Source organism: Equus caballus, chromosome 16 (genome assembly GCF_041296265.1).
Source record: "Equus caballus isolate H_3958 breed thoroughbred chromosome 16, TB-T2T, whole genome shotgun sequence".
Taxonomy (NCBI): Eukaryota; Metazoa; Chordata; class Mammalia; order Perissodactyla; family Equidae; genus Equus; species Equus caballus.
In genome coordinates, this window is record NC_091699.1 from 14,102,889 (window position 1) to 14,368,048 (window position 265,160).

General features: G+C 43.2%; 5 protein-coding genes, 1 long non-coding RNA gene and 2 pseudogenes across 9 annotated transcripts; 4 read left to right on the forward strand and 4 right to left on the reverse strand.

Moving 5' to 3' along the window:
• Window positions 1–6,595: 6,595 nt before the first annotated feature.
• LOC111768288 (uncharacterized) lies at window positions 6,596–161,572 on the forward strand. The gene is made up of 6 exons (XR_011426783.1): window positions 6,596–6,756; window positions 110,098–110,224; window positions 125,556–125,728; window positions 155,082–155,256; window positions 159,295–159,385; window positions 160,699–161,572. It is a non-coding gene; the product is annotated as an uncharacterized lncRNA (long non-coding RNA).
• On the reverse strand, window positions 33,866–34,776 carry EQUCABV1R-PS926 (vomeronasal 1 receptor equCabV1R-ps926 pseudogene; annotated as a pseudogene).
• On the reverse strand, window positions 103,441–104,379 carry EQUCABV1R908 (vomeronasal 1 receptor equCabV1R908). The gene is given in 1 exon segment (NM_001166855.1): window positions 103,441–104,379. A coding segment is annotated over 1 exon segment (939 nt).
• Window positions 154,448–155,394, forward strand: EQUCABV1R-PS927 (vomeronasal 1 receptor equCabV1R-ps927 pseudogene; annotated as a pseudogene).
• A 10,636-nt stretch (window positions 161,573–172,208) lies between the features above and the next one.
• CHCHD4 (coiled-coil-helix-coiled-coil-helix domain containing 4) lies at window positions 172,209–187,269 on the reverse strand. Of its 2 annotated transcripts, none has more exons than XM_023619903.2 (3): window positions 187,018–187,269; window positions 176,868–176,966; window positions 172,209–173,395 (listed from the first exon to the last, which is right to left on the reverse strand). In XM_023619903.2, exons 1-3 carry the CDS (start codon window positions 187,037–187,039, stop codon window positions 173,094–173,096), a joined length of 423 nt encoding a protein of 140 aa, XP_023475671.1. In that variant the 5' UTR covers window positions 187,040–187,269; the 3' UTR covers window positions 172,209–173,093. The 2 variants fall into 2 exon arrangements, with proteins under 2 accessions (XP_023475671.1, XP_001489817.2); XM_001489767.5 differs by lacking the exon at window positions 187,018–187,269 and adding an exon at window positions 178,308–178,570.
• Window positions 187,270–187,364: 95 nt separating this feature from the next.
• TMEM43 (transmembrane protein 43) lies at window positions 187,365–204,785 on the forward strand. The gene is made up of 12 exons (XM_001489793.7): window positions 187,365–187,580; window positions 191,427–191,576; window positions 192,493–192,627; window positions 193,239–193,333; window positions 194,140–194,189; window positions 194,486–194,555; window positions 195,366–195,436; window positions 196,366–196,487; window positions 196,779–196,853; window positions 197,435–197,536; window positions 200,518–200,635; window positions 202,953–204,785. The coding sequence occupies exons 1-12, from the start codon at window positions 187,569–187,571 to the stop codon at window positions 203,153–203,155; spliced, it is 1,203 nt and encodes a 400-aa protein (XP_001489843.2). The 5' UTR covers window positions 187,365–187,568; the 3' UTR covers window positions 203,156–204,785.
• A 1,340-nt stretch (window positions 204,786–206,125) lies between these two features.
• On the reverse strand, window positions 206,126–239,993 carry XPC (XPC complex subunit, DNA damage recognition and repair factor). 3 transcript variants are annotated; one of them, XM_023619901.2, is made up of 16 exons: window positions 239,684–239,993; window positions 234,569–234,761; window positions 232,410–232,528; window positions 229,926–230,049; window positions 228,594–228,678; window positions 226,821–226,978; window positions 226,218–226,338; window positions 219,570–219,659; window positions 217,230–218,123; window positions 215,641–215,801; window positions 212,889–212,970; window positions 209,794–209,928; window positions 209,545–209,714; window positions 208,919–209,012; window positions 208,280–208,369; window positions 206,126–207,132 (listed from the first exon to the last, which is right to left on the reverse strand). In XM_023619901.2, the coding sequence occupies exons 1-16, from the start codon at window positions 239,784–239,786 to the stop codon at window positions 206,920–206,922; spliced, it is 2,832 nt and encodes a 943-aa protein (XP_023475669.2). In that variant the 5' UTR covers window positions 239,787–239,993; the 3' UTR covers window positions 206,126–206,919. The 3 variants fall into 3 exon arrangements, 2 of the variants coding, with proteins under 2 accessions (XP_023475669.2, XP_023475670.2); XM_023619902.2 differs by lacking the exon at window positions 219,570–219,659 and having other exon boundaries at window positions 239,684–239,973; XR_011426779.1 differs by lacking the exons at window positions 206,126–207,132; window positions 208,280–208,369 and having other exon boundaries at window positions 209,302–209,714; window positions 239,684–239,966.
• On the forward strand, window positions 239,945–257,468 carry LSM3 (LSM3 homolog, U6 small nuclear RNA and mRNA degradation associated). The gene is made up of 4 exons (XM_003363065.4): window positions 239,945–240,090; window positions 242,233–242,343; window positions 244,563–244,658; window positions 257,059–257,468. The coding sequence occupies exons 1-4, from the start codon at window positions 240,070–240,072 to the stop codon at window positions 257,137–257,139; spliced, it is 309 nt and encodes a 102-aa protein (XP_003363113.1). The 5' UTR covers window positions 239,945–240,069; the 3' UTR covers window positions 257,140–257,468.
• The last annotated feature ends 7,692 nt before the right edge of the window (window positions 257,469–265,160 follow it).

The window sequence follows — 265,160 nt, forward strand, 5'->3', positions numbered from 1 at the left end:
AAGGTGCAAAGAGACTGTCCATCCATGGATGAGGAGACTGCATCCAGGAGCAGGTACCAGAGGCTACCAAGACCCGTGGCCAGCTAGGGGCAGAGTCAGATACGAAGTGCTGCTGAGGGCAGGGGGCAGCAGACCCAGCCTTGAGTTCCAGCTCAGCCATTTGCTGTGTGATCTTAGGAAAATGATTAACCTCCCTCAGCCTCGGGTTCCTCATCTGTAAAATGGGGGTGAAATAATAGTGCTACCTCATGGGTTATATGCAATCATATATGAAAAGCCCTCACAGAGTGCCTGGCATTATATCACGCACTCAACATGATAACCATTTGATGATGACTACAATGACCATGATGTATATTGGAATCCAGCCCTTCAGGACCAGAAGGAATCTTCAAGGTCATCGGGGCCTGTGTTTCTCCAACTTCCGTGTGCATCACAATGACTTGGTTACAAATACAGATGCCCAGGTCACCCTCCAGAGCCCCCAAGCTGGACTTCCTGGCAGAGGTGGGCGTCACTTCTCTACTTAAGAGCAGTTCCCCGGGTGCCAACCAAGGCTGGCTTCATTGGAGCAGATGCCTTTGGGGTCCCTCCTGTGGCCCAGCCCCCCCACCCCGTGCCCATACCCCCTTGGTGCCATCCCCACTGAGTGGTGCCAAGGTGCACAAACCTCTCTCAGGGAGGGCAGCTCTCTTGATTTCAGGGGCGTCCCTTGCATTTGGGGGACAACTGTGGCTGGGACACAGCGCGTCTTCACACCCATGGGAAATCAGCTGACGTCTGTTAGCGGGACCAGAGGAGGGAAGAGCAGGTCCTCACTTTTCTCTGAGCCTGCATGTTTCCGGCTCAGAAGTGGGGCTAGCCAAAGCCCCTCTAAGGTCGTGCCTCTCCACAGGGGACTTCTGCAGCCCTTAGTTTTCCAGAGACAGGCTGCGGGCTCCAACAGTGAGAATTTTAACATGACCTTGTTTCATTCAGCATGAATCTACCATTTCGGCCCATGGGGATGACACCTTTCTGGCGGGAGAGCTCCTTTCTGGTTGACCTCCCTGCCCGGGTTCGCCTTTGTGTTTACCATCGTGAGGATGCCACCTGAAAGCCTTTTCACCACTTGGGGCTCCACAGAGGGAAGCAGAGGTTGAGGGCCTGGAGACCACGCACTGAAACCACCCGCTGTGTGGAGGAAGGGTCCGAGGCACTGGGACGAGGAAAGGCAGGGAGAGGTGATTCCTGTCCCAACACAGGTCATACCCGGGCCGGATCCCGGGTGGAAGCGGCGGGCAGTGCCTCGGCTAGGCTGCCAGCTGCCATTCGGCTTCAGCAAACCAGTATTCTCTGCCTCACTGTCAATATCATTAATTTAAAAGTTAGGTTTTGTAGTGCTGATTGTCGTTGTCTATATTTAATCTGGAACTTGCTGATTCTACAACGGCATGAGGACCTCTACTTAGTATTATGATAGTCCATATTAAAGCAACGGTACGATAAAAATCAGTGAAACCACCATTTGTGCCTGGGGAGCAGCACACACACCGCCTTCCCCCTTGAAGGGGCTGCATGTTCCTCAAATCTGAGAAGCGCTACCCTGGTGATTTCCCTGGCCCCGTGCACTCTCACGGTTCGTGAGCCCGTGCAAGGGCCATCAGGGGGATGGGATTTTCTACTGAACTTGGGCTAAGATAGGGCCATTTTACACTAAATAACCGTGTGTGTGTGTGTGTGTACTTGGGGTTTGGTGGGATCAGAATCTCGCAGGGGGCTTGTTAACACACACAGGGCTGCCCGCCCCCCAGGTTCTGATACAGTCCATCTGGGATGGGGCCCCAGCATGTGCATTTCAAACAAGTCCCCAGGTGATGCTGATGGCCCAGGACCACACTCAGAGATCCAGAAACTGTTCCACAGTAATACTTTTAACCCCAAGTAATAGTAAGACGCATAGACCTGTGGGCTGGGAGGTGGGAGTCAGACCAAGTCGGCCTCTTCCAGACTTACTCTGGAACTCGGGCTAAGCCCTCGGCCTCTCTGGACTCTGTCCTTCCTGTTCATACAACAAGAGTTTGGACAAGTCCAGTGCCTCACCCAGAAGCAAGCATGAGACCTGGAGCCTGGTTTGCCATGGAGTCTACAGCCCGGGTGTTTGATCTGGGAGACATCATGTCCACGCAGGGTGCACGGGACCGGAGGGCAGTGGCATCTGAGCTCCCGCTTTGGGCAGGCAAGCTGGCAGCAACAGGAGGGCACACTCCCGCTTCAACTCCCAGCTCCCAAGCAAGAGACTCGTCTCCAGGCTCGGGTTCCTCACCTTCGAAGCGGACGTGCTCGTCCTCGGGCAGCAAGGCCCCGAGAGGCTGCTCCTGGAAAGCACCTGGAGCGCATGGGCGTCCTCAGACACATCTGAGCACGGCACCCACACCAGGCCAGCTGACCGTGGCTCCCAGCCACCTTGGGAGGGGGTGCTTATCACAGTTCCACCCCCAAGGTCTTCCTCAGGATAATCTGTCCAGGCCGATTCACCTCGTGGGCGGGGCCCTTCCTCTCAGGCCTGAAATATCTCCCTCCCTTCACTGTGCCTGGGTCAGGCCTGTGACCCTCGCCACGTGACTTCCTCTGGGGACTGGCCCTGGGCCCCTGCCCGCCTGCCAGCCCTCCAGTCCCTGGCTAGTGACCCATTCTGGGCCTGACATATCAGGCAGGGCTCAGCCGGGGAGGAGGAAGCCCACAGCTTGTTGTGCTGGGGAAAAAGTGCATCCCCACGTCCGGCCCCCACCCCAGCGCAGCCACACCTCTGCCTTCAGCGGGCTGGGCTTCCGCCCCACATCCTGGCAGGGCCTGGCGGGTTATCACCCAGCTGCCACGTGGTGCCCTGTCCCTCAGGTCCACACATGCTCAGAGAAGCTTCTGGGCTGGGGCAGAGGGGTTGCCCGGGGTACCCCTCAACTTTATGGAAGCCGCCTTTCTCTGGAGCCAAGGACAGCTCTTTGGAGAAAGTGAAGAGATATGGATACACATCCCAGCTCCACTGTGGACTTGCTGTGTGACTTTGCGCAAATGAATCTACCTCTCTGGATCTTCATTTCCTTGATTTTAAATAGAAAAATACCTCCATCTCCAGTTGTGAGGATTAAATAAGATTATGCAAGTATATTGATGCCCGGGCTTTACTTCCAACCGACTAAATCAGAATCTCTGAGGGGTAGGTCCCAGGCATTGGGGGCAGCCAGGAACAGAAACCACTGGTGTGGAAGCGTTCAGAGAAGCTAAAGCTTTGGTGTAGACCAACATGGGTTTGACTCCTGGCTCTGCTATACAATTACGGGACCTGAATAGGCTATTAGCCCCTCAGAACCTCCACTTACTCGTCCCTATGATGGGGATACTACTACTCACTTCTCAGTGCCATTATGGACACTGGAGTGACAGATATCAGGTGCTTTGCATGTACGAGACCCAAGCGAGCCGTGTGAGGACAGACCCTTGTCTATTTATTTCACCACTGTGCACTCAACAGCTAGCTGTGCGCCTGACCCACAGTTTGCACTGCCAACAAATATCTATAAAGCAATAAATGTAGCTGTTATCATTAGTGTAGATTAAAAAGTGATGACGAAATAGCACTTATCATGAAGATGAAGCTCCTGTCTTTTGACAGACTTTAAAAACTACATTTCCCAGCATCATTTGCAGCCAGGAGTGGCCGCAACTCTGTTCTGGCCCACCAGGCGTAGGTGGAAGTCACTGGGCTTTTAGTCCCTTGGGTTTTCCCTTCTTCCCCATCCTCTGGCCGCAATTGTGAGAAAACAAGAATGGAAAATAAGAAGGATCCTGGGTCATGCCATTGCAGCCCAGACTGCCCACCTCTGGGCTTTCTTTTCTTTTCGCCAACGGAAAGGAAAATGAGCTTCTCAGTGTTTAGGCCCCTGCTTGGGAATTTTTGTTTCTGGTAGAAGGAAAGCAGATGCTTTGGGCTTCCTCACTGTCCCACTTGCTGTCCACAGTCCTCAGGCTCCAGATCAATCTGGGACAAGAAGACAAGCAGCCTGTCACTAATGCCCTCCAAGGACCTCTGGGGCTGGGTCAGAGGCACCACAGGAAGCCTGCCCAGCTCTGAATCTGGCCCCTGGAGGAAGAGTTAGCCCTGTGTCCTGTCCAAGCTCCTCTGGCCTCCCCAGAAGGTTCCAGAAGAGAGAGTGACTTGCTCCTTATCCAGACGCCAAGCCCTGAGTCCAAAAGCCCACGATTCCTCGGTACCGTCTCTGAGTCTTCACTCCTGCACTGATCAGTCACGGGCAAAGTGTCTTTGAACGAGCTTCAGTGCTCACATTTGTAAACTGGGGCTACGCCAACCAAGAGCTAAATCTAACCAAGGAACTCAGAGAGGGGAAAGCCAAGATGACAGGACTAGAGGTGAGCAATGCTTCCAAATTAACCCAGAACTCGGACCAAGCATCCAACGGAAGGGAGGTGGCAGTACATGTGCAGATTCTAGACCTTGGCATTACAAAACCAGCCCAACCCAACAGCAGAATGTTGGGCGTGGGCACGGAAGAGAGTGTGAAGGACTTTTGCCCCATCCTTCATGATAGGGAAAAATAGAGCTAAGAGCGAAACATGTAATTTAAGAAAATAAATGACCTTCAACCTCCTAATGTTCTTCACAATCTTGGGGGCGGGGGTCTTGCAGGAAATATCTCTTGTGGTAACAAAACAAAGTTAGCAACGGCTCTTACTCACTTAAATTCTTTTCCTTTTGTTAAATCCAAGCATAAAGAAGCTCCATATATTTTATTTTAAAATTTAGAATGTAGTGTGATCCCACTTTATAAAATTGCATCTTTTCTTTCCTTCCTTCCTTCTCCCCTCCCTTCCTTCCTTCTCTCCTCCCTTCCTTCCTTCTCTCCTGCCTCCTGCCATAGAACTAGAAAGATACTTGGGATGATGTTGCCTAATATTCATCCTGGGTATTTGGGGTACTAGAATTTACAGAGATTTCCCACCACCCTGCCGCCATTTTTGCAGCATTTTGCTGTATAGCTTGAATTCTTTATAAAAGCATTTAGCATTTTTAATGAGGGAAATAAAATCATTTTCCAAAAAATTAATAACACGTATTTTTGTAGGGTTTTTGTGAGCATCAAGTAAGATGACCAGGAAAGCCCCTGGCAGAGTGTGGCAAGCAGAATTCTGAAAGGACCCCAACCTCCCTGCCCTGTGAGGGACATGCCCTGTGCTTGCTGCTCCTACCTGGAAGGAAGGTCGTTTCCTTCCGTTTGGCAAGTTTCTATTCATCCTTCAAAACCTACTGCAATGGGAAGCATTTCCTGACACCTCCCCCATTAATCAGACCCTCTCTCGGGACACACAGAGTCTGAGAGTGACAGCCCAGTCAGACATAGGACAGGGCTGGAGTGCCTTCACACAGCAGCAGTGTCCAGGGGGAGTGTTCAGAGACAGCCCAGCTTCCTCTTTGCTGACTTTTGTCTTCAGGCTTCCCTTCATCCGCTATCTCCCCCGTATCTTTCCAACAATTGTTTTTATTTAAATTGGCAAATTCAGTTTGTGCAGCCCGCAACTCAAGGATCCAGCTACTGCCCTGTGTCGGTTGAGTTCCAGGCTCATAAAGGTGTGGGGAAGAGTCTCAGTTACGCTCAGGGTCATTCGAAGCGGCTCCCCTTCCCCCACTCCAGCCTTCCGAAGCACGGGGGCTGGAGCAGACAGGGTGCAGCCTCGCTCTGAGGTGTCTCGGGCTGGAGGGCAGGGCGAGCACAGCCCGTTCTTGTTTGCCAAGGAGCCCTGCCCGTGTCACGGAGAGGAAACGGCCCGGGGCGTCTAGGCGACCTGCTGGAAGCCGCGCAGCCAGAGAGAAGCAGAGGGCCAGGTCACCTGCAGACACGCCCGCCCCTGCGGTCCTCTGCGATCCCCAGAGGACGCAGCCCGGGGCTCTCCTCTGCGTGCACACTCTGCTGAGCTCCGCACGTGCTCCCCGGCCCCCTCGTGCTCCCAGCAGCCCCGGGAGAGCGGGATCAGCAGCAGCTTCAGTTTGCATATGGAGAGGCTGAGACTCAGAGGGGAGAGGCCCGCCCCAAGGTCATCCAGTCGCGATGTGGGGGCTTGGACGCGACGCCAAGTGCTCCAGATGCTCGAGCCCGGGACCCTCCCTCAGCCTCCGCGATGACGGAAACCCTGAGAGAGGCCCGTGGGGTCGTGTGGGACAGACTCCCCCAGGGCAGGCCGTGGGTGACGGGTTGGCAGGTGCAGGGGCGCTTGGTAGGTGACTGAAGAAGGGAGCGAGGCGGGCCTGGTGGAGCCGAGCTGTGCCGGACACAACCCGAAGCTACAAACGACCAAGCAGCGAGGCCAGGCGACCGGGCGAATCTACCCTAAAAGCCCGCTGAAACAGGCGAAGCAGGTGGGCCAAGCGCCGGGAAGCGGGGCCGAGTGGCGCCGAACGGAACCGGGCGGGGACGAACGGGGCCGAGTGAAGCCGAGTGGAACCGAACACGGCCGAGCGGAAGCGAGCCGGGCCGAGCCGGTGGGCCGAGTGGGGCCGAGTGGAGCCGAGCGGAGCCGAGCGGGCGGGCTCTGCAGAGGCCATAGGAGCGTGTGGCCGTGAGGCTGCCCTGGATGTTCTATGGTGCGTCGCCTCTGGACTCGCCGTTCCGCACCAACTGAAAAGCAGGGCGCTTGGTTTCCCGAGCCTGTGAAGTAGCCTCAACAGTCTTTTCCTGTGGGGGCCTCAGTCTCCCCATTTGTACGGTAGGACAGTGGAGGGAGGCAGGGTACGCCGGCGAGCGCAGTCTTTCTGAAGCCCTCCCCTTGTGGGGGTGGGGGCGACTTCCGTCTCCCAGTGAGACTGGATGTTACTTCTCCCGCGGGAGTCCGCCGAGCTGGTTCCCTTGGGAGGGGTCCGGGGACGTCGCTTGCAGGACTCGGCTTTTCTGGAGCGTAATTGTCCCTCGCGTGATTCAGAGCGTTTTCCTGGCCCCTGCGTGGCGGATGCTGCACCCAGGGGGCCCATAGGGTCAGTGTGCGACCCAGCGGACGGTGGTGGGCCCTGGTCCCGAGTCCGCGTTTCCCAGGAAGCGGCGGCCGGGCAGCGGAGGAGCCGTCCGCGGGGGCGTCGCCGGAGGATGCGGCCGGTGCTGCCGCTCGGCCACGACGCCCGGCCCCTCCCTGTGCGCGGACGGCGCCCGGGACGCACGGGGGCTGCCCCGTCAGACTGTCGTGAAGTCCCTGACACGGGCAAGGGGCGCCTTTCAACTTGTGACAGAAGCGGGCGCGGCTCCGGCGGGGGATGGGGCCGTGCGGCGGCAGCACCGGCCCCGCGTGTTCCAGGAGGGCGGCTCCTCCGCGGCCTCGGGACTCGGGCGGCGAGCGCGGCGTCGGACCCGCCTCCCTGCGGCGGAGCCGCTCTGGACGCGCTGGCAAGCCCCGGGGGCCGTCCGCCCCTCGGAGCCCCCGGCCCCCCACTCTCCAGTTGCACCTCCCCTGCGTCCCGGATTTAAGGAGCGTCTGCCTTCGCCCCCCTCCCCCGCGGCTGTGCGCCCCTGCGCCCCTCTGCTCCGCTGCTGATCTCCATCCTAGACACGAGATGGCGCCCGCGCTGTCCTCTAGGTTTCCTCGTGGCCGCTGGGCGCCGGGGACCTGCAAGCTGGCCCTTGTTGTACCTTTCAGAGAGCAGGCTGTGTGTTTTTAGTACAACGCTCCGTGAGTTCTGTGTGCGTAATTGACTTTCCAGGTCTAAGCAGAAATGAGCTACCATGAAGCTGATGTGCCCAGGGTTTCAGTGCGGTCCTCCATCCTCGGAGAGCGAGCCGCGAAATGGTACTGAAGCCCGTCCAGGGTCTGAATTCGCTCGGCCCCTCCTACAAGCTTTGTTGCTGGATGCTCGGGAGCCTCAGCCGAGTTTGGGGCCGTCCCTTCTGTTCTTCAGGTGTCTACTGTTGTGAGTGGATCGTCTCTCCACGTGTCTTTTATACGCGTCTGTTAGAGCGCACACTAGCTGCAGTGCCAGAACCTTCCAAATCTCAGTCGCTTAACAGAGAAAAGTTTATTTCTTGCTCACTGCGGGGTGTGATGTGTTTGCGAGGCGAGTCTGGGCGGCTGCCCCAGAAGATGACTTGGGCCCTGGGCTAGGCCGACTTCTGACACGGTCAGCTCCTTGCCCCCCCCCCCCCCCCCCACTTCCAGCTGTGAGAGGAAGATTGAGTGGGACATTTGGGGGTAGGGGAGGCAGCATATGCTACTTCCTCCCATATTCCAGTGGCCGGAACCTGGCCACATGGCCTAAAGTGACTGCAAGGGAGCTAGGGAAACGCAGTATGGTGTGAGGAGGACTCGTGAGCAGCCTGCAGCTCCTGCCACGATAGACACCGGGGCCAATAGAGTATATGTTGTATCTTTTTAAATTGAGGTCACATGGTTCATAAGATATAAATTTCCGGCGTACATCGTATTTCAACTTCTGTGTAGACTACATCATGTTCACCGCCAAGTCTAGGTGCCATCCAACTCTGTACACACGCGCCCCTTTCCGCCTTCCCCTCTGGTGACCACCAATCTGTTCTCCAGATCTGTGTGTGTGTGTTTTATTTTTAAAGATTGGACCTGAGCTAACATCTGTTGCCAATCTTTTTCTTCTTCTTCTTCTTCTCCCCAAACTCCCCGGTACATAGTTGTCTTTTCTAGCTGCAGGTCCTTGCAGTTGTGCTATGTGGGACGCCACCTCAGCATGGCTGGATGAGCCGTGCTAGGTCCGCGCCCGGGATCCAAACTGGCGGAGCTCTGGGCCGCTGAAGCAGAGTGTGCGAAGTCAACCACTTGGCCACAGGCCGGCCCCATATGTGTTTGTTTATCTTTCACATATGAGTGGAATCCTACGGTAAATGTCTTTCTCCATCTCACTTATTTCACTTGGCATATTATCCTCGAGGTCTATCCACGTTGTCACAAATGGCAAGATCTCATTTTTTTCTAACTGGGTTTATTGTTTGTTTATCTCACATCTTCTTTATCCATTCATCTGTTGATGGACACAGGTTGCTTCCAAGTCTTGGCTATTGTGAACAATGCTGCAATGAACATAGGGTGCATGTATCTTTTTGAATTAGTGTTTCAGTGTTCTTTGGATAAATCCCCAGCAGTCAAATAGCTAGATCAGGTATTTTTGATCTTTTGAGGACTCTCCATAGTGTTTTCCACAGTGGCAGGAGCAGTGTGCTGGGGACCCCATTTCTCCACATCCTCACCGACACTTACTATTTCTTGTCTTTTTAATAATAACCATTCTGACGGGTGTGTGGTGGCATCTCACTGTGGTGTGATTTGCATTTCCCTATAATTAGTGCTGTTGAACATCTTTTCATGTCATGTTGGCCAGCTGTATGTCTCCTTTGGAAAAATGTGTGTTTATATCCTCTGCGCATTTTTCGCTGAGGTGGTTTTTTTTGTTGTTAAGTTGTATGGGTTTTTTTAATATATTTTGGATATTAACCTCTTATCAGATATATGATTTGCAAATATCAACTCTCAACTGGTGTGTTATGTTTTCATTTTCTCGCTGATTTCTTTTGCCTTGCAGGAGCTTTTTAGTTTGATGTAATTTGTTTATTTTTTCTTTTGTTTCCCATGCCTGCAGAGACATATTAAAAATGATGCTGCTAAGACCAACACCAAAGAGCATGCTGCCTGTGTTTTCTTCTAGGAGTTTTATGGTTTCATGTCTTACGTTCAAGTCTTTAATCCATTTTGAGTTAATTTTTGTGTATGGTATAAGAAAATGGCCTACTTTCAGTCGTTTGCATGTGGCTGTCCAGTTTTCCCAAGACTGTTTATTGAAGAGACTTTCCTTTGTATGTTCCTGGCTCCTTTGTCAAAAATTCGCTGTCCATAGATGTGTGGGTTTAGTTCTGGGCTCTCAGTTCTGTTCCATGGATATGTGTGTATGTTTTTCTGCCAGTACATGCTGTTTTGATTACTATAGCTTTGTGATATATTTTGAAATCAAGGAGTGTGATATTTCCAGCTTTGTTCTTTTTTCTCAGGATTGCTCTATTTGTGGTCTTTTGTTGTTCCATATAAATTTTAGGATCCTTTCTTCTATTTCCATGAAAAATGTCGTTGGAATTCTGACTGGAATTGCATTGATGCTGTCGATTGCTTTAGGTAGTATGGACATTTTAACTATGTGAATTGTTCCAATCCGTGAGCATGGAATATCTTTCCATTTCTTTGTGTCTTCTTCTATTTCTCTCAACCACGTCTTATAGTTTTCAGCATACTTGGTCTTTCACTTCCTTGGTTAAATTTATTCCTAGGTACTTTATTATTTTTGTTGCAATCGTAAGTGGGATTGTATTCTTGAGTTCTCTTTCGGCTAGTTTGTTGTTAGTGTATAGAAACACAACTGATTTTCGTGAATTGATTTTGTACCCTGCAACTTTGCTGTAGTTGTTGATTATTTCTAGTAGTTTTCTGGTGGATTTGTTAGGGTTTTCTATGTATAAAGCTGTGTCATCTGCAAATAGTGACGGTTTTACTTCTTTGGTTCCAATGTGGATCCCTTTGATTTCTTTTTCTTGCCTAATTGCTCTGGCTAGGACTTCCAGTACTGTGTCAAATGGGAGTGACACGAATGAGCACCCGTGTCTTGTTGCTGTTCTTAGGGGATGGCTTTCGGGTTTTCACCATTGAGTATGATGTTGGCTATGGGTTGTCGTATATGACCTTTATTATATTGAGGTATTTTCCTTCTATACTAATTTTATTGAGAGTGTTTATCATAAATCCATGCTGAATCTTGTCAAGTGCTTCTCTGCGTCTATTGAAATGATATGTGATTTGAGGTCTTCATTTGTTAATGTGGTGTATCATGGTGATGGATTTGTGGTTGAAACATCCTTGCATCCCTGGAATAAATCCCAGTTGATCATGGTATATGATCCTTCGTTTTTTTTAATTGAGGTTATGAGAGTTTACAACCTTGTGAAATTTCAGCTGTACATTATTATTTGTCAGTCATGTTATAGGTGCGACACTTCAGCCTTTGGGCCCACACCACCACCCCCCGTCCCCTAGTAACCGCTTATCTGTTCTCTTTGTCCATGTGTTTACCTTCCACATATGAATGGAGTCATACAGAGTTTGTCTTTCTCTATCCTGTGAGGACTTCCCTCTGGGTGGGGAGAGTCAGGGTGGGGTGCTGAGCAGGGGCCGGGCCCTGAAGGCTGAGAGGGGAATGAAGGGGCGATGGCAGGGAGACTGGAGCGGGGAGGCTGTCACTGTGCATGGAGCATGCCAGGAAGGCTCCTCTGAGGAGGGAACATTGGAGCTGAGCCCTTGTCTGGACCATGTTTCTAGCTTCTGTAAACCTGGTGCTTTAACAACCATCCTGCATGCATACACAGGACACGCCTTGTCCTGAATCCCCTTGACTCAGCCTCCTGCCCCCCTTGTTGCCCCTCCCCCACTCCCATGAAGAGCCCTCCCTCTTGGGCCCACTTTTGAAACACAAACCAACCCAGGGGCCATCCACACGCCAACTACCTCCTCTATGGGACACGCATACTCAGGGCCATGGTCCCCCTGCCCTTATCCCCCAGGGCAGGGCCCAGACACTGGGATAGCCTCGTGCCCCTATATGCTAGAGTTCCTTTTCGCCATAAAATTGGAGGCTCCATAAGAGTAGAGGGCAAATCAGAAATTCCACGGACAAGACAGACCCCTGGGAGGTCCTGAACATCTCTCTCCCCAGACGGTGAGCTCAGGCCAAGGCTTGACCGAGTCCAGGCTCTGCCCTCCCGCTGCCACTAGAGTTTGGTTGGTTTTTCAAATCCAGCTTTTCATCTTGTGAGTGTAGCAGAGACTTTGTCAGTTCCAAACTCATCTTTCTAACAATAATCCAGTTACACCACGTGGGAGCTGGCGCGTTCCCTGAGTTATGTAATGAGAATCTGCAGATAGTAGCAGGGAAAGAGTTGGCCCAACCCATTTCAGAACAAGGGGCATCTTTGGGAGAGAGTGGGGGTGCACAGTTTGGGAGGACAGAACAAGAGAACTCCCTGAGAGACACCAGCTCCAGACCTGTTTACTCGGGGGCATCGACCTTCATGCATTAGATTTCCAGGGAAGCACCCCGAGAGGGGAGTGGATTGGAGCTGAGCTTGGCTGTCACCCCATGGAAAGGAGAGCTGGACATTGCAGACAGCTGTGGCCCTGGGAGCAGCCTGACCCAAGGGAGCCCCACAGAAAGTCCCCTCTAACACCGTCAACCTGGTCAGGACAAGGTCCAGCTGCTGTAACAAAGGCACCCACAGCAGAGTGGCGCACAGAGCTGGCCCCTCTCCCGTGCTCAGTCTGGATGCAGATGGTCCGGCACTGGTCTGGCCGGGCTGCTCCAGGAGGCTCCTCTCTCTGTCCTGTCGCCCTGTCATCCCAGAGTAGCTGCCCTTGTCAGTGTCGTCAGGATGGAGTTCCAGCCTCAGGCTCATGCTCCCGGCAGTGGGACAGAGGGAGAAGCAGAAAGAAGGGCCTGCTTCTCTCTTCTGGGAAATATCCAGAAGCCGCACAAGTCGCTTCTCTTCCCATCCTGAGGGAGAGGGGGGTTACATGCCCAGCCCACTGCCGAGGAGGCTGGGAACTCTGTGTCCTGGGTGGCCACGTGCCCAGCTAGGAGTCAGGCGTTTGGTAGCTCTGAGAAGTGGATGATGCCATTGGGAGCCTTCTGGACCTCTCTGCCACACCCCTGTTAATGTTTCCTCTCACCACCCCACTACTCCGTACCCTGAGTTCATGTTTTCTGAAAAATTATCCATCAGACAAGTTGCAAATTGGCTCCTAATTCAGGAACCAGCTGGAAATCCTGGGCCAGTGGGTGCTTTTCATGAGATTTGCTGGCAAATCCCTGGTGGGGCTCCCTACCGACTCAGGACTCTCCTGCCAGAGCCCACTGTGCAAGGGCAGCCAGAAGCGTCTTGTCCAGTGGAAGCCAATCACGTCGCTCCCTGCTCCTGATCCCCTGCTCCTTAGAACCAGACCCAAAGCCCTTGCTGTGGAACTGAGCTTGGACTAGCATGGGAGCTCAGAGGCAGCCACTGGCGAGCCAGCCGAGGCTCAAGCTCACAGAAGAGAAAAAGTCTCGTTTGCAGGGCGTTCTATTATCAGAGCTGACTGCTTCCCAGGCCATGAGCTGGGGGGATGTTTAAGTTTGGAGACACAGAGCAAAATGCACCAGTGGAAGTGGTCCCAGAAACAAGGGGTGCTTGTCTGACCCCCCCACTCCCCAGCCTTACTCCCCACCTCTCTCTTGGATGTGCCTAACACTCCAGCTTCCTTCTGTCTGGAATGCCTCCTCTCCATTCCTTGCGGTCAGAGCCATGTGCACCAGGGCCCTGTTAGACGCTGCCTCCTTCAGGATGCTGTCCTGATAGTGCCAGCAGCAGGTGAGCATGTGCTGTGCTGTGAATGTCCTTTTGTACCTGTGAGCAGGTGACTGTGCTGTAGTTAGGTCCCTATCTTGTCTTCCAAGCTGGACCGTGCTCTTCCAGCAGGATCTGTGTCTGATTCACCTCAGGGAGCCCAATGGAGTTTGGCCAAGTGCCCAGCATATGGGCTTCCCAGAGAGTAAACCTCATGGGCAGAGTATCCATGGGAAACTGAAGAATGCAATGTGAGTAAAGTGCAAGGAGTGGGTGGGAGGGAAAAGGTCTGCAGGGGGACAGGTCACAGAGGGTCCCAAAAGCCCAGTAAGGCGGTGGGACTTGCCCTGAAGGGAATGAGAGCCATGGGCAGATTTCAAGGAGAGCAACACTGGAGGCCCACACACTGGGCTGTTTATCATAAAGAAAACTAAAACGGGGGACCTGAAAGGGGAGTGGCAAGACTCCCAGCCCATCCCCGGCCCTCTTCTTGCTTCCCTGGCCCTGCACTTAGTCAGGGAAGGAAAACCTCTGCCCGCTCAGATGCTGGGACCATCCCGGGGCCGTCTCGGGAGCATGCGGGAAGACTCCGCACAGGGCAGCCACCTCGCGAGCAGCAGCCGGCGGCCTCCTGGACGTCCTCAGGCTCCTGAGGAGCCCATGCGGAAGCTCCCTCACAGAGGAACCCTCCCTCTGGACCCCCAGGATGTCTGGCTCCCTGTGAGCTCCCCTGGAACCTGGAGCTGGCCGAATGGCCCACCCCTCGATCAGGGCTCTTAGAGTGACTGCTCCATGCCACTGTCATAAAAAGGAGCAGTCATCACAGTGGACAGGCCCAACGCCTGCGCTACAGTCAGAAACCTCAGCTGCACGTGGACGTGACTGAGGCCGTTTTGGGGGCCCACACCCTGCCACTCCTCTGACCCCCCAGCAGGCTGGCCCACGGGGCTTGGCTACCCTATCTGGACCTCTTGGTTGTAGTCATAAAGGCCACAGGATCGGAAGTTTCCCTTGGTCCTTCTGAAAACGTTAGGTAGTGTTAGCGCGCGGTGGCTGCCTGTCTGCCCTGCACTGTGGCTCCCAGCCTTTTCCCCGTAGCGTTCGTCACGACAGTAATTCTAAGTCGTTTCCTCATTTAGTTGTTTTGATTACCTCCACGTGCTACATCACTGCACGTTTCTCAAGCTGGAGCACGCACAGCCACAGTTCTCCGTAAGGAGGGCGCAAAACAGTGCATCTCTGACACATCTTTCTGCAGCATCAAGTTTATTACAAGACGTGGAAAACCAAGGACTCATCGAGACCCATCCGTCTTCCCACCAACGTGGAAGAAGAGCCAGAGAGGACGGGGAGGGAAGTTGTGCTCCGGGAAAAGCAGTCCAGGCTCTGAGGTTTCACCCTGGTGGGGCCGAGGGGCAGGCCTGCAGTGAGGGTAGCCTCTCCTCGTGTCCCCCAGGCGCCTCCAGGCCGTCCTCTAGGGTCACCGAGTGTTTGGACGCAATGCTTCAGAAGGCCACGGATGTGCCAGGTCCCCTTCTGAGTTGAATCCCTACAGAGAGCACGGCTGCAGTCGGCACAGCTCCGCCGGCCGCTGGACCAAGGCCTCAGGCCCGCACGTCCGTGCACACACGCGTGTCCTTGCACTGCTCCCACTCACAGCAGAAGGCGTCCACCTCGCACCGAATGCCCACCCCGCGGGGCCGGCTCCGCAGCACAGCATCTCACTCTCTGTGTAGAATGCAGGGGTGCGGCTCGACGTCCCTCCATCAGTGGTTGGAACCTGCAGGGACCTCACCTGGGCCGCACCCTGTTCAGCTTGCCGTGCCAGATCTTGTTCGGCAGGCAACAGCACAGGCCTCGCAGCACCTTGAGGAGCCTCCGAGCGGCGCCCCCCCGGCCCTGGCTGCGGCCAGAGGGAGAGGCTGGGGCCCCCCCACTGGGCTGCCCAGCCTGCTGGGAGTCTCCTCGGCAGCTGCCCTCCCGGGCCCCACCGCTGGTGCTGGCGCTGGGGGTGGAGGGGACGAGGCTGGGGACCTGCAGCGGGGTTGTGCTGGGGGTGGCGGTGCCCGACTGCAGGCGGGGTAGGGCTCCGGCAGGCTCTGCGGCCTTCAGCCCTGGCTCCTGCTTCTCAGGCCGCTGACAGCCTGCCTCGCGGAGCCAGGTGGGCAGAACAGGCTCACTGCCACCGCGTCTTCTGCGGCGCGCCGAGGCCCTCAGCTGCGCCGCCCAGGGTGGCAAAGAGCTGCAGCTGCTGGCCTCGGCGCAGGGGAGGGACCTCCCGGTGCTGGCGTGGCCATCCCCCTGGGGCTTGTGGGCCTTCAGGATCAGGAAGACGGCCATTGCACGGTTATACCTCCTTTTTCTGAGGGACTCCTGGATGTCACTCCACTGAAATCCCATTGTTATCATTGTCTCTGTCACCCAGGAGTCCCTCGTGTCACAAGGCAGCGGCCGATGTGGCCTCAGCTTCGGCAGGCCCCAGTTGACCCACGGGTCCCCCATCACCTCTTGTAAGGTCTTCCTCTTCCCGGGGTCGAGGGTCAGCATGCCTCTCAGCAGCTGCGCGCACTCGGGCGAGAGCAGCAGGGGCGGCGAGTAGGCCCCGCTGAGCACAATCCGCCGGATGGCGCTGAAGTCCTCCCCCTGGAAAGGCAGGGACCCGGTGAGCGTGACGTGCAGCAGCACGCCCAGGCTCCAGACGTCGGCTAGGGGGCCGTCGTAGGGCTCCAGCCGCATGACCTCGGGGGCCGCGTAGTAGATGGTGCCGCAGTACGTGCTCAGCGGCCGGCCGGACTCCAGGCTGCAGAGGCCGAAGTCGGCCAGCTTCGCGCTCCCCGCCGGGTCCAGGAGCACGTTCTCCAGCTTCAGGTCCCGGTGTACGACGCCCCGGCGGTGGCAGTACTGCAGAGCTGAGACGAGCTGCCGGAACCGGTCGCGTGCCTCCTCCTCTGTCAGGGGGCCGTGCTTCATCACGTGCTCGTGCATGTCGCCTCCGCTGACGAATTCCGTCACCAGGAACAGAGTGTCCTCCGTGTTGATGACCTCCAGCAGGCCCACGATGTGGGGGTGACGCAGTGTCTTCAAGCTGTGGACCTCACACAGAAGGTTCTTGGCAGTGGAGGCACTCTGCTCCTTCTTAGGGATGATCTTTATGGCCACCTCCGTCCCGGTGGGGATGTGCAGGGCCAGCTTCACCTTGCCGAAGGAGCCCTCGCCAAGGGTCCTCAGGACCCTGTAATCCTGAAGGCAGGTCTGCCTGCCAGCAGAGGTGTCCGCAAGGCCCGGAATCATGGTGACCTCCTATCTACGCTAACTTATAACTCTAACTAACGAGGCTAACTACGCTTAGTAACTACAGGAACAAACAAAACGATACTATGCTAATACTAACAATACTAACGAGGCCACCTATGCTTCCTAACTATACTAAGTAGTACCACTAACTATCCCAAAGATACTAACTACACCCACAATACTAACTCTACTAACTGTACTAACAATACTAAAAAAATTTAAAGAAAACGCGAAAAAGAACAAAAAAACAAAGGAAAAACAAAAAAATGAGAAAACAACAAAGACAAATTGAGAAAAGGAAAAAATTAAAAAGTGAGAAAAATAAAAGAAAAATGAGACAAAACCAAAAAGAAAAAATGAGAAGGGAGAACAAACAAAAATAAAAAACAAAATACAAATGAAAAAACAAAAAAGCAGTAAATAAAAAAATAAATAAACAAACTCGGGGGCAACAAAAACAGCGAAAACCAACTAACTGCGCACCAACTCCACAGGTCACCAGATAAGCTTCCCGGGCTGCACGTGCCCCAAAGGCCGAGCCTAATATGAGTTTTTGTAAATTCCATCACAGTGGCTCTTTATGAGGTCAGAGCAGGACATGCACCAGGCATGGCTGGGGTAGACTCCAGTGGTTTTCTTACTTTGTGGTCTCAAGACCCCTTTACTCTTAAAAAAAGGGACCCCAAAGAGCTTTTTATTTTTGTGGGATATTAGAGTGATATTTACTTTGTTAGAAATTAAAATCTGTAGGCTGCTTCAGTGGCCTTTTCATTTCTAATTTAAAAATCAAAACTTATTAAAGTTTTGGCTTCTAAAGACCTCAAAATATCTACACTTAAAATATTCAATTCCTTTTCCTTAAACTCTGATTCGTCTCAAAATGATCCTACAACTTAACTGATATTATAACACTATAGGAAAACGTTCTGTCCCGTAAGGCATGAGAAGGGACGTCATTAACGTTCACAAAGCTGAGCGGAAGAGAGCTTTTAGCATATTTGCCCCAGTAAGATCATGAGCTGATTTCTCCCCAGGAACCTTGGAGGCCAGAGGGCGTGGGTTGATGTGCTCCAAGTGCTGAAGGAAAAAATAATCCCACCAAGAATCCTACATCTGGCAACACTGTCCTTCAAACATGAGGGAGGAATTAAGACGCCCCCATAGAATCCACGGCTGGGAGAGTGCGCTACACCAGACCCGCCTCCAATGAAGGGAGCCCTGCAGGCTGAAACGAGAGGACGCTGGACAGCAGCTCAGGGCCTTACGAGGAAATTACATCTCTGGTCAAAGTAAGTAGGTGGACGATTATAAAAGCTGGCACTATCGTAACTTTGGTTCGTAGCTCCACTTTTTGTTTTCTCCATTAAGAGACTAAAGGATTAAAAAAACCAATTATTAATATATGGTTTTGGACATACAATGCCTAGAGATGTAATTTTGAGATGTTAATAACTGAAATGAGGTGGAGTCCGAGCTGTGTAGGAGCTACATTTCTGTGCGTTACTGAAGCGAAGGTGGTATAAATTGACATTAGAGTGTTATAACTTTAGGATGTTAAGTGTGATGCCATGGTAACCAGAGAGAAAAGGTATAGAATAGACACAAAAGAAAATGAAAAGGTAACTAAAATGTTTCCCTACCAAAAATCAACTAAATGTGAAAGGAGACAGTCATGCAGGAATGCCAAAAAAAGCTGTAAGGCATATAGAAAACAAACCACAAAATGACAGAGGTAAGTCCCTCCTTGTCAGGAATTCCTTTAAACGTAAAGGCATTAAACACTCCAGTCAAAGCACAGACTGGCAGAATGGACAGAAAAACATTATCCCACTATTTGCTGTCTACAAGACTCTCTTTAGAGCCTACAGTGGAAAAAGGTGAACATGAGAGACTGGAAAAAGATAGTCCACACTAATAGTAACCAAAAGAGACCTGGGCTTCCTATCCTAACAGGAGAGCAAATGGACTTTAAATCGAAAAAGGTTCTAAGAGACGAAGAAGTTGGAGCCGTCACTGCCCCACTCTCAATAACGGGGACGACACTAGGCAGAACGTCAGTGAGGAAACAGAGGGCTTGAACCATGCAGTAAACCAACTAGATCAACAGACAGACACGGGACACTGCCCAACGAAGAGGACGCATTCCGCTCAAGTGGACGTGGGACACTCTACAGGGTACACCGTATCTTAGGCCCCAGTTTAAATCTCAATAGATTTTAAGAGGTAGAAATCATACAAAGTATCTTTTCCAACCACAATGGGATGGAGTTAGAAAGTAGAGACAGAAGGAAAAGTGGAAAATTCACAAATTTGTGGAAAGTAAACAATCCGCTCTTAAAAAACCAATGTGTCCAAGAAGAAATCACAAGGGAAGTTATAGAATAGTTTAGAGATGAAGGAAAATGAAACACAACTTATCAAAACTTATGGGAAACAACAAAGCAGTGCTAAGGGGGAAATTTACAGCTATAAACACTTACATTAAAAAACAAGAAAGATCTCAAACAAACAACCTAACTTGATGCAACTTAAGGAACTAGAAAAAGAAGAACAAACCAAACCCAAAGCTAGCAGAAGGAAGGAAAGAAGAAAGCTTAGGGCAGAGACAAGTACAACAGAGAACAGAAAAACAACAGAGAAAAGCAACAAAACCAAAAGTCGGTTCTTTGAAAAGATGGACAAAATTGACAAACCATTAGCTAGACTGACTAAGAAAAAAAGAAAATTCAAATTATTAGACCCAGACATGAAAGTGGGGACATTACTACTGACTCTACAGAAATAACAAGAATTATTAGAGAGTGCTATGAACAACAGTACTCTAACATGATGACTTTGTAGATATGCATACATCTGTGAAACCGTCACCACAATCTACGCCATAAATATATCTGTCACCTCCAAAAGTTTCCTCTACCCTTTTTATTTACCATTTTGTGTGTGTGTGTGTGTGATAAGAATACTTAAGATTTACCCTCTGAGTAAAGTTCACAGCCAGGCACTATTGCCAGAGGCTGTACAGCAGGTCTCTGGGACTTACGCACCTTGAGTAACTGAGACTCTGTGCCCTTTGACTAATACCTCTCCATTTCCGCTTTGCTCAGCCCCCGGCAGCCGCCACCTACTCTCTTCTTCCCTGAGCTTGACTATTTTAGATTCCTCGTGTAAGTGGTATTCTCTAGTATTTGTCCTTCTCTGTCTGACTTATTTCCCCTAGCACGATGTCCTCCAGATTAACCCAAGTTATTGCAAATGGCAGGATTTCCTTCTTTCTCAGGATGGGTAATATTCCATTGTGTGTGTAAACCACATTTTCTTTATCCATCCATCAGCTGACACACATTTAGGTTGCTTCCATGCCTTGGTTCTTGTGAATGATGCTGCAGTGAATATGGGAGTGTAGACATCTCTCTGAGATCCTGATTTCATTCCATTGGGTGTATACCCAGAATGGGATTGCTGATCATTTGGTAGCTCTATTTTTAATTTTCTGTCTGGCCTTGTGCCAGGGTGATGCTGGTCTCACAAATGAGTTCAGAGGTGAATATGAGTATTCTTTCATAAGAATACAGCAGTTTTGTCGTTAAATGTGACTTGAAGCTGCTCTCTGAAATGGGAATCGTTACATCAAGGGGTCGAGTCCAGTCTGCCTCCCAGCCCCCCGGCCCGTCCTTCTGGAGGAAAGGAGCCCACTGTGGTGGGACTGACTGCCCTGGGCCCGGCCAGGAGCTTGCAGACATGTAGTCTCACAACTCTGGCCTACGACACTGACCGACAGGGCTGTGAGGAGCTGAGGCTCAGAGAGAGCGTGAATGCTGTCCCCAGGCCCCAGCATGAGGGAGTGACATGGCCCAACTTTGACCCGAGTCTGCGGACACGAAGTGTTCCTGGAAATCAAACTACAGGCGTCGGCCCTGCAGCCCGGCTCTGACACTCTTCTCATTCTCAGACCCGAACACGGCCTGTGGCCCTAGGAGGCGTTCCTAGCAGAGTGTGCATCTGAGAAAGGGGTGGCAGCAGGCAGGAGTGAGCCAAGAGAGGGAGCGAGACACACACACCGGGTGCTGATGAAGCTGTCTGAGATTCGGATCCAGCCTCACCTGCAGCCACTCTGGCCCTGGAATGCTCAGTCCCATGAACCAATATTTTAATTCACTCCCCTCCCCTCCTTTTCTCGCTTAAGTCTGTTTAAATTGGCTTTTCTGTCACTTGCCACAGCATTCATGGAGCCAAACGTGTAGGCTTGTATGTGTGTTCCCTTTTCAGCCTCGGGTTCCAGGTGAGGATGCACAATCCACTTTCCCTTCATCCTCCTCCATCATGTTCCCTCTCCTTGAACCTTCAGTCTTCCCATCCCCAGGGATTCCTGTCCTTGATCCACCCATGTATGCCCTGCACCCTTGAGACCTGCTGTCTAATAGAGGAGCCTGGAGCTCAGGAGCCACTTGAAATGTGGCGAGTCAGAATGGAGACATGCTGTGGGGGTCGAATACATGCCAGATTTCCAAGGGCTAGTATAAAAATAATGTGAAAGGTCTCATAATAACTTTTGTATTGATTACGTGTTGCCATGATAATAGTTTTGGATCTACTGGATTAAATTAAATGTATTATTAATATTTTATCTTTTTCTTTTACTTTTTTCAAAGCAGCCATCCATGTTGTTGCAAATGGGATGATTTTATCCTTTTTTATGGCTGAGTAGTATTCTATTGTGTGTGTCTGTGTGTGTGTGTGTGTGTATACACACACACTATATCTTCTTTCTCCTGTCATCAGTCGATATGCACTTAGGTTGCTTCCACGTCTTGGCTATTGTGAATAATGCTGCAATGAACACAGGGGTGCATGGGAGTTTTGCAATTGCTGATTTCAAGTTTTTTGGATAGATACCCAGTAGTGGGATAGCTGGGTCATATGGTATTACTATTTTTAATTTTTTTTTTACTTATTTTTAATTAATATTATGATAGATTACAACCTTGTGAGACTTCAGTTGTACGTTTTTTTAGTCATGTTGTGGGTACACCACTTCCCCTTTTGTGCCCTCCCCCCACCCCCCCTTTTCCCTGGTAACCACCAATCAGATCTCCTTGTCAATATATTAACTTCCACCTATGAGTGGAGTCATATAGAGTTTGTCTTTCTCTGACTGGCTTATTTCGCTTAACATAATACCCTCGAGGTCCATCCACGTTGCTGCGAATGGGCCAATTTTGTCTTTTTTTATGGCTGAGTAGTATGCCATTGTATATGTACACCATATCTTCTTTATCCAATCATCACTTGATGGGCACTTAGGTTGCTTCCACATCTTGGCTATTGTAAATAATCCTGCAATGAACATAGGGGTGCATGGGACTTTTGGAATTGCTGATTTCAAGTTCTTTGGATAGATACCCGGTAATGGGATGGCTGGGTCATAGGGTATTTCAATTTTTAACTTTTTGAGAAATCTCCATACTGTTTTCCATAGTGGCTGTACCAGTTTGCATTCCCACCAACAGTGTATGAGGGTTCCTTTTTCTCCACAACCTCTCCAACATTTGTCACTCTTGGTTTTGGATGTTTCTGCCAATCTAACGGGTGTAAGGTGATATCTGAGTGTACTTTTGATTTGCATTTCCCTGATGATTAGCGATGGTGAACATCTTTTCATGTGTCTATTGGCCATATTTATATCTTCTTTTGAGAAATGTCTGTTCATGTCCTCTGCCCATTTTTGATCGGGTTGTTTGTTTTTTTGTTGTTAAGCTGTGTGAGTTCTTTGTATATTATGGAGATTAACCCTTTGTCGGATAAGTGGCTTGTAAATATTTTTTCCCAATTAGTGAGCTGTTTTTTTGTTTCAATCCTGTTTTGCCTTGCCTTGAAGAAGCTCTTTAGTCTGATGAAGTCCCATTTGTTTATTCTTTCTATTGTTTCCCTCAACTGAGGAGTTATAGTGTCCGAAAAGATTCTTTTGAAACTGATGTCAAAGAGTGTACTGCCTATATTCTCTTCTAGAAGACTTATTGTTTCAGGCCTAATCTTTAGGTCTCTGATCCATTTTGAGTTTATTTTGGTGTGTGGTGAGAAAGAATGGTCAATTTTCAATGTTTTGCATGTGGCTGTCCAGTTTTCCCAACACCATTTGTTGAAGAGACTTTCTTTTCTCCCTTGTAGGCCCTCAGCTCCTTTGTCGAAGATTAGCTGTCCATAGATGCGTGGTTTTATCTCTGGGCTTTCAATTCTGTTCCATTGATCTGTGGACCTGTTTTTGTACCAGTACCATGCTGTTTTGATCACTGTAGCTTTGTAGTATGTTTTGAAATCGGGGATTGTGATTCTGCCGGCTTTGTTTTTCTTGCTCAGGATTGCTTTAGCAATTCGGGGTCCTTTCTTGCCCCATATGAATTTTAGGATTCTTTGTTCAATTTCTGTGAAGAATGTTCTTGGGATTCTGATTGGGATAGCATTGAATCTGTAGATTGCTTTAGGTAGTATGGACATTTTAACTATGTTTATTGTTCCAATCCAAGTGCATGGAATGTCTTTCCATCTCTTTATGTCGTCGTCAATTTCTTTCAAGAAAGTCTTGTAGTTTTCATTGTATAGATCCTTCACTTCCTTGGTTAAGTTTATCCCAAGGTATTTTATTCTTTTCGTTGTGATTGTGAATGGGATTGAGTTCTTGAGTTCTTTTTCTGTTAGTTCATTGTTAGTGCATAGAAATGCTACTGATTTATGTATGTTGATTTTATACCCTGCTACTTTGCTGTAGTTGTTGATTATTTCTAATAGTTTTTCTATGGATTCTTTGGGGTTTTCTATATATAAGATCATGTCGTCTGCAAACAGCGAGAGTTTTACCTCTTCATTACCTATTTGGATTCCTTTCATTTCTTTTTCCTGCCGAATTGCTCTGGCCAACACCTCCAGTACTATGTTGAATAGGAGTGGTGAAAGTGGGCACCCTTGTCTTGTTCCTGTCCTCAGAGGGATGGCTTTCAGTTTTTGCCCATTGAGTATGATGTTGGCTGTGGGTCTGTCATATATGGCCTTTATTATGTTGAGGTACTTTCCTTCTATACCCATTTTATTGAGGGTTTTTATCATAAATGGGTGTTGGATCTTGTCGAATGCTTTCTCTGCGTCTATTGAGATGATCATGTGGTTTTTGTTTTTCATTTTGTTGATGTAGTGTATCACGTTGATTGACTTGCGGATGTTGGACCATCCCTGTGTCCCTGGTATAAATCCCACTTGATCATGGTGTATAATCTTTTTGATGTATTGCTGTATTCGGTTTGCCAGAATTTTCTTGAGGATTTTTGCATCTATGTTCATCAGTGATATCGGCCTGTAGTTCTCCTTCTTTGTGTTGTCCTTGTCAGGTTTGGGGATCAGAGTGATGTTGGCTTCATAGAATGTGTTAGGGAGTGCTCCATCTTCCTCAATTTTCTGGAATAGTTTGAGAAGAATAGGTATTAAGTCTTCTTTGAATGTTTGGTAGAATTCTCCAGAGGAGCCGTCTGGTCCTGGACTCTTATTTTTGGGGAGGTTTTTGATTACCGTTTTTATTTCCTTACTTGTGATTGGCCTGTTCAGATTCTCCATTTCTTCCTGATTCAGTTTGGGGAGGTTGTAGGAGTCTGGGAAGTTGTCCATTTCTTCCAGGTTGTTCAATTTGTTGGCATATAGTTTTTCATAGTATTCTCTTATGATCCCTTGTATTTCATTGGTATCTGTTGTGATTTCTCCTCTCTCATTCCTAATTTTATTTATTTGAGATTTCTCTCTTCTTTTCTTGGTGAGTCTGGCTAAAGGTTTGTCTATTTTGTTTATTTTTTCGAAGAACCAACTCTTTGTTTCATTGATCCTTTCTACTGTCTTTTTTGTTTCAATATCGTTTATTTCTGCTCTTATTTTTATTATTTCCCTCCTTCTACTGACTCTGGGCTTTGTTTGTTCTTCTTTTTCTAGTTCTGTTAGGTGTCGTTTGAGGTTGCTTATGTGAGCTTTTTCTTGTTTAGTGAGGTGAGCCTGTATTGCGATGAGTTTCCCTCTTAGGACTGCTTTTGCTGCATCCCAAATGATTTGGTATGTCGTGTTCTCATTTTCATTTGTCTCCAGATAATATTTGATTTCTTCAATGATCCATTGTTTGTTCAGAAGCGTGTGTTGTTTAGTCTCCACATTTTTGCACCTTTCTCTGCTTTTTTCTTGTAGTTGATTTCTATTTTCATAGCATTATGATCAGAAAAGATGCTTGATATTATTTCAACTCTCTTGTATTTATTGATGTTTGCTTTGTTTCCCAAAATATGGTCAATCCTTGAGAATGTTCCATGTGCACTTGAGAAGAATGTGTAACCTGCTGTTTTTGGATGAAGTGTTCTATATATATCTATTAAGTCCATCTGGTCTAATTTTTCATTTAATTCTATTATTTGCTTGTTGATTTTCTGTCTGGATGTTCTGTCCATTGGTGTTAATGGTGTGTTGAGGTCCCCTACTATTATTGTATTGTTGTTGATGTCTTCTTTTAGTTCTATTAAGAGTTGCTTTACAAATTTTGGTGCTCCTGTGTTGGGTGCGTATATATTTATAAGTGTTATGTCTTCTTGGTGGAGAGTCCCTTTTATCATTATATACTGTCCCTCTTTGTCTTTCTTTATCTGTTTTGCTTTGAAGTCTACCTTGTCTGATATTAGTATAGCGACACCTGCTTTCTTTTGTTCATTATTAGCTTGGAGTATTGTTCTCCATCCCTTCACTCTGAGTCTGTGTTTGTCTTTGGGGCTGAGGTGTGTTTCCTGGAGGCAGCATATTCTTGGGTCTTGTTCTTTGATCCATCCTGCCACTCTGTGTCTTTTGATTGGGGAGTTCAATCCATTTACTTTCAGAGTGATTATTGAGACGTGGGGGCCTACCACTACCATTTTGTGTCTTGTTTTCCGGTTTTCTTCAGTTTCCTTTGTTTCTCGTCCCATGGTTTAATCTGTTCTGATGTAGAGCTGCTACTCTCTGTTGTTGTCCTTCTACTTATCTCCTCTGCTCTTGGTTTTGTAGCCCCTTTCCTTTTTTGGATTTTTCAGGAATGAGGGTTTTCCTGAGGATTTCCTGAAGAGGAGGTTTTGTGGCAATGAACTCCCTTAATTTTTGTTTATCTGGGAAAGTTTTTATTTCTCCATCGTATTTGAAGGATATTTTCGCTGGGTAGAGAATTCTCGGCTGTAGGTTTTTGTCCTTCAGATTTTTGAATGTATCATTCCACTCTCTTCTAGCCTGTAAAGTTTCTGCTGAGAAATCTGCTGATAGCCTGATGGGGGTTCCTTTGTAGGTTAGTTTCTTTTGCCTGGCTGTCCTTAGCATTTTCTCCTTGTCGTTGACTTTTGCTAGCTTCACTACTATATGCCGTGGGGTTGGTCTTCTTGCACTGATAAAGTTTGGAGATCTATTGGCTTCTGTCACCTGAAGATCCATCTCCCTCACCAGATTTGGGAAGTTCTCAGCCATTATTTCTTTGAATAGGCTTTCTGCCCCTTTCTCCTTCTCTTCTCCCTCTGGTATACCTATAATCCTTACGTTGCATCTCCTAATTGTGTCTGATAATTCTCGGAGAGTTTCTTCATTTCTTTTTAGTCTTACTTCTCTCTCCTCCTCTGCCTGCCGCATTTCTATATTCCCATCTTCCAAATTGCTAATTCTTTCCTCCATATTATCGGCCCTACTGTTCAGTGTGTCTAGATTTTTCTTAATCTCCTCTATTGTGTTCTTCATTTCCAGTATTTCTGCTTGGTTCTTCTTTATCGTATCAAACTCTTTTGTGACATAGCTCCTGAACTCGTTGAGTTGTCTATCTGAAATCTCTCTTGACTCATCGAGTATTTTAATGATGGCTGTTTTGAAGTCATCGTCATTTAGGTTATATATTTCATTTTCTTTGGGATTGTTTTCTGTGTATTTGTTATTTTCCTTCTGTTCTGGAGATCTAATGTATTTTTTCATATTGCTTGATGTTGTAGATTTGTGCCTCTGCATAGAGATAGAGTTTAGTTGCTGCTTCCATTTGTTTCTGCTGGTGTGGTGGGGGAGCAGCTGTTTATACTGCACCAAGCAGGAACCCTATCTGCAGTTGCTAACTGGGCCTGGGCCCCTCCTCGTAGTCACAGTGGTCCTTTGGATTCCCTCTTCTGTCGTGGGGGCCGTCACGGGGGGGCTTCAGGCTGCTGGTGCCTACTGTTGCAGCCCACCTAGACGTGCTCCCTCCTTGGAGTCTGCAATGGTGTTATGGGCTTTTCCAGCGGCCAGGGGTAGGATCACTTATATTTGCCGCTCCGTCACTGTCGGCACCCACAAAATCTCACTTGTCCACTATGGGTCACAGCAGAGCTATTGGCATCTTCTACAGTCTGTGGTTAGCTCACCTAGCTATGCTACTTTTGTCCCGGGGTCTTCCAGCCTTGTGGCTGCCGGATGGGTGCTCTCTACTAGTGCTGTGCAGAGGCTTTCGCTGAGGCTGCTGTGAGCCTGTAGGGTTTCCCCCTAGGGTACGGAGTCAGGTCGCTGGAACTCCACCCAGCCCCAGTCCTGTTCCCCAGGAACTCGGGGAGCCCTTTGCCCTGTCTGGGGGATAGCCGGAGATCCTGATTTCACTGGTAGCTGGTCAGTTGCTGCCCTGCCTGATATTCTCCTCTCCGGGACCCTCCCGGTGTTGTGGATGCTGGGCGTGGCCCCTCCGCTAATGGCAGACAGAGAGTTTTGTCTGCTGCCTGGGCGGAACTCTGGAGCTTCCCCCCCGGGCCCCGGAGCCGGCCTCTGGAGCTCCACCCAGCCCCAGTCCTCTCCAAGATCTCTGGCAATCCCTTGCCCCACGGGGCGGGCAATGACAGCTGGGGGTCGCCGCGCCCTCTGTTTTTAATTTTTTGAGAAATCTCCATACTGTTTTCCATAGTGGCTGCACCAGTTTGCATTCACATGAGCAGTGTATGAGGGTTCCTTTTTCTCCAAGACCTCTCCAACATTTGTTATTTTTTTGTCTTGGTTAATTTAGCCATTACAACGGGTGTAAGGTGATATCTTCGTGTAGTTTTGATTTGCATTTCCCTGATGATCAGTGATGATGGGCATTTTTTCATGTGCCTATTGGCCATCTGTATATCTTCTTTGGAGAAATGTCTGTTCAGGTATATGATCCTTTTAATGCACTGTTGCATGCAATTTGCTAATGTGTTTCTTGAGGATTTTTGCATCTATGTTCATCAGCAATATTGGCCTATAATTTTATTTTTTGGGGTCATCCTTGTCTGGTTTTGGTATCAGGGTAATACTGGCCTCGTAAAATGAGTTAGGAATCCTCTTCAGTTTTTTGAAAGAGTTTGAGAAGGATAAGTATTAAATCTTCTTTGAATGTATGCTAGAATCACCAGAGAAGCTCTCCGGTCTTGGGCATTTGTTTTTGGTAGGTTGCTTATTACTGTTTTAATCTCCTGTGATTGGACTATTCAGATTCTCTATTTCTTCTTGATTCGGTTTTGGGAAGTCATATGATTCTAAGAATTTATCCATTTCTTGCAGGTTATCCAGTTTGTTGGTGTATAGCTTTTCAAAGTATTCTCATATAATCCTGTGTAATTCTGTGGTGTCCATTGTAATTTCTCCTCTTTCATTTCTGATTTATGTATTTGAACCCTCTCATTATTTTTAGTGAGCCTGGCCAAGGGTTTGTCAATTTTGTTTATCTTCTCAAAGAACAATTCTTTATTTCATTGATCCTTTCTTTCTTTCTTTTTAGTTTCTATTTCCTTTATTTCTGCTCTGATTTTTATTATTTCCCTTCTCCTACTGACTTTGGGCTTTGTTCTTCTTTTTCAGTTCTTCTAGGCATAATTTAAGATTACTTATGTGAGATTTTTCTTGTTTGTGGAGGTACGCCTGTATTGCTATAAATTTCCTTCTTAGCACAGCTTTTGCTGCATCCCATGAGAGTTAGTATCTTGTGTTTTCATTTTCATTTGTTTCCAGGTGTTTTTTTCTTTCGCCTTTGATTTCTTCATTGATCCAATGATTGTTCAGTAGCATGTGATTTAGTCTCCACATATGTGTGATTTTCCCAGCTGTTTGCTTGTAGCTGATTTCTAGTTTCATAGCATTGTGGTTGGAAAAGATACTTGATATGATTTCAGTCTTCTTAAATTTGTTGAGGCTTGCCTTATTTCCTAATATATGGTCTATCTTTGAGAAACTTCCTTGTGCACTTGAGGACAATGTGTATTCTGCTGCATTTGGATGGAATGTTCTCTATAGATCTATTAAGGCAATCTGGTCTAGGGTTTCATTTTAGGTCACTGTTTCCTTGTTGACTTTCTGTCTGGATGATCTATCCATTCATGTAAGTGGGGTGTTGATTTCTCCCTTTAGATCTGTTAAGAGTTGCATTTTATACTTTGGTGCTCCTGTGTTAGGTGCATGAATATTAATAGGTGTTGTGCTTTCTTGGTGGAATATCTCTTTATCATTATATACTACCCCTCTTTGTCTCTCCTCACCTTTTTTATCTTGAAGTCTGTTTTGTCTGATATAAGTATGGTTAAATCTGCTTTCTTTTTCTTGCCATTTGCTTGGAGTATCATCTTCCATCCCTTCACTCTGAGCTATGTTCGTCTGTAGAAATGAGATATGTTTCCTGGAGGCAGCATATTGTTGGGTCTTGTTTTTTAATCCACGCAGCCACTCTGTGATTGGTGAGTTCAATCCATTTACATTTAGAGTGATTACTTCTATATGAGGGCTTAATACTGCCATTGTATCTTTTGTTTTCCAGTTGTTCTATATTTCCCTTGTTTCTTTTTCCTTGTATTTTTGTTTGCCATTCCAGTTTGGTTGTTTTTCTGTGATGGTTTCCTCAGTTTTCTCTTTATTTGTGATTTGTGACTCTGCTCTGATTTTTTGTTTAGTGATTACTGTGAGGTTTTTTATCAAAGATCTCATGGATGAGATTGTCTATTTTCTGATAGCCTCCTATCTCCAGCAGCCTTAGCAGGTTCCATCCCCTTCCTCTTCCCCTTCTATGTTTTGTTGTCACAAATTATTCTTATTTGTGTTGTGAGTTTGTGACTAAATTGAAGTGTTTATAGTTATTTTTTGATGCTTTCTTTTCCTTTATCCTTTATGTTATAAACATTTACTTACCTATTCTGGTAGAGAGGTGCAATTGTTTGATTTTGTCTATGTATTTACCTCCTTGCTCAAAGCTTTGTAAACCTTTGCCTTTTTGTTTCAGGTAGGAGGCCTCCCGTCAACATTTCTTTTAGGGTGGGTATAGTGGCAATGGACTCCCTCAGATTTGACTGTCTGAGAAAGCTTTGATTTCTCTGTCGTATCTGAAGGATCATTTTGCTGGATAGAGTATTCTTGGCTGATAGTTTTTGTCTTTCAGTATTTTGAACATATCATTCCACTCTCTCCTAGCCTGTAAGGTTTCTGCTCAGAAATTTGCTGAAAGCCTAATGGGGGTTCCATTGTAGGTTATTTTCTTCTGTCTTGCTGCCTGTAATATTTTTTCTTTGTCATTGACTTTTGACACTTTTAACATTATATGCCTTGGAGAAGGTCTTTTTGCATTGATGTAATTAGGGATTCTATTAGCTTCATCGACTTGCATGTCCAGTTCCTTCCCCAGGTTTGGGAAGTTGTCTGCTATTATTTCTTTGAATAAGTTCTCTGCTCCTTTCCCCCTCCCTTCTCCCTTTGGGAAACTTTTAATCCTTATGTTACTTTTTCCTCATTGAGTAGGCTATTTCTCAAAGAATTTCTTCACTTATTAAAAATCTCAGTTCTCTCTCCTCCTCCACCTGAATGATTTCTATGTTTCTGCCTTCGAGGTCCCTAATCCTCTCCTCCATAAGGTCTGCTCTACTTTTTATACTTTCTGCATTATTTGTTATCTCATTAATTACGTTCTTCATCTCCAGAGTTTCTCTTTGTTTTTGTTTTTTTTAGAGCTTCAGTCTCTTTGGTGAAGTATTCCTTCTGTTCATTCATTTCATTCCTGAGCTCATTGAACTTTGTTTCTGAGTTTTCTTGTCACTCGTTGAGTTTGTTTAATGACTGCTATTTTGAGTTGTGTCAGTGAGATTGTTAATTTCTGATTGTAAATTTCAGATTTGGTTTCTGGAGCGTTCTCATTTACTTTCAGTTCTGCAGTGTTACTGTAGTCCTTCATGGTGTTTGATGAATTGGTCCTCTGCCGGCACATTTGTGGTAGTAATCACCTTTTCTTATTTGGGTATGCCTTTGGTCACTTTGATTCTGGTCACCTGGGTCTTGTGTTCCTGCATTGGCTCTTCACAGGCTCAGATGCTGTTGTCCTGTGCACCACCCGTGTTGCTGTTCCCCAGCTGTCTGGGCATTCTGGTTGCACCACTGCTAGGGGTGCTGGGTTCATGGGTGTCACTGTCACTGGTGGGGGCCCAGGGACCTGGGTATTGTATGTAGCCCTCACTGTGGGTGGAATTGGTGTCAGGGGTGCCACTACTGGGGTGTGGGTGCTCCAGCCTTGTCTGCTTATAGTTGTGTGGGTTCGGCTGCTGCCTCTGCCACTGCTCCACTCACCATCATGGGGCAGTGCTCCCGTCGTGCTGCTCCTACTGCACCGTGGGCATTATGTGCATGCACAGGGCTGCCACCGGCCACTGCTGCCACCCCAGGGGTGTTTTTGCATGCGCATGGCTGCCACTGGCCACGACCACCACTGCCTTGGAGATGTTCTCACACACACGTGTGTGTGCAGGTCTGCCACCTCTCCACTGGCATTCAAGTGTGTGGGGCTGGGCCACCCTTGCCTCCACTCACAGTTGCACAGGCTGCTGCATGAGGATCTGTGTCCTGATTGGCTGTTGCCAGGGTTGGGGGAGGGGGCTGCTCTCCTGCTTTCACTGCTTCCCAGGGGTCCAGTCCATCCACCTTCTGCTATAGAACTGCCTGGATGTCTTAGGCATTCTGTTGTGCTGTGTAGGGAATCCTCTATTGGTCTATTGATGTCTGTTTGGTTGTAATTTAGACTGGAGAGACAAAGGGAACCTCTCACTCCACCATGATGCTGACTTCTAATACTTTTTTTTACTTTTATAGTGCTTTTATCTTTGCTCATGTTTTTAAGTCCTTTTTAAAAAAAAAAAAAAAAAACCCTGTATTTATGAAATTTGATGGCTAAAGAGAAGATAAAATAGGATAGCTGGATGAACCATTGGCTCAAGAGAAGATTTTTTGGATAACAGGAAGACTTTTGTGTAGTTTAAGGCCAACAGGGAAAGGGTCAGACTGAGATGCGGGGGAACTCTCTGGGGTCTGCCCAGATCTGGGAAGCTGGTTAAATCCCTTTGTAAATTTTAAAAATATTTTTCATTTTTGTTTTATCTATATGGTTATCCCAGTATCTTCAGTATTGTAGACCTGGTTCTTCTTTAATTTCTACAGAAATTAGGTTTTGGAATGGTCTGCAGCTTTAGATTTCACATTCATATATAGCTGATTTTAATTCAGGGAATTTTTTGAGAATGAATTTTTGTTTGTTTCTTTCCTGCTCTGGAACACTAACATCAGATATCCTGCATCACACATTTGTGTGCAACCCAAGCAGACCTGAGGGAAAACTTTCATCACCACCAGCTGTAGGGTAAAGAAGGGCTGGCTCATGGTCCCATTACCACTTGTCACATTTTATTGAATCTACACTTCTCTTAAAGGTCCCACTTTATGTGGTTTCTCAATTTCAACTTCCCACCTGTTGTGAACCCAAGCCCTGTGCCCTGCCCTGGCAGAGCATGTAAATATCAATTATCTGGGTTATGACTAAATGTCTCAAAAGCAGCACAGGCTTTGAGTTTGCTTAATCTTCTGGTCTTAGATCATTGTTCGTATTTTGACCCTGGGATTACATTTATTTTGGCAAATACTAGTAGGTATTTAAAGGGATGTTTGCCTTCGTTTATCCTGAATTTAAAGCACTAGGCATTTGTACTGCCCAGCCTGTCTTTTCACGTACAAGAACAATAGCCACATTATATGTGTTAGGAACCCGATTCTAAGACTCATCACACAGACAGCGTGTTAGAGGAAAAAGTGTTTTGTGCATTTTCTGTTGCTCCTAATGTTATGCTATGGGAAGAAGAAGAATAATTTTAATGTTTTAATTACATTTTTAAAAACCAAAATAACACCAGAGTTTGCTATTATAGCCTTTCTGTTACTAAACAGGAGAAAGCAACGGTTAGAATTACTGACTTTCTGGTTTCCAAATCTGACATGTAATATTAAAGATATGAATTCATGTTCTATTCTGCCTCCCTGTATCTAACTTCATTTTAAAATTTATATCTCATCTATAGGTTTTACATAAGGCCTAAAACATTTTACAAGAAGATGAATAATTTCTATATGTAAGCTTTTTGTTGTTATTTGCTGATAGTATAAATTGTGTCTAGATTATTAAGACTGTGAGACTTTTGTTTATGGTATATGTAGAGATTTTCTCTGACCTTGTACATGGTCAGTATTTAAAATTCTCTCATACAAATGTGTTCCGTGTACATATGTAGACACACATACCCACATATTATTTTAATCAGTAATTAAAATTAAATTAGTTAACGAGGTTTTATGTTCTCTCTTTTTCACTTTGGTTTTTAACAGCTTATTTGCATTAACTGATATGTAATAAACTGTACAAATTTGAAGCATACAAATGGATCCTTTTCAACATAGATAACACATGTGAAAATATGACCACAATCACCCCAAATTTTTCTTGTGCCCCTTTGGAAATTTTGCTTCCTGCTTTTCTTGTCCCCCTCCTCTATCCCCAGATAATCATTTATCTCCTTCTTATCACTTTAAAATTTATTACTGGATAAGGGGTCCAATTCTTATGAATGTGATTTGAGTGAGACATCTGAATTCTCTCATATGGGTATATTGTTAAATGATCTGCTAAGTACTTGTGAACTCCATGTATCAAAGTAAGTAGGCTTAACAGAAAAGGCCTAAATCCATATAATTCAGTTAACCCAGAGAGCACACTCTGTACACCATGATTAATCATTTTGAAGTCAATGCTTTGGTTTACCTTTTAAAGGCATTATCCATCACATTTATTGTTGTTCCACCCATGTTTATTTTAAGACCCTGATTATTTGGGTTTTTTCCCTATTGATTAATACCAAGGGACTGATGGTGGCATAGCCATTTCCCAGAAGCATCTGGAGACACAAATGCACAGGATCATTGTTCCACATCATTGTTGAGGAGGAGGAAAAAATGAAGTCCCAAAAGTAAGTGACCACAAAGAAACTCATGAGCAACAGAATGGTGTGGGTGGCCCTTTCTTCTGGGGATGCTTTTGGAGAAAGATTGGTGCTGTGAAGATGCTGGGACTGCCTCTTATGACCGTACAGGGGAACCACCATGTACCCACTGGAGAGGGCCGTGAGCCCCATCAGGAAGACACCCTGGAATGTCGCCAGTGCAGAATATATGTACCCAAGGAAGTAACTCATAGGCGAAAGTGAGCAGGATTCAGTGACAAACAGAAGATGGAGGGCAGTCACATTGGGGGTGGCAATGACAGATATTAAGAAGTAACCACTTATGGTCATATTAAAGACCCATAGAATGGGAATACAATACAGGTTGTGAAGTGATAATTTATGTTTTAACTTTGCCAAACAGGAGCCCTGGAGCTCATGGTGATGGCCTGGGTGACACTCAGTAGGTACACAGTACAAATGGACAGGCCTCTCATCAACTTGTACAAGGAGATAACTGATTTACATTTGATGTCATCCCAAATTTTCTGAGACCCAAAGATGTCTGTAGCCATGAACCCCATGGTTAGCAGCATGACTATGTGGATTAGGGCCAAGTGACCAATGAGTAGGTCAGTGGGCTTGAGTCGGTGCTTGAGAAGGAAGGTGTGGACGTGGAAGAAAAGAAGGGTGGTGTTGGCTGTGATTCCAATTCCAACTTCGAAGAAAGAGATATTCCTTATGTCAATGAAACTGGAAAGCTTGTTATTTTTATCCATCTTTTGGGGGGAAAATAAGCATGTAATAAATGCCCAAGGAAAAACTCAAGAAAAATTCTTGGGCCTGCCCCGTGGCCGAGTGGTTAAGTTCACGCGCTCCGCTGCTGCAGCCCAGAGTTTTGCCGGTTCAAATCCTGGGCGCAGACATGGCACCACTCATCAGGCCATGCTGAGGTGGCATCCCACATGCCACAACTAGAAGGACCCACAACTAGAATTACACAACTATGTACTAGGGGGCTTTGGGAGAAAAAGGAAAAATAAAATCTTTAAAAAAAAATTCTTTATCACAACTATGAGCAATATCAACTCAATCAGCACAATTGCCATCATCAAAATAGCTGGAATAATCCAAATGCATTCTTTCTCCCCTCCATGTGTAAGACTACTTTACCACCCTCCTGAAAGCCATGCCCAATATTTCTCTAGTTTCACCACTTCCCAGTCTTCACTGGACTGTGTATCCCATTGCTGGGCTTACATTACCTGAGTTTTCCTCCGTAGTAAAAATAGCCAATTTGCCTTTGTGTCTACAGAAACCTGATAAAATGCTGAGTATATCATAAAAGCACTATAATCTTTGTCGAATCAGAGTGCAGAGAATTGCATAAAAGTGGAAATGAGAACTTCCCAAGCAAAAGGTGTCAACGAGATAGCCATGCACACAGTTACATTATGTCAGTTCTGTCTTTATTCTGATTTACTTATTGCCAGACTGAATAGTTTCAATATATAAAAACTCAACGTTGATAAGTCTGTACTCTGAAGGTAGGCTGCTTGAATTTACGTGTATAATCTGATATTTATTACTGTGACCCTGAGCGGTCACTTTAACACGTCTGAGCCTCAGTGATGTCATGTGTAAAATCTGATAACCATATTACCTACATTCTCCAGATATTATGAGGATAGACCAATTAAGTAAATGTCCCAAACAGAGAAGAGCGCCTGATGCATGGGGATCTCTATGGAAATGTTAGCTATTGTTTTTATTATTATTTAGTTCCTCATACATGTGACTTGGAGAGTTGATGCAGTTCCCTTAATAATTTCCTATCTCTGCCTCTGCCTAAAAAGAAAGAAGAAATCACTACCAAAATGTAGATCATTTCAACACTCTCTGTTCATAGGACTCTGATGGAAGTTTACTCTTTTCTCAGAATCCCCCAAGATAAGTTCACATCTTACATATTTTTCATTATCACGCCAGAAGAGAACTACCTTTAAGTGGACAGAATCGAGTTATCAATCATTAGCAGGGACACATTTCCAAACTTTTTTTCTTTCCATTCTTGGCATATGGTACTTTGGTGGCAACCATAACCACAAGTAAGTGGATTCTTAATTATTCCTTTCAAAGGTTTTAACTATCAGACTGGTGTCCACCCCCACTGAAAGGACGTCTCTCCGTGGCAGTCGGAGCATGCGCGTCTCCTTCAGGTCAGCACTGACCTCTCCAGTCCTGAGGATCAAGCACGAAATTTACTAGGGACTTTGGTGATATTCATGGATATCATGATATTCACATTCATTATACTAGAGAAACTGGTGATATTTTCCCTGTGCAATGCAGGTATTTACTTTAACTCAAGCCTTATAAATAGGAGGTCCATAACATTGTAAAACAGATCCAGACACATATTTTGACAGATTTGCTATCTCTAAATCAAGAGTGTACGGCTAAAATATTTTCATAGGTCCTTAACAAGTAGTTCTATTATGTGTAGTTGCTGTGAACATGGGCTAGCATTTAGGAATTCAGATCTGAGGTGGGTGCTTGTTCTAAAGCCTTTGGGAATTTTTGATTTTCTAAAACAGAAATTCCATAACAGCATTAGAAAAGTTAAGCTTTTCCCAAAGTATTGAGCAAGTAGAGTGATACAATTTTCTCCATTAACACATTCAGCAGATTAGAGTTTACTCCTGTGGTATGCCCAGGAGAAATAGGAGAAAAATATTAATCTAATTTTCTAGCTGTCTATAAGTTTTACGAGTCACATGCTATCCTTCAAATGGGGCTAAATGGTCTTCTCTGTTTTCTGTGTATTTATGAAATGTATGTATTTCGTGTAAATCTGTGTCATGTAAGTATTGAAATATATACTGACAATATTTTAAAAGAATAACACTATTTAGATATGTAATAACATTAAAAGATAGCTTTTTAAAAGAATAGTATAAGATAAATTACATTGAAAATTGGAAACTTACCTTGTACAATTTCTCTGAAATACAAGCTTTGTTTTAACTTAGTTTGAAAATACAAAGCTTTACAAATACATAACGTTGTAAAGGTGGTCAAGTAGCAGGTTTCAGTGATCTTAGGAGGGTGTCGGGCTCCATTCTTTTCAGCATATTTCGGGGACTGCAGTCCTACAAACAGAGATGAGTCAGGAAAGGCAGGAGTGTGCAGTTGCCTGGGACTTGCAATAAGATGCACGAAATCATGGCTTAAGTGTCACTGCTGTGAAAACGACTGGGTCCTGCAGTTAATGTGTCTCTGAGTCTGCCTTCCAAGGAGCCAACCCGTAATAAGGGGTCAAAAAATAAACCGGCTTTTACTCCTCACAAATCAGTCTGATCCCATATTTGGGCAATTGCACCTATGAGAATTCTCATTCTGAGACACAACCAATGTCCTAGTAGCCTCTGGTCTTCGTGTCTACTCTTTGAAACCAAACAGAGCAAATCTGTTTTCTCTGCCTCATAACATCTCTTAAATTAGCAGAGAACAACTATCACGTGCCTACTAATGCTGGTTTTTTTCCAGGCAAAGGAGTCCAGTTTCTTCCATTGTTCCACACAAGACAGGGTTTCCAGACTTGTCTCCATCCTTGTTGACCTCTCCAGTTTGCCCATCTCTTCCTTTACTACTTGATATATTGAAAGAGACCTTTTTTTCCCAATGAGTAAAGGACATGATTGCTAAGAAAAAAAGAAAGAAAAGAAAAGAAAAAAAAGAAAGAAAACCCACTGGAAACTTGTTTTCCTATAGGAGAAATTCTATAAGAAGCACAAGAAAAGTTAATCTTCTTTTGCCTTAGTATTGCTCAAGCGGAGTGACACAATTTGATGTATTCACAAGCATCCACTGTTATTTCTTCTATGGAGTGCCAGGAGAGACAACAGAGAATAAGACTAATTATCTAGCTGTCTCCAAACATTGTGGACCACACACAACTGTATCAACGAAGTACACACACCACAAAAATACGTTTTGTGTTTGTTTGTAAACATTATAAATAAAAGTAGATAGCTATTTCTGTGCTAATATGTTATTTTTATTAGAAAGCATCCTGGTGATTGTTAACATTTCATGAAAACAAGGTAAAAGAAATTCTATTTTTGGGCCCGTCACAGCTGTGGTTCATCACCTGAGTGCACATCACTGTTTAGGAGATCAGGGGGCCGGAAGATAAACTCGTTCCCATCAGCAGGATGACCTAGGTAGACCTCCTGAAATAAGCCTCTTAGGGGTGGTTGATGCTGAGCTGGTACCTGACTTACCTATGTTCCAAGAAAAAAATCTCATTTTACATAGTGGAGAAAACTAGCCGCTCTCGGAGACACTTGAAATTCTGAATATAATGACATATATCACAGAGTAAATGAAGTGGAAGAAAATTCCGAAGCAGGCCACATTTGGAGAGACCACTTTGTGAAAGAGGAAGGAAAGGCTAGTGGGCAAGTTAAGGGAAAACAAAATAAAACAAACCTAAGAGAGTAAGAAATGTCACTTGGAAATTGAAGCATTCATTTTGAAAAGTTACCTCTAAGAGCTCTTAACGCTGATCGTGAAGACTGGGGTTCCCTCGTGAGAAAGATATAGCAGTTAAGATGCCCTTTTATACCCTGGTCAAAGAACCAATCACTCTAGACATTCTGCAATTACCCAAATCATGGATAATCATGTCACATATAATATTATCATATGGGTCACCAACTAGGGAAGAATGCCAAGGTCATTTCACTCGATCCAGTGGTCACAAGAGAAGAAGTTGGTGTAATGGAAGGACAAACCCTGTTCCCGACTCCAGTGCCAGCTTGTGTGCTCCTGATCCTGTGGGCGGCACAGATTACAGCGGGAAGGGGAGGAAGGGCACATGTCTTTTTCATCTGAAACATGAGCCCAGTAATGCACATCTGTCGGGGTGGACATGGTGTGTAAATAATTTGATTAACATCGGCACTTAGGAATGTGCCTAACATACATGAGAGGTATTGTCGTTATCATACAAGTCATTATCATATAGGTTTGTCATTATCATATAGGTCAACTTCCTCATCATTGTAATTAAAATCGTCATCTATAAATTAAAGTAAAAATGGGCAAAATAAGATGCAACTGATCATACACCATGTAAGTGGATTTGGGGCTGTGAGTATACTGGGTAATACTGTCTACCTTGTGGCACAATTTTAGCTGGAGAACTACGAAGAGAACTACACAGAGAAACACTGGCATAGTCAGGGAAGCCAAGTCATCACCCACTAGAAGTCAGGGCTGTGGACAGAGCATTTGTGACAGGTACAAACTGCAGAAGAATGAGGAAAAAGAACCTGAGGACTGCGTGAGTAGATGGATGACAGCTATTTCTCAAAACCCGTGGGTCAGAATTCCCATTGATCTTGCGGATGGACAGCATCGTAAAGCCGTCTCAGGGTGCTCACTCGAACTTCAGTATTTATAGCATCAATATCTTTCCATCTATTGTGAGAAGAATCAGGAGAAGAGTAATGATCTTTCCAAAAGAAAGAAACGTTAAAGCCCCGAAGGCACTTCATTGCAAATATTGGGTGAAACCTTGGGACCCCAGATTCCTGCATAAGCACTGGTTCCCTGATCAACCCAGTGACACAGTCAGAGCAGGATGGCTTTCTTGCTAATCCGCCTTCGCTTTAATTGATCATCACATTCTTTGTATTTTAGTAACAAGAAAGGAGATCAGCTCATGTTTATCTGTTCATTATAAATGCATGATAACATACAGTTTGGAAAAAATTTTTAACCAAAGCATAGAAATCAAGGTCATAATTTTTCTTCCTAATGAGATGTGTTCTGGCATGTCCATCATCAACAGAAGGGGAAGTATTTTTAAAATTAATAGGAAATAATATGTAGACGAAAGATAAAGGGACACACATAATCTCTCTCCTCATAAATTTCTGGGCGATCCTATCCGTAGACAGGCAGAAGAAATCGCTGTTGTCATCACTTAGTTTTCGTTGTTTTTAACATAATTGCAGCCGTGCTTTCACTGCCCTGTGATGTGAAATTTCCTGACAGCTAGAGCACAGGCTTAAGTACTGACATCATTAATCTGAAATTTGTGAAATTAAAACTTGGACAAGACGAGTTTTCATGAGAAAATACAGGTGGATATTTTATGTTAATGTGAAATTAAACTTCTATATAAAACAGTTTTTTAAACAAATAACCTTATTTCCTAATAAAGAATCTAAGTGTTTTTAATTACATAAACTACAGAAGACACTAATTAAATAATAGTTCTAATTGACTTATGGGGAACAGTTAACTGATTATATTTAATTAAAATCCAGAGCTAAAATTTATCTGTTTCATGATGGATATGAATATGAATCAATAAAGTTTTAGTCTAAAATGAATAGATAGTATAATAGTATGTAACTTCAGAACTGACATAGGAAATAAATGGAAAGTCATTTATTCAGAGAAATGAAGAGGTATCTAAAATTAGTTTACTATTTATATGAAAATCAACTAATTTTTATGTCATCAAAGAGTAAATATATTAAGAAAATCTACCATTGCATTGTCGAGAAAACGATCCTGAGCTGTGGAGGATTGTTAGAGCTGGGTGGCTAATCTGAGGCCAAGCAAAAGCCTCACTATTACACCCAATTTCCCTCCTGCCACACCTGTCTAGGAGCCCTGCCCACACGCTGGGTCTAAGACTGTGCAATAAAGAGGCGCTTACCGGACAGACGTGTGGGGTGATCTGTGCAAGTGAGAAGAAGCCACCCACTTTAAAGGCAGGGATGTCATTAGCTCATCTCTCTGCAGGCCTGTAATTTTAGTGTCTGTAGACAGGTGACAAGACCCGACTGAGGAGGACAGAACCATGGCGTCCCCAATGGAACATTTTACCTGTCTCTTAGCTTTACTTTATTCTCTCCTGGAAAATAACAATCTGAGAAGGACTGAACTCAAAACTTTTCCATCAGTTCCCCTGCCACATGTGTGCAGAGGGATCAGAAGGGTCACCATCATGGTAGACAACACCAAGTTCTATCATCTTGATTCTAAGAGCAAATTAGCAAATCCCATCTGATACTTAGTAATGCCACTACTCTGGGGTGAGAGATTCCTGGCTCCTCGGGTGAGTAACGGTGGCTCTGAGTGTCCTCCGCCCACAGTGTGTGATGGGCACCCTCAGCCCTAGGTCGATTCTCAGATGGAACATCTGGTTTCAGGGTACCATTGTCCATGTATGCCGTGATTTCTATTCTATCAGTTTCAGATTTCAGTCTCTCAGGTTAAATAAGGTATAAAAATATCCCAGTAGCCGTAGGTGAAGGCTGCAAAACCCCTTTGGAGCCCATTTCCTTTTTCTTCCCTAGGAATCCCTGCAGTGGCCCTAAAATGGGTTATAAACTTGCATCCTCTGCATGTTGGCGACCCTAGCCCCTTTCTGACATGGAATACACGTCTCAAAGGGCTGGGAATCTTTTGCATTTTGTGATTGAAGTACTGAGAAATCCAGTTCTGGATCCCTCTGGGGCAAGAAATGAGAAATACATCCTGATGGGCCCTAGGGTGCTGCCCAAAGGGCTTTCTGGCAGTAGGGCTATCCCAGGCTTTACTAAGAACACCATGGCAGAGTGAAATTCTTGCACAATTTGATCTTGAGTGACTCTCAACTTTGCTTTTTCCATTAAATTCATTAAGAAGGGAATCAGAATGAAGACAAAAATTTTTGCCCATTTGAAGAAGTTTAAAGAGGAAAATAAAATACTCTGGAAAGAAATTATTATGTATCTACCTAGATTAAATATAGACCACTGATATTTACTAAATTGAAGTTTCATTAAAAAGTGCCACAAACCATCATGTGTCTTTCACTGTTGTGGGCTAACTCAGGCCATGACATTGTAAGGTCCACTGCCTAGGTCTGCACTTGCTGCCCCCAATGAGAAATATGGACACTGTCTGTGGCTGCTAATCAGGCATACTGAGCAAGGCGTGGAAAGCCGTGTGGGGGCGGTAGCCACACAGGCCAACAGCAAACTTCTGTTCTCCAATCGTTTCAGCCATCCGGCAAACACATCAGCCAGCTCACTTTGGCTTATTCTCATGCACTTATCTGTAAGGAAGTAATTTGAATCATGAGAAGCCTAGTTTTGATTATTTTCCAAGGTTTGGGCAGGAATATTTTTATCACTTTCTGATATTGACCAAGACAATTCCAAAGGTATGACCTGGACATTAAAACATCATTCTTGATTTTTCCTTTATTATTTTTACATTCCAGTGTTGACATTATTTCAACAGTTTATTATAGAAAATTCAAAACATATAATTTCTACAGAATAATTTAATGAACACTTCTATACTCATTACCAAGCCTTGACGATGAAACCCATCCGTCCTTGTCACATGATTTGCATCTTCACCCACTCCACACTACCCCGTCACCACCATCGTGATCGTGATGATCACCATAGCCACTTTACAGTTCACTTATAAGTTTAAATTTACTGTTTAAATATACAAACCTTAACCATACAATTCTGATGAATGGAAGGACTTGTGCAACCCACAAGCCAATCACAACAGACTATTTCCACTTACGCAGAAAATTCACTCATGTCCCTGGGCAGTCAATCCCTTTGTATCCTAGAGGCACCACTATTCTGACTTTTTTTTAATTTACACTTTATGCTGTAAAAACTCTTATCAGTTTTGTCAAATGTAGAGTGGCAGGTATCTAACATTAAAGTATCATATAGAAGTCCTCATTTGTCCAACTATCCCCACCAATGTGAACCCCTGGGACCTCCTGGTCTGATTACCAACTTTGTAGTTTTGCTTTTCCCAGAATGCCGTATGAATGAGCTCATACATTACACACCCTTTCTTACTGGTTCTTTGAATTAGTAATAAGAATTTTAAGATCCATCTATCCTTTCTGTGACTTCTGAGCTCTCTCCTCTTCATCACTGAATAGTGTTCCGTTGCAAGTATATATCAAAATTTGGTTACCCATTCACCTCTGATTTCATTTTCATCTTAGATTGATTTAGACTTTACTAGAACACAGAAATGACATCAGGTAGTATTTACTCTTCTGTGTCTGCCTTCTTTGGCTCAGCCTAACAATGTCTGTGAAAATCATCCACGTGCTATGAAAATTCATGTAGTCTTTTTTGTGGACATGTTTTCATTTTTCTTGGATTAATACACGTGTAGAATTGCTGAGTGAAAGGGTAGGTGTATGTTTGACTCAATAAGAAATTTCCAAAACTTTCCAAAGTCATTGTATCATTTTACATCCCCGCCAGCAATATGTAAGACTTCTAGTTGACTTCTAGTTGTGACATCCTTGCCACATGTTTGTTGTTTGGTTTTTAATTTTAAATATTCCAATGAATGTGTAATGGACTATCACTGGAGTGCTTATTGTATTTCTCTAAAGACTAAACGAGCGATTTTTCATGTGTTTATTGTCTGTTCATATATCTTGCATTGTGAAGTGTCTGTTCAAGTCTTTTGCCAATGTCAATGGTTTGTCTTTTTATTATTGAGTTGCTGTTCTTTATGTAATGTGGATACAAGTCTTTGGCCAAGAAATGCTTCTTGAATATTTTCTCTCAGTATATGGCTTTCCTATTAATATTTAAACTTTTGACTTATGATGAATGTAAGTAGTCTTTATGAGGTCTATCAGGTTTTTTGTTATGGTAATTGCTTTCTTTTCTTTTTTTTTAAAGATTTTATTTTTGCTTTTTTTCCCCAAAGGCACCCCGTACGTAGTTGTATATTTTTAGTTGTGGGTCCTTCTAGTTGTGGCATGTGGGAGGTCACCTCAGCATGGCTTGATGAGTGGTGCCATGTCCTTGCCCAGGATCCAAACCGGTGAAACCCTGGGCCGCTGAAGCAGAGTGCTCAAACTTAACCACTGGGCCACAGCCCGGCCCCTGTAATTGCTTTGTGTGTCCTAAGAAATCTTTGCCTACGCAACATCGCAAATATATTCTCCTATGTTTTCTCCTGAAGTCTTTTTAGTTTAGTTCTAGTATTGAAGACTACAAACTCTCTTGGATTAATTTTTGTTTATAGTATAAGGTACTGGTCAAAGTTCATTTTTTTATATGGATATCCACTTATTCCAAAACTACTTGTTCAAAAACTTCCATTTTCCATAGGATTGGATTTTGTACCTTTGCTAGAAATCAGTTGAGCATATAAATAAGGGTATATCTCTTGGGTTTATATTTGATTCCATTAACATATGTGTATATCCTTAAGATAATTCCACACTGTCCTGATTAGAGTAAATCTAAGGCTGGAAGTAAGGTCTGCCAGCTTTGTTCTTTTTCATGATTGTTTTGGATATATGAAGTCCTTTGCATTTCTGGGTAAATTTTAGACAAAGCTTATTAATTTATGTAGAAAAGATTGCTGCGATTATGATGAATATTGCATTAAATCTATAAAATAATTTGGAAGAGGGGCTGACCCCATGGCCTAGTGGTTAAGTTTCGTGCACTCTGCTTCAGTGGCCCAGGTTCAGTTCCCAGGCTCGGATTTACACCACTCGTTGGTGGCCATGCTGTGGCAGTGACCCACATACAAAAGAGAGGAAGATTGGCACAGATGTTAGCTCAGGGCCAATCTTCCTCAAGCGAAAAAGAGGAAGATTGGAAATGGATTTTGGCTCGGGGTGAATCTTCCTCAGGAAATAACAACAACAACAATAATAATAATAACAACAACAACAATTTGGAAGAAAATGGACATTTAAGCTATTTTATATTTTCCAATACGTGAACATGGTATAGCTCACCATTTATTTCAGTCTTTCAAAATATCTTTTAGCAAGTTTTGTAGTTTTCAGTGTACAGACCTTATGTTTTGTTAAAATTATTCCTAAGTATTTCATGTTTCTATAATGACATTTTGAATGGTTGGGATTTTTTTAATATATATTGTTGGATTCTGTGTACTAAGTCATTTTTACAAATTTCATGCCTGTGTTCATGAGGAATTTTGGTCTTTTTTTTTCTTGTAATGTCCTTGGTTTTGCATCAAGGTAATACTAACCTCATAAGATGAGTTAGGAATGTGCACTCCTCTTATACTTTCTGGGAGATATTTTATTACATTTATATTATTTTTTCTTAAATATTTGGTATGGTTCACCACTAAATGCACCTCAGATAGATTTTCTTTTGTGGGAATTTGTTTTTAAAAATTTTATTCAGGTCATACTAGTTTATAACGTTGTGAAATTTCTGTTGTACATTATTATTTGTCAGTCACCATATAAATGTGCCCCATTACCCGCTATGCCCACCACCCAACCCCCTTCCCCTCTAGTAACCTCTAATCTGTTCCCTTTGTCCATGTGTTAGTTTATCTTCCACATATGAGTGAAATCATATGATGTTTGTGTTTCTCTGTCTGGTTTATTTTGCTTAACATAATACCCTCAAGGTCCATCCATGTTGTTGCAATTGGGGTGAATTTGTCTTTTTTATGGCTGAGTAGTATTCCATTGTGTATATATAAACTATATCTTCTTTATCCAATCATCAGTTGATGGGCACTTGGGTTGCTTCCATGTCTTGGCTATTGTGAATAATGCTGCAGTGAACATAGGGGTGCATAAGTCTCTTTGAATTGTTGATTTCAAGTTCTTTGGATAAATACCCAGTGGTGTGATAGTTGGGTTGTGTGGTATTTCTATTTTCAATTTTTTGAGAAATCTCCATACTATTCTCCATAGTGGCTGCACAGTTTGCATTCCCACCAGCGGTGTATGAAGGTTCCTTTTTCTCCACATCCTCTCCAACATTTGCTATTTTTGGTCATGATGATTATAGCCATTTTCATGGGTATAAGGTGATATCTTAGTGTAGTTTTGATTTGCATTTCCCTGATGATTAGTGACGTTGAACATCTTTTCATATGCCTGTTGGCCATCTATATCTTCTTTGGAAAAATGTCTGTTCATATCCTCTTCCCATTTTTTGAGCAGGTTGTTTGTTTTTTGTTGTTGAGTTGTGTGACTTTATATTTTGTAGATTAACCCCTTGACAGATATATGATTTACAAATATTTTCTCACAGTGTGTGGGCTGTCTTTTTGTTTTTATTCTGGTTTCCTTTGACTTGCAGAAGCTCTTTAGTCTGATGTAGTCCCACTTGTTTATTTTCTCTTTTGTTTCCCTTGCCTGAGTAGACATGGCTGGCTCCTTAATTAATTTTTAAAACAAGTTTATTGATATATAATTCACATACCATATGATTAATCACACAATATAATTCACTGAAATACAATTACTACTTCAATCAACCCATTTGAAGTATACAATTCAATGGATTTTAATATATTCATGGAGTTGTGCAACAATCACCACAAATAATTTGATAAAATTTTCATAACCTAAAAAGAAACCCCATATCCATTAGCAATGAATCCCCATTTTCCTTCAAATTTCCTGTCCCTCAACCACTAATCTTTTTGTCTTTGTAGAGTTTCCTATTTTGGACATTTCACATAAATGAAATCATATAATGTATGATCTTTTGTAACTGGCTTCTTTGACTTAATATAATGATGCAAACAACCACCCATATACCTTATAGCAATATTTCATTCCTTTTTATTTGTGAATAAGATTGCATTGTATGGATGGTGCCACATTTTATTTTTACATTCATCACTTATTGGACAGTTCAATTGTTTCCATTTTTTGGCTGTTTTCTATAACTCTGCTGTAAGCATCCATATAGACATTTTGTTAGACCTGTTTTCAGTTCTTACGATTAAATACCTAGGAGTGGAATTGCTGGGTCATATGGTAAAACCAGGTTTCATATTTTGAGGAACTGTCAAACTGTTTTATAAAGCAGCTACAATTTTTCACATTCACGTTAGCCATGTGTGAGAGTTAAAATTTCCCCTCATCTTTGCCATTTATTTCCCATTTATTCTTATGATAGCAAATCTAGTCGTTGTGAAGAGGTATCTGTTCTGTTTTTGATTTACTGTTCCCTAACTACTGGTGAAATTGACCTTCTTTTCATATGCTTATTGGCCTTTCGTATATCGTCTTTGGAGAAATGTCTATTCCAGTCCTTTTCCCATTTAAAAAGTTGGTTGATTTGTCTTTTTACTGTTGAATTGTAAGAGTTCTTTATATATCCCAGACCCAAGTGCATGATCAGACACATGGTTTGTAAATATTTTCAACTACACCTTGGGTTGTCTTTTCACTTTTTTGACAGTGTTCTTTGAAACATGCATGTCACTAGTCACTCTCACTTCCTCCCACCACTCCCACACCCTGGCAACCGGCAACCGAGAAACTATTATCTGTCTCTATGGGTTTGCCTATTCTGGACATTTCATAGAAATAGGATCATACAATATGTTGCCTTTTGTGTCTTGTTTCTTTCCCTTAGCAGAATGTTTTCAATTTTCATCCATGTTGTAGCATGTGTCAGAACTTCATGGCTTGTCATGGCTACTTCGTCTACTCCAATCTGTGCCAATTCTCAGTCTTTCTTTACCTTTCAGGCTCTTGATGTTTATGAAATCATTGTTTACAAATATTTTGTAGACTCCCCCTCAGTTTGTGTCTGTCTGGTGTTTGTCCATGATTAGATTGAAGTTATGCATTTTTGGCAAAAATCCCACAGAAGAATCCCACACATGTCTTCTTTGAAGCATCATGTCAGCAGGTATGGGATGTACTGGATTCTGTTTTTCTGCATGCTTACATGCATGAATTTTTAGCACTCATCAATGGTTCTTACCTGCAAGAATTATTATTATTGTTTTTGCCTTATGTAAATTTTCCATTTTCTTCATTCCTTATGCATTTATTAATTGGAGTTCTGTTTTAAAGAAGAGCTGTCCTTTCACCTCATTTATTTGTTAAATTATTTATTTAGATACTATTAGCTCATAATATTTGTTTTATTTTATGGATTATAATCCAATACTGTCATGATTATTTGTTTTCTAAAAATTGTCCCAGCTTTGGTAGCTGTGAGTTCCTTCAAGTATTCTTTTAAGTAAAACTTAATTTGGGAATAATCTTAAATTTACAGAAAATATGGTTATGTAGTACAGAGATTTCTTGTTTATGCTTCACTTAGTTTTCCCCATTTTTATCGTTTTGCATTACCATGGTAAAAAACTTACATTGGTAAATTAACTGAACTCCAGACTTTGTTTGGATTTTGCCAGTTTTTTCCTCATTAAAATAAGGTGAACTGTACGTTTTTTTGCAGACATCCTTTATTAAATTGCATAGGTTCCCATCTATTTGAGTTTTCTGAGAGTTGTAACATGATTGGATTCTTAACAACCTCCCCTATCATCTCTCGGCCTCTAACTGGAAGGTTACAGAAACTGCAGTCGGGACACTGAGGAAGGAGCTGAGGGGTTATAGTTCAGTGGTAAAGACCATAGATTTGGGGTATAACAAACCTGACTTCTATTCTGGCTTCCATTTAATTCTCCTAAAAACCAGCAAGAGAATACATTATCATTCTCATTCCTGCAAGGTGGTGGTTAGCTATAGTTTACAGATGAAAAAGCTCAGAAGTTTTCCCAGTATCAATAATTAATGATATAACCTCTCCATTCTTACCTGGAAATCTGCGTGTGTTTGTGGCAGAATACAGAAAATTTTAGATTTTAAGAAGGTAATATGACATGTTGTATATATTATGTAACTCCCCTGGGGCCATTACTGAGCTCATTAAACATCTGCAGCCAGACATAGCAGTGTCTAAATGTGATAAAGAAAGAAAAAAACAGGTTCCTGTTAGATAAGGTCAGGCTTTGCTACCAGGTAACTATGAAAACTTTTGGTGTTTAGTGCTTTTTTATTTCAAAATCTCAATTGAGAGATAGTGAACCTAATGAATGGATGTTTTATTAGAACCAAAAACTGTTCTATTCTTAGCATTGACCTGCATTGTTATCTGTAAAGGGAGTGTAGCAACTTAACCTCTCAGAACTGAGGAGGAATGAGATTCATAAAGAGCTTAGCTTGGGCTTAGTGACCTAAAGATGATGGTGGTGGTGATAGTATTGTCTAGATGAAGGAGGAAGGAAGGATGGCAGAAAATGGGAAGTACTTAGGAGATTGAAAAGACAAGATGTGTTCAAAATAAGAATGGGATATGTCGTTACCATTTGTACGTTCATTATTTTGTCATCTTACAAACAATCTTATAAAGCAAATAAATTTATGATTCTTATTTTACTGCTAAGATAGTTAAGGCGTTCTCAGGAGCTGACGTTGCTTCTTTTTGCTTGCATCGATCTATTTCTCTGATCTCACGCTGAAACTGCTCAAGGTGTCATCTTCGCACTCATAATGTTTCATCTGAATACTAACATTAACACTTAGGAAGTGTCCTAAGTTAATGTCCTCACGAATAGTAACACTGAAGTTCTCTGACTCATGAGAAGTAGACAGTTGCTGCTGCCACAGAAATGCCAGATCAGGTCCTAAAGGTGAGTTTGGAACTGTCTCCACATTCCCAGAGAAGAGGGACATCAAACTTGGGGAGCACCAAGACAGAAATATTCAGGGAAGCCTCTGAGAAAATAAATTTGTTTATTTCAAACGATAAGGATTGTGTTTAGGTCCAGTTGGTGTATAATGTTTTTCAAGTCCTCTATTTCCTTACTGATCTTTTTGTATGGTTGTTCTATCCATTATTGACAGTGGGCTATTGAATTCTCCTACTGTTCTTGCAGAGCTCTCTCTTCAGTTCCGTCAATATGGCTTCATATATTTGTGTTCTGATGTTTGGTTCATATATGTTTATAATTTTTATATATTCTTTGCAGATTGACCTTTTTATCAATATACAATGTTATTTTTGTCTTTTTAAATAGCTTTTGACTTAAAGTCTATTTTGTCTGTTATTAGTACAACCACCCCGATCTGTTTTTTACTATATGCATGGACCGTCTTTTTCTATCCTTTCACTTTCTCCTTACATCTGTGATTAGAGGTGAAGTATCTTGTAAACAAAATAGAGTTAGATCTTTATTTTCTTTCCCCCCATTCTGTCAAGCTATGACTTTTGATTTGGGACTATAACTTTAATTTAAAAGTAATTAGTGATATGGAAGCATTTACATTTCCCAATTTGTTACTTTTCCTATGTTTCTTTTAGCTTTTTTGTTCCTCATATTCTCCATACTGCGTTTCTTTCTGTATTTGTTTTCCTTGTATTGGAACATTTTGATTCCCTTCTCATTTCCTTTGGAGAATATTCTAAAGGTATTCTCTTTGTGATCACCATGTGGATTACCCTAAAGTTATGACAATCTATCTTAAAGCGATACCAACTCAAACTTCAATTGCTAACAAAATCTATTCCTTCACAGCTCTGATCCCCCCAGTTTATGTTATTGATGTCACAAATGCATGTTTATATATTCTGTATTCATTGACATAGATTATAAATTGTTATGTGGTTATCTTTTAAACCCTATAGAAAATAAAAAGTAGAGTTATAAACCAAAATTATTCTAATATTTTTAATGTATTGAAGTGTTTACCTTTATAGAAAATCTTTATATTTTCATATGGCTTTGATTTACTTTCTAGCGTCCTTTCAGTTCAACTTGAAGGACTACCCTTAGCATTTCTTCTAGGGATGTTCAAGTGATAAAGAACTTCATCAACTTTAGCTTATCTGGGAAGGTCTTTTCTCTCCTATTTTGAAGGACAGTTTTGTGATATATAGAATCCTCAGTTGACAGTTTTTTCTTTCATCAATTTAAATATATCATTCTACTATCTTCTGGCCTACAAGGTTTCTGGTGAGAAATCCACTGAGAATGTTATTATAAGTTCCTTATACATGGTGAATTGCTTTTTTCTTGCTGTTTTCAACATTCTCTCTTTATTTTTGGTTTTCCAATTTTATTATGATGTGTCTCAATGTGGTACTAGTTGGATTTATCCTTTGTGGGGACTTTTAGGTGTCTTAAATTTGTAGATCCCTTTTTCCCCTCAAATTTGGGAAGTCTTAGTCATTATTTCTTTAAATAATCTCTCTTGCCCTTTCTTTCTCTCTTTTCATTCTAGCACTCCCATAATGCATATATTAATTATGTCCCATTTGTCTCTTAGGCTCTGTGCATTTTTCTTCATTCTTTTTAACTTTTGCTCCTCAAATATGATCATTTTAAATGACCTGTCTGAATTAGCTGATTCTTTTTATGCCTGTCTGAGTTCACCCTTGAACTTCTGTAGTAAATTTTCAAACTCAATTATTATATTTTTTGGGTCCAGAATCTGTTAGACAATGAATCTCACTGCCTTTCGATAATAAACCTCTTTCCTTGTTTTTTCCATGGTTTCCTTTGCTTTGCAGAAGCTTTTTAGTCTGTTGTAGTCCCATTTGTTAACTTTTTCTTTTGTTTCCCTCCCTGAGTAGATATGGTATTCAACAAGATGTCGCTAAGACAGAAGAAGGAGAAAACTCCTTCTTCTAGGAGTTTTATGGTTTCAGGTCTTACATTCAAATCTTTAATCCATTTTGAGTTAATTTTTGTGTAGGATGCAATACGATGGTCTACTTTCATTCTTTTGCATGTGGCTGTCCAGTTTTCCCAGCACCATTTATTTCAAGAGACTTTCCTTTCTCCATTGTATGTTCTTGGCTTCTTTGTCAAAGATTGACTTTCCCTAGATGTGTGGTTTTATTTCTGGGCTTTCAATTCTGATCCATATATCTGTGTGTCTGTTTTGTGCCAGTACCATGCTGTTTTGATTACTGTAGCTTTGTAGTATATTTTGAAGGCAGGGGTTGTGATGCCTCCAGCTTTGTTCTTTTATCTCAGGATTGCTTTGTCTATTTGGAGTCTTTTGTTGGTCCATATAAATTTTTGGATTCTTTGTCCTATTTTTGTGAAGAATGTCATTGGGATTCTAATTGGGATTGCACTGAATCTGTAGATTGCTTTGGGTAATGTGGACATTTTAGCTATGTTTATTCTTCCAATCCATGAACATGAACTATCTTTCCATTTCTTTCTGTCTTCTTCAATTTCTTTCAATAATGTCTTATAGTTTTCAGTGTATAGGTCTTTCACCTCTTTGGTTAAGTTTATTCCTAGGTATTTTATTCTTTTTGTTGTGATTGTAAATGGGATTGAATTCTTGATTTCTCTTTCTGCTAGTTCATTGTTAGTGTATAGAAATGTAATTGATTTTTTAAAATTGGCTTTGTACTTTGAAACTTTACTGTAGTTGTTGCTTATTTCTCATAGTTTTCTGGTGGATTCTTCAGGATTTTCTATATATAGAATCATGTCATCTGCAAATAGTGGAAGTTTCACTTCTTCTTTTCGAATTTGAATTCCTTTTATTTCTTTTTCTTGCCTAATTGCTCTGGCCAACACCTCCAGTACTATGTTGAATAGGAGTGGTAAGAGTGGTCACCCTTGTCTCATTCCAGTGCTCAGAGGGTTGACTTTCAGTTTTTCACCATTAAGTATGGCGTTGGCTGAGGGTTTGTCGTATATGGGCTTTATTATGTTGAGGTACTTTCCTTCTATACCTATTTTATTGTGAGTTTTTATCATAAATGGATGTTGGATCTTGTCAAATGCTTTCTCTGCGTGTATTGAGATGACCATGTGATTCTTATTCCTCAGTTTGTTAATGTCGTGTATCACATTGATTCATTCGTGGATGTTGAACCATCCCTGTGTCCCTGGAATAAATACCACTTGATCATGGTGTATGATCCTTTTAAAGTATTGCTGTATTCTGATTACCAATATTTTGTTGAGGCTTTTTGCATCTACGTTCATCATTGATATTGGCCTGTAGTTTTCCTTCTTTGTGTTGTCCTTGTCTGGTTTTGGTATCAGGGTAATGTTGGCCTCATAGAATGTGTTAGGAAGAATTCCATCTTCTTCAATTTTTCAGAAGAGTTTGAGAAGGAAAGGTACTAAATCTTCTTTGAATGTTTGTTAGAATTCTCCAGAGACGTCTGGTCCTGGACTTTTGTTTTTTGGGAGGTTTTTGATTACTGCTTCAATCTCTGTACTTGTGATTGGTCTTTTCCAATTCTCTATTTCTTCTTGATTCAGTTTTGGGAGGTTGTCTGAGCCTAGGAATTCATCCCTTTCTTCTACATTATTGAGTTTGTGGGCATATACTTTTTTATAGCATTCTCTTATATTTTTGTATGTAAATATACATAAAAAGGCATATAAATACCTTTGTATTTCTGCAGTATCAGTTGTAATTTCTTCTCTTTCATTTCTAATTTTATTTATTTGAGCCTTTCTCTTTTTTTCTTGGTGAGGCTGGCTAAGGTCTTGTCAATTTTGTTTATCTTCTCAAAGAGCCAGCTCTTAGTTTCACTAATCCTTTTTGCTGCTTTTTTAGGTCTATTTCATTTATTTCTGCTTTGATTTTTATTATTTTCCCCCTTCTGCCGAATTTGGGCTTTGTTTGTTCTTCTTTTTCTAGATCTTTGAGGTGCACTTTAAGATTACTTATTTGAGATTTTTCTTGTTTCTTGAGTTGGGCCTGTATTGCAATGAATTTCCCTCTTATGACCACTTTGCTCCATCCCATAAGAGTTGGTATGTTGTATTTTCATTTTCGTTTGTCTCAAGGTATTTTTTAATATCCTCTGTGATTTCTTCAATGATCCAATGGTTGTTCAATAACATGTTGTTTAGTCTCCACATATTTCTGACTTTCCCAGTTTTTTTCTTGTGGTTTATTTCTTGCTTCCTAGCATTGTGGTCAGAAAAGATGGTTGGGATGATTTCAATCTTCTTGAATTTATTGAGGCTTGCCTTGTTACCCAACATACGGTGTATATTTGAGAATGATCCATATGCACTTGAGAAGAATGTATATTCTTCATCCTAATGCTATAGTCGAATATTTGCTATCCTATTCTGGTTCTATCTATTAGCCTACGTACTCTGAGAGCAATTAGGCAAGAAAAAGGAATAAAAGGAATCCAAATAGGGAGGGAAGAAGTGAAACTCTCGCTGTTTGCAGACGACATGCTCTTATATATAGAAAACCCCCAAAGAATCCATTGGAAAACTGTTAGAAGTAATCAACAACTACAGCAAAGTTGCAGGGTATAAAATCAATTTACATAAATCACTAGCATTTCTATACCTTAATAATGAAGTAACAGAAAAAGAACTCAAGAACACAATACCATTCACAATTGCAACAAAAAAGAATAAAATACCTCGGGGTGAATTTAACTAAGGAAGTGAAAGACCTATACAATGAAAATTACAAGGCTTTTCTGAAAGAAATGGATGACGACATAAAGAGATGGAAAGACATTCCATGTACATGGATTGGAAGAATAAACATAGTTAAAATGTCCATTCTACCTAAAGCAATCTACAGATTCAGCGCTATCCCAATCAGAATCCCAATGACATTCTTTACAGAAATAAAACAAAGAATCCTAAAATTCATATGGGGCAACAAAAGACCCCGAATTGCTAAAGCAATCCTGAGAAAAAAGAGCAAAACTGGAGGTATCACAATCCCTGACTTCAAAACATACTACAAAGCTACAGTAATCAAAACAGCATGGTACTGGAACAAAAACAGGTGCACAGATCAATGGAACAGAATTGAAAGCCCAGAAATAAAACCACAGATCTATGGACAGCTTATCTTTGACAAAGGAGCTGAGGGCATACAATGGAGAAAAGAAAGCCTTTTCAACAAATGGTGCTGGGAAAACTGGAAAGCCACATGTAAAAGAATGAAAATTGACCATTCTTTCTCACCATTCACCAAAATAAACTCACAATGCATGAAAGACCTAAAGGTGAGACCTGAAACCATAAGGCTTCTAGAGGAAAATGTAGGCAGTACACTCTTTGACATCAGTATTAAAAGGATCTTTTCAGACACCATGTCTTCTCAGACAAGGGAAACAATAGAAAGAATAAACAAATGGGACTTCATCAGACTAAAGAGCTTCTTCAAGGCAAGGGAAAACAGGATTGAAACCAAAAAACAACCCACTAACTGGGAAAAAAATATTTGCAAGTCATATATCTGACAAAGGCTTAATATCCATAATATATAAAGAACTCAACAACAAAAAATCAAACAACCCGATCAAAAGATGGGCAGGAGACATGAAGAGACATTTCTCCAATGAAAATGTATGGATGGCCAATAGGCACATAAAAAGATGTTCATCATCGCTGATCATCAGGGAAATGCAAATCAAAACTACACTAAGATATCACCTTACACCCATTAGAATGACAAAAATAACTAAAACTAATAGTAACAAATGTTGGAGAGGTTGTGGAGAAAAAGGAACCCTCATACGCTGCTGGTGGGAATGCAAACTGGTGCAGCCACTATGGAAAACAGTATGGAGATTCCTCAAAAAATTAAAAGTACAGCTACCATACGACCCAGCTATCCCACTACTGGATATCTATCCAAAGAGCTTGAAGTCAGCAATTCCAAAAGTCCCATGCACCCCAATGTCCATTGCAGCATTATTTACAATTGCCAAGAGGTGGAAGCAACCTAAGTGCCCATCAACGGATGATTGGATAAAGAAGATGTGGTATATATATATGATGGAATACTACTCAGCTGTAAAAAAGAACAAAATCATCCCATTTGCAACAACATGGATGGACCTTGAGGGAATTATGTTAAGTGAAATAAGCCAGACAGAGAAGGACGATCTCTGTAGACTCCACTCATATGTGGAATTTAAAAATGTAGACAAAGAGAACAGATTAGTGGCTACCAGGGGAAAGGTGGTGCACCTACAACACGACTGACAGACAATATGTACAACTGAAATTTCACAAGATTGTAACCTATCATTAACTCAATAAAAATAAAAAAATAAAAAATAAAATATACATGTTTTGAAAGTTATCAACATTTGATACAGTTCAAATGTTATCTCTGTAACAAAATTTGTTAGCAAAAATAGTAACTTAAAATAATAGCTGATTTTGTCTGATGTCTCATGAGGGTTTTGTAGGCAATCTAAATATAATTATTTGGAACAAGTAAATGGAATAGATGTGTTATGGCGTATGTACTTAAAATATCTTAAGATAATGGCTAACTGAATTAATGTCACATGAAGTTTTCATGAATAATCTAAACATAATTGTTGAAAACAATTGATTTAGACAGATAAAAATGGGGAAGTGTTTTTGGTTGTGATAATCATATTTTATGGTTGTATGCTTGAAAAACAGCTTCCAAAACCTTTTTGGTAACTTAAAATTTTAGAGTTTTGCTAAATTAAGTTAAATGATAGAAATTTATTGAGTATCTAGGTCATTTCCTCATAACATAAAATGTTAAAATTTTCACTGGGCAGAGTGACATCAGCATCATGGCAGAGTGAGAGCTCCCCTTGAACTCTCCCCTCTAAAATACAACCAGAAGGACATTCCTACACCAACAGAGGACAATCACACAACAGAAAAGATGTCTGAGAGACGCATGCAACCATACGTCTGAAGGTGTGGGGCTGGATCCTCCGGAGGAAGTGGAATTTGGTAAGGGGGACTTTCCTCTTCTCCACAGCAGCCAGAGACCTTGGGGATGGTGTGCAGCTCTGAGAGGAAATGGGAGAGGGGTGGCCTTCTGCAGGGACACCATTGCTCTCCAAGTTCCCTCACAGCCTGAGGGAAAACCCCAAACATAGAGGAGACTAAGCTGTTGTAAGGATGTCTTCATTAAGCTAGCACCCCAGGAGAGCAGTTGGGGAGGGCCCAGGGAGAATACCCCAGGATCACACAGGAGAAAGAGTGTGCCACTCCCCTGCCCAGAAGATCAGCTGGAGCTCTGCAGAGAGAGAGGTGGCAGCTGGGGGAGGCGCATAGGTGAGGGAAAGTGTACTTCCCCTGCCCAGCACTCCAGCCCTGCAGTTGTCTAGAGCACCACATGGGGAGAGAGGCAGTGGCTAGGGGAGGCACACAGATGTAACGAGGCACACAGATGTAACCAAGCACCCCTTCTCCTACCCAGCAATCCAGCCCTGTGATCGTCAAGAGTGCCATGCAGTGAGGAAAGCAGCAGCTGGGGAGGGTGCAGGTGTAAGAAAGTGCCCCTTCCCCTGCCTGGCACTCCAGCCCTGAGATTTCCCAGAGTGCCGTGCAGTGAGAAAAGCAGAAACTGAGGAGGGGTGCAGGTGTAAGAAAGCGCCCCTTCCCCTGCCCGGCACTCCAGCCCTGAGATTTCCCAGAGTGCCATGCAGAGAGAAAAGCAGCGACTGGGGCAAGTGCAGATGAAAGAAGGTGCCCCTTCCCCTGCCCGGCACTCCAGCCCTGTGATCACCCATAGCTCCTCACAGAGAGAAGAGCAGAGGCTGGGGGAAACACATGTGAAAGAAAGCACCTCTCCCCCTCCCAGTGCTCCAGATCTGCCATTGGTCAGAGCATCACACAGAGAGAAAAGGAGTTAGCAGCTGTAGCTGGGGAATCTCAATCGTGCTGGGCCTGGAATACACAGCACCTAGTCCCCACCCCACCCCCAGTGGCAGTGGGTGGAAGATGTGACCAGATAATAACACTATGTGGAGGAAAAAAATCCATGCATCAAGCAGTGTGCAAAAGTATATTAAATCTCCAGCCCAGAAGGAAAGTGGCAGTTACCCAGAAACCAATCCTGAAGGCACAGAAATTCATAACTTAAGTGACAAAGAATTCAAAATAGGTGTCATAAGAAAATTCAATGAGTACAAGAAAACACAGAAAGACAAATCAATGAATTCAGGAGCTTCTTCACAAAAGAGATAGAAACTATAAAGAAAAACCAATCAGAATTGTTGGAGATGAAAAACAATAGATGCGATTAAGAAACATTTGGATTCCCTAAACAGCAGAGCTGACATTAGGGAGGACGAAATGAGCAACATAGAAGACAGTAATATAGAAACGCTTAGATGGAGGAGAAGAGAGAAATAAGACTAAAAAGAAATCATAGATAGATGATTGGATAAAGAAGACGTGGTATATATATATACAATGGAATACTACTCATCCATAAAAAAACACAAAATCATCCCATCCAAAACCACATGGATGGACCTTGAGGGTAATTTGTTAAGCAAAATAGGCCATGCAGACAAACACCGCATGATTCCACTCGTATGTGGAAGACAAAGTATCACATGAACAAAGAGAACATGCTGGTAGTTACCAGAGGGGAAGGGGGCGCAGGAGCAGGCATTTGATAAAAGGGCACATTTATATGGTGACTGACAGATAATAATGTACAACTGAGATTTCACAGTGTTATGAACTATTATGACCTCAATAAAATTTCAAAAATTTCCATATATAATAGAAAATATTTCCATATTATTATCTCATTTTAGTTTTTCCAGGACAAGGGTGATGTCTTATTTGTGTCTCTGTCATGTTGATTGAGTGTTGAGGACTAGTGGGAGCTCTAAAATTTTTTATGAATTTGAGTGAGGAGGATTGTATAAAAGTAGAAATAAGACACTCCCAAGAAAAGGAGGTCAATGAGTTAGCTATGGACATAGTTTTATTATTTTGATGCTATCTTTATTGTGGTTCGTCTATTACCACACCAAATAGTCTTAATGCATTAACAGACCAAATGATGGTAAGGTGGTCTCTGGAGTCAGACTGCTTGAATTTAAATATATGATTTGCTGTATATTTAAAGTGCGACTTTGAGCAGTAAATACCTGGAGCCCTATTTATCTAATCTATAAAATATGGATAATCATGTTACCGACATCATAGAAAAATTGTGTGTAGGGGGCTGGCCCCGAGGCCGAGTGGTTAAGTTCGTAAGCTCCGCTTTGGCAGCCCAGGGTTTGGCTGGTTCGGATCCCGGCCGCGGACATGGCATTGCTCATCAGGCCATGCTGAGGCGGTGTCCCACATGCCACAACTAGAAGGACCCACAACTAAAATATACAACTATGTACTAGGGGGATCTGGGTAGTAAAAAAGCAGAAAAAAAAAGGAAAAAAAAAGAGTGGCAATAGTTGTTATCTCAGGTGCCAATCTTTAAAAAAAAGAGAAATATTATGTGTGTAAAAAGGTTAAGTGTATGCAGAAAACATGGAAGCATTTCTGGCACACGATAATTTCTATAGAAATGTCAGCTATTATTTTATTATCACGTAGTTCCTCATACATGTGACTTGAGAGACTTATTGCAATTCTGTTCATAATTTATCAGCTCTGTCCCTGCCTAGAGGAGAGAGGATAAAATACTACCAAAGTAGTAGAATATTTTAGTTGTCTCTGTTCAGAGAACTCTGATGAAAAATTTTAGGTCTTTCCTACAAGGTAACTATACAGCTTACTTATTTTTGATGGTCAGATAAACTAGTCTAGCTGAGTAGAGTTCCGTTATCAGTTATTAGCAGGAACATATTTCACTAATTATGTTTTTCTATTCAGCATGTGGAATCAGGATGGCAAATAGAACCACAATTTTAATAGATTTAGTGCCATTTTGTCCTATGGTTTTAATTAGAGGACAGATATCCAACCCCCGAAGGATGGGTCTCCGTAAGAGACCAAGCTGTCGTGCTTCCTTCAAGTAGGCAACGATATTGACCTAGAGTCAGGGGCTCAGTGTAAAATTGTACTGGAATTTGGTGGTGACCTACTTGTGGAGTATTTCCCTGTAGAATGCATGTATTTACTGTAATTCAAGCCTTAGAAAGATGAGGTACAATAATGTAAAACGTTCCAGTCACTCATTCTTGAAGAGTTATCACCTGAAAATCAAGGCTGTCAGGCTAAATTGTTTTCAGGGCTTTTTAGACCATGTGCTTCTATGATGGAAGTTACTAAGGGGAAGCAGAAATGTTAAATATCCGTGAGCATGGGATACCATTTAAGAATTCTGAGCCAAGGTGGATATGTGGTCTAAAACCTTTGGAAAATTTGGACTTTTGAAAATTCCAGAGTAATATAGAGAAAGTTAATCTTTTTCCAAAGTATTGATCAGCTAAAGTGACATGACTCTCTCCATTCTCATGTTCAGTATATTTGGGTTTGCTCTCTTGATATGCACAGGAGAAACAAGAGAAAATATTAATCAAAGGTCCAGCTGTCCCTAAGCTTTATGAGTCACACTTGATCATTAACACACAGCCCTACATAACTGTCTTCTCTGTACTTGTAAGTGGCATATAAATATTTTTACATTTATTTTACGTAAGTTGAAGTGTATGCTGTCAATGTTTCAAAAAATAACATTAAATAAATATATAATAACATTTAAAATATAACATTTTAAAATAACAGGATAAATTAAAAGTTATAAAATTACTTTTTCTTATGTTACTTCTGTGAAGTGAGGACTTTGCTTTAATTCAATTTTATAATTCAAGTTTAAAAACTTGAACCTGATGAACCACTGCATTGTAAAACTCATCAATTGGCATGTTTTAATCATCTCTAAATTGAAGGTGTAGGACTATAATACTTTCAGCGTTTTTAGGGGAATATAGTCCTCTAAACACAAATGCTTAAGCAAAGGCAGGAATGTGCAGATACCAGCATTTGGCCCAATATTCAGGAAATCATGGTTTGGATGGATGATTGCTTCAAAATCAATGGAAAAATCTTTTTCTAAATGCGAAATTCCATAGTAGGAGCAGAAAAGTTGACATCCTTTCTCCAGAGTATTGATGAAGAAGAGTGACACCGTATGATGCAATCATGAGCACCCACTTATATTTGTTCACGTGGAGTGTTAGGAGAGACAACAGGAAATATGATTCTAATCATCCAGCTGTCTCCAGACTTTGTCGACCACACACAACTGTGTCAGTGAAGCACAGACACCCCTCCCATACGCATTTTCTATTTATGTGTAAGCATTATAAGAAAAGATATATATCTATTTCTGTGTTAACATATTGTTTATTAGAAAACATATTTTGGAGAATATGAACATTGCATAAACACAAGATAAAAGAAATTGTGTTAGTGTGTCCTCTCACAGCTATGTTTCATCATGCTCACTACCTGAATTGCACACCACTATTTAAAAGATTAGGATAACAAAATGTAAACTCTTTGTCATTAGAAAGATGATCTAGGTAGCCCTTGCTCAAATAAGTCTTTTCAGGGTGGGTGATGTTGAGATGGCACCTGGCTCGCCAAATGTATCAAGAACAAAACCCCATTTTATACACTGGAGAAAATGAGCTGCTCCGAGAGAGAGCTGAGGTTCTGAATATAATGATATAATGTCACAGGGGAAATAACACAGAAGAAAATTCTGAAATAGGTCACATTTGCAGAGGCCTTATTGGGTAAGAAGAAGGAAGGGCTACATATATATTTACATTTAAAAGATAATATTTTTATCTCGTTAAATAATACTATTTTAGATAGATACTTATTATTTATCTCACTAAATAATAACAGATTAGGGAAAAGCAAAACATACATGGAATAAGAAATGTGAAATGGAGCATTCGTTTTTAAATATTAAGCCTCTAGTGAAGGCTGGAGCACCGTAAGGAGAAAATTAATACAGTTAAGACACTTTTCTCGCCTACTAGGTGAGCTAAGAATGCATCCCTGTCAGAGCTGAGATGATGTCAGGATGACACGATCTATGTCTAGGACTTAGCGATGTGCTGGCATGCAGATACATCACAAGCATACCTTGGTTTGTCATGATCATACAGGTCAACTTCACCATTGTTGTGATCACTCTCTTCATCTTCTATAAATTGAAAACAGGTTTAGGAGATGATATTGACCAAGCACCATGTGAATGGGTTAGGAACAGTGGGATTATTGGCAACATGCCCTACCTTGTGGCACAATTCTAACAGGAAAACCACAAAGAGAAGGCAAAACTTCACCAACTACATGTCAGTGCTGTGTACTGAGCATTTGTGAAATGTACGAACTCTAGGGAATGGAAAAGGAAAATTTGAGGAACATTTGGTTAATGAATAGCAGCTATTTCCAAAAAGTATGGGTGAGAATTAGCCACTGATTTTTGCAAATTTAATGGATTGTAAACTATACGTCAGGGTGCACACTTGGAGCTGGGATATTTATGGTAACAACATATATATAATTTTTTGAGGAAGACTGGCCCTGAGCTAACATCCGTGCCCATCTTCCTCTACCTTATATGTGGGACTCCTACCACAGCATGGGTTGCCAAGCAGTGCCATGTCCGCACCCGGGATTCCAACCAGTGAACCCTGGGCCGCCAAAGCGGCACGTATGAACTTAACCACTGCGCCACCAGGCGGGACTCCTTCTTTTTTTTCCTTTGTCTTCTTCTTCTCCCCAAAGCCCCCCAGTGTATAGTTGTATATTCTAGTTGTAGGTCCTTCTGGCTCTGCTATGTGGGACACCACCTCAGCATGGCCTGATGAGCAGTGCCATGTCCACGCCCAGGATCTGAAACAGTGAAACCCTCAGCTGCCAGATCAGAGTGTGCAAACTTAACCACTCGGCCATGGAGCTGGCTCCTCTTGTCTTTTTGAGAATAGCCATTCCAACAGGTGTGAGGTGATATCTAATCGTGGTTTTCATTTGCATTTCCCTGATGATTAGTGATATTGGGCATCTTTTCATGTCTCTGCTGTCCATCTGCATGTCTTTGTGTCTATTCAGATCCTCTGCCCATTTTTAAATCAGATTGTTTTTTTGTTTTTGAGTTGTATGAGCTCTTTATATATTTTGGATATTAACCCCTTTTCAGTTATATGATTTGCAAATATTTTATCTCATTCAGTAGTTTGCCTTTTTTGTTTTGTTGATGGTTTCCTTTGCTGTGTAGAAGTTTTTTAGTTCGATGTAGTCCCACTTGTTTATTTTTTGCTTTCGTAGCCTCTGCTTTGGGAAGCAGATCCAGAACATATTCACCAACACTGATGTCAAGGAGCTTCCCACCAGTTTTCTTCTAGAAGTTTCATGGTTTCAGGTCTTACATGCAAGTCTTTAATCCATTTTGAGTTAATTTTTGTGTATGGTGTAAGGTCATGGTCTACTTTCATTCTTTTGCATGTGACTGTCCAGTTTTCCCAGCACCATTTATTGAAGAGACTCTCCTTTCTCCACTGTATGTTCTTGGCTCCCTTGTCAAAAATTACCTGTCCATAGATGTGTGGGTTTATTTCTTGGCTCTTGAATCCACACCATTGATCTGTGTATCTGTTTCTGTGCCAGTACCGTGCTGCTTTGTTTACTATAGCTTTGTCGTGTATTTTGAAATCAGGGAGTGTGATGCCTTCAGCTTTGTTCTTTTTCCTCAGGATTCCTTTGACCATTCAGGGTCTTTTGTTGTTCCATATAAATTTTAGGAATCTTTGTTCTGTTTCTGTGAGAAATGTTGTTGGAACTTTGATAGGGATTGCATTGAATCTGTAGATTGAGTTAGCTAATTTGGACATTTAAATTATGTTAGTCCTTCCAATCCAAGAGCACGGAACATCTTTCCATTTCTTTGTGTCTTCTTCTATTTCTTTTGACAATATTTTATAGTTTTCAATGTACAGGTCTTTCACCTCTTTGATTAAGTTTATTCCTAAGTAATTTATTATTTTTATTGCAATTGTAAATGGGATTGTATTCTTAATTTCTCTTTCTGCTACTCTGTTGTTAGTGTATAGAAACACAACTGATTTTTGTATGTTGACTTTGTGTCCTGCAACGTTACTGTATTCATTTATTATTTCTAAAAGCTTTTTGGTGGATTCTTTAGGATTTTTTATATATAAAATCATGTCATCTGCAAATAGTGACAATATCACTTCTTCCTTTCCAATTTGGATACTTTTTTCTTTTTCTTGCCTGATTGCTCTGGCTAGGACTTCCAATTCTATGTTAATTAAGAGTGGTGAAAGTGGGCATCCTTGTCTTGTCCCTGTTCTTAGAGGGATAGCTTTAAGTTTTTCTCCATTGAGAATGATATTAGCTGTGGGTTTGTCATATATGGCCTTTATTATGTTGAGATACTGTCCTTCTATACGCATTTTACTCAGGGTTCTTAATCATAAATGGATGCTGTATCTTGTCAAATGCTCTCTCTGTATCTACTGATATGATCATGTGATTTTTATTCTTCATTTATTAATGTGGTGTATCACGCTAATTGATTTGCAGATGTTGAACCATCCCTGCATCCCTGGAATGAATCCCACGTGATCATGGTGTGTGATCTTTTTAATGGATTGTTGTATTCAATTTGCTAATATTTTGTTGAGGATTTTTGCATTGATGCCCATCAGTGATATTGACCTATAATTTTCTTTTTTGTTGTTGTTGTCTTTATCTGATTTTGGTATTAGGGTGATGTTGGCTTTGTAGAAGGAGTTAGAAAGCTTCCCTTCCTCTTCAGTTTTTTGGAAGAGTTTGAGAAGGACAGGTATTAATTCTTCTTGGAATGTTTGGTAGAATTCACCAGGGAAGCCATCTGGTCCTGGACTTTTATTTTGGGGTAGGTTTTTGATTACTGTTTCAATCTCCTTACTGGTGATTGATCTACTCATGTTGTCAATTTCTTATTGACTCAGTTTTGGAAGGTTGTATAATTCTAAGAATTTATCCCTTTCTTCTTAATTATCCAATTTGTCGGCATAGAGTTTTTCATAGGATTATCTTATAATCTTTCATATTTCTGAGGTGTCCATTGTGATTTCTTCTCTTTCATTTCTGATTTTATTTGAGCCTTCTATCTTTTCTGCTTGGTGAGTCTAGCTAAGCCTTGTCAATTTTGTTTATCTTTTCAAACAACCAGCTTTTAGTTTCGTTGATGTTTTCTATTGTTTTTAATCTCTATTTCATTTATTTCCACTTTGATTTTTATTATTTCCTTTATTCTATTGATTTCGGTCTTTGTTTGCTCTTCTTTTTCCAGTTGTTTTAGGTGCATTGTTGGATTGCTTATTTGAGATTTTTCTTGTTTGTTCAAGTAGGCCTGTGTTGCTGTACACCTCCCTCTTAGGACTGTTTTTGCTGTATCCCATAGATTTTGGCATGTCCTGTTTTCATTTTCATTTGTCTCCAGGTATTTTCGCTTTTCTCATTGAACCAATCGTTGTTGAGTAGCATTTTGTTAAATCTCCACATATTTGTGGCTTTTCTGGCTTTCTTCCTATAGTTGATTGCTAGTTTCACACCATTGTGGTCAGAAAAGATGCATGGTATTATTTCAACCTTCCTAAGTTTATTGAGACTTGTTTTGTGGCCTAATATGTGATCTATCCTGGAGAATGTTCCATGTGCATTTGAAAAGAATGTGTATTCTGCCTTTTTAGGATGGAATGTTCTGTATATACCTACGTAAGTCCATTGGTCCAATGTGTCATTTAAAGCCATTTTTTCCTTATTGATCATCTGGATAATCTGTCCATTGGTGTAAGTGGAATTTTAAAGTCCCCTACTATTATTGTGTTGCTTTCTATTTCTCCTTTTATGTTTGTTAATAATTGCTTTATATATTTAGGTGCTCCTATGTTGGCTGCATAGAAATTTACAAATGTTATATCCTCTTGTTGGATTGCTCCCTTTATCATATGTAGTGCCCTTCTTGGACTCTTGTTACAGTTTTTGCTTTAAAGTCTATTTAGTCTGATATAAGTATTGCTACCCCAGCTTTCTTTTCACTACCATTTGCATGGAGTATCTTTTTCCATCCTTTCGCTTTCAGTTTGTTGGTGTCTTTAGGCCTGAAGTATGTCTCTTGTATGCAGCATATATATGGGTCTTGTTTTTTTACCCAATTGGCCACCCTATGCCTTTTGATTGGAGTATTTAGTCCATTGACATTTAAGGTAGCTATTGATAAGAATGTGCTTCTCTTCATTTTGTTACTTTTTTCTAAGTGTTTTGGTGGTTCTTCTCTGTTCTTTTCTTCTTCTCTTGCTCTCTTCCCTTGTGTTTTGATGGCTTTCTTTAGTATTATGTTTGGGTTCCTTTCTCTTAGCTTTTTGTTTATTTATTGTAGGTTTCTGGTTTGTGATTACCATGAAGTTCATATATAACAGCCTACGTATATAGCAATCTGTATTAAATTGATAATCTCTTTAGTTTGACTTCTTGCTAAAAGATTTACTCTTTTTTTATTGTGGTAACATTGGTTTATAACATTATATAAATTTCAGGTGTACATTGTTATAAAAGATCTACTCTTTTACTCCCCTGCTCTCACATTTTATGTTTTTGATATCATATCTAATCTCCTTTTTGGTGCATATGTATCCATTACCCTCTTATCTTGGAAATAGATAATTTTAGTACTTTTCTCTTTTGACCTTCGTATTAGCTTCATATGTGGTTGATCTGCTACCTTTACCATATATTTGCCTTTACCAGTGATTTTATTGCTTTTCTTTTTGATAATTTTCTTATTCCTATTTGTGGTCTTCTCTTTTCCACTTAAGTCCCTTCAGCATTTCTTGTGAAGCTGGTTTCTTGGTGATAAACTCCTTCAGTTTTTGCTTGTCTGGGAAACTCTTTATCTCTCCTTCCATTCTGAATGATAACCTTGCTTGGTAGAGTACTCTTGGCTGTAGGTTTTTTCCTCTCAGCACTTTAAGTATATTGTGACACTCCCTTCTGGCCTATAAGGTTTCTGCTGGGAAGTCAGCTGATAGCCTTATAGGGTTTCCTTTGTATGATACTTGTTGCCTTTCTCTTGTGGCTTTTAAGATTCTCTCTGTATCTTTAATTTTTGACATTTTATTTATAATGCATCTTGATATGGGACTCTTTGGGTTTATCCTGTTTGGTGGTGTCTGTGCTTCCTGTACTTGGAAGTCTGTTTCCTTCCTTAGGGTAGGAAAGTTTTCAGCTATTATTTCTTCAATCAGATTCTCTGCTCCTTTGTCTCTCTCTTCTCCTTCTGGGACACCTAAAATATGGATGTGAGTGCACCTGATGCTGTCCCAGAGGTCCCTTAGACTGTCCTCATTCTTTTTCATTCTTTTTTCTTTTATCTGTTCAGCTTGGGTGATTTCCTCTAATCTTCCATCCACCTCACTGATCCATTCTTCTATATCATCTACTCTGCTATTGAGTTCCTCTAGTGATTTTTTAACTTCCAGTATTGTATTCTTCATTTCTGACTGGTTCTTTTTTATATTTTCCATTTCTTTATTAAAGTTCTCACTGAGTTCATCCACTCTTCTCCAAAGATCAGTGAGTATCCTTATGAGTATTAGTTTGTACTCTTTGTCAGGTAGATTGTTTATCTCAGTTTCGTTAGTTCTTTTTCTAGGGTTTTGTCCTGTTCTCTTACTTGGAACATATTCCTTTGTCTCCTCATTTCCCCCTTTCTCTTTGCTTATGTCTACATGTTAGGTAGATCAGCTACATCTCTTGATTGTGGAGAGATGGCCTCTATAAGAGATGCCCTATGAGGCCCAGCAGTGTGCTTCCTTCTTGTCACTAGTTCAAATGTTGCAGGAGTGTCTCCTGTGTGGGATACATGTGTCCTTCTGTTATGGCAGGGTTGCTCTTGCTGCAGGAGCCTAGGGAGGCTAGGCTGTCCCCCTAGCCAGCTGGTTGTAATGCTCTGATGCATCTGGCCGCTGTGGTCCCTTGGTCACTTTATCGGGCCTGGGGAGCCCCAGCACAGTTGGCTGCAAGGTCTAATAGAACATTCCTGTTTCAGTTTTTCTGTTAAGTAAGTAGGCATCCAATGTGGCTGGTTGCTAGTCTCAGCAACTTTCAATTGGTGTAGGCCTCCAGGCTCCAAGGCTGTTGTCAGCTCTCTCAGGATTGCAGCTGAGTGGGGCCAGCCTCAGGCATAGGAGCACAAAATTGTTTCAGGCTTTGGAAGGTGGGCCCAACCCCCTATGTGGCTGGTTGAGAAGCACAAGTCTGCTGCAACTGACAAGCTCCACTGCCTGCAGGTCCACACTCCCCATCAACACCAGTCCTGCCCGTGCACATGCCCCAATCCACTGAAGTGGATCCAGTGACCCTGCTCCAGAGGCCCTACACACTCCACCAATGCAGCCTGCTCCTTGTGCACACACTGGCCCACAGAGTTGGACCCACTCGCCCAGCTGCAGAGGTTCTAGGCACCCCACCTATGAGGGCCTACAAGTTGCCTGAAGGCTTGCTGTTGGGTGGGGCCAGTTCGTAGGGTGGGCTACCTGCCCTGGCTGAGCTGGATCAAGTTGGTGGTCTAATAGGTGGGACAGACCTCTGTGCTGTTAGGCCAGTGGAAGAACTCCAATAGCACCTGCCAGAATCTATGTCAGATGCCTGTACTAGGTCACAGTAATGGCTGCCTCTAATGTCTCAGTGCCTGGGGAGGTCTCACCTGTCACTGAGATGTGCCCAGAGCCTATCAGGTGAGTCTCTTTTCACCAAAGGACTATGTACCTTTCTTTCTGTTGATTTTAGATTGCTTTCCAAGATGGATGAATTTGTACACGGGCCCTATAAGAGCAGGATTTTCCCCCCTATGTCTAGGCTTTTCTGGGGGTATTCCCCATTGTAATTAATAGCCAGCAAAGCCAGATATTATGACATTCTTACAGTTGTGCCGAGTCCAAAAGTTGCTTATAGTGGTAATGCTCCCTCACTCAGATCCCCCACTCCTCCAGGGAAAGTGTCATACCCTGAGATTGCTCTTGGCTGGCTGTAAAGTACCACAGCTGGAAAGTGGCCTTTTTCTCTCCAGGAAGAAATTTCTGCCTCTTCTACCTCAGTCAGCACTGTCCCCTGATGTGGAGGTTCCTTTTATCCAGTTTTCAGTTTTCTTTCAGGGGTAATTGTTCCAAGAGTAGCTGTAAGTTTGTTGTGTCTGTGGGAGGAGGTGAGTTCAGAGTCCACCCATGTTGCCATCTTGACACCATCCATATCTCTTGATAGTGTCCTTTGATACACAAAAGTTGTGAATTTTAATAGTCTCATTTATTTTATCTTTCTCGGCTTTTTTGTCATATTTAAGAAACCTTTGCCACATTCAATGTCATGAATGTTTGCCCCTATATTTCTTATAGGAATTGTATAGTCTTGGCTCTTAAATGTAAGCCTCTGGTCCATTTTCAGTTAATTTTCATCTTGGTGTAAGGTAAAGGTCCAAGTTCACTTTTTTTACACGTGGATATTTAGTTTTCTCAGCAGCATTTCTTGGAGAGACATAAGGCAATAGTCTTTAATTTTGACGAACTCTAATTTATCACTTTTCCTTTTATTGTTTTTGTTTTTGGTGTAAATTTCCTTAAATCCTACATCCCAAAGATTTTCTCCTATGTGCTCTCATAAAGATTTAATAGTTTTACATTTAACATTTAAAATCGTGATGCATTTTGACCTAATTTCTGTATAAGAACTCAACTTAGGTTGGGAATTTTTTGTCTATGATATCTAATTACTCCAGTACCATTTGTTGAAAAGGTTATCTTTCTTCCATTGAATTGCTTTTGCATCTTTGTCAAAAATAAGTTGGACATATTTATTTGGGTCTATATTAGGTTTGTCTGTCTGTCCCACAGACCAGTGTGTCTATTCCTCCACCAATACCACACAGACTTTATTACTAGTCTTGATTGTACTAGTAATTACTAGACTACAGTCTTGATTGTAGCTGTTTAATGTCTTGAAATTGGTAGATTGATTCTTACACTGTATACTTTTTCAGAATGTCTTAGCTGGTAGTTCCTTTGCTTTTCCATATATATTTAAGAATAATTTTTCTATATCTACAGAAAAATCTTGCTGAAATTTTGACAAGCATTATGTTAAGCCTTCGTGTCAATTTGAAAAGGAATGATGTCTTTATTATGTTGAATTGAGTCTTCCAATTCGTGAACACAATGTCTGTATTTTATTTAGATTTCCTTTCTATGTTTTGCCAGACTTCTGTACTTTTCAGCCTACAAGAGTTGTACATGTTTTGTTGGATTTGCTCCTAAGTATTTCATGTTGTTGTGATCATTTGTAGATGGTATAGTATTTTAAATTTTGTGTCCATGTGTTCATTGCTAATATAAAGAAATATAATTGATTTTTGTATGTGTATCTTGTACCTTGCAAGCTTCTGAACTTATTAGTTCTGGAGTTATTTTCTACTTTCCTGGGTGTTCTACATAGAAAATCGTGTCACCTGCAAATTTGAACAATTTTATTTCCCTCTTTCTGATATATATGACTTTTATTTCCTTTTCTTGCCTTATCTCACTGCCTAGAACTACAAACCCTATGTTGACTGAGAGTGATAAGATTTAACATGTTTGTCTTCCTGTATCTATGTTCTATATAGTATTCAGTCTTTTACCAATGAGTGTGTAGGTTTTTTGTAGATGCTCTTTGTTAAGTTTTAGATGAAGTTCTCCTCTATTGCTAATTTTCTGAGAGATTCTATTTATCGTGAATAGGTGTTGGATTTTTTTTCAAATGCTTCTTCTGCATAGATTGATATGGTTTTCTTATTTAGGCTCTCCATATGGTGGATTACATTGATTTTCAAATATTGAAGTAGTCTTGTATTCCTAAAGTAAACCCCACTTGGTCATGGTGTATAATTCTAATATTTTATTAAGGATTTTTGTCTCCATATTCTTGAGGGATATTGGTCTTCAGTTTCTTTTCTTACTGTCTTTGTCTGGATTGAGTATGAGAGCAATGCCGATTTCATAAAATGAATAGGAAAATATTTCTTCTACTACTTTCTGGAAGCAATTTTGTAGAATTGGTGTTAATTCTTTAAACATTTGATAGAATTCCCCAGAGATATCTGGATATGGATTGTTCTTTTTTGAGAGATTATGAATTACAAGTTAAATTTTGTTTATAATTATGGGACTATTAAAACTTGCTATATGATATCACATGAGTTACATTAGTTTGTGGTTTTTTGAGGAATTGGCCCATTTCATCTAAGTTGTCAAAGTACTGTGTTTGTAGAATGATGTGTAGTTTTCCCTTATTATTCTTTTGATGTCTGCAGGGTCAGTAGTGCTATCCCATTTCATTCCTGATGTTGGTAATTTATATCTCTTTTTTTCTCTTTCAGTCTTGGTAGAGGTTCGGCAGTTTTATTGATCTTTTCAAGAACCAGCTTTTAGTTTCATTGACTTTTCTCCATTGTTTTTCTGTTTCCAGTTTCATTCTTCTTTTCTGATGTATGCATTTAGTGCCATCAATTTCCCTCTAACACTGCTTCAGCTATACCCCATAAGTTCTGATATATTTTACTTCTTTCATTATGTTCAATGAATTTTTTATTTCCCCTGAGACTTCATCTTTGACATATGGATCATCTAGTAGAGTGTTTTTTGATTGCCAAGTATTTGAAGATTTTCTGTTATATTTATTATTAATTTCTCATTTGGTTCCATTGTTGTCAAAGAACACACTCTATATGGTTTCCATTCTTTTAAATTTGTTGAGGTTGTTTTATGGCCCAGGATATGATCTATCCTAGTGAATGTTCTGTGGGCACTTGAAAAGAACGCAAATGCTGCTGTTGGTTGGAACGTTCTAAAAATATTGATTAGATCCTGCTGGGGGGTGATTCGAACTTCTAGCAGATACCTTAGAGTAGGGACATGATTTTTAACTCACTCTACCAATCTCTGTCTATTAATTGGTATATTAGATGATTATATTTAGTGTAAATATTGATGTGGTAGAGCTTAGGTCTGTCACTTTATTTTTTGTTTTCTGCTTATTCTTTCTGGTTTTTTTCATCTCTCTGTGTTTTTTTCCTCTGTCTTATTGTGGGTTTCTTAAATATTATTTTTAGAATGCTAATGATTTATCTATATTGTTTTTGAGCATATTTCTTTCACATCTTCTTTTCGGTGTTAATACATTCTTAACTTATCATAGCCTATTGGTGTCATCATTTAGTTCAAATGAAGTATAGAAATTGTAGCTCCTTACATTTCTTTACTATCCCAATTAGTAATATTAAATATTTCTTCTACATACATTTAGAACCACATTTTTAAAAGTTGTAATTATTGCTTCAGCCATCAAACATAATTTACAAAACTCAGGGGGAAAAAGAAAGTCTATTGTATTTGTCCATATGTTTGCTTACTGCGTTTTTTCTTCTTTCCTGGTGTTCCAAAATTCCTTCCTCATCATTTCCTTTCTGCCTGGAAAAGTTCCTTTAGCTATTCACTTACTGCAGGTCTGCTGGTGGCAGATATTCTTAGTTTCTTTCATCTAAGAATATCTTGATGTCCCCTTCCTTTCTAGATATTTTCTTTTTTTATTATGGTAACAGTGATTTATAATATTATATAAATTTCCAGCGTACATCGTATATATTTCGATTGTTGTGTAGTTTGCAACATGTTCACCACCCAAAGACTAATTACAATCTGTCACCACACACATGTGCCTAATCTCCCTTGTTTTCAATGTATACGATTGTGGGCAGTTTTTTTCTTTCCATTCCTGAAAGAATAGTGTGCCACTTCTTTATGGCTTCCACTGTTTCTAATGATAAATCTTCTGTCGTTTGAGTTCTTTTTTCCTTTTAAGTAAAGTACAAATCTTCCCTGGTTTCTCTGAAGACTTTTTCTTTGTCTTTAGTTTTCAGAAGCTTAACTGTGAGGTGCCTGGTGTGGAATTCCTTAGATGTATCCTATTTAGAATGTGCTCAGTTTCTTGAATCTACAGGTTTATTTCTCTGCCAAAGTTAGGATGCTTTTGGCCACATTACTTTGAGTCTTTTTTCTCCCTTGCCCTCTTTTTTTCTCCTTGAAAGCCTCCAATGACTCAAATGTTAGGTATTTTGCTATAGTCCCACAAGTCTCTGCAGCTGTGTGGGCTTTTTAAGTCTATTTGTTCTGATGTTCAGATTGCACAATTTCTATTCTTTGATCTTCTGGTTCACTGATTTTTTTCTCTGTCCTTTTCTGTTGTTAAGTCCATCAGTTAAGCTTTTTATTTCATTTACTGTATTTTAATTTACAAAATTTTCATTTGGTCTGTACTATGTCTTTCATTTCTTTGCTGGTATTTCTGTTTGTTTTCTGAGGCTTTCTATTTTTTTCATTTCATTTGAAGCACTTTTGTAGTTCCTCTTTGAAACGGTTTGTCTTGGCAGCTTTAAAATCCTAGTCAGATAATTAAACATATTTATAATCTTGGTATTGGCATCTATTGCATGTCATTTTCTTTTCGTTTGGTTTGAGATTTTCCTTGTTCTTGGTAAGGCAAGTGTGTTTGTATTGAAACTAGGACTGTTCGACATTGTTCTGAGTCTCTATCCAAACCTTCTACTTAATCTGGCTTTCTCTGACACCACTCCCATAGGAAGAGGGAGGTGAGCTCCCTCATTCCTTCCAGGGAGCTCCTCATTTCTGCAGGGCGGGGTTGATAAATCTGGCTCTCTGGAGTCCCCATGGTCTTTGCTGACATTTCCGGGGGAGTACTCGTTACCACTTGGCAGGGTTGAAAGCCCCTGACACTCCACCAGCTTCTCTTGACACTACCCCAACGAGGAGAAGGAGAAGGACTTCATTACTGCCAGGAGGGGATGGAAGCAAAGACTGCCTACATGATTTCCAAGGACACCCTTCAGAAGGGGTCCTCATGACTGGCCAGAAAGTCCCCCGTGTGCCTCTCTGACACCGTCACTTGTCTTTTACTAGATGGGTGGGGAGGGGCCACAGTTTTCTTTCTGGTTTTCAACTGGAGCAGATTGGATATTGTCTAAAAGATGTCAGTCTTGCTAGACTGCCACATTCTGATCTTTTATCTAATTAGAGGGAACTTTTGTTTGTGCTTTTTTGGTCTGTACTTACTGGCATTTTACTTCTTCAGCTCCAAGTCTAGGATATACGTGGCAAAAAGAAAACCCAGACAACTTACCACCATGTCATTCCCTTGTTCCAAGGCCCCTCACTGGTCTACTTTCTTCTACTCACCTTTTCAGTCTTCTTATGTTTATTTTATATATAATGTCTACAGTGTTTATTTGTACTTAACGGGAAGAATGGGTGGAAATACAACTTCTCCGTCCCAGAAGTGGAAGTCTGAATTTTTAATTTAAATGTGCTATTGCTGGCATGGTAAGAGTTACGTATTTTCTTTGCCTAATTAGGTACTGGTAGGAAAGAAGGCTGATTTTTTTTTACAATATTGTCAGAAAAATTGAAATTACCTATTAATGTTATTTAATGTCTGTTCAGCGTTTTTGGACAAGGTCAATCATTATCTATCACATTTATGGAACCAGAGAATGATATTTTTTTTAACTATTTAATAATGTCTTTTTTTAAGTAATAAAACTCAAAATTAATTAGACTTCAACCCAATGTCCCAAATGACAGTTAATGCAATTATTTATATGCTTAGTTTTAGGTCTAACATTTTGTGATTTGTTGTTTTGTCTGTTCCCTCTACTATTTGTTCCTCTTGTTTTCTCTGTTCTGTCATCTTTGGAGTAATTTGTACAGTTTTTTAATATTGCATTTTAATTTATCTATTATTGCCTTTCACCACATCTGCATATAATTTTCCCCGTGGTTGTTTGAGGGGCTACAGTACACATCCTTCAGTTCAGAGTCTTCTTAGAGCCAGTATTTTCCCACTTCAAGTGGACTGTATAAAACTCACCTCCACACAGGTCCCTTTACCTTCCCCCTTTATATCATAGGTGTTTTAACATTGTATCCACATAAATGGAAAAACCTCATCAGATAATGCTATAATTTTTGCTTTGCACCATCAAACATATTTTGAAGAACGCAGTGATAAGAATAGTCTATTCAATTTACTAAGGCATTTACCATTTCTATAGCTTTTTCTTCTATTCTCTTGTTCCAAATATCATTTTGATGTTATTTCTCTTCTGCACAAAGGACTTCTTTTAGCATTTGTTTTAAGAGCTGTCTGCTCACGACACAGTCTCTTGGTTTTCCCTCATGAGGATGTCTTTCTTTTATCCTCATTCCTGAATGATATTTTGGCTGGATGTAAAGGTCTAGTTGACCATTTCTTTCTTTCAATACCTTATAAGTATTGTTCCAATTCCTTCTAGTCTCTATGGTTTCTGGTTAGAAATCCACTATCTTTTCCATAGTATTTACCCTACTCAAAATACATCATTTTCCTCTGACTGACTTCAGAATTTTTTCTTTGTCTTTATTTTTCAGTAGTTTGATTATGATGTAAATGGACATAGATATCTTTGAGTTCATACGCTGTGAAGTTCACTGAGCTTCTTGTGTCATAAGCATATGTCTTTCATCATATTTGGGAAACTTCCAGCCATTATATCTTCAATTATTTTTTCTGATCCCCTATATTTCTCCTTTCTTTCTTGGACTCCAATGGCATGAATATTAGGCCTTTCGGTCTTGTCCCACAGGTTCCTGAATTCCTGTTTACTTATTTTTTCAATCTTTCTCTTCTGTTCAAATTAGATATTTTGTATTCCTTTGTCTTAAAGTTTATTGATTTTTTCCCCTGTCATTATCACCATTCTGCTATTGATCCCATTCAGCAAACTTATTTCAGTTATCGTGTTTTTCAGTTCTAAAATTTCCATTTGGTTCTCTTTTATATCTTCTCTCTTTTTTCATGATACTTTTTATCTTTATTAGTTCCAGATGCTTTGCCATTACTGCTTGAAGAATTTTGATAATAGCTGTTTTAAACTCTTTATTTGATATTGCAGACATTGTCTCGCCTTTAGTGCTATATCTCCTTGAGTTGGTGTGTGTTGAACATTTTCTCAGTGATGAGATTTTTGTGCTTCCTTCCTACATCGGGTAATTTTGCATTTGATCCTGGGCATTTTGAGTATTATATTATTTGTCCCTGAATCTTATTCAAATCCAAGGAGAATGTTGGGGAGTTTTAATTTTTTTAACAAGCATTTTACCAGGTTAGGTTCCTGTTACAAGTTCAATTTTGGTGTTGAGGTATAATTGATATGTAACATTGTATCAGTTTCATGTTACAACATACTGATTTGATATTTGTATACATTGTGATATGATCACCACAATAAGTCTAGCTAACATCCATCACCCTACATAGTTACAAAAAATGTTTTTCTTGTAATGAGAACTTTTAAGATTAACTATCTTAGTAACTTTCAAATATACAATACAATAATATTAACTATAGTCACCATGCTTTACATTATATTCCCATGACTTATCCAGTCACAAGTTCTGACCTGTCTTCTGTGGGCTGTAGTTATAGTGTCAGTTCCATTTCAAAGCATATTCAGCGCTACTCAGGTTAATCCTTTGTGTTCACTACTCAGTTGCTATTGTGAAATCTGGATGATCTACTCTGCAGTTCAGTTCTCAAGTTGCTTATGATCATATGTACACGTGCATAAGTTAGAGTTGACACTAGAAGTTTGTACACTTCTTTATGAGATCACATTCTTGATATTCTTTTAGTCTGCAATCTACTCTACACTGTCTTGGTCCATGTAGCCTCCTTTTCTAGTCCTCCACCCAGAAAAACGTGGGTCTTTAGCATCCTCTCTCTGCTGTGCACTTCCTCCAACTATGTCTGTGTCCAGTTCCAAGGAGTGGAAGAACCAAGGATAAAAGCAATAGATATGCTCCACATTCTTGGTACCACAGCTTCTATGGTCAGAGAGAAGAGTTTCTATCTCTTATGGTTCTAGGTTCCTGGCTTGCCACCAATGGTGTCATTGTCAATATCAAAGCAAGTGGTATTGCCTGGAAACTTGCAAGAGAGAGAAAAAAAAAGGAAAGAAAGAACCTGAGGGTTTGAGGGTTTTCCCCACCTTCTCTGACCCTTAGGAGTCTTCTTTCCCACTGCCAGACCAGAAAGATAAGAGAGTATTTTGGACTTATTTCTGTCGGCACTTGGTGTGCACTCTGGTTTGAACTTCCTTTGATTCCAGGCAAGGTGATAATGGAGGGAATAAAGGTAAACCAATGCCAGTTTGGTGGAACTCAAATCCTGGTTTCCTTTTCCAGTCTGCCTCCTACCACTTACTTTTCAAAGTTCTTATATAGTTGATACATGCATTCTGTCCAGGGTTTATAGTTCTAGAGAGACAAGGTGGTGTATGCTTACTCTCACTTCTCTGGGACAAAAAATCTATCTTATTAATCTTACAATTCCTAAGAGACTTATCATTCCTAATAGACTTTCCATTCAGTTTGTCATTTCTGTGAAAATCCTTGAATTATATAATCTACCAGCTGATCCTTCAAATTTTCTCAAAAGAATTATGGGGTTATCTATTAGTTTTTCATTGGTTGATCCACTTTTATGGATCAGTTCCTCTCATAGCTATATGTCAGAAACACATAAAATCCCAATATGCTATAATGGCAAAGAAAAACACCCTGCAAGAAACCTTAAAATACAAAAGTGAGTATATCTTACAATCTAATAAATCTGTGAAGGTAATTAAGGATGATGACCCTACTATATAAAATGCATACAATTTCTTTTTAATATTTAAGTTTATAATAATATAATCAGATAAACTTAGAGAATAATAACTGTCATTTTTAAAGGGACATTAGAATGAGGTCTGATTAACTTTGAATTTTTTTTCCATTTATTTTATTGGGGTCATGTTAGTTTATAACATTGTGCAATTTCATGTGTACATTACTATATATCACTTTCTGTGCAGACTGCATCATGCTCACCACCAATAGTCTACTTTTTCTCTGTCACCATACATATGTGTACTTTTACCCCTTTCACCCACCTCCCCACCTTTCCCCTCAGCTACCCACTAATCTGTTCTCTTTATCCATGTGTTTGTTTATTTTCCACATATGAGTGGAACCATATGGGTTTGTCTTTCTCTGTCTGTTTATTTCGCTTAACATAGGTCCACCCTCAAGATCCATCCATGTTGTTGCAAATGGGATGATTTCGTATTTTTTTTTAGCTACATAGTATTCCATTGTATATATACCACAACTTCTGTATCGAGTCATCAGTTGACAGGCACTTAGGTTACTTCCATGTCTTGGCTACTGTGAATGACGCTGTGATGAACATAGGGGTGCATAAATCTCTTTGAATTGTTGATTTCATGTTCTTTGGATAAATACACAGTAATAGGATAGCTGGATCATATGGTATTTCTATTTTTAATTTTTTGAGAAATATCCATAATGTTTTCCATAGTGGGTGCAGCAGTTTGCATTCCCACCAGCAGTGTGTGAGGGTTCTCTTTTCTCCACGTGCTCTCCAGCATTTGTCATTTTTTCTCTTCTTGATTATAGCCATTCTGAGAATTGGAGAGTGATATCTCATTTGTAGTTTTGATTTGCATTTCCCTGATAATTAATGATGTTGAACATCTTTTCATGTACCTGTTGGCCATCTGTACATCTTCTTTGGGAAAATGTCTGTTCATATCCTCTGCCCATTTTTTGATCAGGTTGTTTGTTTTTTTGTTGTTGAGTTGTAGGAGTTCTCTATATATTTTGGATATTAACCCCTTGTTGGATATATGACTTGCAAATATTTTCTCCCACTTAGTGGGTTGTCTTTTTGTTTTGTTCATGGTTCCTTTGCCTTGCAGAAGGTTTTTAGTCTGACGTAGTCCCGTTTGTTAATTTTTCCTTTTGTTTCCATTGCCCAAGTAGACATGGTATTTGAAAAGATGCCGCTAAGACCAATGTCAAAGAGTGTATTACCTATTTTAGTCTAGGAGTTTTATGGTTTCAGGCCTTACATTCAAACCTTTAATCCATTTGAGTTAATTTTTGTGTATAGTGTAAGATAACAGTGTATTTTCATTCTTTTGCATGTGGCTGTCCAGTTTCTCAGAACCATTTGTTGAAGAGAATTTCCCTCATCCATTGTCTGTTCTTGGCTCCTTTATAAAAAATTAGTTGTCCATAGATGTGGGGTTTTATTTATGGGCTTTTGATTCTGTTCCATTGATTTGTGTGACTGTTTTTCTGCCAGTACCATGCAGTTTTGATTACTGAAGCTTTGTAGTATATTTTGAAGTCAAGGATTGTGATGCCTCCACTTTCACTCTTTTTTCTCAGGATTGTTTTGGCTATTTTGGGTCTTTTGTTGTTCCAAATAAATTTGAGGATCTTTTTCTACTTCTGTGAAGAGTGTCATTACGATTCTTATTGAGATTTCATTGAATCTGTAGATTGCTTATGTAATACGGACATTTTAACTATGTTTATTCTTCCTATTCACATGCATGGAATATCTTTTCATTTTTTTATGTCCTCTTCAATTTCTTTCAATAATGTCTCATAGTTCTCAGTGTATAAGTCTTTCACCTCCTTGGTTCTATTTATTCTTAGATATTATCTTCTTTTTGTTGCAATTGTAAATGGGATTGTATTCTTGACTTCTCTTTTTTTTTTTTTTTTTTTGAGAAGGATTAGCCCTGAGCTAACATCTGCTGCCAATCTTCCTCTTTTTGCTGAGGAAGATTGGCCCTGAGCTAACATACATGCCCATTTTCCTTTATTTTATATGTGGGATGCCAATACAGCATGGCTTGCCGAGTAGTGCATAGGTTCACACCTGGGATCCAAACCAGCGAACCCCGGGCCACCAAAGCAGAACATGTGAACTTAACTGCTGCGCTGCTGGGCCGGCCCTGTGACTTCGCTTTCTGCAAATTCATTATTAGTGTATAGAAATGCAACTGATTTTCATAAATTGATTTTGTACCCTGCAACTTTGCTGTAGTTGTTGATTATTGCTAATACTTTTCTGATGGATTCTTTAGGCTTTTCTCTATATAAAATCATGTCATCTGCAAACAGCGAGAGTTTCATTTCTTCATGCCTATTTGGATTCTTTTATTTCTTTTTCTTGCCTTACTGCTCTGGCCAAAACCTCCAGTACTATGTTTAATAGGAATGGCAAAAATGGGCACTCATGTTTTGTTCCTGTTCTCAGAGGGATGTCTTTTGGTTTTTCACTGTTGAGTATGATGTTGGCTGTGGGTTTGTCATATATGGCTTTTATTATGTTGAGGTACTTTCCTTCTATACCCATTTTATTGAGAGTTTTTATCATAAATGAGTGTTGGATATTGTCAAATGCTTTCTCTGAATCTATTGAGATGATCACGTGATTTTTATTCCTCCTCTTGTTAATGTGGTGTATCACATTGATTGATTTGCAGATGTTGAACCATACCTGTGTCCCTGGTATAAATGTCACTTGATCGTGGTGTATGATCCTCTTAATATATTACTATATTCAATTTGCCAATATTATGTTGAGAATTTTTCCACCTATTTTCGTCAGTAATATTGATGTGTGATTTTCCTTCTTTGTGTTGCCCTTGTCTGGTTTTAGGGTCAGTATGATCTTGGCCTCATAGAACAAGTTAGGAAACATTCCATCTTCCTCAATTTTTTGAATAGTTTGGTAAGGATAGGTACTAAGTATTCTTTCAATGTTTGGTAGAATTTGCCAGAGAAGCCCCATGGTTCTGGACTTTTGTTTTTTGGGAGGTTTCTGATTACTGTTTCAATCTCTTTACTTGTGATTGGTCTACTCAGATTCTCTATGTCTTCTTGATTCAGTTTTGGGAGGTTGTATGATTCTAAGAATTTATTCATTTCTTCTAGGTTGTCCAATTTGTTGGCATATAGTTTTTCATAGTGTTTCTTATAATCCTTTGTATTTCTGTGGTATCCATTGTAATTTCTCCTCTTTCTTTTCTAATTTCATCTATTTTAGCCTTCTCTCTTTTCTTCATAGTGAATCTGGCTAAAGGTTTCTCAATTTTGTTTATCTTCTCAAAGAACCAAATCCTCGTTTCATTGATCCTTTCTACTGGTTATTTTGGTTTCTATTTGATTTATTTCTGTTCTAATTTTTATTATTTCCCTCCTTCTTCTGACTTTGGACTTTGTTAGTTCTTCTTTTTCTAGTTCTATTAGGTGTAGTTTAAGGCTACTTATTTGTGATTTTTCTTGTTTGTTGAGGTGGGCCTGTGTTGTTATCAATTTCCCTCTTAGAAGTGCTTTTGCTGCATCCCATAAGAGTTGGTTTGTTGTGCTTTCACTTTCATTTGTCTCCAGGTATTTATTAATTTCTCTTTTGATTTCTTTATTGAGCTGATGGTTGTTCAGTAGCATGTTTTTTAGTATCCACATATTTGTGACTTTCTCAGCTTTTTCCTCATAGTTGATTTCTAGTTTCATTGCACTGTGGTTAGAAAAGATGCTTGGTATGATTTCAGTCTTCTTAAACTTATTGAGGCTTCCCTTGTTTCCTGACATATGGTCTATCTTTGAGAATGTTCCATGTGCACTTGAGAAGAATGTGTATTCTCCTGCTTTTGGATGGAATATTCTATATGTACCTATTAAGTCCAGCTGAGTTAGTGTTTTATTTAAATACACTATTTCCTTCTTGGCTTCTGTCTGGATGATCTATCCTCGATGTAAGTGGGATGTTGAGGTCTCCTACTGTAATTGTGTTGCTGTTAATTTCTCCCTTTAGGTCCATTAATAGTTACTTTATATACTTTGGTGCTCCTATGTTAGGTGTATATATATTCATAAGTGTTACATCCTCTTGGAAGAATGTCCCTTTTATCATTATATACTGCCTCTCTTTGTCTCTCCTTGTCTTTTTCAACTTGAAGTCTGCTTTGTCTGATGTAAGTATGGCTAAACCCGCTTTCTTTTTCTTGCCGTTTGCTTGGAGTATCATCTTCCATCCCTTCACTCTGCGTTATGTTTGTCTTTAGAGCTGAGATGTGTTTCCTGAAGTCAGTATATTGTTGGAACTTGTTTTTTAATCTATGCAGCCACTCTGTGTCTTATGATTGGAGAGCTCAACCCATTTATATTTAGAGTGATTGTTGATATATTAGGGCTTAATACTGCCATTTTACCTCCTGTTTTCTGGTTTTTCTATATTTGCACTGTTTCTCTACCTGTATATTTTTTTATTGTGGTCATGATAGCTTATAACATAGTGAGATTTCAGTTGTACATTATTATTTGTCATGCACCATGTAAGTATGCCCCTTCACCCCTTATGCCCACCCTCCACCCCCCTTCCCCTGGTAACCACTAATATGTTCTCTTTGTCTATAAGTTTCTTTCTATTCCACATATGAGTGAAATCAATGGTTATGTCTGTCTCAGTCTGGCTTATTTCACTTGAAATGATGCCCTCAAATTTCATCCATGTGGTTGTAAATGGGACGATTTCACCTTTTTATGGCTGAGTAGTATTCCATTGTATATATATACAACATCTTTTTTATCCAATCATCTATCGATGGGCATTTGGGTCACTTCCACATCTTGGCTATTGTAAATAATACTGCAATGAATTAGGGGTGCATAAGTCTCTTTGAATTGTTGATTTCAAGTTCTTTGGGTAAATACCCTGTAGTGAGATAGCTGGGTGATATGGTATTTATATTTTTAATTTTTTGAGACATCTCTGTACTGTTTTCCACAGTGGCTGCACCAGTTTGCATTCCCACCATCAGTGGATGATTGTTCCCTTTTCTCCACAACCTCTCCAATATTTGCTGTTTCTTGTCTTGGTGATTATAGCCATTCTGATGGGTGTAAGATGATATCTAAGTGTAGTTTTGATTTGCATTTCCCTGATGATTAGTGAGGTTGAGCATCTTTTCATGTGCCTATTAGCCATCTGGATATCTTCTTTGGAAAAATGTCTGTTCATATCTTCTGCCCAATTTTTGTTTGAGTTGTTCATTTGTGTGAGTTCTTTATATATTATGGAGATTAACCTCTTATTGGATATATGATTTGAAAATATTTTCTCCCAGTTGCTTTTTCACTTTGATCTTGGTTTCCTTTGCCTTCCAGAAGCTCTTTAGTCTGATGAAGTCCCACTTGTTTATTTTTTCTTTTGTTTCCCTTGTCTGAGTAGACATGGTATTCAAAAAGACCCTTTAAAGTCTGATGTCAAAGAATGTACTGCCTACATTCTCTTCCAGAAGTTTTATGGTTTCAGGTCTTACCTTCAATTCTTTGGTCCATTTCGAGTCTATTTTTGTGCATGGAGAAAGATAATGGTCTACTTTCATTCTTTTGCATGTGACTGTCCACTTTTCCTAGGGCCATTTATTGAAAAGACTTTCCCTTCTCCATTGTATGTTCTTAGCTCCTTTGTCGAAGGCCAGCTGTTCATAGATGTGTAGTTTTATTTCTGGACTTTCTATTCTGTTCCATTGATCTGTATGTCTCTTGTTGTACCAGTACCATGCTGTTTTGATTACTATAGCTTTGTAATGGATTTTGAAATCAGAGATTGCGATGCCACCAGCTTTGTTCTTGCTTTTCAGAATTGCTTTGGCTATTCAGGGTCCTTTCTTGCCCCACATGAATTGTAAGATTCTTTGTTCTATTTCTGTGAAGAATATCATTGGGATTCTGATTGAGATTACATTGAATCTGTAGATTTCTTTAGGTAGTATGGACATTTTAACTGTTTATTCTTCCAAACCATGTGCATGCAATATTTTTCCATTTCTTTATGTCATTATCGATTTCTGTCAGTAATGTCTTATAGTTTTCTTTGTATAGGTCTTTCACCTCCTTGGTTAAATTCATTCCTAGATATTTTATTCTTTTTGTTGCAGTTGTAAATGGGATTGTATTCTTGAGTTCCTGTTCTGTTACTTTGTTATTTGAGAATAGAAATGCTACTGATTTTTGTAAGTTCACTTTTACCCTGCAACGTTGCTGTAGTTGTTGATTATTTCTAATACTTTTCTGATGGATTCTTTAGGGTTTTCTATGTATAAAATCATGCCATCTGCAAACAGCAAACGTTTCACTTCTTCATTGCCTATTTGGATTCCTTTTATTTCTTTTTCTTGCTTAATTGCTGTGGCCAAAACCTCTAGTACTATGTTGAATAAGAGTGGTGAGAATGGGCACCCTTGTCTTGTTCCTGTTTTCAGAGGGATGACTTTCAGTTTTTGCCCATTGAGTATGATATTGGCTGTGGGTTTGTCATATATGGCCTTTATCATGTTGCGGTACTTTCTTTATATATCCATTTTACTGAGGGTTTTTTTTTTTTTTTTTTTTGGGAAGATTAGCCTTGAGCTAACATCTGCCACCAATCCTCCTGTTTTTTCGGAGGAAGGCTGGCCCTGAGCTAACATCTGTGCCCATCTTCTTCCACTTTATATGTGGGATGCCTACCACAGCATGGTTTGACAAGTGGTGCATAGGTCCTGGATCTAAACCAGCAAACCTCAGGCCACTGAAGCAGAACATGTGAGCTTAACCACTGTGCTGCCAGACCAGCCCCTTTCGAGAGTTCTTATCATGAATGGCTGTTGGATCTTGTCAAATGCTTGCTCTGCATCTATGGAGATTATCATGTGATTTTGCTCCTTGTTTTGTTAATGTGGTGTATTGTGTTGATTGATCTGCGGATGTTGAACTATCCTTGAGTCCCTGGTATGAATCACACTTGATCATGGTGTATGATCTTTTTAATGTAGTGCTGTATTCGGTTTGCCAAGATTTTATGGAGGATTTTTGCATCTATGTTCATCAGAAATATTGGCCTGTAATTTTCCTTCTTTGTGTTGTCTTTATCTGGCTTTGGTATCAGGGTGGTGTTGGCCTCATAGAATGTGTTAGAAATATTTTTATCTTCCTTAATTTTTTGGAACAGTTAATAAGGCTTTGGATGTTTGGTAGAATTTTCCTGAGAAGCCATCTGGTCTTGGACTTTTATTTTGGGGGAGGTTTTTGATAACTGTTTCAATCTCTTTACTGGTGATTGGTCTATTCAGATTCTCTATTTCTTCTTGATTCAGTCTTCAGAAGTTTTAAGAGTCTAAGAATTTATCCATTTCTTCTAGGTTGTCCAGTTTGTTCGCATATTGTTTTTCATAATAATCTCTTATAATCTTTGGTATTTCTGTGGTATCCATTGTAATTTCTCCTCTTTCATTTCTAATTTTACTTATTTGAGGCTTCTCTCTTTTTTTCTTAGTGGGTCTAGCTAAGAGTTTGTCAATTTTGTTTATCTTCTCAAAGAACCAGCTCCTTGTTTCACTGATCTTTTTTATAATCTTTTTTGTTTCAATTTCATTTATTTCTGCTCTAATTTTTATTTCCCTCCTTCTGCTGAATTTGGACTTTTTTTGTTCTACATTTTATAATTCTGTTAGATGTAGTCTAAGGTTGTTTATTTGAGCTTTTTCTTGTTTGTTAACGTGGGCCTGTATTGCTACAAATTGCCCTCTTAGGACTGCTTTTGCTGCATCCCATATGAGTTGATAGGGTGTGTTGTTGCTCTCATTTGTCTCGAAATATTTTTTGATTTCTCCTTTGATTTCTTCAACAACCCATTGGTTGTTCAGTAGCATGTTGTTTAGTCTCCACATTTTTGGTCCTTTCCCTGCTTTTTTCCTGTTGTTGATTTCTAGTTTCATAGCATTATTTTCAGAGAAGATAGTATATATGATTTCAATCTTTTTAAATTTTTTGAGGTTTGCCTTGTTTCCCAATATATCGTCCATCCTCTACCTGTGTATTTTTGACTGCCAATTCAGTTTGGTGGTTTTCTGTGATGGTTTTCTCAGTTTTCTCTTTATTTAGGATTCCCAGCTCAGCTCTCATTTTTGTTTGGTGGTTACCATGAGGTTTGCATGAAAAGTTTCATAGATGAAATAATCTGTTTTCTGATAGCCTCTTATCTCCAATAGCCTCACCAGGTTCCATCCCTTTCCCGTTCCCCTTCGAGTTGTTTTTGCCACAAGTTGTTTTTTTCTGCGTTGTGAATTTGTGGCCAAATTGAAGTGTTTATACTTTTGATCCTTTCCTACACTTTGCCTTTTACATTATAATTAAGTGTTTACTGACCTATTCTAATATAGAGCTGCAAGTTTCTAATTGTAGCTATGTGTTTATCTCCTTGCTCAAGGTTTTCTAAACCTTTGCCTTTTTGTTATAGGTTGGAGGGCTGCCTTCATCATTTCTTGTAAGGGAGGTCTACTGGCGATGAAGGCCCTCAGCTTTTGTTAGTTTATTAAAGCTTTTGTTTCTCCATCATATCTGAAGGATATTTTCACTAGACAGAGTATTCTTGGCTGAAAATTTTTGTCTTTCGGTATTTTCATTATATCATTCTATTCTATCCTAGCCTGTAAGCTTTCTGCTGAGAAATTGCTGAAAGATTTACAGGGATTCCTTTATAGGTTATTTTCTTCTGCCTTGCTGCCCTTAATAATTTTGTCATTGACTTTTGCCAGTTTTAATAGTATATGCCTTGGGGAAGATATTTTGGAATTGATTGATTAGGAGTTCTGTTGACTTCATGTACTTGTAATTCTAGTTCTTTACCCAGGTTTGGGAACTTCTTAGTTATTATTTCTTTGAACAAGCTTTCTGCTCCTTTCTCCCTCCCTTCTCCCTTTGGAATATCCATAATTCTTATGTTGCTTTTCGTAATTGAGTTGAATATTTCTTAAATAATTCCTTCATTTTTTAAAATCTTAGTTCTCTCTCCTCCCCCTTCTGAAGTATTTCTATATTTCTGTCCTCTAAATCACTCATTCTGCTCTCTGTAATGTCAGCTTTATTTTTTATGAATTTTAGATTATTTTTTATCTCATTCATTGTGTTTTTCATATCCAGAAATTTGGTTTGGTTTTTTTTTTTTTTTTTTAGAGTTTCAGTCTCTTTGGTGAAGCATTCCTTCTGCTCATTAATTTTATTCCTCAGCTCATTGAACTGTCTTTCTGAGTTTTCTTGTAACTCATTGAATTTCTTTCTGACAACTATTTTGAATTCTCTGTCCTTTAGATGGTAAATTTCTGTGAGTTCAGGTTTGGTTTCTGGAGACTTGTCATTTTCCTTATGCTCTGAAGTGTTAATATAGTTTTTCATGGTGTTTGATGAAGTGATCCCTTGCTAGTTGTTTTGGTAGCATCAAGTCACGGATTCCGCCTGCCACCATGGGGAGGAGCAGAAGCTGTGTTTCTCATCCCACCCCATCTGCTGGATGTTTTGCAGTTAGGGCTACTCTGCATTTGCCTAGGCTGGCTGCAGCCTCTATTCAGGTAGCTCTCAGGTGGGCAGGGCCTCTGCACTGGGCAGGCTGGTCAGGTACCACAGACAGGGCCTCTGGGCTTGGCAGGGGCCCAGCTGAACTACCACATGCGTGGAAGGAGGGGTGCCTACATTGGGGTTGAGCCACCACTCAGTGTAGAGTGTTCCCACCAGCAGAGCCACCACAGCATGGTTGGCACTCCTGTGGGCCGGGCTGCAACTCCAAAAGCATTCATACAGGCCAGGCATCCCTACCTCCTCTTACAGTCACACTGACCACTGTGTGAGGATCTGTGACCTAGCTTGCTGCTGCTAGGGAGGAGGAGGGGTGGCCTCACCTATTTCCACTGCCTCCCAGGGGTCCAGTTTGCCCACCTTCAGAGGTACAGCTGCATGGATCCATCAGACATCCTGTTGTGCTGTGCAGGGAATCATCTGCTGGTTAATGAATGTCCATTTAGTTGTAACTTAATGGGGAGAGAATAAGGGAACAACTCACTCTGCCATGATGCTGACATCATCTTTCTTAACTTTGAAATTTTACTGCTCTTGAAAAAGTCAATTATTAAATGGCTAAAAAATAAGTCTATGGGGGCTGGCCAGGTGGCATAGAAGTTAAGGTCGCATGCTCTGCTTTGGCAGCCAAGGGTTCACTGGCTCAGATCCCAGGTGTGGACCTGCACACCATTTATCATGCGATGTCATGGCAGGCATCCCACAAATGAAGTATAGGAAGATGGGCATGGATGTTAGCTCAGGGACAACCTTCCTCACCAAAAAGAGGAGGATTGGCAGTGGGTGTTAGCTCAGGGCTACTCTACCTCAAAAATAATATGTCTATGATGTCAAAAATATGACAAATAATTATTTGCCTTGTCCAAAAAAGTACTCTGCAAGAATAGATATTAAGTAACTTTAACAGGTAACTTTAATTATCCTGACAATGAAGTAAAAATTGATCTTTCTTCCTACCAGGACATAATTAGGCAAAGCAAATATATAAACCTTGCCATACCAGCAATAGTAAATTTAAATAAAAACTCAACTCAGACCTCCACCTCAGGGAAGATGGAGATGTTTTTTCCCTATTATTTCATTAAATACAAATAAATAACCTCGACATTATATATAAACCAGACTGAAAGATGGAGAGTAGAAATCAGACTGGCTAGGGACCTTGGAACCCTAGGAATGACATGATGGTGTGCTCCTGGATTTTCTTTTGCCTCATATATCTCAGACTCTTAGCTAAAGACACCAGAAATCAGGAAATGCTAAGGATGCAGTAAAACATACCATCAAAAGCCTTCTTTCTGTAGCCAAAGGACCAAGAAGGGGGCAGGCTAGCAAGTCAGACATCTTTCAGACAACTACTCCTTTCCAGCCAAACCCCACAGAGAACACTTTCCACAGCTTCACCACACCAACAATGACTGAATGAGGAGCCTAGACTTATACCATAAGACCGTAATAAGGTACCCCACAACCCCTGCTGGGTGATGTAGAAAAGCCAAGGAGAGAGTTGAGACTTTTCTCTTCTCTGGCCATTAATGAAGACTTCCCTTCCCACAGTGGCAATGGAAACCACGTAGGAAGCTAAGGCCTCCACTATCACCTGGCAGTAATGAGGCACCTCTCTCTCTCCCCACTGGGGTATTGTCAGAAAAGACCTCATGGTGAGTCAGGGCTTTCAAAATTGCCCAGTGGTAATGAAGACACTCCCATTGCAATATCATTGGAAACTATGTGAGGAGCCAGAATTCTCATCCCTGCTCAGGAGTAATGAGAAGCACCTGCACTCTTAAGTGAGACTGAAAGCCAAGTAAGGAACCTAGTCATCTACCTAAACTTGGAATAAAAGAGGTGGTACCCTCAGAGAAAGCCAGCTGAAAGAGCAGATTTAGCATCTCAGAACATAATACTAAAATGTCCAAGTCTCAATCAAAATGTACTTGTCTTACCAAAAACTAGGAAGATCTCAAACTGAATGATAAAAGGCATTCAATAGATGACAATCTGAGATGACATTACTGAGATGACAAAGATGTTAAAATTACTTGTCAAGGATTGTAAAGCATCCATAATAAAGGTGCTTCAATTAGCAATTACAAACATACTTTAAAAAAATGAAAAAAAAAACCAAGAAAGCATCACCAAAGAAATAGAAATCTCAGTAAAGAAATGGAAGACATAGACATGAACCAAATGTAAATTTTTAAATTGAAAAATACAGCAAATAAAATAAAACATTCAGTAGATGGGTTCAACAACAGAAGGAAGAGACAGAAGGAAGAATCCACGAGCTAGAATATAGAACAATAGAAATTGCCCAATCTAAACAACAGAGAATATGGACCAAAAACAACAAAAACAGAGCCTCAGGGAACTCTGCTACTCTAAGAAAAGATCTACCATTCAGTCATTAGAAGCTTAGGAGGAGAGAAGAAAGAGGGCAGGTCTGAAAGAGATTAAGAAAAAAATGGCTGAAGCTTCCTGAAGTTGGCAAAAGACATAAACGTATAAATTCAGGAAACTTAACAAACTCTAAACAATATAATCCCCCCAAAAATCTACACTGAGACACTTCACAATCGGACTGAAAACTAAAGATGAAGAATCCGGAGAGAAGTGACACCTTACTTATAAGGGAAAAAGAACTCAAATGCCAGTAGGGTTCTTGTCAGACACAAGTGAAGCCAGGAGGAAATGGCATAGTATTTTTGATGTGCTGAGAGATGAGAACTGTCCACCTAGAATCCTATTCTCAATGGAAATACTTCCTAGCAATGAAGGGGAAATAAAGATATTCTCAGATGAAAGAAAACTAAAAAAATCTGTCACCAGCAGACCAACACTAAAAGAAAAGCTAAAGAAAATTCCCTAAGCAAAAAACGAACGGAGAGGAGTGATGTCACCAAGACGGCCGAGTAGGAGACCCCAGTCTCCATCCCCCCAACAGTGAACAACACTTAGACAGCCAACCATGAATGAAAACACCTCTGGGACTACTCAGGAATCCACTGAAGAAGCTGGAGAACACAGTGGGGCAAAAAACCTGAGACTAGCCACACAAAAAGGGTGAGATAGCAGTTTCATTTTCCCTGCCTCGTCCCATCTGTGGACACCACGGCTCAGCACCAAGAAGGAACTCCCTGGCCCCAGAGAGATCTCCCCACTGGGAAAAGAAGAGTAGGGTGAGCAATCAGCTTCTCCCGCCTTTCAGGGTGCTGCATGAAGGACCTGCTTTGGTGTACCTCATCCAAGACTCGTAAATATGAGATGTCTATAGACGACTAGGAACAAGGAAGAAGGACAGGGACTACCAGAATCAGCCATGCAGAGTGGTGACACGCTTCCCTTCTCTGCAGAGGATCCCAGCAGCCTTCACCACTGAGGACCTCGATGGCCCTTGCAGACACTGCAGGCCCCCCTGGGGTTCATCACTGAGGACCTCGTTGTGGACCCCAGCAGACTTCTCTGCAGAGGACTCCAGCAGCTTTCACCACCAAGTAAGCCAACAGTCATCACATCTGCCACGGACCTCCTGCGATTTCACGGCTGAGGTTTTTGCCTTACAGATTTTCATGTTCACATAGACCAGCTGCTTTTCCTTCCTGCCCTTGTCCCATGCACAGGAGCTTGGGATCTACACCAGCAGTGAGTTCCAGCCTCTGCAGCTATGCACATGCAAGACACCAGCCTTAGCCCCTACAGCTGACCCCCAGCTCTGTGCACACACCTATGGCTAGCCCCTGCAGACACACTGCAGCCAAGACTCCCTCAGCTGACATTCAAGACCCCACAGCTGCTTCTGTGCCTAGATCTAGCCCTGATCCCTGTCACTGTCCTGCACCACTACACTTGCCTGCAGCTAGCTCTTGCAGCTGTGCACCTGCACACCACAGCTCAACTCCCATCACTGACCTCAATTACCACACATGTGCCCATGGCTCGCTCCTGCAGCTGCATAAATGCATGCCTACAGCCAGGGCCCTACAGCTACTCATTAGCCAACAGTCGGCCTGAGCCTCTGATGTTGGACCCAGCCTCACCACTACACATGTGTCTGTAGCCAGCCCCTGCCACTCCTGAGGCACCTGCAGCCAGCCCTTGCAGCTGAGCATATTCACACCACTATCTCTGGCCACCATTCCCACCTGCCCTGGTCCCTAGCTGCTGAACATGGAGGCACCACTGGGACCCCAACAGCCCTTGCAGCCACTGTTGACCCCCCACAGTTCTTGCTAATGATCACACAGTTGTTATTGTCATGGACACCAGCTACCTGAGACATGACACTCCCCTGGACCTGCAGTTGCCACACACTCCTGCACTTGACTCCCCACACCACTAGACCCAGGATCAGATCACACTCCAGAGTACCCCACCTACAGCTGAAGGTCTTTCCTTATCAACTCAGCCCACAATGACTGGAAGAGGACAATTTCTTCAGTTGCACAGACCCCTCTACAAGGCTACAGGGATTATGACAAATCAGGGAAACATGACACTAGCCAAGATACACAGTAAATTTCCAAATGGAAGATATATGAATTGCCTGACAAAGAATTCAGAATAATTGTTCTAAAGATGCTGGGAGAGTTACAAGAGAACACAGATAAACAATTTAATGAAACCAAGAAAACAATATGCAACACAGTGAGAAGTTCAACAGTGAGACAGACAACATAAAAAAAATGAAACAGAAATTTTGGAGCTGAAAAATGTAACTCAACTGAATAATTCAATAGAGAGCTTCAACATTAGACTCAAGCAAGCAAAAGAAAGAATCAGTGAACTTGAAGACAAATCATTTGAAATTATTCAATTAGAAAAGCAAAAAGTAAAAGGAATGAAAAGGGATGAAGAAAGCCTATGGAATATATGGAATACCATTAAAAGAAACAATCTATACATTATTGGAGTCCCAGAAAGAAAAGAGAGGAAGAGGTGCGAGAAGCTTATTTAAGGAAATAATGTCTGAAAACTTCCCAAATTTGAAGAGGGATTTGGACATCCAAGTTCATGAAGCTCGTAGGTCCCCAAACAAATTCAACTCAAAGAGCTTTTCTGCAAGACACATAAGAAAATTTTCAAGGGGCTGGCCCCGTTGCCCAGTGGTTAAGTTCGCGCGCTCCGCTGCAGGCGGCCCAGTGTTTCGTTGGTTGGAATCCTGGGCGCGGACATGGCACTGCTCATCAAACCATTCTGAGGCGGTGTCCCACATGCCACAACTAGAAGGACCCACAATGAAGAATATACAACTATGTACCGGGGGGCTTTGGGGAGAAAAAGGAAAAAATAAAATCTTTAAAAAAAAAAACAAAACAAAAAAAAGAAAACTTTCAAAAATCAAAGACAAAGAGGAAATCTGAAAACTACAAGGAAAAGAAGCTTGTTGCTTCCAAGGGAAAAAACCATGAGGATATCAGTAGGTTATTGAGCAGAAACCTTACAGGCCAGTAGAGAGTGCGATAACATGTTCCAATTATTAAAACAAAAACCTGCCAAGAGAGCATGTTTATCCAGCAGAGCTGACCTTCAAAAATGGAGAGAGAAAGACTTTAACAGGCAGACATAAGCTGAGAGAGTTCATCACCACTGGAACTGCCTTAGAGGAAATGCTGATAGGAATTCTTCAAGATGAAATGAAAGGATGCTAATTAATAACATGAAAATATACAAAAATATTAAAAACAACTATAGCTATAATAATTTGTTAATGGATACACAATATAAAAAGATAAATTTTGACATGAAATACATAAAATGTGGGAGGAGAAGTACAAGGGTAAAGTTTTTGTATGTGATTGAAGTTGAGTCATTATCAACTTAAAAGAGACTGTTAGATCTACAAGATGTTGTCTGTAAGCCTCCTGGTAACCACAGAGCAAAAACCTACAGTAGATACACAAAGAGAAAGAAAAAGGAATGAAAGCATACCACTATGGAAAATCATCAATTCACAAAGGAAAAGAAAGGAAGGAAGGAAGGGAGGGAGGGAGGAAGGGAGGCAAAAGAGAGGGAAGGATGGAAGGAAGGAACAATGGAACTACAAAACAGCCAGAAAACAATAAAATGGCATTAGTAATCCTTATCAATCAATAACTACTTTAAATGCGATTGATTAAATTCTCCAACCAAAATGCATAGAGCGGCTGAGTGGATGAAAAAAACAAGACCCAACTATACCCTGCCTATAAGAGATTCACTTTGGCTTTAAGGACACCCAGGCCAAAGTAAAGGGATAGAAAAAGACATCCCATGCAAATAGAAAACAAAAGAAAGCAGTAATAGCTGTACTTATATCAGACAGAATAGACTTTAAGTCAAAAACAGTAATGAGACCAAGAAAGTCTTATATAATGATAAAGGAGTCAATTCATCAAGAGGATATAACAATTGTAAATATATATGCACCTGCCACCAGAGCACCTAAATATATTAAGCAAATACTAACACATCTGAAGGGAGAAATAGACAACATAACAATAGGAGAGGACTTCAATGCCCCACTTTTAACAATGCATAGATCATCCAGACAGATAATCAGTAAGAAAACATTGGACTTGAACTATACTTTAGACCAAGTGGACCTAGCAAACATATACAGAACATTCCATCCAACAGTAGCATAATACACATTTTTCTCAGGTGCACACAGAACATTCTCCATGATATATCACGTGTTGTGGAACAAAACGACTATTAGCAAATTTTAAAAGATTAAAATCATACTAAGAATCTTTTCTGACCACAATGGTATACAACCAGAAATAACTAACAGGAGGAAAACAGGAAAATTCATAAATATATGGAAGTTAATCAACATGCTCCTAAACAACCAATGAGTCAAAGTAGAAATCAAAAGGAAAATCAAAACTATCTTGAAAGAAATGAAAATGGAAACACGACATACCAAAACATATGAGATACAGCAAAAGCAGTTCTAAGAGGGAAGTTTATAGCAACAAATGCCTACAGGAAGAAAAAGAAAGGGCTCAGATGAACAACCTAACTTTATATCTCAAGGAACTATAAAAGGGAGAACAAACTAAGACCAATGTTAGCCGAAAGAATGAGATAACAAATATTGGAGCAGAAATAAATTAAATAGACTGGAAAAATAGTCGAAAAGATCAAAATGCTGTTTTTTTTTTAAAAAAGGTAAACAAAATTGACAAACATATAGCTAGACTTACCAAGAAAAAAAGAGAGAGACGACTCAAATAAATAAAATTATCAGTGAAAGAGGAGATATTGCAACTGATAGCACAGAAATACAAATATCATATAACAATTATATGCCAACAAATTGGACAACATAAAAGAAATTCTTAGAAACATACAACCTACCAAGACTGAATCATGAAGAAATAGAAAATGTGAAAAGACCAATAACAAGTGAGGAGATTGATTGAATCAGTAACCAATTAACAATCAGCCTGTTAGAGTGACTATTATCAAAAAGACAAGAGATAACAAACGCTGGTGAGGATGCAGAGAAAAGGGAATGCTTGTGTACTGTTAGTAGGGATGTAAATTGGTTCAGCCACTATGGAAAACAGTATGGCGATTGCTCGGAAAATTTAAAAATGAACTACCATATGATCCAGCAGTCCCACTTCTGAGTATATATCCAAAGGAAAGGAAATCACTATGTTAAGGATATGTTCATTGCAGCATTATTTGCAATAACCAAGACATAGAAACAGCCTAAGTGTTTGTTGACAGGTTAGCAAATTCAGGAAATGTGTTTTATGTACATATATATGTATATAAAACACATAAGGAAAGATTATTAACTCATAAATAAAGAAGGAAGTTCTGCCATTTGTGACCACATGGATGAACACCACTGAGGGCATTATATTAATTGAAACAAATCAGACAGAGAGAGACAAATACTTTATGATCTCACTTATGTGGAATCTAAAATATCTGAATTCACAGAAAGAGAACAGATTGGTAGATGGCAGGACCCAGTGGATGGGGAATATGAGATGTTGGTCAAAGAATAGAAACTTCCAGTTATAAGACGAATAAGTCCAGAGATCTAATGTATGGCATGGTGACTATAGTTAACAATACTGTATTGTATATTTTAAAGTTGCTAAGAGAGTAAGTCTTAAGTGTCTTCACCACCACCACCACCACCACCACTAAAAGGTAATGGAAGGAGGTGGGGTGAAGGATGTGTTAACTAACCTTATTGTGGTAACTACTTCGCGATATATACAGGTAGAAAATATCAAGTCATCACGTTGTACACCTTAAACTTACACAATGTGATATGTCAGTTACATCTTAATAAAGCTGGGGGGAAATGAAAGGAAAAAAGCAGATTTGTTGGAACATCAAGAAGGAACACGGTAAACAAAAACATGGTGAATGCAATAGACTTGAGTTCTCCCCACGGTTTTGTAAATTATGTTTGATGATTGAGGCAAAAAATTCTAACACTGTTTCATATTGTTCTAATGAATGTAGAAGAAATATTTAACACAATTATATAATGTGTGAAGTATTTAACACAATGTATTCTAAATGGGGAGGGTAAAAGCATGTAAAAGGAGCTAAGGTTTCTATACTTCACTTGGACTGGTAACGTGACGACAGCAGGAGCCGTGGTAAGTGAATTATATAATATAGAACCTTAAATAGAAATACAAAAAGATAAACTCAAAAAATCTAGAGATAAATAAAAATACAATTCTAAAAAATGTTTATGTAGCCCATAGGAAGGCAGGGGAAAACAAAGGGATGAAAAACAGAATAAAAAGAAAACAAAAAATAAAAATGGAAGCCCTAAGTCCTACCATATTAATATTTACAGTAAACATAAAAAGTCTAACTACATCAGTTAATAGTTATGCATGAAATGAGTTTTAAAAAACATGAACCAACACAATGCTGTGAATTCACACCATCCATTAATAGGATCTAATCAAAATTTTTAGAACGCTCCAGCCAACAGCAGCCTTCACATCTTTTCAAGCGCTCACAGACCGTATACAAAGACAGACCATATTTCTGTACCATAAAACAACCTTAACAAATTTAAATGGATTGTAATAGTACAGAGATTATTCTCTTACCACACTGGAGTCAAATTAGAAATTAATGATGGAAATATAACAGGAAAATCTCCAAACGCTTGGAAACTAAGAAATACACTTCTAAATAATCCATGGGTCAAAGAGCAAGTCTCAAGGGAAAAAAAATACATTGATATGAATGAAAAAAATCCAGATTTGTCGAGCACAGCTAAAGAGTGCTGAGAGGGAAACTGAGGACACTAAAAGGGTACATTAGAAAAGAAGGAAAGTCTAAAATCAATAATCTAAATTTCCATTCCAATAACTTAGGAAAATAAGAGCAAAATAAACCCAAAAGCAATAGAAGGAAGGAAATAATAAAGAGAACAGCAGAAACGATAGAATTGGAAGCAGAAAAAAAATAGAGAAAAGTCAATGAAACAAAGAGCTAGTTCTTTGAAAAAAATTAATAAAATTTCCAAAACTCTAGCAAGACTGATGGAAAAAAAGGAGAGAAAACATAAATCACAAATATCAGAAATGAGACAGCAACTATCACTATAGACACTGCAGATACCAGAAGGACAATAAGGAAATGCTACAGATTATAGACGCGTACATTTGAAAGCTTAGATGAAATGAGCCAATATCTCAGGAAAAAACACACAAACTATCACACTGTATGCATTATGAAATAGACAATTTTAGTCGCCCTATAATTATTAAGTATTTAATCTGTAATTTTAAAACTCTCCCCAAAAACTCCAAGTTCAGATGGTTTCACTGGACAATCCTTTCAATCATTGAAAGAAGAATTAATATCAATTCTACACAATATTTTCTAGAAAATAGAGAAGGGAATATTTTCATTTTATGAAATTAGCGTTACTCTGATGTGAAAAAATTACAAAAAATGAAACTATACACCAAATCCTTGTGAAAGTTGATGCAAAAATCCTCAAAATATTAGTAAATAGAATCTGGCTATATATCAAAAGAATTTTACACTGTGACCACATGTGGTTTATTTCAGAGATATGACTGGTTCCAGATTTGAAAATCAATTAATTTAATCCACCATATCAATTGGCTAATGAAGAAAAATCAAATGATCATATCATTCAATGTAGAAAAAGCATTTGACAAAATTTAACACCTATTCATGATAAATAAAAACTCTCAGAACCCGAGGAATAGAGTGAAACTTCCTGGACTTAATAAGAGCATCTACACAAAACCTGCAGATAACGTCATACTTATGGTGAAAGGCTGAACACTTCCCCCTAAAGTCAGAAAGGATAACAATATCCACTCTTATTCAACTAAGTGTTGAAAATTCTACATAGTGAAATAAGGCAACAAAAGGAAATTAGAAGCATGCGTATCAGAAAGAGAGGGATAAAACTGTCTCTACTTGTAGATAGCATGATTTTCTATGTAGAAAATCCCAAGTAATCTACAAATAAATCCTAAAACTAATGAGTTCAAAAGTTTGCAAGGAACAAGATAAAATTTCAAAAATCAATTGTATTAATATATACTAGCAATAAATATGTGGAAACCAAAATTTAAAATGCAATACCCCTTAGAAATGCTCCAAAAATGAAATACTTGGGAGTAAAACTAACAAAACATGTACGGATCTTAGTTACTCAAAAGTACAAACCTGATGAAAGAAATCAAAGTCTAAATAAATGAGCAGACTTACTGTGTTCGTAGATCAGAACACTCCTCATAGTAAAGTCAATGCTTCTCCTCAGATTCTTATACAGGTTTAACCTAATTCCTGGCAGAAATCTACCAAGATCTTTTTGTAGGTGTAGACCAAAGTATTCTAAAATATATAGGCAAATAGGCAGGCAAATAAACTTTAAGAGAATGTCTCTTCTATAGGTTGGAGAATGTAATCCTTCATGAATTTCAGTTAGAACAAAGTGATTGATAGTGCTGTTCAAAATGTTTATGTCTTTACTGATTTTTGTACTCCTATCAATTTCTAAAAGATAGATGTTAAAATCTCTTACTCTGATTGTGATATTGTATTATCTCTCTTTAATTTTGTCAGTTTTTGATTCATCAAATTAAAGGCTCTATGAGTGGGTGCATACATGTTTATAATTGTTAAAACTTTTGATGACTTTTTGTTTTGTTTCGTTTTGCTGAGGAAGATTTGCCCTGAGTTGACATCTGTGCCAGTCGTCCTCTATTTTGTATGTGGGTTGCCACCACAGCATGGCTTGTTGAGTGGTATGTGTTTGCCCCCAGAATCTGAACCCACAAACCCAGGCCGCCAAAGGGAGTGTGCTGGACTTTACTACTGTGCCACTGGCTGGCCCCAACTTTTTGTTTTTATCATTATGAAATGTCTGGCTTTGTCTGTGGTAGTATACTTTGTTTTAAAATGTCTATTTCATCTGATGTTAAAATAGCCAATTGATACATTTAACGCTCACTCTTCACATAGTTTCTCTCTTTCACACCATCCTTCAAGTGTTCTATTGAGGCAACTTACAATAGAGTTTTGGTTTTACATCCACTCTGTCAGTTTTGCCTTTTAATTGTATTGTTTGTAGAATTAACATTTACATGAATATTGATATGATTGGATTGAGATCTGTCGTTTATTATTTTCTATTTGTCTCCTCTGTTTTTGTCTTTCTCGCCTGCCTTTTTTGGAATTATTTAAATAATTTTAGTATTCTACTTTAATTTATCAATTGGCACTTTAATTATATCTCTTTGAATGATTTTCTTTGTGGTTACCCAAGGATTACAATGAACGTATCTAACCTCTCACAATTTAATTAGAATTAATGTAGTACCACTTCATGTAAAATGACAAAGCCTTAAAATCAGATGGGTTCAATCACACAGCCTCACTGCCAAGTAGATTATATTTGTGCACAGTGAAAACCCCACTAGACTGTGTCATAAATTTTGCTTTAAACAATGATGTGTATTTTAAAGATCCCCTAAGAACAACAGTAAAATTGTCCACTTACCCAGCTATTTACTATTTCTGTTGCGCTCCTTTAATCCTGGGACCCAAGGGAAAAAATATATGTTTTGCAAGAAATCCTAACTTTGTTTGCATGCTGTGCTGTTTCTAATATTGTACTGTAACAATAATGTTTTAATTATGTAATTACATTTTGAAAAACTAAAATAGTACCAGAATTTAATATTGTAACCTCCGTGTTACTAAATGGGACACTTGAATGACCAGAGTTTGTGATTTTCAGGTTTTCAGAACTAAAATACAGAATTAGAGGTTTGAATTCATATTCTATTTCTCCCTCTATGTAACTTCATTTTTAAAATTTGTATATAATCTATAGGTTTTTCATAAGGGTTTATAACTTTTGCAAGTGGATGGATAATCCCTGCTTGTTATTCTTTTCTTGATATTTGCTGATTTTCTATTCAATTGTGCCTGGGTGACAAAGCTTATAAGCTTTTATTTTATGGAACACATAGAGATTTCGTTCAGTCTTGCCCATGGTTAACGTCTAGACTGTCCCTCACAGAGTTATTTGCCTTCTGTGCACACATGAAGACATGCAGACATGTATTATGTTAATTCATTAGTGAAGTCTTCAAATCGTTTACGTAAGTTTTATTTTCTTGTTTTCTAACAGCTTCCTTGAGGCAAAATTGACAGACAATAAACTACACATATTTAAAGCATAGAAATTAGTACATTTTGACATACGTAACACATGTGAAACTATCACCAAAATCACCTGCCAAAACTTCCTTGTGCCCCTTAGTGATCCGTCCTTCCTGGCCCTCCCTTCCTTATCCCCAGACAGCCTCTGATTGGCCTCCTGTGACTTTAAAGTTCAACACTGAGCAAAAGCTCTGATTCTTGTGACTCCGATTTGAAAATTCGGCGTGCTATCTCAGACAGTTAGAGAGTGAAATGAGCTCTTATCTACATGTCAGACACACGTACCAAAGGAGATAGATTTAACAGCAAAAGCAGAAATTGATACATTTTTATTAAGCCAGACAGCATATCCAGTACGCCACAACGGCTCATTCTGCAGACAGTCACTGGCTCATGGTAAGAGGAGCTATCGAAGCGCTGGCCTGGTGGCTACACTCGAAGCCCCTCGAGGGAAGCCTGGCGTATGTGGCGGTGGTGGTGGCCCTGCGGGGAGGGGACGGGCTGAGGCTGAGGGACCCACCTGGGCGGGACCTCCCTGGACTTGAGGCGCTACCTGTGGAAACACTACCAGTAAGTGAAGAGAAGCACAGAAGAATGGGCTCCTTCAGGTATGAGTAACTTGTGGAATTCAGACGCCGTCTTCTCAAACAATGAAATGAGCTGTGGGATATTGAAATGTGTGGCTTTGATTATGATTACACCTTGGTGTTTTATTCAAAGCACCTCTGCACACTGATATTTGTGTGCAGGACCTTCTCATCAGTGAACACTGAGGAACATCACAGAGACATTTCAGTCTTCCTCCGTTTTCCTCTCAGACACTTGCGAACAGCCTTGGACTGACCTAGCGCATTTCCCAGCACATGGAAGTCACTTGGTGAATTGTTGCTGAATGAATGAGTAGACTTTATTGCACTACAAATGACTGTATCTGGAAGATACTCATTTTTTTAAACAAAATCTTTAGACATCTCTGGTAAAAGACCGTCCAAGTTACACATTAATGGAGATTAAGCTTTAGGTGTCTGCTGTAGTTTCTCACAGAACAGTGATATAGTTTCTCTAACAGACTGAAGTGACACCCATTGAGTTCTGGTTAGAAGGAATTCCTCATGTGATAGGCAATGTTTTATATTCAGTATGATTTATTGTTTTTTTATATAAAGAATATTTGAATGGCTTCTGAGGTATGGTATTGTTGAGAGCTTATAATTAGGAAAGAAAAAAAGTACCCAACACCTAACATTCTTTTCTCTAGTCTGGGTTAAGCACATGCTTTAGGAATCAGGAGGAGAAGCTTCCTCATGGGTCACCTGGACTAGTGCCCTTTGAGAACCCCTACAGCATCCCTAGAAGGAAGGCGTGAATCTCCACCAAGCACTGGAACACGCTGCCTCAGGAGGAAGTTCTGATCGTTGGGAAGTTCTCCCATGGGTTGAACAATTCTTCCTTTGTATAGTTTTCACCATTAGTCTATTCTCTTTTCTTCATTCATTCATTCTTTCTTTCATACATTCCTTAAGCCTTTATTAAGTGCCTCCTCTGTGACGTGCACTGCAATAGAAGCAAGGATAATAAAGATGAATAGGACACAGGCATTGCTCTTAGAGAACGAACTGTCTCGTGGAGGTGTCACTCATGTGAGAAGATAATGATGAAACCACCTGGTGGAGGCTTCTATGGAGACCTGAACAGAGAGGTCGGGATCCGTAGAAGATGGGTGGAACAGCTTACTGTGCCTGAGGGAATTGGGGAAATGACAAAGAAGGTGATATTTCAACTGAGTCTTGAGGAAGTTCGCCAGCAAAGGTGGGCTTGGGATAGTCGGGATGGGTGGGTGTGAGTAATTTGGAAATTCAAATCATGAACACTAACATTTATACTTGACTATTTGAGTGTCAGACATATGATGGTCTGGGTGTCACATAGTCCATCCTTATTATACCCTCAAAGAGTTTTCTTTCCCCAGGCTGAGCGTTCTCAGTTCTTTCGACCATTCTCATTTGCCCTGTTTTCCATTCTTTTTATCATCCCAGTCACCCTCCTTTGTGTTTAATCTGGTTTGTCCCACTCAAATGTGAGGCCCTGAACTAAAGATGTTACTGCAGTTGGATCTGACTAGTGTGGAATAGAGAAAGACCATCACCTCCATGGTTCTGGACGCCATGATTAATGCACCACAAGTTTCCATTAGTTTTGGATCTTGACCATTAGATCCATTCTATTTCCTGATCCCCTCAGCTTTTTGTGGGGTGGATTTCACAAGCAACCCATTTTGTCCTTACGCAAAATGCAGAATTGACATTTGCCAAAAATAACTGTCCCTTTTGCCATGAATCCAGCAGCCAGCTTTCTTTAGCAATTGCCACTTTACCAGATGTAAAACCATCTAGCCCCTTGCCATTCAGCTGTATCTCTGCATTTGTTTAAGAGACTCTCTTCTCTTCTATCTAATCCATGGTCCTTGCCCTTGACCAGGAGGATAGAAGCAGAATAAGAACTAGGTGGTCCTGCCCTTGCTCTCCCATCTGCCAACCTACACCATCTCTTCACCACCCCACTGGGAGATCAAGCTGAAGGAGTATTGTGTTGAGGTTGGCATTCTAGTCTCATGTTGTCTGCAGTGTTTGCTGTGACTCTGATAGCATTTACAAAATGAAGTTCATTGTATTAAGGGCACCATCTCGAAACAGATTGTCTCCTATAGGCTGAAAGCACAGGCTCTAGAGCCTGATGGCCAGGGTTCAAATCCTGCCTTCTCCACTTATTTCCTATGTCATCTTGAGCAACTCACCAAATTTCTCTGGGCTTCAGTCTCCTCCTCTCTAAAATGGGCATAGTAATAGCATTCTCCTCACAGTGTTATTGTGATCATTAAAAGACTTTACATATGTGTAAAGTGTCTCACACATAGAAAGCACACAATAATGGTAGCTATTACTATTATTATTTCTGATATGCCTGATAATCCTGCAAATAGATCTTGTCTCTATGTTACAATTTAGGAAACTGAGGCTTGAAGAGTTAAGCCATTAGTTCAAGGCCACAAGGCCACCAGAAGCCAGAACCAGGATTTGAACTTACATCTGTTTTGATGGCATATGTGTTCTCTCATCTACTCCATGTTGCCCCTGGTAGGGCTAATATAACCCTTAGTTTATACCCTATGGGTTCATTACTTGAATGAAAATAAAACATTCATGAAAAAAAATTTAAATTATGAAAATAAAAGGTTTATGAAATTTGAGGGAAAAGAGAGATGAAATAAGTGGAAAAATGAAAAGTGTAATCATTATGATTAGAAATGCTACTAGATTTAATGTCAAGGGAATTTTATTCCCATTATATCTGTTTGTTGCTTTGATAAAAGAAATAAGCTATAACACTAATTACATCAGCCATATTAATTGAGTCAATTATGCTTATGCAGATTTTTCTCTTACTCTGGTTAAACAAGATTAATTCTTCCAAGGTGCATTGAGTTTGGTGTCATTTTTCTTGCCAAGGCTAAATGCATCTTAGGTACTAAGAGAGATGGAAAGATAACACGTTTGAGATGTACAGTAACAGAACCGTAAATTTGCAAGTTAGCATCTTTACAAAGAGCAAATGCAAAAGTTCCGGCTCCTTCAGAAATTACTTTTTTCACAAGAACAAATTTTTACAAAATTGGAAATAAAAGTACAGGATGAAAAAAGAGGGAGAGAGAGAGAGTCTATCACTGAATAATTAAGCATTTACTGTCCTTCCACACACGGATTTTAAAACTTTCATTATTCTTTTTTCAGTACTGATTAGCACCAAAGGGCTGACTGTGGCATAGCTGTTGGTCACCAGCACGTGGACGTGTTGACGAACTGAGTCATTGTCCCACCACATTTCTAAGGAGACGGAGGTAATATAATCCAAAAAGTACACAAACACAAAGACACTCAGAAACAACAGAATGGTGTGGGTGGCCCTTTCTTCTGGGGATGCTTTTGGAGAAAGGTTGGTGCTGTGAAGATGCCGGGACTGCCTCTTATGCCTGTACAAGAGAGTCACCATGTGTCCACTTGAGAGGGCCATGAGCCCTATAAAGGAAATGTCCCAGAATATCCCCAATGTGGAAAATATGTACTCAGGGAGGTAACTCAAGCGTAAAAGAGAGCAGGATTCAGTGACAAACAGAAGATGGGCTGAGGTCACATTGAGGGTGGCAATGGTGGAGATTAAGCAGCAAGCATTAATGGACATATTGAAGACCCGTAGGAGGAGAATGCGATACAGGTTGTGGTGTGAGGATTTATGCTTGAGCTTTGCCAAATGGGAGCTTCTGGGGCTGAGGATGATGGCTTGGAGGATGCTCAGTAGGCAGGTGGTACAAACGGACAGGCTCGTCGTCAACCTGTACAAGTAGATAACTGACTTACATTTGACGACGTTCCAAAAATTCTGAGACCCAAAACTTTCTGTAACCATGAACCCCATGGTTAGCAGCATTATTATGTGGATTAGGGCCAAGTGACCGATGGTCAAGTCGGTGGGCTTAGGCCTGTGCTTGAGAATCAAGGTGTGGACGTGGAAGAGAAGAAGGATGGTATTGGCTGTGATCCCAAGGACAATTTGGGAGAAAAGCGCATTTTTTATGGCAATAGAAGTGTAGAGTTTTTCATTGTTTGTATTCATCTTTCTGGTGAAAAGAAGCATGTCATTAATATCTAAGGAGAAAAACAAAATAAATTATCTCTATGACAAATACTACCACTTTCATCATCTCAGTAAACACTATTGCCACCATCAAAATATGTGGATTAATCCTGATACATTCTTTTTCACCCTTCAGTACTGAAGCCAATCTCATCTTTGAGTTTTTCAAGGACAAGGCAATGATTTATTTACTTTGGATCTGCAACAAGCTGATAAAACGCCCAGTACGTAGCAAGACCTCTACAATTTTGGGTGAATACGATTGACAAGGATTGCAGAAAAGTGAAAATGAGACCCTCTCAAGCAAAGAGTGTCAGTGGTACAGCAATGCACATAGTTATATGATCTCAGTGCTATCTTCATTCTGGTTTATTTATTGCCTGGCCAAATAGTCTTAATGTATTAACAGACAAAACACTGAAATATGTGAGCTGTGAAGTCAGACTGCTTAAATTTAAATCTATGATCTGACACTCACTGAAAGTGTGACCTTCAGCAATCACTTACCACAAATGAGCCCCAGTTATCTCGTCTGCAAAATATGGTCATGTTGTCTTCATTGAAGAGATCCTATGAGTATAAAAAGATTACATATACATGCTAAACATGGAAGTGTTTCGGCACATAGTGATCTCTAGAAAAATGTTAGCTACTGTTTTTATTATGTAGTTCCTCACATACGTGACATGGGAGAGTTAATGCAGTTCTCGCAATAATGTCCTGGGATGTCCCTGCCTAAAATGGAGAGGTGAATGACTGCCAAAGTAGTCGACTCTTTTTAACAATCTCTGAACATAGGACTGTGATGGAATTTTAAGTCTTTTTTATGAATCTTACAAGATTTATTTTACATGTTTTTGATTATCATGCAAGAAAAAACCTAGTCTAAGTGGGCAGAATAGAGTTATCAATTATACACAAGACCACATTCCAAGATTTCTTTCCCTTCCATTCTTAGGCATGTGGAATCAGGTAGAAAATATAACCACAATTTAAGTAGATTTGGGGTCATTCCTTTTTAGTGTTTTAATTAGAATATAGGTTCCACCCCAAACCCTGAAAGGCGTAACCCCATAGGGGTTCAAGCATTCAAGTCTCCTTGAAGTAAGCAATGGGATTTTCCAGTCATGGGGCCCAAGTGTGACAATTAGACTAGGGAATTCACTGATGACCTTCTCAAGGACGATTTCCCTATGGAATGCAGGTATTTACTTTATTTCAGTTTTAATTCAAACCCTTTAAACATGAGGTACATAACATTGTAAAATGGGTCTAGTCACATATTCTTATGGTTTTATCATTTGAAAATCAAAGGTATAAAGCTAAATTGTTTTCACAGCTACTCAGTGCCTTGTGGCTTTATAACTAAGTTACAAAGGGAGTTCAGAAATGTTAAGGAGCCATGAACATTGAAGTACTTGAAGACTAGTTGGAAAAATGGTCTGAAACCTTTGGAAAAGTTTCATTGTCTAAAATAGGAGTTTCCTAGTAGCATTAGAAAAAGCTAATCTTTTCCGTGTTATTGAAGTTAGTGACACCATTTTCTCCATTCACGCATTCAGAAAATTAGGATTTGCTTCCTTCCTATGCCCATGAGAAACGACAGAAAAATATTAATGTACTGACCCATCTGTCTCAAGCTTTGTGGTCACACACTATTAAGCACATAGCCCTAATGGTTTCTGCATCTTCTATGTACTTATACATGCCATATACTTATTTCTATGCATCTATTTCATGTAAGTGAAAAACTACAGACTGTTAATATTTTAAGAATAACATTAGATATATAATAACATTTTTAAAGATATTTTAAAAGAATGAGAATGAAATAAAATAAAAATTATGAAATTGACTTCTATCACGTTATTGCTGTGAAATACAGGCTTTAGTTTTATTTCAGTTTAAAAAAATACAAATACACAGAAAAGTAAAACTAGTCATCTGTAAATTGAGGATGTAAGACTCCATCATTTTCAGCTTTCTTTGGGGGACTGCAGTCCTGCAAACACAAATGTTTAAGGAATGTGCAGACACCATGAATTTGCAATAACGTTCAGGAAATCATGGTTCAGGTGGTCATTGCTTTGAAACAACTAGAAAATATTATTTTTCTACAGGAGAAATTGCCCAGTAAGAGCTGGAAAACTTTATCTCCTTTTTCCAGAATACTGATTAAGGAAAGAGACATAATTTGATGCATTTATGAGCACCCACTTATATTTGTTCCCATGCAGTGCCAGGAGAGACAACAGAAAATGTAACTGTGATCATCCAGTTATCTCAATGTCAAGAATCACACACAACTGTATCAGCGAAATACACCCTCTGAATATCTGGGTTCTATATTTGTGTGTAAATATTATAAGGAAAGATATATACCTATTTCTATGCTAATAGAGTATTTTATTAGAAAACATATTCCAGAGAATATGAACATTTTATAAAAACAAGCTAAAATAAATTCTGCCAGTGTGTCCTCTCACAGCCATCCTTCATCACGCTTACCACCTGAACTGCACACCACTGTTTAGGAGATCAGCATGACAGAATAAAACTCTTTGCCATAGCAGAATGATCCAGAAGATCCTCCTCAAATAAGGCTTTTAGGAGTGGTTGATGCTGAGATGGTTCCTGACTCATTCAATGTACCAAGCACAAAAATCTCATTTCACACACTGGAGAAAATAAGCTGCCCTCAGAGAGACTTGAGGTTCTGAATATAATGACATATAACACAGAAGGAAATTATGAAATAGGTCATATTCAGAGAGGCCACACTGGAAAAAAAAGGAAGGAAAGGCTAAGTGGGCAGGGTAGGGGGAGGAAAACATAAATGCAGTAAGAAATGTCAGGTAGAAATCTGAGCATTCTCTTTGGAGAGTTACCAAAGAGAGTTAGTCAGAAGATGTCAGAGCTGATAGTGAAGGCTGAGTCACCCTCAGGCCAAAGGTAATGCAGTTAAGACTCCCTTTAATACCCTGATCAAGGAGACAATCACCTTAGACATTCTGCAATTACCCAAATCATGGATAATAAGTGGTACATAGCATCATCAAATGGGCCACAATCCAATCTTAAGGTCATTGCATTCAATCCAATGGTCAGAAGAGACCTGGAGAGTGTATTGGAACAAAGAAACCCCCTACTAGACTCCAGTGCAAGTTTGGGTGTTTATGACACTGTGGGTGGGACAGATTACAGGGTGAAGGGAAGGAAGAAAGGGCACAACTGTTTTCTCATCTGCACCATGAGCATAATAACGCACAACTCTAGGTCGAGATGATGTGTAAATGATGTGATTTATGTCTGGCACTTAGCAATGTGCGTTTGACACACGATAGAGCATACTTTGGTTTGTCATCATAAAGCTCAATTTCATCATTGTTTTCATCGCTATCATCATCATCTGTAAATTAAAGTTAAAAAACAAAGCAAAAGTATCTGGCAGGTGAGACTCACCATTCACAAAGTGTGTCAGTTTGAGCCGTGAGCATCCTGGGCAACACATTCTACCTTGTGGCGCAGCTCTAGCTGAAGAGCTATCGAGAGAACCGTGAAGAAACAGCTGGCACATCCGGGGAAGGCAAAATCATCACCAACTAGATGACAGGCCTAAGTGAAATGTATGAACTCCAGACAAATACAGAAAAATTTGAAGACTATTTGGGTAAATGAATAGCAGTATTTCTGAGAAACATTGGTTAGAACTATCCATTGTTTCTGCAAATTGAAAGAATTGTAAAGCACAGCTGAGGATGCACATTGGGAGCTAGAACGTTTATAGTACCAGCATTTTTAAATCTCTTGAGAAAAATCAGGAGAAGAGAAAGTATTATTCCAAAGTAAAGACATAGGAAGCCCCAGGGCCACTTCATCACAAACACTAACCTGTCATTACTGGGAGACTCAGACAGCGCTGCAGGAGGATCCATTTCCCTGATGAACCCAATAATGAAAGAAGAACGAAGTCTGGCCTCCTCGCTGAACAGCTTTCACGTTCTCTTGTCATCATATTCTTGCATCTTAGTAACAAGAAAAGTTGATTAGTTTACATTTATCTGTTCACAATAAGTGCACAAAAAGATATAGTTTGGGGGGGGGGAGATATAAAAACCCAAACGCAGAGATCACTGCCAGATACGGCTCATCGTGTCCCAAATTCTCCCCTTAACTAAAAAGGTTTGGGCACATCCGTTAGCAATGAAAGGGGAAGAGGCATGTTTAAACGAATAGTATACGGAGAAAAGACTCTGGGGTCTTGGGGAGCCAGGCAGGGGAAATCGCCATTGTCATCACTTTGTTTTCTTTAAGTCACTCACAGTCACCACCTCTAATTTGAAATATCCTAGCTACCAGAACACACGCTTAAGAACTGACAGCATTAATTTAAATTTATGAAATTAAACCTGGGACACCATATGTCTTCATGAGAAAATATTGTTATTTTGTAGGAATACGAGGTTAAACTTTCTTTATAAGCCAATGTTTTGAACAAAGAAACTCATTTCCTTCAAAAGAACTTTGAAATCAATGCCATGTAAATATTTATTTTTTTAATTACCCAAATGACAGAGGCACTTATTACATAATATTACTAACTGGTTTATGAAGGTAAGAGAAGCAAAACTGAGTATGTTTAATGAAAATCTAGAGTCAAAACTTATCCCTTCCTTGATGACTATGAATTATTAATGTTTTAGTCTAAAATAGCTAGATAACACAATAATATGGGTCTTGAGAACTGATAAAGCAAGTAAATGACAGTCATTTTATTCAGAGAAATGAAGGGGAAGATAAAATTATTCAAATATTTCATATGGAAAAAGTCAACTAAATTTTATGAATCACCAAATTAAAAGAAAAAGATATTAAGGAAATTTCCCATAAATTATACAGAAAACAATCCTCTGAACTGTAGAGGATGGCTACAGCTGTATCTAAGGATACCAAAAAAAAAAAAACACTATTAGACCCAATTTGCCCTTTTCCATGGCCTGCCTGAGACCCTGCCCACACACTGATTCTGAGTCTGTGCAATAAAGAGGCGCTTACCAGACGGACGTGTGGGGTGATCTGTGCAAGTGAGAAGAAGCCGCCCAGTTTAAAGGCAGGGATGTCATTAGCACATCTCTCTGCAGGCCTGTAATTTTAGTGTCTGTAGACAGGTGACAAGATCTGGCTGGGGAGGACAGAACCATGGCATCCCCGATGGAACATTTTACCTGTCTCTTAACTTTACTTTATTCTCTCCTGGAAAATAACAATCTGGGAAGAGCTGTGCTCAAAGCTTTCCCATCAGTTCCCCTGCCACATGTGTGTGGAGGGATCAGAAGGGTGACAGTCATAGTAGACAATACCAAGTTCTCTCATCTTGATTCTAAGAGCAAATTAGTAAATCCCATCTGATACTTGGTAATGCCACTACTCTGGGGTGGGAGATTCCTGGCTCCTCGGGTGAGTTCACAGTGGCTCTGAGTGTCCCCTACAGTGTGTGATGGGCACCCTCAGCCCTAGGTCGATTCTCAGGTGGCACGTGTGGTTTCCCAGTATTATTGGTTATGTAGTCCATGATTTCTGAGCCTTAATTTCAGGTTTCAAGCTCTCTTTCAGGTTAAATAAGATATTAAAAATATCCCTCTGGCCATGGCTGAAGGCAGCAAAAGTTTTTTAACCCAATTTCTTTTCATTTTCCAGGAATCCCTAGAGTGGGCCTAAATGCTGTAGAATATGCATCTCCTGCGTAAGAAGACCCCAGACCCTTCATGAGACAGAACACACATCTCGGAAACGAGCTGGCCGCATTTTGCCTTCTGTGACTGAGGTACGAGAAATCTCATCGCTGAGCCCTCCAGGGCAGCAAATGAGAAATACAACAGGACAGACCAGTGTGGTGCTGACAAGAGGGTTTTCTAGCAGTAGACAAACCCACAGGCATAATAAGAATATTTTGTGAAAGCAAAAATGTTATAATGTGATCTTGAAGAACTCTCAATTTTTTAAATTATTAAATTCATTAGGAAAGAAACAAAAGTTCCTGTCTATTCCAAGAGGTTTAAATAGAAAAAAGTAAAATGCTCAGGGAAATAAATCATTATGTACCTAGCTATGCTATTATAGACCTGACACTGACACTATTGGCTTAATGAAAAGTACCATAATTAGTTACGTGGCCCGACCCAGGCCATGATCAGTGGATTCACTTCCCATGTCTGTCCTTGCTGCCCCCGATCAGAAATACGGAGGCCTTCATCTTCAGCTGTTGATAAGACATACTGAGAAGCAAGTAAAAAGCCACGTGGGGGTGGTAACCCCATGTACAGAGTTCATTGACCTCCCCACCTTCCAGGGACTGGGATCTGGGACCAGGGCCTATGTGAAAGAACGTGTCTGGGCTCAAAGCTGGAGATAGCCACTTCGACCCTGACCACAAGGCACAAGTTAATAAAATAATGTCCTGCGTCATGTTCCTTCTCTGGGCTGGCCACCCTGATGGCACCTGACCGGACTATACAAACATCCCATCCACAGAAACAAAAAAATAAAAACATCCCATCCATGGGAACAAAAGGAAATAACTCAAAGTATCTAAATGCCTAAAACCCTAAGTCAGAACTCAAAAAACATTGCAATAAAAGGGAGTCACAAATATAGAACAATTGGGAGTCTCACTGAGGAGAGGACGCTCTGCCTCAGACCCGGACGATTGGCACTCCCGCCCGCCGTAACCCTTTTGGGACTTCCCGGGCTGATTGTGGGGTGGATGTTGTAAGTACTGATTTGTTGTTCTTTGTTTCCCTGCTCCTTGTTCTGTTCCCCTTTATCAATAAACTCTGATTACTTAAACCACGGAGTAGCCTTTGCGGTACCTGTCATTCCTTGCCCCTTGCGGCTGCAGACAACACCCCACATGCCAAACAGCAAAATTATCTTCTCCAACAGGGTCGAGTGAGCAGTATCCAGCAGACGCAACAGCCAGATAAACTTGGCTTTTTCTCAAGAAACTATCTGCAAGCAAGTAATTAAATGTCATCAGAGGGATGGCAGCAAAATGGAAGCTCCAAGCTATTATTCCTCTATATAAGCACTGAAAAAATTAAGCAGAGAGATTGCTCAGAAGCAGAGAAGATGGAAGCATAGGAGGACTCTGAACTCACCTCCTCCCATGGACACAACAAATTTACAAGTATCCCTGGAACAATTACCCCGAGAGAGAACCAGAAACTGGATAAAATAAACCCACAGCAAGGGACAGTGCTGACTGAGGTGGAAGAGGAAGAAGGATTTTCCTGGAGATGAAAAAGTACACATTCTAGCCATAGCACTTCACAGACGGGATCAGTCTTAAGATACGAAGCTCTCCCTAGAGGAGCAGGGGATCTAAGTGGGAGAGCTATGCCACAATGAGCAGCTTTTGAACTCAGCACAACCGAGACAAGTATCATAATATTTGGCTTTGCTATTAACAACCACAGGGGATACACCCAGAAAAGCTCTGAAACATAAGAGAAAGAAAAGCTTGCTCTTAAAGGGCTCACGTACAAATTCACCAGTTCTGGAAAGCAACACAAAATCACAAAAAATGTACACAGTCCTTTGGTGAAAAGAGACTCACTTGATAAGCTCTGAGCACATCTCAGGGAGGCAGGAGGCAACTGGGACCACCTTCCGAGGGACTGACACACTGGTGGCAGCCATTATTGTGACCTAGTACAGGTATACTGACAGAGCTGCTGGCAGATGCCATTGGAGTTCTTCCCCTGGCCTATTAAGGCAGGGGTTTACCCCACCCACTAGAGCACTGATTTAATCTAGCTCAGCCAGGGCAAGCAGCCTGCCCTAGGCATGGGCCCCACCTACCAGCAAGCCCACAGGGAACTTGTGGGCCCATGTAGGCAAAGTGTGTGAAACCTCTGCAGCAGGGCAAGTGGGTCCATTCTTTTTGCACAGGGGTTGCACATTGGGCAGGACTGTGTTGACAGGGTGCATGGCCCCATGGGCAGTGAGGCTTGTCAAGCTGAAGCAGACTTGTGCTGCTGGCCTTCTCAAACAGCCATGTAGGAGATCTACCCCACCTTCCAATGCCAGAAATGATTGTGTGCTGCCATGCCTGAAGCCAGCCCTGCCCAGCTGTGCTCCTGAGAGAGCTGACAACAGCCTCACAGCCTAAAGGCCTATAGCAATTGTGTGCCCTGGAGCCTAGCAACCAGCCATGCTGGGAGCATGACTCACTTAACAGCAATATAGCAGCAGGTGCAGGTGTGTGCTATTAGACCCTGTAGCCAGCAGTGCTGGGGCTCCCCCAACCAATAAAGTGACTAAAGTGACCATAGCAGCCACACGCAGCTGATTCTTACAATCAGCCAGCCAAGGTGCAGCTTAGCCTACCCATGCACTTGCAGCAGGAACAACCCCACCACAACAGAAGGGCACATGCAGACCATACAGGGGGTATTCCTGGAACATTTGAAATGGTAGCAAGAGGGAATGACATTGCTGGGCCTCATAGGGCATCTCTCACAAAAGGCCACTTCTCCAAGATTGGGAGATGTAGTTGATTTACCTAATACATAAATAATCACAGCGAAATGGGCAAAATGAAGAGAAAAGGAATATGTTCCAAATAAGGGAACAGGACAAATCCTCAGTAAAAGAACTAAGCAATCAGAGATAAATAATATGCCTGATAAGGAGTACAAACTAGTAGTCATAAGGATGCTCACTGATCTTGGGAGAAGAATAGATGAACACAGTGAGAATCTCAACAAAGAATTGGAAAATATAAAAAAGAGCCAATCAGAACTGAAGAATACAATAATAGAAGTGAAAATTTCACCAGAGGGAATCAAGAGTAGATGACACAGAAGAATGAATCAGCAAGATGGACAAAAGACTAAAGGAAATCACCCAAGCTGAACAGAAAAAAGAAAGAATTAAAAAGAACGAGGACAGTCTAAGGGATCTCTGGGACAACATCAAGTGGACTAACATGTGTATTATAGGTGTTCCAGAAGGAGAAGAGCGAGACAAAGGGGCAGAGAATATATGTGAATAAATAGAAGCTCAAAATTGTCAGCTATTTTTCAGCTATTTCCTTCCTAAGGAAGGAAACAGACAGCCAGGTACAGGAAGCAAAGAGAGCACCAAACAAGATGAATCCAAAGAGGCCCACCCCAAGACACATTATAATTAAAATGTTAAGAATTAAAGATAAAGAGAGAATCCTAAAGGCAAGAGAAAGGCAAGAAGTTACATACAAAGGAAACGGTATAAGGTTATCTATCAGCAGACGTCTCGTCAGAAACTTTACAGGCTAGAAGTGAGTGCCACGAAATATTCAAAGTGCTGAAAGGAAAAAATCCACAGCCAAGAATACTCTACACAGCAAGGTTATCATTCAGAAGGGAAGAAGAGAGAAAGAGTTTTCCAGAAAAGCAAAAATTCAAGGAGTTTATCACCAAAATCCAGGCTTACAAGAAATGTTAAAGGGACTTATTTAAGTGGAAAAGACCACAAATAGGAATAAGAAAATTATCAAAGAAAGAGAAATCACTGGTGAAGGCAAATATATAGTGAAGGTAACAGATCAACCGCCTATGAAGGTCAATAAACAAAAGTACTAAAATTATTTATTTCCATGATTAGAGGTTAAAGGATACACACACAAAAACAGAGGTTAGATATGTTACAAAAACATAAAATGGGGGAGGGGAGTAAAAGAGTAGGGCTTTTAGTAAGAGGTCAAACTTAGGAGACTATCAACTTAATATAGATAACAATTATATAGGTCATTATATCTGAATGTCATGGTAATCACAAGCCAGAAGTCTGTAATAACTATGCAAAAAATTAAAGGAAAGGAACCCAAACATAAGACTAAAGAAAGCCATCAAAGCACAAGTGAAGAGAGCAACAGAAGAAAGGAACAGAGAAGAACTACTAAAACACCCAGAAAAAAGTAACAAAATGGTAATAAGTACATACTCATCAATAGTTACTTTAAATGTCAATGGATTAAATGCTCCAGTCAAAAGACATAGGGTGGCTGAATGGATTAAAAAAAGAAAACCATATATATGCTGCATACAAGAGACACTCTTTGGACCTAAAGACAATTACAAACTGAAAGTGAAGGGGTGGAGAAAGATACTCCACGCAAATGGCAATGAAAAGAAAGCTTGAGTTGCAATACTTACGTCAGACAAAATAGACTTTGAAACAAAAACTTTAACAAAAGACAAAGAAGGGCACAACATAATGATAAATGGAACAATCCAACAAGAGGATATTACACTTGTAAATATCTATCCACCCAACATAGGAGCACAGAAATATATAAAGCAATCATTAACAGACATAAAAGGGGAAATAGAGAGTAACATAATAATAATAGGGAACTGTAACATTTCACTTACATCAATGGATAGATCATCAAAACAGAAGATCAATAAGGAAACATTGGCCTTAAATGACACATTAGATCAAACAGACAGATATATACAGAACATTCCATCCAAAAAGCACAGAATACACATTCTTTTCAAATGCACATGGAATATTTTCCAGGATAGATCACACATTAGGCCACAAAACAAGTCTCAATAAATTTAAGAAGATTGAATTATATCAAGCATCTTTTCTGACCACAACAGTATGAAAATAGAAATCAACTACAAGAAGAAAACTGAAAAAAACCAAAAATATATGGACATTAAACAAAATGCTACTGAGCAACTGCTGTGTCAACAAAGAAATCAAAGGAAAAATAAAAAATACCTGGAGACAAATGAAAATGAAAACAGGACATGCAAAAATCTATGGGATACAGCAAAAACAGTTCTAAGAGGGAAGTGTACAGCAATACAGGTCTACCTCAAGAAACAAGGAAAATCTCAAATAAACATTCTAACAGTGCATGTAAACAAACTGCAAAAAAGAAGAACAAACAAAGGCCCAAATCAGTAGGAGGAAGGAAATAATAAAAATCAGAGTGGAAATAAACAAAGTAGAGAGTAAAATAATAATTGAAAAAATAAATGAAGAGCTGGCTCTTTGAAAAGATAAACAAAATTGAAAATCTCTAGCTAGACTCATCAAGAAAATAAGGGAGAAGGCTCAAATAAATAAAAACAGAAATGAAAGAGGAGAAGTTACAATGGATGCCTCAGAAATACAAAGCATTATAGAGAATACTATGAAGAGCTATATGCCAACAAATTGGATAATCTTGAAGAAATGGATAACTTCTTAGAATTATACCACTTTCCAAAACTGAATCAAGAAGAAATAGAGAATTTGAGCAGATGAATCGCCACCAAGGAGATCAAAACAGTAATCAAAAACCTCCCCAAAACAAAAATCCAGTGCCAGACAGCTTCTCTGGTGAATTCTACCAAACATTCAAAGAAGACTTAACGTCTATCCTTCTCAAGCTCATCCAAATAACTGAAGAGGAGGGGAAGCTTCCTAACTCATTCTACGAGGCCAACATTACCCTGATACCAGAACCAGATAAGGACAACACAAAAAAAAGAAAATTACAGGCCAACATCACTGATGAACAGAGATCCAAAAATCCTCAACAAAGAGCTAGCAAATCGAATACAATACATTCAAAAGATGATACACCATGATCAAGTGGGATTTATTCCAGGGATGTAGGGATGGTTCAACATCCACAAATCAATCAACGTGATACACCACATTAACAAAATAAAGAATAAAAATCACATGATCATCTCAATAGATGCAGAGAAAGCACTTGAAAAGATACAGCATCCGTTTATGAAAAAACTCTGAATAAAATGGGTATATAAGGAAAATACCTTAACATAATAAAGGCCATATATGGCAAACCCACAGCTAACATCATATTCAAGGATGAAAAACTGAAAGCTATCCTTTTAAGAACAGTAACCAGGGGGCTGGCTCAGTGGTGCAGCAGTTAAGTTCACACGTTCCACTTCTCAGTGGCCCAGGGTTTGCTGGTTCAGATCCCAGGTGCGGACATGGCACTGCTTGGCACGCCATGCTGTGGTAGGCATCCCACGTATAAAGTAGAGGAAGATGGGCATGATGTTAGCTCAGGGCCAGTCTTCCTCAGCAAAAAGAGGAGGACTGGCAGTAGTTAGCTCAGGGCTAATCTTCCTCAAAAAATATATATATATAAGAACAGTAACCAGACAAGGATGCCCACTGTCACCACTCTTATTCAACATAGTATTGGAAGTCCTAGCCAGAGCAATTAGGCAAGAAAAAGAAATAAAAGTGATCCAAATCGAAAGGAAGAAGTAAAACTCTCACTATTTGCAGATGACATGATTCTATATATAGAAAACCCTAAAGAATACACCAAAAAAACCATTAGAAATAATAAATGAATACAGTAAAGTTGCAGGATACAAAACCAACATACGAAAATCAGTTGCATTTCTATACACTAACAATGAAGTAGCAGAAAGAGAAATTAAGAATACGATCACATTTACAATCATGATAAAAAGAATAAAATACCTAGAAATAAATTTAACCAATGAGTAGAAACTATAAAACATTGTTGAAAGAAACTGAAGAAGACTCAAAGTAATGGAAAGCTATTCCTGCTCTTAGATTGGAAGAATTAACATCGTTAAAATGTCCATTCTTCCTAAAGAAGTCTACAGATTCAATGCAATCCCTATCAAAGTTCCAATGATACTTTTCACAGAAATAGAACAAACAATCCTAAAATTTATATGAAACAACAAAAGACCCTGGATACCCAAAGGAATCTTGAGGAAAAATTAACAAGCTGGAGGTCTCATACTCTGATTTTAAAATATACTACAAACCTATAGCAATCAAAACTGCATGGTATTGGCAGAAAAACAGACATACAGATCAACAATATGGATTCAAGAGCCCAGAAATAAACCCACACATCTATGGATAGCTAATTTCTGACAAAGGAGTCAAGAACATACAGTGGAGAAAGGACAATTTCTTCAATAAGTGGTGTTGGGAAAACTGGACAGTTACATGAAAAATAATGAAAGTAGAAGGGCCAGCCCAGTGGCACAGCAGTTAAGTTCACATGCTCCATTTTGGCAGCCCAGGGTTTGCTGGTTTGGATCCCAGGTGTGGACCTACTCACCGCTTATGAAGCCATGCTGTGGCAGGCATCCCATGTATAAAGTAGAGGAAGATGGACATGGATGTTACCTCAGGGTCAATCTTCCTCAGCAAAAAGAGGAGGATTGGTGGCAGATGTTAGCTCAAGGCTAATCTTCCTCAAAAAAATAAATAAATAAATAAATAAAATTTAAAAATAAAATAAAATAATTTTAAAAAGATGAAAGTAGATCATTATCTTACACTATACACAAAAATTAACTCAAAATGGATTAAAGACTTGAACATAAGACATGAAAACATAAAACATAGAAGAAAACATAGGCAGTACACTCTTCAATATCAGTCTTAGCAGCATATTTTCAAACACCATGTCTCACCTGCAAGGGAAACAAAAGAAAAAATAAACAAATTGGACTACATCAAACTAAAATTCCTCTTCACAACAAAGGAAACCATCAGCAAAATGAAAATACAATCTAACAATTGGGAGAAGATATTTGCAAATCATATATCTGATAAGGGGTTAATATCCAAAATATACAAAGAGCACATACATCTCCACACAAAAAAGAAAAAAACCCCTAACAACTCAATTAAAAAATGGACAAAGGAGAGTGATGTCAGCAACATGGCAGAGTGAGCAGTCTTCTTGGTCTCTACCCCTTCAAATCTACAACTAAGTGGACATTCATCAGCCAACAAAGGATATCCACACAGCATCTCAGGACGCCTGAGAGACCCGTGCTGCTATACATTGGAAGGTGGATGGACTTCACCCCAGGAGGAGGTGGAGATAGCTGAAAACTCTCCAACCCCCCACACCCAGTCAGCATAGTACCTGCAAGGGACTTTCTTCCAGTGGACTCCCCCATAGCATCTCCATGCACCAAGGGCAGGCATGTGTGCACACCGGTGGAGCGACTGTGGAAACAGGTGACTACAGCCCTACCTAAGCCCCCCACAGTTGCCCCTAAGCCCAGGGGGAAAATCAATGGTCCCACAGCACCCGCCGAGGCAAGCCTCTACTCAGCATTGGTGGAGAGGCCCCGTCCAGCATTCAGAATGCTGGGAGGCTCCAGGACAGGAGGATCCCGGGCAGCGCAGGAGCCTGCCAGCTGCCTCTGACTCACAGGCTCTGGTAGTGTCCCAGAGGGGGCAAGAGACACCCAGTGAGCCCATGTGAGTTGGTGGGGGCAGGTTGGAGCCCCAAAGGCCCTGCTCTGCAGTCCAGGGGAAAAATCCACGGTCCCACAGCAGCCTCAGGGCAAGCGTCTATTGGCATTAGCAGAGAGGCTCTGCCCAGCATTCAGAATGCTGGGAGGCCCTGGGACAGGAGGATCCCAGGTGGTACAGCAGCCCACCAGCTGCCTCTAACTCACAGACTCTGGCAGAGTCCCAGAGGGGGCAAGGGACACCCAGTGATCCCATGGGACTGGGCGGGGGTAGGTTGGTGCCCCAACGGCCCTGTGCTGTGGTCCAGGGGGAAAATCCACAGTCCCACAGCAACCCTGGGGCAAGCCTCTACTCTGCATTAGTGGAGAGGCTCTGCCCAGCATTCAGAATGCTGGGAGGCCCCGGGACAGGAGGATCCAGGGTGGTGCACCAGCCTGCCAGCTGCCTCTGATTCACGGTCTCCTGCTGTGGCCCAGAGGGCTCAAGGGGCACCCAGTGAGCCCGTGTGAGTGGGCAGTTGCAGGGTGGAGTCCCAGCATGTCTGTTTTGTGGTCCAGGGGAAAATCCTCAGTCCCACAGCAGCCACAGTGAAAGCTTCTGTGCAGCGTTAGTGGAGAGGCCCCATCCAGCACTCACAAGGCTGGAAGGCACTGAGGCAGCAGTAGCACAGCTGGGTTTGCTAACCACAGACTGCAGTAGATACCCGTAGCTCTGCTGTGGCCCATAGTGGACAAGTGAGATCTTGCAGGCCCTGATGGTGACAGAGCTGCGAACCCAGGTGAACCTGCTCCTGGTCACTGTGGAAGCCCATAACACTGCTGCAGACCCTAAGGAGGGAGCACATCTAGGTGGTCAGTGACAGTAGGCACCAGCAACATGAGGACCCCTTGCGACTGTCCCCACAGCTGATGAGAGACCCCACAGGACCACTGTGACTACAAGGAGGGGCCCAGGTCTGGTCAGCAACAGCTGACAGGGTTCCTGGTTGGTTCAGATTAAACAGCTGATCCCCCCACACACACTCCAGTAGAAGTAAGTGGAAGCAGTAACTAAACTCTATCTCTATGCGGAGGCACAAATCCACGCCATCCAGCAGTATGAAAAAATATATTAAATCTCAGGAACAGAAGGTAAATGACAAATACCCAGAAAACAATCCCAAAGACAATGAAATCTATAACCTAAATGACAATGAATTCAAAATGGCCATCATTAAAAAACTGAATGAGTTAAAAGAGAATACAGATAGACAACTCAACGAGTTCAGGAACTATGTCACAAAAGAGCTTGACTCTATAAAGAAGAACCAATCAGAAATATTGGAGATGAAGAACACAATGGAGGAGATTAAGAAAAATCTGGACTCTCTGAACAGTAGGGTCGATAATATGGAGGACATAATTAGCCATTTGGAGGATAGGAATATAGAAATGCTGCAGATAGAGGAGGAGAGAGAACTAAGACTAAAAAGAAATGAAGAAACTCTCCAAGAATTATCCGACTCAATTAGGAGATGCAACATAAGGATTATAGGTATCCCACAGGGACAAGAGAAGGAGAAGGGGGAGAAAGCCTGTCCAAAGAAATAATGGCTGAGAATTTTCCAAACCTGGGGAGAGAGATGGAACTCCATGAGACAGAAGCCAGTAGATCTCCAAACTTTATCAATGTATAAAGACCAACCCCAAGGCATATAGGAGTGAAGCTTGCAAAAGTCAATGACAAAGAGAAAATACTAAGGGCAGCAAGGCAGAAGAAAATAACCTACAAAGGAACCCCCATAAGGCAGTCAGCAGATTTCTCAGCAGATACCTTACAGGCTAGAAGAGAGTGGAATGAAATATTCAAAACTCTGAAGGACAAAAACTTTCAGCGAAGAATACTGTATCCAGTGAAAATATCCTTCAAATATGATGGAGAAATAAAAACTTTCCCAGATAAATAAAAGTAAAGGGAGGTCATTGGTACAAAACCTCCCCTACAAGAAATGCTCAGGAAGACCCTCATACCTGTAATATAAAAAAAAGGAAAGAGGTTACAAAACCCACAGCTAAGGAGATAAGTAGAAAGACAAAATCAGAAAGTAGCAGCTCCCCATCAGAACAGATTAGCAAAAGTTAAGTATAACATTAAAGATAAAAGGAAGGGAAACACCAAGAATAAATATAATCTTGTCATTTTAACCACAAACTCACAACACAAGAAGGAAGAGAAAAAAAATCTGACAATAACAACCTAGAAGGGGAAGAGGAAAGGGATGGAACGTCTTAATCTAAGGAAATAAGAGGCTATCAGAAAATGGACTATCTCATCTATGAGATGCTTTATACAAACCACTTGGTAACTGCTAAACAAATAACAAGAATAAAGACACAAATTACAAATAACAAGAAAGCCAATGTAGAAATCTACCTACCAGAATTAGTAGTCCAAAAATCATGGGGTGGAAAACAAAGGAAATGCAAGAGAACCAGAAAACAAGTGATAAAATGGCAGCGGTAGGCCCCCACATTTCAATAATCACTCTAAATGTAAATGGATTGAACTCTCCAGTTAAATGAAACAGAGTGGCAGGATGGAGTAAAGAACAAGACTCAACAATATGCTGCCTCCAGGAAACACACCTCAGCCCCAAAGACAAACACAGACTCAGAGTGAAGGGATGGAAGACAATACTCCAAGCTAATAATGAACATAAGAAAGCAGGTGTCGCCATAATTATATCAGACAAAGTAGACTGCAAAGCAAAACAGATAAAGAAAGACAAAGAGGGGCAGTTTATAATGATGAAAGGGACGTTTAATCAAGATGACATAACACTTATAAATATATACACACCCAACACAGGAGCACCAAAATTTGTAAAGCAACTGTTAACAAAACTAAAAGGAGACATCAACAACTATACAGTAAGAGTAGGGGACCTCAGTACCCCATTAACACCAACGGATAGATCATCCAGACAGAAAGTCAAAGAAGAAATTATAGAATTAAATGAAAAATTAGACCAGATGGACTTAATAGATATATATAGAACACTCCATCCAAAAACAGCAGGTTACACATTCTCCTCAAGTGCGCATGGAACATTCTCAAGGATAGACCATATCTTGGGAAACAAAGCAAGCCTCAATAAATTCAAGAGGGTTGAAATAATATCAAGCATCTTTTCTGATCATAATGCTATGAAACTAGAAATCAACTACAAGAATAAAGCTGGGAAAGGGGCAAAAATGTGGAGAGTAAATAACATGCTAATGAACAAACAATAGATTATTGAAGAATTTAAAGAAGAAATCAAATATTCTCTGGAGGCAAATGAAAATGAAAACATGCCATACCAACTCATTTGGGATGCAGCAAAAGTGGTCCTAAGGCAAATTCATTGCAATACAGGCTCACCTAAATAAACAAGAAAAATCTCAGATAAGCAATCTCAAACGACACCTAACAGAATTAGAAAAAGAAGACCAAACAAAGCCCAAAGTCAGTAGAAGGAGGGAAATAATAAAAATTAGAGCAGAAATAAGATATATTGAAGCAAAAAAGACAGTAGAAAGGATCAATGAAACAAAGAGTTGGTTCTTAGAAAAACTTAACAAAATAGACAAACCCTTAGCCAGACTCACCAAGAAAAAAAGAGAGAAGACTCAAATAAATTAAACTAGAAATGAGAGGAGAAATCACAACGGATACCAAAGAAATACAAAGGATCATAAGAGAATACTATGAAAAACTATATGCCCACAAACTGGACAACCTAGAAGAAATGGATAAATTCTTAGACTCTTACAACCTCCCAAAACTGAAGCAGGAAGAAATAGAGAATCTGAATAGACCAATCACAAGTAATGAAATAGAAACAGTAATCAAAAAACTCCCCCAAAATAAAAGTCCAGAACCAGACAGCTTCTCTGGAGAATTCTACCAAATATTCAAAGAAGATTTAATACCTATCCTTCTCAAACTATTCCAGAAAATTGAGGAAGATAGAGCACTCCCTAACACATTCTATGAAGCAAACATCACCCTGATCCCAAAACCTGACAAGGACAACACAAAGAAGGAAAACTACAGGCCAATATCACTGAGGAACATAGATGCAAAAATCCTCAACAAAATTCTGGCAAACTGAATCCAGCAATACATCAAAAAGATTATACACCATGATCAAGTGGGATTTATACCAGGGACACAGGGATGGTTCAACATCTGCAAGTAAATTAATGTGATACACTACATTAACAAAATGAGAAACAAAAACCACATGATCATCTCAATAGATGCAGAGAAAGTATCCGACGAGATCCAACAGCCATTTATGATAAAAACTCTCAATAAAATGGGTATAGAAGGAAAGTACCTCAACATAATAAAGGCCACATATGACAAACCCACAGCCAACATAATACTCAATGGGTAAAAAATGAAAGTCATCCCTCTGAGAACAGGAACAAGACAAGGGTGTCCACTCTCACCACTCTTATTCAACATAGTACTGGAGGTTTTGGCCAGAGCAATTCGGCAAGAAAAAGAAATAAAAGGAATCCAAATAGGCAATGAAGAAGTGAAACTCCCGCTGTTTGCAGATGACATGATTTTATAAATAGAAAACCCCAAAGAATCCATAGGAAAGCTATTGGAAATAATCAGCTGCTACAGCAAAGTTGCAGGGTATAATATTAACATACATAAATCAGTAGCATTTCTATACTCTAACAATGAACTAACAGAAAAGGAACTCAGGAACTCAATCCCATTCACAATAGCAACAAAAAGAATAAAATACCTTGGGGTAAATTTAACCAAGGAAGTGAAAGACCTATACAACAAAAACTACAAAGAAATGGAAACTGAAAGAAATAGATGACGACATAAAGAGATGGAAAGACATTCCATGCACATGGAGTGGAAGAATAAACAGTTAAAATGTCCACGCTACCTAAATCAATCTACAGATTCAATGCTATCCCAATCAGAATCCCAATGACCTTCTTTACAGAAATTGAACAAAGAATCCTAAAATTCATGTGGGGCAACAAAAGACCCAGAATTGCTAAAGCAATCCTGAGAAAGAAGAACAAAGCTGCAGGCATCACAATCCCTGACTTCAAAACATACTACAAAGCTTCAGTAATCAAAACAGCGTGGTACTGGTACAAAAACAGGTCCACAGATCAATGGAACAGAATTAAAAGCCCAGAAATAAAACCAAACATCTATGGACAGCTAATCTTCGACAAAGCAGCTGAGGGGCTACAATGGAGGAAAGAAAGTCTCTTCAACAAATGGTGCTGGGAAAACTGGAAAGCCACATGTAAAAGAATGAAAATTGACCATTCTTTTTCACCATTCACAAAAATAAACTCAAAATGGATCAAAGACCTAAAGATTAGGCCTGAAACAATAAGTCTTCTAGAAGAGAATATTGGCAGTACACTCTTTGACATCAACTTCAAAAGAATCTTTTCAGACACCATAACCCCTCACATGAGGGAAACAATAGAAAGAATAAACAAATGGGACTTCATCAGACTAAAGAGCTTCTTCAAGGCAAGGGAAAACAGGATTGAAACAAAAAAAGACAGCCCACTAGTTGGGAAAAAATATTTACAAGTTATTTATCTGACAAAGGGTTAATCTCCATAATATATAAAGAACTCACACAGCTCAATAACAAAAAATCAAACGACCCAATCAAAAATGGGCAGGGGACATGAACAGACATTTCTCCAAAGAAGATATATGGATGGCCAATAGACACATGAAAAGATGCTCATCATCACTAATCATCAGGGAAATGCAAATCAAAACTACACTAAGATATCACCTTACACCTGTTAGAATGGCAGAAATATCCAAAACCAAGAGTGACAAATGTTGGAGAGGCTGTGGAGAAAAAGGAACCCTCATACACTGTTGGTGGAAATGCAAACTGGTGCAGCCACTATGGAAAACAGTATGGAGATTTCTTAAAAATTTAAAAATAGAAATACCTTATGACCCAGCCATCCCACTACTGGGTATCTATCCTAAGAACCTGAAATCAGCAATTCCAAAAGTCCCATGCACCCCTATGTTCATCACAGCATTATTCACAATAGCCAAGACATGGAACCAACCTACCTGCTCAGCAACTGACGATTTAACAAAGAAGATATGGTATATATATACAATGGAATACTATTCATCCATAAAAAAGGACAAAGTCGTCCCATTCACAACAACACGGATAGACCTTGAGTGTATTATGTTGAGTGAAATAAGCCAGACAGAGAAAGACGAACTCTGTATGACTCCACTCATAGGTGGTAGTTAACATATAGACAAAGAGAACTGATCGGTGGTTACCAGGGGGAAGGGGGTGTGGGGGGAGGGCACAAAGGGTGAAGTGGTGCACCTACATCATGACTAACAATAATGTTCAACTGAAATTTCACAAGGTTGTAAACTATCATAATCTTAATAAAACGTTTTTTAAAAAAATGCACAAAAGACCTGAACAGACACTTTCCCAAAGAAGATATACAGATGGGTAACAGGCACGTGAAAAGATGTTCAACATCACTAGTTATTAGGGAAATGCACGTCAAAGCTACAATGACATATCACCTCACACCCATCAGAATAGCTATAATTAACAAGACAAGAAATAGCAAATGTTGGAGAGGATGTGAAGAAAAGGGAACTCTCACACTGCTGGTGGGAATGCAAACTGGTGCAACCACTATGGAAAACAGTATGGAGAGTCCTCAAAAAATTAAGAATAGAACTGCCATATGATCCAGCTATTCCATTGCTGGATATTTATCTAAAGAACATGAAAACACAAATGTGTAAAGATATATGCACCTTTATGTTCATTGCAGCATTATTCACAATAGCCAAGACATGGAAGCAACCTAGTTGCCCATCAAGGGATGAATGGATAAAGAAGATGTGGTATATATACACAATGGAATACTACTGAGTCGTAAAAAAGGATAAAATCTGGCCATTTGTGACAACATGGACAGACCGTAAGGGTATTGTGCTAAGTGAGGTAAGTCAGAGGGAGAAAATCAAATACTGTATGATCTCACTCATAAATAGAAGATCAAAACAACAACAAACAAATATATAGAGACAGATATTTGGTTTGGTGGTTACCAGCGGGGAAAGTGGAGGGAGGAGGGTGAAAGGGGTAATTAGGCACATGTGTGTGGTGATGAATTGTAATTAGTCTTTGGGTGGTGAACATGATGTACTCTATACAGAAATCAAAATATATTGATGTACACCTGAAATTTTAAAAATAAATATATATAAAATAAAAATATTTTTAAAAAGAAATTAAGAAAACAATCCCATTCACAATTGCATCAAAAGGAATAAAATACCTAGGAATAAATTTAACCAAGGAGCTGAAAGACCTGTACTCTGAAAACTATAAGATATGGGTGAAAGAAATAGAAGGTGACACAAAAGGTGAAAGAAGATGAAATCTTGCCATTTGTGATGACATGGACAGACCTTAAGGGTATCATGCTAAGTGAAATAAGTCAGATGGAGAAAATCAAATACTATATGGTCTCACTTATAAGTAGGAGATAAAAACAACAACAAACAAATACATAAATACACAGATTAGATTGGAGGTTACCAGAGAGGAAGGGGTGAAAGGGGATGGCAGAAGTGGTAACAGGACACATCTGTATGGTGATGGATTATAATTAGTCTTTGTGTGGCGGACATGACATAGTCTACACAGAAATCAAAATATAATGATGTACACCCAAAATTTATACAATGTTACAAACCAATGTTACCTCAATAGAAAAAAATTAAGTAGAAACTGTCTAAAACAACTTTGTCTGGCCTCTGGAAAACAGTCAAAGGTTTACAGCAACCAAATAAACACCCAATCAAGAAAAAGCTATCTTCAAGTGTTAGGAAAGTTTTGTGACATTTTTATTCACCTTTGCCCCAACTCCACCTGGTGGCATGATAGCAGCCTTGTTCTTGAAGTGGAGACAGCCTGGCCCCCCAGTTACTTTCCTTGAACTGGAGGGATCAGAGACTTGATTTGCAAATTATTGTGTCCATGTGTTCTAACCTGTCTGAGGGACACCTGAAGGATGGATCCAAGGCACGCGTTCTGCTTTGTCTAGCATGGAACTCGGGTGGGAAAAGTGATGGGCACTGCTTGAAAGAGCTGCTAGTCAACTACAGACTCACAGAAGCCTGAGGCAAGAGATTTTGAATGGAGACATACAATTGATCATGGAAAGCATGGGGGAGAAGCTGGGGTGAGATTCTTTGGGAAATTACAACATTCAGGGATTTTAGAAAACCATGAACATGGCAAGGCAAAGATGCAAGCTCAGAAAAGACTTGAGAAGGCCTTCTGCTTTCACCTTAAGATGATCTCTGGGCTTAGGAAAAGCTAGCTAAATGTTGAATGACTACCCCAGCACATTCTGCTGAGACATTCTGCAATGACTGGAGATCCTAGCATTCAAAAAAACCTCTGTGAAAACATTAGCTGTACATGAGCTGCAGGAACAGAGACTTAAGGGATACTGTGTGACAAGGAATAGTCTTTGCAGAAATAGTTGGGGAAAGTCTCCAGACAAAAGAACTACTATGGTATTCAACATTAAAAAAGAAAAAAACCCTGGGGAAGGGAGAAGAATCAGATTTCCACATCATATTAGTCAAATTCTTCATTTTCAACAACAACAAAAGGTCACAAGGCATAAAAAGAAAAGAGAAAACATGGCCCCTGCAAAGGAACAAAAAAAGTTTACAGAAACTATACTTGAGGAAACCCCAAAGTAGACTCATTAGACAAAGACTTTAAAACAATTGTCTTATTTGTCTAATGGTCAAAGTAAAAGACTAACAAAACTGAAGGAAATCAGAAAAACAATGTATGAACAAATGAGCTTATCAACAAAGAGACAGAAAATATGAAAAGGGACAAACAAATTCTAGAGATAAAACGTAAAATAACTGAAATGAAAAATTCACTAGAGAAGTTCAACCTCAGATTTCAGCAGGCAGAAGAAGGAATCAGCAAACATAAACACAGGACAATTGAAATTATTCAGGGAACAAAAACAAAAAAGAATGAAGGAAGGTAAACAAAGCCTGAGGGAGTTGTGGAACACCGTCAGAACAGACAAACGTACACATTATGGAGTCCCAGAGGAGAAGATAGAAAAGGGCAGAAAGATTATTTGAGGACGTAATGACCTAAAACCTCCCAAATGAGATGAAATGCATGAATCCACAAATCCAAAAATTCAAAAACTCCACAAATGATAAACCCAGAAGATCCACACAAAGACACGTTATAATCAAACTGCTAAAAGACGAAGAGAAAGAGGGAATCTTGAAAGCAGCATGAGAGAAACAGTTCCTCTCGGACAAGGGATCCTCAAAAAGGTTATTAGTCAACTTTTCATCAGAAATCTTGACAACTAGAAGGCAGTAGTATGATATGTTTATAGTGCTAAAAGACAAGAAACCTGTCAATTACACATTCTATATCTAGCAAAACTGACCTTCAAAAACAAGGCACAATAACAACACCCTCAGATAAACAAAAGCTGAGGTAATTCGTTACCACTAAACCTGCCCTATAAAAAATGCTAATGGAAGTCCTTCAGGTTTAAATAAAATGATGCTAGACAGTAACTCAAAGCTATATGAAGACATACAGATATCTGGAAAGGTTAAATACACAGACAAATATAAAAACTGGTATTATCGTAATTTTGGTTTGTAACTCCACTTTTAATTTTGTAAAAAATTTAAAAGACAAATGCATAAAAATAATTATAAATCTGCTATTGGGCACACAAAGATGTAATTTGTGAAATCAATAACATAAAGGGGGGATGGAGCTGTATAGGACTAGAATTTTTGTATTCAATTGAAACTAAATTACTATCAATTGAAATTAAATTGTTGGTTACCTTAAGATGTTATATGTCATTTCTATAGTTATCACACACACACACGAAATCAATGGAATATACACATAAGGAGATGAGAAGGGACTCAAATTGTCCACTACAAAAAATTCAACTAAACATAAAAGAAAGCAGTGATAGAGGAAATGAGGAGCAAAAACCCCTATAAGACATATGGGAAAAAAATAAGAAAATAATAGCAGGAAAAAAATGGTTCTTTATCAGTTATTACTTTAAATGTAAATGGATTAAACTCTCCAATCAGAAGCAGTGATTGACAAGGAAAGGAAAGAGAAGGGAAGGAAATGGAAAATAAAAGAAGAAAGGAAAAGTTATACAGATTGGGGAGGAAGAAATACAACTGTCTTTGTTCATAGATGACTTGATTGTCTATGTAGAAAATCTGAAAGAATAAAAAAAACCCTCTTGGAACTAATAAGCAATTATAGCAAGGTTGCAGGATGGAAGCTTAATATACAAAAGTCAATTGCTTTCCTATATAGCAGGAATGAATAAGTGGAATTTGATATTAAAAACACAATATCATTTGCCTTTGCATCAAAAAAGTGAAATACTTAAGTATAAATCTAGCAAAATATGTACAAGATCTATATGAGGAAACATCAAAACTCTGATGAAACAAAGAACTAAATAAATAGAGAGATATTCCATTTTCATGAATAGGAAGACTCAATATTGTCAAGATGTCAGTTCTTGCCATATTGATCTACAGATTCAATTCAATCCCAGTCAAAATCCTAGAAAGTTATACTGTTGATTTTGACAGATTGACTCTAAAATTTATATTGAGAGGCAAAAACTAGAATAACAAACATAATACTGAAGGAAAAAATAGAACTGACATAATTCAATTTCAAGAGCTATTATAAACCTACAGTAATTAAGACACTGTAATATCAGCAAAAGAATTGACAGATAGATCAATAGAACAGAACAGAGAGTCCAAAAATAGACCCATACTAATATAGTCAGCTGATCTTTGACAAAAGTAAAGTCAATACAATGGAGAAAAGATAGCATTTTCAACAAATGGTGCTGGAAGAACAGGACATCCACACGCAAAAAAAAAAAGAGTAACTAGATATAAACTCTACACTCTTCGCAAAAATTAATTCAAAATGGATTATAAGCCTAAATGTAAAATGCGAAACTGTAAATATAAATGGAAACATATAGTATGTGGCTTTTTTTGGCCTGGCTTCTTTCACTTACTTTCAAGGTTCATCTTACTTGTTTTCAAGGTTCATCCACATTGTTACATGTATTAGTACTTCATTCCTTTCTACGGCTGAGTAATATTCCATGGTATGTATACACTATATTTTGTTTATCCATTAATCAATTGGTGAACGTTTGAGTTGTTTCTACCTCTTGGCTATTGTTAATGATGCTGATATAAATATTTCTTTATAAGTATTGTTTGAACATCTGTTTTCAGTTTGGGGTGACTAAGTCCAGGAGTGAAATTGCTGGGTCATATAGTAAGTCTATGTTTAATGTTTTTTAGAACTGAAAAACATCTACACAGTGGCTGTACCTTTTACATTCACACTAGTGACGTGTCAGCATTCCAATTTCTCCATATCCCCACCAACCGTCGTTATTTTTCCTTTTTTTATTATACTCATATTAGAGAGTGGAAAGAATTGTATCATTCTGGTTTTTATAGATCTTTCCTTAATGACTAATAATAAGAGCATCTATTCCTGTACTATTCACTACAAAAGATATCTGCATATATTCTTTGGAGAAATGTCTATTCAGTTCCTTTCCCCACTTTTGAATTAGATTGTCTTTTTGTTGTCAAGCTGTAAGAGTTCTTTATGTATTCTGGCTACTAATTATTTATCATAGATATAATTTACCAAATTTTCTCCAATTCCATGGGTTGCCTTCTCACTTTCTCAATAGTTTCTTTTGATCCACAAAATGTTTAATTTTGCTGAAGTCAAATTTATCCCTGTTACCTTTGTTCCTCGTGCTTTGGTGTTGTATCTAAGAATCCATTGCCAAATCCAAGGTCATAAGAATTTACCACCATGTTTTTCTTTTAAGAGTTGCATTAGTTTTAGCTTTTACATTTAGCTCTTTGATCCACTTTGAGTTAATATTTACATATGGTGTGAGGTTAAGGTCCAAATTCATTCTTTTGCATATGGTTATCCAGATGTCCCAGCACCATTTGTTTAAGAGGCTATTCTTGAGTACACTTGACACCTTTATCAAAATAATTGATGATAGATAGTCATATGTTTATTTCTTAACTCTCAATTCTCTTCCATTGATTTCCATGTCTCTCCTTGTGCCAGCACCAAATGTTTTGATTATTGAAGCTTTGTAAACATATTAATTTCAGAGAAAGCTGAATTCAGAGCAAGAAAAATTATTAGCAATAAAGAGGAACATTACAAAATGATAAAAGGTCAATTCCCTAAAAAGACATAACATTCCTTGAAGTATGTACCTAACAATAGAGCATCAAAATACATGAGGAAAAAACTTACAAAACAACAATAAGAAATAGATCAAAATGTAAAAAAGAAAAACTTGAAAAACTTCTGGAAGATAGAAAATCTAGGTGACTTGGGTTTGGCAATGAGATTTTAGATAAAATACCAAAAGTATGATCCATGAAAGAAAAAAAATGGTAAGGTGGACTTTATTAAAATTAAAGACTAATGCTCTGTAAAAGTCACTGCTAAGAGAATGAAAAGACAAGCCAAAAACCAGGAAAAATATTTCTTTGCAAAACACATATCTGATACGAGACATATCCAAACTACGCACTCAAAAAAAAAGAACCTTTTAGATTCAGCAATGAGAAGACAACCCAGTTAAACAATGGGCAAAAAGGAAGTGAGTACATCAGCAAAAAAGGTTGTGTAAATAGCTTTAAGGTCTTGTCCATTCACAGAAATGATGAAAAATCAAGAAAAAATCATCAAAGTCAACTTATCTGAACTCTGTAAAATAGTCAGAGGTTTACAGCAACCAAACAAAAACTGAATCAAGAAAAAGGCAACTTAAAACAATAGAAAAGATTTTCAGGGCCTTTACTTGCCATTTAACTTTTCCCATTCCCCTCCCAAGCTCAGTGGTGGTGCTTTAGTTGGCAGCCCATGTTCCTAGGAGGAGACCCAGTTTCCTGGTTCTGGTGGGATCAGAGCAGACTTTCCTCTCAAAAAAATTGTTTTTGTCTGCTTTGACTTGCCTGGGTTCTGCCTGAAGGATAGCAAGGTTGATACCTTTGTTTCACCTTACTCAGAACTCACTCAGGAAGGAAAAGCACTGGGAACTCTTAAAAACATTGTAAGGCAAATAAACAACCTGGAGTAAAATATTACAAGTGAAGCAAACAATAGAGCACCAAAATCTTAGGAGGAAAATCTGGGACAAGAGTTTCTTTGGGAAAGGAGGGCATTTGTATAATGAGGAATTTAGTAATCAACATACATGCCCACGGCAGGATGCATGCTCAGTGAAGACCTGAAAAGACCTTAAATTTTCACCTCCAGCTGATTGCTAGGCCAAGCACAAGCAGAAATAGAAGGCTTAGGTAGAGTTGTAAATGGCTTGGCTAAGTAGTGAATGGTTGTTTCAAAACAGAGTCAGTTGGCAAAAAATTGACTTTCTTTTCCTCCTACTGAAAAACAGAAGAAAGGCTTCTAATATATGTGCAACTGAAAAGTTTCAACGAAAACAAAGCTATACCTAAATTAAAAATGTGTCTGCTAGAGAAAATATGCCAGCAGAGGAATAACTCAGCAAGCACCACAAAAAGCCACCAGACTGCAGCATTACGGAAAGAAAACAATTCTCCAGAAACCAAACATAAAGTCATGGAAGACTGCGATCTAACTGATAAAGGATTAAAAATACCCGGCATGAAGAAACTTGATTAGCTACAAGAAAACTCAGAAAGGCAATTCATTGAGCTCAGGACTAAAATCAATGAACAGAAGGAATACCTTACCAAAGAGACTGAAACTTTAAAAAAAAAAACAAATAGAAATTCTGGAGTTGAAAAACTGAATAAATGATATGAAGAATGCATTAGAAAACATTAGAAATAGAGCATATCATATGGAAGAGAGAACTAGTGAGCTCAAGGATAGAAATCTAGAAATGATGCAGTTAGAAAAAGAGAGAGAATTAAGACTTAGAAAAATGTAGAAATTCTACAAGAATTATCTGACTTCATTAGAAAGGGCAACATAAGAGTAAGGGGTATCCCAGAAGGTGAAGAGAGGGAGAAGGGAGCAGAGAGCTCACTTAAAGAATAATAGCGGAGAACTTCCCTAATCTGGGGAAGGCAAGGCAAATACAAATCCATGAGGCTAACAGGACACCTAATTATCCCAATGCAAAAAGACCATCTCCAATGGATTAAAGAACAAGACCCAACAATAGGCTGCCTCCAGGAAACATATCTCAGCTCCAAGGACGAACATAGGCTCGGAGTGAAGAGATGGAACATGATACTCCAAGCTAATGGCAAACAAAAGAAAGCAGGTGTCGCAATACTTATCTCAGACAAAGTAATTAATTTCTAGCTTCAAGATAAGACAAGTAAAGAGAGACAAAGGGGCAGTACATAATGATTAAAGGGATACTCCACCAAGAAGAAATAACACATAAATATCTACGCACCCAACACAGGAGCACCAAAGAACATAAAGCAACTATTAACAAACCTAAAAGAAGATATTAACAATAGCACAATAATAGTATGGGATCTCAACACTCCACTCACATCAGTGGATAGATAATCCAGACAGAAAACCAACAAGGAAACAGTGGAATTAAATGAAAAGCTAGACCAGTTGGACTTAATAGGCATATATAGAACACTCCATCCAAAAACAGAAGAATACAAGTTCTTCTCAATTGTGCATGGAACATTCTCAAGGATAGACCATATGTTGGGAAATAAAGCAAGTCTCACTAAATTTAAGATTGAAGTAATAACAAGCATCTTTTCCAATCACAAGGCTATGAAGCTAGAAGTTAATTACAAGAAAAAAGCTGAGAAACGACAAAGATGTGGAGATTAAACAACAGTCTTTTGAACAACCAATGGATCATTGAAGAAATTAAAGGAGAAATCAAAAAATATCTGGAGACAAATGAAAATGAAAACATGCCATACCAACTCATGGGATACAGCAAAAGCCATCTTAAGAGGGAAATTCATCACAATACAGGCTCACCTTAACAAACAAGAAAAATCTCAAATAAGCAATCTCAAACTACACCTGACTGAACTAGAAAAAGAAGAACAAACAAGGCCCAAAGTCAGCAGAAGGAGAGAAATAATAAAAATCAGAGCAGAAATAAATGCTCTTCAAGCAAAAAAAAGGCATTAGAAAGGACCAATGAAACAAAGAGCTGGTTCTTTGAGAAGATAAATAAAATTGGCAAACCCCTAGCTAGACTGACAAAGAAAAAAAGAAAGACAGCTCAGACAAATAAAATTAAAAATGAAAGAGGAGAAATAACAGTGAATACCACAGCAATACAAAGGATTATAAGAGAATACTACGAAAAGCTATATGCCAACAAAATGGACCATCTAGAGTAAATGGATAAATTCTTAGACTCTTATAACCTCGCGAAGCTGGATCAAGAAGAAACAGACAATCTGAATAGACCAATCACAAAGAAAGAGATTGAAACAGTAATCAAAAGCATCCCAAAGAATAAAACCTCAGGACCAGACAGCTTCTCTGGGGAATTCTACCAAACTTTCAGAGAGGATTTAATACCTATCCTTCTCAAGCTATTCCAAAAAATTAGGGAAGATGGAATGCTTCCTAACACATTCTATGAGGCCAACATCAGTCTGATACCAAAGCCTGACAAGGACAGCACAAAAAAGGAAAAATACACGCCAATGTCGCTGATGAACATAGATGCAAAAATCCTCAACAAAATTTTGGCAACTCGAATTCAGCAATATATCAAAAGGATCATACATCATGGTCAAGTTGGATTTACACCAGGGACACAGGGATGGTTCAACATCCACAGATCAATCAATGTGATACACCACGTTAACAAAATGAGGAATAAAAACTTCACGATCATCTCAATAGATGCAGAGAAAGCATTTGACATGATCCAACAGCAATTTATGATTAAAAAAAAATCTTAACAAAATGGGGATAGAAGGAAATTACCTCAACATAATAAAGGGCATATATGAAAAAACCACAGCCAACATAATACTCAATGGGCAAAAATTGAACACCATCCCTCTGAGAACAGGAACAAGACAATGATGCCCACTATCACTGCTCTTCTTCAACATAGTACTGGAGGTTTTGGCCAGAGCAATTAGGCAGGAGAAAAGAATAAAAGGAATCCAAATAGGGAGTGAAGAAGTGAAACTCTTTCCGTTTGTGGATGACATGATCTTATATATAGAAAACCCTAAATAATCCACTGGAAAACTATTAGAAATAATTAACAACTACAGTAAAGTTGCAGGGTACAAAATCAACTTACAAAAATCAGTTGCTTTTCTATACTCCAATAACAAACTTACAGAAAGAGAACTCAAGAATACAATTCCATTTGCAATCACAGCTAAAATAATAAAGTACCTAGGAATAAATTTAACCAAGGAGGTGAGGACTTATACAACGAAAACTATAAGACATTACTGAAAGAAATAGAAGATGACATAAAGAGATAGAAAGAGATTCCATGCACATGGACTGGAAGAATAAACATAGTTAAAATGTCCATGCTACCCAAAGCAATCTACAGATTGAATGCAATCCCAGTCAGAATCCCAATGACATTCTTCACGGAAATAGAGCAAAATGGGGCAACCAAAGACCCTGAATTGCTAATGCAATCCTGAGAAAAAGAACAAAGCTATCACAATCCTGACTTCAAAATGTACTACAAAGCCATGGTGATCAAAACGTCATGGTATTGGTACAAAAACAGGCACACAGATCAACACAATAGAACTGAAAGCCCAGAAATAAGAATGCACATCTATGGACAGCTAATCTTCGACAAAGGTGCCAAGAACATGCAATGGAGAAAAGATAGTCTCTTCAATAAATGGTGTTGGGAAAACTGGACAGCCACAGGCAAGAGAATGAAGGTAGACCATTATTTCACACCATACACAAAAATAAACTCAAAATGCATCAAAGACTTGAAGATAAGTCCTGAAACTATAGAACTCCTGGAAGATAATATAGGTAGTACACTCTTTGACACTGAACTAAAAAGGATCTTTTCAAATACCATGTCTTCTCAGACAACGGAAACAAAAGAAAAAATAAACAAGTGGGAGTTCATCAGACTAAAGAGCTTCTGCAAGGCAAAAGAAACTAGAATCGAATCAAATCAAAGAGAGAACCCCTCAATTGGGAGAAAATATTTGCAAATCATATATCTGACAAGGGGTTAATCTCCATAATATATAAGGAACTCACACAACTGAACAATAAAAAGACAAACAACCTGATCAAAAAATGGGCAGAGGATGTGAACAAACATTTTTCCAAAGAAGATACACAAATGGCAAATAAACACATGAAAAGATGTTCAACATCACTAATTATCAGGGAAATGCAAATCAAAACCACACTAAGATACCACCTCACACCTGTTAAAATGGCTATAATCACTAAGACTAAAAATAACAAATGTTGGAGAGGATGTGGAGAGAAGGGAACCCTCATACACTGCTGGTGGGAATGCAAACTGGTGCAGCTACTATGGAAAACAGTATGGAGATTTCTCAAAAAACTAAAAATAGAAATACCATACTACCCAGCTATCCCACTACTGGGTCTCTACCAAGCAATTTGAAATCAACAATCCGAAGTAACATGTTTGTTGCAGCACTATTCACAATAGCCAAGACATGGAAACAATCCAAGTACCCATGGACTGATTATTTGATAAAGAAAATGTGGTATATATATATATGTATGTATACACACACACACACACACACACACACACACACACAATGGAATTCTACTCAGCCATGAAAAAGACAAAATCATCCCATTTGCAACAGCATGGATGGACCTGGAGAGAATGATGCTAAGCGAAGTAAGCCAGACTGAGAAAGACACACACCACATGATTTCACTCATATGTGGAATATAAACAAACACACAAAGAAAATAGTTCAGTGGTTACCAGGGGAGGCGGGTGGGGGCTGGCCACAGAGGATGAAGGGGAGCACTTATGTGGTGACAGACAAGAAATAACATACAACTGCAATTTCACAATGATGTGAACTATTATGAACTCAATTTAAAAAATGGAAATAAAAGACCATCTCCAAGACACATGATAATAAAACTCAAAAATCAGTGACTAAGAGGGGGTTGGCCCAGTGGCATAGCATTTAAGTTTGCACACTCTGCTTCAGTGGCCTGGGGTTTGCTGGTTTGGATCCCAGGTGTGGATGTACACACTGCTTATCAAGTCATGCTGTGGCAGACATCCCAGATATAAAATAGAGGAAGATAGGCATGGATGTTAGCTCAGGGCCAATCTTCCTTAGCAAACAAAAAAAGGAGGATTGGTGGCAGATGTTAGCTCATGGCTAATCTTCCTCCAAAAAAAATCAATGACAAAGAAATAATATTAAAATAAGCCAGGAAGAAAAAGAAAACAACGTACAAAGGAATACCCATTAGGCTATCAGTAGATTTTTCAGCAGAAACCCCGCAGAGCAGGAAAGAGTGGAATGATGTATTCAAAATATTGAAAGGTCAAAACTGGCAGCCAAGAATACTTTATCCAGAAAAGTTATCTTTCAAATATGAAGGAGAAATAAAGGCTTTCCAAGACAGACAAAAGCTGAGGGAGTTCATCACCACTAGACCTGCTTTACAAGAAATGTTGAAAGGAGCCCTCCTACCTGAGACAAAAAGTCAAAAGTATACAAAGCTTTGAGCAAGGTGATAGACAGAACCAGAACCAGAAAATTGCAAATCCATATCAGAATGGGATAGTACACATTTCATTAGAACATAAAATTTAAAGGGAAGGGAAGCATTACAACCACTACAACTTGGTGACAAACTCATAGTGCAAGAAAAGATAGTTTGTGACAACAAAAATATGGAATGGAAAGAGGAAAAGGACAAAACCTTAAGAGGCAAATGAAGATAACAAGCTATCAGCAAAAAAAGACTACCTTATTTGTGAGAACTTTCATAGAAACCACATGGTAACCACAAAACAAAAATTCAGAACTGAGTCACAGAATATTAAAAAAAGAAGAAACTGAGAAACACATCACAAAAACCCACCAAACTGAAATCGTCGACAGAAACACAAGGAAAAAGCAGCAACAGAAATACAGAGCAACCAGGAAACAAAAATAAAATGGCAGCATTGTCCTCAAATATCAGCAATCACCCAAAATGTAAATGGATTGAATTCACCAATCAAAAGACGCAGAGTGGCTGGGTGGATTAAAAAACAAGACCCAACAATATGCTGCCTCCAGGAAACACATCTCAGCTCTGAAGACAAACATAGGCCAAGAGTGAAGGGATGGAAGCTGATACTCCAAGCAAATGGCAACCAAAGAAAGGGGGTGTAGTCATACTATATCAGACAAAATATACTTCAAGGCAAAAAAGATAACAAGAGACAAAGATAGACATTATATCATGTCTATCAAGAAGATATAACATTTATCAATATATATGCACCTAATAAGAGCACCAAAGAATATAAAGCAGTTATTAACAGACTAAAGGGAGAAACTGACAGCAATACAATAATAGTAGGGGACTTTAATACAGCACTTACATCACTGGATAGGTCATCCAGACAGAAATCAACAAGGAAACGTTGGCGTTAAGTGAAACATTAGACCAGATGAACTTAATAGATATACATAGAACATTCTATCCAAAGGCAGCAGAATACACAGTCTTCTCAAGTGCACATGAAACATGCTCAAAGACAGACCATATGCTGGGAAATAAAACAAGCCTCAATAAGTTTGAGAAGATTGAAATCATGCCAAGCATCGTTTCCAACCACAATGCTTTAAAACTAGAAATCAACCACAAGAAAAAAGCTGAAAAACTCACAAATTTGTGGAGACTAAACAATATGCTACTGAACAACTATTGAATCAAAGGAGAAATCAAAAAATTCCTGGTGACAAATGAAAATTAAAACACAACATACCAAAACTTACAGGATGCAGACAGCAGCACTAAGAGGGAAGTTTATAGCAATACAGGCCTACCTCAAAAAATACCAAAATAGCAAATAAACAATCTAACACTACACCTAAAAGAACAAGAAAAAGAAGAACAAACAAGGCCTGAAATCAGTAGAAGGAAGGAAATGATAAAAATTAGAGCAGAAATAAATGAAACAGACTAAAAGACAATAGACAGATCAATGAAACTGAGCTTTTTCTTTGAAGCTATAAACAAAAATTAAAATTGACAAAGCTTTAGCTAGACTCACTAAGACAAAAGAGAGAAGGCTCAAATAAATAAAAATCAGAAATGAAAGAGAAGAAATTACAATTGATACCACAGAAATATGAAGGACTATAAGAGAATACTATGAAAAACTATATGCCAACAAATTGGATAACCTAGAAAAAATGGATAGATTCCTAGATTCATACAGCTTTCCAAAATTGAATAAGAAAGAAATAGATAATCTGAATAGACCAATCACAAGTAAAGAGATTGAAACAGAAATCAAAAACTTCCCAAAAACAGAAGTCCAGGTCCAAGCGGCTTCTCTGGTGAATTCTAACAAACAGGCAAAGAAGATTTTTTATAAAGTTGTGTGTGTGTGTGTAAGGAAGATTGGCCCTGAGCTAGCATCTGTTGACAATCTTCCTCTTTTTGCTTGAGGAAGATGTCCCTGAACTAACATCCATGCCAATATTCCTCTACTTTATATGTGGGATGCTGCCACAGCCTGGCTTGATGAGTGGTGTGTAGGTTTGTGCCCAAGATCTGAACCTGTGAACCCCAGGCTGCCGAGGTGGAGTGTGTGAACTTAATCTCTATGCCACCAGCCCAGCCCCACAAATAAGACTTAGTACCTATCCTTCTCAACTGTTTCAAAAAATTGAAGAGGATGGGACGCCTCTAAACTCATTTCATGAGGCCAACATCACCCTGATATCAAGACGAGACAAAAACAACACAAAAAAAGAAAATTACAAGCAAATATCACTGATGAACATAGGTGCAAAATTCTCAACAAAATATTAGCAAATTGAATACAACAATGTATTAAAAGGATCGTACACCGCAATCAACTGGGATTTATTCCAGGATGCAGGGATAGTTCAACATCTGAAAATCAATCAACATGATACACCACCTTGAGAAAAGGAAGAATAAAAATCACACAATCATCTCAATAGATGCAGACAAAGCATTTGACAAGATTAAGCGTCCATTTATGATTTAAAAATCTCAATAAAATGGGTATAGAAGGAAAATACCTCAACATAATAATGGCTATATATGACAAGCCCAGAGCTAACACCCTACTCAATGGTGAAACATTGAAAGTTATTCCTCTAAGAACAGTCACAAGACAAGGATGCCCACTCTCCCCACTCTTATTCAACATACTATTGAAGTCCTAGCCAGAGCAATTAGGAAAGAAAAAGAAATAAAAGGTATCCAAATTGGAAAGGAAGAAGTAAAACTGTCACTGTTTGCAGATGACATGATTTTATATATAGAAAACCCTAAAGAATCCACCCAAAAACTATTAGAAATAATTAACAAATAGAGTAAAGTTTCATGGTACAAAATCAATGTACAAGAATCAGTTGCATTTCTATACTCTAACAAGAAACTAGCAGAAAGAGAAATCAAGAATAAAATCCCATTTACAATCACAATAAAAAGAATTAAATACCTAGGGATAAATTTAACCAAAGAGATGAAAGATCTATACACTGAAAACTATAAGACATTATTGAAATAAATGGAAGACATAAAGAAATGCAAAGATATTCCATGCTCATGGATTGGAAGAATAAACATAGTTAAAATGTCCATATTACCTAAAGCAATTTACAGGTTCAAGGCAATCCCAATGACATTTTTCACAGAAATAAAACAAACAATCTGGAAATTTATATGGAACAATAAAAGACCCAAAATAGCCAAAGCACTTCTGAGAAAAAAGAACAAAGCTGGAGGTATCACATTCCCTTATTTCAAAACATACTATAAACCTATAGGAATCAAAACAGCATGATACTGGCAGAAAAACAGACACAAAGATCAATGGAACAGATTTCAGGGCCCAGAAACAAACTCACACATTTATGGACAGCTAATTTTTGACAAGGGAGCCAAGAACATACAATGGAGAACGGAAAGTCTCTTCAAGAAATGGTGTTGTGAAAACTGGACAGCCACATGCAAAAGAATGAGAGTAGACTATTATCTTATATTATACACAAAGATTAACTCAAAATGGATTGAAGACTTGAATGTAAGACCTGAAACCATGAAACTCCTAGAAGAAAACATAGGTGGTAAGCTCCTTGGTGTAGGGCATGGTGATAGTTTTTTAAATCTGACACCAAAAGCAAAAATAAACAAGTGTGACTAAATCAAATTAAAAAGCTTCTGCACAGCAGAGGAAACCATCAACAAGATGAAAAGACAACCTACTGAACAGGAGAAAATATTTGCACATCGTGTATCTGATAAGGGGTTAATATCCAAAATATATAAAGAACACTTACAACTCAATAGCAAAAAGTATATATACATTTTTTGATGGGGCAGAGGAGCTGAACAGACATTTTTCCTAAGAAGATGTATGGACAGTCAACAGGTTCATGAAAAGGTGTTCAATATCACTAATCATCAGGGAAATGGAAATCAAAACCACAATGAGATAGCACCTCACACCTGTTAGAATGGCTGTTATCAAAAAAAAAAAAAATCATAAGTGTTGGAGAGGATGTGGAGAAAAGGGAACCTTCATGCACTTCTGATGGGAATGCAAACTGGCACAGCCACTGTAGAAAACAGTATGGACATTTCTAAAGAAAATAAAAATGGAAATACTGTATAGTCCAGCTATTCCACTTCTGGGTATTTATGCAAAGAACTTGAAAACACTAATTTGAAAATATATATGCTCCCCTATGTTCCCTGCAGCCTTATTCACAATGGTAAAGACTTTGAAGCAACCTAAGTGCTCATCAAGGGTGAATGGATAAAGAAGATGTGGTATAGAGATACAGTGGAATACTACTCAGCCATAAAAAGATGAAATCATGCCATCTACCACAACATGGATGGACCCTGAGGGTATTATACTAAGCAAAATAAGTCAGAGAAAGACAATTACCATACGACTTCACTCATATATGGAAGGTAAACAAAAAAATAAACACATAGATATGGAGAACTGATGGGTAGTTACCAGAGGGGATGGGGATGGGGAGGAGAGCAAAAGGGGTAAAGGGGCACACATGTACGGTAACAGATAGAAACTAGACTTTTAGGGGTGAACATGATGCAGTCTATACAGAAGTCAATATATAATGATGTACACATGAAATTTATGTAATGTTACAAACCAATGTGACTTCAATAACATAAAAAATAAAAATAATGTGTTAGAAGAAAAAGATGTGGTATATATACAATAGAATACTACTCAGCCATAAAAAAGATGAAATCTTATCATTTACAAGAACATGGATGGACCTTGAGGGTCTTATGCTAATTAAGTCAGATAGAGAAAGGCAAATACCATATGATTTCACTCGTATGTGGGAGATAAACAAACAAAAAATACATAGATACAGAGTACAGACTGGTGCTGACCAGGGTAGGGGGATGGTGAGAAGAGGCCTAAAGGGGTAAAGGACACATGTATGGTGAAGGACAGCAACTAGACTGCCTGTGGGGAAGATGATATAGTCTATACAGAAGGTAAAATATAACGACATACACCTCAAATTGATACAGTGTTATAAGTCAATGTTACCTCAATAAAAAAAATTTAAAAGACACTCCCTGAACACAAGATAAAGGAACAGAGATTTCAGAGACCACACACGACAAAGAATACAGACTTTAAAAAATAATTTAGAAAAGTCACTAAACAAACAGTTACATCCACGCAGAGTGGGAAGAATCTGATTTCCAGAGTTATACATCATAATATTCGAACTTTCCAGTTTTAAACAAAAATCATGAACTATACAAAGAAGTGAGAAAATCTGGCCCATTCACAGAAAAAATTAAAACCTCTCCATGACAAAGCACAGATATCAGACTTACTAGACAAAGACTTTAAATCAAGTGTTTTAAATATGTTCAAAAAGTTAAATAAATCATGAACAAAGAACTAAAGAAAACCAAGAGAATGAACGAGAACGCCAATTAGGAGATAGAAATTATAAAAAGGAACCAACCCAAAACTTCGGATTGAAAAGTACAATAACTGAAATGAAAATTTCTCTAGAGGGTTTCAATAGCAGATGTGAATAGGCAGAAGAACCACCAAACATAGGCCAGTTGAAAATATTCAGTCTGAGGGAAGGAAAGGAAAAATAATCAATAAAATGAGCAGAGCCTGCAAACCCAGTGGGACACCACGAAGCTTACTAACGTACACATAATGGGAGCCCAAGAAGGAGAAGAGATGAAGAAGGGAGCAGAAAGAATGTGTGAAAAAATAATGGCCAAAAACTTCCCATGTTTGATGGAAGACATGAATATACACATTAAGGAGCTCAACACACTCAGAGTAGAATAAATTAAAATATATCCACACTGAGATACAGTATAATGAAACCATAAAAAAGCCGAAAACAAAGAAAGAATCCTGAAAGAAGCAAGAGAAAAGCAACTCATCACATATGGGGAATTTTCAATGAGAGTAACAGCTCATTTCTCATTAAAAAAAAACATGCATGCCAGAAGCCATTGTTATGACTACTTAAAGTGCTGAAAGAAACAACAATCTGTCAATCATGAATCCTATATCCTTCAAGCCATCCTTGAAGGAGAAATCAAGACATTTGCAGATAAACAAAAGCTGAGGGAATCCATTACTAGGAGACCTGCCCTATAAGAAATGCTAAAGGGAGTCCTTCAGGCTGAAATGAAAAGACCCTACACAGTGTCTTAAAGCCATATGAATAAAGACCTCCAGTAAAGGTAACCTACAGGTAAATGTAAAAGCAAGTATTCTATATTTTGGTTTGTAACTCCTCTTTTTATTTCCTACATGGCTTAAAAGACAAATGCATAAGACAATAATGATAAGTGTATGTTAATGGACACAGTATATAAAGGTAAAATTTGTGACAATAACAACATAAAGGGGGAAGGGAAACCTACATAGGAACAGAGTTTTTGTATGATGTTGAAGCTAAGTTGGTATCAGTTCAAACTGGATTGGTTTAAATTTAAGATGCTAATTGTAACCCCCATAGTAACTGCTAAGAAAATATTTTTTAGAAGATAGAAAGAAAATGTGAAAAGAATCAAAACCAAACATTACCAAAAAAATCATTAAACACAAAAGAGGCAGTAGTGGAGGAAATGAGAAACAAAAAAAAGGTGTAAGACATATAGAAAACAATAGAAAAGTGGCGGAAATAAGTCCTTTCTTATCAGTAATTAATTTAAAAGTAAATGGATTAAACTCTCCAATCAAAAGGCCAAGATTAGAATAATGGATTTTAAAAATATGATCCAACCATATGCTACTTACAAAAGACTCACTTCAGTCCCACAAATAGGGTGAAAGTGCAATGATGGAAAAAGAGATTCTGTGCAAATAGTAACCAAAAGAGATCCAGGTGGCTATAGTAATGTCAGACAAAAAAGTCTTTAAGCAGAAAATTAATAGAGATAAATAAGGACATTGTATATTGATAAAAGGATCCATTCATCAAAAAGATATAACACATAAATATACATGCACTAAAAAACAGAGCCAAAAAAATATGTGAAGTAAACACTGACAGAATTGAAGGGACATATGGACAATTCTACAATAAGAGTTGGAGACCTCAGTACTGCGTTTTCAACAATGGATAGAACATCCATCCAGAAAATGGATAAGGATATAAAGGACTTGCACAACACTATAAATCAGCTAGATCTAACAGAAGACATTCGCACAGTGCTCCACCCAGCAACAGCAGATACACGTTCTCCTCAGGTGCACATGGAACATGCTCCAGCATGTATTAGGCCACAAAACAAGTCTCAATAAATTTTAAAAGATTGAAATCATACAAAGTATCATTACCTACTATAATGGAATGAAGCTAGAAATCAATAACAGAAGGAAAACTAGAAAATTCACAAATATGTGGAAATTAAACACACTCCTAAATAGCCAGTGGGTCAAAGAAGAAATCGCAAGGAATATCAGAAAATACTTTGAGATGAATGAAAATGAAAACACAAGAAAACAAAACTTAGGGGATTCAGACAGCAGTACACAGACTACATTTAAAAGAAGATACATCTCAAATTAACAACCTAAATGTACACATTAAGGAATTTGAAAAAGAAAAGGAAACCAAACCCAAATCTAGCAGAAGGAAGTAAATAATACAGATTAGAGTGGTGATAAACAAAATGGAGAACAGAAAAACAATAGAGAAAAGCAACAAAACTAAAATTTGATTCTTTGAAAAAATCAGCAAATTTGACAAACATTTACCTAAACTCACTTTTAAAAAAAGAGAGAAGATGCAAATAACTAAAATCAGAAGTGGAAATGGGGACATTACCACCCCTCTACAGAGATAAAAAGGACTATAATGAAATACCAGTAACAATTGTATGCCAACAAATTAGACAACCTAGATTAAATGGACAAAATCCTAGAAACACACAAATTACCAAAATTGAGTTTAAGAAGAAATAGAAAATCTGGACAGACCTATAACAAGTAAAGACATAGAAGTAGTCATCAAAAACCTCCCAACCAAGGAAAGTCCAGGACCAGATGGCTTCACTGGGGAATTTTACCAAACATTTAAAGAAGAATTTACACCAATCTTTCTCAAACTCTTCCAAAAAATAGAAGAGGAGGGCACACCACTTAATTCATTCCAGGAGGCCAGTATTATCCTTATACCAAAGCCAAAGACATGAGCAGAAGACCAGAGATGCAGGGATGGTTCAACATCTGCAAATCAATCAATGTGATATATGACATTGACAAAATGAACGATAAAAATCAAATGATCAACTCAATCGATGCAGAAAAAGCATTTGACAAAATTCAACATCTATTTATGATAAAAGCTCTTGACAAAGTGGGTGTAGAGGGAACATACCTCAACATATTAAAGGCCATATATTACAAACCCACAGCTAACATCATATTCAACAGTGAAAAGCTGAAGGCTTTTCCTCTAAGATCAGGAACAAGACAAGGATGGCCACTCTCGCCACTTTGATTCAACACAGTATTGGAAGTTTTAGCCAGAGCAAGTAGGCCAAAAAAAAAAAAGAAAGAAAGAAAGAAAAAAAAAAAAGAAAGAAAAGGCATCCAAATCAGAAAGAAAGAAGTAAAACTGTCTCTATTTGCAGATGATATTATATAGAGAAAACCCTCAGACTCCACCCAAAAACCGTGTTAACTAATAAATGAATTCAGTAAAGTTGTAAGATACAAAATTAGTATACAAAAATCTGTTGCTTTTCTATATACTAAAAAATGAACTATCAGAGAAGAGAAATTAAGGAAACAATCCCATTTACAATATCATCGAAAAGAATAAAATACCTAGAAGTAAATTTAAGCAAAGAGGTGAAAGACCTATACACTGAAAACTGTGAGACATTGATGAGAGAAATCGAAGACACAAAGAAATGGGAAGATATTCTGTGCCCAAGGATTGGAAGAATTAATATTGTTAAAATGTCCACACTACACAAAGCAATCTACAGATTCAGTGTGATCCCTATCAAAATCCCAGTGGCATTTTTCACAGAAATAGAACAAACAATCCTAAAGTTTGTATGGAACCACAAAAGACCGCAAAAAGCCAAAGCAATCTTGAGCTAGAAGAGCAAAGCTGGAGGCATCACACTCCCTGATTTCAAACTATCTTACAAAGCTATTGTAATCAAAACAGCATGGTAGGGGCCGGCCCCACGGCTGAGTGGCTAAGTTCATGTGCTTTGCTTTGGCAGCCCAGGGTTTCACCAGTTCAGATCCTGGGGGTGGGCATGGCACCGCTCATCAGGCCGTGCTGAGGCAGCATCTCACATAGCACAACCAGAAGGACCTGCAGCTAGAATATACAACTATGTACTGGGGGGCTTTGGGGAGGAAAAGAAGAAGGAAGAGAAGGAGGAGGAAGAGAAAAAAAGAAGATTGGCAACAGATGTTAGCTCAGGTGCCAATCTTTTTAAAAAAAATAGTATGGTATTGGCATAAAAAGGGACATAGATCAATGGAACAGGATAAAGAGCCCAGAATTAAATCCACGCATATATAATAATTACTTTACAACAAAGGAGCCAAGAATATACAATGGGGAAAGGACAGTCTCTTCAACAAATGGTGCTGGGAAAACTGGACAGCCACGTGCAAAAGTATGAAACTGGACCCCTATCTTATACCATACACAAAAATCAACTCAAAACAAATTAAAGATTTGAATGTAAGATCTCAAACCATAAAACTCCTAGAAGAAAATATAGGCAGTAAGCTCCTTGACATGGGACATGGCGATGATTTTTTTAATCTGACACCAAAAGCAAAAATAAACAAGTGGGACTACATCCCACTGAAAAGCTTCTGCCCAGCAGAGGAAACCATCAACAAGATGAAAAGGCAACCTACCAAATGCGAGAAAATATTTGCAAATCATGTATCCCATAAAGGGGTAATCTCCAAAATATATAAAGAACTGTTACAACTCAATAACAAAAAAAGTACATTTTTTAAAATGGCAGAGGATCTGAATAGACATTTTTCTAAGAAGACATCCACATGGCCAACAGGTACCTGAAAAGGTGCTCAACATCACGGAATTGCAAATCAAAACCACAATGAGATATCACCTCACACCTGTTAGAATGGCTGTTATCAAAAAGACAAAAAATAACAATTGTTGGCAAGGATGTGGAGAAAAGAGAAGCTTTGTGCACCATTGGTGGGAATGCAAACTGGTGCAGCCACTATGGAAAACAGTATGGAGGTTCCTCAAAAGATTAAAAACAGAACTGCCACATGATCTGGGGTATTTACCCAAAGCAAAATAAAACACTAACTCAAAAGATATCTGCACCCCCATGTTCACTGCAGTGTTATTTACGAGAGCCAAGACATGGAAACAGCCTAAGTGCCCATGGATGGATGAATAAATGAAGACATTTTGGTGTATATATGTGTGGAATATTACTCAGTCATAAAAAAGAAGGAGATCTGGCCATTTACAACGTCTTGGATAGAACTTGAGGGTATTATGCTAAGTGAAATAAGTCAGACAGAGAAAGACAAATACCATATGATCTCACTTATATGTGGAATCTGAAAAAAAAGCAACCCCAAACTCATAGAGAACAGATTGGTGATTGCCGGAAGTGGGGGGTGGGGGGTGGACCAAATGGGTGAAGGTGGTCAAAAGGTAAAAACTTCTAGTTATAAAATAAATAAGTCCTGGGGATGTAATGGACAGCATGGTGACCATATTAATAATACTGTATTGTATATTTGAAAGTTGCTACGAGAGTAGATCTTAAAAGTTCTCATCACAAGAAAAAAAATTGGTAGCTATTATGGTGACGGATGTTAACTAGATTTATGGTGGTAATCGTTTCAAAATATATACATAAATTGGATTATTACATTGCACACCTGAAACTAATGTTATATCTCAATAAAAAATTTAAGCCTAGTAATTAAAACAAAGAAATAAACAGGTCCAGGGGAGCACCCAGCCTCAGCCACACTATGCTAGGACCAGCTCGCCTGATGCACACGGTGACTTGGTATTGAGCCTTAGTCACCTGCGCAGACTCTGCCTCCTTTTTAGTGTGTTTGCCTTTGAGGTCTCGGTGGCCTTTTCCTTCCAGCAGGTCAACCAAACCCATTTTTGCAATTTGCACTCTCTTTATGGAGATAGTGAACCAAAGGCCTCGGGGAGGGGACAGGCTGTTTCAGTGCCCACAGGTTTTTGATACCCTCTTCCACCGAACAAGAGTGGCTTCTTAACTCACATTTCCATAACTGATGATTTCTAAAATAGTAAAGAAATACGCTCCAAAGTGATTTAACTCCATCCTTTCGAGAAAATGATCTGACGGTTTGCAAAATAGTCCATCTCACTTCCACTGCGTTACACATGAAAGGAGAAGACTTTCTCTTACCTGGCAAAGCTTTTGTGGGAATTCAGCAAGAGAATTCATGTAAAGCGGTCAGCCGGTACACATTAGTTAAATATTTTGTGCTAATTTTATTATGAAACAGAGTAGTTGAGCAGAGTTGGAGCAGTAGATATTTGGTGCTTTTCTCTGCCGAATAGTATGTCTTCATTTTTCTAATAGCATAACCCTTTTTGCTTTGGGCAAACCATTTCTGGGTTTTGACTGTGGCTGACACTAACTTAGCAGAAGCAGAGATAAAGGCCTGTGAATAAATTCTGGCCAACCGAGTTCCGCTTTGTCCTCACAATAGTATCTAGTCAGGGGTAGGCACCTGACAAGGGCTAGTCATTAGTGCCCCTTAATTGTTTCAGCCAAAGCTAGCAGGCAGGATGCCCCCTTTCGCTATTACTAAGCTGGCGGGGAAGGAGTATCGGGTGACTGACATCTGAAGTCTCTTCTTGGCCAAACAGAGTCGCTAGCAGCTGGTAAAATCATCTCAAAGAACTGATTTGGCTGATGTAGTTTCCATAATGGCTTTTTCCTTTAATAATAAAAATACATCGGCTAATTACTATAATTAATCTCCTCTACCTTCAGGAAGAAGATAAGATAATTAAGGCTGTATATAAAGCCTTAATTAGATTCAAGTCAAACTCTTTCAGCAAGAACACTTCATGGTAGCTGTATATGCTGTTCCACATCACATGAGGAGCCACGTAATGTCTGGTTGCCCCACAGTCTCTGGCACTAGGATTGATCTGAAAGGTGGTGGCAGCCAGACCCATCCATTCCAGGGCTGTGTGTTTCCCGCTGCAGCCATCCGGTCATGCGCCTGGTGATGCCTGAGAGCCATGGCTCCCCAGCTTCCCCTGCACATTTCAGCTCATGGTGTTAGCCTCCATTTTAGCCCCTAAGCTGAAGCAATTCTTTCCTTAGGGATTGCCGTGTGGGTCACTAGATGGCACTGATTTTTAAGAGCTTTCCCTTGATAACAATGACTAGAGGTATCTGGTTATCCTGAGGTACATTTTGCTTTGGAAAGGTAAAATAAATATCTAATATTTTCCTTTAATTACTAATCTTAAATAGAAAGAGTTGGTTTAATATTCATATGTAATATGGCCAATTAATTTCCTTTCTTTCATGTCTTTTTATGGAAATTATTTTAATTTGAACTTCAAAAAATATACATTAATGTTGATTCCATAAATTACAGTCATTTTTCCTTAGGATATTCCAATTCTCCTAAGATTGGGCCTGTGGGGGCCCTTTTAATCTACCTTCACGTCCCTTTGAAACAACCCAAGTCGTCTTTGACTGGTTTCTTTTTTTCTTTTTGGCACAGGACATCCCGATTCAATCTGCAATTTTCCTGCTCAGAACCACAGCATTTAGAAACCCAAACCTGGCTGTGAGGTCCATCCACTGATATTAGGGTGCCATTGCTTTTAGCTATTTTCAGTAGACAGAGCTAAGAGACATATTTTAAATGGGTTTTCATTTGCGTGTAACATTACGTGGCTTTGTAGACTTCATTGTCTTTTACACCAGGCCCCAGCAATTTTGCATCAGTGGGAGGGGCCTTAGATTTGTTTGCCATGATTGACACCTGATGAACAACCCAGGCTCATTTGGCTTTGGAAATTAAGAACTACACCCTAAAAGGTTTTCATCCAGATGTTGCTTGTTTACCATTTCCTGAGAATGAAAGGAGTATCCGTCTTCTCCTCTGGGGACTGCCTTTGCCCTGTGAGAAGACAGGTGTTGTCAGACTTTAGATGCAATGGCAAAATTACTGGTCTACCGAGAGATGAGCTAAAGGCGTCTTGTCTATACAATCAGATCTTGTAGCCTGAACTCAGATACGCTGACTCCCCGCAAAGATCCAGCTGGGAAAGTGTCTCGACTGCTCAGATTTGGAAAATCTCAGTGGCAGAGGCTGTGGGCCAGGAGGCGGAGCAGGCTCCCAGGCAGGTGGGGAAGAAGGCAGTTTAAGTCCTGACTTTTACTAAATCATAACCAGAACACAGACATTTATTTTGAACGTGCTGCAGAACTTCCTTGCACTTTCATAGCATTATTATTTAATGACTCATATCTTAAACGAGTGATTTTTCTTGAATAAAGACTCACGTAAGTAAAAATATTTCAAAAAGCCAGCGATTCCTAGGTTTACATTCATTTCTATGACAAATTTGTTTATATCCTGTTTTGGTAATTCACAAGCTCAAAGATATACCTGAAATACTAAAAATTCTATTTAATATAATCTTATTTTTAGTATAATTTCAAATAAAATGTGTAGTATATATTTACATGAAAATGGCGTTGCATTCCTTTAAAATATAGTTGGCTACAGTATATCAGAATGACTTAGTCTTCCTTCTCACTATCACATATGTATTCTTTTAAATTTAGGCACATTTTATACTTTTAAAAACATTCTAGGGATGTAAGGAGACACTAAAATAGTAGAATAAATGTAAATTTGTGATAAAATAAGGCATGGTATTTTCCTGGCTTGGCAGAGTGATATCATTGTGGATCACCACCGCGGCCATTATCTGGCTACAATTTACCTCTCCTTACATTAGAGAACATTTTTTCCTTGCTGTCTGACATACACCTGGAATGACCATCTTCTCTCAGCCAATCAAGTAACATTAGAGTTATTCTTTACTAACATAATCATGGAGGAGAGGATATAGAATTTAATTCCAGCTATCATTTTAGAATATTTTATTATATTAAATTTACTAAAGCCTCTAGAACTAAAGACGAGAAATTTCTTCGTTGTAGTTTCACTGAATTTTCTGTGATAAGTAAAAGAAGTTCATAATAATTTAGAGAAAATATTTTATATTTTGATCAACAATATCTTATCTTCTAAAGGATTTTTCACTGCTCCTTCCTCCCAAATTTCAAATGATGATGTTCTCATTGAGAACTTTCCTCCCAAAATATTTGCCAAGTAAAATTTTAATCCATTCATTGAATTATCACAAATTTCAAATTTGGGGTGTATCTATAGGGTAAGTTAAATCTGTTGTCCAGTAATTAAGTGCTTTTGAAGGAGAAGAAAGTGATGACAGTGTCATCATAATGGAGACTCTTCCTTTCCTGGATCACAAATATCTAACAACATAATGTGGGCAAACGTGGACAGATTTATTGGCGGAGACGCGAAGGCGTGGGCTACCACTCCTGAACAGCTAAGTGTCTTTCAGGGCTTGAGTGAATGCGCTGTAAGAAACAGCTTAGGTAAAGGACGTCCTGGTATCATTCAAATAGTGGCCCCATGACTGGGAAAACTTCTAGATGTTCTTAAACTTATTCATGGCAGAATATCCTCTCTCCTTGTTGGTGATGTGTGTGCCGGCTGCAGTTACGAAGCAGAATGTGCCAGGTCGAATTTGACTGGTCCTGTTACAATGCCTGGACCGTGATCTTAAATACTTGGTTCTCCTGGAAACTGGCTGCTGCGTTGCACTTGCTGTGAGAATGTGTGTGACCTGTTCCCTCTGCTGAGATGCAAAACAATTGGCAAGTTGTCTGGTAAAAAGTCCCACTCGTTCTTTGCTACAAAAACATCTCCAGACTTGATGTTTGGGTTTCCAGCTAAATTTCACATCATATTTATGATAGAGTTCCTCTGGTTTTCCCATCTCCCAACTCTGCAGTACCATTTTCTGTCCTCCTACTTCTTCACCAGACACATATAAATGCCTTGGGTAGTAAATATTGCAGTAGCAAGGAAGAATGTCAGCTCCACCTTTCACTGGATTCAGCTTCATTTGTTTAATCCGAAGGTGTGTCGTGTTCTTATCCTAGTCACGTGGCATCTATATCTTGCACGGAGGGCATGTTTGGCCTCCCTTGGCTGTGCCACTTGTGTCTTTATTTCTCTCAGTGGTTTGGGCATTGATTTCATGAGCGTTATGTCCAGGACATGGTCTCAATATCTCTGATTTCCCTTAGAAATGTATATTGATAAAACTAGAGAGTTATACTAGATTTTCAGAGTTGTTATTCTATCATTTTGGCTGTTCACAGGGAGATTCTGAGGGGAAATATGATCACTTTCACAGTGTTATAAAGATCAAAAATGCTAAGGCATAGATTATATTAAAGAAATTGAGTAAAAGGCCTGAATTCAGGTCATGACCCTTCACTGTGATTCCTAACATGTCCCACAGAACTCTGGGTAAATATTAAAGATCAATTACAGGGGACTCGAAGGCATAGGTTCCCTCTCCTGAGGGTGAGTGAACACCCTGCAGGAAACATCTTCAGTAAAGCACGCCCGGCGCCATTCAGTGGTGGAGGCATTGTCTCTAACCCACAGGTCTGAGAAAAGGTGAACATTAAATGTGGCATTTCTTACTACTGGTCATTGAGAAGGAGACCCTGTCGGATATCTCCATTTTCCTGGAGTGGGTTGTGAATGGGGGAAACATCCAGAGCTATATTCTGGGGACGCTGGAAAATAAAAAAAGCTAGAATACTGCCGGGGTGCGAGGATCAGTTTGTCAAAGGAGGCCGATGTTATGGTAGTCATTTCTTCTCAGCTGTGAAATCCTTAATATACTACGTTAACTCTCTCAAGCCAAAGTTAGGTGGTGATAAATAATAAATTGATAATCAACACTTCTATAACGCCTCATATATGAGGCATTTTCTAAATGCTTTTCATATTTACTCACGCATCCTCCACCTACGCTATGATAGAAGGACTGTTACTGTCCCCCTTTCACTCCTGATGTTAACTGAGACAAAAGTATGTAAGTGAGTTGACAGTGCTCACCCAGCTGGAAGGGGTGGAATCTAGGTTTAAACAAAGGCCATGTGGATCTAGGGTACGAACCATGAAACCCCTCCTGGATTCTGCACTTCTATAAATAAATCCTGAGAATGGTCTTGTTGGGATTAACTGGAAGATTCTTATTTCCACTCACCAAAAATCGACATCGACAGGCTTTAGTGGACAACTCTTAGGAATGCAGCAGTGTGCCAAATACTGTGGATCCAAATACAAATAAGACAGCATCTCTGCTCGTGAGGAATTTGCAGAGGAGACAGAAGAGTAAACAAAAGCTCCCCATTAAACCGGGTGACGTGCGCCATAAAGGAAAGCGTTGGCGCCACAGGCTCACAGAGCAGGGCGTGATGTGAGGGCCACTGGGAGGCAAAGGGAGTACACAAAAGTGATTTCCTTGGAGGAATGAATGATGTTGAGTTGAAATTTAAATGCTGAATAAGAGCAAGTCATAATTATATAGAATTATTTTAGCTAAAGTGGTGATTCCAGAGATTGAAAAGTGTGATGCAAGCACGTCAATGAAAACACTGCTGTTGTCAGAATCTCATTTTTCTTTCCAGAAATATATTATTTGCTTTAACGTTCCCATGGAGATGAACAAATATTCCAGTTATATTGCCATAAAAAGTGCCTTTTATCCCCAAGTTGGCTTTGGGATCTCAGCAAACACCTTTCTCCTTTTCCTCCACATGTCAATTTTCCTTGTGGGACCCACGCCCAAGCTCACTGACCTCCCATCACTCACTTGGCTATAATACATATAATGATGCTCCTCACCATGGGCTTCTTGGTGTCTACGGACATTTGGGGGGCACAGGGTATTCAGAGTGACTTCAAATGTAAGGCGATTGTCTTCCTTAACAAGGTACTGAGGGTTCTCTCCATTTGTACCGCCCGCCTCTTGAGTGTGCTTCAGGCCATCGCCAGCAGCCCCAGCAGCTCCAGGCTGGCTAAATTCAAACCTAAATCTCCAAATCCCATCCTATGTTTATTTCCCTTCTCATGGGTCCTGAACGTGTCATCTGTAGCAACCTGCTCCTCTACACTGTGGGCGCGCCCAGTGAGACCCAGGCTAGTCTTCTGGTCCTCACTGAGCGCTGTTCCTTTTCACCCATGAGCTACATCCACAGGGGCCTGTTTTTCACACTGATGGCATTCAGGGATCTCTTCGTCATGGGGCTTATGGTCCTGTCGAGTGGAGACATGATACTTCTCTTCCAGACATAAGCAGCGGTCCCAGCATCTTCACAGCAAAAGCCTCTCTCCAAGAAACTCCCCAGAAATAAGGATGGCTCAGATGATTCTGCTGCTAGTGATTTGTTTTGTGGTCTCATATTGTGTGGACTTCATCATTTCGTCTTCCGTAGGCCTGACATGGACAAACGACCCAATCCTGGTATGTATCCATATGCTTAGGGCCAATGGCTATGCCACAGTCAGCCCTTTGGTGCTAATCAGGGCTGAGAAACAAATAATAAAAACTATGCAAAGCATACGGAAGAGGAAAGGTCAGCATTTAACAAAACAGCAATAGAAATATCTTAAGAATAAAATTTTCACTCTCAGAACAATTTTGTGTTTCACAGAATTTTCTCTCTGAAAAAAATTGGTTAATATGGGATTACAAATTTTCTGTCATAACAGAGTAATCTCGATATATATACATGGCTAGCAAGTACATTGTCGAGAATTTCCCCTATATCCATATCCATTAGATTAATTTTTATTTGTATGAATTTCTTGGTTTTCCACTTCTTTTTGCATCTCAGACCTTTATTCTGGGATTATTTTCTTTCTTCCAGCATTACATTCTTTGAAAATTCTTTTAGTGAAGTTCTATTAGAGGTACATTGTCCCTTTTTTTTTTTTAAAGATTGGCACCCAAGCTAACAACTGTTGCCAATCTTCTTTTTTTCTTCTCCCCAAAGCCCCCAAGTACCTAGTTGCATATTCCAGCTGTGAGTGCCTCTGGTTGTGGTATGTGGGACACCGCCTCATCATGGCCTGATGAGTGGGGCCATGTCTGCACCCGGGATCCAAACTGGCGAAACCCTGGGCCACTGAAGTGGTGCACCCGAACTTAACCACTTGGCCACGGGGCCGGCCCCCATTGTCCATTTTTTGTCTAAAAATGTCTTCATGTTGTACTCTTTCTTGAAAGATATTTTTGCAAGATACACAGTGCTATGTGTGCTGATATATTCTTTCAGCACTTTGAAGAAATTATTATTGTCTTTTGGTTTACACTGTTGATTTTGAGAATTATGTTGTCATTCTGGATATTACTCCTTTTTAGGGAAATTCTCTCCACTCCTGGCTAGTTTTAATTTCTTGTATTACTTTTAAGTATTCTATATTTTCATTAAAATGTATCTGCATGTGGATAGCATTTCTACGTTTATATTGATACATAATGTGTTTTATTAAGCCTCAATCCATGTAATTTTCCTTTCTGGGAAAGAGCTATGTCTTTATCTCTTCAAATACTTGTTTTCCTTTCCTCCACTCACTACTTGTGAAATTCCAATTCCATGTGTGTTAAACCTTATTATTTTATTCTCTATGTCCCTTAATCTTCGTATTTTTCATCTCTTTGTTCTCTAAACTACATCCTGAATAGTTTCTTCAGTCTAATATTCTAGTTCACTAATTCTCTCTTCACCTGTGTGTAAACTGCTATTTCACGCATCCTTTAATAGTGTATTACATTTATTTTATTTTTTTGTTCCTGAGTTTGTTTTTTTAAAACATATTTTGGTCATATTTGATGAACTTTTGTATATATTTAAACATTTAAAAAATAATTTTCTCTATGAATATCTGATATCTGATATCCATGGAAATATAATTCCACTTTAGTTTATGATGGCTCTTCTTAGCATTTTCACTTTAGATTATGGGCCTATATTTGGCAATCTTAGTACACTGGAAAACTGAACATCCTAGTTGAGATGTATTTATCCAGAGGGGATTTTAATTTTCTTCCTCCTATTATATGGCACCAATGTGGGGAATTTTCAGATTAATCTTTTGTTTAGATTTTTCTGGACTCTGCACATGGGATAAATTTGAACTCCCAACTGACATGAAAGCAAGATTTTGTTCCCCAGAAGGAGCCAAGGAAGTAACAGAGTAATTTCATTGCTGACTTCCTTTTCCAGATTTTCCTAGCTCACATTTTTACTAAAGATACCGATCCTCATGGGCCTTATGTAGGAGTCCTCGTTCCTCCTTTCTGCCTTGTGTGGATGCATGAGATTGTCTCTTGTCTGTGTAGCTAAGATCCATGTTCCCAGGCTCCTGTTATCAGGAAATAACCCAAGAGGAACCTGCGCTTCCTGGTTTCGGCTCCCTCTTCATTTTAGCCCCCTGTGGATGTCCCACACTATTTTGTAAACTCAGTTATGCATTTAAAAGAAGGTTCCTTTAGACGTGGCTTATTACATGCTTGTGGGCAAAGTTCTCGTGTGTCTCTAGACTGTTCTATTACCAGAAGAGCCACTGCTCTACATATAAGGAAAAACTTTTCAGACTAACTATATAAAGCTTTATGTCAGGCCACCGTGTCTCTTGAGAATACTGATTTTGTGATGTCCTGTGCTCTTTCTAATATGTTAATATGAGAAATATAGTTTTATGGTGTGCTTCAAATTCAACCCGCAAATGCGTTATTTTCAGTTCTACATGACATTAGGACTTCTTATCCCCATTTTAACAAAGAAGACACTTGCATATGTGGAGTTATTTACTTCCAGAGTTTATAAAACTAATAGTTTGGAAGCTGAATTCAGGTTATATAGCTCCAATACACAAATTTTCGCAGAAAATTTGTCCCTGTATATTTATAAGTCCAACTTTGACATCCTTCATAATCCAAAAATCATGTAGAATAGAATTTAACATGTTCAAAGTAGATACGCCATTTTTCTAGACCATCCTTTTATTAGTAGTATCTTATGTCATTATATTTAGCCTAGAGAGTATGACCTGTTATATATCTGTTTGGTGTAATTTGTTAGCTGTTCAACCTAATTTATGGTCATTCTTTGAGTGCTAGAAGAAGATACGAATTCTCCTTTTGTGGGACACAATGTTGTATATGTTCATTAGATCAAGCTGTTTAAGTGTGTCAGTCACTTTTGAAGTGAGTGAAGAAGACAAAAAGCCTGAATAAACCAAGTCATTAAAGCAAATGAATGAACAGTGAAATCCTTCTGAACAAAAAGCGTAGGATCAGACCATTCTGTAGAAGATTTTAAAGACTGTGAATGAACAATCCCTAAATAATAATAAAAATATTAAAACTCTTAAAAATAAATAATAAAAATAATTTTTAAATATGGAAAGATGCTCAACTCATTTCATCAGACTAGTATAATCATAATACCAAACAGAGTAAATACAGTTCAATAAGAGAAAATTGTATAGCAGTTTTATTGTGGACATTGAGAAACATCCCCTTAATAAATATCAGAAAATAAAATTCAATAATGATTTAACAGTAACACTACATAATAAAGAAAAAATTATCCCAGTAATGCAAGGCAAGTTCAGCATCACGAGATCTATCCACGGAAGTGACCATATTACCATATTAAAAGAAAATCTGATTATATCAATATATGCAGAAGAATGTAATCTAGAATGTTGGGTAATCACTTATGATAACATGCTTTAGGAATCCAGATAAAGACAACTTCTTTAAGCGGCGAAATGTACCTGCAAACATGTCCTTAGACAACATTACTTTTACAGGTAAAGAAATAGAAACATTCCTTTTAAAGTCATTAGCAAGACCAGGGTGCTGATATTAAATTTTACCATTCAATATTGTAAGGGAGTTTCTAAAAGTATACTAAAACAGGGAAAAAACCGAAATCTACTGGAAAGGAAATTTCACATTTTTAATTATTTCCCATCATAGGATTCTCTAAATATAACATCTAACAATATGCATGAGAAATCTGTAGGAATAAAATTTGTTCAGCAAGATGGCTGTATAAGACCTAATAGACAATGCAATTTTAAAAATGCTGCCATTCATAGTGGCAGAAAAACCTATGGGGTACCTAGGACAAATATGCACAAACTTAAATGGAGAACTTAATAAAAACACAATTGAAGTCCCAAATAAACGGCAAGGTGTTCATGGATAGGAAGAGACAGAATCCCCAAAATACCAATTATTATCCAAATTAATCAACAATCAAAATTCAACAGGGTTATCACTAGAAATTTACAATCAGATCTTAAAATTAATATTAAAGAAGAGCCAAAGTAACAATGAAAATTGAAAAAAGAAGAAAAATGAAGAAAAGAAGATAGTAAGGAATGGAGAGAGTGAAAAGAAGAAAAAAATAAGAAGAGCTTGGCTTAATAAGTATCAAATATAACATCCCGTTATAATAAGTAAGACCATGCGGTTTTCCTGTAGGCCTATATGGTTAGACCGATGGATCAGAAGAGAGAGCCAAGAAGCTGATCCAGCTGTCGGTGTGGACTTGGTGTGTGACGGCGGAGGCATGGTAAATCACTTGGCAAATATGGGGGAACAATTGGCATCCATGTGGAAAAACCTACCTTGCAAATGGTCCAAAATAAATTCAAGGGATCTTTGTTTCCCTTTTTACCTTTTTAATTTGGGAAATGAATATGTTAAAGAATAATAATAATTATTATATTAAATAGGATTAACCTTACTAAAACCACCACTCGGCTTGTAAAAAATGGGAATCTATTCCTATATTTGAAGCCCATCTATCTTTCTCTGAACGCATTAAACCAAAAAACGCTTCTCCAAAATGAATCGCTATCTTGATTGTTGTAACCATTCTCCTTGCTTTCCATTTTAAAGTTGTTGGCATATATGTCTATAAGTATGTGCAGGGTCATGCTTACTCAGCAATAACTGCCCTTTAAGAGCCTGTGCCCCTCTGGCCCCTCATGGGCAGGACGCCAAACTTCTGGGCAGGGCACCCAGCTGCTGGGATTTGTAAGGATCCGGGGCCTGGCCAGCCCGGATGTCAACTTATCACTCAAAGAACATCACAAAGGAACACAGAGCCCTTCCACGTGAACCGTTCCTGGGGACGCTGGCCATACCAGGCATGGCCCCTCTTGGCAAGCACATAGCCTTTGTGCCCCCGGCCTATGTAAGCAAGCTCCTCCCTGCCCGCAGTAGCAGTGCACAACCCCATCCAGCCAGCTGTCCCGGACACTCCCCGTATGTAAGTCCCAATAAATCTTATGTCTCGTAGCTGCTCCAGATCTTTGCTTCGGTCTCTCTGCAACCTGTCCTGCACTGCTTGCACAACTGGGCACAGCCACACTAAATGTCATTAAGATAGTTCATTAATTTCACAGTGTATATGTACGGAATCATTCTATTTTCATTCCTAGTGACTTGCTCCCCAGGCAAAGCCTTCTGTTCATAGGATTATCCTTGTTGATTAATGAAGCTATGATCCATCAGCACTTCCATGGAATGACATCATATGAATATAACGTGTTTTTCCAATCTTCTGTCTATGCGCCTGTAACAAGGCTCCTCTGAACATCACTCTAGATGTTTCCCGGTCACATGTGCAATATCTTCCCTGGGGCACATACCTTTGAGAGTATTTGCTTGTTCTGAAATTATACCTGTGCTGATTTATATTAGTTTATGCCAAATTTTTTCCAAATATCTCTATAAATTTGCCTCCCATACCTGCAATGTGTACGAGTTTTCATTCTAGCCAACACCGTGATCAAAGCTTTTAAGTTTTGTCAATCTGCTGAGTTTGAAATTGTACCTTATTTTATTTTTGATTTTGTATTTCTCTGGTTAATAATGAAGATGGGCTGGCCCCATGGCCGAGCGGGTAAGTTTGCACGCTCCACTTCAGCCGCCTGAGGTTTTGCTGGTTCAGATTCTCGGCGCAGACATGGCGTCACTCATCAAGCCATGCTGAGGCAGCGTCCCACAGAGCAGAACCAGAAGGACCTACAACTAGAATATACAACTATGTACTGGGGAGCCTTGGGGAGAAGAAGAAGAAGAAGAAAAGAAAAGATTGGCAATAGATGTTAGCTCAGGTGCCAATCTTTAAAAAAAAATGAAGATAAATATATTTTCAAATGCATATTAAACATTCTTTCTTCTTTTTCTCTGAATAGCCTGTCCATGTCTTTTGCCCATTTTCCTACTGGGTTGTTTACAGTTTTATTAGTATAAGTCCATTAGATGTTCTGCATATTAATCATTTGCCAATTATATACACTGCAAATATCTTCTCCCAGTTTGAAAGTTGTTTTATACTGTGTTTATGGTATATTTTTCCAACTTTTAAACTTTTTATTATAGAAAATTTGAAATGTAAACAAAAACAGAAAGGGTAGTGTGATATCAGCTATGTACTCATTACGCTGTGCGCTCAGTAAGCTTTGAAAATCATCAACTCATGGCCAGTCTTGCTTCATTTATACTCACTACTTCCCCCATCTTATGCTGAAACATATCTCATTAATAATACTTTGTAAGTAAAAAATCATTGTTTCTATTAAATATAGGAACTTTCTCTTTTAAAGATAATCACAATATCATTATCACACCCAAAAATTTAACAGTAATTAGCTATATCATCAAGTATTCGATGTTTGCATGTTCCAGGTTGTTTTTGTTTTTTTCCAGTTTGTTTGAATCTGGTCCAAATAAAGTACATACATTGTGACTGATTGATGTGTATTTAAGAGGGTATCCACGCATCCCAAGTGGTCTGGGACAACCCTGGTTTTCACCATTTTACTTTATTTCCTAGCAACATCCCAAGGGATCGAAGAGCCATTTTGTATCATTAAGAACTCATAGATTTAAACATATGTAGTGTGTTTAAAATATATTCCAATTATTACGCTTACTGATGGTCAACCTGTCCTGTCTTTGGCAAACGGGAGCCTATTCATGCTGGTTCCCGGTCTTTGGACGTGACCCCACAGCGTTTGACAGCACGGCACCCACGCCTCCTTGTGTAAGAAGGTCCAAGCTCGTCTTATGCGTTTCCTGCCTAGACTTGAAGTCAGCCACTTCCCCAAGAAGCCCTGGGACCATTTAGTAAAAATGGTTTGTACAGATCCCAATCTGGGTCCTAGAAAACTCATTACTTTTGGGTTTGTAGTTATTTCTAGCCATTTTCTATAGCAAAGCTAAAAAATATTTTTAAAAAAACACATATGAGTTTACACTGATAATCCAATTTCAAATTGAGAACTAAGGATTTTTACCATACTCCATCAATTTTACAGATTTATTTCTTACACTTCCTCAATTTTACATCTTTATTTCTTGCTGATATTGTACCATTCTTTCTGGGTTTGTTTATATTTCAAGTTCTCTACAATAAAAAGTTTAAAAGTTTGGAAAAGGTATCTAAACAGGGTAAAAAACAAGTTGTGAACTCGGAGAAGATCTTTATAGGACATATAAATGTCAAAGGATTAATATTTCCAAAAATTTCCAAAGTTCGCACTTCTCAAAGACACCACATCATTTCTCATTTGCATTATCCCAGATAATAATTTTACCCACTAAAAGTAGGACCTTGGACTAGTTACTGCAGGAAGTGGGAAAGGCAAGGCGGGACCTTTCTACCCTTCTGGTTCCACTGTGAGAATCCAAGAGCTGCTCTCAGCTGTGGTCAGCCCGTTCACGTCCAAGGAGCTGTGAGCCGTGTCACCCTACTTCGGATTATTTCTCTGAGCCACACGCCTTGACCTGTGCTCCTGCAGTCTGCAGAAGCTGATAACTCACCTATTCCCCTGGATTTCTTCCCTACTTCCCTGCTCATTCTAAACACAGGTCATTTTCAGTCATTCATATTTTTTTCATTTATATATATATTCATCCAAAAATATTGTTGAGCCCTTAATATATGTCAGCTACCGAGTAAGGCTTTCAAGGGTAAATGTTTTTTGTTTTGTTACTTTTTAACGGCTTTCTTGAGGTGTAAATAATATACAAAAAACTGCATATATTTAATGTATACAACTTGATGGGTTTGAACATATGCATACACCCATGGAAACAGGACAAATTTGTGACCAAAACATACCCAGCCATTGCTCTCAAAAGCTTGCAGCCTAAGAAGAGAGCCAGATGTTAACAAAATATTCAAACAAATAAATGTAAAAGATAAATATGGTGAATCCCGTGAAGAACAGATGCAGTATTTAAAGGACAGAGTACGTCAAGGGTATCATGGAAATTTTGAGTGAGGCCTGTGAGGATTAGAGACATGTAGACATGCAGAATGTGGTATCTGGAGATCCTAGAAAGTGTGTACCCCCACGTAGACAAAGACAGGGTCTAGAAATAGATGATCTGAAGAGGTAACCATAGGCTATGCCATTTTACAGAAATTAAAAGTTTGTCAGAGAGTATAGCAGACGCTCCAGGGGAAAGTCACCTCAATTCCCCACTGAAAGCCCGTCCTTCCCCTCTCTCACTCTGTGTGGTTCTGTAGCACGGACTCCACCACTCAATTCAGGAGGAGCACATAGAAGCAGGTCAGAGCCAGGATGTTTCTCTCATCTACATGGACTGATTCAGAGATAATCATGTGAACCAATCCTGAGCCTACTAGGGAAATAAACTTTTTGTTAGGTTCTGAAAAACAGGGTATTTCTTCTTTTAGCCGGATGTGCCCTTGTGAGAGGGTGGGAGCTGATCCGCTCTATGTGAAGCCTGATTCTAAAGCTGATACAGAGGCACCAGGACCGCCAAACCCACCAAGCCTAAGGTTGTAAAAACAGTAAACAAAAATTCTCCAAGTGGATTATTAAGTGTAACCGTGGAGGGGCCCACCTTCCCCTTGGGTTCCGGGTATGTTCACCTGGCTTTGAGGTAAGAGCTCGTATATTGAATATACAACATGTAGACGGCAGCAGCCCAAGCCCACAGGGTTCTGGAAGTTCGTGAATGGTTGTGCTGGCAGAAGAGCTGTGCACAGAGAAGTCATATCCACACTTAGAATTTGTCTGCCTGGGTGAATAAAACATCACCCTCCTGCCATGACAGGAGAGGTCAATATGTTCAACTGTCTCCATGGAACGTTTCCATATCAGAGACTCAGCACCAACCTCTGTGGCTGGAAGGCTGGGCACACAGCAGAGGTGGTAGCCACACCAGCCTTGGTGAGCAGAAGATCCTGATGTCCACTCCCCACAGAGCCTCATCCCTGCCGCCACGGCCATTTAGTGCACGATCACAACGAATATGAAGGAGGCTGGGAAAGAAGCTGAGTGACATCTGCAGGAGAGGTCCCTGTGTCTGCTGATGATGGAGAACTCCCTCTAATGTGGATGCCTCTGGTGGGCATTTGTGTGGTAATGACTGTCTGCATATTCTCCCTACTCTTCGAGGTTCACGCTCACACCTTCCTTAAGACCTCCTCGTCGCCAAGTTTCCAAGTCTGTGTTTTCCCAAGGCCTTGATCAGCAAAGGGAAACTACTAGCCGCTGCCCATGAATCATTGTAGAGCTACACCCCAGGCCATCTCCTCTTCCCATATGAGGTGTCCAACCAGATGGACCACACAAGTTCTGTCCACTGGGAGTGTTTCTTGACACCTCTCTAATTCAGAGGCCATCCCTGTGTGAAGGCGTAGTCCTGCGACGGACCACTCCCAGCTGGTGCTGGCAAACCATGACAATCTATCTACAGATCAGGCCCTGGGTTTTTCCCTTTACTGTTAGCTGGTCAAAGAGAGTTCACAATGAGACTGTAGGTAAAAATTGAGGGAGGAAAGGTAAAGCAGTAGAAGAACCATGATTATCCAAACTCCCAGCCCACAAAGTTTACTTGTGGATTTCAAAATGGCCTGTGCCCAAACTTGTATGTGTGAAACCAACTTATATTTCTTTTTCATGCAGTATTGTGCTTCAGTGGATCCCGTTATACCTAGTTCATGATAAGTTCAGTTCACTTGCTGTCCCATGACTAGGTATTTAGTCACTCTCAGTATTCATGGGAAGCAGGAATAACTTAAAATGGACAATAGTGGACAGCAGACAAGGAGAAAGGCATCATTTCACTCCGTCTGGTCAGCACTGTGATCCTATTCCATGATTCACCAGTGGACCCTACAGCAGTCTGTCTGCCACGAACACCTCTGATACAGCTGGGTTTACTGAGGCTTAAGGACCAAGAGCCAGGGCGACTTGCTCCTGTTGCAGAGACCTTTCCGGCCTTGAGTCCCATTCCAAGCTGGCAGCCTTGTGGGTTACCTAGTAAATGGATCAGCACTGCTTGTCCCACAGTGAAATACGGTGCCTCCAAAAATCCTAAGCGGCCCACCAAGATTATGTCTCTTTCTTCGTTGTGGATAGTACAAAAGGCAGCAACTTATCTCTCAAAGGAATATTCCACGTGCTCCAGAATTTTGGGCTCTTAGAAACTCCAGCCACTTGACAATGCCACTGAACTTTCACAGGATTTCTCTCCCACCATGTTGCTGTTAATTGTCTTAATAAGATATGCAGAGTGCTTCCTACTGCCTTCCCGCCAGATCCCATTAGCACAGTGCCGTGAACCAACACGGTGATCTGGAGAGTGTAAGGATGCACAAGTTCACCCAGACTCTTCTGACAGAGGGAAGAACGGATACAGCACTAAGGCAAGGTAATAAAGGTCACTGTTGTCCCGGCAGCATAGACAAACTACTTTGATTTTATTATCAGTTGGAATGGAAAATAAAGCATCTGCCAGAAAATAAGCACGTGCCAGGTGCCTAGAATCACAGCTGCACATTGCATCGGCACATGATTATGTTTGCGGTAATCTCTTCGTCGTTCTCCTTTACCCACCATAGGCGGTCCCCAGGCAGCTGCATGGTGGCGCACAGGGCCACAGGGATCACTCCTGCAGCTGCGAGCTTGGCTTCCACAAGTCCATAGGGTCGACCAGTAAGGATGCAACAAGCCGGCATGGATTCAGGCAAGATCAGCCTGTTGTCATGTCCCCATCCGCCATGTCCCCTACAATGACATGGAACTGGAGGGGCCACATGACACATGGCACAGGTGGAGGTTTGCTCTGCCATTGAAGAGCCAGCTCTCAACTACAGCCAAGTAGTTCACAGAACTACATGGAAGCCAAAAAGCTGCTTCTGGCTAAAGGAATTTTATTCTTGTTGAAAATTTTTCCTTTAAATTTCTTAATTTTCAACAAGACTTTATAAGTAGAAAGATTTCATTTTTTTTGTTTATTTCCTTTTCCCCCTAACAGTTTAATTGCATGTAGATTCTATTGAGAGCTCCCACATACTGTGATCCCTCTGCATTTTGAAGGTAGCACTCAAATTATTTCCTGTCATCTATTTTGCTAATGAGAGATCCACATCATTTTTATTGTTACTCGGTTTTTTAAAAGTTGTCTCTTTTCCTAGCAGATATTTAAGAGTTTTTTCTTTATCCTTGATATGTCTGTAGCTTCTCTACTTGTGTGCAACCTGAAGACAAAGTCTTGCTTCCTTTCTGGGCAATTCTCAGTAATTGTCTCTGGATGTTTCTCCCAATTATTTTTTCTCTATTCTCTGTTGGTCCCCTAATAGACTTATTTTGAAATTGTCCAACTTATTTTCAATATCTAATAGTTACTCTTAAAAAAAAATCTCTGGAAGCTGGCCCAGTGGTGTAGTGGTTAAGTTCGTTCGTGCACTCTGCTTCAGTGGCCCAGGGTTCATGGGTTCAGATCCTGGGCGCAGACCTACACACCGCTCATCGAGCCACACTGTGGCAGCGTCCCACATACAAAACATAAAAAGACTGGCACAGATGTTAGCTCAATGACAATCTTCCCCAAGCGAAAATTGGAAACAGATGCTGACTGAGGGCCAGGCTTCATCACCAAAAAGAAAAAGAAAAAAAAAAATCTCTGTACACAACTGTGCTGCATTTGTGACCAGCTTAAACATTTTTTTTAGTTACTATTACTGGCTTACCATAAAGGATATTATAAATGCTACAAATCAACAGCCAGATGAAGAGGTTCATAGGGTGAGGTCTGGAAGAGTCCCGAGCCCAGAAGCATCGGTCTCTGTGGAGTTGGGTTTTGCCGTACTCCCAGCACATGGATGCGTTCACCAATCCAGAAGCTCCCGAACCCCATTATTTAGAGGATTTTACGGGGTCTCCGTTATGTTGGCCACAGCTGATTAAATTATTGGCCATGGGCCGTTGGTTTAAACTTGATCTCAAAATTTGAGGAATTTTTCTTTCAATTATCTTTTTTTTTCTAGATTGGCCCTGAGCTAACAGCTGTTGCCAATCTTCCTCTTTCTTTTTCTCCCCAAAGCCCCAGTACATAGTTGTATATCTTAGTCATAGGTCATTCTAGTTCTTTTATGTGGGACGCCACCACAGCATGGCTTGATGAGCAGTGCTAGGTCAGCGCCCAGGATCCAAACCAGACCCTGGTGAACCATGGGCCACCTGAAGCAGAGTGCACGAACTTAACCACTTGGCCATACCTAATTGTACTTGATTTATTTCTGCCTGTTTTTGTTCTTTCCTAGGAGAAAATATCTTTTTTAAAAAACAGCTTTGTTGAGGCATAATTGATACATCATAAAATGCACATACTTAAAGCATGCAATTTCATGAGTTTTGACGTGTCTACACCCATGAAACCATCACAATTAAAATAATGAATGTATCATCACCTCCAAAAGTTTCCTGAATCCTCTCTCCCCTCCTGGTCCAACGCTAATCATTTGGCACTCTACAGAATTTTCGTAGAAATGGAATCACATAGAATGTACTTTTTTATCTGGCTTCCTTACCTTAATTAAGATTCATCCATGTTGTTGTGTGTATCACATTTTATTCCTGTTTATTGCTGAGTAGTATTCCTTTGTATGAATACACCATAATTTGTTTATCCATTCACCTGTTAATGGACTTTTTAGTAGTTTCCAGTTTTGGGTTATTGCAACTATTATGGACACTCGTGTGCAAGTTTTTATGTGGACAAATGTTTTTGTTTCTCTTGGATAAATAGGTAGGCATAAAATGTCTGGGCCATGTGGTGACTGTGTGTTTAGCTTTCTAAAATGGTTGTACCATATTGTACTTGTACCATTTCTACTTGATTCCTTTCTCTCTATACTTTTTTTTAAAAATTCAGGTGAAATTCACATAACATACAGTTAATTGTTTTAAAATGTACAACTTACAGGCATTTGGTGCATCCAGAATGTCGTGCAGCCACCACCTCTCTCTAGTTTCAAAAGTTCCTTATCACCCAGGGACATCCCACACCCATTAAGCACTCACTCCCAACTCCCCCTCCCCGACTCCCAGGAGTCACTAATCTGCTTTCTCTGGCTTTGGATTTGCCTACTCTAGACTCTTTGTATAAAAGGAATTGTACAATGTGGCCTTTTGTGTCTGACCTCTTTCACTTAGCATGTTTTTGAAGTTTGTCCAATTTGTAGTAGGTATCAGTACTTCATTCCTTTTTATGGCTGAATAATTTTCCATTGTATGTATATGCCACAATTTGTTTATCCAATTATCCATTGATGGACATTTAGGTTGTTTCCACCTTTGGCTACTGTGGAGAGTGCAGCTGTGAACATTCATCCACAGGTAACTGACTACCTGTTTTCAATTTGAGGGGTATAAGCCTAAGAGTGAAATTGTTGGGTAATATGCTAATTGTATGTTTAATTTTTTGAGGAACCGCCAAGGATTTTTCCATATCCTTACTAACATTTATTCCTTTTTTTTTTTTTTTAAATTATAGCCATCCTAGTGGGTGCGAAGTGGTATCGCATTGTGGTTTTGACTTGTTTCCTTAACGACCAACAATGTTGAACATCTTTTCACGTTGGCAATTTGCGTGTCTTCCTTAGAGAAATATCTATTCAAGACTTTTGTCCATTTTTTAATTAGGTTGTCCTTTTCTTTAGGCAGGGCATGTTGTAAGAGTTCTTCAGATTTTCTGGATACCAGACCCTTATCAGATGGATGATTTGCAAATATTTTCTCCCATTCTGTAGAGTGTCTTTTCACTTTCTCCATAATGTGTTTTGATGCAAAGTTTTTAATTTTGATGAAGTCCAATTTATTTTTCTTCTTTTGTTGCTAATGCTTTTGGTGTTAAATCTAAGAATCCATGGGGAAATTTCTTGCCTTTATCTACGTTACTGCTTCACTTATCTACTTGACTCATTTACTTAAAAGGAATTTGAGCCTACTGTATTTCACCTGGTGATTGCCTGGCCTGGAGGTTGGCAAGCTCGTCCTGAGTGGGAGTTTTTGTGGTGTTTTCCCCCTGCCTCTCAGTTTGGTGCTGTGTTCACTTACAACTCGGGCCTCCACTCGAGCACTCAGCCTTAGGTATGTGCCTGAGATCGCCAACATGTTAAGAAAAGTAGAGATCTAACCCAGGAGGTAGAAGGTAGCAATTTTGGTCCAGTTTATACGATTTGAAAAAAATATTAAACTCTGAGTGCAACCACTATGGAAAGCAGGAGTTTCCTCAAAAAACTAAAAATAGAACCGTCATATGATCCAGCTATCCCACTTCTGGGTATTTATCTGACGAAAACAAGAACACTAATTCAAAAAGCTATCTGCACCCCCAGGTTCACTGCAGCGTTATTTACAGTAGCCAAGACGCGGAAACAACCTAAGTGTTTACCAACAGATGAGTGGATAAAGAGATTGTGGTATGTGCATATATATACGCATGCACATATATACAGTGGAATATTATTCAGCCTTAAAAAGAATGAAATCTTAGCATTTGCAATTACAGGGATGGACCTCAAGAGCATTATGCTAAGTGAAATAAGTCAAACAGAGAAATACTGTATGATCTCACGTACACGTGGAATCTAAAATAACAAGCCCATAGATACAGAGAACAGATTGGTGGTTGCCAGAGGTAGTGGGGGCAGAGGGTGGGAGAAATGGGTGAAGGGAGTCAAAAGGTACAAACTTCCAGTTATAAAAGAAACGCCATGGGGACGTGATGTACAGCATGGCAACTCTAGTGGGTAATTGTTGTTGGTGCTGTTGAGTCGATTCCAGCTCCTAGCGACCCTGTGTACAGTGGAGCGGAACCCTGCCCGGACTTTTCGTGCCATCCTCTCACCTTCTGGTGCCACATGAGACAATGCTCCACTGTATTCACAGGGTTTTCACGGCCAATTCCTTTGGGAGTGGGTGGCCAGGTCCTTCTTCCTAGTCTGTCTAGTCTGGAAGTTCCACTGAAACCTGTCCACCATGGGTGACCCTGCTGATATTTGAAATACTGGTGGCACAGCTTTCAGCATCACAGCAACACGCAGCCGCCACAGTATGACAACCAACAGATGGGTGGTGTGGTTCCCTGACCGGGAAACGAACCTGGGCTGCGGGTGGTGAGAGAGCCAAATCTTAACCACTGGGCCACCAAGGCTGACTACAGTTAATACTACTGTATTACATATTTGAAAACTGCTATGAGAGTAAATCTTAAAAGTTCTCATCACAAGAAAAAAAAATTCTGTAACTACGTATGGTAACGGATGTTAACTAGTCTTGTGATCATTTGACAATATATACAAATACCAAATTATGCTGTACACCTGAAACTAATATAATGTTGTATGTCAATTATATCTTTTTTTTTTTTTTTTAAAGATTTTATTTTTTCCCTTTTTCTCCCCAAAGCCCCCCAGTACATAGTTGTATATTCTTGGTTGTGGGTCCTTCTAGTTGTGGCATGTGGGACGCTGCCTCAGCGTGGTTTGATGAGCAGTGCCATGTCCGCGCCCAGGATTCGAACCAACGAAACACTGGGCCGCTTGCAGCGGAGCGCGCAAACTTAACCACTCGGCCACGGGGCCAGCCCCTCAATTATATCTTAACAAAAAGAAATTAGCCAAACCCGATTCTAAAGCATAACCTCCACCCACTCTCCCCACTCACACTGCTCATCCAGTGGCGCTTTCTTATCACCCAGTTGTTTTTCCACTGAGAAGTGGAAAAGGATGAAACCTTTTGTCTAACCAAGTGGACTTGGGCAAAGACAGTGTGAGCAGCTCTGTTGTAAGAGGTGCCACGGCTAGAAGAAAATAATGTACCCTGAGAAGCCAGTGCCATCGGGCAATACCTTTCGATTCTTTCTGCTTCCTAGTCAACGCTGGCTTCCTGACTGGACTGTAGCTTCACGCAGGCAGGTACCAGACAGGAGTCACTTGCCCGCGTCCCGGGACTTGGACCGTGGAGGTTTCCTGAGGCATCCAATGAATGGGATCCACGACATGGTCACAATCAGTAACATCTTGGTGGTAATCAAAATTTTCAGTGAAAAGAAGTATGTTTGTTAAATGTGCAAGGCTGTGTGAGGCTCAAAGAAGCCACGAGGGCCCTTCTTGGGGTTGGCGACAGCTTCCAAACTTGGCCAGCTCCAGGTCTTCGGCTCCTAACAAAGTTTTTAAAAAGTTTGGGATCTAGATACCAAGTTCTCTGCCTCCCAGCACCTCAGAACCACAGCTCCTCGCATGTAACTGTGCTTTTAAGCTTCAACGTGCTGTTCCCTGGTTCTCAAGTGTGGGCGGCACCCTCCCGGCACTCAGGCCCCTGGGTCCCTCCTGTTGGGCGCGGGCTGTGACTCACTCTAACAAACTGAATATGGTAAAGCGACGGACTGTCATTGGAGACTAGTTTACAAAAAGGCTCTGCCTTCCATGTCGCTCTCTCGCTTGCTCTGATGAAAACCACCTGCCATGCTGGGAGGTGACCTACGGAGAGCACCACGTGGCAAGGAACTGAGGGAGGACTCTGGCCAAGAGCCAGTGAGGAACTGAGGCCCTCAATCCAAAGCCCACAAGGAGCTGAATCCTGCCTGAAACCACCTGAGCGATTCCGGAAAGCCACTCAGGCCTTGAGATGACTGCAACCCTGGCCAACACCTCGACCCCAGGTGTCATCAGCCTCCTGAGAGGCTGGGCCAGGGGACCCAGGTAAACAATGCCGGGATTCCTGACCAGCAGAAACTGTGAGATAATAAATGTCTGTTGTTTCAAGGTGCTCAGTTTCAAGGTAACTGTTAACATAGCAATAGATAACTAACATACCCGGGACAAATGGGGCATTACTACACCATGGCCTGAAAATTGTCAAGCGGGCACCTTGGGCAAGTTACTTAACCTGCAGGGGCTTTCAGTTCCTTACCTTCAAACAGGAAGAGGCTTCCTCGCCGAGGGATCACTGCCCTGTGTGTAGGAAGGTATCTGCTCAGAGACAAGCGTTAGCTCGCTATGAACTAGCACAGATCTTAACAGACTCCAAATGGTTTAACTCAAAGAGGACTTGCAATTAAATTTTCATAATTTTATTTCCTTACATCAAAAACACTTTTAATTAGCAAAAACAAAGGACATACTCAGAATTAGGTAAAAATCATGTTTTCCTTTTAACTGACTACTTAGTTCACAGCATGTCCTCTCTCGGCTGCTACTTTGGTAAGAATCAGGTCCCCTTCTCTCAAGAACATGGCATCTGAACAGGCTGAGACAGAGCCCGTGTGAGCGCAGGCCCCGATCCAGGCTTTAGGAACAATAAGAATGGCAGAAACCAGCCTTTCTCTCACTTAGGAAGGACTGTGAACCTGAGGGTCCAGAGCTCCGCTTTCCACAGAAAACCTGGAGCTCAACGTAAAACGAAACCAAATCTGCGAAACACGGAGTACAGTTCCTGCTCGTATACTCAAGGGCAAGACGGTTTTTGAGAAACAAGTATCTGATCTTCTGGCCTCTTCTATGAGGAATGGACCCACTCCAGCATTTTTTAAAGGAAGTTTTTGGTGTTTCTTTTTTTTCTATTTCATTTCCCAAAGCAGTATAAAATCTACTAAAAGGGCTATAATGAATCAGAATAAATCAGCTCACTCACAATGCTGAGAATATTCAGCACATTATTTCAAAGTGGCAAAATTCAGGGCAATCTGAGAAGAAAATTCAAAAGTGGCAGCTACATTTGCTGACAGGCTTATGTGACACACACAGACATCCGACTCCATCTTTCTCAGTGTATATGTCAAGGGGCCAAGACCCCTGAGGATCAAAATAAGTTATTTTGTACATTACAGTGCACAGAACAACAGAGGGAAAGACACTTTCTTGGAGAGTGACCAAAAGGCATTGTGCAAAAGGTTCCTATCACTCTGAAGGTGAAGGACGGGAGCCGGGCCTCGCAGCCTCACTAGCTCGACCCCTCCTCCTCTGTGGTTGCAGCGGCCTCAGTGGGAGCTCTTTCCTCTAAGGGTTCCGCGGGCTTCTTCTCTTCCTCCTCCTCCTCGTCTTCCTGGGGATAGAGGTCCGGGTATTTCTGCATGCACTCCTGCATGGCCCGGAACTGGGCTACACAGTCTGACCCCTTGACCTCTTCCGTGCTGTAGTGGAAGCAGGAGAAGGCCGACTTGAACTGTTCCCCACAGGGGCCGCTGGCCATTCCCCCAAGGCACGGGCAGTTCCAGTTAATGTCCCCATTTGGCAGGATCAATCCTGGAACAGGAAGACAGGCAAGGAAAATGTGAGAGATGTTCTCTAAGGTTTCAGAAAAAGTAAAACCAAGTCCAGTCTTCACAGGCCCCTGAGAAGGTGTGGAACTGTTGCCTGGCAGGCACTCGCCTGTGGACCCACCTCTTGATTCAGATGGGGTTCAAACGCCTGGCACAAATCCAGCACTCCCGGCTCAGGTGGAGAAAAGCCAGCATCAGCATCTCTCCACGTGCAAGAGTGTTCTGTGTTCTAAGCCGCCTCCCAGTGCTGTGGCTGTGGCTGTGCTCCAAGCACAACCTACTGGAAACCATTTAAGCCAAAGCAGGGGCCATCACCTGGATGGTTCACAAGAAGCTTGTTGAAAGTGCAAACACTTTAAGGAGCTGAGTATTGAGGTACTGATCTCCTCTTTCACTCTCTGCTCCCCTCCTGGGGATCAGGACCCGGCGCTGCCCACACGCCCTGCCCTCAAGGCCCTCTCGCTCTGCGGCTGCTCGCACAGGCTCAGCATGAGTGAGGACCGGCAGAGAGGAGGTGGATGGGAAGATGTCTGACACGTCAGACAAGGAAACGGCCAGAGTGGTGTGGTTCCAGTCTCGTAAAAATGAAAAACCTAGAGGAATATTAACCATATTTACCAAACTGTTGAACTGCACATACATATTGGGAAGGTGGATTTTCATTTGCAGTATTACATAGGCTCCTTACTTTTGAATTTTACACTTTTTCTTCTATATGAAACTTGTTCACACCTAAATACTACTGCCTGGCTTTCTAAAATGTTTTCAAGATGATTGCTTCATTTTCAGCTTTGTCACAGAAATACGCTTCACACAGAAGTTCCTGCCTGAGTCTTCCAGAGACTGAGAGCGCTCTTTAAGAAAGACTCTCAAACGCCCAGTGAAATTACATGATTTTTCACTCCAGGAAGTACCTGGGCACGGCACTCTGAGCTAGTGTCCAAAGTCCTGGGCCTGTGCTGAACCTGCCTCTTACTTCTAGCTCAGGAAGCTTCGCTGACGGACAAATCCTCCCCGACGACAGAATGGGCTGGTAGTGAGCCGTCCACGGGCGCCGCCCTGAGCAGGCAGTTCTCCACCAGCAACGCCAGCTGTGGAGCAGGTTCTTGTGCGCCCAGCTCTACACCGTACATCACAGAAGCCTTTGACAACCTTCTGCAGGAGGGACTACTAACCCCAGCTTTCAGATGAGATTTTGGGGGTTCAGTGAGGTCCACGTCAGGACCACAGCCAGGGCCCGTGGGATTCCAGAGCCCTGCGCTGTTTCCCTCCCATCTCCCCACCTCTCCCTACCCCGCAGGCCATCTCAGTGCTGGAAACAGGCAAATGCTGTACCCTGGAGGCTCAAAACTGGCAACAAATCTACAGAACCAGTTTCCAAAGGAAATAACACTAACGTTTAAAAATAACCGCCCTGGTCTGCAGGAGTCCTAGTTTCATCCTTTCTCGGGAAGGTGAGCTAGAATGAGGCAGCTCCTCATGGAGAACGCTGACGGTGCCCATCTGCAGAGACACAGTGTCTAACCACACAGACCAGCCTCAGGTGCTACACTAAGCCCAGACGCAGCACGTCTCCACACATGTCAGAAAAGGCCTAGAGGGGCCGGCCCCGTGGCCGAGTGGTTGAGTTCACGCGTTCCGCTGCAGCGGCCCAGGGTTCAGATCCTGGGCGCGGACATGGCACTGCTCGTCAGGCCACGTTGAGGTGGCGTCCCACATCCCACAACTAGAAGGACCTGCAACTAAGATATACAACTGTGTACTGGGGGGGTTTGGGGAGATAAAGCAGAAAGAAAAAAAAAAAGAAAAGGCCTAGAGTTCTGGTCACCTCTACTGACCTCCCTGGCCAGCCCCCACCTCCTCCCAGGCCCTCGGCTTTCCCAGTGGCCCAGGTGGCCTTGTACGCCCTCCTGTCTTCCTGTTCTGTGAAAGCTAACTCTGAACCTCTTTCTCATGGCGCTCTTAGCTGCTCAGGTGCCATCTCAGCCACAGAGCACAGTGCTGGGATGCGGGCAGCTGGCGTAAATTGGCGACCTCCTTAGTCCCCTAGTCTGCTTAGTCATTTTGTAAATGAGAGCTCAGACCGTGGGTCCCAACTGTTTTATATACTTCTTCACACAGTTAGTCACCAGAAAGGGTTGCAAAGGCAAATACCTGTAAAGTCCAAGCAGATATACCTGACAGAAGCAGGGAGGGGAGAAAGCAGGAGGGATGGTCAAGACCGGTGGGAACTGGAAGGGAATGCGCAGTCTTGAGGCAGGCACACTGAGTTTTTAAAAACACCATGAGGCAAACAGAACAAGGCCTGATTTGTTCTGCAGGCTCCACAGAGTCTCAACCAATTAATGAAATGTGCTCAACTAATAGGATCTAAAGACAGGCAAAGTGCTGGAATTTAGATGTGATTTATTTTTCTTTACAAGAGTGCTGATTCACGGTCCCTCCTGTAGCTGCTGTTCTCAGAAGCCAACACTGTACACCATCTGCACGTCCCCCTTTTCCCAACAGGGTGCTCGGTATGCATCCTCAGCTAGACTCTGAGCCCTCGGAGCAGGAAGGGCAGCAGGAGAAGCACCCTGCCTCAGAATACACACTTCAGTCAGCATGTGAGAAATCCCAGCCAGCAGCCCACACTCCACGGGCAGCCACGACCAGCTCCCTGAACCATAGTTATCGCCACTCTGCACTAGACGGTTTGTTGGTTGTCATCCTGGACATCAGAATGGCTTTAGTTTGGTGAACTGAGCACTGCTGATGATATGTGGACTGTTTATGAACACCGCACACACCCCCACACCTGACACAGGCTGAGTAAGTTCTAATAAGTCCAGCCCCCCCACGCCTTTGGAGTGACTCTCTAGGCCCAAGTGACCACTGACTACACTAACCAGGTTGTGTGCAGCAGTTCTGACCAGGTTAGCTGAATCCCGCTGCTGGGAAACCGTCCCTCTTTCTCAAGTGAGCTTCTCATGCCAGGTGTGTGCTGGAGCAGATACAAGCGGAGCAGCAACTTCACCCCCTCACAGAACGAGGGTGTGACACGCACACACCAGCTTGCTCAGTATCTGCAGGTGTGCCAGAACTCAGTCTGGTAATGACTGAGCAGGAGGGTCCCTGTCATCATAACCCACTTGTAACTGCTAGAATCCTCTGACGTGCCCCCCAAACTTCATCACTGAGAAGCATCCACTGAGCTGAAGTCAGTGCAAACCTTCAGAAGAGAACGAGGCAGAAGACTTCAGTAACAAGAAACTCCCAGGTTCTGGCCTGATGGCTGGGGAAGAGATCAGAGAAAGGTGGAAGCACAGCCCTCACGCCTCTGAGGGAGGCAGGCCACGCTGACATGGAAACCTGCAGACCCGGCCTCAGCCAGGACAAACGGGAAAGGAACTGTGGACATCGAACTTCACCCCAGGACGTATCTGCAGGTCCCTGGGAGGCCCCGCGTCACTCACCATGCTCCTCGTACGGATCGTTGGGGTCATCAGCCACCAGCTCAGCATTGCTTGGAGTTTCGTGGTCTTCTTTGGTCACAAATATGATTCGATCCTTTCCTGGAGTTTGGAGAGCAGAGGAAGAAAGTTTCACTCAAGAGCAGCCAAGCAGCCCTAATCCCAAAGCAGCCACACAAACCAAGTTCAAAGACTGTCCCGGGGCCGCCCCGTGGCTGAGAGGTCGGGTTTTCGCGCTCTGCTTCCGTGGCCCAGGGTTTCGCCCATTCAGATCCTGGGCGCGGACATGGCACCGCTCGTCAAGTCAGGCTGAGGCAGCGTCCCACATGCCACAGCTGGAAGGACCTATAACTAGAATATACAACTATGTACCAGGGGGCTTTGGGGAGAAGAAGACAAACGAAAAAAAGATTGGCAACAGATGTTAGCTCAGGGTCAATCTTTAAAAAAAAGAAAGAGGCATAAAGAAAAAGAAGACCTGGCTCTAGCCCCTAGGGGTTTACCCACAGGGTTCAGAAGGCACAAAAAGCCTGAGAAAGACAGAACTTTGACAAGAGGAGAAGCGCACAGTGAGGGGGGTGCCCAGCCAGCAGCCCACTCTGCTGATGAAGCCAGTGAAGTCTGTCCAAGGAGACGCCCTGTGGGAAAATATCCCCATCACCTGCCTCTGACAGGCTGAGGACACAGGTCTGAGAGTGCCCATGGGCAAGACTCCCTCTAGCATCTTGGCGCCTGATTGTGGCCAGAAGGAAGGGATCACGCGGGTGGAGAACACTGCGGCAGCTCCCCTCAGTCCGCGAGGCCTGGGGGCTACTTCCCCACAAGTGGAATGACTAGGCGGAGGAGGGACGATTTCAGAGTTGCTGATGCCGTTAACTTCTGTGCCAATCTGCAGTTGGTTATTCTTCAGAACAATCACCAAACCCCAAAAACAACAGGCTGGCGGTCGGTCAGGACTGAGGCCCTGCAAGGACGGGCACCAGGCAGCCAGCTCCTAAAGTGAACCGCACCCGGTCAGGCCAGAGCCCCCGTCCCACGAGCCTGGCTGCCAGCAGGTCCTGAGCCTCCAGGGAAGCAGACTGGAGGAGGCCGAGTGCATGGGAGGAGCTTCTCCTCAGGGGCGGCCGGGTGAGCTGAAGCGGCAATCAGCACGGACGATGCCACAGCAGGTGCATTCCGCGGCTCGTCTCAGCTGACCTTACAATGGCTATCAAGTTTTACCATCCTCTGGCCCCATTTTACACAGCAGGAAACCAAGGCCAGAGTGGTCACTCCAAGTCAATCAGAGGGAAACGGCAAGGCAGGCAGCTCCCCTGTCCAGCTCCCTCCTGGGCTCTCTCCCACACCTTGTAGCTGTCAACACCTGACCTCGCCCTCCTAAACCTGTACCCTCCGGGAAACCTCAGCAGGCGTCTGTCCGGGATTCCTGCCGGGGGTCCTCACCCTGCACGGCACTGTGCTCGGTTTGTCCCGTAGTCCCTGGTGGGCAGATGGTCCCTCCTGGGCTCTGCATGTCAGCCAGCTCCTGCCATCCCCTCGCCACGCTGAGGAGGCAGCAGGAGCGCCATTTTCCGGTGGTAAGCCTGAGGCCTGGAAGTGACTTGGCTGAGCTCACACAGGGCTGGAATTTGAACCCAGCTGTGTCCCCAAAGGCCACACTGTGGAGATCCCTCGCACATGCCTACACTGTCCCCCACCCCCAGCACACACAGACACACAAATAAAAACGACAGCTGACCCTGAGTACTGGGCATGACTCAGACACTGTCCTGAGAGCTTTGTGTGCTTTGGGCAGGAATAAATGTTTTGTACCATAAATACTGACCTAATCCCTACCCAGGAAGCTTAGAATCAAGTGACTGTTTGCCGAGTGAACAAACAGGAGCACTCTTCTAAGCTACAGGTACCTACCTGGTGAAGGGCAAGGAGAGTTTCAACAGCCCTACTGACTGCCCACTGTGACCCAGGACAAGGGGAGCCTCATCTGGAAGGGGATGCAAGGTGCCCGGCACTTAAGAAGACATCTCTAGCACCATGGGAATGGGCCCTTGGACAGGGCCGTAGTCAGTGGCCTGCAGCGAGCCAGCCTGGCTGGGGCAGAGGCTGCGCCTGCAGAAATGTGGCTCTCTGAGAGCTGCTGCATTTTCTCTGATTACGTCATACTTCTTTGTTTTCCCTTTATATTTAGGAAAGTTCAGTCACAGGCAGGCTGAGAGAAACCAAAGAAAAAGGTTTGGGTCCACACTGGGTGGGAGTACTTAAGGAAGAGGCTTGGGGAAAGCATGGGGGGTGACAGCAAAAACCAGGGCGACACCTCCAGAGAGGACAGTGCAGGGGCAGAGCAAGGCCCCTTGTGCCTTAAATCCTCCTCATACCTGCACAGGGTCTCCCACATGGGGAGCTGACCCTCGGCACACGTGGGGACCGGACCTCCAGGCCACATGACGTTTCTGCTCCAGACCTGGTCTCCGCCTCAACTCCTCCCATTTTATCTCAGAGAAGACTGCTTCTCCCACTGGCCTGGGAAAGGGTTTGGGCCAGGTGGCCAGGGCACGTTAAAGTATCTAATGACCTTGGTAATTCTGGCCAGTTTTCAAAACACTCGAAAGCAACCTGCAAAACTGCTGAACGCTAAGGAGAATAAGCTGGAGCAAATTTCTCACCTCAGCCCAGACAGTCTGTTTACCAAGATCTTAGTTTGGCCCAGCCCCAGAGGCAAGGGGTCCAAACCTGGCCGGACACCCATGGGGTGTGTGAGGGCGAGGCCAGGCCTCCAGCAGCAGAAGCTGAGTCAAACCCTCTGGCACCCACAACGCTCACAGGCTGCACAGGTTAGCCTGAGACAGGCACGCTTGGGGTCACAGGTCTGGCACAACCCCACGGACAATGTTCCAGGTCCCTCCCACAGGGCTCAGTCCTCTTGTGCCACCTTCCCGGACGCCCCCTTTAGAGAACAGTTACACGGGATCAACGAATGTGATATTGTGATTTATAAGAAATACTTATTTCGTCTTTGACTCCATTGCTGGCACAGAGCTCCTAAAACCCTTGAAAAGTCCCAAGGGGTGAGAGGTGGCTAAGATCTTTTGTTATGTTAATGAGGCAACTTTTAGAAGGCACCTAAGGATGGGGCTGGTTGCCAGGAGAACCAACCACAAGATTAGAGGGTGGAAACTTTCAGTCCCACCCCCTGACTTTCGGGGTGGAGAGGGGCCTGGAGGTTGACTCACTCACCAATGGCCAGTGAGTTAATCAATCATGCCCATGTAACGAAGTCTCCATGAAGACCCACAAGGACGGGGTGCAGAGCGTCCAGGTTGGTAAAGGTTTGGGGAGAGAGGTGCGCTCGGAGAGGGCAGGGAGGCTCCGGGCCCCTTCCCCAGACCTTGCCCTCTGCCTCTCTTCCATCTGGCTGTTCTGGAGTTAGAGCCTTTTATAATGAACCAGTAATCAGTGAGGGAACAGTTTCTGAGTTCTGTGAGCCGCTCTAGCAAGTTAACAGAACCCAAGGAGGGGGTGGCTAGAACCTTCCATCTAGAGCCAGTCGGTCAGAAGCACAGGTGATAAACCAGATTGAGGATTAGCGACTGGTGCCTGAGGAGGGGTGGGGCAGTCCTGTGGGACTGCCTTCATCTGTGGGATCTGACACTACCTCCAGGTAGAGGTGTCAGAAGTGGGGTGAATTGTAGGACACCCAGCTGGTGCTGGAGAACTGGTGTGGGGAAAAAGCCACACACTGGGACTGGAATCCTTAAGAGCAGAACATAACAATTCATCTTTTAAACACGTGGGCTCAGTGCAACGTGTTTTACACCTGTCAGCTCATTTAGTCCGCTGTGAGGTGGGTATTACTTTATCTCCTTTTCAGAGACACAGGAAAGGGAGGCCCAGAGGAGGTAAGAAACCGCCCGGAAGTCACACAGTAAGTGAAGGCAGAGCAGGAAGACAAACTCTGGTCTGAAAGATCCCGAGTGTGCCACCTTACGCACAACCACGCACCATGTAATATTTCAGTCAACGTGGGACCGCATATACGACGGTGGTCTCATAAAATTAGTACCCTGTAGCCTAGGTGTGCAACAGGCTGTCCCATCCAGGTCTGTGTGAGTGCACTCTGTGATGTTCGCACAACAGTGAAATCGCCGAACGACGCGTTTCTCAGAACGTTTTCCCGTCATTAAGCGACACATGACTGTGCTGGCCACTGCATACCCGTCCCACCAGGCCTTCGCTTCCTCGAATGTTTAAAAGGGAACACAAGGACGATGCTTATTTACTCCTAACAGACCTGTGAAAGAAAGGACTAGTCATAAGAATGCCAACTCGAGGGGTAATCAGCTAGACCAGAAGACCTCATTAAACTTCTCAGGAATTTCTCTAGAGAAATACAAAAATGCTTATTTTTACTTCCAAGACAACCTAAACAAATTGATATACGCACACTCAGGAGGATGTGGATAAGCACCTTAACCTTACACCTCCTAGAGTTCTGAATCCAAAGATATTAACTACCCCAGCTGCTGGGAAAAGGACTGTCCTTCCCAGCCAGAGACGGCCAAATGGCTTCGCATCACTGCAGCACGTGGTGAGCAAAGCTTCCTCAGCCTGAGACTGAGCCTGGACCACCTGGCCACGGAACGATGGCACGCAGGCACGGTTGACTGGAAAGGACCCGCGTGGGCACAGAAACGCGGTCTCCATACAAGGCCAATTAAGGTTTTCAGTCAAGCACCGTCTACCAGATTGAATTGATGTTGCTAAACTGAATGCTGTTAGAATTCAATCCACTCATTGTTGGTTTTAGAGTCAGCTAAGACTACAGGCAAATGTTTATACCTTTTAAGTGGAGGTTTCTTAGACATTTTCATAATAATAAAAGAAAAATTTTTAAATCAATACAAGAATTTGTGTCCTTTGGAATCCACATATTTCTCAAATTTAAGAAGCAGACATTCCCTGGAATGTCAGTACAGAAGAGTCAACCTTTTCAAAAAGCCTGGAACCAGCCGAGTGTGACTCCAGACACCTCACACATAACCGGCTCTCCCGCTCCCCACTGTTCCCCTCTGAGGACCACGCACACCCATCTCCTCGGGGGCTCCCCGGGTGGTGAGCTCACAGCCATATCTCCCACGCACGCTCTGCCCTCCTGTGACCAGCTCCCTTATGCTTATCAAACTGCAGCCCCTACAGGGTTGCACCGTGCAGCCCCGTGTCCCTGACACTGAACTCCCAGGGTGGGATCCTCCAATCCTCAACCAGGCCACAGCCACACAGCCGGCGAGCAGACCAAGGCGGAACTGGGGTCTGTCTGACTGTTGACAGGAGCGCATCCCTCCAGCGTCAGAGAAATGGTCTCACCAGAGCACAGGGGAACCCCTCTGGCACATTCCATAAGGACACAACCAAAAATAGCTTGATCTGGACCATCTTTCAGATTCCAAGTGCCTTGAGAGCAAAGTGCTGGATCTTGCTGCCCCTTGCCTCTTCCACTAGTCTTTTATTTAGTGGGCATTTACTTACACTTTTAAAATTAAGTTGAAGTTTACTGACACCTTTAGTTGACATGGTGGCTTAACCTAAGTCTTAGAGGCTTCACAGACAGAAATGAAGTGTAGGAGGGAATAATCCCACTGAACCCTGACCATTCTGAGCCTGTTTGGTGGCACCGTCCCATTCTGGATGGGTGTCTTGGTCCATTTGGACTGCTATAGCAAAATACCACCAACCAGGTAGCTCAGAAACCACTGAAACTTATTGCTCACAGTCCTGGAGGCTGGAAGTTCAAGATGAGGCAGCAGCACGGTGACCTTCTGGGGAGGGCCCTCTTCCTGGTTCACAGCTGGTGCCTTCTCACTGTGTCCTCACAGGGTAGAAGGGGCCAGAGATCTCTCTGGAGGCTCTTTTATTTTTTATTATTTTGTGTGAGTCTGTGTGTGAGGAAGATTGGCCCCTGAGCTAACAGCTATTGTCAATCCTCCTCTTTTTGCTTGAGGAAGATTGTCACTGAGCTAACATCTGTGCCGGTCTTCCTCCATTTTATGTGGGACGCCACCACAGCATGGCTGATGAGCAGTGCTAGGTCCACGCCTGAGATCCAAACCCACAAACCCCGGGCCATGGAAGCAGTGTGTGAACTTAACCACTATGCCACCGGGCCAGCCCCTCTGGAGCCGGTTTTAAAAGGGCACTAATCCCATTCACGAAGGCTCCACCCTTATGACTTAAGCACCTCCCAAAGCACCTACAAACACCAGCACACTTGGGGGTTAGGATTTCAACATATGAATTTACGGGGGGACACATTCCTACCACAGCACTGGGGAAAGAAGGGCCCCTGGGTGACCTGACGTGGTTTCAGGGCAGGCATGTATCTTTGCATCCCCAACCCCAGTACCCAGATGGTGCTCATGTTTGCTGAACAGACATAACAGGAAGGGCTCAAAATCAGCTGTAGGAAGAACGAAAGCACAGGCCTGAGCCTGAGATTTAAGCCCAGCGCTGGGAGGGCTGGCTCACAGTGGCATCAGTGTCCCCGTCTCAAGATTGGAGATCAAATCTGAGCATAAGCACGTAACAGCTGTGATCTCAGGCACCTTCTTGGGGCCTCAGAAAACAGGCCCCCACCAGCTCAGCCACTTACCTCCTGTGGTTAGGGCAAGAATCGAGAGACTTCGGTTAACAAAGGAGGCGAAATGAGTTTCTACTCTCACCTGAAATTCCACTCAAAAGACAGTAATTTTGTAAATGGCGTCAAATAACAAGGGTAAAATGGCCAGGAAGAGAGGATCAGAGGCTAGCCCCGTCAATAAAATTTTGGAAGTGGGAAAGCTGTTAGAGAAGTGCTCTCTGACTTGACAATCGGAGAAAGCTGAACCCAAAGTCACAAGGAGGGGAAGCCAACTAGAAGAAAACCAATCTCCACCCCAGGGCCCCAGCACAGGCTGGGAACTGGAGGCCCCAACGGTCACTCTGAAAGCTGGACTTCAGGGTGGGGCTGAGAACAGGACTGACTGAGCAGCTGGATCCCAATTCCCCCAATTCCGCAGTTTTACTCTCTATACAGCCATTCTTGACGCCTATCTTTCTCTCATATTTCCATCATCAAATCCAGTTGGCTCTACCTTCAAATACATCCAGAAAGATCTGCATCCCTCACTTCCATGAGCCCATCTCCCACCATCGGCTCCCTCCATTCCAGCATCCCCTGCTTTTACTCTGACACGCTGAGCCCACACCTACCTCCAGGCCTCTGCACAGGCTGCTGTCTCTCCAGCTCTCTCCTCAGACATCCTCACAGCCACCCTCTCCCTGACTTCACACCTCCTGCTCAGATGCCGCCTTCCTTGACCATCCCCCATCTCCTTTACCCTCCTTTTTTTCCTCCAAAGTGCTTCTCCTCATCTAATGTATTATAGATCTGTTTACCACCTGTCTCCCCCACTGAAATGTCAGCTTTCCAGGGGCAAGGATTTGTCTATTCCACTCATTGCAGTATGTCCAGAGCCTAGAACAGTGCCCAGAACACAGTGGGTAAACAATACTTGTAAAACTAGGGGCCGGCCCAGTGGCACAGTGGTTAAGTTCGCATGTTCTGCTTCAGCGGCCCAGGGTTCACCAGTTCGGATCCCGGGTGTGGACATGGCACCACTTGGCAAGCCATGCTGTGCCCACATATAAAGTAGAGGAAGATGGGCACGGATGTTAGCTCAGGGCCAGTCTTCCTGAGCAAAAAGAGGAGGATTGGTGGCAGTTAGCTCAGGGCTAATCTTCCTAAAAAAAAAAAAAAAAACTAAAAGGAGACACTGAACTCTGGATTAGGACGTGAAAGCCCCAGCCCCAGCAGAGAGAGGAAGACAGAATTGTTATCATCATTAAGAAGGTGGGAGAAGACCCTTGGATGGGTGGTCTCATTTCCCCCAGAAAAGGGAACATGAACACGCATGGGATCTTTACACACCAGTCTCTCTCAGCATATCCAACTCAGAAGGAGCACCCACCTCTCCCACTGTGTCACGTGGGCAGACTGTCACCTGTGCTCACTGCTACCTGCTCAGTGGCTGGTGCATCACAGGAGCTCAATGTTCGTGGACTGAACAGAAAAGGGCAGGCCGAGGAAAAGGAGGAGACTAAAGAGAGAATCAGTGTGGCGCCGACACAGAAAAGTGTGGGTGGGCAAAAGCCAGGGAGCAAGGCTGAGCCCACGTTGTGGGACGCCTTGAATACCAAGCAAAGGCCTTTGTCCTGAAGGCTGGGTGGTGGGTGGACCCCTGAAGTAAACTTGTACAGGCAGCGATTCTCTCAGAACACAGGGCAGGCATGCATATGGGTTCACTCCACAAAGATGTGAGCACCCACCTGTCCATCAGGCCCTGTGCTCAGTGCTGGGGATACGGCCCAGCTAATGCTCTCAGCTCAGAGGGAAAAGACAGACAAGAAACAAGATGACAAAAATGAAGAAGGTAATTTCAGAAAGATTAGGATGTGAAAGACACAAAGGGGCAGCGAAGAGCTCTCTGAGGAGGTGACAACTGAGCTGAGTCTTGAAGGATGAGGAGCCAGCCACGGAAGAGCTGGAGAAGGATGTACCAGGCTAAGGGAACAGCCAAGAGGCCAGTGTGGCTGAGCAGTGATGAGGCGGGAAGAGAGGAGGCTGGAGCTGGGTTGGGCGGGGCTCCATCACGTGAGCCCTTCCATGGCAAGGAGTTTGGGATCATTTTTCTGAGTCCTATGGGAAGCACAGAAAAATCAGTGGGTAGAAAAACAAAAGTTGACAACTGGGGGGACAGTGATACAGATAACATAAACTAGGGAAGGCTTGAAAGTGAGTGCTATCAATCCTCATCGCCACACTAAGAGAGAGATCTCCAAGCCAGGAGAAGCTAAGGGTCCATGCTTTGGTAGCAGATGGAAACTGCCTCTGGCTCGCAGATAACCTGTGACGTCTAGAAATCCTCAAGGGCAAGGAGGGGCCTTATTTATCTGCATGGCCTCATTATACGGAAAAGGCTCAAAATTATTTCTTCATTTAGATGAAGAAGTAAATTAGAGACTCAGAGAAAGGAAATTAAAAACATGAGACCTACTGGCTAACAAAGTGGTGAGGGCAGAGGACTTCTGTTCAAGGCACAATGCAGGATTCATCAAGAGAAGTAGTGCCCATTAGGGCCATGGGTGAGCCCTAGGGCTTATGACCCAGGGAAGGAGGAGGGATTCTAGAAACGGCAGTGGACTGGGGAAAAGGCTTCACATTTTAGACTGAGCTGTTCCCCCACCTGGATGTCTGACCTTGGGTAGGTCATCCCCTTCTCTGGGCTTCAGATTCCCTGAATTAAACTGAGGGCCTGGACTATTCACCAAAGAATTTCCAGGTGAGTTCCAACTCTCTCTGCAATTGTATATTCTCAGGTGTCCACCATCCCCATCACCCGGCACAGGGACGGTGCTTCATGAATATCTGCTGAATGAATGAAGACCAACTTCTCATTTTACAGGACTGGAAACTGGGGCCAGCCTCATGGCTTTAGCCATGTCGCCTCTGTGTCTTAGTTTACTCTTTGGTAAAATGCGGAAGATAACAGGGCCTGACTTACAAAGGTCGCTGCAAAACCAATGAGATAAGCCATATAAAGCTCCTTGAACCGTGCGTGATATGTAGCTGGGGCTCAGTAAGTGTTCCCGTTGGCGGCACGTCTACCACTCCAGCACAGCACGTAACCCGAGCGGCAACTTTTGGGGATAGTTAAAAGACGCGTGCAAATGGAAACACGTGTTGCGTGGTGAGGGCGACGGTAATTATTAATAACAGTACGTGGCTAGTTACGAGCCAGGGGAAACGTGCTCGGCGCTTCCCTGACCCCTCCGGCCTAGTTTATGAAATCTCCACGTGCGGGTCCCTCTGCGGTCCGGGTTCGAGCCTCACCGTGACCTTGGACCAGGCTCGCTCCTCCCAGAATCTCGGCTTTCTCATCTGCAAAACCGGGATGGCGACCCCGCCGCCCACCTGCTGCAAAGGTCCCCAGGAGGGTACCCCGAGCCGCGCCTCGGGTCGCCCGCGCCGGCAGCGGGGTCCCGGGGCGCCACGGCCTGCCTGCACCGCGTGTCCCCTGCAGGCCCTCGTAGGCCGGTCTCCATGGCAGCCCGCCCTCCCTACCTTCCTGCCGGCAGTAGGCCATGGCTGCAGCCCAGAGTTCAGACTTCGCAGCGACAGCGGCGGCGGCGGCGGCTCACGCCGTGACCTCTCCTCTGGCGGGGCGGGCGGCTCCGAGGCCCGCGCGGACCCGCCCCCTCCAGGCCTGCCCGCCGCGCGCCTGCTTCCGCGCCCTCCCAGCCCAGCCTGACCCCTCAACCAGGAACTACATTTCCCAGCAGGCCGCGCGCCGCTCGGCCTCTCTGGGGCAGCAGGAACTACATTTCCCAGAAAGTCACGCAGTGCGCAGGCGCATCACTGAAGGACTGTGTCTACGGCAACTTTGCCGAGCAAGCTCCTGACCCTGGACTACATTTTCCAGGAGGCCTTGCGGCGCGCATGAGCAGAAAAGCCAGGAACCCTAGGGGCGGTAACTGTGGCGCGTCCCCTTAGTTCTGGGTTTCACGGGGAGTTTCGCAGCTCGCGCGCGGCCGAGAGGCAGCTGACTCCGCGCTCGGGCTGTAGGTGCGTCTCGCAGCGAAGCAGAGGGAGGGCGCGGCGAGCTGGCTCCCACCATGGCCGCGAACGTGAGTGTCTCTGTTCCGCCGGGCCACACCCGGGCTTCCCCATCAGCCGCGGCCTCCTCTTCCCCGGAGGCCGCCGAGGTCCGTCTAAACGGGCTGACCCCTCCGCGTGCCCGCTTCTGCGCCTCCGGGCGCTGTCCGTCGGTCCGGTCTCTCGGCCCCCGGCTCGGCTCGCGCGTCTGCGCGGAGGGAGGCGGGCTGGGAGGCGGTGCTCCCGGCGTTGGCCTGGGCGCTCGCGGGTCTCAGCCGGCGGAGCTCGAGAGCTGGTCGGGACCTCGGCGGGAGAGGGCCGTGCGCGGGAAGGGCGGGGCGGCCGGGACGGCCCGGGGAGCTGTCCAGCGGCGGACAGACCGCGCTGTCGGGCGGGGGGGGCCGTGAACCGAGGCTGCGATGCTAGCTTGGGAGCCCAGGCGTTAGGATGCCCGTGAGAGGGAGCGCTTCCCTGCTGCCGCGCCCCTCGTCCTCCTAGCGTGGATTTGGTTAGAGAGGCCCTGGCGGAAGGCGTTCCCTTTGAAAGGCTGCGGGCTGCTTCTCCCTACAGCCAGCCATTCTTGAGAGTCTGCCCATGTAAGTCCAGCATTCATTCAACAAACCGGCCACACCTCCCACCAGGGCGCTGGCTGTGTGAGAAGCTGGTGACTCACCGCTCCCTCCTCGGTAAGGGCTTCTGGGCCAGCTCAGGAGCCCTGCCAGCCCCGACACTCCCGCCCTCCTGCTTTGGTGGAGCGTCCTGGCCACTCTCCCCTGGTCTGTTACACCCTCTTCTCAGGCCCCTCCTCTGTCCCCGAGCGTCCTCTCTGCCACCCACACCCCCAGAGAAGCCAGGGTTTGTGTCACCCACAGCCCTGGCACACGCCGCCTTGAGTTAGGGTTGTCTGGGAGGCCTAGGAGCCTTGAGGGCTGCACCTAGAAAAGCCTCGGAGGTGGTCTGGGGGCCCAGGGTCGGCCCAGGCAGAGGGCAGGCTGCGTCCGGGAAGGTGTCATGGAAGGTGCTGGAGAACACAGGCTCTGGAGTCAGGCCGGCCTGGGGGCCAGTCCAGATTCGTCCTCTCAGTGGCTGTGTGGCCTTAATCTCTCGGTGTTTCTGTTTCCTCCTGGGATCCATTACTGTGAAGTTCTAGGGAGATGGTGCTTAGCACAGTGCCTAGCACACAGTAGGTACCTAATATGTGGAAAAGAAAGTTTATCTTCACAATGCTGGTGGGCAGAGAGCACCTCGGGTATGTTAGGACCTCACCTTCGCCAAGGAATGTGGAAGAGTTTGTGTATCCTCTGCTGCCAAACCTTGGTTGATTCATCCAGTAGCTGGGTGCACATTTACAGGAGCCACCAGGGCGGGTGAGGGAGAAAGATCTGAAGATGGTAGGGTGGAGCAGGGAGGCAACAGAATTTATAATGAGTGTAACAGTTGTCCTGTAACAGAGATGCTGTTACCATCTCCATGTTATAAGTGAGTGAACAGGATCAGAGAGGTAGAACAACATACCCAGGGTTGCACAGCAAGTGATTTTCAGGGCCTGTATGTCAACCTCTGTTCCCACAACTCATTGTTCATTGCTTCAGTCCCAGAGTGCTGGGACTGCGAGGGCATGTGTCACTGAGGATATATATACATGTATTTAATACACATCAAGGAGCCAACATCAAGATCGGGCTTACAGACGGCCTTGAAGAGAAGGAGAAAGGCATAGGAGGGGGCCGCTCAGGGCTGGGCGGGGCGAGGTGGCTGGCGAGGAGTGGGCAGGGAGGAGACGCCGTGATCCTCTGTGTCTACTGGGAGGTCCGTTCAGAGCACAGCCAGGTGTGTGACTCGCCACCACCCCTTCTGAGCCTCTGTTTTCTCATCCGTGAAGTGGGGTAGTGACAGCCCCCACCTCCTTAGGCTTGCCCATGACTGGCCTGTGATAGACTGGTGTGTTTGCCATTGTCATCATTGTCATGGCTGATGGTCACCTACCCGCCTGCAGCGAATTGCTCCACTAATATTTCCAAATGGCATGGAAGGTCAAGACCGTTTCTGAATGCGTTGGGCATCTGGTCCCTGGCAGGCCTGGGCTCATGGCATGTGGGAGAAGCAGAGAACGTGGCCTTTGCCTATTTCGAGCAGAGACTCCAACTTGAGTCTCTCCTGTGGCCCCAGCCCTGCACTCAGGGCCTGGCTCACTGGAGCACTCCCTGGGAGCCTCTGTACATCTTTGTGGCTTCTGTCAGCTCATCCCCAGCCTCCGTGCCAGGCTTGGTATCAGTTGCAGGGAAAGCTGCTAACCCTCCACCAGCCAGCACCTGTCCCCTGGGCACCGAGCCAGCTTGTATTTATGTCCTCGCCTCTCCCCACAACCTCTGTGTTGGATTATTGTCCCCATTTTACAGATGAGCAACTGGAGGACACAAAGGGCTTGAGCTGCTTGCCCCCGGTCTCATGGCTGGTGTGTGGCAGAACCCGGACTCAAACCCAGTCTTCTGGCTCCGCAGTCCCGCCCTGGGTGACAACACTCTCCATCAGCAGTGGACACACCCCAGACCATGCTCCTGTTGTCATTGGACAAGGCCTGACCCGCTGCCTCTGGTTTGAGGCTGACCGTGAACCCGCCTAGACGTGCCTTGCTGTCCCCTTTCCTCCCCACACCCCGCCGGAGAAGATGGGTACTGATCCCCAGGGAGCAGTTCCTCCGTCCTCACCGTTGCCCACACAGTTCTTCCTGCTGTAGATGCCCTCACCCCAGGGTCTGCCTCCTCCAGGGAGCCCGCCTTGATCGCCCGCTGGAAGGGGTCCGTCCTTTAGCACTGGATTCACTTCTCTCCCCAGACACTCAGCATGGCTGAGCGCTGTTTGTGTGACTCAGTGGCCCGTAAGCCTTTTTACCCTCCTCTCACCCCACCAAGCCAGCATGTCCCTCTGGAAGCTCAGCCGCAGTCTGTCAGATTGAATTAAAAATATGTCTGTAACGACCAGTTTTTAAAACAATCTGGGGGGCCAGCCCCATGGCTGAATGGTTAAGTTCATGTGCTCCGCTTCAGCGGCCCAGGGTTTCGCCGGTTCGGATCCTGGGCGCAAACATGGCACCACTCATCAAGCCATGCTGAGGTGGCCTCCCACATGCCACAACCAGAAGGACCCACAGCTAAAAATAGACAACTACGTACCAGGGGCTTTGGGGAGAAAAAGGAAAAATAAAATCTTTAAAATGAAATAAAATGATTTGGCAGTTTCTTAAAAAAACATACATCTTCCTTGTGATCCAGCACTTCCACTCCTAGGTGTTTACCCAATACCCGAGGGAAGTGGAAGCTCCTGTCTACATAAAGATGTGTACATGAGTGTCCTTAATATCTAAGAACGTGAGCCGACCAGGACAGATAGCCACTGGTGAATGCTCAGCAAACGGGTGTGCTCCTCTGTGGAGTACTACTCAGCCTTGAAAAGGCGTAAGCCACTGACACACCACCTAGGTGGACCTCAGGAGCCGTGCACTGAGTTAAAGGATCTTGACAAAAAAGAGTTTGTGCTGTATAATTCCACGTATGTCAAGTTCCAGAAGAGCCAACACGAATCTACAGTGATACAGATTCAAATGGTTGTCTCCCTGGTGGGCGAGGAGAGGGGAGGATTGGCAGGGCGGGGACACAAGGAAGATTCCTGGGGTGATAGAAATGTTCTGTAGCTCAGTCTGGGTGTTGGTCAGATGATGGATGCATTTGTCAAAACCCATCAGACTGCACACTTATTATCTGTGCATTTATTTTATAATTAAAAAGCAATAAAAGCTGAGTATAAATAAATAGCAAAATTCAGTTTATTTTCAAAACCGATTTTCTTTCTGATTTTTTTTTGAATTTTTCATTTTTCAGTATTCCAGTTCAAGTAACAGGAGAGAACATGTCAAAACTACAACCGAGCCCCAGCCAGGCTTCCTGGAGCGGCTGAGCGAGACCTCAGGCGGGATGTTCGTGGGGCTCATGACCTTCCTGCTCTCCTTCTACTTGATTTTCACCAATGAGGTAAAATGTTCAGGGTCCCTCTGTGCAGAGTGAGGGTCCCACAGCACCAGGATCAAAGGCTGTGAATCCAGAGGCTGGATTTGGTAATAAGGGCCGAGGTTTTACAAAAGAGAGGAGGAGGGGCTGCTGAATTAATCAGAATTCTTTCTGTTTTGACCCACCTCACAACTGACAGAATCAGGAAGCGAAATGGATCATTTTACATGTCTGAAATCCTGGGCGCGGTACCAACTTCAGGCATGGTTGGATCCAGGCATTCATGCTGGGTTACCAGGAATTTCCATTTCTCCAGCTCTTGCCTGTTTTTCTCTATTGTGGATTTCTCTTTGGCAGGCTCTGCCTTTGTGGTGGCACAGGTGGCCCAGCAACTCCAGAGTCACATCCAACCAGCTTAGCAACCCCAGAGAAAAGGGGAACCATCTCTTTGTAAATCAGTTATCAAAAGTTGCAGGGAGATCTCTCAGTGGCTGGCTTGGGTCTCAGTCCTCTCTCTGAACCAGTCCCTGTGGCCCGTGGATACACATTTTGATTGGCAGGTCTGGGTCACATAATTTGGACAGCAGTGCAGATTGGCCCATGTAACTTACATGGACCGAGAGGATGGGAGGGGAGGAAAAAGCAGGCGAAAATGAGGGGAGGGGTACAGGGCAGACAGAAGCCCCAGCTATTCCCACCATGAGGGCAGTCCTGAGATTGGTGGTGGGGTGGAGTGGTGGGACAAGGTCTGCCAAGAAAAGCAGGAATTCTGGGTTCCGATCCCAACTCTGCCACTTGCCAGACCTCAGTTTTTCAGCTGTAAAATGGGGAGATCAGCCTCAGTGCACCCAGAGGCCCATCCTGCGCTGACAGACTGCAGTAAGAACAACCGTCTCAGCCGTGCCTGAGTGTTGGCATCCTCACTCCCCTTTGCTCACAGGGCCGCGCCTTGAAGACAGCAACCTCCCTGGCCGAGGGCCTCTCGCTCGTGGTGTCCCCTGACAGCATCCACAGTGTGGCTCCAGAGAACGAGGGGAGGCTGGTGCACATCATTGGGGCCCTGCGGACGTCCAAGGTAGGTTTGGCAATGGTTGCCGGCCTGCCGGCGGCTTGGGACCTATTGCTGGATATTGTCTGCTCGAGGATTTGGAAAGCATGGGCCTTGGAGATGGACACGCGTGGGTGTGGTTTCCAACTCCACCGCTCAGCAGCTGTGTGGACCCAGCCCTCCTGAGTCTCAACATCTTCATCTGTAGCCTGGGGAGAATGATCATAACGAAGTCGGGGGCCAATTTTGCAGATGCACGGGATTGAGTAGCCAGCCTCTTGGCACAGTCCCGGGCACGTGGTGCGAGCTTTACAAACGGCGCTTCAGTGATTGTGATTAGCTCGTGTGTCCAGAGCCAGGCTCCACGGGTGCTTTCCTGTGGAAACACAATCACGTGTCCTTGGCACCTTGCTGTTGGGCCGTGCAGCCTGAGCCTGTACCATGCGGCTCGTGGCCACGGGAGAGTGCCAAGGCCTTGAACAGGCAGCTTCACTGGATTCTCCCACACGCAGCTGCTGTAGGACTCCACGCCCTGTCCCTGTTCCCCATTCCTGTTTCTCTTCCAGTCCAGCTTCCCCTGAGCCGGGCTTCTGGGCTGGTGTGAGTCTTAGCCCTTATTTTTCTTGGTTTTTTTGAAGCTCTTGTCTGATCCAAACTACGGGGTCCACCTTCCGGCTGTGAAATTGCGGCGGCACGTGGAGATGTACCAGTGGGTGGAGACGGAGGAGTCCAGGTGAGGCGCAGGGAGCGCAGGGTCAGCTGGGGGTAAGGAGGCGCAGACGCTACGATGACACGCAGTTGGCTTTCATTGTGACGCTTCTGAAATTGAAAGTATAAAATCTTCCTATCAGACAAATGCCAGATTACCCCACAATTGTCAGCCAGTGATCTTTTGGAGGTGGCAGGAACCTAACGCAGAGCGGCTCAAAGAGGAAAGCGGGAGTGATCGCTCTTGTCTAGGAAGTTATCCAGGGATGCCCATGCTCGAGGCATGACCGGATCCAGGCTGCAAACAGTGCTTTCCCGTGTGTCAGTCCTATCTTCTCTCCCGAGGGGCAGAGGCAGCCTCCCGGTTACATCCTGTCAGTTCTGACAGAACTCCCAAGGCAGGCTCCCATTGGCCAGGCAGGGTCCCCTGGAGCTGAGCAACATGGACTATGAGTAGGGAGGGGAGCTGGCCGGGAGTCGGGGAACCAGGACAGCTCAGCTCGGCTCGGAGAAGGGCAGCTGCAGGGGACTCTCCCAGGAAGTCCTGGAGCAGAGGGTGCAGGCAGACCTCTGAGCCCAGACGGCAGGGCTGGGCCCCTTGGTGTGAGCTCAGGATGAGAATGCTCTTTGCTCCGGTCAGGGCCTCGAGGGGTGGAACTGGCTGTCTGCTGGGGAGTGAGTGCCCCGTCTCTGGGCTGCTGCAGACAAAGCCTGCTCCACTGGGGAGTTTGGCCTGGTCGCTGCGAGCTGCTTCCTGTTGGAGATGCTGAGAGATTGGAATGCCTCCAGAGGGATGGGCTGACGCTGGGGCTGCCTGTGCTTTCCCTGCAGAGAATACACGGAGGATGGGCAGGTGAAGACAGAGAGGAGGTACTCCTACAGTGAGTACGGGGCCCCGCCCCTGCCTGCGAGCAGATGCTGGCATGTCCCTGCGCACATGTGCTCTCTGCTCTTGGCGGAGGCTGATGGCAGCAGGAAGGGTGCAGAACCAGGCGCGGGGATCCCTGGGTGCCGGTCCTCAGAGCCCTGCTCTCCTATCCATCCCATGAGGCTCGAGGAGCTGTCCCTTCGCCCCTCATGTGGTCACGGGTTTGGATAAGAGGATGCAGGGCCAGTAATCCTCAGACCTGTGGCCACTCTACCACCATTTCTGAGTTGTTCCCTCTCCCCACGACAGACACCGAATGGAGGTCAGAGATTGTCAACAGCAGAAACTTCGACAGAGAGATTGGCCACAAAAACCCCAGGTGAGAGCTGGGCCCCAGCCTGAGCACAGCCTTGCCTGCCACTGGCAGGTCCCACCTCAGCTTCCTCATCTGTGTAATGGGATTGACTGACTTCTGCCTCATGAGAGGATGAAAGCGTGGGACATGGCTCTGAGGCCAGCTCCTGTGCTGGGCACCAGGAGCACAGGGAGGCAAGACCCAACTTCTCTGACCCCAGACAAGCTCCCCTCAAACAGGTCACAAATAGAAGGCTTAGGCTGAGTACCTTAAAGGATTTGCACAGACTGCACCAGGGGGGCATTTTGTTACCTGTTAGCCATGGGGATGGCAGGACAATCAGGGAGGGCTTTCAGGAGGCAGTGGCACTCGATCCAAGCTTTCAGATGATTTTGGCAGAGGGCGGTTAGCAGCTCAGGGATGTGGGGATGGTGAAACGGGCGTAACACTGGAGCACAGCTGCCTGCGGCCACGGGCAGGGCTGTGCCAGGAAGGGCCTGGGACATGTGCACAGGGCGGCTTGGATGCTGCCCAGGGCTGGGGAGGGTCAGTGAGGGTGTGAAGGCCATGGAGGGCCAGCTGACGGCTGGTGGGGGGTGACATGGGCTGCCAGGGGCCTAGGCAAGAGACCTCTGAGGCTCTGGGGCACGGGAGACAGAGTGAGGGTGCTCCGTCTCAGGGGTGGAGCAGGGTGTAAAGTCAAGACGTCGGGAGCGCCTGGGCTGGTCTGCACTTGCCAGAGCCCCCAGATGGCAGCCCTTCCTGGCACAACCCAGAGGGACCAGAGCGCTCCCCGCTGGTGCCCCTCTTCACCGGCAGCGCTCTCTCCCACAGTGCGATGGCAGTGGAGTCCTTCACAGCAACGGCCCCCTTCGTCCAAATTGGCAGGTTTTTCCTCTCGGCAGGTACGTCTCCAGCCCCTTCAGGTGAGCCAGCACCAACGCAGAGGCCCTGTGCATCCACGCAGCCACCTCCTAGCACCCAGCCGGCCTGGGGCTAAAGGGTCCCACTCCCCTAGGCAGGGGGTCAGCTGGCACTTCCCCAGCATCATACTTTGGGCTGTGGGCCGGAGGGAAGGCAGATCCCAGGGTGCCAAGGCTCATGCAGAACGCTCGCACCCCGGCTGGGTTCCTCTGAAGCGCTGCTCTTGCAGAGAATGACCGCCAGGCACTGCTGCCGTGCCAGTTCTGGCCAGACAGCCGAGAGCCTTCCTCAGGTGGCCCTCGAGCAGCACTAGAGACCTGGCATCCAGCCCCGTGCCAGGAAGGGGGTGGGTCATTGCAGGCTGCCCCCAGGTGACTCCAAGAGAAGCTTTCAAGGGACAAGGTGGCATCACTGGCCACAGTAACTCCTGGGGCTCCTTCCCTGAGTCTGACCCTGGAAGGTGGGAGGGGAGGCCTGGAGATCCGGGGCGGCCATCTGTCCTGTCGCTCAGCTTGTGCCTGCTGTGCCTGCCGGCCCTGGCCTCAGGTGCTCTCTGTGCAGCCAGGGAGCCAGGCTTGGACATGGGTGACTGGACCCAAGGTGGGGTGGGGACAGGGCTAGGACCATTCCTGGAGCTGTGGTCACTCCGACTGGACAGGGAGAGGAGACAGGAAAGGCTTTCTGGAGGAAATGGTGACTGAGATGAGGCTGGCAGAGGACAAGCTGTGGAAGAGGTGGATTGGAGAAGGGCACACCAGGCCCGGAGGGGGCTGAGTCTGGAGGTGGCAGCAGGGCCAGGCTGTGAGCTGGGTGTGAGGGCGTCGTGGGCAGGGTGTCAGGCTGAGGGGCTTGCAGACCAGGGGTGTTTTAATTTGCATACTCTTGTTTCTAACCACCTCGCTTCTCCCAGGCCTCATTGACAAAATCGACAACTTCAAGCCATTGAGCCTGTCCAAGCTGGAGGACCCCCACGTGGACATCATTCGCCGGGGAGACTATTTCTACCACAGTGAAAACCCCAAGTATCCAGAGGTACGCTTGGGGGCTTGGGCTGCTCAGATAGCAAAGATCAGGGCCGTGGAGGAGCATGCCGGACAGCACGCAGGAGTCACAGTCCTGCTATCGACTCTGCCTCTGTTCTGTTGAACCTGTAGCTGCACTCGGCCAAATGAAATGGGAGAGGAGAGGCCTCCTGGGTGATGGGGACACGTGGGCTGACGTGGAGGCGGGGAGAGCACCAGCGCGGGGTTCGACGGCACCATGGGCCCAGGCCCAGGCTGACTGCCGCCTGCCTCACTCCCCTCACTTCTCTCCCACCCCCAGGTCGGAGACCTGCGCGTCTCCTTTTCCTACGCGGGGCTGAGCGGCGACGACCCCGACCTGGGCCCGGCTCACGTGGTAATCCAGCTCCCCCAGGGCAGACTGAGGCAGGGCTTCCTAACCTTCCTGGGCACAGACACTTCGGACAGTGTCGTGAATGCTCCGGACCCTCCCTCCAGGAAAAGCATTTAAGTGCTCACTTTCACCCACCGCCGGGCCTGCCTGGAGCAGTTTCCGAGGTCCGCGTCCCCGCAGCCACCCTGGACGCCCGTGGGCCCTGCCCTAGGAGCTGCAGTTCTAGAGGCGTCTCATGATTATGCCTGATGAGAGTTCTTCCCATCACACACGGGCCCTCTTCCCCCAGCCCGTTTTTCGCTCTGTCAGTACTGGGTCTCGTGTTCCTGAGCCCGTCAAGTGCAGTCCCGCCCCTGCCCCTGCTCTGCCCGGAATCCTGCTTCTGCCCAGGGTCCTCCCTGGAGCTTGGAGTGGAGCCGATTGGCCGACCTCGGGGGGCTGCTGTACGCCGGGCGAGGTGTGGAGAGAGGCTCCGGGGCTGGCCTGGGTCTCCTCACTCCCCTAGTCGGCACACAGTGCAGAGGGGCGCTGGGACCGGGCGGGCTGATCATCCCCTCAGGTCTAACCCCAAATTCTCTGACCAGGTCACCGTGATTGCCCGGCAGCGGGGTGACCAGCTAGTCCCATACTCGACCAGGTCCGGGGACACCTTGCTTCTCCTGCACCATGGGGACTTCTCAGCAGAGGTGAGTTGCTGCTGCCCCCTGCATGATGGGGGGACAGGCAGGTCCTCCACTCTGGTGGCTATTTAGTAAGCTCCTACTACTAGAGGGCCTAGCTGGTGCCATGAGGCAAGAGAGGGAAATAGAAGGAATAAGAATCTCCGTGTGTGTGCCAGACTGGGCCAGGTGCTGAGGACAGACCCGCAAGCAGAACAGCCTCGTCCCTCACAGGCTTCCCGCCGTGTGGGGGAGTAAGGACACATGGTGCGGAGCGTTGGGAGGGGCGGCAGACGCTCTGAGACAAACAGACCCGATCACAGAAGGCTGCTTCAGCACTAGTCAAGGCGGTGACAATTTGAGTGACAGTTTGCTGAGTCCCAGCGGAAGGGAATCGGTCAGAGCTGGAGGAGTCGGGGTCCCTCAGTAGCTCAGGCAGGACGGTATTCATCATGTCAGGGGCACCGGGAGTGCCCGAGTGGCCGCCGCCCCAAGAGGAGGGCGCGGGGTAGACGAGGCTGCTGAGCCCGGAGGCCCCCGTGAGGATGCGCTGCCGCTTTAAGAGCACTAGGGGCAGCGGGGCTTGGAGCTGCAGAGTCCAGGACTGCGAGGGAGGGCGGGTGCCTCAGGGACAGTGGTCCCAGGCCTGGCAGCCCTGTCCCCACTCGTGAAGCGGGGAGGGTCCTGCCTCAGCTGCGAGGAGCAGAGGTGCTCAGAGGCGCTGGTCTCTTCAGTTGCGTGCCTTAAATGTTAGCCTTTCTTCTCCCAGGCAGGAAATCCTACTCTTCAACAGGAAAACAGTTTTTACTTTGTTGTTGAACACAGCGTGTCACTGGTGGGACGTTCCATACTTGCCTTGAACAGGACTGTGGGATTTTCATCCAGAATTGGCTTGGAAGAGACAGGCAGGCAGCAGGGCTTAGCTGTGACCCTCTTGAGCCTGTCATTAGGCCCTCAGCTGCCATCCCTCTCACTCCAGCCCCCAGCCCCGGGGTCGGGGCATGTTGTGGGTAGGGGCTGTGCCTACTCCTTTGGCCAGGACGAGGGTGTGGTCAGGCTGTGGCCCAGAGCACAGTTGCCAACGTCAGGGTGGGGCTGCCACCTCCAGCCTAGTAGGTCATGAGTCACCCTTTCCACCTGCAGCTCCCGGGGCCCTAGGGAGTTTCTGACGTGAGGAGGCCCTGTCCCGGCCTCACTTTCTCTCCCAGAGCCCCAGCCGTGGCTTGGCTTCCAGCCTCTTGCAGGTGGAGGCCCACGTCTCAGAGCTGCCCACAGAGAGGAGCGGCGGGGCTCCTGGCTTGCACAACTCCCAGGAGGGAAGGCTCTGACAGACCGGCAGGAGCAGCGCGGGGTCTCTGCCAAGCGGGGAGAGAAGGCCTTGAGCTGAGGAGGTGGCGCATGGCCCTGAGGAGAAGCCAGAGCCTGCGAGCCAGGATGCCCACGTCCCAGGTCTGGGGCGGGAGAGTGCAGGGAGGACGATCGTGGACTCTGCCTGCCGCTGGCGGTGGGGCCCAAGCTGGCTCTCTCCTCTCTTAGCCTGCTGCCTCCTCTGGAAAATGGAACCTTTTGTATTATTGTTATCACCTCCGCCTTATTTGGTGGTTGTGAAGGGTCTTCATTCATTCAGTGTGTTTTTATTGAGCACCAGGGACACAGTGAGGGACAAAACAGACATGGCCCCTGCGCTCAAGCCTGTAGCTTAGTCAGCTGCTTCGGGTGAGACCGAGTGGGTTACTTGTCCTCTCAGAGCCTCAGTTTCCTCTTCTGTAAAGTGGAAATAAGCATGCCTACCCTCAGCGGTGAAATAAGATAATACTTAGAAAGCATGTGGGACGCGACTGGTAACTAGAAAGCAGTAAGTGTTAGTTGCCATCACTGCTGTTACAGTAAGGCCAAGGGAGCCCGACTCAGCCTGGGGTCGGGGAGGCTCTGAAGAAATGGCACTTAGGCTGAGCCTGGAAGAGTGCAGGAGCTGGCAAGGCAGGATTAGGTGTGTGCAAAGGCCCCAAGGCAGCAGACACTTGACCTGATCTCTGGACAGGCAGCCAGTGGGGCTGGGGTGTAGACGGTGGGGCTGTAGCAGGTCACAGTGTGGAGAAGGAGGTGAGGGTGGCAGGAGCACATGGGCAGGGGGCAGGAGGCTGCCGCAGCGGTCCAGGTGGGAGACGGTGCCGACACAGGGGAGGGGTGACGGTGGTGAGAGATTTGGGGAAGTGTGGACACAGCGTTGCCAGGACTTGCGTATGGCCTGGATGGGAGGTGGTGAGGGAGGAGCGAGCCACGTTTGACACCCAGGTTTCGGCTTGTGCAGGGGGCGGGTGGCTGCTCCACCTGCCGAGACAGAGATGATGGAGAGGAGCAGTGGGGTGGAGGCTCCAATGTTGGTGTCAACGTGCCAAGACGTCAAGTGGAGATGTCTCTTAGGCAGTGGGAGCCCCAGGGGTGAGGCACAGAAAGGTGCCAGAGCTGCAGCTTTAAATGAGGGCCTGGGCATCGAGAGGGGTCCCTGGGGTGGGGGCAGCAGGGGGGGGCGTGGAAGAATTTCAGCATTGGAAGGACAGCCAGAGGGAAGGAGCAGCCTGAGGAGGAGGGAGACCAGGAGAGTGCAGCGTCCCCGACCCTGAGAACCGAGTCTGAGATGGAGTCAAAGACTGCACGGAGCATGTCCCGGGGGCAGCACACACACTCAGACATTGCCACTGTGGCGGGTGGTGACCAGCGACCCCTGGGTGCTGCTGCAGTGTGGAGGGGGCTAAGCAGGCTCTCCCTGACAGGACAGCGAGCTAAGGACGCAGGAAGGAGGTGGGCTGTGACCTGAAGGCCATACCTCCCCCTGCACCTCTGGGCCTTGCTCTGGGCCGTCCCAGCGGGAGAGGCCCTTAGACCTGGGTGGGAGATGTGCCCTCCTCCCTCCGATCTGTTCAGAGGGGCCAACAGCTCCCGGGTTGGCACGCCTCCATCAGAGACATGCAACATGAGCCCTCCCTCCCACCCACTGTGTCCCACAGGAGGTGTTTCGTAGAGAGCAGAAGAGCAACGCCATGAAGACATGGGGCCTGCGGGCCGCCGGCTGGATGGCCATGTTTACGGGCCTCACCCTGATGACGCGGATCCTCTATACCCTGGGTAGGTGTGGACGGGGCTGGGGGTCCTGCCCCCGCTACAGCCCCAGGTGCCTCTGCCGTGCTGACGACAGCACTGTGTCAGCTTTTCCCGCCTGACGGGTGCTCCCTGGGCAGAGGAAGGCAAGTATGAAGGACAAGAGGCTGCCAGGGTGCGGGCTGGGTGGGTGCTGACTCCCAGGAGGCTGGTTCAGCTTCCGTGATCCGAAGGTCTGGCCCACCCATCCCCGGCTCGCTCACTCGTTCATTCCTCCATCCCTTCCTTCCACACGAACAGCCGTGGTGCGGAGGCTGGCCAGCCTTTGCAGTGAGCCAGACCTGAGGTCTGTGATGTCAGAGCTCTGGATGCTGGGGCTGTTCCCTTGTCTCAGCTTCAGGTACCTCACACCTAACCTGCAGAATTTTGTGAAATATTTGGCAAATAAGAAATACTCTAAAACTGTTATGGCTTCCCTCCCCACCCCAAGACCTGGGCTAGATTTGGGGCAGCCAGCGAGATTGTGGCCTTCTCACTTGGCCTGGGGTTGGCACCAGTGAGCCCAGTAGCTGCCTGAGTGACCTAGCCTGGCCCAGGACAGAGAGCCCAGCGTGACTGAGTAGGTGCTGGGCCTAGACTGTGGCTCTGGGAGGACAGGGCTCCTCGGGGGACTCCCCATCCAGGCCTTTGCCCCACTGTGTCCCAACCAGTCAGACGTTTCCGTCCAGCCTTCTCTGGGCCCCACCACAACCTCTCTCCCACTTACCCTTTCCAGCTGCGGACAGGTCTGGCTGCAGTCCTTCCCGGACTGGCAGAGCTGGGAGGGCCGCTGCCCTTGTTTTACAGACAGGAAACTGAGGCCACAGGGAAAAGGACACTTCCTCTGAGGCTTTCCTGGGACAGCTGGATTGTGCCCAGAAAGACCGGCCAGGTCTTGGGTGCCATTCGGGAGAGGTTAGAATTTGAACAGACTCCCCCGCCGTTCCTTTGCACTAAGCCCGTTGTGGCTGTGTGACCTTGGACAGGCATTTTCCCTCTCTGAGCCTCAAGTCTCCCATTGTCTCCCAAGATGAAGAGCTGGGAATCTGTCTCAGAGGGCCCTTTGAATGTCTGACAGTCTGTGATCCTGGAATGCTGACACTCCAGGGTCAGGACAGATGTCAGAGCGTGCCAGGATCCAGAGTGCAGGGGGGGTGGTTCAGGAAGCTACACCGCAGCATTCATTCATGCCTGCATTCGTTCAGTAAGTGCTTCCCAAGTGCCTGCTGTGTGCACGACACTGCTCTAAGCCCTGGAGACCACGCAGTGAGCAGGACAGACAAGGCCCCTGTCCTCTCAAGGCCCAGGGCAACGGTGAGAGCTCAGGGTCTGGGCTCAGTCAGTCGGGAGTTGACATCCTGGTCCTGGCACTTTCTGGCTGTAGGACTTTGGGCAAGTTGAACTCCCTGGGTCTCAGTGACTTTGTGGGTGAAATGAGGTTAAGCACAGTACCAGCTTTGAGCATGAGGCTTTGGTAAGATGGTGCACATAGTGCCTGACACATGGCCAGCACTCAAAAACATGAGCTCTGCTGGTTACGAGGGCCAGCTAGGGGTGCGGATGGGAAGAGACCAAGGTGAACCATGAGCTGACCTGCAGGGTCCTGTAGTCGTGGCAGGGCACTGGGGCTTGCTCTGCAAACCCAAGGGTGCCAGGCCACTGGGGCCTCCTGGGAACTGACTGAAGATCCCCCAGTGGACATCAGCTACAGAATGCCAACTTGGAGGGCAGGGCAGGCCAAGGAGAGGGTAGTTCTCTATGGATTCAGCTGGATCCTAGACTTGATTATATTGGGGCAACAGCTGTGAGATCCTTGAAGGCAGAGGCCACCTTAGGCCTATTTATTTCCCTTGGCCCCTGCACAGAGCCAGGCACACAGGTAATTGGTAATGACTTGCTGCATGAATGAACAGACACCTCCAGGAACGGCTGAGGGGCCCAAGTAGACACCACGGAAGGTTCTGGCCACAGTCTTCGTAAGGGTGCAGCACACAGGGTATTTGAGTGTCACAGGCGAATGTCTTTACATTGGCCTCAGCTGCCATCAACACAGAATCTTTGCAGAGCACTTTGCGCGCCTTCTCCCTGGATGGCGGCTCAGTGCCCAGCCACAGCTCTGGTGGGCTCCTTCCTCATGGATTTCCATCTGCACTAGGAGGTTCTTTGCTCCTACCACTGCCCCCTCCTCTCCTTGGTCACCCGGCAGCTGGGGCCCCCGCCCGTCTAGAGACAGGACCCACCTGCTGATGTCCTGAGAAGGCGGCGTGGCGGCCCTGGAAGCCTCACTGCCTTTCTCTCCCCACAGTGGACTGGTTCCCCATCTTCCGAGACCTGGTCAACATTGGCCTGAAGGCCTTCGCCTTCTGCATGGCCACCTCGCTGACCTTGCTGACCGTGGCTGCGGGCTGGCTCTTCTACAGGCCCCTCTGGGCCCTCTTCATCGGCTGCCTGGCCCTGGTGCCCATCATCATTGCTCGGACACGGGTGCCAGCCAAAAAGCTGGAGTGAAGCAGGCCCTGGCACCCACCAGACACCCGCGTGAGCCCCCGGATCCAGGCCGCCCCCTGGCCCCACCCCACTCCACGCCCGAGCATGAGTCTGCATCCGTTTTGGATTCTGCACCCACCCCGCTCTGCAAGGGGCTGGACTTGACCGCGTACGTAGGTGTCAGGTTTGGTGTCCCTCAGTTAGCATCGTCCCCAGCCCTTCTCTTGCCAGCAGGCAGCTCCTGTCTTGTAGCATGACAGGCATTCTCGTCTCCTTTTCTTGGGACCGAGTGTCGCCGGTCCACACATCTCACTTCACTGATGTCTGCAGACAACGAGGTGGTGATGCTCGGAGACCTGCGCCTATCACTGCTGCCTCTCATTCCTGGAGGTGAGCGCCTGGGCTCTGCCACAGCCACACCGCACCCTAAAGGGCCACCGTCACAGTCGCCTTGGAACAGGACCGCAGCAACAGGACAGAGCACTCTCCTACCCTACGAGGGAGTTGAGATTTAAAAAACAAAACAAAAAAACCACCGGAATGATTCACATTTCAGACTGTTACAGAAAAACACGCTTTAATGCGTCAGTGGAAGTTGATTCAGAGCACAGAAAGGTGTTAAGTGGGGGTGTGGCTTACCTGGTGAGAAAAACTATTACTTCTGTCAGTATTCTGGGTTGCTGGGACGCTTTAAGATGCTTTGGACCAAGTGTTTCCACCCTTGGAGAGGGGACTCGCCAGGGCAGAGAAAGGCTTTTCCTTTCATCTTCTGGCATCAGAAACTACCGATTTACTTGAATGATTCAGTTTTTAGTCAACCATCAAAGGAAGACGTTGGAAGCTCTGTTCTGTTAGGTGGGCTCCTCACGGTGACCTCCCATCGGCCAGAATCAGGGATCAGAGACCTGGAGCCTGCTGGAGTCCAGCGCTCTTGTTTGACCTTGTTCCTTTCATCACATCAATGCTTCTACATGAGTGTCCAGGCCTCACGTGGCGGCTTCTGAGTGGTTGGTTTATCTGTTAAGTGTCCACAGCTTTACTCCTAATTAAAACCTACCCACGCTTAATTCACTTAGTTTCTAAGTTTCATACCCTTTGAAAGATAAACTATGTTATAACCATGATGCCTTAAAAGACTCTTTGTATGTCCTTTATCTTTTTGCTATTTGGAAATTGTTCTGCTTTGCTGGAGTGCTTGTTTTAGCAAGTAAGTATTTGGTAGTCAAGTGAGGGGTCAGAACTTCTGAAACTAGTGAGCTAATCTTCTTCTTGTCCTGGGTCATCTGTGCTATAAACGGAGATTCTTCGTGTTAAAAACAGCCAGTCCCAGCGATGATTTATCTGGGTTGAAGGATTGAAATAGTATTCACTACTGCTTGTTAAACAAGCAGTTTCATCAATCTCTCAACTTTTAAAGGATGCTTTTGGAGACAACACTGTAACTAGATGATGGTGAAATGCAAAATCCTTGGGATCTGGTTTGTGCAATTTTTTCTAGCAGATTTTAAATTACTGCCAATTTCAAAAGTGTTGTTAATGAGCAAAATAATGTTAGAGAGATATTTGAAGCCTTTGGAAAATCATGAAATTTGTATTATCTTTGTATTTCTGATAAAAATTGAAAATAAATTTTTAAATATCTTTTGTTATAGGACCTTGCCATTATCCCTTCTTTTTCTGGCATTCTTTCTGAAATTTCTCTTAAAGAATTAACCATAGAATTTATTAAGAACGATATGAAGTTTTAGAACTCAATTCTACTTTGCTTTTAGTGGTTAAAATAGGTTTCAGTTTTTTAAAAAGGCATCTCAGGGGCTGGCCCCGTGGCTGAGTGGTTAAGTTCGCGCGCTCTGCTGCAGGCGGCCCAGTGTTTCGTTGGTTCGAATCCTGGGCGCGGACATGGCACTGCTCATCAAACCACACTGAGGCAGCGTCCCACATGCCACAACTAGAAGGACCCACAACGAAGAATATACAACTATGTACTGGGGGGCTTTGGGGAGAAAAAGGAAAGAAATAAAATCTTTAAAAAAAAAATAAAAAAAAAAATAAATAAATAAAAATAAAAAGGCATCTCAATATTCCTGGCACTAAGAAGTCTAACATAGCAAAGCCTACTTTGTTTGGACTGATTTCAAATGAATGACTCACACTTCACCCATCTTCAGAATGTGCTGGAAGAGACGGAGCCACAGCACTATCCCGTGCAAAAGGCAGCGTGGGCTTTGGGTTGGGACAGACCTGAGCTCTGTTCCCACGTCTGTGATGCTTGGCTGTCTGGCGGGCTTGTCAGTACTCTCAGAGCCTCAGTATCCTCATCTGTAAAAGGGGGACAGTACTTTTCTACCTCACAGGTTCTTATGACAACTAAGCCCAGGAAATGCCTAACATTACCTTTTCATTCTCTTTTGCCTCCTGTTCTGAAGCAACAGACTGCAACTAATATCCACTCTGAAGCTAGCACTTAGAGGACTCTTTCTGTTACAAGATTTGAAGCAGGTGAATGGTAACTTCCCAAAACCTAATGTTTCATTCCCCAATTCCAACTAGGAGCTGACATCTGCCTGAGTAATAAGTTATTTCTGCAGAGACAGCGCCATGCTCTTAACTCAACTCCCAGAAAACAAGTCACTTACTATCTCTAGGAGCACACAGGCTCTGGTGCAGTGTGAGACGGTTTCCATGGCAACCCCAGCTGTTTCTCAACAAGAGTCTTGCAGCCAAGTTCTTGCTGCATATGAGTCACACCCCAAGTTTTTGTTTGTTTCTCTTGGGTAAAGCTGATTCAGACTTTCAATGGTTTCTTTCACTGATTAAGTAACATCTCACTTCAACACAGAGAAAAAAATTCCATGTGTGTGATGGTGAGTTGCCAGCTTACATGAAAACAAAATCTGATCACTAACGTAGCCTCAACAAGTGTACAGATCACTCTATCACCCAGGTTTTCTTAGCTGATATAAAATCTGAAAAAAAAAATGTCAAGCCAAGTCTTTTTAGATAAATGCTTTATTTTTTTCTCAAAATGTTATAAAAATTATTTCTCCTGAATATCTACAGTGCATAGAGCTTTATAAATTTATCTAGTAATGAATAAAATCTAGTTTAACACTGATCCAGTTGTACTAACATTTCTTTAATTCTAAGTTAGTGGTTTTCCTCTTCTTTCCTGATTTTAGCTCTATTCTAGTCTTCTGCCACCGTGAAATGTTACTTCGAAAAGTAGATCCCAACCATCCCACAGCTGAGACGGCCGGGGCTTCTCACCTGCTGTCTCCCGTACTACAGAGGCAGCACTGGGCGGTACTAGTACACCCGACCGAGGGAAAACGAGGGGCCTGCAGAGGAAGGGTCCTGAGTCTGCAAGAGGCAAGAGCGTGAGTGTCTGACGGACAAGAGTCCACCCGGAAGAAAGGACTGGCATGTTCCTAAATGCACCGTCATCCCCAAATTTCCCAGTGGTCTCTATGAAAGACCTGACGCGTGTTTCCAAGGACAGGGAGAACGACGACTAGGTGGCGGGGTCTCCGGGGAAGTGTTCTGTGGCTCAAAGCATAGCACGTGGCAGCGAGCAGCTTGAAGAAGACCCTCCCCTGGGGGAAGGTGACAAGCACTGGGGCCAGACCTGCAGCCCCACCTCGGCTTGTGCCTTCTGGCCCCAGCCCGTCTGCAGCACCTGCTGCTTCTGTGCCTTCTCAGAGAAGTCACCACCCCAAGGCCCGGGCACCCCCCGGGGGAGATGTGGGGCCTGTGCAGCAGACCTTACGACGAAGTGGCCACTTACATCACAGCCTCTCAAATGGGAAGAGGTGGGAAGCCGCCGCCTTCTTTCCCCTTTTGGTCTTGGGGCACTTCGGCTTCGGCTCTTCTTCGGCCTCTCGGTTTTGGGGCCAGGAGGCAGCCAGGATCCTGGCCGCTTCCGCTTGAGAGCTGGTCCCCTCCTCTTCGTCAGAAGAGAGTCCACCTCCTGCATCTGCATGGGGAGCTGCTGCCTCACACTGGAGAGGAAACACAGGCCCCGCTCAGTGATCAGACACCAGGAAGCACCGTCAAGAGGCAGGAAAGCTCCCAGCAATGGCCTGCCCTGAGCTGTGTGACTCTGGAAGGATGAGGGCACTGCGTGGGGCTGGGAAAGGGCCAAGACTGCTCTTCCTGTACCTTCTGCAGACTGGGGGCAGCGCAGGTAACGGAGAACCTGCTAGGCACTCAGTGCTGGGGAACACAGAGATGTCTAGGCAAGGAACTGCCCTCATGGGGCGCACAATCAAATCTAGGAGGTGATTGACAGGGGCCTTGCGTTTATGACCTCGTTCCTGAATGAAAGTGCATTGTATTTACCTTCCCAGATGCACAGTACCAACCTCAGTGCCAAGTGCTCTGAGGACGCCCTCCCTGAAGGCTGGGGAGCTGGGCCTGGTTTGGACACAGAGGGCAAAGCAGAGCACCAGGAAGGAGCCAATGATAACACAAAGCCAGGGGAGGGGGTCACCAAAGGGATCTGAGAAAGGAGCACGACACTATCTTCTAAGGGCAGACAGGCACATGTAGGGTTGGAGAGGGCAAAGAAAACCGAGAGGTGTGGTTACAACTGCTCCCGTTTCTGCTGTCTCTGACCTGGTGCTGTTCACACCACGGGACTGCATCCAGGGGCCTGTGCGCCCCAAGATGGGAGCCCCGAGGGGGCTTCACATCAAATTCACAGCAGTGTCCACAGCCTGGCCTGGCACGTGGCAGGAGCTGTACTAAGTGAGAACCCCAGCCTGAAGGGTGGGTGCAGGCCCTGGGAGCAGCACAAGGCTAGGAGTGGTGCAGCGCACAGAGATTCAGGAACTCGGCCTCCCCGCAGGCTTAGCACCAGACCGGACTCACAGCAGGTGCTCAGTCGTGCAGACAGGAGCAGAAGAGGGGATGCAGGGGCAGAGCAGGGGGCTGGAAAAGCCATCTGAGGTGGACTCTGGGAACATCTGTCCCAACAAGTAAGGACACAGGGCCTCAGAGACACAGGACTGTGGCTTCAAAACACAGAGCTGTCTGTGACTGGACATCTGAGCAGACCTGGGCCAGTGATCTGAGTCCCCCCTCCAACCTGGGCTTATTATTTTGGGGGTGGGGGGGGCTGGTTTCTTTAGAAGGACCTGCACTGACCTTGGCCCCGTAGCGAAGCCTCAGCCTCTCCCTGATCAGCAGCCCTTTGACCAGCAGCTTCCAGTTCCCTAGGGCCCGCTTCTCCTTTTTCTATCAGCAAAGGGAAATGGAAGAACAGAATATGTTAAGTAATGCCATTTTCAGGGAAAATGTCCAGATGGAACCTGTGAACATACATACGTAAAGACACAGATAACATTTTAGTTAAAAAATGCTTTCTAAATCCTACCAAGTCGCAGTTTAAAATTGGTGTGATTTATAAAGTGATACATACAAAAGGCACTAAAACTAAAAGCTTTTTTGTTTCCGACTCTAAAATTTTTAGGGGAGGAGGTTGCCCAGAACCTGGACCATGGACAATTCCTTTTAACAGGCAGGTGTCACAGAAGAGGCGCGGTCCCTGGAGCTGAGCCAGGCAGACGTGGACAGTGAGAGTGGACTCTGATGCAGGCAGGACCCTGTTCTGTCAGCGCTGGCTCCCCAGGGCGCCTTCCATGAGGTCAGAGCTGGGAAGAGCTTTAGAGCACACTCTCCTCTTTCACACGGTGCAAGTGAGGTCCCTGCCCCACCGTGTGCTTGCTGTCCGCCATTCTGCTTCCCCCCTCAGACCCCCAGGCCCACCCTGGCCACGCTGCTCACCTCCTTCTCCTTCTTTTCAATGAGCGCCTGCTCTTTTTCCCAGGCGGCCAGGAGCACGTCTTTGTATTCCTCGCAGACTATGTACCCGTCAGTTCTGTGGGGATGCAGCACAGTTGGTCTTCCTTAAGCCTGCCTCCTGCTCCAGCCTCTCCTCCTCCCCTTCACAGAGGACAGTGGGCCGCTCCTAAGCACTTGGGGCCCTGAAGGTCAGCAGGTCCACAATCCTGGCCACCGCTGCTAATGGACACCCCCCACGCAGAGAAAGGTCTGTGGACTCGGGCCCTATATCTCCTCCCCCAGGTCCTGCCTAAGAGAGCTGGAGCGCCTCCCTCTCCCCACTGCATGGCAGGACAGAAGGAAGGATGCTGAGCCTGCCAGGTCACCTGTGACCAGCCCCAGGAACAGCGTTGTAATTCAGCATTAATTAGGATGCTGGTTTCACTGGTTTGACTGCCCCTGGATAGAAGCCAGAGTAAACGTGTAAATGTGAAAGATAAAGTGTTAAGATGGATTTTGCAAATCCAGAGTAAACCATGACAGGGAGAGATAGGGGGCTTTAGCGCTACATCAACTTCCCGTATCCTCCCGTGCCTCCTTCTGGCCTCCATGGGAGGTCCCTCACGCACACGGGATGGCAGTAGCCTCCATGGAAATCGAAGCCAGTGACGGCCTGGACACAGTCGATGTCCAGCTTGCGGGCCACACGGTGCAGATTGGGCAGGTTCAGTTGGACACAGCCGACAGGCATCATGCTGGGCAGGAAGAGGTACACGTTCCCAAATTCATTCCGGGGGACCTGCGGAGGGTGGCACACCAGGTCTGGCCAGCTGTAGAGCAGAGTGGCCCGGTCCCGCCCTACTGGGCACTGCCCTTACCTTCCCGTCAACAGCCACAGGCGGCTGGTACTCCTCTGTCTGCCACTGGCCAAACAGGCCTAGGTCATTTTGGTCCTGCAGCTGGGGCTCAGCAAGGCGGGCTTTCCGGGCCCGGTTAGAAAAGCCTTTCACCATCTACACCAGAGGAAACAGCCAGTTCACCACAAGGGCTGCCCGGTCCCGGGTGCTTACTGTACACCAGCATGGTGCTCGGTGCTGTACAGCTGTCCCCTCACTTAACCCCACAACAAACCTGAGACGGGTGTGCTTTTTCTCCCCTTGTCCGACTGCTAGGCCCACTAGCACTCCGACTCCCACCAGCCAACATCAGAGTGCCCACTGTCCCAGGCACTGTTCTCAGGGCTTTATGTGTCTTCTTTAATCTCCTCGACAAACCCAGGAGGGAGGTCCTAGCACCATCTCCACTTTACAGATGACCACCCTAAGAGGTGTCAATGGTTCACCTAGTGAGACAGCGCCTAAGGCCAGAGCCTGTGCTTTTACCAGCCATGCCATCTTCCATACTTTCATCACTGCAAGGGAAGCTGGCACACAGAGACGAAGTCACTGACTTAATGCTGGGTAAGTGACAGGGCCAGGACCGAGACCCAGAGACCTGTGTCATGTGCCCGGGAAGGCACGGACAGTCTGGGACCCCCAGCAAGCTCCCCTACAAATGTGTACTTGCCCACACCAAAACTCTCCCTGTGGAGGGAAGGGGTGAAAGGCATGGGGGACTGGCAAGGAGAAGGCTGCATAACTTCCACGAGGAGTGCCGCTGGCGGGGAAAGCGCTGGCTCCAGGCCGCAGGCACAGCTGCCTCAGTGCAGGGCTGACAAACTTCTTCTGGAAAGGGCCACGAACAGCCTCTGTCACATATTCTTTCTTTCTCTCTTTTTACAACCCTTAAAAAATGTAAAAACCATTCTGAGATCAAGGATGCCACCAGAAGAGGACCCAGGATGGATGTGACCTGCGAGCTGTGCCTGCTGACCGCTGCTCTAGCAGCCATTCCAGCCCTGGCCTCTGGGCATGCCATCTCCGTCACCCCTGCGGCCTGATAATCCCTTTCTGAGGAAACTATCCACCCAGCATCGTTCAGTAAACATCAGCGAACATCTATTACAAGCCACGCCATGACACCCGTCCTCAGGGGCAGAGAAGGGGCAGTCTTTGTTTTTGCAGGCTCCTGTGGGGAGACGAGAAGATGGCAATTCAGCGTGAAGAGGATGGCATGGAATGGGGCCCAGAGGCGGGGCCCCTCGCCCAGCCCTGAGGAGGGACAGGCTAAGACAGGCTGCTCAGAACAGGCCACATTGGAGCCGGGTCTGAAAGGGCCCAGTGGGGCCAGTCAGGTGAACAGGGCTGGGGAGAAGGGTGTTTGGGACCAAAGGGACACAGAAGTGTGAGCACACGAGTATCTGGGGACTGTGGAAGTCATCTGACACACAGGAGGAAGCATGTGGAGAGGAGGCAGGCACCAAAGCACCACGGGTCTCTGTGCCATTGGACAGACACGGGCATCTAGGTGGGCTAAGAGCAGACTACACACGGAGTGCCACTCACGGCTCTGTGTTTCAGAAAGATCCCGTGACTGCGATGCCGGGAATGGACTGAGGGGCTGGGCCAGAGGCGGGAAAGTGGTTGTAATCCAAGCAAGAGACAGTGAGGCAGGGACTGGAGCTGAGGCAGCAGAGCTCAGGACAAGGGAAGGACTTGAGATCTGGGATTATTCTAGAACTGTGCTAATACGATAGGCACCAGTCACACATGGCCCTGAACATGTGAAACATGGCCAGTCTGCATGGAGGTGTCCTGAAAGAGAAACACACTCCAGATATTTCAAAGCCTTAATAAAAAAGGAATGCAAAATATCTCATTAATGTTTCAAGATACTACATGTTAAAATGACAATATTTCAGATATATTTGAATTTAAATATGTTAAAATTCCACCTGTTTCTTTTAAAGTTTTGAACATGGCTACTAAGAAATTCAAATCTGGGGCCAGCCCTGTGGCCGAGTGGTTAAGTTCGTGCGCTCCACTGTGGGCGGCCCAGTGTTTCATCAGTTCGAATCCTGGGCACGGACATGGCACCGCTCATCAAGCCATGCTGAGGCAGCGTCCCACATGCCACAACTAGAAGGACCCACAACTAAGAATATACAACTCTGTACTGGGGGGCTTTGGGGAGAAAAAGGAAAAAAAAACCCAAGAAATTCAAATCTGTGGCTCATATATATTTCTCTTAGACAGTGCTGCTGCAGAATGAAGCAACTGTTATTTGATAAGGAACACAAAAGCAAGCTGAGGCTCTCTGGGAAAGCCCGCTGCTCCTGCGGGCCCAGGCAGGCAGCATGACGCCCTCAAGCCTGCGGCTGATGTCACTGGCTCCCACCGCCCGCAGCCCCTCCCCAACACTGAGGCCTCTCCACACCCCCCAGCTCCCCAGTGTCCCACCCAAACAGCTTCTCCTGGGGGTCTGAGAAAGAAAAGCAAAGGTGCCTCTGTGCCCTGCCTCTGTCCTCCCCTGGCTGCGTGTCCCTGGAAAGCCTCTGCGGCCCTGTGCTGAGCTCATGTTTCTACAGGCAGCTGCCCCGACTCAGTGGGGCAGCACACAGCGAGAACGACCGCTGGGACTGTTGTCGGGCGCTGCCATCCCAAGGACCGTAAGCTTTGGACAAGCCATCTCCCTTCTCTGAGCTCCTGTTCTCTCCTCTGTAAGAGGCGCGTCATCATGCTAACTCCTGTGGTGGTGAAGTCTCCACAGAGACCACACGCATGCAAAACAAGTGGGGAGTTCTGACACACAAGGCAACGCGGAGGACAGCGTGCACGCAGGCAGGATGCTGGCCCTGGAACGACTCAGTGACAGTTCCCATCACAGCGCCTCGGAGCAGAGACGGGCACCCGGGAGTCTGAGCGCTGCCTTCCCGCCAAGGGTTCTTGCTGCTCTGGAGGAGCCATCTGACCACCTCCTCCCTCAGGTAATACAATTCCCCTGCTTTTCTCCTCCTCTAATCCTCCCCAAGCCGACATGCAGACCGGGTGCCTATCCCGGGCACGTGCTGCTCTGCCCTCAGGCCCCTGCTTACCTTGTAGGGCACTTCTCCAAGCCTCACCACCCTTGCTTGTTTCAGCCACGTGTCCCTGGAGTGCAGGGTGTGCACGCAGTCCCTGCAGGAGCCAACAGGGGGAGACAAAGGACAGACTCAGGCCACACTGCCTGATGAGCACCCGGCACTGCACGCAGAGGGACTGCGGGACCCTGCCGCCTCACGTCCCCTCCCAGGAGAGGGAAAAATCCCAGCCCGACTCTCCTCAGGCCTGCTTCGGAGGGAACCAGGGCGTTAGGCAGACAGCTAACCTGGACTTCCTGTCTCCTGGGGGCAGTGTCCATTACACATCCTAACCTGAACGGGGGGGGGGGGGGGGGGGGGGGGAAGGGGGGGTTTCCCAGTCGTCGGCCTCACACCTGCCTTCGCCTCTCCTCCCAGAGTGAGAGTCCCTCTGCAGCCCCAAGGGCAAAGTAAGAGCCAAGCAGTGCAGGCGAGTTTCCGCACCCCCTGCGAGGGCCTGGTTTGCTGCTAAACACTAGAGGTGGGGGAGGGACAGGCGTCCAAAGACGGGGCAGCGAATCCAAAAGGAGACCACACAGGACCCACAGTAAGCTAAGAAATCACCGTGGAATTAAGATCCACGCACATGGAACAGTCAAATAATCCCTGTGATTACAGGGAGACATCCTCTGGCTTCACCCTCCTTCCAGAGCTAAAGCAATCTCTTCTTTAGTGTGCAGCCCTGAACTCGGTCCAGAGATGGGGCTCCAAAGAGCAAGGGCACCAAGTTTCCTCCAGGGCAGAAATCAAGCCCTCAGCTACCCAAGTCTGAGGCCGACGTTCACTCACAGTACAAAGGACACGGGTCGAACCTCCTCTGTGCCACTGCCTAGCAGGGTGACCCTGAACAAGTCACTTTCCCTTCCTGAGCCTCAATATCCTCCTCCATCCATCAGGGATAATGAGCTGTCCTCTCTGCCTTGCAAGGCTGCTGGAAAGACCAGACCCTTTCCAGGGCCTGGAGCAGGGCTCTGTCCACAGCAGCACCCTCTCAGAGCCGAGAGCTCCACCTACACTCCACTGAGGGCTGCATTCTGCCCAAAGGAGTAATGATGTCAAGGTCATGGTCTTCAGATAGGAGCAGGGAAGGCGTGGGGTGGGGGTTGGGGGGTGGGGAGGGTGCAGGTGGGCATCTTCTGGACATTCCCAAAGAGAGCAGCACAGAAGTAGACATGGCCCTCTCTAAATCTCAACTTTCTAATCACTTAATACCCATTAGGACAGCTACTATCAAAAAACAGAAAATACGTGTTGGCAAGGATGTGGAGAAATTGGGACCCCTGCACTCTCTCTAATGGTGGGAATGTAAAACAATACAGCCATTGTGGAAAAAAGTACATCAGTTCTTCAAAAAGTAAAGAGAATTACCATATGATCCAGCAAACCCACTTCTGGGTAAAGATCCCTAAGAACTGACAGCAGGATCTCAAAGAGACATTTGCACACCCGTGTTCACAGCAGCACCAGTCACAACAGCCACAAGAGGAAGCAACCCAAGTGCTGTTGATGGATGCCAGTCACAAAAGGACAAATACTGAGTCCACTCATATGAGGTCCCTAGAGCTGTCAAATTCAGAGACAGAAAGTAGAATGGGGGTTGCTGGGGCCTGGAGGAGGGAGGAAAGAGGAGACGGTGTTTAAATGGGGACAGAGTTTCAGCTTGGGAAGATGAAAGAGTTCTGCAGATGGATGGCGGGGATGGTTACACAACAATGTGAGTGTACTTAACGCCACCCAACTGTACGCTTAACTATGATTAACTGGTGAATCTTGTTATGTGCATTTTACTATATTAAAAAAAAAGTCGACCTCTAACGCTTCTCCCATGACTGACAAGGTCTCTGTGGACCATGCCGGCCTCTGCCCAGACTTCCTCTCTCCCAACCGCGGGAGGAAGCCCGTGCCCTCTCACTTCTGTCAGGGTAGCCCGGCCCCCGGCAGCCTTTGACTGCTGACAGCTGAGGCCTGACAGGTGTGGCCCTTCCTGGTGTGGAACAGAACACTCCAAGGAAGGCCCTGAACGCAGGGTCCAGGGTGACTCCCCGCAGGGCCGACGCGCAGGAGGCTGTCCCCAGTCAGAGGGCCCAAACCACCTTTGCGTGTGGGTCTCCTTGTTTCTGTTTTCACTTTCTTTTCCCACATATTAAGAACATCATCTATTTTTCGGTCTTGCATTTCAACGTTTTTAAAAATGACTTCTTTTCTTTTTCTTGCTATTTTTTAAAAGTTCTGCTATTTTTATCTTTTGCTTACCTGAAATTTAAATCATTAAGATTTTTTCAGTTTTAATTTTGTACATATTTTACATTCATTTTCTACTCTAATTCCTTTCCCCCTTCTCTAGCAATTTCTTTTTACTGTGGATAAAATATACATAAAATTTATTTAACCATTTTTAAGTAATCAGTTCAGTGGTATTATATCAAATCCTTTAATTCTTTCCTTTCGTATGTTTTTAACTTATACTTGAGAGGTGTTTTTAAGTGCCCAACATAAACCTTATCTGTCCTACTTTTTATTTTTCCCCTGTACCTTATTTTTCCCCTGCTGGTCTTTTAATCATTGTTTTAATTTTCAAGCTTTAATCTCTTCTACGCATCACACACCCAAGAGCGCACACTCGCTCTAAAGCTCCTCCCATCTGACAGTGAGAGGAGCTGACATCACTAGCCCCTTGCCTGGGGAGACGGCCAATCCCAGGCCACAGGAAGCCCACGAGGCCACACACCTGGAGTAGACAGCTTCTCCGCGACAATACCCGAGGATGGCGGCCGTCTCGGGATAGATGGCCTCGAATTTCAGGAGGTGCCTCTTGAGGGCGTACAGAGGGTGGTTCTTGTACGTGCCAATCGCAGTGGGCAAAGGCTGGTCCAGGTGCTTCGCCTGAAACTGCAAAGGCCAGAGAGACAACACTGAGTGTGCTGTGCAGAGGAGAAGGTCTGAGGCAGGTAGTCCTCAGACCAACTTGTTCTGACTACAGACGGCTGACCAGAGGTCTCATGAGAACCAATGACTGTGGAACACTGCGTCTGTAGTGAAGGCCACTAAGTAGGTTTTACATAAATCAAAAGCTATGAAGAATCAAGTAGTTCTGTGGCTCGTGGCAATGTTGGAAAGCCATCTAAACTATCCCCAACCCTTAGACACCTTTGTCAGCCCCAGCAGATCAGCGCCTGCTTATGAAAGAGCTTCAAGGAAGAAAGACACGCAGCTTTCTTCAGGAAGGAGGCCTTACCTCCAAGTGACATCCCTATTCTGCAACACAGCTCTACTTGTCTCAGCTCTCACAGGAAACCCTGCAGCCTTCCTTAGTGCACTCTAATTGCTCTCTTCTCTGGGCACTTCTTCAAGGGTTCTGATTTCTCAGTGGGCAATTCCACTGCTGTACGTCACATCCCATTCGCCAAGATCTCCTAAGCTTTCCCTTAGCATCTCCTGAAAACCCCGACACATTCGTGAAGACTGGCAATGTGGAGTCACTAGGAGTAGGAGCGATCCTTTGCATAGTCAGCTTCCACTACAGATACCTTCTCTAGGTTAGTCATGACAGCTCTGCACAATTCCCATTTCACTGGTCCTTTCTAAGCAAAATGAGCCAGGAACACCCCCGGAGCAAGCTCTCAAAGCCCTGCATGCTACAGGGCACGCTACATGAACCCATGCCGCACCATCTGAGGACTGGGAATAACTCCCCAGCAAGTCAGCACGTCCCCATGTGGAAACGCCAGCCCCACCCAACACCACAACGCTGGGCACAAGCAGCTCAGGCCTTCTTCCTGGTCAGAGGTTGGTCCTAAGACCAAGCGAGACACTGTGTTCTGTTTAAGAAGTCTGTTTCCTAGTGTGCCTTCTCAGCAGACTGAGGATATCTCCTGCTCCCGAGTCCTGCCCTCCCCAGGAGATGAGTGTTCTAGGTCAGGGGAGAGGTGTCTGTGCTTGTGCGTGTGCATGCTGAGCAGGTGGCGTAAGAGCTCTACTGAAGACGTTTTCTGCTTTCCTTAGGACTATTTACTAGGTGACTTGCATAAACTACTTTAAAGTTCCAAATATATAACCAGGCAATAATTAAAAGTATACAAGCTTCAAAGCCAGACAGACCCAGGTTCAAATACCAAGTCAGTTAACCTGTCAGATCCTAAAGGTTTACCTGATAAGTTAAGGCAATAATAACCCCAGCTTTACAGAGTTGTTGTGACAATTAAATGAGCTACACTAAAAGTATGCAACAAAGTGCTGGGCACACACTAGTTGCTCAAAAATGAGAATAACCGGAATAATCCAACAGGGTCTCAGAGCCCGTGGAAGCCAGCACCTTACCTCCAAGTCTTCTTTCTTTTCCCTTTCCACACACGGGCTCTGGTATGGTCTCAAGGTGCTGGCCCACCACTGGGCGTCAACCCGGCACTTGCGGGTCACTGTCATCCAGGCTGGGTCGTACCTCTGGGTGACATCCCGGACCCAGCCATCACTGTCGATGCCCACGACGTAGGTCATGGGTTTGGTAGCATATCTGTAACAGGTTAGAGGCTGGCCCACCACACCGTGCACACAGTCCACACACATCCACTTTTCCTCCTGCTCACAGAACACTTCCAGCCACTGGTCTACACCAGCTGCTTTCCCTCCTTCAGCCTCCTCACCTTCATGGTGAATTTTCTTGCCTCTTTTACTCTTACTGCTTGAAGAGCTTGAGGATGTTGCTGGAAAGCCAGGATTCTTAGGGTGTCTTCCATGTTGGGTCCTAGAGTCACTCTTGGACTCTGTTTTTGTCCTCTGAGGGGCCCGGGCCCTCCTCCGCCTCGGAAGGCCAGGCTCAGAATCCTCATCAGATGAATGTTGGGCTTCCTCACTGGAGAGCTCAAAGTCAGAGCCACTGCCAGCCTTGTCACTCCCACTCTCTTCTTTGTAAGACACCCTGGAGGCCACCCGCCGCTCCCGGCCACGCAGACGTCTCGGGGTGTGCTCCTCCCGCGCCCCCGCCTCTCCCTCCTCTTCCCCACTGGAGGAGGGGTCCCTCCGTCTCCGTCCACCTGCTGCTGGCTTGCTCCTCTTCCCTTTGGTGCCTGGATTGCTAGTGCCCTCTGAAGAGGTTTCCTCTTGTCTGGTTCCTCTGCTGGTCTTTGGTTTGGTTTGGTTTTCTGGAACTTGGCTGGAAGTTTCTGAGGAGCCTCTGGGACCCTCTGTGGATCTCTCCTTGGAAGGTTTCTTTCCCTTAAACAGAATAGAAAATTTGGCTTTTTCTTTTTTGCTAATGCTATGATAGAGATCCTGTAATCTAATGGGGCTAGGTCACTGGCTAGAGAACCAGCATACACAAGATGTCCCCAGCTCACTATGACAGACTGGCTATCCTTTAGGATTACAAGAAAGCATGTGCTAAAATCTACAGCTCCTTAGATAGGCCACAATGTAATTCTTTTCACTCTAACGTGTAGCAGAGGGAAAAGAGCTCAGGATGTGGAAACAGACAAACCTGGGTTCACAATCCAGTTCTGCTTCTCATTTGTTACGTGATTTAGGTCATTTGTGTCACCTGAGTCTCAGTTTCCTCAGCAATAACACAGTCACGTGTTGCTAAACGACAGAAATACACTCTGAGAACTGTGTCGTAGGCGATTTTGTCGTTGTGCGAACATTCGAGTGTACTTACACAAAGGCAGATGGTGTAGACTGCTACACACCAAGACTGCACGGTTCTAATCTTACAGGACCACCATCTGCATGCGGTCTGTCACTGACTGAAATGCCACTACACAGTGCGTGACTGCAATACCCGCCTCACACACAAGGCATTGTGCAGACACTGCCAGACGTAATAAACTTGCAGCATTAAGAATACGTCAGCGAGCCCTGGTGGCCTAGCGGTTAAGATTCGGCACTCCCATCACCACAGCGTGTGCGCGATCATTTCTCACTCAAGGAACCACACCAGCTGCCTGTCGGCTGTGTGCTGCTGTGCTGCTGGAAGCTGCACTACTGGTATGTCAGATAGCAGGGTCACCCATGGTGGACAGGTTTCAGCAGAGCTTCCAGACTCAGACAGACTAGGAAGAGGGACCACACACTTCCGAAAAAATGGGCCATGAAAACCCTACGAACAGCAGTGGGGCACTGCCTGATGCAGCGCCAAAAGGTGAGGGGATGGCGCAGAAAGACCAGGCCGGGTTCCGCTCTATGGTACACAGGGTCGCGGGGAGTTAGAACTGACTCAACAGCACTAACACAACAACACATGAAGAATATGGAAATTACTGAAATCAATTCTGGACCAGCAAGTTTCAGAAACACCAACACCCCAGAGAGTACAGTGTTTGGCCTCCCTCTTAGGTGATGACAGAATTCAGAGTCCTTTCCGCTTCATCACTCCACGCCGCTGACAAGGAGGACGGGTACCATCCACTGTGCTCCGGAACAGAAACCAAGGCACCACAGAGCCCAGCCCTCGAGCAGGCCCCGTTGCGCATGCAAAGCTCAGACTGCTAGACGCTCCTTCACGTGTCTTCCAGCACAGAGCATGTGCAAAGCAGGCTCAAAGGAACCACGCCCCAGGAACACCGACCCTTAAAACAGTCTAACGACCAATTTATTTTTTAAGTCTGATCATTTCTCACTCCTCCCTGTAACGACCCCTTTCTCTGCAAGCCTCGAGAACTTCACCTTTGCTGCTGATAACTTCAGGGGAATTGGCTGCAGAGACAATACCAGCCGGGTTGGGAGCTGCAGGGCCCGGAGAATCAGTAAAAATATCTGTAATAAAAAAGAATAACACATTTATCCTAAAAAAAAAAATTACGAACTTAATTAATGCAATGCTGTTTGTTGCGGTGCTTGTTTACAACAGGGCAAAGTGAGAAACAACCAAACTGTCTACCAATAGGAGTCCGGAACCCTAGGCACTAGTAAAAATGATGCTGCAGAATGTACCTTTGCAGAAAAATGGGAAAATGTTCACTGGATATTAAAGAAAAAGAGAAACTTGTTTGTGTGTGTGTGTGTGTGAGGAACATTGGGGCCCTGAGCTAACACCTGTGCCAATCTTCCTCTATTTTATGTGGGATGTCACCACAGCATGGCTTGATGAGCAGTGCTAGGTCTGCGCCTGGGATCCAAACCTGCAAACCCTGGGCCACCAAAGTGGAGTGCACGAACTTCACCACTACAACACAGGGCCAGCCCTAAGAAGTTGTTTTTGGTTTTCGTTTTTTTTTTTTAAAGATTTTATTTTTCCTTTTTCTTCCCAAAGCCCCCCAGTATGCAGTTGTATATTTTTAGTTGTGGGTCCTTCTAGCTGTAGCACGTGGGATGCCACCTGAGCATGGCTTCATGAGTGGTATGATGTTTGCGTCCAGGATCTGAACTGGCAAAACCCTGGGCCGCCGAAGTGGAGCAGGAGAACTTAACCACTTGGCCATGGGGTCGGCCCCTAAGAAGTTTTTTTTTTTTTTTTTTTTTTTAAAGATTTTATTCTTTTCCTTTTTCTCCCCAAAGCCCCCCAGTACATAGTTGTATATTCTTCGTTGTGGGTCCTTCTAGTTGTGGCATGTGGGACACTGCCTCAGCGTGGTTTGATGAGCAGTGCCATGTCCTCGCCCAGGATTCGAACCAACGAAACACTGGGCCGCCTGCAGTGGAGAGCGCGAACTTAACCACTTGGCCACGGGGCCAGCCCCAGAAGTTTTTTTTTTTAATGTGTAATATTAACTGTCGTAAAAAAGAATTACACATAAATATGAGCATATAAGTATATTTGGAAAAGGATTCATATTTTGGGTTATGGGCATTTACAGATGGGTTTCTTTCTCAGCTTACCTATCTTCTGATTGTTCTGTAATCAACATATGTTGTGTTTGTGATTAAAATAAAATAATAAAACAAAATATCACTTTGAGAAGAAAAAACAGAAAACATCATTATCCTCAGATCCCCAAAGTCTACTCCCTATATTCCGTTTTCCCCACAAAGAGTCTTTCAACTGGAGGCTGCATTTCTAAAGCTTCTGTTCACTTGTAAGGATGGGAGCCTGCTCAGGGGAATTAACCTCCCAGACAGCCGGCGACAAAGCACCTGAGCAAGATCCTCCTACACGAGCGCAGGGTCCCACTCTCTCCCACGAGTTACCATAACGCCCTACTGAGGAAGACAGAGGTGAAAATCAGAAACAGGAAGGCAGGTTTTCCGCAAAAAGCCACATTATATGTTGAGAAAAATAATTATTTTTGCCTTGTTTCTTCTGGAGTTAAAAACGGGGGGGATGAGAAAACATCAAATAAACCCAAGTTGAGAGACACTCCAAAAAATTCCTAAGCAGTGGTCTTCGAAAGTGTCAAGGTCATGAAAGACAAGGGAAGACTGAGACCTGTCTCACACTGGAAGAGACTAAGGAGACACGACAGACAATGCCCATGAGGTCCTGGCTCCGATCCTGGAACAGAAAGAGGGCATTAGTGGGAAAAACTGAGAAAATCTAAATCTACCCATGGTTTAGCTGACAACAAATTATTAATTAATTGGTACAATAATACTGTACCCACATTAATTTCTTAGTTTCTGAGTGTACAGCATGGCAAAGGAGCACAGATCTAAGAGTCTGGATACCTGAGTATTCACCAACTAGCTGAGTGACTTCTCCAAACCTAGATTTCTTCATCTGTAATAATCCCTGCCTCGTCTTCCTCCCAGGACTATAAAGAAGATTAAACAGATCACGTATGTGATGGTCTCTGGAAGGAATCTGGTGCCACACAAATGTACATGGTCATCAGCTTTAACAAGTAATCTGTCACTGTGTGTTACTGAGAAAAAAAAATTCAAGTTACAAAACTGAATGATTCCTATAAAAAATTCGATAACCTAGATGAAATGGACAAGTCCTAGAAACATACAAATTACCAAAACTGACTCAAGAAAAAACAGAAAATCTGAACAGACTAGTAATAAGAGATTGAATCAGGAATCAAAAACCTCCCAACAAAGAAAAGTCCAGTACCACATGGGGAATTCTACCAAACATTTAAAGAAGAATTAACAACAATCCTTCTCAAACTCTTCCAGAAAACAGAAAAGGAGGAATACTTCCTATCTCGTTCTATAATGCTACCATTACCCTGATACGAAAACCAGACAGATATCACAAGAAAACTACAGACCAATATCCCTTATGAATTATAGATGCAAAAATCCTTAACAAAATTCTAGCAAACCAAATCCAACAGCATATTAAAAGTTATACACCACGACCAAGTGGGATTTATCTCAGAGATGCAAGGGTGGTTCAATGAGAAAATCAAAGTAATACCCTATATTAGTAGAATGGAAGGAAGAAAAACCACATGATCATCTCAATTACACAGAAAAAGCATCTGAAAGAATCCAACACAGTTTCATGATAAAAACACTCAGCAAACTAGAAATAGAAGGGAACTTCTTCAACATGGTAAGGAGCATTTACGAAAACCCACAGCTAGCAAGATACTCAATGGTGAAAGAGTGAAGCTTCCCCCCGAAGATCGGGAACAAGACACGGACGCCTGCTCTCACCACTGCTGTTCCACTCTGCACTGAAGTGCTAGCCAGAGCAACTGGGCAAGAAAAAGAAACAAAAGTTATCCAAACTGGAGAAGAAGTAAAACTACTTCTATTCACAGACGGCAATATCGTATATATAGAAAATCCCAAAGAACGCACAAGAAAGCTACCAGAGCTAACAAATGAATTCAGCAAAGTCGTACGGTGTAAGAGCAACACAAAAAACCAGCTGTTTCTTTACACCTGCCACAAACGATCCAAAAAGGAAATTAACAAAACAATACCATTTACAATAGCATCAGAAAGAATAAAACACCTAGGAACTAATTTAATCAGAGATGAAAGACACGTACACTGAAACTACAAGATACAGCTGAAAGAAATTACAAACACAAATAAAGGGAAGGACATGCATGTTTACGCGCAGGAAGACTTCACACTGTCTTGATGGCAATGCTGCTCGAGCCGATGCACAGGCTCGGTGTAAGCCTATCACCAGCCCACGGCCTCTTCTGCAGGAATGGAAAAGAGACCATCAAATTCACGTGAAACTACAAGGGGCCTCAAACGGCTAAAACACATCATAAATGAAGAACAAAGGTGCACTCACACTTCCTGATTTCAAAACTTACTACAAAGCTATAGTAATCAAAACTGGGTGGTAATGGGGTCAGGACAGACATGCAGACCAATGGCATCAACGGAGAGGCCAGAAATTAAGCCACATGTCTGTGGCCAACTGATTTTTGACAAGGGTGTCAAGACCACTCAGTCCCTACAGGAAAACTCGTCTCGTCAACAAACAGCAAAAATAATACCACAGAGTTGAAAGAACAGTCTCTTCAACAAATACTGCCAGGACAACTGGCCATCCACACACAAAAGAGAATGAAGATGAACACCTGCCTCACAATATAGACAAACACTAACTCAAAACAGACGAAAGACATAAACGTAAGAGCTTAAACTATAAAACTCTGAAGAAAATACAGGAGGAAATCTTCGTGACCTTGGATTTGGCAATGGATTCTTAGCTATGACACGAAAAGTATAAGGAAGAAAAAAAAATTGAAAAATTGGACTTTGGCAAAATTAAACTTTTGTGCATCAAAGGACTTTATCAAGAAAGTGAAAAGACAACCTACAGAATGGGAGAAAATATTTGCAAAGCATGTATCTGATAGGTGTCTAGTATCTAAAATATATAAAGAACTCCTATAACTCAACAAAAGACAAAGAATCCAATTAAAAAAAGGGCAAAGGATGGGGCTGGCCTGGCGGCAGAGCAGTTAGGTTTGCGTGCTCCACTTCAGCAGCCTGGGGTTCGCTGGTTCAAATCCCTGGCACGGACCCACACTGCTTATTGAGCCATGCTGTAGCAGGTGTCCCACATATTAGGTGGAGGAAGATGGGTGCAGATGTTAGCTCAGGGCCAGTCTTCCTCAGCAAAAGGAGGAGGATCAGTGGCAGATGTTAGCTCAGGGCTAATCTTCCTCAAAAGAAATGGGCAAAGGACCTGAATAGACATTTCTCCAAAGAAAATATACAAACGGCCAATACACACATGAAAAGGCACTAATCATCATTAGTCATCAGGGAAATGCACATCAAAACCACAATGAGATACCACTTCACACCTATGAGGATGAGTATACTCACAAAAATGGCAAATAACAAGTGTTGGTGAGGATTTAGAGAAACCGGAAGCCTTGTACATCACTGGTGGGAAGGTGAAATGGTGCAGCTGCTGTGGAAAACAGTTTGGCAGTTCCCCAAAAAGTTAAACACAGAATTACCATACGACTTCCACCCCTAGGTAGAAACCCAAAAGAACTGAAAACAAGTACTCAAATAAATAAATGTACACACGTGTTTATAGGCGTACTCTTGACAAGAGCCAAAAGGTGGAAAGAGCCATCAACTGATGTCCATCAACTGAGGAATGGATAAATAAAATGTGGTCTATCCATTCAATGGGATATTATTCAGCCATTAAAAAACCGAACTGCAGACACATGCTACAAATGTGGATGAACCCTGAAAACATGCTAAGTGAAAGAAGCTAGACACAAAAGGTCATGTATCATATGATTTCTTTTCTACGAAACATCCAGAATACACAAATTCAGAGAGACAGGATGCAGACTGGTGGCTGCCAAGTGCTTAAGAGGGTGGTAGGAGGAGGTAGAACGGGGAGTAGCCGTTCAATGGGTTCAGGGTTTCCTTTTGGGGTGGTAAAAATATTTTGGGAATAGTGGTTATGGTTGCACAATACTGTAAATGCACTATATGTCACTGAATTGTTTGCTTTTTTAAAAAAACTGTATTTTGGGGCTGGCCCCGTGGCCGAGTGGTTAAGTTCGCGCGCTCCGCTGCAGGCGGCCCAGTGTTTCGTTGGTTCGAATCCTGGGCGCGGACATGGCACTGCTCATCAGACCACGCTGAGGCAGCGTCCCACATGCCACAACTAGAAGAACCCACAACGAAGAATACACAACTATGTACTGGGGGGCTTTGGGGAGAAAAAGGAAAAAATAAAATCTTTAAAAAAAAAATAAAAAAAAAAAAAAAAAAAAAAAAAAAAAAAAACTGTATTTTGCTTTTTAAAAACCCCCACAAACAAAGCGAATATATATGTACACAAATACACAGGAATAAAGTCTGGGAGGACAGTACTCAAATATTAATGTTTTTCTCTGGGTGGTGGTATTACAGCATAATTACTGGCCATGCCAGATATCTTAGACTTTTTCAAGCCAAAACAGAAGAAGAAAGATAAAAATGCCAGTCATTTGGCCTCTAAAGATATAAAAAGTCCAATCTCTGTCCCTAAGCAAACATGAAATCAGGGGCTCAGATACAAATCTGTGCATTAACAGGAATCTTCCAGGGATGAAGGCGTATTTCTACCTCTGCTTGTGTTTTCTTCAGACAGAGCCGTACGGAGAGGTACTGCTGGGTGTTTGACGAAGCCCGTCTACACTGACAGCTCTTCGCCACGCCTCCTGGTGGCGGACAGAACACTCCTCGCTGTGGGCTGCCTCTCAGTGTCATCACCCAAATTGAAAGATACCGAAATGCTTTCTCAAGGAGTCCAGCAGCCAATTCGAAAAAATATTTCCTTGAGACTTTTTTTTTTTTAAAGATTGGCACCTAGGCTAACAACTGTTGCCAATCTTTTTTTTTTTTTTAAGGACTGGCACCTGGGCTAACAACTGTTGCCAATCTTTTTTTTTTTTCCCAACCCGCCCCCCCCCCCACCCCCACACACACACACAGTTGTATATCTTAGTTGCAGGTCCTTCTAGTTGTGGGATGTGGGACGCCGCCTCAACGTGGCCTGACGAGCAGTGCCATGTCCGCACCCAGGATCCGAACCCTGGGCTGCCGCAGCAGTGCGCACGAACTTAACCACTCGGCCACTGAGCCAACCCCTTCTTGGGACTTTTGAACACAATTTCTGAATAGTTACTGGAAACAATTCTAGGCAACTAACTAAAAATTAAGTGCTTTAACACACCAGGATGCCAAGTAATCGAAAGGAAAGATTGCAGGTTTTCAACTCACACACTGGTCCCCATCCCGACTCCAATGCTTGCCAACCGAATGACCCTAAGAAAGTTATCTAGCCTCTCTGAGCTTCAGCACCCTTTTTGTATTTTATGAGGACTGAATAAGGAAGTATGTGTAAAACATCTGGAACGGCATCTGGCACATGACTGCCATCACCATTAGCTAAGAGTACTAATAAACACAGTGCTGCCGGGAGGAATCACTTACGTGGACCAATTCTTGGTCATCTCGCGCAGAGTAAATAGCAAATCTCCTCTCCAGCGTAGTCTGTAGGCCATCTCGCTCACTGGTTGAAAGGTCTGCATTAACTGTAAAAGTTCCAATGAACCTGGAGAGAAACCAGGCATCCCGCTGTGTCAGAGGTCAGGGCAAAGAGGAACTCTCTTCTCTCATGGCCAAGACAATCAGAGGCGGCAGTCTCGGAAGGGAATCGTGAGCCCGCCTGCCTGCATCCTACTCCTCCCACCCTGTCCGGCTAATTGCTACTCAGCACTGAAGACCCAACTCTGACTTCACCTCCCTAGGGAGCCTTCCCAGCCCCTCAGCTGACAGAAGTGCCTGCAGTCCCCAGCACACCTCTCCCAGAGCACCCACCACCTACTCCAATTACCTGGGGTGTATGGGTCTCCCCAACCAGCCTAGGAGCTCCTCCGGGGCAGAGACCATGCCTGACACTTCTCTATCGTCAATGCTGTGCCCACAGCCTGGCATGCAGGATCACCTCGGGGACTGTCTGTGGACCTGACCCACACCCAGCCTCTGAGACACGGATCCCACAGTAAGGCTCTGCAGGACAGGCCGGAGGCCTACCATTTCACCAGGTCTGACAGGTGGCAGATGTCCACATCGCGAGGAGGCACTCTGGTAAAGCGGGCGGGGAGGATGGAGAGGGCAATAGCCTGCAGGTCTGGCTGGTTGCAGACACTATTTCGATAGAAGCCATTTGCTAGCAGGCACAGAAGGTGAACCTGGGAAGAACGGGGAAGGGAAAGCTGAAAACTAGAGGGAGTTTTGCTGCTAAAGTAAAAGAAATTTTGTGAGCAGGCAGTATTTGTTGTCATTTCTACATATAAGTAAAAATACTAACATTAGCCATTTCCCAAGACTTTGTTTTTCACCCTTCCCTTTCTCTCTAGATACTCATTCCCTCTAAGAAATAATCAAATCTCAAAGCTTCAAAATACAAACTTTATTTAAAGAAATAAAGGCCTCGTCTTTTAGAGATACACACTGGAGGATTTACGGATGCAGTGCTACAATGTCTGGGGTTTGCTCCCAAGGACCCAGAGGAAAAGTGAGTGGGGTAGGGAAGAGCAAGACCGCGCAAGTGCTAGTCACGTCAAGGCTGGGGATGGAACGCGGTCACCGTGCTGCTCTCTGCACTCGCACGTGTGCTCGAACCCGACTCCTCTGCCGCAGACCCCACCCCTGACCTCATGCCCTGCTCTTCCATGACCTGCTCAAAGGAGCACCTGACTATCTTCCCCTATCTCAAACACAGCTTTGCATCATTTTCCCTTCAAAATCAGTCTTCCTTCCTTCCCACTTAGGGCCTCCCTATTTCAATCAATGGCCCTGCCGCCCTTCTCCCCTCACTTAAGCTCCAAATCTTGGAGTCATTTTAATTCTTCCCTTTCTTTCATCTCCAACACCAACAAGTAAACGAAACACAGCTACCTCACTTACCCTGCAAGGCCCCTGTGAGTGGGCACCATTCCAGTTCTCATCTCCTCTCCTCCCCTCACCGTGCTTGCTGTGTGCTCGTCTCAGCTCTAGATTTCTGAGGCTGCTGCAGTGTCTCTCCCATCCCTCCCACCACCCTCTCCAGTGCCTGCTGCCAATCAGAGGAAAATCAAAGTCCTCCCGTCCCTCACTCTCCACCAGTCTCCAACGCACCCAGCCTCCAGGATGCAGGCACACTGGCTGTCCCACCAGCCCCTCTCTAACTGGCTAGAGCTGTCTTCCCAGCCTCTGTCCTCTCCTCACCTCTGTGGCCTGTCCTTTTTCCCAGGCTCAGCTCCAGTCCTTTCTCCTAAATAAAGCCTACCTCAGCTACTCACACCCACACTGATCTCCTTCCTTGTTTTCAGTCTTGAGTTCCTCTGTTTGGAGGTCTGTCTTGTTCCATCTGTGAGACCAGAAACTCCTTAACGATAGAAGATAAGCTCTATACAAGTCCCCATCCCACAATGCCAAGCACCTTGCTACGTCCCCAGCACGTGTTCAGTAACTACTAGCTGAAGGCAAGAGCCACAGCGCCTTAGCTGAGCCCAGAGTTAATGTTGTTAACAAGCTGGAGGAAGAGGCGGAAGGAGAGTGCCTGTCACTCAGCCCCTGCTACACGCCAGGGACCGTGCTCCGTGCTTTTCACATCGTATTTGCTTAACCCTCACAACCGCCCTCCGAGCAGACACCATTACATCCCGCACTTCAGAGACAAGAAAACTAAGGCTCAGAGAGATTCAGAAACCTGCCAAGGTCACACAGTGAGAGGAGCCACAAACAAGACCTAGGTTTGACGGACTGAGCACCCCCACGTTCCTTCCACTGCTCTGCCTCGGCGAAGAGGAGTGCTGTCCTTACCTTGTGCGTGTCTTCATGGACTTCTTTATTGAAACGTTTCACCATCCTCCGAAGGTACGTCTCAAACTCCATTTTCACCTTTTCACTGCAATGAATATTGAAAAACCCGAGAGTGAAGTGGGAAACTGAAACGTGACTCCATTCCCCCAGTCAAGGCCTTGTACTCGTAGAGACTCACGAGCCACTCTCCTTGTTTTCCCACACAAGGCTGTGCTGCTCAGGCGATTTTCAAGCTAGCTATCTTCTGCTCCCTTCACCTGCAAACCTTGGCCAGGACGTTCCCACAGACTGCTCTTGTCTCAACCTACACCAAATCAGGCCTCGCAACCATGCTCCAGAGCTCATGTCCTCCAGGAGGTCATCTCTGACTGTCTGAGCTCCGGACTACTGACTCCCTCTTTAGCAACCACTCCCTTTATGTTACATTAGTGCACACTCCTTTGTATGACGCTGTTCTGGTCTAAAACCTCTTTTATGTCTGTGTTTCAAGCTTCCTTAAGAAAACTTGACACGTCTTGAATGATATCTATTATCTCCACCTTGTCGTGCCTAATAACATGCCCATCACACAGTGGAACTCATTAACCAATTAACTACCAGGTGTTGTGCTCCATGTTCTAAAGCCACCAGAGGCTGCAGAGGTATTGGAGACACTAGGATGGAAGGGGCTCCCTACCACGGTGGGGCACTGCCCCAAGTCCCGCAGCGTGACGTGGTGGGAAAAGCTTGAGTGTCAAGTCAGCCTGACAGGGATTTAGATCTTGGCTCATGCACTTACTCACTGAGTGACTCCTGAAATGTTACTTAACCTCTCTGAGCCTTTGGCTCCTCATTCATACACTACCCTAAAGATTAAGTAAGATAATGGACAACCTGCAGTCCCTGGCACACAGCTTGTGTTCAATACACAGGAATTTCCCCTCCCCATCTCCTGCCCCAGCCAGGACACCAATGGTTCTCACTGGGGCTGGCCCGGTGGCATAGTGGTTAAGTTTGCAGGCTTTGCTTTGGCAGCCTGGGGTTCACGGGTTCAGATCCTGGGAACGGACCTACACACTGCTCATCAAGCCATGCTGTGGCAGCATCCCACATATAAAGTAGAGGAAGATGGGCACAGATGTTAGCTCAGAGCCAATCTTCCTCACCAAAAAAAAAAAAAAAAAAAGGTTTCTCATTCAAGTCCTAAAGGTGAACCCAGGGCTCTCTCACCTAAGGTTCCTGACCACTTGGACACTGAGCCCTGGTCTCCTACGTGTTTATCAAAAGTTTCCACTAAGCAGCAGCTGTTGCCAATTACACGAGAGGACTCTGGAAGCAAGTGTCTAACCTTACCTTCTTTCTCTTGCTTTCACCTGCTCCGGTGTCTCGATCTCTATCTCCACTGGCTCCACAGGCAAAGCAGACTTAGAGAAGGCTGTGTTTTCTCCTGCATCCCCTGGCACAGGCTCACTAAGTTCTATCAACAATAATTTTATTAAATCAATAATTATTATTATCATAGCTACTGTAGTGAACAAAATCAAGGTTCTGCTGGGAAGAAGGAAGTGAGGAACGGATGCAAGGTAGAAAACCCATGGAGACCACTACTCCTACCAAGCTTTGAGTACCTAAAAAACACCAGGAATGGTCGGTCTTACATTTATTTGTCTCATTTAACTCTCACAACTACCCAGAGAAACAGCTCTTAGAGGCGGAAACTACGGCACAGAGATACAACGTTGAATTAGATACAGACCCCTGGTATCCAGGAGCTGATGCTCATGTGTGTTTAGTAGAGACTGACTCTTTACCCAAACAAAACCAAGAGAGAATATCCCATTCTCTGCACTACTACAATAATGCTCATCACAATTTGCTTTGCAGAGAGGCATGATTCAGGTGTCTTCCAGTCTCAACTGGAAACTTGTAAACGACCAGGAAGGCATCTTTTTCATCTCTTCATCCCCTATATTGCTTGTAAATACAAGTTGAAATAAATGGAATTTGCTGAACTGGATCTAACTGTGAACTTCACCAGCAAAAGCCCTTTTAAAGCAGCTCTGGGCCTAGAAGCAGCAACACTCCATTGCCAATGAACACACCTAATGCCAAGATCTTGGTTTCTACATACCAGTCCCTACTGAAATGAACCAGGGCTTCTTGGAGAAAAGGATGTTCCAGGTCTGGAGCAAGGAAAGTACAGGGTGAGCCCGGCACATCTTGTACCAGAAAACAAAAATGTTCTCAAAAACTAATGAGGCCATGTTAAAAGGACACAGTAGGGCAGCTAGCTTAAGGGGCTCCCACTTAGCCAAATTTGGGACAATCTGAAGATCAAAAAGTATAATGATAACTGATAACATGTCAATTTTTAAAAAATCTCTTAAGTCCATAGTGATACTCAAATTAAATACAATTCTTAAAAAAGAGAGAGCTCTTTCTCACAGATCAGTCAGGTAATAAATGTATATAAAATGACAGAATCAGAATATTGCCATTTTGCAATGGTCAATATAATAATCTCTGATTCAGTCAAGATCACCAATGCGTGCTAAACCATTAAGTAAGAAGTTACTGGGGAACAAGATATTCACACAGAATCAGAGTGCCACCCGAGATGGGTCACTACAAAGGGAAACGATGCACCTCCCCACTGGCGCAAGCTGGCAGTGCCACCTACTCAGCACCACCAGCAGGACAACCTGACATTAAGTGCCTCTTAATGGATGCAATACGAAGTATTCTGCCAAAAAAAATGTTTAATCTAAATTCAACCAAGTCTTTGGACTTAATTTACAGTTTATAAGAAATCCGGGGGATACGGAAACAAGTTCACCACGACCAGGACATGTCTGATTATTTTTCAGACAAAACCAGACCATGAGACATTCTACAGCCAAGGGGAAACGCAAAAAAGGTGGTAGGTGGGGGGCTGCTCTAGATTAAAAGAGACTAAAGAGACATAAGCAAGTACAAGGTTCCACCTGGACTAGGTCCTGGATTGGGGTGAAAAAAACCCAAAACAGCTGGAAAGGATATTCTTACAACTGGGGACTTATTTTTCATTTTCTTAGATATGATAATAGTATTTTATCATGTAGGAGAATTTTTATTCTTGGGAAATGCATACTGAATTTTTTCAGGATGTCTGCAATTTACTTTCAAATGGTTCCACAACGCACATTAACAGAGAGAAATATACATTCAATATGGCAAAATGGTAAAGTTGGTGAATCTAGGTGAAGAGTGTATGTATTACCTTTTCAACTTTTTTATAGGTTTGAGTATTTTCAAAATAAAAAGCTAGGGAAAAGTCTCGCTAGGCAGGACTCAGGCGTGAGGACATTAGCTGCTATTTATTGTGAGTATATGGCGCACTAGGCCTCGGACACTTGCAAACTTTTTTCCCACAACAATCCTGGAGCCTAGACTGTGCACGGCTCATAGGAAGCATTCAACGATTACTGAATGTTCCCAGTGAAAAGACTCAGCTCGGACAGGTGGAATTACTCGCTCACACACCTCTCTAAGTGGCAAAGCTGGGCTCTGAACCCAGGTCTAACTACTCTCAAAGCCTGTGCTCTTCTACGAGATGCTGCCTCCCCACCTCATAATCTGCTCCACTGATATCCACCACAGGAGGAGAGACAACCTCTTTGGTAACCTGGTCACGAACTTTTCCTTGCAGCAAAAGCAACTCTCCCTACTGCAACCTTATCTTTGGTCTTATTCGTTTCAAAAGAAAACAACAGGATTGCAGTAAGTGACATGACTCCAAACAGAATCAAACGGAAAAATAAGAATGAACAGTTGTGTAAACAGAGAAAGATGTTTTACCTTCTACCTCTTCCCAGTCATCTTCACTTTCCTCCTCGTCGTCTCCTCCATGGCTGCCTTTGTCCATGGCAGCCTCTTTCTTAGGACGGCGTGCCTTCTTGCGGGCACTTGGAGAATCCCTGTGCAAAGACCACAGGAAGGAAGATGAAGCCTGCTCAGGAAGCCTAGTGCCACACTTAAGCTAAACGGAATTCTAAGGACTCCTTCTTCTACTCATTGAGATCTGCTGCAGTTACTCAAAGATGTTTTGTGAGCTGAGCCTCATCTCCATCAGCACGTGCTCTCATCATCCATCTAATGCTAGGTGTGCTGTGGGAACGGAAAGACCACCACGTACCTAAAACTAAGTGAATGAAAACATAGCTGTGCCCAGAAACGGTACGGGGAAAAGGTAGAAAAACCCAGAATGACAACAGGAGTTCCAGAAGTAGAAGCTGTGTAGCTGCGCGACCACATGTGCAGTGGATGCCAGAAAGAAGAGGAGGGAATTCACATTTGCTGATCCTGCTATGAGCCAACTCAGGAGGCTTTTTCCTCCACCTTTAAAAAATATGACACAAGGAGACTGAAATTGGTGGAACTCTAATTTCAAGATAAGTGGGGATGTGACTATACACAGGTATGTCACAAATACCAACAGAAACATGGACAGCTAGCTAGTTAAGTAGATAACTACATAGATAAGTAACTAAAGACTGCCTCAAGACTAAATGGTTGCTAATATGCAACAGATTCCTGCAAACTCATATATAAAATGTGTTTAGAGTACTGAGTTACTTTCAGCTTTTCTAAGGTAAACAGCTGCTATCAAGTGAGAACACTACTTAAGATTTTAGCAGACATTTAAAATAACCAATCCTCAGTCTTCAGCTCTAAAAATACATACTCCCTTTGTAACCTACCAATTTCTCCCAACACCATAAAAACAAAAACTCCCCTTAGAATAAATGTACAGAAATGTCCTTGTGCTATGGGTTTGAGCACAGTCAACTCTCGACTGAGAGGGAAAGGGGGAACCAGAGCTTTCCTTGGCAGCCCCCAGTCTCTCTGTATGTGGATTTCTCTGGAACGAATTCAACTACTGGGGAGAGGCAGCCAGGAAGCAGTAAGCTCACATGCATTCTCAGGAAAAGTCTAAGGGCAAAGAAGAGATGAACTACGGTGGACAATGTGCCAGCTTTCTCACGCTCCCTTCTTCTGCTGTTCTCTCCTGGACTACCTTCCTACGCCAGGACTGGAGGTTGCTGGAAAAGCCGACATCAAGGGTGAGGATTTATTTTTGAAGCGAAGAAGGAACTACTGCCTCTCTATTCCTCTCCCTCTCCTCCCTCGAACTTTCTTAGGAGGCGGATAATCAGGGGTTCACTAGGCTTATAGTCATTGTTCACCACGTATTAATATGAATGTTCATTCACTGCAAAAATACCTGTTCAGTTTCTGCCAAATAAAAGGCCCTGCCCTAGAGGCCACAGGGCACACAAAAATGAACCTGGTGTAGTTCTAGCCCTCTGAGAGCCTACAGGCTAGTAAGCAGGGGTATGCGGCACGGACACAAACAAGGCAGACAAGTTACACTCTCGAGATTCTACAAGAAATCAGAGGAGGAAAGGGGAAGAATCAGTGAAGACTGTAGGGTAGGTGGCTTCTAATCTGTATCTCCAAGGTGGAAGAAAGCAGTCCAGGTAGAAGGAAGCGTATGAGCACAACTCAGAGGCGGCAGAGCATGAGCATGTGTCAAGTGAGCAATGAGAAGTCCAGCTGGGCAGAAGTAGAGTGCATCCGAGAGCAGGAGAAGAGAAAGCTGGAATGGCAGGTAAACATTTCATAGATGTAGTATCTTTGTGTAGCAGGAAGAGCACTGGACCAGGAGGCAGAAGACCTAGGCCTCATCCTGGTTTTTGCCATCATCCAGCTGTGTAACCACAAATAAATCACTTTCGGCAAGCTGCCACTGTCTCATCTGAAAGTGTGGGAGGTAAACTATATAACCGCTGAGATTCTTTCCAGCTCTTGCTAGTGGTCTGAGCTCTATCTAGAAAAGTTTAAAGACTCATCGTTTCCATGGATCCTAGTGACAAGCAAAAAGAACAAGTTTTATTATTCGCATTTCTCTGATGGGAACCACCAAGGCCTGACGGAAAGCTTGTCAGCCACCTCACCTGAAATCTTCATCACTGAGGGCTTCATCCTTTATAACCTTGAGCTTTTCCGATTTACCAGTCACCTTGGCCACTTTCTTTTTTGCTGGACCATCTGCTGAGCCCCCAGGATCACTGCAGCCCCTCTTCCTCTTTCCTCGCAAGACTTTCGAGAGCAGCTTCTTCTTTGGGGGTTTCTCATCTTCAAAGACATCTAGGCGACCAAAGGAACATGAGATGAGGGGCAATAAAAAAGGTGGAGGCAGTGTCGCTTCACGGGCAGGGTCATGAAAAGTCCTCTTCTGCAACCTCCCCCCAAACCACACCTCATCACCAGTTCGCCATGCCACGTTTGGTCAACGACAAGCTTTTAGCCTCTCCCCCTCTTCGGGCTAGTCTACATTCTATGCTCACAGTAAAACCCATCTTTCTTCATCAGCATTTTATTCTACTCCTCCTAAGCTACAGAGAGACCACCACCTGACTCAAACCAAATCTAACTTCCAAATCTTAAATTTCAGCTAATATCCAGCAAGGAAAATACATCAATCCGTTTATTAACACCTTGCTTATTTACGACCTGCTAAAACTATTTATTTTAGGGATAATCTGCCCCTATTAAGTGAAATGTTTCAAGTTCATCAACATGTCCAAGTTTTACTATAACCTTCTTCCTACTCATGCACGTTTCTGTGAGCTTTCAGAACCATTCTCTGCTCCAAAGACACACTGCTATGAGACCTTGCCAACCTAACCTGAATGGCTCTGGTATCCCAACCACCCTGGGGCTGGAAGAGGATGGCAGCAGTTCAAAAATGTCTTTATTTTCTTAAAATCATTATTGTTTTTGTTAAAGGGAAATGTAAAAAATGCCTAAGTTGTTGGTTTTAATTAAATTAGGGGATCTAAAAGTATAATCTATTAACCTATGAATATATTAGTAAATTAATTTTAATAAATAATATGGCAGGGGAGGATATTTTTCTACTTCGCAAATATATTCATGCAAATGATCTTGATTCTGAAATAAATCTTCCTTTGCCTTTGCATGACTCTGCTTCAACTAATTTTGTAAAACAAAAATACTCTAGCCTTCACTGAGGCTCTAAAAGGGGCTGCAATATTAACCTAAATATCAAATTAATTCATTCTTTTCATCTGTGGTTTGTCCTGACTCTCCGGATATTTATATTCTCCACGAATATACTTCTGCATATGGGAAAAAGACCCACCTTTCAATCTAAATAAAATCATACTTTAAACAAATTTCACATTATAGGGCATCTGTTTTAATGCTAGATAGAATCACCGATCCAGCTGTTTCTTCAAGATGTCTTCTAAAAGAATTTATGCATTCCTGTGTCTTAAACATTTTAATGGAGACACAAACAAAAAATGCGAAATTTTGAAAAACAAAATAGTTCAAAATTAATTATTTAGCATCTGGGGAATAGATTTCTTATTCCAAGACCGGAAGCTGCTTAAAGGTTTCGGACTAGACGGTTTCAGCAGGGTGCCCTTAACATCAGGATTTCTGGGTCTTATCGATGGTCTTTAGCTCTCTATTAATAAGCAAAGATGCCAAGACTCTTTACTAATCTAAAAACACAGGGGGGAGGACGCTTCAGAGGCACTGTTTCTTCCTCACCAAACTGATCTGATTGGTTAAAAGGCCCACTGTATATTTCTGTTCTTTGAAGAGAGGTAGAGGAGTGAAAAGGAGGAAGGAATGGAAACAAAAAACTGAATCAAAATAATATCCAAAAGTTTAAAAAATAATCTGAATTCCAATCATGAGATAATCATTAATTACGGTACAGTCACACGATGAAATATAACTCAGTTATATTGGTTTCCACTGCATAAAGAAACACAGACTAAAAGGAAATAATGCCATTACTTGGTGGTAGTTACTTCTTGATGGTAGAAATACGGACGACTTCTCTTTCTTTATCCTCTGCTGTGTGTTTTGGTCCCAGAGAATCTAGAGGCTACTTTCCAGGACCCTCCGAGACCCCGAGTTATCCAACATGTCTAACCAGCCTCCCTGAGCTCCGCGCGGCCATTCCGCAGGGCAGGGATCACCACCACGGCTTGCCTGGCCATCAACTGAGATTCAATAAGAACACCTGCTTAAACCGTCCAGCGGCATCTCACAGCACTTAGAATAAAACACAGACTCCTCAGCTTGGTCCCCAAGCCAAGGGCCCTGACAACCTCTCTCACCTCAATTCCTACCACTCGCCCCCCCACTCACTGTGTCCAGCCACACGGCCAGGCTCATTCCCTCCCACAAGTCTTTAACCTTACTGTTCCCTCTGCCTTTTCCCCCAGAACTTCCCTGAATGGCTCCTTCAGGGCATCAGCAACTGGCTCAAAATGACACCTCCTCCCAGAGGCCCTCTCTGACCAGTGATTCGGACTTAGCTGCTTCTTCCCCACCCCTACGTCTGTTTCATTACAGCAACCTGCTTTATTTTCTTCATAGCTCTTATCACCATGTGAATCGAGTTTTTAACGTCTTATTGTCTGCCCTCCCCACCCCTCCCCAAAGATTACAAGCATCATGAGAGCAGCGACCTTGCCTGTTCTGTTCCCTACTGTAAGTCCAGTACCTGGAACAGCGCTTGGAAATAGTGGGTGTTCAACAAATATCTGTTGAAGGAATTAATGAATTACATCAATGAAAGCATTAACAGAGAAGAAATATGAAGAAACCAGAGCTGCCCTAATAGAAACAAGGAAATAATGTGGAAGAAATAATGTTTTCTTTGTCCCTAACTGCTGAAAGCAGCCAAGTGTCCCCTTCATTTGCATGCACGGAAGTGCTGTTAGAACCTGCACTCGACCATCACCGAGTCAGCGGCACCTGCGGCCCACACCACACCTGCTCCCCTGCTCCCCCACAGCAAAGACCGCAGCTCCTCCCGGAGGCCACCGTGGGAACTGACCGGCAGCTCCTCGGCCTGGCAGCGTTTGAGCAAAACCTGGGGGCATCTTCACATTTAAGCTGAACTGTTAGAGCTAACCCAAATGATGTCCTAAGATGGACCATGCCAGGAGCCTTATATGCTTACTGAAAACTCACAACCACCCTGCAAGGGAGTATTGTTTCACAGACAAGGTTCAGAGACACTAAGTTATTTGTCCAAAATAGTTTACCTAAGTGTATATAAGTACCCAGCATTGGAGCTATACCAAGCTGGTGCCAGGTGAAGTGTTTAGCTGGGAGGAATGATTTTAATCTTTGAATTGCCACATATTCAGAATGCATTCCGTCTGACTAGAGCACCAACCCTCTTTCACAGCCATCTGCTGAATATCACCCATCCTAAATCACGCATCACACATCACTCCTCCAGAGAGCACATCCCAATCTCTCCAGTCAAACGTGATTATTCAGAAGCCACAAAGCCTTGTATCTTCTCCCATGATATCCACACCTTGTGTATTCTGCCTTGGGTATTTTTTGTAAATGTCAACACTACACACTCTAAGCTTTTCCAAGAAAGCTCTCTCCGATGTCATCTAGCTCATGTACAGCACATAGTACACACTCAAAAAATGTTATCTGAATGAGTAAATGAATTCATAAAATGGAACTCATTAATTGTGAGGTAAATCACCTTCTAAGTTTAGAAATGGTTACCATTTGACTATTTCCTAATAGACAACGAACTTATATACAGAATCACAGAATTGTTGAATCTAGTGTCAGAGTCCTTGCTGGTTACCTAATCTTCTACCCAGTTATCAGGAAGCCCAGAAATCCTTTCCAAAGCATGCATTTCGCAACTACTTAAAATATTTATTGAGCACTTAGTATACGGGGGGGGGGGGGGGGGGGCTGATGACAAGATAAAATATAGCCAAACATAAGACATGCTTTCATGAAACTTAAAGTCTAGTAAGATAAGCAATCAAAAAGGAGGCAAGCAAATTAACAAGATCATTACAGACTGTGACAAGGGCTTGAGGGCCTATGCGATCAAGAGGGCCTGGGGAAGACCATCTTAGATAGATGCTCAAGGAGCGTCTGAGTTGAGACCTGAAGGAACAGAAGAAATCAGCCATGACAAGAGCCATGAAGAACATTCCAGGCAGAAGGAACATCAAAGGCAAAGGCTCCAGGTGAGAAATAACATGGCATGTTTGAGGAACAGAAAGGAGGCCAACAAGGAGAGTATCTGGCAAGGAGGAGTGGTGGGAGACAACAGGAGAGGTAGCAGCAGCCAAATCAAGTAGGGTCTTGTAAGCCACGGTGAGGAATCTGGCTGGACTTTACACCAAGAGAAGCCACAGAGGGTTTGAAGTAGGAGCACGGCACGATCTGACCTTTTTTTTAAAGGATCCTTTGGGCTGGTGAGCAGAGTACTACTGCAGAGGAACGAAAGGAAGTAGGAAGACCAGTGAAGAGGTGACTGCGATCCTTCAGCTGAGAAGTGATGGTGGCTTGGACAAGGGCTGTGGCCGCGGAAATAAAGAGAAGTGGAGAGATTGGAGCTATAGTTCTGAGGTTGAACTGACAGGACTCGCTCACAGGATGTGTGCGTGCAAGGAAAAGGGGGGTCTGCTCTGACAACTGGGTGAAGGGATCATTTACCGAGATGGGAAAGTGTGGGGAAGGAACAGGTGTACCGGGGAAAACCAAGAGTTTTGCTTTGCCCATGGCACATATAAGACGCCTATTGGAAATCCACGTGCAAGAGTCAGGTTGGCTCCGAACCTCGAACTCTTGGGTGAGACTTAGCTGAAGATAGTCTGGGAGTCAGCACACCACTGCACTCTACGTCCTGGTCCATGCGTCTTCTGCGGACACAAAATAACTGCACTGCCTTTCGCCTGTCCAGCCCTGTGCATTTGCCAGAAGGCTTAGACTTTATCCTGTGGGCAACAGGCAGCAGCAAAGAGGCTACGCAGCGGAGCTCCTGTCGGATCGGGCGGGGGAGCCGCTCAGGGCGCAGCGCTCCTCGCGCGGAGGAGACGCAACGACGTCGGGGAGGACCCGGGCAGCGGCCCCCGCTTGTCTCCCTCGACCCTCCACCTCCAGGCGCCGGCTCCCCGCTCCCCCACCCGAGCCTGTCCCCTGCCCTCCTCCGGCATCTCCCCCTAAGCCCGGCTCGGCCTCGCTCTCACCCGCCTCCTTCTGCTCACGCCGGGCCGCGCTCTCGCCTTTGGCCTTCTGGCCGCGCGGCTCGCGCCCCCGCCGCCCGCTGCCGGCTGCGCGCTTCCTAGCCATGTTGCCCGGGCAAGACTCTCCCCACGCGTGACGCACCAAGCCGCGGGCGGCGGCCCAGATGGCGCGAGGCACGGCCACGCCCCTTCCTTACGGGCCGAGCCTCCACCCCCGGGCGAAGCTCCGCCCCAGCTCCAAACGACCAATGCAAACCTCAAGAAGCAAGAAGGTGCAAAACAGTTCTCTTTGTGCTTCCGGTGCATTGCTTCCTCGCGTTTCCGGAGACGGGGGGGGCGGGGGCTCGCGTACTCTCGCGAGAGGCGGGAAAGAGCGCAGGGTTTGAAACATGGCGGACGACGTGGATCAGGTGAGTGACTTCTTCGGAGCTCGCTCCGGAGCGGCTCCCGGCTCCCAGCCCTGGGCCTGCTCGGCTGTGCGTGCCAGGGTTGTCTTCTGCAAACTCGCGAGAAGGTGGCCTGTCATGCCGCCTCTTCCCAGGTCTTCGTGGCCTTAGTCGGCCCGTTGGTAACCGCGCCCCCTCCGACTGTTGCCTCAGGCCCTCAGATCTTTTCCTGTCCGAAGCCCGCCTGAAAACTAGTTATGCCTCCCGCTCGTCGCTTCCTTTGTCTTGAGGCTCACCTTTATCAGTAGAATGGAAATAATTATCCCTGTCTGCCTCACGGAGCTGTCGAAATCCTGAAAGAAAGCGTGGTGGTAAAGTTAAGGGCGAAACAATTATTACTCATTCAGCAAATCCGTAGTGAACATCAGCGTTTGCCTAGACACCGTTCTAAGCACCAGGGACACCGGCATGGACGTACGTGATCCCTGTCCCCACTTGGAGCTTATATTCTGGGGAGGACAGATGAAAAGTAAACATAAATACGTGCGTTATGTAGGAACGGTGTGGTATGGAGCACACGAGCAAGGACCTGGTATACTGAATAACTGACGGTCCTGCAGGCTTTCTCACCTGCTCTTCCCTCTTCCCAAAACGCTCTTCCTCAGATATCTTTGTGGATCAGGCCACAGCTTCTTCAGCTTTCTAGTGAAATCTCACCTCATCGAAGAGGTGAGGAAATAGCACTCTTCCCCAGGCTGCTTTATTTTTCTTCAAAGCATGTTAGTTGTTCATACCACGTGTATGCTGCTTTGTTTAATGTCTCTCTCCCCGCACTGGAATGTGAGGTCCTTGAGAACAAGAGTTTTGTTTTAATCGCTATTCTGTCCTCGGCTTTTAGAACAGTGCCGGAAACACTCAGATAGTTAGTGAGTGAATTGGATGATCGGGGAGGCCTCTTGGAAAAGGCAGTCCTTAAAGCTACAGGATTAAAAGCTGGACAGTGGGCATCCCAGACTGAGGCTGAAGGAGCAGTAGGGCTCTGTCATGAGTCTGTTCTTACAGTATAGTAGTTATTTATGCGCCTCTCCCCACTAAAATGAGCTCCTTGAGAGCAGGGACTGACTTCTGTAGTATTCTAATCCGGTATTGGTTAGCTGGCCCTTAACAAACACCTGTTCCACTGAGGAGGGGACCTGTTGAAGTCAGGATTTTTTTCCCCATCTAGCCTTTTCACGCTGTGGAGCCTGCAGCATTCAGTCACTCTCCTCCGCTGGCCTCATGTGCTCACTGAAGAAGCTCAAGAATCGTATCAACTCTCCTGGCTTCTCCTTTCCCTATGCATGAATCCAAGTCATCCCACCCTCATCTCTCTGAGACCTGTGTTTCCAACAGTTCCCTAGTAGTAATAGCTTGAACCGTTTATTGGTACTTTTCTCTTTACGAGGTACTGTTTTAAATACATTAGCTCATTTAATCCTCACAAGAATCGTGAAAGGAAGATTCTGGCTGCTTCATTTTACAAACAAGGAGACAATTAGAGACGGCATGATTTTTAATCTCAGTTTGTAAGTAGCAGAGTCAGCGGCTGAACCCATGCTGCCTGACTCCAAAGCTAGTACTTTCCACCAGTATTCTCTGCTTCCTGCTAAAGGTAGTCATCCTACTGGCCGCTGGGCACCCTAAGCTCAGCCTGCCCTGTACTGAACTCGTAATCTTCCCTCAAACCCTTATCCTTGCTTAGCATTCTGACTAGTGTGTGGTAGTCATTAAGTGAATGTTTTTCAAATTACTAAGTGATATTGGAGGTAGGGCTAAAGTCTCTGAGAGTGACTCCCTAAACCTTGAAATTGGGTCAGGTAGTTTAGGTTTTGAGAGAACAAAGTGCAGTCGTGATTATCTTGTGTTTAACTCCTTCCTGTGTATGTGTGTTTCGGCTCTCGTTTATGTAGCACGTATGTGCCAGGCACCATTCTAAGCCTTCATATATGTCGTTTAAGCCTCACAACAGCAGTCCTGGGTAGGCACTATTGTTATCCACGTTTTACAGATTAGGAGACTGAGGCGCAGAGGGGTTAAGTAACTTGCCCGCAGTCACACAGCATAGCAGTGATTTGAACACCATGCTCTCCCTACTACTGTATTTACTAAGCCTGTTTCTTTTATCAGCAACAAACTACCAACACCGTAGAAGAGCCCTTGGATCTGATCAGGCTCAGCCTGGATGAGCGAATTTATGTGAAAATGAGAAACGACAGAGAGCTTCGAGGTAGATTACATGTGAGTAAATTTATTAAATTACCTGGAAATCAGATTATGCTTTGTCATCCCACCTACCCTTTCCCCCTTAAAATGTAAAAACTGTCCACTGTGGAAGAGCATTTTGAATGTAGACAAGAGGGAGGTGGAAAGTCACCTATATTTCTGCAAGCTGAATACAACTATTTTATTCATATTTTTAACCTATTTTCTGTTAACAGAAATGGTGTGTTTATTAAAGAACATATCCATTTCTTTCATTTATTCCTTCTGTTTATTTGTAAATAACATTTACTTGTCCTGTATTCTTATTTAAAACTTCTTTAAATTACTGACATGTACGTAAATTTGTAGTTGGTTGTAAAAAATGGCACAGAAATACATAAAGTAAAAGGTGAAATTCCGTTTTTTCAATTGGTAACCACTGTTAAAAGTCGTGTATAGTCTTTCAGATCTTTTCCCTGTCTTTACATGTGTGTACGTATAAATGGGTTCATATGCGTATATTTGCACCACATACACCACCTCTGAAAAAAGTACATGGGATCTTGCTATATTACTATATTTTGAGCACTTTTCTTTTTCACTTACTCTTGGAAATTATTGATCATGAGTGCCTGTAAATCTCCTTTATTCTTTTTAATGACTGCATAGAATTCTGTATTGATGGTAGTGATATTTAGATGGTTTTCCATTTCTTGCTACTATAAATAATGGTACAGTAAGCATTTTTGTACGTATTTCTTTTTGTATATCTGCAAATATTTCTACAACATTGGTCCCCTGAAGTGGTCCTATTTATTTATAAAGAGAGCATACTGAAGGTTTTGCCTCTTCTTGATAACTTGTTACTTTCCTGAGTATGTCATTTTTATTACTTTCATTCTGCCCTACAGTGATTAAAAATAGCTAATATTTATTGAGCATTTATTATATGCCATGTACTATTATTCGAAGTGTTTTGTATGTAATATCTCATTTAATCTTTATAACAACCCTGTGCGGGTAGATAGTAATTATGCCTGTTTTGCATTTGAGGCAGCTCAGGCTCAGAAAGGTGAAGTTACTTGCTTAAGGTGATACAGCCTGTAAAGGGAGGGCCAGAGTATGAACCTAGGCTGTCTGACTTCAGCCCCATTCTTAAGTACTATGATTCTACCTTCCATAAAACCTAAAGGCAAAGAACCTCCTGTGCTTGGAAAGGAAGTAGGGGCTTAGGGAGGCAGTAGTCTTAATATACAGCTAGCCTTGAGGGAAGAGGAACCCCAGGAAATGGAATCGCAACACCTTTGCCAGGAAAAATAGAATTGAGCTTAATCACATGGGCCACTGGCACATGGAGAGACACCCCAGGACAGACGTGTTGCCTTAACTCTTGGAGGCATCTCCAGTTCCCTGCCTAGACTCAGTTGCCTCTATCCTGCATGGCCCCCAGGCTTCTGTCTGTTTGTTCTCTGGCCCGTATCTGTAGATCTTTGCTCTTGTTGGTGTGCTCTGCCTGGCAGCCGCTTTCATTTTGGTGTGAGCTGGTGAACCATTTAACACCTTGTTAGAAGTAAGTGTAAGTGCATTTGGAACAAGGTCCCCGAAGGTTCACCTTTTAGTAAAATGCATGAGCTTTGGAGCTTGGAATGAGGACATCCCTGAATATCTGAGTTGCACCATTTATTGATTGAGCCCACAGGTGCCGGTTGTAGCTAGGCTGTAAACGGGCGGGGTGTTGCTCTACTTGCTTTACCTTGGGGTGCTTAGTTTGAGACAGGGAGGGTTGAATGGCAGTGTCTCATGCCTTTAGGAGACTGCACTGCCGTCATCTTAGCAGCTGAAGAATTTTATCTCCTTTACTGTACCTTTCTTGTCACACTGTTCCAGAGGGAGTTGAAAGAATTCTACTGAAAAGTGATGAATTTGCTGTTTTTCATAATTAAATATTATAAATGATGTGGCTGCCTTGAATAACAAGTAGGGTGGACAGTTTAAAAATGATTTCAAGTTATTTTGAGTAAATTCATTTTTGGCCACATAGTGTTGTATTTTTATCAGGTCAATTAAGTTATTGTTGGAATGATTTGCAGAGAAACAGTATATTAGTACAGCAGGATTATCTTTATTTGTGTGTGAAAGTTTGTGGTATAAGTATTGTGGTTACTTGTAATTGAGCCATTTGCATATTGTAAGCCCTATTCATTGTTTCTTAATTTGATTATTAAATTTCTTGGTCCCGCACCCTCCCACTTCAGGCTTATGATCAGCATTTAAATATGATATTGGGAGATGTAGAAGAAACTGTGACTACTATAGAAATTGATGAAGAAACATATGAAGAGATATATAAAGTAAGTCATGCAATTCTATTCATCCCTTTTAAAATGTCAGTTGTTCTCAACATCCGACAGCTTGACATTTATGGAAAGCCTGTCATGTTTTGACACCTACTCATGGACTCAGAGTGTAGCAATTAAAAGCACAGGCTTTGAGGGGCCGGCCCGGTGGTGTAGTAGTTAAGTTCACGTGCTCTGCTTTGGCAGCCTGGGGTTCACAGGTTCATATCCCAGGAGCAGACCTACACACCACTCATCAAGCCATGCTGTGGTGGTGTCCCACATACAAAATAGAGGAAGATTGGCACAGATGTTAGCTCAGGGCCAATCTTCCTCGCCAAAATAAATAAATAAGTAAAAAATAAAAGGAAAAACTTCGGAGTCAGACAGACCTGGTTTCCAGTACTGGCTTGGCCACTTCCTACCTGGAGTATGTGAGGCAAGGGAATTGACTTTGCAGACTTAATTCGACATTGGTAAGCAGGAATACTCCCAGCTACCTTATAGGGTGGCCAGGATTCAATGAGATATGACAGTCTAAGATGCATATATGTACTAGTGTATAACAGTGATACTGGGCAATATTCTTTTGTTTGATGTGGATTTGATCTATCAATATTTAATAGAAACTAAAACTGAGAAATTTAAAAATACTTATTAACTCATTAAAAATAATGATAAACTTATAACATGTTAACATAGGTAACATTTTAATGAATAATAGCTATATTTCCTAAAACAAAATATTTAGTGAGAAGTGTCTTTGTTTTACATTTTTGCAAATCTCTTTAATGCCTGACTTAGTTGATGATATCTAGATTCTCACATCTTTTTTTCTGCATTTAATATGTTGTGATATGTTATAGTTGAAGAAAATCTGAAGTTCCACAGATGAGTAGTTGGAGAAGGGAGGTGTTTTTTTTGTGGCTACTCTTCTTTGATGCTACACCCAAACTCAACAAGGGGTAGATTCTTAAAGTTGCATTGTCGAATCTGAAACCACATCAGTGAACTTTTCATACTTTTGTTATGTGCAAATTTATTGGTCTGCCTTGCACTTTGAATGAATCTTTACACACACGTGATTTTGTAACATCAAGCGCTGGTCATTTGGAAAATATTAGGTCACTGAGTTATGCAGGTCTTCCAGATCTTCGCACATTCATTGTTCAACATAAAAAGAAAATCACATTTGTTAAGTCCTATAAGTATTGGGAAGCCAGTCTCTAACTCTTCTAGAGCATAGTAGTTGAAAATGTGGATTCAGATTGCAGGACTGCCTGGATTCAAATCTTGACTCCCTTGCTTACCAGCTGTATAATTGTACCAAATTACCCAACCTGTCTGTGACTATAATTCCTTGTCTATAAAATGAGGATGGTAATAGGACCACTTCCTACAGCTACTGAGGATTTATTGAGAGGTTGCATGAAAGCTTGAGCTCTTAACAGATCTGGGTTCAAATCCTGGCTGCTGATGATTAGTTATGTAAACGCAGACAAAGTTATAGAAACTTTCTAAGCCTCAGGGACTCCCTCTGTAAAATGCCGGTAACTGTGCCTGCCTCCCAGGATTATAACAGGGTGCAGTGAATTTGGTGTTTGCCAAGCTGGTGACGTGGTGATCAGTGGCCATTATGATTTTGGGTAAACCTGTGTGTCCAGTTTTATTCCTTTTGTGAGTTTCACTCTCTCATTTCCAAGATTCTTATTGAAAACATTTCCACTTTAGATGTTATCTCAAACTCAGTGCATCTAAAACTAAGCTCCTGGTGTTCATCACCTGCAAAATAGGGTCATTCTCAATTTCCTATTTCTGTGCATGATTTTCTCAGTTATTTAGACCATAGGTCTCAGAATTTCCCGGGACTTCTCCCTTTCACTCACTGTAATCAGTAACTGTTTCAGTCTATTCTTCACGTTGATTTATGTGTCATTGCTTCCCCATTGCCATGACCCTAGCTCAGGTACTACTCTTCATGTCCACCTCCTTTCCAGCCCATGCATGTCTGACTGCCAAAGTAATGGTCCTCAAACACTGCTTTTATTTGTCACAGTCTTGCTTAGAGACTTTTAAGGCCTTCTGTGCCCTGTAGAGCAAAGCACAGATTCAGGCTGAGGCCCTCCAGAGTGTGATTATAACTTTCCTGTCTCCCCTCTGATGATTCCTGTAGCCGAGTTGGTCCACTCACTGTCCTCAGAGTGTGCCATCTATAGTCTGCTTCTCTTTTCCCATATTTCTCCTACCTGGAATGTTCTCCCTGTCTCTTTCCTACAAAGCCTGTTTCAGGAACCACCTCAGCCCCAGCTCTTCTGTGACACTTTCTCTGACCATCTCAACCTTCTTTCCTCCTTTGGTTGGATCTTCTAATTCTTGGCCCTCTCCACTGACAGTGATCTTATTTACTTTTTCATTTGTATATTGCTTTTCATCTTATGAGCTATTTGAGGGCAGAGACCAGGACATTATTTCTTGTGTTCCCCATAGTGCCTTGTAGGCATTAAGTATATGCTCAGGTCGTTAAAGGAGTATCGAGTAGGGGAGAGAGGAGAGATAATGAAGGATAGTCTTGTTAGAGAGGCAAGGCGCATACTATTAAGTTTTAAAATAACTGGGGGGCCAGCCCGGTGGCGCAGCGGTTAAGTGTGTACGTTCTGCTTCTCATTGGCCTGAGGTTCACCAGTTCGGATCCTGGGTGCAGACATGGCACTGCTTAGCAAAAGCCTTGCTGTGGTATGTGTCCCACATATAAAGTAGAGGAAGATGGGCACAGATGTTAGCTCAGGGCCAGGCTTCCTCAGTAAAAAGAGGAGGACTGGCAGTAGTTAGCTCAGGGCTAATCTTCCTCAAAAAAAAAATAATAAAAAATAAAATAAAATAACTGTGAAGTGGAACAGCATGAATAGATGAAAAGTCACAGCCTTCCAAGAATTGATTTTTATCCAGTTTCAGCTTCTGGTATATAACTTGCTAACCAGTTTTATTAGGCTCTTAATATTTTGCCTTTTTGTTGATTTTATTTGAGGATGTCAGTGGGTCTATTTTTCCAAGATTTGACAGTATTATAGTTTGTAACAAAAGTTGATTAGCCTCTTTCTGCATTCACTTCCTTGACTGAAAAATGAGATGATTGGTAATGAGCTCTTAGGTTCCATTCAAATGTGAAAATCTCTAGTTCTGAATTCTGTGCTAAATAATGTTTAGGGGAAAACACACAAATTTGATTTTAAGGAAATACTTTGTCATACAAGGAAAAAAGAAATAAATATTCACTTACTCAGGAAGAGAGTAGAGAGCGGAGAATTGTAACAATGTTGCATAGCTACTATGTGCCAAACACTTGTATGTTTTATCACATTTAATTTCCCAGTAACACTGAGGTCAGTGTTATGACTCCTATTTGCTAGCTGAGGAAACCAGATTCAGCTAGGAAGAGAGATGGTAGGGGTTTCAAACCCAGGCCTAGGTGGCTTCAAAGCCTTCAGGGTTCTTTTCTCTGTATCAGGGCCTGGGGCTCAGAGTAATTGATGATAGAACGGGTGGATGGTGTTAGCAGGATAGCACCAAGTTCTTCTAGATAGCTCAGCAATGGCTGAGCTAACATGGATAGACTGACTACAAGAGATTATCGTAAAGGCATACCTCGGAGATAGCGTGGGTTTGGTTCCAGACCACCACAATAAAGTGAGTTACACAAAGTTTTTGGTTTCCAAGTGTGTATTAAAGTTATGTTTACACTATACTATAGTCTGTTAAGTGTGCAACAGTATTATGTCTTAAAAAACAATGTACAGACCTTGATTCAAAAGTACCTTTTTGCTAAAAATTGCTAACTATTATCTGAGCCTCCAGCAACTCATAATCTTTTTACTGGTAGAGGGTCTTGTAAAAATCACAGTATCTGTAAAGTGCAATAAAGCAGAGCACAATAAAACGAGGTATGCTAGTATAAATCTCTAGGATCTGGCAAGCCGTGCTTGGTCCTTCCCGTTGTAGGCTTTAAAATCTAATTTAGAAAGTGCCTACTACACAGAGAAGTTGCAGGTACTTTGAATGTAAACAGTTAAGCAAAATATCTTAGAAAGTGTACACTAGATAGGAGAAAGTGTTCTATCATAATGTAAACTTACTTTAACAGTAGACAAGTGGAAATGGGAGAGATTGCAGAACTAACCTTTGGTGAATGCCTGCTGTGTGTCAGGCACTCTGCCGTCCGTGTTATTATATATGTTGTATTTAATTCTAAGAGCCCAGTGAAACAGGCTTGAGTCCATGCTAATCTGCATTGCCATCTCTAAGAAAGTATATAGTATACAGCTTTTCCCAAACTTATATAACCATGGGACTTTTTCTTTTAAGAATACATATTGCTACATAACAAATTACCCCAAAACTTAGTGGCTTAAAGGGACACATTTATTAGCTCACAGTTCCTGTGGTTAAGGTGTCCAGACAGTTTAGCTGGGTCCTCTGCTTCAGGGTCTCTTATGAGGCTGCATAAGGGCTGTGGGCTCATCTGAAGGCTCAACTGGGAAAGGATCTGCTTCCAAGCTCACTTACATGGTTGTGAGCAGGATTCAGTCCTCAAGGGTTGTTGGACTGAGCACCTCAGTTCCTTGCCACGTGGGCCTTAACTACTTGGCAGCTTGCTTCCTCAAACCCAGCAAGAGAGCTGGCCAGTAAGATGAAAGTCACTGTCTTATGTAATCTGATCATAATAGTGACATCCCATTACCTTTGTAGTATTCTGTTGGTTAGAAGCAAGGCACAAGTTTCACCCACACTCAGAGGGAGGGGATTACACAAGGCCATGAACGCCTAGAGGCAGGGATCATGGGGAGCAATCATAGAAGGTGCTTACCCTGGAAAATGCTCTGTTCATTTCTGTTCACTGGATCTCCAGAAAACTATAATTGAATTAATGGGGAGTCATGGATGAAGTGGATGCCATGTGAAGGTAAGAGAAGGGACTTTTTAATTCAGAAATATGACCACTGAGTAAGGGATTTGAGTAAATTATATGAATGGTTTTGATGAGCATAGACTCCTTCACTAAACTTACTATCCTAGAACTAGATGCACCTTTTGCAGCTTGAAGGAAACCGGAAGAAAGGACTGCTTCGTACCAGCAGACAGCAGACATGGTATTTGTTTCTCTAAGAGTGTCTCAAACTGTCCTTGTGCAGTATTGGTGTCACCGTTGAGCTTGTTAGAAATGTAAATTATGTTAGTTTCAGTACCCAAGAAGCTCATAAAACATACTTTTACGTTTTAAAGAAAGTTATGGAAACACACCTATTACTAATATTTCTGCCTGGCAGAGAAGAGATCTCGCATCCTGCTCTGTCTGATAAGACATGATTCTCAGTCTTTAGGCAAAGCAGCAAGACCTCTCAAAGCCGAAAAGCTTTGGAAAATCCCTTGCCGAAAGAGGGTGGGTGGTTATGGTGGCAGGTCATGAGGCTGGGCCTCAAAGACAAAAATGAGAATCTCACCTTGGAAAGCATCTGGAGCAAATGAAAGTTTCAACTGTGTTAGCAAAATGTAACAGTGTCGCAATCATCTCTGTTCAGAACAGAGATCTTATCAACAGAACCTTTTTGTGTTAGGTGGTATGTTAACAAGATCCCTGAAAGCTATTCTGTGTGAAGTTGTTTTCCTACAAGAATATCAGACTCCTTCTATGTTGAAACATCGCCTAGTATTTGTCGCTGTTGGTCTCAATGGAAAGAAATTCAGAAGAATTATGTTGCATCTCCTGCACTTAAAAAAAAATTAACGTAGGGATGAGCCTGGTGGCACCGTGGTTATGTGCGCACCTTCCTCTTCAGCAGCCCGGGGTTCTCTGGTTTGGATCCTTTGTGTGGATCTATGCACTGCTTGTCAAGCCATGCTGTGGCAGGGGTCCCACATGAAATAGAGGAAGATGGGCACGGATGTTAGCTCAGGGCCAGCCTTCCTCAGCAGAAAGGAGGATTGGTGGCAGATGTTAGCTCATGGCTAATCTTCCTCCAAAAAACACAAAAACACAAATTAATGTATTTTTTTCTGAGCGTATAAATAACGCATACTCACTAAGAGACTTTAGAAGACAAAAATAATAAGAAGATAACCACCCATCTCACCAACCAGAAATATCCACTGAAATATTTTCCTATATTTCCTTCCAGTCTTTCTTGTTGCCGTTTTTTTTTATTATTAACATGGACATGACATAATGTACCAATTCTAACATGCACTTTCTGTTTCTTACATTTTAGCATCTCTAAAATGGAGCTGTATCTTACAGATATGCTAGGAATTAATTGTGTCATGGTTTAATTAGAAGCATTTGTGCTTTTTTTAGTTGCACTGAAGCTTACAAATGATGACATCTTTTTCTTTTTTTTTTGAAGATTGGCACTTCCCTCTCCAAATCCCCCCAGTACATAGTTGTGTATTTTTAGTTGTGGGTTCTTCTAGTTGTGGTATGTGGGATGCCTCAGCGTGGCCTGATGAGCGGATGCGCCCAGGATCCGAACCAGTGAAACCCTGGGCCAACGAAGCGGAGCATGCAAACTTAACCACTCGGCCACCGGGCCGGCCCCCAAGACGCCTGATGATATCTTAAATGTCATGTAATATAGAATATACAATTTTATATTCTACTTTTTTCATGTAACATTATTAACCTAAAAATTTCATCACAGAAATAGATTCTTCATAAACGTTTCATGCTCTTGTGTTGAATTCTGCCTATGACAGAAATGACTCCTCAGCTGTGGTTTCCGTTCTTACAGAGAGAGGAACAGTGCTGCTCACTTCAGGTTTGCAGCGAGCTGACAGCAGATCCATAACTTGTGCTGCTCCCATCTGCTTGGAGCAGGGTTCCTCCGAAACTGTTTGACAGTGTTGTGTGTCTGTGCACATGTGCATTCTCTGAGTGAAGTGTTGAACAGATTCTCAGCGCAGTCACTGATCTCCCTAAAGATCCTGACTGCCGCCTTTGAGGGCCGGCTGCTGCAAAAGGGAGCATTCAGCTACAGCCCCCTGCGCCGAGTGCACGTGGCCCTCCTCTCCAGAGCTGCAGCTGCAGAAGAGAAGCAAAGTTTGTTTAGTTAGTGAGGTGTTTTTCTTTCCATTGCCATGATTTATTAGGCAAAATGTTAAAAGTTAAATCTTCGGATAAATGAAAATATTTCTCAGTTCAACTGTAAGGACAAAACGGTTTCTTCTCTAGAAAATATAGTATTGTTCCATTTTCCACGCAGAAGTTCTATTTTCTTGTACAAGCAACCTTGTAGGATTTTAGATGTATTTGGTAGTTTCTCCTTGGAGTGTGTGTATTAACTGTAGATAGAGAAAGGAAAGATAATATAGTGAGAAATATCTAAAGTCAGTTTCATTCGGCAGCATGGTACTTCCCTCCAAGACAGGAAACCAGACTGAATGGTTCCTCAGCCTGACTCATGTTATGTTTTACTCCCTCTTTCCTCTGTTGAAATTACTAATGAGCATCAATATTACCAAAACAGGGAGACCCACGCACCATAGGTTTTTCCGTGTAACGTAATATAATGGACTTCTGAGTGATTAACTTGACTACTGATTTGTTAATGGGGAGGTTGAGAGCAGTCATACTCTGTCAGCTTTCAGCCCTCCGTTATTCATGTGTCCGTTTTCTAGACTGCTAAAGGTCTGTATTACTTGGCCCCAGCCTACTTTTTCAAACATCTATCATGTTTACCACCTTCCATCACCAGACTCCCCATGGTTTGACTCGCCAGTTTCTCTGAGGATGTTGTGCCGTCTTTGGTACCTGAGCCATCTTGCTGCCTCTGCTTGCAGCAGCCTCCCTCACCTAACAGACCTTTGCCTGCAGGCCTTTAGACAGCGTCAGACGTTTCCCTGGACCTTTCTCTAGATGAGCACTGTCCAACAGAACTGTCTGCAATAAAGGAAATGTTCGATATCCATACTGTCCCATAATACAGTAGCCATGAGCCATATATGGCTATTTAGCACTTGAAATATGTGCTGCTGTGACTAAGGAACTGAATATTCAATTTTATTTAATTTTAATTTAGCCACTGTGGCCAGTGGCTCTTGTGTTGGACAGAGCAGCTCTAGACCAACTCCCCCATACGGAAGTAATTCTTCTCGCTCTCCAAACTTCCCAGTCCATAGGTAATTGTTCTTTTTATGATCCCATATTATATATCACTTATACTGAATACATACCATATTTTGTTTCTTATCCATTTTAAATTGCTTCCATTTTAATTTAACTTTTTGAACAGATAATAGATTCACACAGTTAAACAGTCACTAAACATGAAAAGTAATGTAATGAAAAGTCTTCCACCCCGTCCTCTATTCATCTTCTTTTCACTCCCCCTCCCCCCAGAGATAATCACTGTTACTGGTTTCTTGAATCCCCCAGTGTCTTTATCCATATGTGAATAAAAACTCTTTTCCTTCCCCATTTTTTTTAAATAAAAGATAGCATACCATGCCTGTTGTTACACACCTTGCTCTTTTGATTTAATATGTCTGAACTTTTTCCATTTTCATATATAGCTTCTCTATACTTTTGGCTTTAGCTTTATGGTACTCCATTGTATAGATGTACCATAATTTATTTAACTTCCTATTGATGGACAGATAGCCATTTTCAGTCTTTTGCTGATACAAATCTTTCAATCATTGCTGATATGATATCCTGCCATAAATAATTTTATCTTTTGCTTATGTGTAAGTACTCTTATAGGGTAGATTCATACCTTCTCTGCTTTCTCTTCACTTCTAGAATGGGGATTCTAGAAGGATGGGTCTATGTCTTATTCATCTCTTTGTGTCTAGTGTCTATCATAGTACCTGATACATAATCATATAAAGAGAACACATATATATGTGCATGTGTGCGCACCCTCCCCAAACCCCTACCCCGGCCATATGTTTGACAGCTGGCAAGGCTTGGATCTGCAGTCCTTGGCACTGAAATAAAATCTTTCCTGTTTCAAACTAATTCATTCAACTTTTTTGAGACTGAATGTGAAGTCCACTCATGCAAACATTTATATATAAATATGTATGTATACATATTTGTACATACATATATGTGTATATACGTGTGTGTGGTTTAAATTCTGGATGAAATTCACCACCATTACTAGAAAGCCAATACATTTTTCTTTTCTTTCTTTCTTTCTTTTTTTTTTTGAGGAAGATTAGCCCTAAGCTAACTACTGCCAGTCCTCCTCTTTTTGCTGAGGAAGACTGGCCCTGAGCTAACATCATGCCCATCTTCCTCTTCTTTGTATGTGGGACGCCTACCACAGCATGGCGTGCCAAGCAGTGCCACGTCTGCACCCAGGATCTGAACTGGCGAACCCTGGGCCGCCAAGAAGTGGAATGTGCTAACTTAACCGCTGTGCCACCGGGCCAGCCCCCAGCCCCCAATACATTTTTCTGATCTTGACTTTATAGAATCCTTTTCTTACCTAAAGGACGTTAAGTTTACATGCTGAACCCCCTATACCTGCTCATGTCCTCATTCTCAAGAATTATTTGTCTATAGCCTGGTCTCCTGGGTGGATAATATAAACAGACAGCCCAAGGGAGGTAACTCACACGTGGATAGTTGAAAGTTTACCCTTTGGGGCATATTAGTTAGCGTTGGCTAGACTATAGTGACAAATCCCCCCCACCACCTCCACATGTAATGACTCAGCACAATTGAAGTTGTTTCTTGATCACATACTTGTTCTAGGCAAGTTTCCTCCACACAGTCATTCAGGAGCTCAGGCTGCTTTCTTCTTGTAACTCTGCCATCCCCTAAGTCTTTATTGTCTTTCACATCCAGCCAGTGGTAGCAAAAAGAACCAGAGTGATGCTCTTGGGAGGTTTTAGGAACCAGGCCTGAAGTGCCACATAGATCTTCTCACATTCTTTAGGCTAGAACTCAGTGATATGACCATACCCAACTGCAAGGGAACCTGAGAAATACAGTTTTTGTGCCCAAGAAGGAAAGAAAATGGAATTTTTATGACTAGCTAGCAATTTCTGCTATAGTCTGCCCCTCTGGCAACCAAATCTCTATACCTCTCAGCAAAGGGTTTCAAAAAAAAATCCTCTTCTCCATGGACAAATGACCGTGGATTAATTAACCAATTCTCTTTTCCCTAGAAACCTGATAAAAGTGGAATGTCAACTGTTTTACTAGAAAACATGCTTATGGTGAACATGCCACTGGTTCACAAACTGCATGTGAACTGGGAGAACTAGGAATAAGCTCTAAACACTGTTAACCTGTCGCTTTGGGCTTCCCTGAGCATGATGTGACGCTTGGAGTGGCACTTGCCCCTCCTTAGTGACTTTGAAGCTACACTCAGGGACAGTTGCTTACTTTGTGAAGCATAGAGCAGTTAAACCAGGGTGGCTTCTGCACCCACCAGGTAACTGAGCTGTCGCTTGAGTCACTAGAGAACAGTCCTTGGCCTGTTGTAAAGGCTCCCACTGAGAGACCTCCCGCTGCTGCCTGGCTGGCATGCTGTGTTATCCTCCAGGCGAGCTGTTACACTGGTCTCAGCATAGCTATACTGAGCTTTGTAAGTTTGATCATGGAGTTGCTATGAAGACCAACAAGAGTGGGTGTTCCGAACCCTGCTCCCCACACACAGAACACCCTCACCTCTGCCCCAAAGGAGACGAGCAGGACAGGCAGCTCAGGGTCCACCCTCTCCACACGATATGCGGTTCTCTGTCAGATCTACGTCTGGCCACTTGTGGTACAGATTCCTGTAAGCTAAAAAGGTGAATTAGTTGCGTTGCCCCTCTCACAGGCACTGCAGCAGAGCAGGGACAGGATATCCATGGTAAAAAGTCCCTTTCAGAAAAGGAAAGAATGGGAACAGACAGCAGTTACCGGTCCTTGGTAATGATGAATCCCCTGGGGAGGCACGAATGTTCCTGTCCAGGTAGTAGAAGAAATACCTTGGTTAGGTCAAGTATGTCCCATGCAATATTTAGGACAGACTTATACAAAAAAAATTTTTTTGTTTATCTAGAATTCAGATTTAATTGGGTGACTTGTATTTTTATTTGTTGAATCTGGCAACCCTAAATGGGAGCTGCAGAGCTTTCACAGCTAATTTCTTGCTTGTGCTGGAAGACTCAGTCAAAGGCTTTTTTAGCCAAGCTCTGGTTTCTCTGGCAATGCAATTTCTTTAAAAACTTAGGACTTCGGATGTTTCTGATCTGTTTACTTCCAGTTAATTCTGTGGGCCAGTAACCTCAGTCAAAGTTCTTCCCTAGACACAGCTTATAGACACCTTTATTTCTCTGGTTCCTCACCTCTGTTCCTCTCCCTCAAATGAATGTTGATTACTTTGAGGCCATTTGCTAAAAGTAGGTTTGGGTGGGAAGGGAACGCCCTTAATCTGATCTTTGCCTCAGGGCTGAGTTTGTTTAACTGAGAAGTTTTACTGGGCTTTGTTCCTCAGCTTTTTTCCTGCTTATTGTCTTCAGTTTGGAGTCTAAAAACAGTTGGCTTTTCTAACCCTTCTTGTAATCTCTGCCCGATAGCCCCTGGTCCTTGCCTGGGCTTGTCTCTTACACTGCCTTGCTGAGGACTTCAGGTTAACAGCAACATCTACTAACATTTGGCCTTTTCTACCCTCTTCTCCCAGAACCTATAGCTTTGGGAGATCCTTGGGCTACTTTCAAGTCCTTGCAGGCAATGGTTTTACCGAATGTTTTGCCAAGGCATAAGAGGCTTTCAAACATTTCATATCTGTTTCCTTACTGCCTAAGGCTTGACCCCCAGGCTGATGCCCCAGGTCTCCATTCCATATGTGTGAGTGAGTAGCACATAGAAGCAACTCGCAATGGCTCAGCTGCAATAGAATATTATTTCTCGCCCACAGAACAGTCCTGAGTGGGGTTTTAGGGCAGTACAATAGCTTTCTTAGAGGTGCTCAGTCAGGGCCCCAGGCTGCTTCTGTCTTGTGGCTCTGCCATCCCCTCAGTTCTCCATTATCTGAGTCCATCCAGCAGTGGGGGGAAGACCACAGAGGGCATTCATAGGAGGTTTATGGGTCAGTCAGTCACTTCTGTTCACTTTCCATTGGTGAAAACCCAATCCATGGCTATTTCTGGTTGCACGGAAGCATGAGAAATGTAGTCTGGCTGTGTGCCAGGAGAGGAGGAGACTGGATTAAGATCAATAGCTCCAGTCTCTGCCAATTATTAATATTGAGGGAAAGTGAGGTTAATGGAATGATTCTTTGTGCTACAAAGGTAAGTGATCAGGTTTTTAAAATCAGTTTGTGTTATGATGAATCTATTTGGTCTTTTGTTTTCAAATTTCTCGCTTAAAAAATAAATACTACTACTACAGATTTGTATAAATCTGTTCTTTTTTTTCTTCTTCCAGTCAACAAAACGGAATATCCCGATGCTCTTTGTCCGGGGAGATGGTGTTGTACTAGTTGCCCCTCCATTGAGAGTTGGCTGAAACAAAGGATTTATCCATGTGGAAAATAGTGTGTATGATTGCTTCTTTAAATGTAGAAGATATTCAAAAGAGAAGCCTGCCTAGATTTTGATATTAAGAAATGACCAAGGATTCTTCCACACCCGAAATGAGTTGATGTGCAGATAACTCACAAATTCTTAAGCAAAATGGCATGTTTATTTTTCTCCACCCCTTCCAATAAATGTGATCACCAAGATGCAGAACTCTGTTTTCAGGAGTTGATTTGCTCCATTGTCTTTTCAGGCAGTTTGTTTTGTTTTTTTCTTTAAATTAAATTTGTTGTTTCCTTTTTTGACTTTTTTTTTCAATGCAGTCTCCTGTCTCATGAATCCTTTAAAGTAAGCGCACAGCTTGCAGTCACTTGATTTGTGCACATTTGTAGTGCGTCCGCTGTGTTCGGGGCTCCGGGTGAGCACTGGGGACTCCAGTTTTGTCAGTCTGCTTCCTCCCCTGGAGTCTTCTGGGGCGGCAGTTGTTTACTCCAACCATTGCAGAACAGTGAGACTAGTGCTGATAGAATAATGCACGGATAGGATGCCGTGAGAGCACAGAGGAGCTCACGCACATCAGAACCGGTTGGGGGAGTGGGGGTGGCCGGGGTGCTGTGTCACTGTAAACGTTAATGCTGCAGTGAAAGACAAAGCAGGATTTCTGTTACTTCTGCCTGGCCTGACGTATTTCTAAGGTCAGGCTTTAGCAGTTACATAACTGTGTGGTTCAGCTTGGTCATAGCTCCCAATGCTGCCCATATTTTGTGACTCGAAGAAACCATCTTCCCACTTGTGGATCACAGGCCATTAATCATGAGAGGTCTAAAACAACATCTCAGTGGCACATAAAACTGAAAGTGGCTGAAAGCAAAGCTATATTTATTTCTAGCTTCAGTCAGTCAGTACTTAATGCTTGAAAGGTAAGGGGGGATGTCTAGGTATGTGTTAAACTTGTTAACAGTCTCTGAAACTTAGTTAACATGGGGCTTAGAACCTGATGTACTCCGCTATATAGGTTATTATTCCATTTTGAAATATAGAAAATCCAATATGTGAATGGCTTGTTTGTAAATACGCTGAATGTGTGTTTGTTAATCCGTTATCAACACGATATGCTAACATACATGCACAGTATTTTAAGCCATGTGCAAGAAAGATGCTTTCAGTAGATGTTGTGTAAAAAGGTCTCATTTTCATTATTTGTTGTAGCTGTCCCTGCAAGCTAATGGAGAAGGGAAAAATAAGCATCGGTGAGCTGACGGAGGTTTTATCTTACATGCACAGACGGGAGAGAACCTCCCTTCGCTTCTGCCCCCCACCCTTGGTCCTCAGGCTTCAGTAGTCCTGATAGGTAACCTGTTTACAGCAACCTGTTCACTGTTAAAATAAATGGGACCTGTGGTTCTGATGGCAGCAAGTGGTCAATCATTAGGATCACCCTTTCTGAGTAGAACTCTTGCCTAAATGATGATGATGATAGAGCATCATAATTACCATCGTTCGTTGAACAAAGTACACCAGGCAAAAGCAATTTGTATACATATTCCTGTGTAATCCCTACAGCAACTTTGTCCTGCAGAATGTTAGAAGAAACTGAAGCTCAGAGAGCTTAAAGTGCTTGCCTGTGGGTCACACAGCACAAGGCAGGATGTGAACCTGTGGGAGTGTGGGGCAGGCGTTGAGTGGAGACCCTGACTCAGTAGTAAATTGGCTCCTAATATCCACCACAGCCATGGCATGACTGGCCATCTGGCCCCCTTGCTCTGCCGCACTCTCCAAGTCTCTCCAGCATTGAGTTTATTTTTAGTGGCTTCTGATATCCATGTTTAATTTCTGGACACTTTCTACTCAGTTCTTCGTCATCTTTCTCCTTTTTCTCCTAAAACTGATAGATTACACTAGAACTTTTGGCTGTGAGGACTATTGTTTGCACATACTTGTTTCTAAAAACCATGAGCCTTAAAATCTGACACAGTTACCTTCATGTGCATGTAAAAACCAACTGCAACATACAAATGTCCACTTCCTTCCTAGCTGCTAAGGTATAGGGAGAGGGGCAATGAAAGATTAGTTGCAGGATAACCATCTGCGTGTTACTAGATAGAGGGAAAGGAAGCAGTGTGGGGTTTGTGACCCCTTTTGGAGCTCGGGTCTACCTGCCTGGAGGGTTGGAGCTGGGATTCAGTCCACAACAGGGACTGCCCAGGCAGCGTCCTACCACAGTCCTCCAATCAAGGCTTCCTCTACAGGTCTGCACGGGTGCTGCCCTCTGAGGGCTTATGCAGTCAGAGGGCCCCCCAGGAGCCATGCCTTGGACTTCAGAGGCTGCATAGCACTCTGAGCTCTGGCAAGCTGGCAAGCCCGTCCTTGGAGCTGGTGACTGGTAGTGTCTGCAGCACGGTGTCACATAGGTAACATCTGACCATCTCAAACAGATGCCGATACCTACAGCCCTGTCTTGGTGATTTCCTGAGAGATTGTCAGGAATCGTCATTCCCTCCCACAAAGAAAGATGGACAGACAAACTGTAGGTTGTAAATGGAGGTAGGTTGTAAGCCTGGATGAAATGTGCCCAACGTGAAACCCAAGTAACTTGAGTATCCCAAGTTAGACCAAAATCATTGGCTACAAATGAACAATTTTCACGTTTCAAATAGAATTTTTGAAGATCTGCCCAAACTAGAAGGGTCGTTCTGCACACTGAGAGACAGAAAGTGGTTCCCCACACCCCTTTATAACACAGAATGCTTACCTGTTGCCCACATTGCTCTTCGCCTGCAGTCACAAGGGGAGGAGTGCTCCGTTGTGTGAGCAGTTGCCAGCTGTGACCAAGGCTCACCTGCTTGGACAGAGAAAGTAACTGAAAATTCCGGGACTTACCCTGGCAGGATCAAGAGGCTCAGTTGATGTTCCCGTCACTCAACTCTGCTGAACTACGTGGGTGTCATTCTTGGGCAAGCCCCACCCTGGAGCGATCCAGGCTTACAACCTACCTGCCTGCCAGCTGCAGTGGTCGCGTTCTCCTCCACTGGTTCATGTGCCAGTCCAAAGCCAGTCATTATGCCATGGGAATGTAGGGCTCTGATTAGCCAGGTCTGAGCCACATGCCTATCCTGGAACTAAGGAGGTTTCTCCCTACCTGCACCATACCGTCTGAGCATGGAGAGGGGCAGTTCTCTGAAGGGGCGCAGAGGAAGGGGTGGATGGGAGCTGGAGACTAAGAATACCTATTATGTAAGGTAACTTGTAGTCTGTATAGAAAGATAAACCCCTTTGGCACTTGATTCTTGGTAATAAATTTCTTGGAACACACTTCATAGTGGAGACACTGGTTGGAAGCCATTGTTCTGGAATCTAGCAGGAGGCCCTGGAGCACCTTGAGAGGAAGTCTGTGGATGGAGGTTAGACCTATTTGATGGCTGGGCCTGATGGAAATTTGGTACCTGTATACATTGTGAAAGGATTCCCACCATCTAGTTACTTAACATCCATCACCTCACGCATTTATCTTTTTTTCTATTTAATCTGAGAACATTTAAGTTCCACTTTCTCAGCAGATTTTAGTTATGTAATACAGTGTTGCCAACTATAATCACCGTGTGTTGTACAGTAGAGCCTCAGACCTTATTCATCTTATACCTGAAGAGTTTGTACACTTTTACCAACCTCTCCCTATTTCCCCCACCCCCCAGCCCCTGGTAACCAATTTTCTACTCTCTGTTTCTAAGGGTTTTACTTTGTTTTGTTTTGTTTTGTTTTTGGATTCCACATATAAGTGGTGGCATTGCAGTATTTGTCTCTGTCTGGCTTATCTCATTTAGCATAATGCCCTCAAGGTCCATCTATGTTTTTGCAAAAGGCAGGATTTCCTTCTGTCTCATGGCTGACATACTCCACTATAGATCTATATATACATATCTGTGTATGTGTATATACTATATGTATATATACCTATATACACCACAACTTCTTTATCCATTCAGGGCAAATGGTACTTTCGAAGGTGGACTTGGCACATTGTTTTCCAGATACTTGTGTTATCCTCCCCACAACTAGACAATGCTTTTCACTTTTTTGCTCTTCTAGCCGTCTTCTTCCCATTACCATTTAGCTGAGTATATGCCAGTATACATAGCAGTATATGCCAGCTGTAGATATCTAACTAGTTATCAATTTACATGGAAAACTAACACCTAGAAATTAGGAAGCCAAGGCCAAGTGTTTAACATTCTTTTAGATCCATTGCTCAATTTTAATACCCAGAGCATGTAGATTCTTATTTTCTTGGCTGCTTCTAGAAGCTTCCTGGATGTCGAAGCAACATGCCCCACTGAGGTTTCTAACACTGATTACTCCAGAGGGATTTTTTCCTAGGTGCTCATCCCACCCACCTACAGTGCTGTGGGGATCTGGGCTCTGGGTGATGACAGGACCCCCAGAATTGCCCTTGGTGGCATAGAAAACTGACCATAAAGTCTGGAAGTGTGGTGGCGTGCGAGAAACCTGGCTTCAGATCCCAGCTATGCCGCCTGCCAACTGGGTATGCGCCTACTTATGCCCTAAGGTCAGGTGTAAGGATTGGAAAACCTTTATTTAAGAAGCCTATGACAGTGACTGGAATGTTACCGACACATCACGGACACCAAGTTCAGAAGTCTCAGAAGTGGAGGTAGTGTTGGGAGGCCAGTTCAGTTTGCTAAGGTCACTCGTTCATCTTATTCCAACATTTTTTCTCCCCAGATAGCAATCAGGAGGATCACGAATGTAAAATAATTTAATGCAATCAATTAAAAAATTATTAGAAATGTCTACTAAGTGCCAGGCTCTGTCAGTAGAGGACTGAGCAAAGCACCCTGAGTACACAATGCTAAGTGCTATGAAGGACAGGGAGGGTAAGATGATGGGCCTGACAGGAGCAGGGTAGAGGACACAACATCAGAGGGGCTCAGGGGAAGTTCGTCTAAAGAGGTAACATTTCAGCAGACATCTAAACAGCAGGAGGGAGTCCGCCCTGTGGGGATTTGGCAAAACAGCATTAGTCCAGGCAACTGGAGCCAGTGCAGAGGCTCTGAGGCAAGAACAGTCTTGCCTGGTCACGGGTCAGCACGGAGGCCAGTGGGCTGGAGGAGAGTGAGCCGAGGGAGGGTGGTGGTGATGAGGTCAGAGGGGCCAGACCGCGGAGACTCAGAGCTGCAGGTGTAATTCAGCACCTTCGTTGTACACATGAGAAGGAAGAGCCAAGAGAGTGAGAGAGACTTGCCCAAGGCCACAAGCAAGTCCAAGTTAATCGAGTTCTACCACCTAAACCGGGGCCACCATGTGACTCAACACCAGCAAGCGCTGCTCACGCACCACAGCCCCTGGGGTTATGCACCATGTAGAGCTGCACGGTCCACTTCCTTCTCATCGCACATCAATACCACACTTCCCTTCTCTTTTCTTCATTTTTTGTGTGTGTGTAAAATGTGTTTATTGGGATGGTTTCCCGCTCTTCTTGATTGGGGTACTACAGTGCTGCCTCCTTCTGTAAGCCTTGCTTTTCCTCCTGTGGGCTGGCAGCCCACACACAGAACTACCATTTGCGCTTGGCTAGAGACGGCGGTGATTTTATAGCATTCTGGGCATTTCACATCCATGAAGTAGGAATTTGGGCTCCGCACGTCGCTTCTTGTGTATCCTCTTCTCTTCTGGAGAGGAATGAGGTACATCCTTTGCGGAGGTCGTCACCACCAGAAAGGTCACTCCCCTTTTCAAAGGAAGGGGTCTTCCTTATGAGTACCAGCTGCCATTTGGAGCACATACGAACTCATGTTCCATGTTCATGAAGGGGAAAATGACTGCTTTCTTCCCCCGAGTTGTGCCTGTGGAAAGAACACAGAGTCCGAAATCAAATACTCAAGGTTCAGCTCTCTCATCCCATGTTTAGTGAACTTTGGCAAGCCTCTCACCCTTTCTGGGCCTCAATTCCTCCCCTGAAGGGAAACGCAGGGAGCCGGCATCCACGCTTCTTGCGGAGAGAGCACACCTAAACTCACAGTCTTGTCAACACCAGGTGGCGCTGCGCTCTTTGTTTTCCAACTTTTCTTGGTTTGCCCTCACTGTATTAACGTTGGCCTGCAAAGTTGGTGTCATTTATTTCCTTAAATCCAAACAGTTTGTGGAACTCTAACCCAACAATATCTATTGCTGCCAGTAGCAAAGAAGGAAAGAAAACAACGTGCCGTCTGGTCCCCAGGGAGCAGCTTGTAAGGTAAAAGGCCCTTCTGATTGTGCCCACATCCTGTTGACCTAAAATGAGGTTGTTGACAAGGCCGCACTCCAGACAAGATGACTTTTGTCAGCACTCCGACCTGTGCATGCAGGCGACCGGTGGTCAGATAGAGCTTTGTCGGGGTTTGAGGCCAGACGCCACCAGTCTGTTAAGCAGATACTTTCACCTACTCACAGCCTCAGTGTCTTCATCCGTGCAATGTCCTTTCAGCTTAAACATTGTGTGTTGGGGGGAAGGCCTGGGAGCATTCTGTTGCTGATGAAAAGAGCCTAAGTTTGGAGTTCTTGAAAAACTCTTGGTTACAGTATCTGAAAGCCAACAATTGTATGTGCGAGGTAAAGAATGCAGATTTGGAGTCCAGAAGCCTTGTGATCCTATCCCAGCCCCACAACTTACTAGTTGAATAACAGACCCAGTGTCTCTGATCCTCAGTTTCCTCCTGCATAAAATGAGGGTAGTGGCAGTGCCCAGCGCATGAAGAAGGGCTGAGGCTTAGGTGACGTCCATACAGGGTGTAGCTCAGGGCCTGCTGGGCAGCAGGAGCTCGGCTCATCTCTGTTTCCCTTAAGTAAACCAGTGGCTCCACACAGTGCTTCAGGTCTCCTAGCTGCCTTCCAGGCCTCTGTGGTTGGTCCAGAGTCCGAAAGGACCACTCGTAAATGTTTATCTGTCTTTATAACAAGGATCAAAGACATTCTTTATGAATTCATGGTTTCTTTCTTACTGAGTCTACTACAACATTTTAAAAAATAATCTCATTGATCTCTTCTTGCATTGTTTTTTCTTTATGGCTTTTCCAGGCTGAGGATTGCTAGAAACTGGGTTGGATAAAAGCTAGTCATGATAAAGTTTTGGAAATCAGATGAGGGGGACAAGGGGGCTTCCCCTTTGCAGGGCTCGACCCTCCCTCTGCTTGGTTCTCGGCAACGTTTCTTTCAGTTCAACTTTAGGGTACAAGAGAAATGAGTGGAACCAGCTCGGTGAACAAGGTCACCCAACAATATCACGAGATAATGACATCACTGTCAACTCCTGCCCAGGAAAAACCCAGGGCTCAAATAACCGAGGGAAAGGGCAGGTCATCTTCATGCAGGTCGACAGAGCTGGTTGCAGGCCATCGTCAAGTATCGGCCTGGGAGTGTTGCTAAAAATTACCCAGGGGCCACACCTGCCTCTGCTCAGTTTGCCGGGGGCAGCCTTGCTGCCCTCGCATGCTCAGGACAATAGAGTATCACCAACAGGGTTTTTTTTCCATTTCCTAGAAGAAAGGTTACCAACTGCCAGAATCAAAATAGAATGTGAATCGTGTCACAGGAATCCTGGCCGATCCAAGCACACTCACTTTGCGCAATGGCCTGGAGGGAGTAGAGCAGATAAGCAAAATCTCAGAGTTATTATCACTGTTGGAATTGAGTCGTAGAAGGACTGTAGTGGGCCTCTCTCTCCAGGCTCGTGCTGCTTCTGCAATGCTGCATGTCAAATGACTCATGTTTTCAGTGCCAGTGACACTGTGAGGGACGCTGTCACCTAGGCGAACGTGGTGCCAAAACTTTCACATGAAGAATCCTTTCGTTAAAGGGAGTGGTCCCCGACTTTATCCATTTCCCAAGTTCATGGTTTTATATATTTTCTTTTTCTTTTCCATTCTTGTCTTAAATTCTTTATTATTCTTAATAGTATGATATAGTTTTCCATATGGTACTGAAATACCCATGGTAACTTTCCTGAAGAACAAATAA

Bases quoted from the DNA above. Each gene is read 5' to 3' on its own strand.
- XPC (XM_023619901.2), bottom strand. From the start codon at position 239,786: ATGGCTAGGAAGCGCGCAGCCGGCAGCGGGCGGCGGGGGCGCGAGCCG. The intron at 234,762-239,683 runs GTGAGAGCGAGG...TTGGTCGCCTAG, and splicing joins GCGTGAGCAGAAGGAGGCGG to ATGTCTTTGAAGATGAGAAA. The intron at 209,013-209,544 runs GTGCGTGAGGGA...GCATCCCCACAG, and splicing joins GGAGGCTACTGCCATCCCGT to AACTGACGGGTACATAGTCT.
- TMEM43 (XM_001489793.7), top strand. The intron at 192,628-193,238 runs GTAGGTTTGGCA...GTTTTTTTGAAG, and splicing joins GGGCCCTGCGGACGTCCAAG to CTCTTGTCTGATCCAAACTA. The intron at 195,437-196,365 runs GTACGTCTCCAG...CGCTTCTCCCAG, and splicing joins CAGGTTTTTCCTCTCGGCAG to GCCTCATTGACAAAATCGAC.
- CHCHD4 (XM_001489767.5), bottom strand. From the start codon at position 178,377: ATGCAGAGCCCAGGAGGGACCATCTGCCCACCAGGGACTACGGGACAA. The intron at 176,967-178,307 runs GTGAGGACCCCC...TCCAAACTCCAG, and splicing joins CGAGCACAGTGCCGTGCAGG to GAAAGGATCGAATCATATTT. The intron at 173,396-176,867 runs GTGAGTGACGCG...TTCCTGTTCCAG, and splicing joins CGATCCGTACGAGGAGCATG to GATTGATCCTGCCAAATGGG.
- LSM3 (XM_003363065.4), top strand. From the start codon at position 240,070: ATGGCGGACGACGTGGATCAG. The intron at 240,091-242,232 runs GTGAGTGACTTC...TTCTTTTATCAG, and splicing joins TGGCGGACGACGTGGATCAG to CAACAAACTACCAACACCGT. The intron at 244,659-257,058 runs GTAAGTCATGCA...TTCTTCTTCCAG, and splicing joins CATATGAAGAGATATATAAA to TCAACAAAACGGAATATCCC.